At 43.5% G+C, this 288,358-nt stretch overlaps 4 protein-coding genes across 7 annotated transcripts in view; 2 read left to right on the plus strand and 2 right to left on the minus strand.

Annotated features, from left to right (window-relative positions):
• The first annotated feature begins 9,050 nt into the window (after positions 1-9,050).
• On the plus strand, positions 9,051-93,185 carry dpm1 (dolichyl-phosphate mannosyltransferase subunit 1, catalytic). Its single transcript, XM_086005312.1, has 9 exons — positions 9,051-9,617; positions 35,870-35,969; positions 56,024-56,057; positions 59,512-59,588; positions 59,669-59,694; positions 69,701-69,796; positions 75,111-75,179; positions 84,944-85,058; positions 92,893-93,185. Exons 1-9 carry the CDS (start codon positions 9,487-9,489, stop codon positions 92,995-92,997), a joined length of 753 nt encoding a protein of 250 aa, XP_085861438.1. The 5' UTR covers positions 9,051-9,486; the 3' UTR covers positions 92,998-93,185.
• Positions 93,186-93,738: 553 nt separating this feature from the next.
• adnpb (activity-dependent neuroprotector homeobox b) lies at positions 93,739-132,498 on the plus strand. 4 transcript variants are annotated; one of them, XM_086005311.1, is made up of 6 exons: positions 99,952-100,370; positions 116,827-116,872; positions 119,365-119,543; positions 120,512-120,624; positions 126,814-126,906; positions 127,856-132,498. In XM_086005311.1, exons 4-6 carry the CDS (start codon positions 120,517-120,519, stop codon positions 131,504-131,506), a joined length of 3,852 nt encoding a protein of 1,283 aa, XP_085861437.1. In that variant the 5' UTR covers positions 99,952-100,370; positions 116,827-116,872; positions 119,365-119,543; positions 120,512-120,516; the 3' UTR covers positions 131,507-132,498. The 4 variants fall into 4 exon arrangements, with proteins under 4 accessions (XP_085861436.1, XP_085861437.1, XP_085861435.1 ...); XM_086005309.1 differs by having other exon boundaries at positions 119,369-119,543; XM_086005310.1 differs by lacking the exons at positions 99,952-100,370; positions 119,365-119,543 and adding an exon at positions 93,739-94,323.
• A 34,116-nt stretch (positions 132,499-166,614) lies between these two features.
• Positions 166,615-198,728, minus strand: LOC147108621 (uncharacterized). Its single transcript, XM_086005313.1, has 5 exons — positions 197,741-198,728; positions 184,323-184,394; positions 182,572-182,673; positions 167,771-167,905; positions 166,615-167,390 (listed from the first exon to the last, which is right to left on the minus strand). Exons 1-5 carry the CDS (start codon positions 198,311-198,313, stop codon positions 167,271-167,273), a joined length of 1,002 nt encoding a protein of 333 aa, XP_085861439.1. The 5' UTR covers positions 198,314-198,728; the 3' UTR covers positions 166,615-167,270.
• Positions 198,729-220,331: 21,603 nt separating this feature from the next.
• Positions 220,332-288,358, minus strand: part of LOC147108622 (partitioning defective 6 homolog beta-like) — a 92,681-nt gene continuing 24,654 nt past the window's right edge. The window contains exon 3 of the mRNA XM_086005314.1: positions 220,332-227,930. Within this exon, the coding sequence (XP_085861440.1) occupies positions 227,083-227,930 (848 nt within the window). The 3' untranslated portion in view covers positions 220,332-227,082. The remainder of the gene's footprint in view (positions 227,931-288,358) is intronic.

Raw genomic sequence — 288,358 nt, forward strand, 5'->3', positions numbered from 1 at the left:
TTTAACTTTGGGGTACTCGAACCTGGACAATGCCCTTGCAGCACCCGGAGCCCACGTGACGACGGCAGGCTCCAGAGAGCACCAAGAGCAAACCCCGAACCGCACCGCTGTTTTGAGTCTAACAAACCCTTTTTGATTGGTGAGCATGAATTCTGACCCCTCATAGCTTAGCCTAGTTAGGTATAGGGGGTTGGATAAGGATAAGGGGATTGTTAAGATAATTGTTTTCCCTTGATGTGCCGTGTGTTCCCCATTTCCCTGTATAAGTATAAGTATAGTATTATTATGAATCTCTTGTAATTTTTGCCTGTAGAAGTGTACACTAGTTAATTTTCCATAAGATTGTATCAAGTTTTCCTCTTCAATAAAAATCTTGGTTTTGTTTGCATCCAACCACCTGTCTACTCGAGTCTTCTCTGTATCGCTGCCTGTATCTAAGTCCGGTGTCCAGAACCCAGGGGGCGAGCGATTCGAACCGCTCAAGGAAGGTAGTCAGAGGCAAAGCTGACTGACCTGAACATGCCTGTGTAAAACCCCCTACAGTATGTTTCTGGCCCAACGAGGAATGAGGCATTGCTGGATCTGGTTCTGGGGAATGAGATGGGTCAAGTGGAACAAGTGTCAGTAGGGGAACATTTAGGGAACAGTGATCATAGTAACATAAGGTTTAGATTAGCTATGGAAAAGGACAGGGAGCAATCTAGAGTAAAAGTACTTAATTGCAGGAAGGCTAATTTCAGTGGGTTGAGAATGGATTTGGTCCGGGTAAATTGGAATCAAAGATTGGCAGGCAAAACTGTAATTGAACAATGGGCTCCCTTTAAAGAGGAGGTAGTTCGGGTATAATCGAGGTACATTCCCACAAATTGGAAAGGTAGGGCAACCAAAGTCAGAGCTCCCTGGATGACTAAAGAGATAGAGAGTAAGATGAAGCAGAAAAAGGAGGCGTATGACAGATGTCAGGTTGAGAATACAAGCGAGAACCAGGCTGAATATAGAAAGTTCAGAGGGGAAGTGAAAATGGAAATAAAAGGGGCAAAGAGAGAGTATCAGAATAGATTGGCAGCTAACATAAAAGGGATTCCAAAAGTCTTCTATAGGCATATAAAATGTAAACAGGTAGTAAGAGGAGGGGTGGGGCTGATTAGGGACAAAAATGGAGACCTACACATGGAGGCAGAGGACATGGCTGAGGTACTAAATGAGTACTTTGCATCTGCCTTTACCAAGGAAGAAGATGTTGCCAAAGTCATAGTGAAAGAGGAGGTAATTGAGATACTGGATGGGATAAAAATTGATAAAAATGAGGTACTAGAAAGGCTGGCTGTACTTTAAGTAGATAAGTCATCAGGACTGGATGGGATGCATCCTAGGAAGCTAAGGGAAGTAAAGGTGGAAATTGCAGAGGCACTGGCCATAATCTTCCAATCCTCTTTAGATACAGGGGTGGTGCCAGAGGACTGGAGAATTGCAAATGTTACACCCTTGTTCAAAAAAGGGTGTAAGGATAAACCTAGCAACTACAGGCCAGTCAGTTTAACCTCGGTAGTGGAGAAGCTTTTAGAAACAATAATCCAGGACAAAATTAACAGTCACTTGGACAAGTGTGGATTAATTAAGGAAAGCCACCACGGATTTGTTAAAGGCAAATCGTGCTTAACTTATCTCTTCCTATCTCGACTCTATTTTTTCTCCCCTTGTCCAGTCTCTTCCCACCTACATCCGCGACTCTTCCGACGCCCTCCGCCACTTTAACAGTTTCTAGTTTCCTGGCCCCAACCGCCGCCTTTTCATTATGGACGTACAATCCCTCTATGCCTCCATCCCCCACCAGGATGGCCTGAGGGCGCTCCGTTTCTTCCTTGAACAGAGGCCCGACCAGTCCCCATCCACCACCACCCTCCTCCACCTGGCTGAACTTGTTCTCACATTGAACAACTTCTCCTTTGACTCCACTCACTTCCTCCAAATCAAAGGTGTTGCTATGGGAACCCGCATGGGTTCTAGCTATGCCTGCCTTTTCGTGGGATATGTGGAACACTCTTTGTTCCAGTCCTACTCAGGTCCCCTCCCTCCCCTCTTTTTCCGATACATTGATGACTGCATCGGTGCCGTTTCCTGCTCTCGCCCTGAAATAGATAAATTCATTCACTTTGCTTCCAATTTCCACCCTTCCCTCACCTTCACATGGTCCATCTCCGACTCTTCCCTTCCCTTTCTCGACTTCTCCGTCTCCATCTCTGGGGATAGGTTATTGACAAACATTCACTACAAGCCCACTGACTCCCACAGCTGCCTGGACAACACTTCCTCCCACCCTGCCTCCTGCAAGGACTCTATTCCATTCTCCCAGTTTCTCCATCTCCGCCGTGTCTGCTCTGACGATGCCACCTTCCATACCAGTGCTTCCGACATGTCTTCCTTTTTCCTCAACCGAGGATTCCCCTCAACTGTGGTTGACATGGCCCTTGACCATGTCCGTTCTATCTCCCGCACTTCTGCCCTCACCCCTGCCCCTCCCTCCCGGAACCACGATAGAGTTCCCCTTGTCCTCACCTTTCACCCCACCAGCCTCCACATTCAACGGATCATCCTCTGCCATTTCCGCCACCTCCAGCGAGATCCCACCACCAAACACATCTTCCCCTCACCTCCCCTTTCAACATTCCAAAGGGACCACTCCCTCCACGACACCCTGGTCCACTCCTCTATCACCCCCAACACCTCTTCCCCTTCGTCCGGCACCTTCCTGTGCAAGCGCAGGAGATGCAACACATGCCCTTATACCACCCCCCTTCCCACTGTCCAGGGCCCCAAACACCCCTTCCAGGTGAAACAGCGATTTACTTGTACTTCTTGCAATTTAGTATACTGTATTCGCTGCTCACGATGCGGTCTCCTCTACATTGGGGAGACCAAACTCAGATTGGGTGACCGCTTTGCGGAACACCTCCGTTCAGTCCGTAAGGTGGACCCCCGAGCTTCTGGTCGCCTGTCACAATTCTTCGCACCACTCCCACTCAGACCTCACCGTCCTCGGCCTCTTGCATTGTTCCACTGAAGCTCAGCTTTCGATTAGGCACTTTACAGCCTTCTGGACTCAACATAGAGTTCAACAATTTCAGATCATAATCTCGGCCCCTATCATATATATATTTTTCAACCACACTTTTTGTCTGTGTCTTTTTTTCTTCTCTCCCACATGGCAGCTGTCTTTCATTCTGCCAGCGCAATTCACACTTCATCTAGAGCCATCCTTTGTTTCTTAACCTGTCCCATTACCATCTCCTTCTGCCTTGAATGTCTCTTAACTTCTCCTGCCTTCTATCCTATCACAGACCTTCCCTTTTGTTCTTTCATCCCCTCCCCCCTTTCCCAGCCCCTGCACTTGCTTAAAAATCTATTTCATTTCCTGCTTTTTTCCAGTTCTGACAAAAGGTCATCGACCTGAAACGTTGGGCTGGGTTTTCATTCAGAAGTCGGGAAGGAGGCGGGACTACAACTTGCGGGTTTTAGTCCCGCCTCCATCGAGATGAAGCCAATCCACGCAATTTTTCCTTGATTGACCTTGTTGAGCACGCCCAGCGGGCTCAGCAGGCCAATTAAGGGTCACCCGGCAACAGGTGACGTCACAGACTGAAATTTCATCTGTCAAGACGGGTATGACAGATGAAATATTAGGGTTTCACAGCTGTTTGAAGCCGTCAAACACTGACATTCTTACTTCTAACCTGAGTCCTTCTCCACAGACTCAGTTAGAAATCTCGCTGGCACTGAAAGCTGCAGCCTGTCACTTTTGACAGCTCGCGGCCGTTCTGCTTTCAGTGCCGGCTGAATGATGGACTCCCGAAGCCGAGAGGAAGGAAGGCTGTAAAGGTAAGTACAGGTAATTTAAACTTCTTTTCACACTTTAGACACACCAAACACACTTACCTTTGTACTCATGCGCCCATCACTCACCTGAACACTGACATCTCGACCCCTCCAAGTCCTTCAACCCGACGGCCCGACGACTCTAACCTGGCGTGGTTTGGAGCCGTCGGGAATCCCACACGACACCCTTCAAAATAGGGATTAGGCTAAAAACTGCCTGTTAACTACCTGTTAACAGGCAGTTAATTGGCACTAATCCCTTCCCGCCTCGGGTCGGCAGGTCCCAGTGCGGGGCGGGTACCCGCCTCCTTTAAAACTTACGTGGAGGCGGGTTTTGGGTGGGATGGTGTCGGGACCCCCGAATTCGGGATTTTAGACCCCCGCACGCCTAAAAGCCCGCCTCACGGCACACTGAAAATCGACCCCGTTAACTCTGTTTCTCTCTTCACAGATGCTGCCTGACCTGCTGAGTATCTCCAGCATTTTCTGTTTTTATTTCATGCTTAACTAACTTGATTGAGTTTTTTGATGAGGTAACAGAGAGGGTTGATGAGGGCAATGCAGTTGATGTGGAGTACATGAACTTCAAAAAGGCATTTGATAAAGTGCTAAATAACAGGCTTGCCAGCAAAGTTGAAGCCCATGGAATAAAAGGAACAGTGGCAGCCTGGATACAAAATTAGCTAAGTGACAGGAAACAGAGAGTAGTGGTGAACGGTTGTTCATCGGACTGGAGGAAGGTATACAGTGGTGTTCCCCAGGCGTCAGTACTAGGACCACTGCTTTTCTTGATTATATATTAATGACTTGGACTTGGGTGTACTGGGCACAATTTCAAAATTTGCAGATGACACAAAACTTGGAAGTATGGTGAAAAGTGAGGAGGATAGTGATAGACTTCAAGAGGATATAGACAGGCTGGTGGAATAGCCGGACACATGGCAGATGAAATTTAATGCAGAAATGTGCGAAGTGATACATTTTGGTAGGAAGAATGAGGAGTGGCAATATAAATTAAAGGGTACAGTTCTAAAGTGGGTGCATGAACAGAGAGACCTGGGGGTATATGTGCACAAATCGTTGAAGGTGGCAGGGCAGATTGAGAAAGCGGTTAAAAAAGCATTGGGACCCTGGGCTTCATAAATAGAGGCATAAGAGTACAAAAGCAAGGAAGTTATGATGAACCTTTATAAAACACTCGTTTGGCCTCAACTGGATTATTGTGTCCAATTCTGGACAGCACACTTTAGAAAGGATGTGAAAGCCTTAGAGAGGGTGCAGAAAAGATTTACAAGAATGGTTCCAGGGATGAGGGACTTTAGTTATGTGGATAGACTGGAGAAGCTGGGGTTGTTCTCCTGAGAGCAGTGAAGGTTGAGAGGAGATTTGATAGAAGTGTTCAAAATCATGAGGGATCTAGACAGAGTAGATAGAGAGAAACTGTTCCCATTGGCGGAAGGACCGAGAACCAGAGGACACAGATTTAAGGTGATTGGCAGAAGAACCAAAGGCAACATGAGGGAAAACTTTTTTATGCAGCGAGTGGTTAGGGTCTGGAATGCACTGCCTGAAAGGGTGGTGGAGGCAGATTCAATTGTGGCTTTTAAAAGGGAATCGGATAAGTACATGAAGGAAAATAAATTGCAGGGCTACAGAGAAAGGGGGTGGGAGTGGGACTAGCTGAAGGGCTCTTGCAGAGAGCCGGCATGGGCTGAATGGCCTCCTTCTGTGCTGCAACCATTCTATGGTTCTATGCAAATCAGGTCCTTCTCCTCTCCTCTGAGAATCCCACATTAATGGAAGAGTTTTCAGAAGGCTGGGATCCTAATTGGACACCTCTGTCCTTTCCACTAAACCTTGCTCCTGCTTACTTACGCTCCGATTCACGCTGTGCAAATCCTTCTAACCCAGGGTGCCGGTTTCTGTGCTGGCTCTTGTGAAGGATAGGAGAAGCTATGAAGTACTTTGCTTGTGAAAGGTGTATATAAATAGACTGCACTTATACTGTGTACAGTTCTGGTCTCCATTTTAAAAAAGGATATAGAGGCACTGGAGAAGGTGCAAAAATGATTTACAAAGATGATGTCAGAACTGAGAGGATATAACTGTCAGGAAAGATTGAACCAACTGGGGCTCTTTTCTCTAGAAAAGAGAAGCCAGAGGGGTGACCTAATAGAAGCCTTTAAATTATGATAGGGTAGCCATGGTGTGGAGATGCCGGAGTTGGACTGGGGTGGACAAATGTAAGAAATCACACAACACCAGGTTATAGTCCAACAGCTTTATTTGAAATCACAAGCTTTCGGAGCGCTGCTCCTTCTTCAGGTGAAGTGGAGAAATGCATAAAGACACAGCTTATATAGTCAGAGAATCATGTCAGACGTTTACAGGTGACCTTTCCAACTGCCATTTATCGCACCTCGGCAGAGAGATAATCACAGCAGTCAAAGGTGTGAATGGTGTCCAAACAGGTCAGTCAGGGAAACATTACATCAAAGAACAATGAGGTGGGGTCACAAGGGGTCAAATATTGCAGATGCTGGGGTCTGTATGAAAAACAAAAAAACAGACAAAAAACATTTTTTTTGGCTGGAAATCACAGCAGGTTCAGCCGCATCTGTGTAGAGAGAACAAGCCAATGTCGACTCGAGTCTGGATGACCCTGCATCAGGTGGGGTTACATGTAGCGTGACATGAACCCAAGATCTCGGTTAAGGCCGTCCTCATGGGTGCGGAACTTGGCTATCAGTTTCTGCTCGACGATTTTGCGTTGTCGTGTGTCTCGAAGGCCACCTTGGAGAATGCTTACCCGAAGATCGGAGGCTGAATGTCCTTGACTGCTGAAGTGTTCCCCGACTGGGAGGGAACACTCCTGCCTGGTGATTGTTGCGCGGTGTCCGTTCATCCGTTGTCGCAGTGTCTGCATGGTCTCGCCGATGTACCATGCTCCGGGGCATCCTTTCCTGCAACGTATGAGGTAGACAACGTTGGCCGAGTCACATGAGTATGTACCATGTACCTGGTGGGTGGTGTCCTCACGTGTGATGATGGTATCTGTGTTGATGATCTGGCATGTCTTGCAGAGGTTGCTGTGGCAGGGTTGTGTGGTGTCGTGGTCGCTGTTCTCCTGGAAGCTGGGTAATTTGCTGCGAACGATGGTCTGTTTGAGGTTAGGCGGCTGTTTGAAAGCGAGTAGTGGAGGCGTGGGGATGGCCTTAGCGAGGTGTTCGTCGTCATCGATGACATGTTGAAGGCTGCGAAGAACATGGCGTAGTTTCTCCGCTCCGGGGAAGTACTGGACGACGAAGGGTACTCTGTTGGTTGTGTCCCGTGTTTGTCTTCTGAGGAGGTCTATGCGATTTTTCGCTGTGGCCCGTCGGAACTGTCGATCAACGAGTCGAGCGTCATATCCCGTTCTTACAAGGGCGTCTTTCAGTGTCTGTAGGTGTCCATCGCGTTCCTCCTCGTCTGAGCAGATCCTGTGTATTCGCAGGGCTTGTCCATAGGGGATGGCTTCTTTAACGTGGTTAGGGTGGAAGCTGGAGAAGTGAAGCATCGTGAGGTTGTCCGTGGGCTTGCGGTAGAGTGAAGTGCTGAGGTGTCCGTCTTTGATGGAGATTCGTGTGTCCAGGAATGAGACTGATTCTGAGGAGTAGTCCATGGTGAGTTTGATGGTGGGATGGAACTTGTTGATGTTATCGTGTAGTCTTTTCAGTGATTCTTCGCCGTGGGTCCATAGGAAGAAAATGTCGTCGATGTATCTGGTGTATAGCGTTGGTTGGAGATCCTGTGCAGCGAAGAAGTCTTGCTCGAACTTGTGCATGAAGATGTTTGCGTATTGGGGTGCGAATTTGGTCCCCATGGCTGTTCCGTGTGTTTGGGTAAAGAACTGGTTGTCGAAGGTGAAGACATTGTGGTCAAGGATGAAGCGGATGAGTTGTAGGATGGCATCTGGAGATTGGCTGTTGTTGGTGTTGAGTACAAACTGCCGGCTCAAAGTGGAGAGGATCTCCAAGAGGATCGTGCATATCGACACAGACATCAAGTTTCTACAGAGATGCAAGAAAGCAGACAAGATCCCGAAAGGACTACAGATCACTAACCCACTCAAGTCGACCTACAACACAGACTACGCTGAGAGACTCTGCCGTCGTACCTCTCGCACACTCCTCAACCATCTCGTACACCAGCTCTACAGCAGACGCCGCAACCTCGAAACCGAGATGGAGTCCATGTTCTCAGCCTGTGCTCAGGACGCAGCAGACCAGCTACGAGACACCGCCAAACAAACAAGGCAACGGAACTACGCTACCTACATGCACACCAAGAACAGGAAGCTTGAGAAACTTGGCATCACCAGCAGCAGCAACCAAGCCTCCCCCAGTACCACGGTTGAAACCACAGGGAAATCCATCGTCAACCTGTCCGACCACACCCTTCAACCAGACGAAATTGAAGTTCTCAGCCGAGGTCTCAATTTCTGCCCCACCACCAAAATGGACCCCATCGGTCTCGCGGCAGACACAGAGGAATTCATCAGGAGAATGAGGCTCCGGGAATTCTTCCACAAATCCCTGACTGACCTGTTTGGACACCATTCACACCTTTGACTGCTGTGATTATCTCTCTGCCGAGGTGCGATAAATGGCAGTTGGAAAGGTCACCTGTAAACGTCTGACATGATTCTCTGACTATATAAGCTCTGTCTTTATGCATTTCTCCACTTCACCTGAAGAAGGAGCAGCGCTCCGAAAGCTTGTGATTTCAAATAAAGCTGTTGGACTATAACCTGGTGTTGTGTGATTTCTTACATATGATAGGGTAGACATAGAGAAGATGTTTCCACTTGTGAGGGTGTCCAAAACTAAGGATCATAAATATAAGATAATCACCAATAAATCCAATAACGAATTCAGGAGAAGTTTGTTTACCCAGAGAGTGGTTAGAATGTGGAACTTGCTACCACATGGAGTAGTTCAGGCGAATAGCATAGATGCATTTAAGGGGAAGTTAGATAAGGAAATGAGGCAGAAAGGAATAGAAGGATATGCTGACAGGGTGAGATGAAGTAGGGTGGGAGGAGACTCATGCAGAGCATAAACACCAGTTAGGCCGAATTGTTTCTGTGCTGTAAGTTCTATGTAAATGTATATTCTTTGTTTCCTCCCTCTCCCCTCAGCACTGCTTCTACCCAGTGCTGTTGCAGGTAATGGAAGTGATTGTGGTAGCTGCATATTTGCAGTCAGGCCTGTGAGCATTCCTGACCACAGTAGCAGCGGCTGAAAACGCTCCCATTAGTGCAGGATTCTCGAGAGGAGAGCCTCCCCGAGTACAGTGGATTTTTTTGTCAGTCAAAAGCTGATGGTTGTCTGCAAAGCAGTTTTGTTTTTCTTTCTATTTGTGCTACTGGAAGTTTCTGAGACCTGTGCTACGATGCGATTTTAAATGCAAGTTTTTCCATTTCCTGCAACTTGACGTTCAGTCTGTTGTGAAGCTGAACACATTTGCACCCTGTCCAAGCTCGGGCTGCCAGGCGGGACACTTTAATCCCTCCCCCAGCTGCTGGAGGGTTTGTTTCAGGCGAGGCACCAGCTTCCTGCCGGAACCTCCAACATGGCAAGCGGGGAGGGCGCCGAGCAGCAACGGCGGCGGAGCGACAAGTACTCGGTGCTGCTGCCCACCTACAACGAGAGGGACAACCTGCCGCTCATCGTCTGGCTGCTGGTCCGCTACTTCGATGAAAGGTACCCGGCTGCGCAGTAAGCGGACGGCGAGCTTTAACCAATCCCGCGGCCCGGCAGGGCGACAGGCCCCGGGAAACAGGCTGCGGGTGACAGCGGGGGGGCATGCGAATGGGGAAGGGAGAGAGAGAGAGAGGGGGGAGCGACCCTGGCGTCTGACAGAGCCGCCGACCTTGGCCTACCTGTCAGGGCGGTGAGAGATCAGAGCTGGCGGGCTCTGAGGGTAAATGTAGATAGAGAGCGTCCAGTAGGAGAGGGAGAAGGACAGCTGCCCTCCTCAACATAAAATCAGAAGATGCTGCAAATGGACAACAGGCCGATTGGGAGATAAATGCCCTTTTAATGTTGGGGGAATCCTTCAACCAAGATCTTTCTGAGATGGGTTCAGAAAAATATTCAACTATTTTTCTCTTTTGGACGCTGACTGATATTAATGGTATTTATTTTTTATGGGATCTTGGAAATGTCATGTCAAGGAAGTCAAGTTGTCATGAGTGGAAGATATATGCTGTAAGGTTAGTCAAGTAATCTACCGCAAAGCATTGGTTGATTTACTTCTGGTGCGAGGCAGAGAGATGATTTGCAGAACCTTTCGGTAAATTTTCTGTGCCTTAAATGCTCATCCCAAAAGATCGCGATTGGAAAATGTCCCATACATGGGTTGGTAGGATCCATGACAGAGTGGATTGTACATGGTGTTTGGAAGAAACAGACTTAGTGGGTTAATTGGGTTTCTTTATTCCGTTTTCTTATGTGATCAGAAAGGTTGACCGATTGCAAGCCCATTTAAACGCATGAAGCAGTGTTTATTTCTCAGACTGGTATACATCAAAATAGGTTGCATTTTTAATTTGAGAGTCTGCTCTAAATCCATAAAATGTTTTCTGGACCGAGAAGATGCAAAGAACAAACTTCCCAGCAACAGTGCCACGTGATATATCTTTTCTCTCTAGTTGTGAAAGTAAGCATAGTGAGTCGGTTTTTGGATTGTTCCCCCAGAGTTGTTTAACAGGACTGTTGTGAAAGAAATGGAGGACTTAAAAAAATTGTTGAAACTGTATGACCTCAACATATGTGTACATGACTTGTATTTTGATTTTCTTCAGTAATATTTAAAAATATTTGTATATAAACAATCAGAAAGTCCTCCCTTCGTATTTTCAAAAGAATTTATGATGTCCAGTGGTTTCTCTGTATAGTGTTGTCACTAGGACTTTTAATAAAGTGCAATGGCTGCTGTATGACATTTCTATACTTGAACTGCAAAATACCATAGAAACAGGAGTAGGCCATAATGCCCCCGAGTCTGTCCCGCTAGATCGTGGATGATCTGTACCTCAGCTTAATTTTTCTGCCTTTCCTCCATACCCCTTGATGTCTAGATTTTTCCTTTTCAAATATGGTTTGTGTTTGAAGAGAGCATTTTGAGCTGAATAAAATTAAGGTGGGAGACTGCAGGTCTGTCCCTTGCAGTGAGAGCTGTATCACAGAATAAAGGTATTGGCACAACATTAAAGTCTACTGGCTTTTTAATTTTTTTTTGTACTCAATAAGATGAAAATCTTCAATTTTGTCAGTGATCCTGTCAAATAACCTTGGGATGTTTCCCTACAATAAAGGCACTGTATAAATGCAAGTTGTGGTAACATTGAGCACTCTCAGTGCCAGTAATGCCTTCCTGTGCTCTGGCTCAACAATGTGTTGCAGGCGAAACCTCTAGTGCTACAGTTTTTAATTTTCCACAGTCTGAGTTAGCACTATTTGGGAGGTTTGGCCTATGTGCACATTGACAGCCAATAGATGCTTTCACCTCCTTAGTCAGTGGCTGGCTTTGAACCCAGGTCCCAATGATGAAAAGCTAGTGACTAACCCACTGCACCACTACCCACTTCCTAAAATGCACTCTTTTATATTTGCAATTTCATGTGAAAAAAGCCTTTGCTTGTATGATATTGCCAATGAAAACCGCCCACAAATAAAATTTATAAATTTAATCTGTCAAGATTTGGCTTTAAAGTGGCTTCCTACTGGTTTTGTACTAGTGAAATCAGCGGGTGGCTATAAATTGTTTTTCTATAAACACATAACAAGTTATGGCTAAATGTATCCTTTGTCCAAAGGCTGTGCTCAAAATGTACAAAAATGTCAGCTTGGCTTGGTTGGTAAGAACCTAACCACTGAAGTAAAAAGTTATGGGTCCAAGTCCCACTCCAGGATTTGAGCACTTCATCTAATCTCGACAGAGACCTCGGTATAGGACTGAGGAAGAGCTACATTGTTGGAGATGCAGTCCTTCAGATGAGATGTTAAACAGAGGCCCCATCTACTTATTCTGTTGGTTCAATATGTATATTAAAGATCTCATGGCACTATTTCAAGAAGAGATGGGAGTTTATCCATTGTCCTGAGCAACACTTTGCCCTAAATGAACGCCACCCAAAACAGATTCACTGGGTAATTATCTCATTGCTATTTACGGGATTTTGCTGTACATCAGTGGTTTTCAAAGTTAGTATATGAGGGACCCCTGGAATTATTGACACACTTCTGGGTGCCTTTGCCCTAACTTGTGAAAGACATTGTTTGCTACTCAAAGGAAAACAATGCTATCATTATATGGTATTCTTAGTAAATAGCAACAGAAATAAGTCGATGAATACAGGAAAAATACAGAAGTTTCACTACAATGTGCACATGATATGCCCAGTCCCAGACAGAGAAATCATAACCTTACAGATTCCCTAAGGTCTATAGTCCCCAGTTGAAAATCTATGAAAATAGTTTCCACATTTGCCTACATAATATTCATTAGACTCAAAGTAATTCATTATGTCATGGCTTTGATAGCTTCAGAGACATCATAAAGGAATATAAATGCAAATTTTTTTTCTTAAAAATCTGAAAATTCAGTGTACACATGCAAAAAAAAATCATTAAATCCTAAATTTATGTGCTTATGAAGAACTGCAACAGTGATTGAAGTAGCACCATTCATGTTTTTTTTTGTGTAAATAGAATGGTTATTCAAACTATTATTCCAAATGTTAATCATTATCAATGTGGTTGTTTACATATGGGTTTTTCTCTTTTTCTCCCACTCCCTTGTTAACATTCTGTCACTTGATCATGTCAATAATTTTTAGTATTTTATCATTTGTACATGTCAGTCTTGGCTCAGTGGTAGCACTCTTGCCTCTGATTCAGAAGGTTGTGGGTTCAAGCCTCACTTCAGAGACTTGTAGTACATAACCTAGGCTGATATTTCAGTACAGTATTGAGGGAATACAGCAAGGTTGTATTTCAGATGAGATGTTAAACCATCTCGGGTGAATCCCACGGGGCTATTTTAAGAAGAGCAGTGGAGTTCTCCCAGTGTTTTGGCCAACATTAATCCCCCAATCCACACCACCAAAACATTACCTGGTCATTCACCTCATTGTTGTTGCCTACATGACAACAGTGACTACACTTCTTTAGCTTGGGATGTCCTGATGACATGAAAGGCATATATAAATGCAAGTTCTTTCTTACAAGAATGCTTCAGGTGAAGCGGGGTTAGATGGCAATATTGGGATGAGGGCATGCAGTCCACATTTAAAATACATGCATTCTCTCTTCATTTCTTTTCTTCCATTATAAATTCCTATGTCGACAATTATAATGAAAACTGCCTATGTAAAATGGTCACACCAATTACACCGTGCCAAAAGTTGACATAGGCAGTTTCCATCATAAAAGTGGACATAAGAATATAGAATGGAAAAAACTAACAGGAAATCCATGCAAACATAAGATTTTTAAAATTATATTTTATATTATTCAGTTTCCTGTGGCATTGCTCATGGTAAGTCAGAGAATATACTATTTTATAATGACAGGAATATTATAATACATAAGATATTATTTTGATGATGTGGAAATGATCTGCCCATTTAAGGCCACAAAATCCAATAGGATTAACTAGGCACAATCTAAGGTTAATTAGAAGCTAATTGCTGTTGGCTTACCTTTAGATTCACAGGAATTTGTAAATTGCTGATTCCTTGGAAAGAATGAGTTTATGAAGGTCAGAAAGGGCTTTGTTTTTTCAATATATCTCTGTTTAGTTAGGATTCAAATTCCAAATTTTCCCCCCTTAGGCTGCTGGCTGAATGATCTGGACCATAATTTCTCAAGAACTATTATTAACTCCATTCCACAATTACACGAGACTGATCCTGACAGTTTTTCTTTCCAATCCTCCTGCAGGAGATGACGTACTCTAGTGCAACTACAGTCTCTCAGCAAAATGATAAAACTGCCCAAATTTGGATAAAACTTGCCCACTAAGAACAGAATTAGTTCAAATGACAGTCAATAACTCTGGTTGGGAAACTTTAAGAGTTATGAGGCTACTTCAGGATGAGCTGAATTTTAATGTAAAATATCCAAAGAGTCCCATCATGCTAAGAAACTCTTCCTGACTGAACACAGCTGCTGCTAGGGACTGCACACATTCCCACAATGCAACATTACACTAAGCACAGCAAACAGGTGATATTGATCATAAGGCTGCAAATCCAATTTGCCATCCCAAAGGTTAAACAGACAATAGTAATTGTGTGCCTTGGAGGTGTTAGTGACAGGGAACTAATAGCAGTAGAGTTAAACTAATACAAATCATGGCAGGATTTGTTTCTTACCTGGGCTGAAAATACCATCTCCTCCTAACTAGCCTACAACCTCCCTCATCATCTTCAAAACAGCTTGTTCCGTGAGCATGAATACTTGTGATGCATCATATGTGTAGCTGTTTCTGTGTTGTAAATACTATGTATGTAAGATAAAACAAAATAGTACTAATAAGGGAAAGAACACATGGGTATGCTTTTCAGACCTGTTTAAATTAGTAAAAACAAAAAACATCTTGCACGTTATTTTGCCAGATCTGTAAACATCGGAAAGCACGCCATGTTGTTCTGATGCCACTTTCACTGATCTCTTCCACCCAGCTGAATTGACTATCTTTAAGAACAGCAAAGTGTTGCACCAATTCACAACAGAGCAGATAGACATCTCCTGCAAGGCATCGTTACCATTAGTATTCAATTGGAAAACTTTCAGTAGAGCTTTTGGGATGGGCTATTCTCCATTACTCCAGGATCCCAGCTGATTTGAGATGTCTGACATAGCATATTCTATATTGGACACCTGATACTTCCATGCTTATTGACCCCAATCTGATTCACTCCTTGTATTGTACAGTTACTGACAGCTGTACATTATCTGTTTGCGTCAAACATAAGTGAAACAAAATCAGGCCTGATTCTACTCCCGTACATCGGCAACAAGAAAGGCAAACAAATAAAATGCGATTCGGTGTACTGCTGATCCACTACTAAATAAAACACCAATCATGATTCCCATATTGCAACCTTTTCAGAAAATTGGCTTCATTCCAAACACTAACTGCTCACCTAAAATTTAAAATCAGGGAAGATGAAAGTTGTAACTTCTCCTAATTCCTCCTTATGTGGCTTGGTGTAATTTTTTTTGTCTTATAATACTCCTGTGAAGCACCTTGGGAAGTTTTACTACGTTAAAGGCGCTATATAAATATAAGTTGTTGTTGTTGTAAATTTCCCCTCTCTCACCATAATGCCTTTTTAAATGGAAACAAAGTGATGTAAATATCTATTAAATTAAATGACGCACAATTGTTCTGGGTGTTAAAATTTAAAGTCATATTTGGCTTTCTAGCAAAAATATGAATGCAGTAAACTCTTTCTTATCCGGCACCTATGGGACTAGGATGGCGCCGGTTGATGAACAATTCTGGATAACAGAGAGGTATACCTACCAAGGCAATTTTTAACACAAACAAAAATAAAAAATCAAGAAATGTACTGTATAATTGGGTACTCACCTACAGAATGTTCCGTTAAATGTATGGTAGAATCGACAAGATTACCGGTTATTGAGGTGTTTTTTATTGAGATATATCTATTTTACCGGTTATTAAAGTATTCCGGATGATAAAGTGCCATTTAAACAAGAGTTTACTGTACATAGGCGGGGAGGAGGGGGTGCATGACAGACTAAACCTGTACTTTTTGAAACCACGAAAATACGCACAGTGCCAAATATGTAAGCTATATATGACAAAAAACAGTTATGATTAAATGTGACAACAGAATGTCAAGTGGTGCAGACAGGAAGTGCACACAAATATAACAAGACCTTTAATATATAAGATAGAAAGATTATAGTCAAACTTCATAATTGACTTCCTCTTATCAGACAGTGGATGTCTTTCACAGATAGATATTGGGTTTTGCTTTGAAGGTAAATTCCTAGCAATTAGAAGGTTGATGAACACCTACAAACTAATGTGGTGGAAAACCCAGTTTAGACACCATTTTTCTGAGCTTATTGTTACAGATTGATTATAGCGATTGACAAAAAGACTTTTGATTGGTTTCCATACTGCTATCCTGTTGTTTTTTTTCTGAAACATAGGTCTGACTCTTATTACCAACACTTTTTTCCACATCAGTTCGCTGTCTTTAACTACTGATACCTTCGCTTTTCTTGCATTGATGCAGCACAATCATGCTAGTGGACAACAGCCAGCAGTACTTTTTAGTTGTGTAATAAAAACGGCAGGCATTGGTTGTTGTGTTGCTATGGTCCCAACATAGCAACCAATTAGAGCATACACATCTCCAGATGTGGTAAAGCTGAATAATAGCAAGCACTAAGTCTGTTTAAACAAAAAAATGACTAAATGGGTCCAGGCACAGGTATCATATATCTATGAACCAGTTTCTCCAGACATCATTTTCAGTTTTCTTGTTGTTTTAAAAAATCCTTTTGAATATTCTGTTTCAGACCTATGAACTGTATTCCTCTATGCATAGACGTTTATTTAAACATTTTAAATCCTATCTAATAATGCTTTGAAGTTATGCTTTTTAAAAGTTAATCACTTTAAAAATCAGTTTTTAAAATCTTATTTTTTGGGGTGACTTTATCAAAGTGACAGATGTAAAGTGCTGCAAAATGGAATGCTATTCCACTTTGGCCACCCATTATCCACATCAAGTGCTCCCTGCTCTGATACAGCACAGGTTAGATGCAGAGCAAAACTCCCCAAACTCTTCCACAACCTCAGAAGACCACCCCAACTGCACCAGTGTGTTATTTCCACTTCACACCCCTGACATCTTTGTGGTGTTTCTGAATGAGGCTGCCAGTTAGTCCAATTGTGGGCCCACGTGGATTACCCTAATTCAGTGGATAAATTCGGGGAGGGGGCGGGGCAGAGAGACAGACACATTATAGAAGGGGGAAAAAAACTTTAATACCAGGTCTTAGAGCACTGTGTCATTGAGTTGTGCTGTTTTCAACAAGCTTGAATCGACTTTTACACCGATTCCCTTCTTTGCCTGAAATCCCTGATGATCAAGTAGTAGATGGATGCTCAAATTATCCAATTAAATGCACATTCTGGAAATTGGAATAATACATGTCTGAAGTTTGTCACTACTGTGCTTCAATTTTTCTGAGATACAGTCAACTCTTAATTCAAAGTTTTTTTTCCTCACAAAAAAATTTGTATTAGCCATAGTACAAATGAACCAATTTTAATGAAACAGCACATCAAGTAACTAAGAAATACCATAAAACAACAAAGCAACTATATTTAAACTCACACAATTAGAACTTGAGTACTCTACAAGATGCACAGTAACAATTCAGTTGTTTCATAAAAGTTCTGTGTTTGTGGTTTATTTCCTGCCGACAGCACATTCATCCACAAAATTTTCCACTTAGTGCCCGGAAAAGCTCCATCTGGATATTTGGCTTAATTTCAGCCTCCAGCCCTAACCGTCAAGCATTCACTCCTCAATTGGAAGGCATTGTTGTGGTGAGGGCTGGTTTCTCTTCCTTTATCTGCTTACTGGATTCAGTTGTTTGGTCTTCTTCCTCACTCTCAATCCCGCTTCCACGAGCAACAATATGCTCCCGTACAGCATCAATAATTTCCCATGTTGATCAGCAATCCAGCCCTCAGAATTTCGTTATCAGTACCGAAATGGATTCAAAACTTGTGTCTGCCGGTAGTCGCAACAGCAAATTCATGCACTCAAAAGGTTCTCTGCTTCAGTCGGTCGTTGGTGCCTGTGTGGGATCCTCAGCTGTCGTGTGCAGCTGCCTGAACTGCTGCTGGGATGAACTTACAGTACTAAAAACAATTTGCAATGATTCTACTTTCAACTCCTCTCAAGCTAAATGGCTCATGTGTGCCTGCAGAATATCCAATGAAAATGGCAAACTAGCATCATGCATGGCAATCACTTTTTGCACCAAACAGTTTTTTCAGTTCTGTTTCATATTTTGAATCACAACAGCATCCGTTGGCTGGATCACGGATATCATGTTAGCATGAAAAGTATTAGCTCTGGTGCATTTGCACGCGAATCGCACATTTATCAGCTGTCGAAAAGATGCCTTTTTTGCCTTGTGATGCCATGCTTCGCAGCCACACCTGTCAAACAGCACCAGTCATCTTAGCCTTTTTATAGTTTAAGTAAGTTACAGGCAGAGCAACAGCACCACAAAAACATGGAGAGGGGATTGGTTACATCCCTGATCAACAGCCGTGTTCTTTATTTCTCAGTTATACTAACTCAAACCATAACTGTACTTTGCTGCTTACCTTTTTTTTCCCCCACCTGAGCAATTTTCATTAATGAAGCTTGCAAAAAGGGTGTGGTTCACCAGCAGCAAGTATGTCTTCAGGCTTCTGATGAAATACAATTTCAGGAATTTTATTACGCACCCAGTTGTTGATGCTTTCTATGGGAACGTCCTCCCCAAGAGTAGACCTGGTCTTGATCGTGCAATGGTTTTTGAAGCAGCTGATCCACAATGCAGGAACAGGGCCAGTTCTAAATTCTTTGCTCATTCAATTCGCCTTTGGCTTCAGGACAAGTTGAAGTGCGCATCCTCTTCCTTTGGTCGAAAAATTCTGCTGGTAATCAGCGGCAATTCTCTTGTTTTCCAGGTAAATGGAGAGTGCGATGGGAGGGATATTACATTTTTGTGCCACAACTTTCTTCATTTATCCAGTTGCTCCTCCACATATCTGATCTTGTATTTTTCCTCAGTGGTATGGGTGTTGTAGTTTAGCTAACCATCTTAAATTGCTCTCTTCACTTGATGATGCACTTCGTGGGGAGTGCTGCCAATCTTAGACACCTAATATTGATCATGGGGTTGAATTTGAATTAAGCAGTGCATTTGACTGATGAGGTCCTATTTGAATTGGGAAGTTTAATTTGAATTAACCAATAATTCAAATTAAAAGGCACAAATTAAATTATAAGCTTCAATAGAAGGAATATATGTGTGATTTTTATTCAAATTAAGAGTAGACTATTAGTCTTAGGGCATTAATTAAGATGACACCAGTTTTACTTGATCCTAATTTGCAGAACTATTATACTGATAGGAGGAGCTGAGGTTTGCTACTTATATAGAAATATGGTATTGGAACAATCCAGTCGATTAAAATGACTTCAGATTCAGTTGGTCGACAGATTTTTTAAATGTCCTTTTATGTAGCTGTCCAGCTGTGTGTTTTCTGTCTTGGACTGCAATGCCTAGTTTCATCATAAAAGTTGTTTGAACTTATTCCACTAGATTGACAATATTAAACCATTTTGTGACAAAGATCAGTTATGTACCTCTGATTTTCTTTGGCTGGGTACTGATAGATGGGCAGAATATTTCCCACATTTGCCATGCAAGTAGATAAGGGAAGTTTAATCCAGCTGGGTTCTCTTATGAAAAAATAAATGATAATTGCTTTTATTGTTGAGTTTTATTTTAGTTGCAAAATTCAGTGTTTTGATTCTGTCACCTTGGAGAGCGTGCAAAGGAGATTTATTAGAATGTTACCGGGGATGAGGGACTTCGGTTATGTGGAGAGACTAGAGAAGCTGGGATTGTTCTCCTTAGAGCAGAGAAAGTTAAGGGGAGGTTTAATAGAGGTGTTCAAATTATTAAGTGTTTTACTAGAGTAGATCGGGAGAAACTTTCCACTGGTAGGAGGGTCAATAACCAGAGGACACAGATTTAAGATAATTGGTAAAAGAACCATGGGGTAGATGAAGGCGTGGTTATGATCTGGAAAGCACTGCCTGAAAGGATGGTGGAAGCAGATTCAATAGTAACTTTCAAAAGGCAATTGGATAAATACTTGAAAAGGAAACATTTGCAGGGCTATGGAGAAAGAGCAGGGGAATGTGACTAATTGGATAGCTCTTTCAAATAGCCGGCACAGGCACGATGGGCTGAATGGCCTCCTATGCTGTAACATTCTATAATTCCAGTGGAGACCAGTGACATTCTTTAGAGGCTTTTATATCAAAAGTCCTTCAACAGGAAGGAAGTACTGCAGGTTTGCCGCTACTTTTGATGGCTGCTTGGAACTCAGGAAAAGTCAGGTCCTGGATGGGTAAAGTTTGCCTCCTTTATACTGTCAGATGCTGGGGGCAGCTATACTCTTCAATCCTGTTCCTTTCTCTCCCTCTTTTGATGTCCCCCCCCCCGTCCAATTTTCTTGTACAAATGCAAATGCTGGAAATAGGACTATAGATAAGATTAAAAAGTTAAGTCTGAATTGCAAATCAACACAAAGTTCCAGCCTGAGGCAATGTGATGTGTCAATAGATCAAAATTCTGATTGGCACCACAGCATAAATAAAATAAATTAGAAAATACAATTGTTGCTCATTATAGAATTTTCATAGTGTTCCTTCCTCCTATGTCCATTCTGTGTTCTACTGTACTAATTACTGTGCTTTCAGAACCCTAATTCATGTCATCAAATTACAGTGATACAAATCAAATCTTGATGTGGTAAAAAGGTGGTACCTTTGAGAGATCCGGAACACAACATCTGAAAAATTGTGTAATGACAAAGTTTAAACATGTACTATATTAATCTGCAGTATGTGAAATTTGATCTTGATTCTGAGTTTGAGCCCAGGGTAATGTATTAGCTTCAGGGTCAATGAAACATGCCTACTGAAAAATGCAATACAATTTTGCCCTAAAATTGTAGTCATTGGCAAATTTTAAGTACTGTAAGCAGGTAAAAGTGAGGGATCGACTTAGGGTTGTTAATTGCATAGCTCCTGACTCTTCCTTATATATTATGTAGACCTCCAGACAATTTACTTAACATCCTGCCACACACAATGTCAGCAAATCCATTGAAACTCCTCCCTTCAACTTGATTTTCTGTCACTAACGTATATACATGCAAAACCTCTGCTAGTACACAATGGTTTGAAATCGTGAACCCAAATAAAACACCTGGAACCTGCACATTTGTGGTGCAGTGTAGAATACCAATCTACTGAACTAAATATGTACAAGTCTCCACCAAAAGTCTCCATTTCTGAATTATTTTTGATGTCCAATTTGTTAAAACCTGAAAAGTTGCAACTTAAAGGAACTATATTCCTTAATTTAGCATTGCTGGCGGCAGACTGTTAATATTATAATAATGTACTGAATAAATATTTAACATTGCCTTGCAGTACTACACAGGATTCACTCAATTTTCCTTAACTGACTCCTGTTTCTTTTCAACCACCCTCTCTGTAAGATGCACTTTGTTTGAACATGCCATTTGACTGGTTCCGAAATAGCATGTTCTAGCAGGAGTCTACTGTATTTAGTTACACGAACAGTTAGATCACCTGATTGTTTGAGCCCAATTCCTTCTATTGCTAACACATGCTAAAAACCTACATTAGAAATAGTATACATCCCAAAAAAAGTCATTCTACCTGAAATTCAGAGTAGCTTTCAGCATTTTGAAAAGCAGCTTGTTTGTATTAAGGCAAATATATTAGCAGTTAACGGATAGCTTTGTAATCTGACAGCATTAACCCACAAACTATAGTTTTGCTGCCTTTGTTTTCTGGAAGCTGAAATATTGAAAGCCGTGGCATAAGTCTTTAAAACTGTATGCTTTTGCTTTCTAAAAAGTGACAGATGCACATCTCCTACCAAACTCTCAATTAATTATCTTTGTAGTGAAAGTGAGCTGCACAGAGAGGAATGATAGTATACGATGTGGGCAGTCAGAAAGATGGAGTCCGCAGACAAAATTGATTCACATCAGAGCCACACAGATAGGCGAACTGTAAATTTCATTGTATTTAACCGGTTTTTATATGGAGTATGTTAGTACAATACAGTGCAATGTCTCTGTCACTTTTTTTAAATGCAATGTTCCAGTTCAATAAAACTTGACTTGAAATTGCTGCACAACTGTAAACATGGAACTTTAAAAGTTTTAATGTTCGAATTGATACAAATTACACTGTTTCTTCTCTTTGATTATCATGTCTATTTAGCCTTTGAATATAGCATCTTTGAAATGCACAACTCCCCACAGGAGGAGCTTTGGCTGCAACTTAGCATTGGTAGAGGCAGTGACTGGAGCTGCCACACTTTGTTCAAAGTGAGCTAGAGAAAATTGAAGGGGAGTTAACCCAGCAACTCTGATGCGTATTCCAGCTTTTAGTTACAGGGCAAGATTGACCAAGCCCCGAGAGCAACTTGGCTGCCTGCCATCTCAGTCAGAAATTGTGAGACCTAAAATGGAGGAAGGAAAACCATAGGAGGAAAATTGTTTTTTTTTAAATAAACTGGATAGGGTGTGAATCTCAGTTGTGTTCAGGTCTAATTGTTTAGTTTCTTGTAGATTAGGTAAACATGTAGCACTATGAGAATATATAATGTGGCGGTAGAAAGAAAGATTAATTAAAAATAGAGACCTAAACGGTGATAAGATTCACTGTATGTTACATTTATGTAATTGTTTACATTTTTGCATTCATAAGTCTTCGTAGCTGTATTTCTTTTTAAAAATAAATTTATGACATCTTGAAGATGGTGATGGGGTACAGTTTCACAGGCACCAAAAGTCTTCTACTCACTCAAGTAGCCATTATTTGTTTGTAAGCCTAGACAGAAAGTACCAACAGACTATTGTACTGTGGAGAGTACTGCAGTCAAAATGCCATCAACTGATGTCGACACACATACTTTCCAGCAGGCAGTCTCTGGCAAGCAATTAGGACTAGCAACTGTATTTTATTTCTCCTTCCCTCCCTCCTCCCAAACGAGGAACACTGAAGTTTGTTGTAACCCCCCACCCCCCCCTTTCTACTGAGGTCAACTAACCCATGACTTTAATGGTCTACAAGGCTCGGTAACACCAGTGTTGCATTTACGCACTCAGTTATTACAGTGGTGAATTTTAGTAATTGAAACTGGTATAATTGTCAGGTTACTGAGCTTAATTCATGTGTCTCAAATTTGTAATCTATAATAAGTAGAAAGAACATAAGAAATAGGAGCAGGAGTAGGCTATTTGGCCCCTTGAGCCTGCTCCGCCATTCAATAAGATCATGGCTGATCTTCTACCTCAAATCCACTTTCCTACACTATCCCCATATCCCTTGATTCCCTTAATATTCAAAAATCTATCGATCTCTGTCTTGAATATACTCAATGACTGAGCCTCCATAGCCCTCTGGGGTAGAGAATTCCAAAGATTCACCACCCTCTGAGTGAAGAAATTTCTCCTCATCTCAGTCCTAAATGGCCGACCTCTTATTCTGAGACTGTGGCCCCTGGTTCTAGACTCCCCAGCCAGGGAAAACATCCTCCCTGAATCTACCCTGTCAAGCCCTGTAAGAATTTTGTATGTTTCAATGCGATCACCTAATTCTTCTAAACTCTAAAGAATATAGGCCTAGTCTACTCAATCTCTCCTCATAGGACAATCCCCCCATCCCAGGAATCAGTCTGGTGAACCATAGAAACATAGAAGATAGGAGCAGGAGTAGGCCATTCGGCCCCTCGAGCCTGCTCCGCCATTCAATGCGATCATGGCTGATCATCCAAATTCAGTACCCGGTCCCTGCTTTCTCCCCATACCCCTTGATCCCTTTAGCCTTGAGAAACATATCCAACTCCTTCTTGAATATATTTAATGAATTGGCCTCTACTGCCTTCTGTGGTAGAGAATTCCACACATTCACCACTCTCTGGGTGAAGATATTCCTCCTCATTTCTGTCCTAAATGGCTTACCCCTTATCCTTAGACTGTGTCCCCTGGTTCTTGACTCCCCGACCATCGGGAACATTCTTCCTGCATCTAGTCTGTCTAGTCCTGTTAGAATTTTATAAGTTTCAATGAGATTCCCTCTCATTCTTCTAAACTCCAGTGAGTACAAGCCCAATTGATCCAATCTCTCCTCATATGTCATTCCTGCCATCCCAGGTATCAGCCTGGTGAATCTTTGCTGAACTCCTTCCATGGCAAGAACATCCTTCCTCAGATAAGGCGACCAAAACTGCACACAATACTCAAGATGTGGTCTCACCAAGGCCCTGTACAACTGCAGCAAGACATCCTTGTTCCTGTACTCAAACCCTCTCGCTACGAAGGCCAACATACCATTTGCCTTCTTAACCGCCTGCTGCACCTGCATGCTTACCTTCAGCGACTGGTGCATAAGGACACCCAGGTCTCGTTGCACTTCCCCTTCTCCCAATCAATTGCCATTCAGATAATAATCTGCCTTCCTGTTTTTGCTACCAAAGTGGATAACCTTGCATTTATCCACATTATACTGCATCTGCCATGCTTCTGCCCAATCACCCAACCTCTCCAAATCATCCTGGAGTTTCTCGGCATCCTCCTCACAGCACACACGCCCACCCAGCTTTGTGTCGTCTGCAAATTTGGAGATATTACATCTAGTTCCCTTGTCTAGATCATTAATATATATTGTGAATAGCTGGGGTCCAAGGACCGATCCCTGCGGTACCCCACTAGTCACTGCCTGCCACTCGGAAAAAGACCCGTTTATTCCAACTCTTTGCTTTCTGTCTGCCAACCAGTTCTCTATCCAAGTCAGTACCTTGCCCCCAATCCCATGTGCCTTAACTTTACACGCTAATCTCTTATGCGGGACCTTATCGAAAGCCTTCTGAAAGTCCAAATACACCACATCCACTGGTTCTCCCATATCTATTTTACCAGTTACATCCTCAAAAAATTCCAGTAGATTAGTCAAGCACGATTTACCCTTTGTAAATCCATGTTGACTTTGTCCGATCCTGTCACTGTTTTCCAAGTGCTCTGCTATTACATCTTTTATAATGGACTCTAGCATTTTCCCCACTACCGATGTCAGGCTTACCGGTCTGTAATTCCCCGTTTTCTCTCTACCACCTTTTTTGAATAGTGGGGTAACATTAGCTACCCTCCAGTCCATGGGTACTGTTCCAGATTCCATCGAATGTTGCACTCCCTCTATGGCAAGTATATCCTTCCTTAGGTAAGGAGACCAAAACTGTACACAATACTCCAGGTGTGGTCTCACCAGGGCCCTGTATAACTGCAGTAAGATGCCTTTTGTACACAAATCCCCTTGTAATAAAGGCCAACATACAATTTGCTTTCCTAATTGCTTGCTGTACCCGCATGTTAACTTTCAGTGATTCGTGTACAAGGACACCCAGGTCCCTCTGAACACCAACATTTCCCAATTACTCACCATTTAAAAAATACTCTGCTTTTCTATTTTTCCTACCAAAGTGGATAACTTCACATTTCTCCACATTATATTCCATTTGCCATGTTCTTGCCCACTCACTTAGCTTGTCTATATCCCCTTGAAGCCTCTTTGCATCCTCTTCACAACTTAACATTCCCACCCAACAGTGTAAACTGACAGTTAGACTTTAAGACTGTATGCCCTTTGGCATAAAACTTCTCTATCTTAAAATATTTATTTCCCCAGTTAAAATAAAAGTAAAAGTTAACTAGAATGTAGAATTGGCAACCACTTGGTGACTGTGTAAAAGTTTCACTCTGCCTTGGGTGGGTGGACTGGCGTAAAGCAGGCCCTGTATAGACCAAGCAAAGGTAATACTGCCTTTTTAAAATGAAGGATTTACAATGGGGAGAGTTGGACTCAACAAAACCAAAAAAGAAGGAACTTGAATATTGTGTTCAGGATATCCCAAAGTACTTCATAGCCATTGGATTTTTTTGAAGTGCAGTCACTGTTGTTGGTTTGGAAAACACATAAGCCAATTTATGCACAGCCAAGTCTTGCAAACAGCAAATGAATGAATGACCAGATAATCCGTGTTTAGCAGAGTTGTTTGAGGACACCAGCAGAACTCCCTGCTTTTCGAAGAGTGATTATTTTACATACATCCGAGCTTGCAGACAGGGCCTTGATTTAGCATAAAATAAAAACAGAAAATGCTGGAAATACTCAGCAGGTCAGGCAGCATCTGTGGAGAGAGAAACAGAGTTAACGTTTCAGGTTGATGCCCCTTCGTCAGAACTGGGAAAGAGCTGGAGATGGAACAGGTTTTTAAGCAAATGGAGGGGCAGGGAAAGGGGGGAGGGGAGGAAAGAACAAAAGGGAAGGTCTGTGATGGGATGGAAGGCAGGAGAGATTAAGAGACAAAAGGGATGATGGTGCGAGGCAAAAGGAGATGGTAATGGGACAAATTAAGCAACAAAAGATGGCTCTAGATGAAGTGTAAATAGCAATGGCTGAAAGATCAACAGCTGCCATGTGAGAGAGAGAAAAAAATGGAAAGAAAAGATAGGGGCAGAGGTTATAGTCTGAAATTGTTGAACTCAATGTTGATTCCAGAAGGCTGTAAAGTGCCTAATCGAAAGAGGAGGTGCTGTTCCTCGAGCTTACGCTGAGCTTCAGTGGAACAGTGTAGGAGGCCGAGGACGGTGAGGTCAGAGTGGGAGTGGAGCGGAGAATTAAAGTAACAGGTGACCGGAAGCTCAGGGTCACCCTTACGGACTGAACAGAGGTGCTCCACAAACCGGTCACCTAATCTGCGTTTGGTCTCCCCAATGTAGAGGAGACCGCATCGTGAGCAACGAATACAGTATACTAGATTGCAAGAAGTACAAGTAAATTGCCGTTTCACCTGGAAGGGGTGTTTGGGGCCCTGGACAGTGGGTAGGGAGGAGGTAAAAGGGCATGTGTTGCATCTCCTGCGCTTGCATGGGAAGGTGCCGGGTGAAGGGGTGTTGGGGGTGATAGCGGAGTGGACCAGGGTGTCACGGAGGGAGCGGTCCCTTCGGAATGCTGGGAGGGGAGGGGATGATGTGTTTGGTGGTGGGATCACGCTGGAGGTGACGGAAATGGCGGAGGATAATCCGTTGAATGTGGAGGCTGGTGGGGTAAAAGGTGAGGACAAGGAAAACCCTATCTTGGTTCCGGGAGGGAGGGAAAGGGGTGAGAGCAGAAGTGTGGGAAATGGAATGGACACGGTTAAGGGCTGTGTCAACCACAGTAGAGGGGAATCCTCGGTTGAGGAAAAAGGAAGCCATGTTGGAAGCACTAGTACAGAAGGTGGCATCGTCAGAGTAGATGCGGCGGAGATGGAGAAACTGGGAGAATGGAATAGAGTCCTTACAGGAAGCTGGGTGGGAGGAAATGTAGTCGTGGTAGCTGTGGGAGTCAGTGGGCTTGTAGTGAATGTTTGTCAATAGCCTATCCCCAGAGATGGAGACAGAGAAGTCGAGGAAGGGAAGGGAAGAGTCGGAGATGGACCATGTAAAGGTGAGGGAAGGGTGGAAATTGGAAGCAAAGTGAATGAAATTTTCTAGTCCAGGGCGAGAACAGGAAACAGCACCGATACAGTCATCAATGTACCGGAAAAAGAGGTGAGGGAGGGGACCCGAGTAGGACTGGAACAAAGAGTGTTCCACATATCCCACGAAAAGGCAGGCATAGCTAGGACCCATGCAGGTTCCCATAGCAACACCTTTAATTTGGAGGAAGTGAGTGGAGTCAAAGGAGAAGTTATTCAATGCGAGAACAAGTTCAGCCAGGCGGAGGAGGGTGGTGGTGGATGGGGACTGGTTGGGCCTCTGTTCAAGGAACAGATTGATTTAGCATCTGTTCTGAAAGATGGCACTTCCAGCAATGCAGCATTCTCTACTGTCCTAGAGTGTCAGCCTAGATTATATGCTGAAGTCCAAAGTGGAACATGAATCCACAACCTTCTGATTCTGAGGCAAGAGAGGTACCAAATGAACAAAGCTAACACTTGGGTAAAATCAAGTACTGTGTTGCTTTTTATAAAGAAATTTAGCAAAAGGGAGCACTTTGAATTCAACTTGTAAGTCAGGAGTAATGAGTTGACAAATGTACTGGAGATAGTTGTGAATAGGTTCATTCGGATGCACTTGTTCAGCTTCCTGATACAGTACACAAAGTCCATTCATTATGATCAAACATTTTTTGTAAACTTTCACAATATCCTCCCAATTGTATCTCAATGATATGTGCCACAGTAAAACTATCATCATTTATTTAGCTCCTTTAACGTAGTAAATACCCCAAGGTGCTACACAGAAAAGAAGCGGATGTCTATTAGTGATAGAATGTGGGGAGATGACCGCAAGTTTGGTCAGAGAGTTTTTGAGGAGGCTTTTAAAGATGGGGAGAGAGATAGCAAACTGCAGGTGTTTGGACAGGGAGAGTTGGGCCATGATGGTTGAAAGCTCTCAGATTGATGGAGTGGAGGGATGCACCAGAAGACTGAAAGGCATTGGCTGGGCTGTAGGAGTTTAGGTTGCAGAGGTAGAATGGGGCAAGGCCGTGGGGTGAATTGTAAAGGAAGACGAGTATTTTGATTTCAATGCATTGGGGAATAGGGAGCGAGTGGAGGTTGACAAATGATGGACGAGTGGGATTTAGTGTGCAACAGAATGTGGACAGCAGACTTTTAAATGAGTTTTACTTTATGTAGGGTGGAGCTCGAGAGCCTAACAAAAAATGTCTGAGAAATTGAGCCTGAAGATAAGAAAAACATAGATAAGATTTCCAATGTCAGTGGGAATGAAGTAGAAGTGCATTGAATTAGAAACATTGCAGATGTAGAAGTAAGTAGCCTTGATAATGTCTAGGATATGGGGTTTGAAGTTCAGTTCGGGGTTGAACAGGACATCAAGGTTGCCCGCTATTGGGTTCAGCTTGATTGAACAGCCAGGATGGAGGATGAAGCAGTGGAAAAGATAGAGTTTTTGGCGAGAGCCAAACAGGAGTGGCTTGACTATTGCTGATGTTAAGTTGGTTCATCCATGACCTGATGTTGGACAGGCAGTCTGATAGCACAATGGTGGCTGTGGAGTTGAGGTTTGCCATAGAGTTAAAACTGGGTGTTGTCAACATGCGTGTGGAACCTGACCCCATGCCTATAGATGATGTTGCTGAGAGGCAAAGCAGTGACGCGTTGGCCACATCAGGACAGGTTGGAGGTCCACTGAGGTGGACCATGAAAGAGGCTGGAGTGGTCAACACGGTGAGGCTGAGGGGGCAAGAATAGTGCACCACAGTGCAGCAATGAAGGATATAATTGGTGACAATAACCAGAGTGGCCTCTGTGCTGTCAGTGCATAGAAATTGGACTGAAGGTATTGGAAGATGTGAGCACGGAACTGGGTGGCAACAATGTGTTCAAAGACCTTAAGGGGAGAGCGAAGCTAAGGTGCATAGTGTATTGTATGGGAGAGGATATTTTAAATGTTGTAAGTTATTTTCAACTGTGTTTAAATATGTAGTATTCAGCCTACTGAAATACTGTATTTTAGTGGTCTGACCAAAATGTTTGTAAACAAGTCCTAACTAGTTCTAATCACAGGGAACAAGGCAATTTATGTAAGGGAATCCATGTGAGGGATGCAAAGAAGTTCTTAAAATGCTTCTGTGTAAATGATAGAAGTATTAAAAACACATGCTTCAATGGAGAAGTTAGATAGAAGTATCTCTGAAATATGGTTGGATCCTAATGGTGGTTCTGAAGTTTAGTTGAAAGGGTTCAGGTGGTTCCGAAAGGAAAGGATAGGTCAAAGAGGAAGAGTGAAGCTGTATTTGTAAAGATCATGGGGGGAAAAATTCAGTTGGTAGCGCCACCCGTTAGCACCTTAAGAGGGCGCTAAGTGGGGCGCAAACCAAATAGCGCCCGGGCGCGGCGATGTTTGCGCCGCTCGCAAAATTAACTAGACATTTTGCGGCGGCGCTAAACACTACCGCCACGATCTCCTGCGCCGGCAGATCGTGACGTCAGTCGAGTGCGCAACGCCCCGGTAGCGCCCCGGACTGGATATTGAGTGGCGCCCCCCTGCCTTACCGCCTGCTGCTAGCAACGACAGGTTGAGGGGAGCGTTTTGCAGTCAGGAAGGGACTGAGGGAGCGCTATTTAAAGGTGACCGCTTCCTGCCTTTTTTTGTTGGTGACGTTTTTGCACCACGCATTCTGAGAGAGAGAGAGACTTCTGGAGAGATTCTACACTGTGTGAAGGAGTTTTGCATACTGAGCAGCACTTTGCAGGTTCATTTTGATTTGCCCTTGTATCTATTTAGAAGAGACTGTGGGGGCTGCACTCTGAGCTCTTTCCCTGGGTCTCTCCATTGTTCTTTCCAGCAGATTTGATGTACAGGTCTCTCCAGGCCAAGATTCAAGGCTGCAATGAACAGGATGTGGATGGAGACCAAGATCAACCCTCCCCTTTAAGATAAAAACAGAAAATGCTGGAGAAACTCAGCAGGTCAAGCAGCATCTGTGAAGAGAGAAACAGAGTTAACGTTTCAGGTCGATGACCATTCTATCAGAACTCCCCTTTAAGAATTGGCCGGCGCCAGTGTGTCTGTGTTCCATTGCTGACTGACATCACATGAGCTTCGCCAGCGCTGTGAGTTAGCGCCTCGCTCCTTGGCCTTTGCGCCTTAAGACAGATGTGAAGCGCCTGATTTAGCACTCCAGTCACCTCCAGGAGCGATAAAAGACAAGTTTGCTGTCGGAGGCGATAATTAGCGCCAGGCGCTAAACTTTGCGCACGGCCGATAATGGCGCCCCAAACGGAGCGATACTGAATTTTTCCCCCCATATAGTTGAAATAGAGAGGGAGGATATTCGTCAATAGGTTCTGGTGCAGCTGGTCCAAAGTTGATCCTTGGCATCTGTAGTAGATGTAGTAGCAATGGTAAAGCTTTTTTCAGTTCTGTCAGCAGCAGAAAATGATTAAGGGCCACTTGGGTCCTTTTGAGAATTTTAGCAGGGCAGGATATGGTTGAAATGATGACTGTTACTTTGCATCTGTTTTCACTATTAAAGGTGTGAGTGGTGTTGGAGAGGAGTGATGCCATAAGTGACTCCATAGAGATAGGTGTATCATAGAATCATAGAAATTTACGGCACAGAAGGGGGCCATTCGGCCCATCGTGTCTGCGCCGGTTGAAAAAGATCTATCCAGCCTAATCCCACTTTCCAGCTCTTGGTCCGTAGCCTTGCAGGTTATGGCACTTCAGGTGCATATCCAAGTACTTTTTAAATGTGATGAGGGTTTCTGTCTCTACCACCCTTTCAGGCAGTGTGTTCCAGACCCCCACTGCCCTCTGGGTGAAAAGAATTCTCAACTCCTTCTACCAATTACTTTAAATCTATGCCCCCTGGTTATTGACCTCTCTGCTAAGGGAAATAGATGCTTCCTATCCACTCTATCTGGTTAGTGAGGCAGGATCTCCATTTTTGATCTCTCTATTTTTGACCTCTTAGAAATGGCCTTAGCTACAGTTAAGACATTCAAGGCTAATTGGGTTGATGGACATGATGCCATTTAGCCCAGGGTGCTGAAGGAAAGGGAGAGATATCATGTGAGCCAATGGTTCATATATATAGCTCCTTGTGGTCTAGGCTAGTTCCAAAGAATCCGGGAATTATAGACCTGTTAGCTCGTCATTAATGCTGATTGTAGGGTAGATGCTGGAAGGCATTTTAAGGGTTGTTACTTATGATCACTAGGAAAGTTTGGTAGTTACTAAGGAACCTCAGCATGGTTTTCAAAACTGGAGATCCTGCCTCACCAACCCGATTGAATTTTTTGAGGAAGTGATCAAATTAATGGTTGATGCCAGTCCAGTCGATGAGGTATACCTTGATTTCTAGAACGTTTTACTTATTGTGGAGATATGGGCAATGTGGCCAAAGCAGCATTTATTGTCCACCCCTAGTTGCACTGAGAAGATGGTGGTGGGCTTTCTCCTTGAACCACGGCAGTCCTTGGGGTAACCGTGCTCCTGTGATGGTGTTAGGTAGGGAATTCCAGGATATTGACCAGTAATGATGAAGGAATGGCATTATATGTTCATGTCAGGATGGTGCATGACTTGGAGGAGATGGTGTTCCCACGATATAGCTGTTCTTGATAGCGGCTGTGAGTAAAAGAGGAGCTGTCAAAGTAACGGTAGTGAGTTGCTGCAGTGCTTCCTGTAAATAGTACTTACTGCAGCTTTAGTTCCCTGGCGATGGAGAGGGTCAGTATTAGTGGCAGGGATGCTGATCAAATGATCTGCTCTGTTCTGGATGGTGTTGATTTCTTGAGTGCTGTTGTGGCTGCACCCATCCAGGCAATCACACTCCTGACTTGATTTGGATTGGTGGTCAGATATTGGCCTCGATTTTCTGGCAGCCGTCGGGCAGCTTTTCATGCGGCGGGGGGCCGAAAATTGCTGAAAAAGCGGGTCGTGACCCCCCCCCCCCCCCGCCTGATTCCCCTCCCCGTCCGACTTTCGGACCGCCGTTTCTCTCCGACCCGCTTCAGTCCCACCCGCTGCTGGCGGGACTGGCCGTCGGAACAGTAATGATCAATTATCACCTTGTTTAAGCCGATTTTAGGGTGCCCTTGCGACTTTCAGGGGTTCCCCACGCTAAACACGCCTGCGGGGAACCCCGCTGATGAAACCTGGCGTGAAGCTTGCTGGCTTGCTAGCTGTCAGCTGCAGGTCAGGGAAAGCTGCGATTTAAAGGGACAGCATTTGTATGTTGAAGGACCTTGTTGCAGGTTTGGGGCTACTTCTTCAAGGCTTGGGCACAGCTGTGGAAGGTTGGAGCCTCACACACTTCTCCAATGCGATCTCCTGGGAAGCCCCTCTCGCCACCCTCACTCAGCGCTTCCTCAGCGGAGGCATCTACGAGAAGCATGGGACGCCTTTTTTTCCTTCCCTTCTTGCCATTAGAGGATCTCCAGCAGCAGAGGCGGCAGCAGCAGAACCAGGAACAGCAGGATGAGCACCAGGCTGCTGCTCACTCACCTGAAGCTGCACAGGCCAGAAGGGGCCAGCGCTTGGAAGTGGCTTGAGAGCACCTTGCTGCACTTTAGGGGGCCATGGGGACCCGTTTCTGCACTGGCAGTCCTACTCAGAAGGACTTCCATGAAGGTCTGGTTTCTCTGTTCAATAGATGGCCAACGCTCCTCAAGAGATGTCATTCTCTTATGAGCACTCGCCATGTTTTCCGTACCCTGGTGAGTTATCTCCTCCATGGAGGTTGCCAACCTTTCCATGGTGATGCGTTCATGCGCCAATGACTCTACAAAGGCTCTGCTCATGGTCGCTATGGACTCCTCCATTCGCTCCACACTTGCAGCGACCCTGGAGACAAAACCTGCCAGAGACTCCTGCATCTGTGCATGGAGATCCATCACCTCTTCTCTTGCGGATGGACCCAGAGGCAGAGGGTCGACATGCAGCGCAGCTGAGCTGAGCTGGCAGAGTCCTGCGCCCTACGACGAGGACTCTCCACTGCTGTCCCTGTCTCCAGAATCTGCTGAGGCTCACTTGTGAGCTGTGAAGCACCAGGTGACAACACTACTCTATGTCCCGAAGGTCCCCCCGAGGTTTGAGTGTCTGCGCTGGTGCTGGGTGCGCTTACTTCTGCTGACGCTGCGCCCTCAGAGGTTGGAGCTTCCTCTGAGGAGTCTGGCTGCACAGCCTCTTCCTGCTCCACAGTGGGGATGGGGGCTCTGGATGGTCCTGTGGGGGAGTAGAGGAAGGAGCTAGAGATGTGATGCCAAGGTTACATGCACATTCGAGTTGACATCTGCTGACACCTGCATCCATGCAGCCTTGGTCTCAGTAGGAGGCCTCTTCCTGCCTGACCTAGGGAAGAGGACCTCCCTGTGGGCCCTAACCCAATCCAATAATGCCTGCAGTGAAGCTTCGTCGAATTTGGAGGCAGCTCGGGGTCTGGCACTGGCCACAGCTGCTGCAGGCTCCTCTGCCATCCTGTATGGTTCGTTTGGAAGCCTTCAGAGGATGCAAGCACTTGGATGCATGAACCTTGAAAGCACCACGAATGATGACATCATACTGTGGGGCTTTCTGACATGAATTGGACAATTAGCAAGGCTGCCCACATGCTGGGAATTAATTGGCCACTTGAGGGAAAATTGCGTGGAGCTGGCTGACATTTTTTTGTGTGTCAGAAACCCCACATTCGGGGAAACCTGACCATTTACTACACAAGCTGAAAATCGGGGCCATTATGTGAGATAGGAAAATGGTTGCAAACTTGTAAGCAGAAAGTCATTATCAATGGGAGTAGAACTGCATGAACCAGGTCAAGAACAGAGTTCCATAAGGGTTTTCGTTGGGGGGCCATTGTTGTTTATAAACTTTTATTAATGATTTGGATAAGCAAATTAATGGAATCATCCACAAATAATAGGCACAGGAGTTGGGATATTAGACCAAATAAAAAGGCCAATTTAGTTAAGGTAAGGGAATAGGCCAATGTGTGACAGATGTTCTTCAGTGTGGCTAAGTACAATGTTATGCACCTGGGTCTGGGATACTCCAGGCATGTGCACACAATGCAGGGGTACTCGCTAAAAACTACAAAACGGGAGAGGCATATGGAGGTCATAGTTCATACACCATTGAAGGTCCATAAACAGTGTGACGAGGCCATTGGGAAAGAAAATGAGATTTTGGGTTGTATTGCTAGGACAATACAATATAAAATTAGCCTGTACAAGGCCTTGCTACAGCAACCATTGGAGTATTGTGTCCTGTTTTGGTCCCCACACATGGTGGGCAATATTGAGGCTGTGGAGAAAGTATCGAAGAGAGCAACCAAAATGATCCCGTTTTGAGGCTTGCTTATCAGGATAGGTTCAAAGAGCTAGGGCTATTTTCATAGAGGAACATAGTTATGGAGAAGATATGATTGAGGTTTTAATAACTAGAAAGGGATTAGATGCATTCTTTTGAGATGACGGGTGAAATAGGGACATATGTATTAAACACGTAGACAATGAGTTAGGTTAGACATTAGGAAGTATTTCTTTTCCAGAGTTAGTGCCCGCTGGAATAGATTACCAGAGCATATGGTGAGTATGATTCTCCACAGTCCTTCAAAAAGGAGCCAGACATGTTCCTGAAAGAGGAGGACATTTTCAAATAAAGAAAATAAGTTGCAGGTTGGTTGGGAATAGTAGGATTTCTGAATTATCTCAATTTCCTGGAGCTTTGCTTGATTGTCTTAGGGAGTTGGAGAGGAATTTTCGAGAGGTTTTCCTAAATTGGCCTCAGGTTTATTGCCTCTCCCAGGAGATTGCATGACGAGGGGGGTGGATAAATGAAGTGACGGCACCTTGTCTGGTTGGAGTGAGCTTGATGGGCCAGGTAGTCTTTTTTTTATTGTATAAATGTTGAGTGTATATAATGCTTTAATCTGAAAAATACATATAACTATAATTATTGCAATTCCACTTTTTAAAAATAGTTTATTTTGATTTTAATGAAACCTAAGTTTTAATTTCATGACCATTTGAAACAATACATAGGCCCCAGTGATAACTTGAGGCAGGTTTGTGGGTGGCGAGGTGAGTTGGAAACTCACCCGCTGCTCAATAAAATGAGGCAAGGACTATTTTAATTTTTTTAACGGGGATAGGGGGTTGGTTCTCGTTTTTGGGAAGGGGGAGTCCGGGGCAGGGGTGGCCTAAGCTATTTTTGTGGGTCACAGAGGAACATCCCTGCTTCATCTGGCCCCACAAAATAAAGGTGAAAAAGTACCTTTTTTTTGACTCGTCTGCAGCTGATCTGCTCCGTTTAACCTGGCGGGAAAGCCACAGTAGCTTCCCTGCTCGGCCTTAAGTTAAAATTGCAGTTGGGTCCCAATTATGTCATCAAGACCAGACATGCATATGTAAAGAGTGACGCCGCCAGCTTTTTACAATTGAAAAGGTCTCGTTTTGTATGGCTGATCAATAAAAGTGATTTTTTTACCGTGCAATACTATGTACTACAATAATAGTGATGTGTGTTTTGTTCTTGCTTGCAGTGGTTTAGACTATGAAATTATAGTGATTGATGACGGAAGTCCTGATGGGACACTTGAGGTTGCCAAACAATTGGAACATATTTATGGATCTGATAAAATTGTAAGTATTTGGGCAGTATCTGTAAAGTAGCCATATATGCTGAGTCTTTTTCTACGGGGAATTGGGTGATCTGTTGGGTGGTACAATCCTTTCACCTCTGGGACTTTTCTGAAATTAGTGCAAACTTAAACTGATGGGATAAAAATCACCTCTCTCTGACAGCTGCTAAAGGTTCTAAGGGAACGGAGTTTGTGACCAAAGTCGCTAGAACAGACCGCCCCATAATTTGGCAGTGACTAGCAGTTTCACTGAGACATGCCATAAGGTTGGCTCTTATGGGAAATATAAATGTTATCCTGTAGCAGTAAGAACATAAGAATCTAAGGAATGAAACAAGGCCACTCGGCCATTCAAGGCCATCAAGCTACTGTAGTTCCATCTGGTGTTTTTGTGGTGCTGTAGTTAGTCTCCATCTGCAATTCCCTCTGAATCCCTCAACCCTAAACCACAGCTCTATCTCCATTCTCTCCTAGATTTAATCTGTGCTTTCATAACTAAAATCTGTCTAGTTCTCTTTTGAAAGAATCTACTGCTTCATCATTTACTGGACAAAATTACAGCTTTTTCCACACGTTAATTCAATATAAGCAGTTCCTTCTGAACTTTCATTTAACTGGTAAATTCTGAACTGATTTTTCGAAGGCTTACCCTCTTACACAAACCTGAATTACTGGAAAGAATTGGCTACTTTTTGCTATTACAGTCTATTAATTCAAAGTTACTTAATTTGAATTATCTGACCATTCATTTTTAAACACTACGGCCGTGATTTTATCAGTGGAGGCGGGTTGGGCGCGGGTCAGGTGGTTTCCGGCTTCCCGTCCCGCCCCCAACTGCATCCGGCCCACAGACGTGATTTTACGTTGAATGACCTTGTTAAGCCCGCCCTGTGGGCTTGCCGGCCAATTAAGAGGAAGCCGGTCAGATGACGTCATTTGATGATGCGTCACCTGCCAGTTTCCTTAAAGGGACCATGCACAAATTTTTTTAACAGTTGATTTCTCAGTGTTTGACAGCATTGAGGTGCTGCAAACACTGACAATCACTGCACAAAGGTGACCTCTTGCACCCAGGCTCTCCAATGACTCCCTCCATAGGCTGGAATAGATGGCAGCTGCAGGTGAGGTGACAGAAGCGATACGTCACTGGTGAGAGAGGTTCTCCCAATGAGGTGGCACTGGACATGGATTTCAAAACTTGTAACCTAAAGAAATGTGTAAATGTATTAAAAATGCATTTCCCAACATTTTCTTACCTCTGAGACTCACCAGTGCAACATTGGATCCTTCACATCACTTCTGCAGCTGTCATCAATTCAGAATCATTACAGCAGACTCACAACACGCCACACTTACCTGGCATGGTGTCCGGACATCGGGAAACCCGAGGCAGAAGTGGTAAAATTCCAAAATAGCCTGTCAACTACTAGCAACTATCTGTTAATAAGCAGATAATTGCCTTTAATCCTCTCCCCGCCGCTAGGTGTCGGGTCCATGCGCAAATCGGGGACCTGACACTTGGGAAAATTGTTTGGAGGCGGGATCGCAACCCGCTGTCAATTAAAACGATTTTACCCTTTGACCCGCCTCCAAACCCACACTCTGAGCGCCGGCAAAATCGCGGCCTACATTCCTACTTTTCTATGTTATTTATGTTGCTTAATTCAAATGACCAGATACAGGAAACTCTTTTTTATCCGGCACCGACGGGACCGGCGTGGTACCGGTTGATCAAAAAGTCCGGATTACAGAGAGGTATACTTACCAAGGTACAAGAGCCCCGTACACGGCCACAGGTGCAGGAGTCCCTGTTGCACGGCCACAGGTGCAGGAACCCCGGTTACACGGCCACAGATCCAGGAACCCCGGTTATACGGCCACTAATATATAGTAAAACTTACCTGAACCTACTCCTGAATTTTGCCGGTTAAGAGAGATTTCCAGATATTTAGGTGCCGGTTAAAAGAGAGTTTCCTGTAATTAATTTTTTTAGAACAAAAAATGACTTGAGTTATCAGGGAATAGACTATATACTTCCTTCATTAGTTCAAATCTTGAATCTTGTCTTGGTTCATTGTTTGTATTCTATAAAGAATCATCTTAATTCATAAGAACATAAGAAATAGGAGCAGGAGTAGGCCATACGGCTCCTAGAGCCTGCTCCGCCATTCAATAAGATCATGGCTGATCTTCGACCTCCACTCCACTTTCCTGCTGATCCCATATCCCTTGTTTCCCTTAGAGTCCAAAAACCTAGCGATCTCAACCTTTAATATACTCAACGACTGAGTATCCACAGTCCTCTGAGGTAGGGAATTCCAAAGATGTGCAATCCTTTGAAGGAAGAAATTTCTCCTCATCTCAGTCCTAAATGGTTGACCCCTTATCCTGAGACTAATTCCCTAAACTTAGCCTCGTAATAGTGTTCCAAGTCAGGATATTATATCCTTCCTAGTACAGGAAACTTTGGTTTATCCGGAGGTTGTATGTCCGGAATACTCGATCTAACGGCAAAAATCAGGAGCCGTTTTCTGTAAGCTTTTTTAGATCTCGTTCTTTTTTTTTCCCCAGTCAGCCACTGCAAGGTCTGTAGCTATAGCAACAGCTTCAGCTAGAGACGCTTGCAGCTGCAGACGACTCTTTAGAAGCTGTTGCTAAGCAACAGTGTTGTCAGATACGGAGATGAAAACCTCCGTATGCTTCAACATTAACTTTGTATGTCCGGCAGTTTTGATAGATCGGCAACACGCCGGTCCCGTCGGTGCCGGATATCACAAAGTTTCCTGTACATAGATGTCTGATTCAAAGTATGAGGACCAAAATTAAATTCAATATTTTAAGTAAACTAAAGTTTAGTATAACGTTAATGCTTCTGACTGTGCCTGCGTTTTGCCGTATAATCATCTACTGCAGAAACATGTTTAAAAGTTACCCTGTATTTCTTGCAGGACTTCATCAATTCTTCATGCATGTAGTCAAAATTAATGATATCCACACTATCTTTCCCAGATTAAGGGGGAAATATTCGGTTGCTTTGCGCCTCCCGTTAGTGCCCTAAGAGGGCGCTAATGGGGCGCAAAGCAACTAGCGTCCGGGCGTGGCACCGCCAACGCCTCCCGTGAAATTCAGCGGGAGGTTAACGGCAGCGGTAACCGTTAGCGCCTCGCGGCGCTGCGCTGCCAGCGATGATGTCAGCGCCGTGCGCAACGCCCCGCTCACACCCTGGCCACGATCATTGGTAGCGCCCCCTGACTTACTGCTTGACGCTATGTCCGACGGGGTCAGGGGGGCCTACCTGCGACCGAGGCAGCGCTAATTATAGGCGAGGTGCCAGGCAGCCATTTTTGTTGCTGGCTGCCTGCCAGCACCTGCCCCCGTTGCCGTCCCTGGCCTCCTCTTCAGCCTCCCCGCGGAGTGCCGGCTGCGCTCCGTGAGCCTGGCATTTCTCTTGAGTGCTGGGCTCTTTTGCCGGTACTCCGATCCCTGGTGGCCCAGCTGGGCCCTGGGTCGCGCTGCGCAAGGCCCCTCCCCTTTAAGAAGGGGAGGAAGACCTGCAGTATTGCAGCATGTAGCACTGCGATATTCCTTCGCAGCACCCCAAGAGGGAGGCGGGGCACTTAAAGTAGCGCCCCGCTTCCCTCTTGGGCACTACCGATGAATTTCGGTCACGGGGGCTGCTAATTTTTTCGGGGCACTAAAAGTAGCGCCCCGGCAAAGTTAGCGCCCCAAAGGGGCCGCGACTCAATTTTTCCCCCTAAATCTCTGGTGTTGGAATTCTCCTGAGTGTTTTGAATAATATCAGCATTTTGCTGTCCACATTTTTGTGCCACAAGAAACTTAGAAACATTGCTTTTAGTCTCAACATCTAAGTAAGTTCCTTAGATTGTGACCAGGAGAGATTCAAAGGGGACAGACGCTGCAGTAGATTAGAATGTTGTCTTCTTATCTCTGGGACTTGGTTTTAAGTTCAACCCACTTAGAGAGGCTGAAAATCTCTCCCCTCTGCCAGCTGTAAGGGTTCTGACAAATCACTTACTGTTGGGTGAAAATTCATAATGATCTGTAATTTGGAACAAATTGGCATTAAATTCTAAGGCCGGTATTTTCCCGCTGCCGGGCGTGTGGATTTGGGGGGCGGGTCAGCAGTAGAAATTGTGAGCGCATCGGGAATCCACCGTCATCCCACCGCCTTGCGTATTTAACTCATGCACGTTTCCTAGCCAAACGGCAGAGGCGGGAGATCTAATAGAAGTCATTAGTGCTTGTTGTGAGACCCGTAACAGGGTTTTTAACCAGAGTTTTTGAATTTCACTGGATGACCACAGGAATCATGCAGCTCAGGAACCTCGTCTGTCAACGTGAGGCGGAAGCTCAGTGGCCATTGAACGAGGTCATTTAATGGAGAGCATGGAAATTCACATAAATGCTCCCACATTGCACCTCATTACTTGCCTAAGGGAAAGGCTCTTGCTGACTCCATTTTGTGCACAGATTTAGGTGTCTAGAGTTTGCAGGTCCTTTCTGCAACCTCAGAAGCCACTCTCACCACATTGCTAGTCACTATCACAACATTGACAGATTGGTCCTCTGATCGCTACTTGATCTGCCGTCTATTATATCAGCATGGGTGCCGCTTATACAGTCTCACCTTGGTCCTCGGAATCAGACCAAGATGGGCCCCACCACCAGCAGCAGCAGTAACAACACCACCAACCTTCTTCTCAATGACCTGATGCTCCACAGGAAAGTGGGCATCAGTGTAGGGCTGCACCGTGCTGGAGGCGATACCCCCAACACAGGGTATACAGGCAGAGGATGAGCTTCCTGGACATGGCTGAACAGCAGTACCAAAGAAGGCTCAGGCTATCACGCCAGGTCATTGCAGACATTTGCAGCTTACTGGAGCAACACCTGCAACCCAGAGGATCTGCTGGACACGTCTTACCAGTGGCTGTCAAAGTCACCACCGCCCTCAACTTCTTTGCCTCCGGCTCCTTCCGGGGATCTCTCAGCTGGCCGCCCACAGATGCGTCACACAGGTCACCGATGCCCTCTTTGACAAATCAGCCGATTATGTGAACATTGCCACTGATGAAGCCAGTGTTACTGAGCAGGCGCTTGACTTTACCGCTCTTGCTGGCTTCCCACGGGTGCAGGGTATAATCGACTGCACACATGTGGCCATCAGGGCACCCCCACATCACCCAGGAGTGTTAGTGAACCTCAAGGGCTTCCACTCCCTCAATGTGCAGCTGGTCTGCATCCATAGGAAGATCATCATGCATGTGTGCAGCAAATTCCCTGGCAGCTGTCATGACTCTTTCCTGCTGCGCCAGTCCACCCTCCCTCAGCTCTTTGCACCACCAAACATACTTACCGGCTGGCTGCTTGGAGACCAGGGCTATCCACTGAAGACGTGGCTCATGACACCCTTGAGGAGGCCAAGCAATGAGGCCAGGGAGCGTTATAATGAAAGCCACACGTCCACCAGATGTGTTATAGAGCAAACAATAGGCATGCTCAAGCTGTGCTTCAGATGCCTTGACCGATCTGGAGGAGCCCTTCAGTACGCACCAGCCAGGGTCTCCAGAATTGTCGTCGTATGCTGCTCGCTGCACAACATAGCGCAGCAGCGAGGATTAGAGCGCCATGAGGAGCAAGGCGCACATCCCAGAGCCTCTTCAGAGGAGGAGTAGGAGGAGGAGCACAAGAAACCTGAGGTCCAGTTGGCACCAGCAGCGAAGCACATTGTTGCCCGGGAGGCCAGGGATGACCTCATCACAGCCAGATTTACTTAACTTCCTGCAATGCACCCATATGGCTGCCACATGCTGTGCCAAGTTCTGCCCACCACCACCAATAACACCATTAAGCATCCCGACAATGACCAAGCCATTCCTTTCACTGAAACCCCCACTGCTGGAGCTTACGTAATGTCACACCATTCACTCCAACTCACAAAGCCACTTCCAAGGTAGCAGACAAAAATGGGCATGACTGGAAAGTGGTGAAAATAAATACATTTGTATGTGTCATAACAGTAACGGAACCTTGACAATAACACTTCTTTATACACCCATGTGCATACCCTTGTGCACTTAAGATTGTGGCTTTTTTCTTTTATGCGTGCTTCTACGAGGTGCAACCCCTGTGGCCTCAGCAGAGGTAGAGGCAGGCTGCTCACTTCCCTGCTGCGACTGCGTAGACACTTTTGGCGGACATCCTCTGGATTTTGGAGCCTGTGAGGGCCCGGCCAAAGATGACTCCTCCTGTGACAGCAGGGGCAGACTCGGCCATAGCGAATGGAGGAAGCATCTGGTGCTCTGACTGAGGGGGAGGCAAAGGAGGAGAAGTGGGAGCACTTTGAGACCAACCCCCACTTCCATGTCCCCTCTCGCCATCATCCCTCTCATGGGCCACCCGCAGTTCCCTGCTAGCAAGGAGCTGGAGAGCATGTTGCTGCACAGCAGTGGAGCCATGAAGGCCCAAGTCTAAGTTTAGATCCCTCCTAGAGAGGAGATCGATTAGCCTCTGCCATCTGTTCTCCATAGCTAGCGTGTGCTCATGTGAGTGGCGCATTATGCAGGTGGACATCCTTACCATGGAACAGCACATCGTTGCCATCACCTGCAAAATAGTGGTGTTCATGTCGGAGATGGACTCCTCCATTCTCTGCACATTTGCAGACATCGAAATTGCAAAACCTGCCAGAGCCTCCTGCATTTCTTGCTGCCCCTCCAGGCTCGCCCTCTTTCCTGATGGCCCCCGAGGCTCAGCATCTGCATACAGCTGATGCTGAGCTTGGAGCGTCCTGCTCCCTCCGGCGAGGAGTCTCCGCTACTGTCCCTGTCAACACCATCTGCTCTTACTCACTTGTGAAATGTAAGACACCAGGTGACAACACTACTCTATCTCGCATAGGACCCACTGAGGTGTGTGTATCTGCGATGGTGCTGGGTGCGCTTGGGTCTGCTGACGCTGCACCCTCAGAAGCTGGAGGCTCCTCTGAGGAGTCAACTTTCTCCTCCGGCTGGACAGTGGGGGTGGGGGGCCTCTTGATGGACCTGTGGGAGAGTAAAGAGATGAATTAGAAATGTTATGTTAAGAATGGGTAATGATACAATTATGCACATGATGAACATTCACTGGCTGCTGACATCAGTCACCATATGAGTGACTGCTGTATGCCATGTGATTGTATGAGATGTAATTCTGTCACCAGGTTGCGGAGAGATCCCCAGCTCTCCGTCTCTAACCGCCAGCAGCTCTGCAACTCTCGACACCTCCAGGGCCACCTCCTCTGCTGCAGACGGGAAGGCTACCTCTGTTTCTCTATCTCTCTCTTGTTGTGGGCTCTCTTCTGCAAGGAGGGAAAGAAGAGAAGTTTGAGTGAGAGCGATGGAATGAGTGTAAGGATTGTGTGGGTTACATCTGTAGAGGGTGACTATGAGGGAGTGGGGTGCCACTGCCAAATGGCCTCCTTCTGTGGTGTTACTTGCTATGATTGCATTAGGATGAGGGTGAGTGTGAGGGGTGGTTAGTCAGATGGGGATGTGAGTATGTACGTAGAGAGAGAGGGATGGGTGGAGGTGCAAGGTATGTTGGTGTGAGTAATGATGTGCAGGAGTAGGTTTGGGAAGGCAGAGTGATGGGGATGTGGTGACAGGCACAGCAGGATGAAGGTGAGTGTGACTTTGCTCTCGCCTTTCCTGATCTCATCAGCTCATTGAATCTCTTCCTGTACTGTACTCCTGATGACATCCCTGCTGCTGACCTCCTCAGCAATTTCGAGCCATGCCCATTCTCTTAGGAGGCCTCTTCCGTCCATCAGCAGGGAAGAGGACCTCCCTGCGTGCTCTGACTCCATCCACCAGATAATGTAGCAAAAAGCGGGGTGCAGCCCTCTGTCTTTGGGAACTCATTTTTTATAACTTGCAGCAATAACCCAATCCTCTACAATACTCCCTCCACACACCTACATTAACCATCAAATGCGATGTGGCCATGGCTGATTTAAATATCCCCGCTGGAAATGAGTCATCGATGACATCATCAGACCCACACCACTTAATAGGGCCTGCACCATTTAATAGGACCTGCACTATTTAATAGGACTGGCAAACGCACGTTTAATAGGGGCCATTAACTAAAAGTCACAGTGGAGAACGCGCTGTTCAAATTTTTGAGCTCCCGACCCGCTACATGGCCCGCACCCATGCAATCCATCTCGAAGGTAAATATTCCAGCCTAAGTTTCACTTAAAGGGAGATATTAATGGGGTAGGAAAGTCTGGGGATGCTTAAAGTACTAACTTAGCTAGATCTGAAAACAATTATATGTACACTCTTGTGTTATGTTATTAAAATACTCCAGTAATGTTTCTGATATGGATGGTTGTCTGTGTCTCACAGCTGCCCATCATTTCGATGGGATTAGCACTTCAAACCAGTCCAGGAGTTGATCTTGAGCCACCTGACCACACACTAACATCAGCAGGTTAGTTACTGCTGTCACTTCAGGGGGTTTCCAGGCACGGGTGGCTTTCTTTAGTGATTTCCCCCTGGACCCAACCACAAGTAGACTTCTGGGGCTTCCTCGTCATTGCACCCTGGGAGTGATTCCCATTGAAGTGACAACAGGTAGATGCAACCTCACCCAGCCAATGTGGGTTAAATCACTTTGGAATATAGTGTATTTTTCTTGTTTGCTGTAATATTTATTTTCGTAATTCTTCATTTGCCTTTTGAAGTTTCACTTCTATCTTTCCTCATTTCTTGCATTTTGATCACTGCACTTCTGCTATGGCATTGCTCAAGGACAAAAACTTAGAAAAGGCCTTTCTTATAACTGCCTCCCTTTCTCTCCCATTTTCTAACTGCGTCACTATCTATGTCTTTCTTTCTCACTCCCCCTTCCTCCATGGTTCTCGGATGCCACTCATTGTCATTTTGTATCTGTCTTCTGACTTTTTTTCACTCTTCTTGTAAATCTGTCCGTCCCTCAATCTTCTCTGTCTTCTGTATGTTTCTGAGTTACTAAATCTGTATCTTTCACCCTTTTTAAAGACTTGGAAATGCAGCAAGATGACAGCCAAAATGCACTTGTCTTAGGGAGGGGTGATGGGAGGTAATACAACATGCAGAGGCGCAACAGAAACTGAGGGGTGGGGGCAGCAGGAGACTAGAGCCGGGGCTGAGAGGGAGCATGGTACGCTATTGTCTAACTTGGAAGAGAGAGGCAGGCACCGGAGGTCTGGTCTGCAAGGGAATGGTGCATCTGGAGATGTGGCCTAGTCCTGGTGGATCTGGAACCATGACATTTAATGGTATCGGTGACCGGTGAGGCCAGGTACATTGCTTGCAACCCATGTAGGTGAAAGAGGGGGCTGGGGTCTGAAGCACTTGGGTTGTGAGATCTGAGGCTACAGCAGGGAGAAAGCAGAGCTTGGATTTGCGAAAGTGGGGAGTGGGGGAATCCTGCAGCTGAAGCCCGAGACCCAAAGCTAGAAGAGGGAGAGAGTGCAGTTTTGACTGAAGCTGGGTGGGGGACGGTGCACCAGGGCCCGACGGCCAAAAGTATAAGGAAGGTGGGAAGATGTTGTAATGCTGGTCTCTTTCTTTGAGACTGGGAAGCGTTGCTGTATTGACGGTACAATAAATACTGCTGCAGACCAGCAGCGGAAGTTTTCAGAAGGCATACTAACTACATCAGCATTGGGACCAGCAGATTGGCTGATTTTTACATGGGCTGATCCCTCTGCTGCTCCACTTTAACTTCTAAAATTAGCAGGAGCAATACTAGTCGGATCATCAGATCTGCTGGGCCTGAAGTAGATCTGGTTAAAGGTTGTGCTGCCTGTCTGCAGCAGAATTGTGCTGTGCTCGCCCTCTCTCTGATATAAGGAGTGAGGCTTAAAGCTGAAAGAGCAGGGGAGGGGGGTTTGGGGATGTGGAGCTGGGGAAGACGGTGGGGAACAGAGCAAATCTGAAAACTACTACAAGGAACATAGAAAACATAGACACAGAAGATAGGAGCAGGAGTAGGCCATCCGGCCCCTCGAGCCTGCTCTGCCATTCAATGAGATCATGGCTGATCATCCAAACTCAGTACCCTGTCCCTGCCTTCTCCCCATATCCCTTGATCCCTTTAGCCTTAAGAAATATATCTAACTCCTTCTTAAATATATTTAATGAATTGGCCTCAACTGCCTTCTGTGGTAGAGAATTCCACAGGTTCACCACTCTCTGGGTGAAGAAATTCCTCCTCATCTCTGTCCTAAATGGCTTACCACTTATCCTTAGACTGTGACCCCTGGTTCTGGACTCCCCTGCCATCGGAAGCATCCTTCCTGCATCTAGTCTGTCTAGTCCTGTTAGAATTTTATAAGTTTCAATGAGATCCCCTCTCATTCTTCTAAACTCCAGCGAGTATAAGCCCAATCGACCCAATCTCTCCTCATACATCATTCCTGCCATCCCAGGTATCAGTCTGGTGAATCTTCGCTGCACTCCCTCCATGGCAAGAACATCCTTCCTCAGATAAGGCGACCAAAACTGCACACAATACTCAAGGTGTGGTCTCACCAAGGCCCTGTACAACTGCAGCAAGACATCCTTGTTCCTGTACTCAAACTCTCTCGCTACGAAGGCCAACATACCATTTGCCTTCTTAACCGCCTGCTGCACCTGCATGCTTACCTTCAGTGACTGGTGCACAAGGACACCCAGGTCTCGTTGCACTTCCCCTTCTCCCAATCTATTGCCATTCAGATAATAATCTGCCTTCTTGTTTTTGACACCAAAGTGGATAACCTTGCATTTATCCACATTATACTGCATCTGCCATGCATCTACCCAATCGCCCCACCTGTCCAAATCATACTGGAGTTTCTCGGCATCCTCCTCATAGCACACACGCCCACCCAGCTTTGTGTCATCTGCAAACTTGGAGATATTACATCTAGTTCCCTCGTCTAGATCATTTTAATATATACAGGTACACTATCCCTTATCCGAAAGCCTTGGGACCAGCTGAGTTTCGGTTTTCGGAATTTTTCGGATTTCAGAAGGTATTATTATAAGACTGGGAAATTTGTATTTAATATAAATTTTAAAAGTTCAGGCTACCTCTTGCGACTGTTCCGTGTCTCATTCCCCTTCCTGCTTCTCTGGAAAGCCGGATATCGGCTGACTCCTACTAAGCTGGCCCGCAAATCAGGTCGGGTGGGGGGGGAGAAAAGAATATTGGATGGGCCGCGGTTCAGGTCGGGGTCGGGGGGGTGGGTCTGGGGTCGGTGGGGGTCTGGGGTTGTGGGGGGTCGGTGTCCGGGGGGGGGGTCAGGGGGGAGAAAAGAATATCGGACGGGCCGTGGTTCGGGTCGGGTCGGGAGAAAAGAATATCGGACGGGTCGTGGGTCGGGTCGGGGGGGGGTGGAGAAAAGAATATCGGACGGGCCGCGGGTCGGGTCGGGGGGAGAAAAGAATATCGGACGGGCTGCTGCAGCTATCGGACCGGCCGCTGTATTGTTGGGTTCACTCTCCCGGTACCTCCTTCACACTGCCCGGCTCGGCCTGCAATCTCCTACCCAGGAGGGAACTCTGTGACCCTCTGCCCTGCTCCGCGTAAGTCGTGTGCCACTCTGGTCATGTCGTGCGCACGACTTACGCTGAACGAAAAAACTTTCGGCTTTTAGAGGTTTTCAGTTTTCGGAAGTTCGGATAAAGGATCGTCTACCTGTATTGTGAATAGCTGGGGTCCTAGGACCGATCCCTGCGGTACCCCACTAGTCACTGCCTGCCACTCGGAAAAAGACCCGTTTATTCCAACTCTTTGCTCCCTGTCTGCCAACCAGTTCTTTATCCAAGTCAGTACCTTGCCCCCAATCCCACGCGCCTTAACTTTACACGCTAATCTCTTATGCGGGACCTTATCGAAAGCCTTCTGAAAGTCCAAATACACCACATCCAGTGGTTCTCCCTTACCTATTCTACCAGTTACATCCTCAAAAAATTCCAGTAGATTAGTCAAGCACGATTTACCTTTTGTAAATCCATGTTGACTTTGTCCGATCCTGTCACTGTTTTCCAAGTGCTCTGCTATTACATCTTTTATAATGGACTCTAGCATTTTCCCCACTACCGATTCCCTGTTTTCTCTCTACCACCTTTTTTGAATAGTGGGGTAACATTAGCTACCCTCCAATCCATGGGAACTGTTCCAGAATCTGTAGAATTTTGGAAGATGACCAGCAATGCTGACCACTTCCTTAAGTACCCTAGGATGTAGATTATCAGGCCCTGGAGATTTATCGGCCTTCAATCCCGTCAATTTCCCAAACACCATTTCCCTACAAATACTGATTTCATTCAGTTCCTCCCTCTCATTAGACCCTATATTCCCCGACATCTCTGGGAGGTTATTTGTGTCCTCCTTTGTGAAGACAGAACCAAAGTATGTATTTAATTGGTCTGCCATTTCTTTGTTCCCCATTATAAATTCCTCTGATTCTGACTGCGAGGGATCTACGCTTGACTTCACCAATCTTTTTCTCTTCACATATCTATAGAAGCTTTTACAGTCAGTTTTTATGTTCCCTGCAAGCTTACTCTCATACTCTATTTCCCCCCTCTTAATTAATCCCTTTGTCCTCCTTTGCTGAATCCGAAACTGCTCCCAATCCTCAGGTTTACTGCTTTTTCTGGCCAATTTATATGTCCTCTCCTTGGACCTTATGCTATCCCTAATTTTCCTTGTTAGCCCTTATTGCATATGTCTCTAATTTCCCGTTTAATGCCACCCCCAACCTCCGCATTATTGTTTGGGGGTCTGTATACAACTCCCACTAACGTTTTCTGCCCCTTGGTATTTCTCCCCTGTACCCATACAGATTCCACATCATCAGAGCTAATATCCTTCCTTACAATTGTGTTAATCTCCTCTTTAACCAGCAATGCTACCCCACCTCCTTTTCCTTTTTGCCTGTCTTTCCTGAATATTGAATACCCCTGGATGTTGAGTTCCCAGCCTTGGTCACCCTGGAGCCATGTTTTCGTAATCCCAATCATATCATATCCGTTTACATCTATTTGCGCAGCTAATTCATCCACCTTATTACGAATGCTCCTCACATTAAGACACAAAGCCTTCAGGCTTGTTTTTTTAACACTCTTAGGTGTTAAAAGGGGGGAATCTGGAACAGCCAGGAGATTCCGAGAGGGAAGGAGCAGAGGGCAGAGCTGCAGCCCTTCAGGCAGGCTTCCTCGGAGGATGGCAGTGGAAGCAGAGCTGGAACACTTAGAATTAGTCAGGGAGGAAGTGGGGCAGAGGCTGTGCAGATGGGCAAAATGCCGAGATGGAGGATTACTGGATGGGGGAACAGAAATTATAATCTGATTGATTTGTGGTATAACATAGTTAGCATAGAAAATGCCAGCGTGGACCAATCAGCAGCTTTACACACTCACTGTTGTATTACAGGCACACAGCCACAAAACATGAATATAAATAGACCATTCTTTGGATTGCATCCTTATTCAATTTAGCTCTGGTATTGTACTTATCCTTTTGCTTTGCAGCAGTATACACTTAGCTGATCATCACCTAACTTTCCTTTGAAAATATTCCATTTGTTTCTTTGTGATTGCCCTTTCCTTTGCAGTCTCAATCTTTCCTGATATGTCACTTGCCACATTAAATTTTCCACTAATCATTAGTATGTCTAATCTAATAATATTATGATTGCTTACGACTAAATGTCCTTCTGCCTCCAGATTCCCTGTTCACCATTAAATCTGATGCATCTGCCCTGGTCCAGTGATTCACAATGGTATATGCAACAGCAGCCCTAAACTGCCTGAATTAATTTAATTCCTCCCCAGTCCAACTACTTTATGGATGATTGAAATTGCCCATGATCCCTGCCCTCTGTCTGTTAGTAGCATCTTCTACTTGTCCAAGTTGTTCCATGCTAACTTGTTCACTTTGGCCTCACAGTTGTAGAATGATTAACTTCAAATTCAGTGTTTTAGTCACATCTGTAAACCAAGGATGTGACTTGAGCAGAGCAATGCATTTTATGTGAATTTTGGCAGCTAATGTAAAAATCACACCTTTTATCCTTACACGTCTGAGTGATGCACTTGATCTTATGGTATCTGTAACACTATTTCTACCATTGTTAGCCCTGAGTTACACCGAGCCTGATTGGTTTACTTTCCAGGGAGAGGCTATCTCTTTCATACACTATCAACTCAACCGACCAGAACAATAAGGATATCCTTTGCCATTCCATTAATCCTTTCTGAGCATTCTAAAACCTACGACATGCACCTAATTAGCGGGTTGACTTTTGAGTCTGTGATTAAGGTGCACCGCTGGAGGAGTGTACCAAGTTCTCTGAGTAACATCTAGCTTAAGCAGTGCCTGATATGGAAGTACTTAATCTTGACACTGATTTCAGAGAGGGAAAAAATGTTCTTTTTCCCAGCTTTGTCCTTTGACCTTGATAGGTCTACATACACGAGGTTGGAATCTGGACCGTAATCCCCAAAAAGCATTCCTGTTTTACATAAAATCAGTGGAGCTTTCAGGATTCATGTTTATCCTTCCTTTCCCCACAAAAAAATGCCACAGCATCTTGACTTTCATAATCAACTTTATTTTTTTACCTTGACAGAACTAGTGTTGGTGGAGCACAGTAATTTCAAAAGAAGACATCATGAGAGATCCTTATCTGCCAGCAGGGAGCCAAACACTCGGTGCACAGATGGGAGAATTAGAGCTACAGTGTTGTAACTCCATCTCTGACCCATGCATCTTCCAAGTGTTGCTCCCTGCTGGGAACATGGCATCATGGAGTTCCCCCAGCATTCAAAAAAATAAGGAAGTACACTAACCATTGTTAAACTGACTTCTGCAATCCTTAAAAATGAAATAAATTATCCCTTTAAAAATGAGGGCATCCTATTATACCCCAACACCATAAATAAAATAAGAGTGGCACATGAAATCCATTTTCTGTAGTTGCCTGTGCTTTTGCAGTATACTTCCTTTCAGCCATATCCACAGTCGTACCATTAAAATAAATCTCTTGTAACATATGTTTATTAAACCAGCCTTTCTGAAATCAATCCTTTTATTTGAAGAAGGCATATTTAGACAGTTAGGGCTGGATTTTGTCAGTGTGGGCGGGCTGGGGCGTGTCAGGTGGAAATCGTGTCAGGAGCCCAACTCCTAAGTGATGTGTTGAAAAAATGGGATTTTCCCCTAATTGGGCAATTGATTTCCTGTGTGTGGGAACCACTGGTCCAATGAGTCTTTTCATACAGAAAGTCGCCTCTGATGACGTCATCAATGCTGTTGGATTTAAGGCCTGCAAGCAGCCTTGATTCTTCTGGAGACTGCAAAGGCGCTGCAATTTATATGAAGGAGTTGAATTGTGGAAAATGTCAACAATCAAGCAAAAGTGTGCTCCTCGATTTGATGAGCCCTCCCTCCAGGCTCTGGTACACGGAGCCAGCTGTAATAAGGAGGTGCTGTTCCCTTCCTCAGGGAGAAAAAAGCCATCCCAGCAGACAAAAGCTGTGTGGCTACAAGTGGCCCAGGAGGTCAACTCCATTTCGCTGAGCCGCAGAACCTGGTTGCAATGCAGGAAGAGGTTTCATGACCTTCTCCGCACCGGAAAAGTGAGTATGACTTTCCCATCACCCTCAATCTCATCCCCATCGCCTCTCCTCACCAGCACTCTGCTTTGCCAACCTCTTCCTCCACATCCCACTTGACACTTACATCCCTGCACCCTTACCCATTCCCTCTCTCTCTATGGTCACATTCACTTAACTATTCGACCATGCAGCCCTCACACTCCCTATCACTGTGATGCCATGACAACAACAACTTTCAACACAGGGAGGGTCCTTTGTATCCTTTTAAGCATCTATGCTATGGATTCTCTACACTCCTTCATTCTCACTCAAACTCCACTTGTGTCCCTCATTGCAGGAAAAGAGAGCCCACAATAAGAGGGAAAGAGCCATGACAGGAGGAGGGGCACCCTCAGTAGCCCAGCTCACCCCCTGGGAGGAGGCGGTGCTGGAAATTGCTGGGATCGAGGAGGATACCCAAGTGGGGGATGAACAGATGGGTGCATCACAGCAAGCTGGTGACAGAATAGTTTGGAATCTCTCTCATTGACATAGCATGAGTCACTGATAATGATTCTGATGCTCTAACAGATTGACTTATGATCATCTGCAATATTCAATGTGCATGTAACCTTGGCCTCAAATCTCTAACTCTTTCCTTTACTCCCCCACAGGACTATCGAAAGCCCCCGTCCCCACTATCCAGGAGGAACAGCCTGAGCCTCCAGACTCCTCAGAGGAAGCTGCAACCTCTGAGGGCGCTGTGTCAGCAGAATTCAGCGCACCCAGCACCAACGCAGACATTCACACCTTGGTGGGACCTTCGCGAGATAGAGTAGTGTTGGCACCTGGTGTATCACAGCTCACAAGTGAGCATCAGCAGATGGTGGTGACAGGGACAGCAGTGGAGAGTCCTCGTCGGAGGGCGCAGGACTCTGCCAGCTCGGCTCCGCTGCATGTCGACCCTGTGCCTCCGGGTCCATCCAGAAGGAGAGCGGTGCTGGAACTCCAGGAACAGGTGCAGGAGTCTCTGGCAGCTTTTGTCTCCAGGGTCGCTGTGAGTATGGAGCGAATGGAGGAGTCCATTGCGAACATGAGCAGAGCCTTTGTGGAGGCATGAACGCGTCACCGTGGAAAGTATGGCAACCTACGTGGGAAGGATGGCTACCTCCCATGGTAAGGCTGGCTACCGTAGAGGAGAGGATGGCTACGGTTGAGGAGAGGATGGCTACGTCCATGGAGGAGCTTAGTCGCCAGGGTATTGAAAACATGGTGATTGTTCAGAATAGAACGACATCTCTTGAGGAGTGATGATCAGCTATTGAGCAAACAAACCAGACTGTCATGCAAGTCCTCTGGAGTAGGACTCCCAGTGCAGAAACGGGTCCTCACGGCCCCCCTGCAGTGCAGCAAGGTGCTGTCAAGCCACTTGCTAGCTCTGAAGTGGGGCTGACCCATGAGTGGGATGTTGGTGGCAGCACAACAAGACAACAAGGAAGTGGGGGCTCCTCTCCAAGCGCTCACACGACCATGCCACAGCAAAGCCCCACCAGAGTCCTCACCCAACTGAGATGGGCGTCTCAGCCCCTGCACAGCCGCAGGAGCAGCAGACTGTTGGCGAGCCCACACAGGTTCACCACCCCAGAGGACGCCCGCCAAAGGCGTCGAGACAGGAGCAGCAAGAGAGTGAGCAAGGGACCTCCACATCTGCTGAAGCCACAGGGGAAGCACCACGTAGGAGCACGCATAGAGGAAGATAAAACACAAGTAGTCACAAGAGTAGTCACTTGGGTGCTGTGTTTTGTTTTTGGACCAGCCATCATTGTGATTGTATTGTAAAGTGTTTAGATGGCAAACTGTTGAAGTTGTGGCCTGTGTCATTTCGCAAATGGGACTTTCACATTGAGGGCTTAGGGCGCCTTGCGATTGTCAGAATGGTGGTCAGAGTGATAGGATTCCGCAGGTTCTTGTCCATTGTCGATGATCTGGTAAGAAGGAACGAGACTAAAGTGTTTGATTGTGCAGGCTAAGCAGATCTGGCCAGGATAAGTGCGTCCCTTGCATCCCGGACAACAATGTTGTCGCGTGCTGGAGCCTTCTGGCCTGTGCATCTTCAGGTGGGTGAGTAGGAGCTTGGCGCTCCTGTTGATGCTCCTGCTGTTGATGCTGCTGTTGCTCATGGTTCTGCTGCCGCGGCTGGTCTGCGTCCGAATCTGATATCCAGGAGGAAAGGAATTAAATGGTCGCCATGCTTCTGGAATATGCCTCAGTTGAGGAAACGCTCAGTCAAGGTGGGGAGAGGGGTTTCCCAAGCGGTCACACTGGAGATGGGTGTCAGGCTCCAAACTTCCACAACAATGAGTATGCCTGCTAAAAGTTCCCCCAGACCTGAAACAGCAAAGTTCTGCCACTTGCAAACGATCATTGGTGAAAACTCCTTTGTAATGGTGGTGCTGCAGCTGTGAGTAAGCAATCCACTTGTGAGGCCGCCAGCATTACCTGGCGTGTTCCAGAGGAGGCGTGTAGAATGGGGGGAATGTCTAAAAATCAGAAAGGCCTCTCAAAATGGGATTAGAGAGGCTATTAAGTGGTTGTTAAGAGCCTTAAGGGCCTGTCCTGCCTCTTGGAGGCGGGATGGAAAGGGGGTCAGAAAACACGCATTTGGGAAAATTGCTCGGAGGCAGGATGGAGGTGGGATCGGGCCCGCCTGCCATTTTTGGCGATTTTAACAACTCTCACGCCTCCAATCCCGCCTCCTTGGGCCTGGCAAAATCGAGCCCATAGTGTCTGCATGCTTTCCAGCTGTGTCTTTATCTGTGGACCAGCTCTCTCATTAGAAGCGCATGGCAAACTTCAGTGAATTGATGGTTGTCTGTTCCTTCTTAGCCTCTTGAACATTAATATCATTATTGCAAATGACCAACCATGATTTTCTTTTTTAACAAAAATTGAAAGTTTTTTTTAACAAATACTGAAAAGTTTAGAGAGTAACAAATGAAGACAGGCAAGAGGAGGATGGAGTCATTGCACTCTGATACAATGCTGTGTTGGCCATTTTTTTATATCTTCTCCTGTCAGTTTGGATGTGGTTATCAAAGTAGACGTCAGTATCCTTGCTTTGATCTGTTCTCGTGTGTGCAACCTGTGGTCCATTGTGGATTGGTAGGACGAGAAAGAGAAAAACTGTTGGGGGAACATAGAGAGTAAGAAAAAAGGTGTTGGGGAGAGCAAGTGAAAGAAACTCTGTTGAAGGTGAGCGAGAGATTGAGACTGTTCAGAAAGAGGAGAGAGACATTAGGACTGATTTTAACCCTGCCCTGCCTGGTGGGCAGTTAAAATGGCCGACTTACCTGCACTGATCCCGCTGACTTCCTGGTGGTTGTGATCTTAGCGTCTGAGCAGGCGGGATGGATAGCCGCCAGAAGGCAGTGGGGTCCTTTTTAAAATATGCAGATCGGTTCTCATGACCATTCTGTCCCTGGTGTTTGCCACGCGACATTCTGCTACCACTTCTCGCCAGGTTAGAGTGGAAGACTGACAGAGCCTATGCAGATGAGGCCCGGGAGTTAAAATCTTCCAGGCCTCGCACTGCGAAGGGGAGGGCGATTTGACGTTTGCCTTAGCCCCCACCTACAGGACTCGCAGTCAGGAGTGAAATCGGGGTTTTTGTGTTTGGAGGAGGAGAGAGAAATTCTGTTGAGGGGAAGAAGATTGAAAGAGAAATTGTTAGGTTAGAGTGAAAGATTTGTGTGGAGGGAGAACAGCATAAAGAGAGATCCTGTTGCTTGGGGATGAAGGGTGACAGAGCAAATGTGTTGAGAGACCTTGTTTGGAGGAGCAAGAGAGACTTTGTTGAGAGAGGGGGTGTAGAGAGAGGAAAAGATGGAGATAGGAGGAAGACCCTGTTGGGGAGGGAGTGGGGGGGAGGTGAGGAGGAGTGTCACCTTTGTTAATGGGAGGGAAAGAGAATTGGTGAGATCATTTTGAGAGGAGTGTACAGAGAAGGAAAAAAAAAAGCCTGTTTACTTTATCTACTTGCACTGGGTAAGGAAAGCACTATTTATTTTAAATTGGTTCCTGGAAAATAAAAATTTTCTTCACTGTTTTGGAGCTGATCTATTACTAATTTCTTTCTAAACCCGTATAGTGGAGATGTGAATTGTCATTTCCACACCACAGAAATCCCCTTCCCTTCTGACAGTGTAACCACCAACTCATTTTGAGCAATGCCATAGTGGATCTGCCAGTAATGAAAATAATGAGTGTAATCTCTGTGCAATACACAAAGTTGCCTATAACTTTCTAGTTGATTAAGAACAATGGCCTCTCTATAAACTGTGCCTTACTGTAACATGTGGCTTTCAAGTAGAATTCTTAGAGATTTTGCTGTAATTACTGTTTAATGTTTTTGCAGCTGCTGAGACCGAGAGCAAAGAAGCTGGGATTAGGTAAGAGCTTTGTTGTCCTCCTGTATGAACATTCAAAAGCTATTTTAATCAGCAGTTTGTATATTCAATTACTTGATTTATATATAGTGGTCTGTAATGAAAATAACTTCTTGAAAATGGAACTTCTCATTTACTAATTTCGATATTCTAAATGTTCTGATCATTGCTAATACTCAAAATCGGACAACACTGCTGTATTGTAGAATCTTTTAAATCAGTTTAAGCAGGGCTTAGTGTTTTTTTTGTATCTCGGGTACTGTAGAGTAGAGGTTACGTTACTGGACTAGTAATCCAGAGGCCTAGACTAATAATCCAGAGAAACTATCAGATTATCTTTAAAAACCCAACTGGTTCGATAATGTCCTTTGGAGACTGTCTGGCCTATATGTGACTCTTAACTGCACAGCAAACCACTCCATTAGGGACGAGCAATAAATGCTGCCATTCAGAGGTGTGCACAATAAGGTTTTTTGCAATTGTTGCTCAGATTTTGCTAGATGTTCGAAAGATTGAACAAATAGGTTCGCAATTTTCCTTTTAGGGTTCAAATGTAAGTTTGGTCTGAACAAACACACAGGCAACAGATTTTGCGTACAAAGATTTACAGGAAACTTTTTTTTTATCCGGCACCGACGGGACCGACGTGGTGCCGGTTCATCAAAAATTCCGGATAACCGAAAGCTATAGTAAAAGATACGGAGATCTGACAGCTCCGTATAAAGCAACAAACCCTGTTGCTTAGCAACAAGTGCAAAACAATGGCCACAAGTTCCAAGCGTCTCTGCAGCTTAGCAACAGCTGCAGCCACACCCTTGCACAGCAACAGATGGAGGAAGGCAAGTAGAATATGAAGTAAAACTTACCTGAACCTACTCCTGAATTTTGCCGGTTAACCGAGATTTCCGGTTATTTAGGTGCCGGTAAATCGAAAGTTTCCTGTATCTTTAATAAATGCTTAACAAACACCGTTTGCAGTTTAGAGTACAATTCCAAAATATAAGACTCACAACTTATTGGTCTGAGGTCATCAATCTCTGCCCAAACCTCTACGTAGGGTTTTGTCCCCCGGTCCCTGCTGTCGAGTGTTGCTCCTAGGTTTCTTGCTGCCAGATTCTCGCTTTCAGGTTGTCACTCTCTATCTGGGGTTTTTGCTCCTGGTTTATACTATCCTATAATCTGTCCCAACTCTTCGGTTACACATTTGTTACTGTCCCTGCATCCTATTGATTCTGGAACAGTTCCCATGGATTGGAGGGTAGCTAATGTTACCCCACTATTCAAAAAAGGTGGTAGAGAGAAAACGGGGAATTATAGACCGGTAAGCCTGACATCAGTAGTGGGGAAAATGCTAGAGTCCATTATAAAAGATGTAATAGCAGAGCACTTGGAAAACAGTGACAGGATCAGACAAAGTCAACATGGATTTACAAAAGGTAAATCGTGCTTGACTAATCTACTGGAATTTTTTGAGGATGTAACTGATAGAATAGATAACCAGTGGATGTGGTGTATTTCGACTTTCAGAAGGCTTTTGATAAGGTCCCGCATAAGAGATTAGCGTGTAAAGTTAAGGCACATGGGATTGGGGGCACGGTACTGACTTGGATAGAGAACTGGTTGGCAGACAGAAAGCAAAGAGTTGGAATAAACGGGTCTTTTTCCGAGTGGCAGGCAGTGACTAGTGGGGTACCGCAGGGATCGGTCCTAGGACCCCAGCTATTCACAATATATATTAATGATCTAGACGAGGGAACTAGATGTAATATCGCCAAGTTTGCAGACGACACAAAGCTGGGTGGGCATGTGTGCTGTGAGGAGGATGCCGAGAAACTCCAGTATGATTTGGACAGGTTGGGTGATTGGGCAGATGCAGTATAATGTGGATAAATGCAAGGTTATCCACTTTGGTGGCAAAAACAGGAAGGCAGATTATTATCTGAATGGCAATAGATTGGGAAATGGGGAAGTGCAACGAGACCTGGGTGTCCTTGTGCACCAGTCGCTGAAGGTAAGCATGCAGGTGCAGCAGGCGGTTAAAATCTGTACTCCCGAAATTCCACCAGAATGTTTCCTGCCCCACAAGAGGGGAGAACACACTGGATCAAGTCTACACGAGCATTGTAGATGCTTATAAGGCCATTCCCTGCCCCCACCTTAAACCTTTATTTTCAACACTTTGCGTTCTTGGACAGATTTGTGTGCACCTTTGGAAGTGGCTTAGTGAATTGCAGTGAATGGTGAGACATAATGGTACCCCCCACAATGGTGATGAGTGTGAAAGGAATGGCTTGGGCATTGTAGGGATGCTTTATGTTGTTGGTGGGAGGTGGTGCCAACCTGGCGCATCATGTGGCAGCTAAGGTGTACAGCGTCAAGTGAAGTAAAGCTGGCCATGGTGAAGCCATCCCTGGCCTCCCGGGCAGCAATTTGCTCGGGTGCTGATGCCCTGTGTCCTGTGCAGCATCAGTTGTGGAGAAGGTTGGTGTTATTGTTGGTGGGGTGTGCCTGATGCTGCTGGTGTTGCGGCTGATCGTGGTCAGATTCTGAGGACCAAGGTGAGACAGTATAAACCGTACCCATTCTGATGTAATAGATGGCAGGTGAACTTGAGATGACAGAAGCGATCTGTCAATGGTGAGAGAGGTTGTTCCAATTAGATGACACTGGCTAGAGAGTTTGCTCCAAACACTTGCAACCTGCATAAAGCTCAATCTGTCTTCCAAATGCAGTAAGCAACAGCTTCTGAGCTTGGAAAGTGAACAGCTGTGAGATGGGAGCTTTTATAGCACATTTGCAGCTGTCAAGCAATGAGATGATTCCATGACCATTCAACTCCTGCCCTGCTTATCTGGCATGATCCCCGAGCAGCGTGGACTCTGCGGGCGCCCTGGTAAACTCTGAAGGTGAGCTGAAAATAGTTCTTAATGCTCTGTTAACAAGGTCATAATGACCTTAATTGCTTCCCCTGCCGCTGCTTGTCGGGTCTGCTCAGCACTGACTGACCCGACATTTTGGAAAGGCGTGTGGCGGCGGGTTGACCTCCTGACCCGCTGTCAAAAAAAATTAATTTTCCCACCCGACCCGCCACCAATTACGCCCGCTGACCACCATGAAAATTCCCCCCTTAATGTTCAATGGAGGAGCACAGGTATTTGGAGATCTGACTTCAAAATGGTGGTCCTGGGAATGTTGGCAAGCAATCAGTTTATTTTCCCTAATAAAGAACTACAATTATTAACATAAAATATTCAGACTGAAAAACATCAACAAAGTTTGTAAATATATCTCCTTTTTGGTGGGCTATTCTGTAAACCTGGTTGATAAAATCTGATTTGTATATTAAACTCTTTTTATAAAGAAACATTTGGTTGTAACCATTTTTAAATGTGTCCTGGGAAGTCAACAAATGAATAGTGCTCAACCTATTTATTCTGCGTGTTTGCTTTTACTTTAGGAACAGCATACATCCATGGAATACAACATGCCACTGGGAACTTTGTCTTCATAATGGATGCTGATCTTTCGCATCATGTAAGTTTATTTTCACTTTATTAGTGGATTTTTACATTTAATATATTTAAGTAACCAATTTCTCTTTCCTTTAATTTTAGCCAAAATTTATCCCTGAATTCATAAAGTGAGTATTTTTCTTCTTTTATAACCAACTTAGTATTACTTATATCGGTTATACAACAGGTGATAAGGTTATCTTCTCAAATATTTGGTGGTTCTTGGACATAGCATAATTGATGAATAAATCAGTTTGTGACGACATCAATATGTTTCCAGTTGCGTCAGTGTGATTTTGTGCCTGTGATTTTATATTACTTTTTTAAATAATTGCTGTGAGCCAACCACAAAAAAGAGATACATAGAAACATAGAAGAATAGGAGCAGGAGTAGGCCATTCGGCCCCTCGAGCCTGCTCCGCCATTCAATGCGATCATGGCTGATCATCCAAATTCAGTACCCTGTCCCTGCCTTCTCCCCATATCCCTTGATCCCTTTAGCCTTAAGAAATATATCCAACTCCTTCTTGAATATATTTAATGAATTGGCCTCTACTGCCTTCTGTGGTAGAGAATTCCACAGGTTCACCACTCTCTGGGTGAAGATATTCCTCCTCATTTCTGTCCTAAATGGCTTACCCCTTATCCTTAGACTGTGACCCCTGGTTCTGGACTCCCCAACCATCAGGAACATCCTTCCTGCATCTAATCTGTCCAGTCCTGTCAGAATTTTATAAGTTTCAATGAGATCCCCTCTCATTCTTCTAAACTCCAGCGAGTACAAGCCCAATCGACCCAATCTCTCCTCATACGTCATTCCTGCCGTCCCAGGTATCAGCCTGGTGAATCTTCGTTGAACTCCTTCCATGACAAGAACATCCTTCCACAGATAAGGCGACCAAAACTGCACACAATACTCAAGATGTGGTCTCACCAAGGCCCTGTACAACTGCAGCAAGACATCCTTGTTCCTGTACTCAAAGCCTCTCGCTACGAAGGCCAACATACCATTTGCCTTCTTAACCACCTGCTGCACCTGCATGCTTACCTTCAGCGACTGGTGCACAGGGACACTCAGATCTCGTTGCACTTCCCCTTCGCCCAATCTATTGCCATTCAGATAATAATCTGCCTTCCTGTTTTTGCCACCAAAGTGGATAACCTCACATTTATCCACGTTATATTGCATCTGCCATGCTTCTGCCCAATTACCCAACCTGTCGAAATCATCCTGGAGTTTCTCGGCATCCTCCTCACAGCACACACGCCCACCCAGCTTTGTGTCGTCTGCAAATTTGGAGATATTACATCTAGTTCCCTCGTCTAGATCATTAATATATATTGTGAATAGCTGGGGTCCAAGGACCGATCCCTGTGGTAACCCACTAGTCACTGCCTGCCACTCGGAAAAAGACCCATTTATTCCAACTCTTTGCTTTCTGTCTGCCAACCAGTTTTCTATCCAAGTCAATACCTTGCCCCCAATCCCATGTGCCTTAACTTTACACGCTAACCTCTTATACGGGACCTTATCGAAAGCCTTCTGAAAGTCCAAATATACCACATCCACTGGTTCTCCCTTATCTATTTTACCAGTTACATCCTCAAAAAATTCCAGTAGATTAGTCAAGCACGATTTACCTTTTGTAAATCCATGTTGACTTTGTCCGATCCTGTCATTGTTTTCCAAGTGCTCAGCTATTACATCTTTTATAATGGACTCTAGCATTTTCCCCACTACCGATGTCAGGCTTACCGGTCTGTAATTCCCCGTTTTCTCACTACCACCTTTTTTGAACAGTGGGGTAACATTAGCTACCCTCCAATCCATGGGTACTGTTCCAGATTCCATCGAATGTTGGAAGATGATCAGCAATGCATCTACTATTTCTAGGGCCACTTCCTTAAGTACCCTAGGATGTAGATTATCAGGCCCTGGGGATTTATCGGCCTTCAGTCCCATCAATTTCCTTAACACCATTTCCTTACAAATACTGATTTCTTTCAGTTCTTCCCCTTCATCAGACCTTATGTTCCCCAACATCTCTGGGAGGTTATTTGTGTCCTCCTTTGTGAAGACAGAACCAAAATATGTATTTAATTGGTCAGCCATTTCTTTGTTACTCATTATTAATTCCCCTGATTCTGACTGCAAGGGACCTACGTTTGACTTCACCAATCTTTTTCTCTTCACATATCTATAAAAGCTTTTACAGTCAGTTTTTATGTTCCCTGAAAGCTTACTCTCATATTCTATTTTCCCCTTCTTAATTAATCCCTTTGTCCTCCTTTGTTGAATCCTAAACTGCTCCCAATCCTCAGGTTTACTGCTTTTTCTGGCCAATTTATATGTCCTCTCCTTGGATCTTATGCTAGCCCTAATTTCCCTTGTTAGCCACGGTTGAGTCACCTTTTTTGTTTTATTTTTATGTCATACTGGGATGAACAATTTCTGTAGTTCATCCATGCAGTCTTTGAATGCTTGCCATTGCCTATCCACCGTCAACCCTTTGAGTCACATTCCCCAATCAATCCTACCCAACTCACGCCTCAGACCATCATAGTTTCCTTTATTTAAATTCAGGACCCTAGTCTCTGAGTCAACTACTTCATTCTCCATCTTAATGAAGAATTCTATCATATTATGATCGCTCCGACCCAAGGGGCCTCGTACAACAAGATTGCTAATTAATTCTTTCTCATTACATAATACCCAGTCTAAGATGGCCTGATCTCTGGTTGGTTCCTCGACATATTGGTCCAGGAAACCATCCTGTAAACACTCCAGGAATTCCTCCTCCACAGTATTGTTATTAATTTGGTTAGCCCAATCTATATGTAGGTTAAAGTCACCCATGATGACTGCTGTGCCCTTATTGCACGCTTCTCTAATTTCCCTTTTAATGCCATCCCCAACCTCCGCATTACTGTTTGGAGGTCTATACACCACTCCCACTAACGTTTTCTACCCCTTCGTATTTCTCAGTTCTACCCATACAGATTCCACATCATCAGAGCTAATAGCCTTCCTTACAACTGTGTTAATCCCTTCTTTAACCAGCAATGCTACCCCACCTCCCTTTTCTTTTTGCCTATCTTTCCTGAATATTGAATACCCCTGGATGTTGAGTTCCCAGCCTTGGCCGCCCTGGAGCCATGTTTCCGTAATCCCAATCAAATCATATTCGTTTACCTCTATTTGTGCATCTAATTCATCCACCTTATTCCGAATGCTCTTTGCATTAAGACACAAAGGCCTAGAAATTCGGTTGGTAGCGCCAGCGATTAGCGCCTAAAGAGCCAGAGAATTGGGGCATTACCCAATGTTCGGGCGGGCGCAATGAAGATAGCGACACCTCCCATATTGACTCTACATTTAACGCCTGCGCTAAGTGTTAGCGCGCGCCCGCGTGCACAGGCAGATCATGACGTCATTTCAGTGTGCAACGCCTTTTAGGCGCCCCTGACCGGATATTCAGTGACGCCCGGAACCTTTGCGCCTAGCGCTGTTAGTGACAGTTCGATGGAACGTTACCAGGCCCTTCTCGTAGTCGGGGGGCGCTATTTAAAGGGGACAGCTCTAGTATAAAAGCTGCAGCCACTTGGCCTGTTCATTGTGATCGTTGCTGGAGAGAGTTGGTGAGCTACTGTGGAGCAGATTTTTTGGAATTTAGCCTTAGAATACTTGGGACCTTCAAACCTGTCCGGAGCAGTTGGAGCGCTACACCTAACAGCGTTTTGACCGACTGGCATCGGAATGGGAGCTGCTTTGGAGGGCCACGTCCTCATGGCCGGACACTGTGAAGGGGCAGAGCGACGGCGGGAGAGAGGGCCGGGATTGGCCAGAAGGAGGGGCAATGGAGGTCGGCCAATCCAAGGGTACGCTGCGAGGGTATTCAGGCAGCAGGTGTCATACCTTGCAATGTCGAAGGAGCAGTGTGTGCGAAGGCTCCGATTCGGGAAGGAGGTTGTAACTGAGCTGTGCCACCTGCTTGCTCAGGATCTGCAGCCGCGTCTACGGTGCAGGACCTCTCTGTCGGTGTCCGTTAAAGTGACTGTTGCCCTCAATTTCTATGCCACCGGATCCTTTCAGTCAGCCACTGGGGACATTGCGAATATCTCTCAGTTTGCAGTCCATTGTTGCATCCGGCAAGTTACAGCTGCCCTTTATAAAAGAAGGCGTCAATTCATCATCTTCCCTCTGAGCCTGGAGAAGCAGGCGGAGCGCGCGCAGGGCTTCGCTGCTATTGCGGACTTCCCCATGGTGCAGGGGGCGATTGATTGCACACACGTGGCTTTGCGGGCGCCATTACTGAATCCTGAGGACTTCCGCAACCGCAAGGGGTTCCACTCCCTCAATGTGCAGCTGGTCTGTGACCACCGCCAAATGATCATGGCAGTCAACGCCCAATTCCCAGGGAGCAGCCACGATGCCTTCATCCTGCGGCAGACCTCAGTTTGTGACCTTTTTGAGGGGCCGGCTCGCCCACGAGGCTGGCCTCTTGGGGACAAGGGCTATCCTCTCTGCCCATGGCTCATGACACCACTCTGTGTGGCCGCCACCCCAGCAGAAGAGCTGTACAACAGCAGCCATCAGGCGACCAGGAACATTGTAGAGCACACTATTGGTGTGCTCAAACAGCGTTTCCGCTGTCTGGACCATTCGGGGGGAGCCCTGCAGTACTCGCCGGAGCAAGTGGGTCACATCGTCGTCGTCTGCTGCATGCTCCACAACTTGCCGATTCGACGCACCCAGCCAATGCCAGCTGTCCCTCAAGGTCCAGCAGAGCAGGCGGACGAGGAGGAGGAGGAGGAGGAGGAGGACGAGCAGGCGGAGGAGGAGGAGGAAGATGGGAGGGCTCCTGAAAGTGGAAGGGCCATCCGTCAGAGGCTCATCAGGACTCGGTTCGAGGCCCCTCTGGCGGAATGATGGGTGTCATTCGTCCTGCGCACTTCGGATCTTTGAAAGGCTCTGAAGGCCAGCATGACTGTAAATAGTAACGTGTACCATTGCAAATTAAAACTTTTCTTTATTGTCACAAAAGTCCTTCCTTCCAGCATAACAACGTCATGTCAACAGAAACCATAACTAACAAAATAACAGTTAACTCTTCGGCAAAGCCACAAAACTAAACAAACCATTTCCAACAATCACAACAGGTGAGGGAGTCCTTGAATTTGGCCAAAGAAACGTCTCAGCACCTCCCTCTACTGCTGGCCCCTTGATGGAGAACGACTTCTCTTTCGCGGTCGGCCCCTTCCCTCCCTGCTGCTCCTACGTAATTTAACCCCAGTGGCGGGGTCAAGGCTGGGGGACGCCTGCTGATTGTGTGGAAGCACAGAAGCCCCTGAGGGACGGCCTGGCCGACCTCTGGTCTTGGAGGGTGCGGATGCAGGTTGCTTGATCTGAGCATGGCTGGAAGCAGTGTGCCCTGCAGGTGGTGGCAGCTGCACTGCAGACGTACCAGCGGTGGCATGAGCACTGGTCACCTGCCGAGAGAGGACACCTGCACCATGGTCGGACGACACACTGGCTCTCTGAGGGGACCGGTTCGGCTCATCCACCACAATCGCCTACTCCACTGATTCCTGGCCTTGTATGGTACTGGAAGGGCCCGGGGTGATCCTAGCTGATGCAGATAGGGTGGTTGCAGTGAGAGTTCGCGTTGCCTCAATCTGGGTGTGGACGAGGCCAGCAAGTGACTGCGTGGCAGCAGTGAGGACCTGTGTGGCAGGTGCCAGTGCTTTGGAGAAGCCCTGGACAGTTCTTTCCATTGCTTCGGACAAGGCCGGAGCAGTCTGTTCCACTGCCTCGGACAAGCCCTGGACAGACCTTTCCAGGGATTGTCCGAAGCTCTGAACAGTCCTTTCCATAGCAGCCTCGAAGCCCTGGACAGTCCTCTCCATTGCTGCCCCGAAGCCCTGGATAGTCCTCTCCATTGCTGCTCCAAAGTCCAACACACTCTTTGCCAGTGTTTCTATCGACTGAGGCATCCTCCCCACTGCAGCCATCAGCTCAGTGTGCCTGAGCCGGGCCTGGGTGCTCATTTCAGCCAGGCTACGCACCTCCTCTGCACTCTGTGCAACAGTCATCACTCCCTGCCTTGCCCTCCGGGGAGCCAGTGGCCGAACTTGCCTACCCCCCTCGCGTTGCTGCAAGCCGCTTGTTCTGGCAACTGGCTCATCAGCAGAGACCCCCCCTCCCCTCCAGGGAACTACTATCCCCAGTCTGCAGATGTGTAGGCTCCCCTGAGGTTGGAACGGATGCTCCAGCTTCCTCCTGATCCTCGCCTCCGGAGGCACTGGCACTGGCAGCTTCAGGGCGCAGATCCCGAGTTGGTGATGCAGCATCTGAAAGCAGGGAGGTGGAAGAGTGGCTTTAGCAAAAGGACAGGTTGGCGGCAAGGCATGCCAGATTGCGGCAAGGCTCTGACATGGCTGCACACTGAGAAAGCATGCTGGCAGGGGGACCAAGTGGAAGGAGACAGCTGAAAAAGGTGAGAGCCTTACCCTCGCTGTCGACAATGGGGTCGGCAGCTGCAGTGGTAACAGGACCACTCAGTCGTCCTCCAAGAATCTGGTGCACTCTCTCCTCGAGATCCGTGAGAGTGACCACTTGTGGAGGTCCGCCACCGGTTCGACGCTGGTCCTTGCGGATCGTCGCCAGCTTGGACTGCAGGGGAAAGAAGGGGAAGTTCTGTTACATGATGCCCTGAGTGATCATCTCATGCCCCCCTTGGTGCAAGAGCCCTTACATGATGCCTTGAGAGATCATCTCATGCCCCCCATGGTGCAAGAGCCCTTACATGATGCCTTGAGTCAAATGTCCATGTGTGTGCCCAGAAAGGGCCATGGGTGCTTGCTGACAGATGGCCATTGGGGCATCATGGCAACAGGGTGCGCGAAGTCAGGTGCAGATGGACGGAATCAGAAGTTTGCATAAACAACACTCACCCTAACGACCCGAGTGAGGTCGTTGAATTTCTTCCTGCACTGAACAGGGCTCCTGGTCGCCATGCTGCTGGAGTTGACCCTCTGAGAAACATCCCTCCAAGCTCGGCAGTAATCCTTTTGATTCGGCCTCCTGCCATTGTCAGGATACAGAACATCTCGACGGCGCTCCACTGCGGACACCAACTCCTCCAGAGCCTCAGTGCTGAAGCGCTCTGCTCTCTGTCTCACCTTCTCCATCCTGACCAAGTTTTTTGTGCCAGAGAAGGGCGAGCGCCGATTCTGAGGCCTACAGGGCGATGAGTGTGGAAGCTGAGGCTGACTGACCCACCCCTTTAAGAGCCGGCCGGGGCCTGGAAGTCTCGTGGTTATCGGTAATTGAGATCACCTGCGCTGCGCCCGTCCGTGCCGATATTGGGTAGCGCCGGAAGTTTTGCGCCTGAGGAGGCCCGTGCAACGCCTGAATTCGCGCCACAATCCCCTTTGGGGGCGATGCAACCCAATATCGCGCCAGGCGGCGATAAGTTTCGTCTGGCTATAAACTTTGCGCAGCGCCAGTTCTAACGCCTCAAGCGGGGCTGTACCCAATTTCTAGGCCAAAGTCTTCAGGCTTGTTGATTTCTCTGACTGCCACTTTTGTTTTTCTCCTTCCTATCTTTTGCTTTTATCCTTGTTTCCCTTTCCTCTGTCCCCCTGTTCAGGTTCCCAACCCCCTGCCATTTTAGTTTAAACCCTCCCCCAGAGCACTAGCAAACACTCCCCCTAGGACATCGGTCCTGGCCCTGCCCAGGTGCAAACCGTCCAGTTTGAACTGGTCCCACCTCCCCCAGAACCGGTTCCAATGTCCCAGGAATTTGAATCCCTCCCCCCTGCACCATTCCTCTAGCCACGCATTCATCTGAAATATCCTTCTATTTCTACTCTGACTAGCACGTGGCACTGGTAGCAATCCTGAGATTACTACCTTTTGAGGTCCTATTTTTTAATTTACCTCCTAACTCCCTATATTCAGCTTTTAGGACCTCATCCCGTTTTTTACCTATATCGTTAGTGCCTATATGCACCACGACAACTGGCTGTTCACCCTCCCCTTCCAAAATGTTCTGCAGCCGCTCTGAGACATCCTTGACCCTTGCACCAGGGAGGCAACACACCATCCTGGAGTCTCGTTTGCGGCCGCAGAAACGCCTATCTATTCCCCTTACAATAGAATCCCCTATTACTATAGCTCTCCTGCTCTTTTTCCTCTTTTAAGACATGAAATAAACCAATCCTGGGTGCCACAAAACTATTTACACTGATTAATTCAAAACTGCCCTCACATCCATCTTCAGCACAAAAAAATCACCATCATGATAGTGTGTTGCATTTCAGCTATCTCTCAATAGTTTAATATGGTAAAACAGTATTCAAAATGATATTGACTGCACTAGAGTTCGGAAGGTTACAAGATATGAAACTACTTCTGCTTATTCAATCTGTGGAACAAAGTTAGTACCTTCTGAACTTTACTAATCTACTAAAATTGTGATACTGTAAATGTTGCATCTAACACGGTACTGTACCTTGTGTACTTTATATACTTACAACTTAATTTTTCTTAGTAAATTGTTCTTGTTAAATTTAAAGTCATGTGACTACACAGTTTGCATTCCTTAATTGGAAAGTACTTTTCCCCCAAATCTGCCTCCAAATTCCTTTTAAGTACAGAAATAGTGGCCTTGATATTACCCTCCCTACCCCACGACAGGCAGGAGAGAGTTGGAGTGGGGTGGGTAAATATTTTATAATGGGCAACGCATCCCTGCCAGCCGCGTATGCACCCGTTTCCAGTTTTACAGATAGTGTGTCATGCGCGGGACACTTCATTAATATATTTAAACCAGGCTCCCACAGTGCAATGGGGAGCTGGATTTAAATTTAACAGTCGCCACGTGGGTTTTCTAGGGCTCAGGAAGTCCGGCAGTAAAAGGGAGGCGGAAGCTACTAGCTCAAGAAGGTAAGTGCCTTTTACAGCACTCCTTGTGGTCGAGAAGGAGCAGGAGTGCCCCCACCCCCAGCCCCTCAAGGACACCTTCGGCCTGCCCTCGCCGATCGCGGCCTCTCTCCTCTCTCCCCCACCGCGACCGGCGACATCCTGCTCATGTGTCTGAGGGCCCGCTGTGAATCTAAACAATAGCAGAAAAAAGTTGGTATAATTTACCAAAGTAAATGAAATCTTTAAAAAGTGGGACTGAAAAAACTTCACCTGCTTGCCCAGACAGCCATTGGAAAAAAAACCTTTAGTGAGAACATAATTTTGACTGATCTGTTAAATAGGGAGCCTTAGGCACAGTGGGCCACCTGCCACTGATTGCACCAACTAACTTGTTGGCTTGCTTGCAAAAGTAGGTGAGTCTGTGGTATGATGTGTTATCATTGTGGAGTGATTGCTTGTTAACTTCTCAGATGCTACATGTTTCAATGAATTAATACTAAAATCAGAAGAGATTTGCTTTTAATAGCTTTCTGGATGAGTTACCTGTGCCGTCGTGGTATTTTGGCATGCAGTGTGGGTGGGTTAGAGTCATATGTGTAAGATGACAGCTTTATAATACATTGAAAGTTATATTTTTCAATCGATTTGGATTAATTGCCATACATTTCGATACATTGATTTATTTAGATGTTATCTTAGTTGAGTTTCCTAGATCATCAAATGCTTGTCTTTTTTTGTGCGGAGTGATTTAATGGATTGCTTTGGATTTATGACTTTGTTTTATCATGCTATAACTTGATAATATCTGGAAGTAGGTGTAGTCACATACTTTTCAAATTAAGTCGAGCGCTGTCGACAAATTAGAAAAATATGGTTGCCCTTCCACTTTAAGTTGAAAATCCACTTTAAGTTAAATTCTTCATCTTCTATTTAGTTATAAATTTACATGAGATACACTGAAAATACATTTTAAATGAATCTTTTCTGATCTAAAACACTGAAATACTTTAATTGTTTTTCAGTGCAATTTGAGACAGTACTTTTTTGGGGAAGTGAAGAGCATAGCAAATGAGAAGTTTGGAAATGAAAAGCTACAAGTGTATTTTTCAAAGAATGACTTTGTTACTAGCTTTCTGTTTCAGAAACCTCAGGTTATTCAGTAAATGTAGGTGTAATTATGGTTTTGTAATACATAAACATTACAGAAAACAAAAGGAAGGAAATTATGATGTAGTGTCTGGCACCCGCTATAGAGGGGACGGAGGAGTATTTGGCTGGGATCTGAGAAGAAAACTTATCAGGTATGAAGCAACACATCATAAATATTATGGACTCCTACCTAAAAGAGTGATTGCAGCAGTAGTAAAACAACATTGTAATTTAATTAGAAGATCATTCACTTAATTGGATTGGACTTTATTTTATTTTTTGATCCTAGCAGTTTCCACAGAAAATAGTTGTGGAGTCTTCTGTTTCAGTTCTGCTTTTGATCAACCTCAGCTACCCAAAACTGGAAGTGACATAGGTCAGGGGAAGTCTTCTGGCTAAACGGTATCGTATATGTCTATATCAATGTAGTAATCCTGAATATGTGTGTAACAATGCTGATATTTATCCTTCTGAGTTGTTACAATTACAATTTTCTGAAGTTCTGTTAGGATTATCAGTTACTGGAAGGTGCCCCCCTCCAACCCTCTTTAATCAAGATTACCACAGTGGTGGTTGTCTCAGATGGGTTTTACATAGAATTACATAGAATGTGCAGCACAGAAACAGGCCATTTGATCCAATTGGTCATGCCTGTGATTTGGCTCCACACGAGCCTCCTCCCACCTGTCTTCATCTAACCCTATCTGCATAATCTTCTATTCTTACTCCCTCCTATGCTTATCTAGCTTCTCCTTAAATGCATCTATGCTAGTCCCCTCAACTACTCATTGTGGTAGCGAGTTCTGCATTCTAACCGCTCTCTGGGTAAAGAGGTTTCTCCTGGAATTCCCTATTGAATTTATTAGTGATTATCTTATATTTATGATCCTTAATTTTGGTCTCCCCACAAGTGAAGACATCTTCTCTACGCTTATCCTATCAAACCCTTTCATAATTTTAAAGACCTCTATCAGGTCACCCATCAGCCTTCTCTTCTTTAGCGAAAAGAGCCCGAGCCTGTTCAGTCTTTCCTGATAGTTATAAGTTCTCAGTTCTGGTATCATCCTTTTTGCACCTTCTCCAGTGCCTCTATTTCCTTTTTATAATATGGAGACCAGAACTGTGCACAGTTAAACATTGGGAAGACCGAAGCCACTGTCTTCGGCACCCACCACAAACTTTGTTCATTTACCACCGATTCTGTACCACTCCTTGGCAACTGTCTAAGGCTGAACCAGACTGTTCGCAACCTCGGCATCCTATTTAACCCTGAGCTGAGCGTCCGACCCTGTATCCACTCCATCTTAAAGACCACCTATTTCCACCTCTAACATTACCCATCTCCGCCCCTGCCTCAACTCATCTGCTGCTGAAACTCTCATCCATGCTTTTGTTACCTCTATGCTTGATGATTCTAATACTCTTCTGTCCAGCCTCCCATTTTCCAGCCTCCATAAACTTGAACTAATTTAAAACTCTGCTGCCCGTATCTTAACTCGCACCAGGTCCCGCTCATCCATCACCCCTGTGTTTGTTGACCTACATTGGCTCCCGGCCCACAAACAGCTTGATTTTAAAATTCTCATCCTCGTATTCAAACCCCTCCATGGCCTCTCCCTATCACTAACCTCCTCCAGCCCTACAAGATCTTTGTGTTCTTCCAGCTCTGGCCTCTTGTGAATCCCCCACTCCCTTCACCACCCTCCCCCCCCCCCCCCCCATTGGTGGCTGTGCCTTCAGCCGTCTAGGCCCTAAACTGAATCTCTCCATCTCTCCGCCTCTCCCTGGTCCTTTAAGACCCTCCTTAAAACCTATCTCTTTGACCAAGCTTTTAGTCACCTGCCCTAAAAGCTCCTCCTTTGGCTCGGCGTAAATTTTTGTCTAATTACTCCGTGGAGTTGCTCTACTGTATTGTATGGAAGACTGAAATGAGAAAAACATTGATACATTAGTGTTTCTGTGCCCCCCAAAAAGTACCAGATGGAATGCATCCAAGAGAATATTATATATAATAACTTTATCATATCTATCAGATCACACTCCCAGCTTTCTGATTGTTTGTTTGTTTTAACCAGCCAGATACTAGGAAAAGGAAAGTTCCAGCTCCTGTTCAGCCATCATAATGGTTTATACTTCAGTGTTAAAAAGATGTAGGTCATAGTTACCTCCACAGCTGAACTACCTACACTCTCCCTCTCGAGCCCTGCACCTTCCCGAATATTTCATCGTCAGTATTGTCTTAGTTATAATGTTTTCACTTCTTCTCCAAGCCTCACTGTTTCTGTACCTTGGACTTGCTCTTCCACTTGTTCCTGGACCTCTGCTCCTCAACCTAGAAACAACACTTCAGAATATACTTTTTATAGTCCGTCAGAAATAAAGATAACTGCTGTGGGAAATTATAGCAACTCATTGGCACACGGTGGAAAATAACTATTTTTCCAGACCTTTAGAAAGGATCAGAAATACAATGCTAAAACTTGAAGGCCTTTTAGCTTGATATCTATAGTGGAAGAAACATTGGCCTAGAAATTCAGTTGTTTGCGCCAGCCGCTAGCGCCTTAGGAGGAGGAGATGTGGGGTGCTAGGCGGCTAGCGGCCGGGCGCAGCGCGATCTGTGCCTCTCCCCAACTTCAGTAAAGATTTAGCGGCGGCGCAAAGCCTTTGCGCGTGCTCAGCTGCGTGCGCAGATCCTGACGTCATTTCATCGTGCAACGCCCTTTGTGCGCCCCAAACCGGAAATTCAGTGGCGCCGGCCTATTGTGCGCCTGGCGCCCCTAGCAACTGGTAGAGGGGAACGGTTCCCAGTCGCTGTGGGGCGAGGGGGCGCAAATTAAAGGGCACTCCTCCTGCAGTAGAAATGGCAGCCATTTTGCAACACTCCTTCTTTGTGAGAGACGGATCTTTGCAGAGAGACAAAGGTAGAGAGCTTTCTGGTTTGGCTCAACACTCGCACAGGTACTTGTGGCTTCAGGCCACAGCTTTGCACTTGTCTTTAACTTCAGAGCCATAGCATTGATTGGAAACATATAATGGGGGCTGCAATGGGTGCAAACGTTGGCCTTCTCCATAGTCCTGGGCGTTGTACAGATCAAGCAGTAGTGGTCAGGCCTTGCTTCAGGGCTGCAGTGTGCAGGGCGTGGCAGGCAAACAAATCCACCCTCCCCCTTTAAGAGCCAGAGTGTCTGCTGTCAATCAGCAACTCGCCGAACCTGCGATGTGCCCGCCCTCGGGGGTATCGCCCCGGGCCGCCGGCTTAGCGCCTAATGATAGTCGTGCATCGCCTGTCTTAGCGCAGCAGCAACCTCTTGGGGCGATGCCACTGAATATTGGCGAAGGTGGCGTGAAGTTGCGCCGGGCGCAAACTTTAGCGGCCGCCCGGCTGTAGCGCCCCAAGCGTGGCTATACTGAATTTCTAGGCCATTGTGTTTTATTACAATCAAAAACTATTCAAAAACAACAAATGATAATACAGCTAGTAAATCCAAGCCAGAATGGATTTAAAAAATAGATTGTGTCCAACAAATGCATTGAAATTCTTCATTGATTTAATTGGGTCAGTGGATGATAATGCAGTTGTTACTATACATCTTCACTTTCAGAAAGTGTGCGATTAAATTGTGCCTATAGTGAAAGCTTGTAAAATCAAGAAGGTGGTTGTAAAGTGAAAATAAAAACCATGGGTAGTTGTCAATGGCAGCCGTTCAAGCTTGGCAGCTGCAACCATCAAGAGTCCACCAAGGATGCTGTGAATAATATTAACAACCTTAATGAGGATATTGTAAGTAGAATGAATGTAATGATACAAAGTTGTGTGAGAAAGCAGGATGCTGTGAGAAAATGCAGTTCAGAGATTTAGGCTTGGCAAATGCCTAAACTGATATTGGGAGCCATTTAATATTTAAAAAGTTTAAGGCAATGCATATTGTTGCTAAAAGTAGAATATATAAGTATATGTGAGGTAGGAAAAAGATTTGGGTTTGGTAGTTGACATTATTTTGAAGCAGTGAAATAGATTATTGTATTCAGTTTTGTATACTGTGCTTATGAAACTACACCTTGAGCAAGAGTGGTTTGAAGTCTAGAGATGAGTTATGAAGGGAAGCAATGGGAGCTTAATGTATTCTCAACTAGGATCATATTTGAGAGACGTCCTTGTTATAACTGGTTGACCACTTGTTTTTCAAGTCTGTAGGAATTCCCAATCATCAGTGAGAAGGAAGTATCACATTTTTTCCCCTTCTGCTCAGATTTTCACTAAATCAACTCCTAACCCCATTGTTCAAAGCTAACTTGCTTTGCCTCTTTTTTTACACCCTCCCCCTTAATTGTAATGCTCAGCATTGGGGCACAGAAGAGAGACTAATTTGTTTCTGAAGATGAAAGAGTCCTTTGTCTTCGTAGACTCAATGCTTAATGGGTCCAACCAAAGCAGAGCAGCAATCAACAAAGGCAGTAGAACGTTGAACTCTGTAGCCAAAACAGTAGAAGTTATGATCAGACAAAAGTGCGTTGCTCAGGACGCACTTTGAGTACTGTGTCTAATTCTGGTCACTGTGACGTTCTGGAGGCAGTGCAGAGAAGAGTCACAAGGCTGATCCCTAGTGTCAAAGACCTGAGTTATGAGGAAATACTTGGGCTTTTCAGCATTGCATATTCAAAGTAATTATAGAGGTTTATAAGCTAGCTAAGGGTATGGAAAAGGTAAATCTGGAAAATGCTTTAACTGAATTGTGGGAGCAAGACAAAAGAACACGTGTTCAAACCAACGAAAGGTCAATTTAGGACTGGTATTAATACATAGACTTCCAGAAAAGTAGGCTAGAGTAGTTGAGGCAAGAACACTACAATCATTTCAAAATAAATTGGATACTGCAATTGAGGGGGGAGGGGCGGGAGCACTTTAGGCCTTTTTCTTCTGTGCTGTATGATTCTATGAACTAAGATGGGCTGAATGGCTATCCTCGTCTGTAATGATCTTGTGAAGATGATGGACAAAAATCTCAATGGTAAAATAAACTGGATGGGCTGAATGAACTTTCTCATCCCCATTACCTGCAGTCAAGGTCATTTGGTAGAAATGATTGAATTTTATTTCAACAAAAAAATTAAAGTAAAAAAATCACAGACTTGTTATTAGTGCTGCAGTCACTCTTTAAAATATCAAATGCAAACTAGCGTAATAGCTAAGTAAATCCATGCTTAAAATAAGGTACAAATTTACCTGTGGTTTAATTTTATAGGTTTTATACTTTGTCTCCCTTTTTTTGTCACCTTCCAAGAAAATACTAATTCGGATGTATGCATACATATTTTACAATGGGTTAATCTATTTCACTGTTTTATGTTTAAATCCGATTAATTTACTCAGCAACTAAGTGTGGAATTTAAACAAGCATGGGGGCTCTAAATTCTCTCAAAGTTTGCTTTCAGTTTGTATTTATTCGCTGCTCTTTTTTAATGTAGCCGAGGAGCAAATTTTGTCACTCAGGTATTATTGAGACCAGGTGCTTCAGACTTGACCGGTAGCTTCAGGTAAGAGTGTGGTTTAATATCTTGCATCTATCTACATTTGTGTGGGTGTAACTACATAACTTCAGGGCATGTTCAGGATTACATATAGTGAGCAAACCATAGCCAAAAATACAGGCCTAGAAATTGGGTTTTGGCTTAGCCAGGGCTTTAGCGCCGTAAATTAGTGCCGGCGCTAAGTCCCCTGCGCGCGCCAAAAATTCAGTGGCGCCGCGCCCAAACGGCTGCCGGCGCTACTGAAGGGTCTTAGCGCCTGGAAAAGGGCGCTAACTGCCGTTTCGCGCCGCAATTCCGGCGCTGCGGCACCCGATGCGGTGCGGCAGGCTGGGGAAGTGCAGGCCTCCTCCTTCCGTTAAGGAGGAGCTGCCTGCACCCGGCCGCGGCCCGCGCAAATCTGCTTAAAAATGAGCCCGGCACCTCGGACAAGTGCCGGGCTTGCATCTGTTCGGGGGGGGGGAGAGAAGTCCGGGGAGGGAGCTGCGGGCAGGCGGCCGGCGGGAAAGCGGCCGGCCGCCGCGGGGCCTTTAATGCGCCGGCGCTAACTGCAGTAAGGCACCTCTGACAAAACGCTGGTTGCGGCTGCCACGGGCGAGGCGGCCGCAACTCAATTTCGGAGTTCGGGCGGGTTACCACGGCAACCGGGACGCTGCGCACACCGATGACGTCATCGGTGCCGGCGCAGCGCTACCGGAGCAACGCCGATTTAGGGCCCCAGGGAATTTCACTACTGGCCATAACTCCGGCGCAAGGCCCTCTAGCGCCTCAAATGAGGCGCTAAGGCTACTGAATTTTCAGCCGACAGTCTTTCTAAGTTCCATTTTTACATCAAGTACATTGTATTGGGAGAGTGGTAAAGAAGAAAACATAACTTTTTTAATAAGCATAATAAAAAGTATAAGAAGATTAGCCCAAAGTTAATTTTATGCCCCACTGATCTTGCAGAACAGTTCGCTGACATACATCTGACACTTCTTTGTGTATAGCCGTAGGTTTCTGGTGTGGGTAGAATGGAATGACAGAAGATCTTTGTATCAGCACTTTTATGTTTTATTGTGCTGCAGTTATGATCCACTAGTTAGCAACTCAAACCTGAACCATTTGATTCTACATCTCGATACATGAATATTATACTATTTGTAAAGATAAGCAAACAGTTTGGATTTTTTTCCTCCACTTCCCCCTCGTAAAACTATTTTCGTTGAAATTGTTTTATTTTACATAAGTTACATAGGATATTCAGCCCAACCAGTCCTTGCCGGTGTTTATGCTCCACTCGAGCCTCCTCCTGTGTCCTTCCTCATCTAACCCTATCAGTATAGCCCTCTATTCCCTTCTCCCTCATATACTTATCTCATCGCCCCTTAATCATCTATACTATTCGCTTCAACCACTCCCTGTGGTAGTGAGTTCCACATTCCCACCACTCTCTGGGTAAAGAAGTTTCTTCTGAATTCCCTATTGGATTTCTTGGTGACTATCTTATATTGATGGCCTCTAGTTTTGCTCTTCCCCACAAGTGGAAACACTCTCTCTGTATCTACTCTATCAAAACCTTTCATAATTTTAAAGACCTCTATTAGGTCACCTCTCAGCCTTCTCTTTTCAAGAGAAAAGAGACCCAGCCTGTTCATCCTTTCCTGATAGGTATACCCTCGCATTTCTGGTATCATCCTTGTAAATCTTCTCTGCACCCTCTCCAGTGCCCCCACATCCTTTTTATAATATGGCGACCAGAATTGCACGCAGTACTCCAAGTGTGGTCTAACCAGGGTGCGATACAAGTTTAGCATAACTTCACTACTTTTCAATTCTATCCCTCTAGAAATAAACCCTAGTGCTTGGTTTGCTTTTTTTATGGCCTTGTTAATCTGTGTCGATACTTTTAGTGATTTGTACTCCTAGATCCCTTTGTTCCTCTACTTCATTTAGATTCTTATTTTCCAATTAATGTGAGCTCCCTATTTTTCTTATCCGAATGTAATACCTCACATTTATCTGTGTTGAATTTCATTTGACAATTATATGCCCATTCTGCAATTTTCTTAATGTCGTCTTGTAATTTGTTGCCGCCCTCAGTATTGGCTTCCCCCCACCCCCCCCCCGCAATTTGGTGTTGTCTGCAAATTTAGAAATTGTGTTTTTGATTCCAAGATCTAAATCGTTAATATAAATTGTGAACAACAGTGGTCCTAGCACTGATCCTTGTGGAACACCACTTCCTACCTTCTGCCACTCTGAATAGCTACCCTTTACCCCTACTCTCTGCTTTCTGTCTTGATGCCAGCTAGCAATCCATTCTGCTACTTGTCCCCTGACTCCACATTCCCTGACCTTATTCATTAGTCTATTATGGGGTACCTTATCGAAGGCCTTTTGAAAATCTAAATAAATTACAACTACTCTCTCTGTTACCTCTTCAAAAAATTCAATTAGGTTGGTCAAGCAAGACTTTCCCTTTTGAAATCCATGCTGACTATTATATTTTTCATTTCTAGATGTTCTTCTATTTTCTCCTTTAGCAAGGATTCCATTATTTTTCCTACCACCGATGTTAAGCTGACTTTTTTTTTTAATATATTCGTTCATGGAATGTGGGTGTCGCTGGCAAGGCCAGCATTTATTGCCCATCCCTAGTTGCCCTTGAGAAGATGATAGTGAACCGCCTTCTTGAACCGCTGCAGTCCGTGTGGTGAAGGTACTCCCACAGCGCCGTTGGGGAGGGAGGTTCAGGATTTTGACCCAGCGACGATGAAGGAACGGCGATATACTTCCAAGTCAGGATGGTGTGTGACTTGGAAGGGAACTTGGAGGTGGTGGTGTTCCCATGCGCCTGTTGCCCTTGTTCTTCTAGGTGGTAGAGGTTGCGGGTTTGGGAGGTGCTGCTGAAGAAGCCTTGCTGAGTTGCTGCAGAGCAGCTTGTAGATGGTACACACTGCAGCCATGGTTCTATAGTTTTCTGGACATGTTCTATCTCCCTTCTTAAATATAGGTATTACGTTAGCTATCCCTCAGTCCTCTGGCACTACACCTTTTTCTAACAAATTACTAAATATGTGTAGTAATGCTTCTGCTATTTCTTCCATAGATTCTTTTAAAATGCACGGATGTAATCCGTACAGACCAGGGGTTTTATCCTCTGAGTTTCATTAGTTTATTTAGTATATCTCCTCGTTTTATTTTAAATGCAGTTAACTCATTGCTAATCTCATCATCCGATGTCATCTCCACCTGTTCTATCTCCCTGGTAAATACTGAAGCAAAGTAATTATTTAATATCTCTGCCATCTTTCTATTGCTGCCTGTGGTATTATTCTTTCCATCCCTTAGTGGCCCTATTCCCATCCCGACCTTCCTCTTTTTATTTATGTGCCTGTAAAATATTTTACTATTTTGTTTTATGTTCCTTGATAATTTAATTTCATAGTTCCTCTTTGCCTTCCTAATTTTTTTTGACTTCTCTCCTAATCCCTTCATATTCCCCCTAATCATGCACTCCCCTGCTGGCCATGTACTTAATGTATGTCTCTTTTCTTGCCCATAATTTTTCCCTTATGGCTTTATTCATCCACGGTGTTCCATTAGTATTTAGCTTGTTCTTGTTTATTAGCGGAATATATTTTTCCTGGACTCTGTTGAACGTCGTTTTAAATGTTTCCCATTGCTGTTCTACATCATTGTTTGCCAATACTGTTGTCCATTTTATTTTCCCAAGTTCTATTCTCAGCCCCTCAAAATCAGCTTTTCTCCAATCTAGTAACCTGGTCTTTGTCAAACCTATGTCCTTCTCAATTATTATCTTAAAGCGTGTTATACAGGAAACTTTGGTTTATCCGGAGGTTGTATGTCCGGAAACCTTGATCTACCGGCAGAAATCAGGAGCCGTTTTGTTAGGTTTTTTTTCTTCTCGTGGCTTTGTTTTCAACAGTCGGGCTCTGGAAAGTCTCTCTGAAGCTGTTGCTAAGCTACAGACTCGCTTCCAAGGTACGGGCCGACTGTTTACAAGCTGTTGCTAAGCAACAGTGTTTGTTGTCAGATACGGAGATGAAAACCTCCGTATGCTTCAACATTAACTTTGTATGTCCGGCAGTTTTGATAGATCGGCAACAGCTCGGTCCCGTCGGTGCCGGATATAACAAAGTTTCCTGTATTATGGTCACTATTGCCTAGATGTTCTCCTACTTTTACTTCTCTTATCTGCTCTGGTTCATTCCCCATTACTAGATCCAATAGCAAATCCTCCCTTGCTGGGCTTTTTGCATATTGGGTTAGAAAGGAGTCCTGTACACATTGTAGCAACTCCATTCCCTTATCCCTTTTACCTACCTCTTCTGTCCAATTAATATCTGGATAGTTGAAATCCCCCATGATTATTATTCTATGTTTTTACTCATTTCCCTAATTTGTCTGCATATTTCTTCCTCCACCTCCCTTCCACTATTAGGTGGGCTGAAGACTACCCCTATTAGTGTGATTAATCCTTTATTATCTTTTATCTCTATCCACATGGATTCTATTTCTGTCTTGCTGATAGCTGCATCACTTTTTTCTACTGCCATTATGTTATCCCTAATAAGTACAGCTACTCCTCCTGCCCTTTTCCCCACTCTATCTTTTCTAAATATGTTATACCCTGCAATGTTTAATTCCCAGTCCTGATTTTTCTATAGCCATGTCTCAGTAATCCCTACTATGTCTGGTTCCTCGCAACGCATGATTGTCTCCAGCTCCCCTGTTTTATTACGGACACTGTGTGCATTGATGAACAGACAGAGTAACTCATTTTTAATAGCAGTTCCTCTCACTTTATTTTAAACCATCTTTTTAAACTCCTGTTCTATAACTCTATTTATTCCCTGGCCATCAATGTCCTCCCTTACTTTACTCTTTCCTATGCTCTCCTTTCCTGTTTTGTTTATATTTAGTCTGGTTTAATTTCTTGTAGATCCATCCCCCCATCTTATGAGTTTAAAGTCTTTGCCACCTCCCTATTTACCCTTTCCACTAGGACACGAGTCCCATCCTGTTCAGGTGGAGTGCTTCCCATCGGTACAGCTCCTTCCTGTCCCAGTACTGGTGCCAATGTCCCATGAAAAGGAACCCCTCTTTCCCACACCAACCCTTTAGCCACGTGTTAATTTTCCTGATCTGACTGTTTCTATGCCAATTGCATGTGGCTCGGGCAGTAGTCCAGAGATTATTACCCTCGAGGTCTTGCTTTTTAATTTCGCTCCCAACTCCTGATACTCCTTCAGCAGGACCTCCTCCCTCTTTCTGCCCAAGTCATTTGTTCCGACATGGACCATGACAACTGGATTTACCCCCTCCCTTTCCAAATTCCTCTCCAGCCGCCTCGAGATATCCTTTACCCTGGCAGGGTAGGCAACACACCCTTCTGGATTCTCATTCTTGGCTGCAGAGGAGGCTATCTGTCCCCCTAATTATAGAATCCCCTATCACTACCACATTTCTATTCTGCTCTACCCCCCTCTTGGACAGCCTTCTGAGCCACGGTACCTTGGTCTGCATTGTGGCTGTCCTCCCCGCAGTCTTTCTCCTTGTCCTCACAGGTAGCGAGTACATCGTACCTGTTGGACAGGACCAGTGTCTGCGGGACTTCCTTCTCAACCTCTACTAAGTCCCCGCTACCCGGCTCCCTAACAGTCACACCCTCCTTTTCCTGAACCTGTGCTTTCCTCTGGGGTGTGACTGTATTCTGCATAAAACTATTCAGAAATTCCTCTCCCTCCCTTATGTTTCGGGGTGTCTCTAACTCTCACTCCAGCTCAGTGACTCTGAGCCAAAGTGACTGAAGGCAGAGACATTTCCTGCAGATGTGGGAATCTGGGACAATCTCGCTGTCCACAAAGTCCCACATACTACAGTCCCGACACATAGCCTGCCCTGCCATCTCTAGACTTTATTTGTTTGCTTATTTAGTTAGTTAAAGTTTTTAATCAAATGATTATTTATAGTTATATTAATTATTTAGTTGATCTAGTTAAGTTAATATTTAATAATGTATAATAGTTATAGTTCCCTGGCTCTTAGTTTAATGACAAAAACAGCTGTACTTCTCACCCACCAATCATCTACCTGCTGTCCTGTGATGTCACTCCTTGGGAGAAGAATTCAGTTGGTTTGCGCCTCCCGTTAGCGCCTTAAGAGGGCGCTAATGGGGCACAAAGCAACTAGCGCCCGTGCGCGGCAATGTTTGTGCCGCTCACGAAATTAACTAGACATTTTGCGGCGGCGCTAAACACTACCGCCATGATCTCCTGCGCCGGCAGATCGTGACGTCAGTCGAGTGTGCAACGCCCCGGACCAGATATTGAGTGGTGCCCCCTGCCTTACTGCCTGCCGCTAGCAACGACAGGTTGAGGGGAGCATTTTGCAGTCAGGAAGGGACTGGGGGAGCGCTATTTAAAGGCGACCGCTTCCTGCCTTTTTTTGTTGGTGACATTTTTGCACCATGCAGTCTGAGAAAGAGAGAGAGAGACTTCTGGATTCAACGCTGTGTGAAGGAATTTTGGGTACTGAGCAGCACTTTGCAGGTTCATTTTGATTTGCCCTTCCTTGTATCGATTTAGAAGAGACTGTGGGGGCTGCACTCTGAGCTCTTTCCCTGGGCGCCTCCATTGTTCTTTCCAGCAGATTTGATGTACAGGTCTCTCCAGGCTGAGATTCAAGGCTGCAATGAGCAGGGTGTGGATGGAGAGCAAGATCGACCCTCACCTTTAAGAACTGGCCGGCGCCATTGTGTCTCTGTTCCATTGCTGACTGACAACACATGAGCTTTGCCAGCGCTCTGAGGTAGCGCCTCGCTCCTCGGCCTTTGCGCCTTAAGAGAGGTGTGTAGCGCCTGATTTAGCGCTCCAATCACCTCCAGGGGCGATAAAAGCCAAGTTTGCAGTTGGAGGCGATAGTTAGCGCCAGGCGCTAAACTTTGCGCACGGCCGATAATCGCGCCCCAAACGGGGCGATACTGAATTTTTCCCCCCTTGAATTTCTTTTGCTCCCCTCCAGTCCCGCTTCTTTTATTCCCGGTGCTCTTGCTGTGCTCTCGGGCCTCGGGTCACCGCTCCTTTTATTCCCGCTGCTCTCGCTGTGCTCTCGGGTCGCTGCTCCTTTTATCCCCGCTGCTCTCGCTGTGCTCTCGGGCCTCGGGTCGCCGCTCCTTTTGTCCCCGCCGCTCTGGCTGTGCTCTCGGGTCGCCGCTCCTTTTATCCCCGCCGCTCTGGCTGTGCTCTCGGGTCGCCGTTCCTTTTATCCCCGCCGCTCTCGCTGTGCTCTCGGGCCTCGGGTCGCCGCTCCTTTTATCCCCGCCGCTCTGGCTGTGCTCTCGGGTCTCGGGTCGCTGCTCCTTTTATCCCCGCCGCTCTCGCTGTGCTCTCGGGCCTCGGGTCGCTGCTCCTTTTATCCCCGCCGCTCTCGCTGTGCTCTCGGGCCTTGGGTCGCCGCTCCTTTTATCCCCGCCGCTCTCGCTGTGCTCTCGGGCCTCGGGTCGCTGCTCCTTTTATCCCCGCAGCTCTCGCTGTGCTCTCGGGCCTTGGGTCGCCGCTCCTTTTATCCCCGCCGCTCTCGCTGTGTTCTCGGGCCTCGGATCGCCGCTCCTTTTATCCCCACCGCTCTCGGGTCGCCGCTCATTTTATCCCCGCCGCTCTCGCTGTGCTCTCGGGTCTCGGGTCACCGCTCCTTTTATCCCCGCCGCTCTCGCTGTGCTCTCGGGCCTCGGGTCGCTGCTCCTTTTATCCCCGCCGCTCTCGCTGTGCTCTCGGGCCTCGGGTCGCCGCTCCTTTTACCCCCGCCGCCCTCGCTGTGTTCTCGGGCCTCGGATCGCCGCTCCTTTTATCCCCGCCGCTCTCGCTGTTCTCTCGGGCCTCGGGTCGCTGCTCCTTTTATCCCCGCCGCTCTCGCTGTTCTCTCGGGCCTCGGGTCGCCGCTCCTTTTATCCCCGCCGCTCTCACTGTGCTCTCGGGTCGCCGCTCCTTTTATCCCCGCCGCTCTCGCTGTGCTCTCGGGTCGCTGCTCCTTTTATCCCCGCCGCTCTCGCTGTGCTCTCGGGCCTCGGGTCGCTGCTCCTTTTATCCCCGCCGCTCTCGCTGTGCTCTCGGGCCTCGGGTCGCCGCTCCTTTTATCCCCGCCGCTCTGGCTGTGTTCTCGGGCCTCGGGTCGCTGCTCCTTTTATCCCCGCCGCTCTCACTGTGCTCTCGGGCCTCGGGTCGCCGCTCCTTTTATCCCCGCCGCTCTGGCTGTGTTCTCGGGCCTCGGGTCACCGCTCCTTTTATCCCCGCCGCTCTCGCTGTGCTCTCGGGCCTCGGGTCGCCGCTCCTTTTATCCCCGCCGCTCTGGCTGTGCTCTCGGGTCGCTGCTCCTTTTATCCCCGCCACTCTCACTGTGCTCTCGGGTCACCGCTCCTTTTATCCCCGCCGCTCTCGCTGTGCTCTCGGGCCTTGGGTCGCTGCTCCTTTTATCCCCGCCGCTCTCGCTGTGCTCTCGGGCCTTGGGTCGCTGCTCCTTTTATCCCCGCCGCTCTCGCTGTGTTCTCGGGTCGCTGCTCCTTTTATCCCCGCCGCTCTCGCTGTGCTCTCGGGTCGCCGCTCCTTTTATCCCCGCCGCTCTCGCTGTGCTCTCGGGTCGCCGCTCCTTTTATCCCCGCCGCTCTCGCTGTGTTCTTGGGCCTCGGGTCACCGCTCCTTTTATCCCCACCGCTCTCGCTGTGCTCTCGGGTCGCTGCTCCTTTTATCCCCGCCGCTCTCGCTGTGCTCTCGGGTCGCTGCTCCTTTTATCCCCGCCGCTCTCGCTGTGCTCTCTCCTGCTCCCGCTCCTTTTATCCCCGCCGCTCTGGCTGTGCTCTCTCTCCTCTGCTCCCGCTCCTTTTATCCTCGCTGTGCTATTTGAAAACAGTGAAGCATCATAGCTGAACCTGATCCTTCCCTTCGCCAATATCACATAAGCACGAAGCACTTTCCAGCAGGAGGTCAGTGCAAAAGGATCAGAGGAGTTGAACCCTGACTGATTTCTCTCTCTCCATTTTCTAGCCGGTGCAAACTGCACTGTCCTAGGCTGAGACCAACTAACTCAGTATCAAATATGGATCAAAATGTTGAGCTTCCTGCTCTTTTTTTAACTTCATTCATGGGATGTGGGCGTCTCTGGCAAGGCCACCATTTGTTGCCCATCCCTAGTTGCCCTTGAGAAGGTGGTGGTGAGCTATCTTCTTGAACTGCTGCAGTCCGTGTGGTGAAGGTACTCCCACAGTGCTGTTAGGGAGGGAGTTCCAGGATTTTGACCCAGTGACAATGAAGGAACGGCGATATACTTCCAAGTGAGGATGGTGTGTGATTTGGAGGGGAACTTAGAGGTGGTAGTGTTCCCATGCGCCTGCTGCCCTTGTCCTTCCAGGTGGCGAGGTTGCGGGTTTGGGAGGTGCTACCGAAGAAGCCTTGGCAAGTTGCTGCAGTGCATCTTGTAGCTGGTACACACTGCAGCCACGGTACGCCGGTGGTGGAGGGAGTGAATGTTTAAGGTGGTGGATGGGGTGTGGCTTGGTGCAATACATTTGGCCATTAATCATTTTCTCAGTACCTTTGTTTCCAGAGATGAAAAGTATACACACTACAGAATAGCACTTCTCTAGTTGAAGTGATGGTGCTTCCAGTTTTCGGTTAGAAACTGGAGGAAGCAAGGTGTTTGTCCAGTTCTTTCCTCTCCAGTTTCTGTTCAGAGTGGTGCATTTAAATATAGTTTACAAGTGTTTGTATCCGCAGATTATACAGAAAAGAAGTACTGCAGAAACTGGTTGAAAAGTGTGTATCGAAAGGCTATGTCTTTCAAATGGAGATGATCGTTAGGGCTCGCCAGCTGGACTACAATATTGGGGAGGTATGAAATAAGCACCATAAAATAGGTCTAAATATGAACTTCTGAGAATCAGCTGTTCTCCATTATAAAATGTCTTGCATAAATGTATCAGTGCTATGGAACATAATGTATTGACTTAGGTAAACTGCCTTTTGGGTAAAGCTTGGTGAAATACATTTAATGTTTCAATGTATGGCTGCTGCACAGTCTTCAAAAGATAAAACAGTGGGGAAATTGCAATTCTTCCATTCTATTACAGATTTGATTTTAATACTGCCTCTCACAGTACATATTGTATAATAAAATCGGTTTGTTTTGCGGGAATAATTAAACTGTAAATTAAATACACATTGGCTGGAATTTTCTGGGGTGGTTGCAGACACGATCGGAGGTGGGTCGGGTGGGAAAGTTGATATTTTTAGGAGCGGGTCAGGAACCCGCCGTCATCCCACCCCCACGCGTCTTTCCCTCAGGCGTGTTTTCCAGTGCAGCAGCGACCCGACCGGCAGAGGCGGGCGACCAAATTGTAATCATTATAACCTTGTTTTCAGACAGTTAAGCGCCTTTTTCCCCCTACATTTTAAATTTACCTGGACGGCCACGGGAACCACGCTGCTCGGGAACCACGTCTGTCAACCTGAGGCGGGAGTTGAGTGGCCATTGCTCCAGCTGATTAGTGGACAGCATGAAATGTACTATAAAAGCTCATACTGGACAGCTGATCACTTTCCTCAGGCAGAAGCTGTTGCTCAATGCATTCCCAGCACAGATTCTGCAGGCTGCAAGTCTTTCCAGCAAAGTCTCCATCCAGTGTCACCTCATTGGAAGAACCTCTCTCCCCATTGTCAGATTGCTTCTCTCATCTCTATTTCACCTGTCATCTATTCCATCAACATGGGTGCCATTTATACTGCCTCACCTTGGTCCTCAGAATCTGACCACGATGAGGCCCAGCACCAGGTACACCAGCAGCACCAACAACACCACCACCACCAACCTTCTCTGCAATCATCTGATGCTGCACAGGACAGAGGGCATCAGTACCCGAGCACATTGCTGCCCGGGAGACCAGGGATGGCCTCATCCTGGCCAGATTTACTTCACTTGACGCTGTACACCCATATGGCTTCCACATGAAGCACCAGGTTGGCACCACCCCACACCAGTACCATAAACCATTCCTGCAATAACCAAGCCATTCCTTTCACACTCGCCACCATTGCTCGAGGTACCGTTATGTCTCGCCATTCACTGCAACTCATGAAGCCACTTCCAAAGTTGCACACAAATGTGGCCAAGACGGGAAAATGGTGAAAATAAAGATTTTAATGTTTGACAGCACATTAACGGAAACTTTACATAAACATTGGAAACTTTACATAAACATTGGATAAAACACCCAAGTGGCTACCCTTGTGAATCTACCTGTGTGTCATCTTTCTCTTCCATGTGCTTCTACGAGGTGCTGCCCCTGTGGCTTTAGCAGAGGTCGAGGCAGCCCACTCACTTCGCTGCTGCCAAGGAGCTGGATAGCACCTTGCTGCACATTAGTGGGGCCATGAGGACCCATGTCTACGCTAGACATCCCTCCTAGAGAGAAGGTGTATGAGCCTCTGCCATCTATTCTGCATACATAGCCACCTATCCTCCATAGATAGCCATCTATTCTCCATAAAGACCATGTGCTCCTATGAGTGGCGCATTAGCTGCTCCATGTAGGTGGCCGTCCTATCCATGGAGGAGCCTAAAGTCGCCATAGTCTGCGACACAGTAGTGTTCATGTTGGAGATGGACTTCTCCATTCTCTGAACATTTGCAGACATCGCGCTCGCAAAACCTGTCAGAGCACCCTGCACTTCTTCCTACATCTCCAGGATGGCCCCCGAGGCTCAGCGTTTGCATGCAGCTGAGCAAAGCTAGGTGCATCCTGCACCCGCCGGAGAGGGCTCACCACTGCTGTCCCTGTCTCCACCATCTGCTCCTGCTCACTTGTGAGTTGTGAGGCACCAGGTGACAACACTACTCTATCTCGTGTGGGACCCACCCATGTATGCATATCTGTGCTGGTGCTGGGTGCGCTTATGTCTGGTGATGGTGCACCCTCAGGTTGGAGACTCCCCTGAGGAGTCCTCTTCCTCCTGGACAGTGGGGGGGTGGGGGCCTCTTGAGGGAGAGTAAAGAGATGAGTTAGATATGTCATATGAAGAATGGCTACAGATACACAGTGGCTGATGACATCAGTCCCCATATGAGTGACTGATGTATGCCATGTAGCTGTATGATATGTAATTTTGTCACCAGGTTGCTGAGATGTCCCCCTCTCTCCGTCTCCCACCTCCAGCTGCTCGGCAACTCCAGATATTTCTAAAGCAGCCTCCTCTGCTGTTGTTTACAAATGATGGAGGGCCACTGCCGGTTCTCCCCTTCTCCCTCTTATTTTGGGCTCTCTTTTCCTGCAAGGTGGGAAAGAAGAGAAGGTTGAGTGAGAGTGATGGAATGAGTGTAGGGAATGGATGGGTTAGATCTTTAGAGAGTGACTATGATGCAGTGGGGTGCCAAAGCAAAATGGCTTCCTTGTGTGTTGTTAGTTGGTATGATTGCACTAGGATGAGGGTGAAGGGTGGCTAGTGAGATGGGGATGTGATAATGTAAATAGAGAGAGGGATGGGTGGAGGTGCAAGGTATGTTGGTGTGAGTAAGGATGTTCAGGAGTAGGGTTGGGAAGGCAGAGTGATGGGGATGTGATGAGAGGTACAGCAGGATGAAGCTGAGTGTGGCTTTGTACTTGCGTTTCATGATCTAATGAGATCATTGAAATGTTTGCGGCACTGAGTCCAGGTCCTCCTGACAACATCACTGCTGGTGACCTCTGCAATCTCCAACCCAGCTGTTTTGGTCTTCTGGGGAGGTCTCTTCCGCCCATTGGAAGGGAAAAGGACCTCCCTGCGTGCTCTGACTGGAGGGAGTCATCGGAGAACCTGGGTGCAGCCCTCTGCCTCTGTGCAGGCATTGTCAGTGTTTGCAGCACTCCAATGCTCTGACAGCACTATGTTACATTAACCGTCAAATCTAATGTGGCTATGGCCCCTTTAAAGATCTCGGCTGAAAACGCGTCATGGATGACATCACCAGTCCCGCACCATTTAATTGGCCAGGAAATGCGCAGGGAGGGTTTAATAGGCCTTATTAACGTAAAGTCGTTCGATGGAGCGGGATGGAGCCAGCAACGGGGTCGCGACCTGCCATGGCCAGTACCCGCATCGGACCTGCCCAGGTAGGGAAATTCTGGCCATAGAGTGCACATGATCACACCAGCATGTGTTATTATTGCCTAATATGTGAGCATATTGGAGTAGGCAAAACAAGAGGGAAAAGCAAACGGTGGCTGGGGTATCCTGCAAAAAATATAAAGCTATTTCTCTTGTTTTTTAGTTATCACTGTTTAGTAACTAAGTGGAAGATTCCACTATTCACTATAGTGAAACTGTAAATGTGTTTTATACATGTGTTTATAGAAACTGAACCTGTATTTCTGGATCCCATTTCTCTCTCTCTTCTGCCTATGAAGAAAACAAAATCTTTCACAGTGTATAATTTTATTCTTTTATGACCTTTTCCCCTTTATGTACATGCCTCAATTTATATGGTTTTCTGCCTTGCTGTCCAAGATCTGTAGGCCAAAAAAGCTCCCATTTCTGTGATGTCACAGATGTAGCTGCTCCTAATCCCGGTGTTGCTGCAGTTTTTTACTTCACTAGTTGATGTTCCATGACATTGCTTACAAGCAACAATAGAAAAGTGTATTCTCTGATTGGCAGGATGTAATTAAGTGGTGTTACCCAGGGATCTGTACTGGGGCCTCAGCTTTTCACCATATATATTAATGGCTTGGATTAAGGGATAGAAAAATGTATATACAAGTTTGAAGATGACACTGATGGAGGCACAGTAAATTGTGTAGATGGGAGCAGGAAGTTACAAAGGGAGATAGACAGCCTAAGTGAGTGGGCAAAACTATGGCAGATGGCGTTCAATGTGGGGAAGTGCGAGGTCATCCACTTTGGATCTGAGAAAGACAAATCAGAATATTTTCTTAATGGTAAGAGATTAAGGGGGAAAGATTGGGTTGTTTTGCGCCTCCCGTTTGCGGCACAAAGCCCCTAGCGCCTGGGTGTGGTGCCGCTAACGACTCCTGTGAAATTCAGCGGGAGCTTAGCGGCGATGACGTCATCACCGTGCGCAGTGCCCCGGCCGCAAACTTCAGTTGCACGCCCTGACCTACCGCCGGACGCTATGTCCGACAGGATCAGGGTGATGTTTTTGCGGCCGCGCAAATTAAAGGGCAGGTGCCGGGCGGCCATTTTTCTGGGGGCCGCCTGCCAGCACCTACCCCCTTTTGCCCCCTCCTGCGAGGTGCCGGCTGCGATCGGTCAGCCCAGCACTCCTCTTGAGTGCCAGGCTGTTTTCCCGGCACCCCGCTCCCCGGTGGTCCAGCTGGGCCCCGGTAAGCGCTGCGCTAGGCCCCTCCCCTTTAATCAGGGGAGGGTGGCCTGTAATACCACGGCGCTATGTGCCGACGCACGTGGCGCTGTTGCACGTAGCGCTGCGATATTGAATGGTAGCAGGAGGCGGGGTGCTACTGGAAGCGCTCCCCCTCCTTCTTGGGGCGCTACCACTCAATTTATGACGCGGGGTGCTAACTTTTTCGGGGTGCTACTTCTAGCGCCCTGGCGAAGTTAGCGCCCCAAATGGGGTGCGACCGAATTTTTCCCCCTAAGAACTTTAAAGGAGCAAAGAGATTTAGGTATCCATGTACCTAAAAGCTAGCACACCGGTACAAAAGGTAATCAACAAGGCTAATGGCATGTTGGCCTTTATCTCAAGGGGATTGGAATTCAAAAGCGAGTAAATTGTGCTTCAGTTGCACAGAGCCTTGGCCAGATCACATCTGGAGTATTTCTTTCTGGTCTGGGCACCAGACCTCTGGAAGGATATATTAGCCTTGGAGGGGGTATTGCGCAGTTTCATCAGAATGATACCGGAGCTTAGAGGGCAGGTTGCATAAATTTGGCTTGTGTTACCTTGAGTATAGAAGGTTCAGGGGTGATCTAATTGTGGTGTTTAAAATGATAAAGGGATTCAATAGTGTAGATACAGAGAAACTATTTCCTCTGGTGGAGAATCCAGAACATGAGGGCATCATCTTAAAATTAGGGCTAGGTCATTTAGGAGTAAAATCAGAAAGCACTTTTTCACACAAATGGTAGTGGAAATCTGGAACACTCTGAAAAAGCTGTGGATGCTAAATTTTTGTTGGGTATGGGTATCAAGGGATATAGAGCATAGGTGAATAAATGGATTTGAGGTAGAAATCAGCCATGATCTAACTGAATGGTGGAACAGGCTCAAGGGACTGAATGGCCTACTCCTGTTCCTACTTACTATTATTTTTGGACTTTGTATATTTATATCTTCTATTTTGATTGCCTGGCTGTACTATATATCTCTATTAAGTTTCTAATAATATGGAAGAAAATGTTGAAATCTCTCCTCAAAATTTATTTTCACATTTTGATGGGAATTTTTATTTATATTTTTGCAGTCCAAAAAAAATCAGTTGTGTCACCTTGTCATTATGATATTGTCATCCTGTTGGAAAAATTATGAACACCATTAACTCAAAAGGGACATACATTTTTATGACTTATAAAATAGGTGTATTATATACAGTATATATTAAGATAGTCCTAAAATTGATAGTAAACTGCTAGTGTTCTCCACAATTCATACTTTGAGCCATTAACTCTAAATCACAATGACAGAAGCAGATATATGAAGTTTACAATCTGTAATAAAGAATGGATGCAAAACTCCCTTGGACAATGAGCTTTTTTATCTCAAAATATACAAACACCTGTGGCTTGTGTTTCTTTCAATCATAAAATATACTAATTGATAATTTATCAAAAGCATTTGCTTCTTGCTGGGTATGATTCCACACCAGCCAGTTTTCTCGTATCTCACTCAAGAAGCCATTATTTATATGTAGGGGTAAAAATTGGGTGGCGCAGCCTTCGATTAGCGCCCTGAAAAAGTTAGCGCCCTCGCGGCCGATTTTCCCAGGTAGTACCCCGAGAGGGAGGAGGGGCGCTACTGGAAGCGCCCCGCATACCTCTTGGGGCGCTGCGAGCCAACATCACGGTGCTATGTGCCGCAGCTTCATTCCGCGGTACTGCAGGCCTTCCTCCCCTTATTAAAGGGGAGGGGCCTGGCGCAGCACGTCCCAGCGCCCAGCTGGGCTACCAGGGATCGGGAGTGCCGGCAAACGAACCTGGCACTCGAGGAGTGCCCGGCTCACGGAGAGCAGCTGGCACCCCGCGGGGGGGGGGGGGGCTTCACGGGGGCTGGGGACAGCAATGGGGGCAGGTGCTGGCAGGTGGCCAGCAACAAAAATGGCTGGCCGCCCCGGCCACAGGTAGGCCCCCCCTGACCCCAGCGGACATAGCGTCCGGCGGTAAGTCGGGGGGGGGGCCACCCAATATTACAGCCGAGGCGCGAGCGGGGCACTGCACACAGCGATGACATCATCGCTGGCGGAGCAGCACTAACGGTTAGTGCCGCCGCTAACCTCCCACTGAATTTTGCGGGAGGTGTTAGTGGCACCGCGCCCAGGCGCTGGTTGATTTGCGCCCCGTTAGCGCCCTCTTAGGGAGGTGCAAATCAACCGAATTTAGCCCCTGTAGACTTTGATGGTGAGTGTTTACAAATTATTTGAATGTGGGGTGGGGGTCACCACAGCTGCAGTTGATTCTATCATGACTTTACACCAATACATTAAGGGCGTCTTATGTCCATTGTTTATTACTATTTGTAAGCTTAATATATCTGCTTCAGTCAATGTAATTTCAGCAAGATTCACTCGATAGCATCAAAGAGTAGGAACCTTGGCTATTTTGTTTCTCCTCTCATACAGGGACACTAAGGCCAAATGGAGCACCTCTATTGCCGCCCCAGCTAAAGTCTGCTGATCCTGCAAAAACCAGAGTTTGAGCCTGGGATCTTCCTGGTCTGTATGGTCCAGCTACTCATTGTGTAAATCTGCTGGGCCATTAGGGAGCCCATTGAGATATTTGCCGTTTCTTCAACCTTTATATGCTATTGCTATAAGAACCAAGATGTAGTATTCAGTTGTTTTCAGTTCTATGATTGAGTTTTGCTCAGTTTTTAATTAAAATATAGTTAGAGTTCACTGATACTTCTACATTTGCTATAGGTGTTTTCTTTTAAACATAAAATTGACTTGGAAAGAACAAGTTGTGAAAGTGTAGTATAGGGTATTGCCAATTTATTTCAGCATGCACACTGTCTGTGGTATCATGTTCCAAATATTCATTCTCATTCAATAACATTGAAGAAGGAAGATGGAATTACCCTAAAATTAATACCCTACATCATGAGAGCATGTTTACAGTGATTCTAGTTTGAGCAAGATGTGCTTTTCCTAAAATTAAAATAAATTGTGCAGTGTGAACAAAAATATATATATACAGCCATCCTGATCGCAAATGACAAATTGACATCACAAATAAGTTTTAACTGATTTTTATTGGCCCAAAGAAATTCCTTCAAAATTATATTACCAGTGTCCTAAATACATTATAAATTTATTCTCAGTGATAAAACTGAGCTGTGTAGTACTGGCAGATAATACAATAGTAGCCCAATTCTTACTGCTATAGGGCATTCATATGTTAGAATATATTGACTTTGTTAATTCTTGATAGTTCCCTTTGTTCTGTGATGCTCATGTTTACATTGAATTAACACATCTCTCTCCCCCTCCCAATTGTTACAGGTTCCTATAACATTTGTGGACCGTGTGTATGGTGAATCTAAACTGGGAGGAAATGAAATTGTTTCATTTTTGAAAGGACTGCTGCATCTCTTTGCCACTACATGATCAAAGCAAATATTTAGCACTGAAATGTTACATGTCTAGAATGTTTTAAGACTAGATTTGTGTATTATTTCCCTATTTCACAATCGCATTGTAAACTCTAATTTTATGTGTACAAATCTGTAGCACACCTCTGTGAGTGAACAATTGTAAAATATAATTTGAAATAAATCATTCCAGTCTTTGAGTAAGTCTGCTGTTAAGTATTAATTTTGCTTGACTCATTTAATGCTAATATTTCTACTCCTTCCATAGATCATGTTGCTGTAATATTTCAACCATTTTCTAACTAGTTAAAAACACAGGCGCAGCCTTACTATGATTTATCACTAACACAACTTGCCATTACCAATATTTAGCTTTTTAGTTCCCAGTAAAACCAGAAAAATATGTGCTATGGTAACAGCTATTTAACACGTTCATCATATCAGATGGGATTTTAATCAAACTTCCTAAGTAATTTCCTTTTAACAGATACACATCATTACCGTGGTATTTTGGTGTGTGCACATTTACATATGTAAATTGGGATATAATTGGCAATTCATTCTTCTGTTCTGAGAAACAATGTATAGAGGCAGGACATACTGAGTTACAAGGGTTTCTACGAACTTAATTTCCATATACAAAATTTCAAATTAACATAATATGTTGTATAACAATTTTGCTCAAGTTTTCTGAAGGTTTCTCTCTTTTTCACTTCATTTATTCCATTTACATATGAGAGTTTGATTTACTTGGGACAATTTGTATATTATCATTCCTAGAATAACTGATCCTTCATTTTTCACAAAATTTAAATGTGCATATGTCCATGTAAACATCCATGCAAATGCAATTTCTTCTTCTATACTGTTACACCCAACAGGATCTAGGTTCATCTGTTTAATTTTAGTGTCCTTGAACACATTTATTGCCTCAATAATTCCAACCACCATATTTTTTCCCCTCTCAATCTCCTAGTGTCATTCAGGGAACCTACTCTCAGGGCTGTCCCAGTGCCACCATAGAACTAACAGTAGGAGATGCTGTGTGTGTTTTTATTTGGTTTGTTACCTTATCCTCTAACTGGTGAAGTTCCTGGACTCCATTTGGCACCTCCACCAATCTGGCCATGACCAGAATCTTGGCAGGAATAATAGATGGCATCACGAGTTAACAAATTTGTCAAAAATTGGTACGGGTTTTACTTTCAAGTGAGCACGCTTGGAACTCATGTATGCAGTCACTTTTTCATATTTTTCTAGTTAATTCTGTCTTCAAATAGGGTCCATAAATTTTAATCTTTCAATTTTGCATTGTTTCAGGTTATCATTGAAAACTGCACAGGTATGTTTACTGCATCGTCTCTTTGGAAAAGCAGATTGCATGTTCACTTAACTGATCTGTGCTGTGGTTTTAAGTGGTGTTTGTGTATGCTGTAACTTAAATTCCTGACTTGTTTCGACCTCTGTTAGGTTGACCTGAAACTTCCTTCATATTGAGTTCTGAGCTCCTTTTGATACAGGCTAAACCAAATGATTTTTTTATTCTTACCACATTTGGCCAGATACTGGTTGCCTATTGAAAATAAGCATTCTGGGACCTGTTAATATGCATTGACTGTGGGTGAGTAAACAAATTATTAACTCAACAGCTCACACATACAAAACTCTTTTGGATTTTTACCAAACTTAATTCCTGACTATCATGATATTGCAGGTGCTTATGCAGAATGGCTACTCTAGGTACTGTCTTTGCACTGACCATGTGTCTGAAATGTGAAATGACATTGTTGTTCCAGTGGGGTAAGTGAGCAATTATCGTATCAGCCAAGATAACCTCCACTTTCAGCCACAATGCTTGGCAGACTGCAGGCCACTTTAAATCTTTCCAATAACCTCATTTTTGAAGACTATAAAAAGAGCACTGTTTATTTACAAGCTTCTATGTGAAGACTTCAAGAAATAGTGCTTTGTAATTTTACCCTAAATAAGGTTTTACTAATAGAGTGTAAATTTAATGAGAAGGCTGTGTGTTAGAACATGGGTTTGTGCCTGATATTCTCAATCTAGTGAGTTCACATCTCAAACACAAGCTTTAGAAAGAAAGAACTTGCATTTATATATCAGCTTTCACATCCTTGGGACATCATAAATCCGCATTACAAGCAATGGATTACTTTTGAACTGCAGTCATTGTTGTTATGTAGACCAAAGTAGCAGGCAATTTATGCACAAATGACAAAATAAATGACTAGATAATCTCTTTTTGGTTGTGGTGTTTGATGGTAGAATGTTGACCAGGACGGAGAACTCCCTGCTCTTTTTTGAATAGTGCCATAGGATATTTTACATGCATCTGAGGTGTCAGACGGGGCTTTGGTTTAACGTCTCAGCAGAAGGATAGCACCTCTGACAATGCAACACTCGTTAGCTGTGCACTGAAGTGTCTGTATAGATTATATGCTTAAGTCCATACTGGGGCTTGAACCCATAACCTTCTGACTCAGAGAGACACGTGCTGAGTCTGAGTTAGAAGTTTCCCACAGGGAGACAAGTGCATATGTCGTTGTGGTTAACTTGGCTGACAAAGGTCTGGGACCAAGGCACCTGCTCACTCTTGACTGGAGAATTGCAGTGAGAGGCCAGGAAGCCCAATAAAAGGAACAAATGACTTGTATATAAAAAAGAATCTCTATTTAATTCATGTTTCATTTTTTAAACATGTCACCCAAATATACTTTGAGTTCAGCTCCAATCCCCAGAATTGCCTCAGTGCTCTTCTCCCGTTTATTATTGTTAGTACTGCACTCAGCATGTTCTTTGTGGTCTGGACAACATTACAGTAAACTAACAGAAGGTACATGTTAAAGTGGCAACGGTGACTTGCCTTCCAATTTTTCCTTCCTCCCTATAAAGTAGTACCCACTTAATGCTTAGAACCTCTTCAAATGAGATCGAGGAACTACATGTCCAAACCATCTTAACATTTAATCGAGTGCACTGTGTTCTTAAAACAAAAAAATTACAGGAGGCCACGCTAGGGATATGATCACAAATATATCTGTATCAGAACACCTAGAGTTTCTGATCCACTGAAAATGAGACACCTGGTCATATTCTAAACAAAACTACAACACTACAGAGACTTTAAAATAGGAAATGGACAGGCTGGGTGGTGGTAAAGAATGTTGGAGTCCGAATGCAATGGCCATGAATGGTAGGCTGTGGATATATGTTTACGATCCTCCAAGCTGAGTTCCTAACCTTCCACTGTACTGTTGTGGGGAGGCATTCAACAAACTCAAAAACTTTCCAACAAAGAGCAATACAATGGTAATAGCCGTCTAAAGTCATACCTATGCACTGTTGGTGGAGCCAGAGTAGCCTGTAAGTTGCTTGTTCTCTCCAGAAGTATATGTGATGCCAACTAATAAAAGGTGATAGAGAATTTTTTGAGGCCTCACTTTTCTTCCCATTCTCTCCCCCCCCCTCTAAAAAAGCTAGGTTTGTCAAATAGTAAAACTCGTTTGCTCTGATTGTTGGTTAGCTCACTGAAATTATTACAGTTATAACAGTTACTTTATAATCACTACTTGTGTCAACACTAGTGTAGTACAGTACTTTGTATTTTTTGTGTTCAAGTACAAATAGTATTTTGTTTACTGAAGCACTACAATGGCATGTACAACCTTTGAGTATCTGAATTCTTATAGGCCAGTTATACCAGCACTTTTGCCTTGATGCAAAGCAGTTTGAGATGAGCATTGACACAAAATCCTTAATTTAGCTTGGGTGTCAGTCAGGTTGTAGATCTGACTGCAGACAAGGGTCCAGGAGGTGGTTTCACACCGGCTGCAGTCTATTTCCAGTCTATACTGGTCAAAATGTATCATTTCATTGAGTCAAAAAATATCAAAAATCAAAAATGGTTTTGGCCTCATCATACTAGGGTTCAAAATGAAAACAGAAATACTTAAATGACAATTGATGTATGCATAAAAACTAAGCAGTATTCTTGTGAGTTTTTCAAGTGACTTTTCACCACTTAAAAGTGAATGCTATAACTTATTTACATCAACTCTATACCAGGAGAAGAACTTGCAGACCGTGATGGTATGTATCGGGAGAAAGTTACCAGAATTAAAACCAACAGTTGTCAAATTTTGGAGATTTAAATAATCTTTAACCTGCTTTTGTTTTCTTAGACATGAATAAAACTAATCATCTGAGCCAACTCAACATGCTCTCCTCAGTTGGGTCATCTAAATGTAATTTGGAGGTAAATTGGTATTTGATTGAGGAGGGACTGTTGAGCATTTGAAAAAAAAATTTCCTCTAGGTTAGTTTACAGTCAAAACTTCAGTGAAAACTAGAAGTGCCAATGTCTTTATTTTGATTCTTCCTTTAAGGGAAAGTTTTAATCAGATTTGGCATGTTACATATTGGGGCATAAGCAGGCATACCCACTGGGTACAAGTCTGCACGTTTTTAAAAATAATATGCAGTGGCAGTTTGGCTATCCAAGGAATCTAGCCACAAGGCGACTGCAATCCCTGATTTTCTCACTGCTGATGCGAACTACAGTTTTGCTCCAAGGAGCGGAACTTGTGCTGTGGACTGCAAGTGGGAATTTCTGATCTTGTGATAGACCATTCTCACCTCCAGCATAGTGTCTGTTCCTGGAACGAAGCAGTAACGTCAGGTAGAAGTTGCAGCTCCAGTGAGAAGACCACTAAGGGAGAGAGAAGGAGGGTGGGGAGAGGAGCCGAGGCATGAGGGGCTTCTGTGAAGGGAAGAGAAACTGTTCAAGTAGTTTTTGAGGAAGTGATGGTCTGGTTGGCAGTTGCATATGAATAAACCTAAATGTCACTTTTTACCCTTAATGTTTAAGATTAAGAGTCTATCAATTGTGGTTAATTGTCTAAAAATTAGCCAGAGTCCACCATTTTAATGTACAAATACAAACATTTCTGGTGGAACATGTCCCTGGACTCCCTCGATGGAGTGGATGCAAGGGACACCATTTAGAAGGAGGGTGTACAATTCTAAGTTTGTTGCCTATGTTTTTCTTTCACATCACTTTGTTCTTAATCTTTGTATGAAAATTCCAACATTTTGAAATTATAGAGAATAAAATAAATTTCAGACTCTCAAAGCCACATAATATTGAAATTTTCACATAGGATTTTAGAAGAGATCCTTATCATTTGAATTGAGGCATAACCTGACAACATTTATGAAACTCCCTTTTTAATGTAAATCACTTATTTTTCTTGGGATAATTTACAATTACTCAAGTATAGGTACTTCCTCAATGCACATGGTGAGTTCAGGCTGGAAGATAGACATCAAATACCAGTCAGTTTCTGCTAGTTTAGGACAAGTTCACATTATTGATGTATCCCATTTGTGTTCTCTTTAAAATATCATAAGCTAACATTAAAGACATTGCATGTTGACTTACAAATGCCATCATATTTTTAAACAATTATTTCATACAACAGGTGGCACTGGTAGATTGTTATTGGTAAAGTTGTAATTTGTAGAAATCCTTTTACATTTTCAAAATTATCTCTTAACCACTGGTAGATGCATTCTACCAGTAAAAAGCTACGTGTCTCCCATAACCATTTTAAAGCAGATACAAAACATTTTCACCTACAGCTGTCATTGGAACCATTACAAAATCCACAATCCATTTAATTTCAGATAAGGTATTCTGAAATAGCTGGTACGGAAGAATCAGTGTTCTTTGTAAATAAAAAGTCTTGCGCAGGTTTTGTTACAATTGCTTATGCTCAGCTTCCAGCTGCAAGAATATCTTCGTACTTTTGAAGGAATTGCATATTGATGTAATAAATGTCACATCACTTTCACCATGTATCATATAATAGTGAATATGAGTCCATATTTCAGAGTGAAAAGGTTAAGTTAGTTAACACGGCTTTTTCATTGAAAACTATGCTATGTTAAAACTTGTGGTGTGGTGGTGAACCTCCATTACCTTGTCATTTGTATACATGATAACTTGAGACATTGACCATCAAAGGATAGCTTTAATAGCATATTACATGATTACATTTGCAAGATAAAGGAGTGAAGGTTTATGGGGAGCGGGCAGGGAACTGGCTTTGAGCCAAAGATCAGCCATGATCTTATTGAATGGCGGAGCAGGCTCGATGGGCCAAGTGGCCTATTCCTGCTCTTTCTTATGTTCTTATCCCTCACCATGTAACTGTTGGACAGTCTAATTTCTTACCATTCATAAGTGGCTACCATGCATTTCAAACTACTCAAACATTGGGCGTTCATGATGAGTTGAATGGTACAATGCTTCATCTTTCCATAGCTAACTGAAGATACTTAAGTTTGCAACTGTTTTTAGATCTATGTGACCCAATGACTTGCTTAAATAAGGCATATCACATGTCTAAAGTAGCTGCACCCCAAAGTTTGAACATTTGCATAATGGTCCTTGTTTGTCAAGTGCAACTTTCTGGTGTGACAAAATGGCTAACTTCCCACCAACATCTCAGAAAGTAGTGCTGGACCAGTCGTGAGGCGCAGTGATAGCCCAAATGCTGAATCAGGTGGTGTGCACATATGTGTGCTTCGGTCTGTGAGTGCACGCCGAGCAGATGGAGGCGCCAGATGCCCTAGTTCGCATCTGCGCAGTTGTGTGCCTCGCCAGCAACTAAAGGGCGGGTGATAGGTAGCGCCCCCTGTTGGAAGCTTAGGAGCCTCGTTTTCACACGCCTTGCTCCAATTCTCGCGAGAATACAGCAAGGGTGCTTATGCAACATGAACTATTCCTATTATTACACCAACTTTGCCCCTTTTAACCACTTTTAGCAGAAATGGGACTAACAATAGGGGGCAATAACCTCGAAGTTTGGGGGAATTGCCCTCAAAGTAATGCTCAACTCTGCTCTCTATTGGACAATAGTCCCCTATGCAAATAAAGTGCACACGTCACTTCCGTTCTTTCTCGGACGCCATTTTGGCCAGGGAAGGCTCAGTGAATTATTGTCCGAAAGCAATTGAATTTTTCCCCCCTTTCTTCCCTTCGAGGTTTGCGCCTCCAAAAGTTTTCGATCAGAAAAAAAGTTTGCTCAGTCGGTTTAAGTTTTTTTTTAATCCAGAAGCCGTTCGTTCGGTGGCGTTCAGTTGTCTTTTCTTCCCCCCTCCTCTCTCTCAAAAAAGAGCTCCCTCTTTCAGTGAGCGCTGGAAGCACCGCCGCGGCCGCCGCTCGGGGTTGATGTGAGGAGATTGAAGCGGCAGCAGGAGGAGGAGGCCCTTTGTTTGCGGCTCGCGCTCTTCTCTCACTGCTGCCGGTTCGGCCGACCGGCTCGCGCTTAACTGAACAATTAAAACAAAATAAGAAAACAAAAGGTGAGAACATTTTTTTAAATATATATATAAAGTCTATTACCGAGATCTGATCTTACGATTGCAAATAATTATTTAAAAAAAAAACAAACCGATTGCATTTTGCAAAAAAAAATTTGGGTGGAAAAAAAACTGGAGCAATGTGTGTGATGCATGCAGGTAGTTCTCCTTTATCTTTGTCCAGATATAAAGTACCGATTGCTAAAGATGCATCGACCTAAGGTACAGAGATCCATCTGCAACGATTGCTTTATCCTATTTGTATGTATGTTGCCTATTTGCATGATTAAAAAATACACACACACCAGGATTTTTGCTTAATTTGACAAATGCACAATTTGTTAGCAGAAATTAGTTGTACTAACCCAACATTTGTAATTGCAGTCGATCATTTGTGTTTATTGTATTTCAAAGCTAGGTGCGGGTTCAGATATTAGTATAATTTACTATGTATCGATTTGATGCATATGTGATGGGTCAAGTCACCCAATCGATGCTAGTGTTACCTTTCCTAATCGCGGAATACAATATTACCTAAAAGTATGTCTCGAACTAGATGGATCGAGGCATTTTAGGGCTTTTTTCTAGAGGTTTTTAGGGTTGTTTGAGCCACCGGTAAATTAGTTCTGTTAATTTCGAGCTCCTTCGAAATCTTCGCTGTTTCGGATGCCTAAAATGTAAAATAGTAATTGTCACCGGCTATTCTGTGTGTGCCATCGGTGGTGAATCTGATCGAACATTTGTTTACACATTTGCTCAATACCTTTTCTAGTGCTCTATGGTCTTTAGACAGCATGCTCAACCAATCCAGACAGCAAGAAACGCCCTAGACAGAAGACGGGGTGGATGGAAACTGTGATTTAATTTATTTGTAATTTACATATAGGGATTCACGTGAGTTCACTCGGTGACAATTCTGGATATTTTATGATGCTGATAATATTAGGGATGGTATAAGTTGATGGCGATAATGTTAAAATGTGCACCTCTGGACCGGTTGCCGGCTGTGACGTTGCTGTAAAATGGCGCGAGTACTGCTCCACTGCAGACATGAATAGATTTAGGGATTCCCAGTTTTGTAATTGCTTAAGTAGAAATATTTGGCACGTGTTCTTTGAAGAAATCTTATCGGGACCCAACTGTTATCAGGTCCTTTATGTTGCAAACCACGGCACCGAAATGCAGGAAAATGCATTTAGAAATGTTTTGCATCAAATGAAATAGTTTAATTTTTTCTAGACCTTGGGTTAGAAATTATTTTTTTAAATAAATTTAAGTTGGAATGGTGCTTATTTTCTATACAGTAAGCTAATGGCAAAACATTTTTCCACTTCTTGCGTGCACAGCCGCCCCCACCCATGTTGTAGTGCAGCCATGCAGAGAATGAAAATCAATATTCGGTGCAGCAGGAGGCGCTCTTCAGAGGCTGGTTTTGAGGCTTCAGATGCAGGATAAGGAGCTGTTAGTGAAAGAAGTGCTCCATTAGAAAATGCTGGCGCTCCCAGTACAGCGCCACCTGTAGCTTAGGCGCCGAATTCGGTGACTGAAAACTTAGGGTTACATACAAAACACAGGCTGACATAATGTATGCAATTACTTTAATAAACCAAAATTTCACCAGATGTATGTTTCCATTGGTACTGTTTCAGGAATATGCAATGCAATGATTACTTCTGACTAAGCTGCATGTACAAATTATCCATATTACTGAAACCCCAAGTCTTTGTGTAACTAGATGCTTAGTGATAACCAGTGCAAGGCAAAATGTGCATCAGTGAAAAATGATGGTAAATGAAATTAAGTGTATTTGGGCATTACTTAAAGAATGACTGAATCAAGTTGTGTTTGTAGTGACCAGCCAACTCAGCCAAGGAATTGGTTCTGGTTGATTAGAACCAATCATCCAAGTAAAGCATATGTGACTTGTAGCATGATGGTTTGAGTTGGATGTTGCAAAAGGTGAGCATCAAAATTACTTGGCTTAGTGAGATATAGAAATTCCTGTTTAGTTATAATTGGCATAGTAATCAAACCTGTTGCTGTTTGCCATAAGGTTATTTTCTTAATGTGCAATCCTTAATTAGGGGGTACTGGGAAGTTGTTCTGATGGCACCCCTGTGCCACTCCATCAGCTTGAATAGAATAGGACAAATATCTCATGTCCTTTTAGCTGGGAATCATCTTTAGATTCAGGTATTTAGTCACATTTTAGTTCTATTTGCTTAGGCAAATTTAAACTAGTTGGTCACTTTTTTCAAAAAAAACAATTTAGGTTGCTACATAGTCCACAATAGTTTACTGTACTTTTATAAAGAACTACAGGATAAGGCACACTAGATCTGATTTAACAAGATATATAACCTTTTGCACAGCAAGATGTGATTCAAATCAAAAGCCTTGAATCCAGTGTTGTAGCAATTTGTAATATTTCACATTGCTGTGGATGTAGGTTGCATTAATAGGAGAGAATGATATGCCAATCCTTTTGTAAATGTAAAGACTTACAATTTTAAGTTAAAGCTGTAGGTGGTATGGTTCCACTTGTTTTTTATTTTTATAATTCTTCATTGACATGGATCCCGTATTATGTTTGGGAAGCTTCACAAAGACAAAAAAGTGTAGATTTTGTTTCAGGTCAAATACGTTAGGATTTTGAAGTGAATCACAAGTACATACTAGTCACCATTTGCCTCCAGCACAAGTTCTGTTTTCAGTAGTGATGCGCACAATTTCTTTGTACTTTGTTATTTTCTTCCTTTCCTTCCTGTATGAATGCACAAGGTTTCATAATGCATTGTGAGCTCTGTTTCAATTCTTGCAGTAGAGTTTATTGTAGAGGAAATTGTACTCTGAAAATGTACGAAGGAAGTGTACTATGGTTATATGGAGGGGGACTTTATTTTACATGGCTTTTTAAATTATTGTACACATGCATCTGTTTTTATAAAACCTTTTCTCTATTTTTTGCCTTTTTTTGAAGATGCTGACTTGTGCTGAGGTATGATACTAGGTGGGTTGGCTGCCCTTTAGTATCTAGACCAAATGGTTATTTTTCACAATGAACTTTACAGGTTATTTGACTGGGGCTTCATAGCTAAGGCTGATCTTAGTGACACCTGATATGTGTACTTTCCAACAGGGATTACTGGGAAGTAGTCCGGAGTGGGAAGCTGGTGACTCTCTTTCCCCCCACACACACACAAGCTCGGAGTGAAATAATTGTAATAGTTCTACTAATGCCTGGCTGAGAATAGCTAACTTGGCACATATTTGTGGTCAAACCTGAGACACATCTAGCCTGTATAGCTCAGTCACGCTGCTTTACCAACTGAACCATTGCCGAAGAGCTAATTCTTAAATTCCATGTATGCATTATTTTTAACCATTGGGCTACTGGCAGCTCCAGGGAATTGCAAGGTTCCTGGTTACTTTGTTTGCCGATCGCACTTTGGTGGCAAAACAAATGCTAATGTATAGCAATATAAAGCAGCTGTTCTGGTGTCGGGATATATTTTACTGCTGTAATATTATCTTTATGCTGCTATAATCAGTTTTAAATATTTCTCAAATTCTTTACTTAGCCCATTTCCCCATAAATTCTTTTCAGCTTTATTTCTAATAAGTAGCATTTTATTTTTTCTAATTTAAGAATTGTTTTCCTGAGCTATTTTGGAGGGGTATATTTAAAATTGGGTTTTGGCTGCAAACCTACTAGAGATGGGCTAGAAAAACACAGTTGAGCACAGCAATTTAGGACTAACTTGCTGCTGCCATTGATGTGATACAGTTGACTTTTGATGAGTTCTTCAAGCATCAAATGAGTTCATGGCCTCAGCAGTGGAATTTCACCATGACGAGAGAACTCATTGTTAGTGCTCCAAGGGTTACACAGATGGGACTTATTGAAAACATATAGTTAACCTTATCTTTTTTAAGTCTTAAAATTAAAATTAAGCTCACAATCTAGCATCATGTTCCTTCATCTTGTAACTAGTTAATTTCTGCTTCTCAAGTAAGTTCTAATTTTCACCTTGGGCTCAGATAATTAAAAGAGTAGATTAAGTGCAGAGATAGTGTTTCATTAATAGTGGAAGGTCTGAATATTAACTTTGTTGCCATTCTAAGTAAAACATCCATTTCATTAAAAAGCTCTGATTATTGGAAGTTCTGTACTATGCTTGTGCTTCCAACATTCGAATACTGTATTGCGCAATCATCAAAAAATGATGCACCTTAAAAAGATGAGGTATTGCTGTGGTCGTTTCACTTGTGGCAGGGCGGGATTACTGTAATAGTACTTCCAGCATCATAGAAGGGGGAGTTCATGGGATGGATGTAAGATCTGATACCTTTGGCTTATGGAGATGTGTCTCTATATATGATTAGAGACTGCTGGTGGCAAGGGAATTACAGTTGATGCATTACTTACCTAGTAGCAGTATATGTCAAACTCCTTTTTAAGTGATTGTCTATAGTGATCTGTAAACTTCAGACTGATCTCTTTTGTAGTAGAATATAACTATTCTAGGACAACTTGGATTCATTGCACTGGCTGTACTGTTACAGATGAAAAAATAATTTCATAAATATAATCTAGCACCAAGTCCAGCAGTTTAAATGCATTTTAAGAACAAAGTGTTGGGTCTTGGAGCTTGAGAATTAATTAAATTAAGCTGAAAAATTGACAGGTTCTGGTCCCGAAAGTTAGAATGTGAATACTTTTTAATGTACAGTGGGAGTCTGCAATGTGTATGGGCTACAAATGACTGCTTTTCCATGTTCTCTATTGGGGAAAGTGGAAAATTTGCAGTGTTGGGGGAGGGGTGAGGTGGTTGTTCAGTTATAAACCTAACCAGGAGTGGTGGTAGTTAGAAAATGAAAGTTTTAAAAGTTGCTAGTAAAAACGAATTATTTTTGAAGTAGTTATGCAGGTGAAATGCATTAGTTGGTGTACATTGTTTGTTGCTATCTGACCACTCTGTAGTTTGCAGTCTGTGGTATAACTGAGCTTGGAAGCATTTAAAACCCTCTAAACAGTAAGGAGGAAGTAGAGATTTTATATAATATCTTCACATTTATGATTTGGTACAACTAGCAAACAGGAAATTTGCTTCATTGCTTTGTAAGTAGGTGTGTCTAAATGTGTTTAGCATTATGTCCTTATGCACCTTTTAAAATTATGTGCATTTGTGTGGTAGCATGCCATACTGGTTTTGCTCAGACTTGGAATGTGAAAGTTAGTTGCTTCAGGGGATGGGATGTGGTTAATGTACATTTACGTTCCCTCAGAGATTGAAAACCTACTAAGCTTAAACATAATGATTTGCAGTGACCAAATCAAGTGGGATGTAATGATAGGACAACTCTGCGCCAATGTGAATTTCTTCTATTGGAACGAAAATCCCAGGTTTAATCCTTGCTTTGTAAAGTTAATCTCATCCGGTACAGCAACGGGTGTCTTACAGTTGCCCTAACTGCTCTAGATAAGGGTAGGAAAATATTGGGCAGAGTTCCTGTCCCCGATCATTTTCCAGTAACTCCTTATTGGTTTGTGTGTGTGTATGCATGCACGCCTGGTGAGGATGAGATTGTACTTGGCTAATGTTCCTGCTCTTGATCACTATCCAGTGAACCCTAAAGGGAAGTGCCCGTATGTACAGGAAACTTCGCGATATCCGGCACCGACGTGATGCCGATCTATGGAAACTTCCGGACCGACCAGTGCTAATGTTGAAGGATACGGAGGTTTTCATCTTCGTATCTGACAACAAACACTGTTGCTTAGCAACAGCTTGTAGACAGTCGGCCCGTACCTTGGAAGTGTCTCTGTAGCTTAACAACAGCTTCAGAGAGGCTTTCCAGAGACTGACTGACTTTAAAAAAAATGCTAGGAGAAGGAAAAAAAACCTAACAAAACGGCTGCTGATTTCTGCCGTTGGATCGAGGTTTCCAGACATACAACCTCCGGATAAACCAAAGTTTCCTGTAGAAGTTGGTGAGGTAAGATTAGCCTTGGCTGTAATGCTCCCATGGTGGATTCCTTGACCCATTGACTAGCCATGGTGCCCAAGAGTAAGTCTTGCAAGGCTCCTTAATTTTTCTATCATTATGCTTTGGGGCAGTTAGAATATAAATTAGAGGAAACTGAGTGCATCTAATCTGTGTGGTATTGGGGAGAGAAAGAGGAAGAATGGCAGAAAGAAACTTGCAGTGACATCAAATGAATTGGAAATATACTGAGGGGGAGTATTGGAAAAAGTGGCAATAGCAATAAATGACATCCACTATGCATTGCAAATGGACATCTTTTACAAAATTACATAAACCTAATATCAAGATTACAAAAATAATAGAAGAAATTGATGAGGGTGGTGTAATAGCAATTGCAAACGGACTGACAGTTCAAATACCCTGTACCTGCAACCTCTGGTTCATGATAAAATATATTGTTTAGAAGTTCAGTCATTATGCTCGCTCTTGAACTGAATTTAGTATAGTGCTGTGGCCCCAAATCGGGGCATACGTTGGACGGTGTCTGACACGTACTTGTCTATGGAGCAGGAATTTAAATGAAGCGTTTATTCATTTCTTGTTCAAATTGCTGCTGGAATTGCCTACAGTGGGAATGAGACAGTTTGCAACTTGGAAGCAGCATAAGCCTATATGATTAAAAGCTCAGGTTTGGAAATATTATTGGTTTAGATATAGGGAATGGTGCCAGCACGTCCTGTTGACTTGGACTGTGGCAAATGTAAGTGTATACAGAGGCTTTTAATGGAACTACAGATTTAATTATAAAAAGCCCTTTCCTTGGTAATTCAATAATGTACAAATAGTCATCGAGGTTGTCCCACGTATCTATTATTAACATGTTTGTATTCTCATTTAGTAAACCCCTCAAACAGTTTTTTTTTAATGTAACAGCTAAATGATTTTTCCACCGTCAAACAGTGTTATGCTGACTTTCAAAAAAGTTAGTCATACAAAGTAATTTTTATTTTATTATTAAAGTTCTATTAAACTGCATATATTTTAACAAATTTATGATTGTACTGACACTAAATTGAAAACCCAGTTTTGTTTCATTGATAGGAGCAATTATTGTGTGTCCTGGATTTTTTTTTGAAGTACCAGTACTTGGGGGAATTTTCATTTACCCCTGCAAATAGCAAAATAACTACAGTATTGGTGTTTGTTATTCTGCCTGCCCGTATATATTGACGTTAATTCTCGTGTCAAAATAAAGAAGATAAAATGACCCAATTGCCATATAACGAAAATATGTCTAAATTACAGGTAGACTATCCTTTATCCAAAAACCTCGGGACCAGCCGTGTTTCGGTTTTCGGAGAATTTCGGAAGGTGGGTCCGCGGGGGGGTCGTGCGCACGACTTACCCTTTATCCGAACTTCCGAACCCGGAACCCTCTAAAAACCAAAGGTTTTTTCGTTCAGCGTAAGTCGTGCGCACGACTTACGCTGAACGAAAAAACCAAAGGTTTTTAGGGGGTTTCGGTTTTCGGAAGTTCGGATAAAGGGTAGTCTACCTGTATTTGTTGGCTTGTTGTGCGGTTGAGATTGTCCCTAGTCTGATCACTTTTGCAGACTTACAAGGTGGGACAGCGAGATCATGGATAGCAGACATAATCTAAGTTGATGTAAAAAATCAGCCAACTGAATGGCAAAACAAGTCTGAATGAAAAGATAGGTTTAAGTTGAATTGTAATTTCAAAGCCACTGGGGAAAGCGTGAAAGGTGTCGAGTATCAGACAGCGGGTACTGTGAAAGGAGTTAACTTTTCTGCATTTTGGACTTGGGTCACAGTTTAACCCTTTATATATTTGGAAAAAATGGCACTGTAATTAGCTAGTTCGATGTGCAATTCTAGACTAAAATCCAATGATCAGAAATCTGACTTGGCAATCTGATCACAAACTTGATGACCATCAATGTTTTCATAGGAATGTTGATCTGAGCAATAATATGATAGAAACTGGGACAAAAATCTCTTGACAATTCCCCTTTCAATTTCAGAGTAGGTATCTAAACATTTTTCTGCAGGGGAGGGGGTGGAGCTTTTTTGTAATTTAGTGGACTGATTTGATTGCAGATCACACATTAAAGCTGATATTTATGTACTTGTTAAATTTTTTGTTTCCAATTTATGCAAATAATCAACTTTTCATATTTTAAACAGGTTCTTTTTAGGGTGATTAATAATTGACATTTTCCCAATGTGTTACTGTTGCTTGCAGAGCCGATCCTTGAATTGCTCAACTTAAAAGATATATTTTACATCCAGTACATATAATACAAAATGATTTCAGTGAGAAATTGGATAGTGTGTCGGTATCTATAATTTTTCCTGAAATCTGCCATTGTCAGCAGAAAAGAAACTCTGTGTGTGTATATATGGGCAAAATAATAAAGCAAAAGGACAACAGTTTGATCAATTAATGTCTAATTTGAGGGAAAACAATCTGCTTCCTTTCATGAGAAAATAATTTTTTTCTATTCTAAAAATGCCTCAACATGGTTATTATATGAGGCAGTATACAAGTTTCTAAAACTACCAAAAAAGTCTTTTCCAAAACCTCAAACTGCTTTGTTACCTGAGATAGGAATGTGTTGTAATTGCTCTGTTCTTGACTTTCACCCTCCTAAATATGAGGCTAATTTGAGATGGTTGTTATGGCCCCTTCAATCCTTTTAAAGCAAATGGAAAAGAAAGCTTTATGCATTGCTGGCTTGAGAACCCAAGGAATCATCCACAAAAATGCCTTGTGTGCAGACTGGAAAGTTGTGGGTGCAGCATAGCATCATGTGCATTGCATTGTTTGGGCCCCTTGGCTAAGGGTTTCAACTCCCTGAGAAGGCATTGGTGTGTGTATATAGCATAAAAAGGAAGTATTAAGTGTTCCTAAATAAATCCTTAGTTATGTGGTTGTATTGTACACTCTCAAGTAAATAAACCAATAGGAAATTAAAGTTATAATTTCTGTATTTCTCAATTGCAGACAGTGGTGCCAACATTAAACTTTTGGGAGACTTTAGTATTGTTTTGTGATCTAAATGTATATATTTTTTTATATGCATATATAATGACACAAAAAATTAAGGAGTCTTAGCTAGAACAGTTTGGCTAGTGTCTGCCACCATCATTTATTGGGCTGAATTCTGAAATTTGAGAAATGCTTTGCTTGAACAAAGTTTTCTAATAGACTTGTGCATTAGAATTTTAACAAAATTGTTTTGGGCTTAGGAATAGATTTATTCAAGTTTGACTATGCTAGCAAAATTACTTCAAATTATTTTCATTCATTCATTCATGTTATGTACGAATGGCTAAAAGATGAAAAATTGTAAAAAGGTCGTAAAACCACTTCTCATATATAATTCTAAAATAGATGGGATCAGTACATTGAGCAAATATGTTGAGCATAAACCAGCAACTGTATGAAGAAGATTAATGCACACTGTATGTGAGGATTGTCACTGCTGTGACAGCAGCTATATTGTGAAATGAAGGTTCTTGCAGTCCATCACACACTTTATTATGTGTCTATGATTATGCACACGATTGGGTCAGAACAATGCATTTTGGCAATTGGTTACAGTGATGTGGAATTTTGAGATTGGTGAAGGGATAACTTATGTTTCCAAACAAATATTGGTAATTTCAGCAGCTGCTTTTTGAGGGAAGCAAAAGGCACTTATTCAAGTCTTCACGTGATAGTTCTTTGTTCTGGTCTTTACACAACACTGTTGAGCTTGCAATTTTGCAAATCTTTTGTGAACTATTGCAGTTCAAGATTCTCTGTATTTGCAACATGCCTACACTTCTGAAGATCGGTTTGAACTTCATGCTGGATGACATTGTGATTTGGTTTGCTTAGGAAAGGTATTGTGTACTTATACTCTTAAACGTTTGACTTGTGACCTCAGTTAGTTTAATCATTCTTGTAAATTACTTAATATTACCAGATACAGGAAACTTTGTGATATCCGGCACCGACGGGACCGAGCTGTTGCCGTCCCATCAAAACTGCCGGACAAACCAGCGCTAATGTTAAAGCATACGGAAGCTTTTGAGCTCCGTATCTAGCAACAAACCCTGTTGCTCAACAGCTTCTAAACAGTCGGCCGTAGCTTGCAAGCGTCTCTGTAGCTAAGCAACAGCTTTAGCTAGACCTTGCAGAGCCTGACTGGTGGGGGAAAAAAAGCAACAAAAAGAAAAAAAACTTACTGAACCGACTCCTGAATTTTGCCGGTGGCTCGAGCATTCCGGACAGTTAACCTCCGGATAAACCAAAGTTTCCTGTATTAGGTTTGTTGTAATACATTGGCATGCTGGGAACAATGGCAACAACTTGCATACATTATGTAAATGCCATGTAGAAAAACATCTCAAGTTACTGCACAGAGGCATAAGGAAAACGGGTACCAAGCCAAAGAGATTAGGAAGGGTGACCAAAAGTTTGGTTGAAGAGGGGAGTTTGAAGAAGGATTCTTAAAGGTGGAGAGACAGAAAATTAGAGAGTGGGACTTAAGCAGCTAAAGACCCAAACTCAAATTTGGGGGTGGGGGGAGGTGTCGGTGGCTGGGGGTGGGGGTATGTTACACAAGATGTTGGTGTCGGAGGAATGGAGAGTATGGGCTGGGTAATTGTTGAGCAGAGGATGTTGGAGATAGTGAGGAGCAAGTCCATGGAGACATTTTAACAACAGGAAGAGATTTTTAAATTTAAGGAGTTGGGAGGATGGGAGCTAATGTATGCAAGATATGATAGGCGAGCGTGAATTGACGTGGGATATGATATGGGTAACAGTTTTCGATCAGCTGAAGTTTGTGGAGATGGAGGTTGGCTAAGAGAGCATTGGAGTAATTGAACCTGTAGGTGGCAAAGGCATGAATGAGGATTGGTTGGGGGCAGAGGTGAGCACTGTCACTGAGGTGGAAGTAAATGAGGATATCAGATCGGAAGCTCAGTTCTCAGTGTGAAAGCAAGGTGGCAAACAGTCTGGTTTGGTCTGAGATAGTGACTGGGGATAAGGGATAGAGTCAGTGACTATGGTAAGGAATTTGTGGCAGTGGCCAAAGACTGGCTTTGGTATTCTCACTGTTTAGCTGGAAGAATTTATGGTTCCTCCAAGGCTGGATGTTGGCAGTGGAGGAATTGAAAGGTGTTGGAGAGGTAGAGGTGAACACTTGCAAGCTGACACCACGCCTTTATTATGTCGCTAAGCACTAGCATGAAGAGGTGGAGGGGGTCAAGGCTGGATTCTTGAGGAAGTCTGACTTTTAAGATAACCCATTCAATTTCCACCATTTCAAAAATTGTCTGAACTGTACTAATTGGAATGCACGTTTATAAAAAAAAAGACATCTAAAGTAACACAAGCAGATTGTGCGCACAAAATTGCTGAAGCAGTTTGACTGGACTTGTGAAAACTGAGCTCTTTAGTGACACTACAGACCTGCTTGAACATGGGAAATCTTTTGTTGCAGCAGTTTTGAATGGGTTTTTGAGTAGTATTTGTGACTCCTTTAGATTGAGTTTTAACAAAAATGTGATGTGTCTGACATATGCACATAATATGAATTTTGATTTTTTTTTTAATGTTACTGTGCAGAATTGTCCCATCAATTCTACTGGTGGTTTTCCTCAGAATGAACCACTTCCTTGTACCCTTTCAAGCAACTATCTCATTTTTTAAATAGTTACCTCAACAAGGCAATGCTACTTTTAAACTTTTCTACATATCAGTTCTTAGTATTGAGGAAAGGCAGTGCAAATTGTTGCCATTTGCTCCAGATTACACTGCAAGCCACTGTCCTACAAAGCAAGCAGTCCCAGCTGTAGTGGCAGTGGAAAGCTTTTCTCGTTTTGAGATAGACGAGGTATTCTGGAATTAAACTGCGGGGAGGGGGAACTTCAATTCTTTGTTTTGGTGCACTCTGGTTCCATTACACTCTTCAATTTAAAAAAAAAAATGAGTTCACTAACTTTAATAATTTTGCCATTGAATATCATTAAAGAGTGCTTGTTTGTGCTTTTGACTAGACATTTTTAATCTTTGCTTGCAGTTCCCTTGCTGACCAGTGATGTCATTATTGAGCATGGTGAATTGCAAGCTAAAGTGCTAAGTTTGTGTTTTCTCCCTTCCACTAATTTTTCTTGCCCACACGTCACACAATGGACAAGTGACTGCTCTGAGGCCTTATGTCATTTTGGGAGGTGAACAAGATCAGCTAGATATGACTTTTCTTGGACTCCTTCATTGGGGTGGCTAATATCTGGAACTCAAGTAGGTGGAAGCCCACACTATTATGCTTCAGCATGTTCTACCTCGATATGCTATTTGCATTTACACAGCTTCTCTTGGGCATGCAGTTCTTTTACTAAGTTCCCCCACCTCTATCTTGTGGCATCAACTTTGTAATTGTGATGGTTTCTCTGCTTTAACTGTGAAGGAAGGATGTAAAATCCTACTTGCCAATCATCCATGGGCAAGTTACTTTATTGCTTTGGCAAGCTGAAAAACAAAGCAACTTCTTCATTTGCTAGTAACATTGGTGTATTTTTCACCTATAATTTTCACACCCCAGGCCCTTGATACTGTAGTATTAATTCCAGTCATGATCCAAGCCTCTGGTATTTCACCCAAAAAGGTATTTGTTATCTGAGGGGAAGAGTTCCATCCCTCATAGCATCAATGCGAATGGAAATGTGGGAATAAGAGAAAAGAAAATGAAGTTGTCCCACGTTGCAGCAGGGAAAAGGAAATAGCAAAAAGATAAAAGTCTCGGAATAGGGCTGCCTAGAAGACGACTTGTGGGATTGGCCAAACTGTAATGAGTAACGGGATCAACGCAGTGTAGGTATTTAGCTTTTTTAGGATTTAAATTTGACTTTCAATTAAACCTGGTATGTAATTGTGCAATGATGCAGAGTTTTTAACCACAAAGGGTATTGCAACCAAGTCCTGTTCTCATCCAGTGTCCACACATGAGTACATTGTTAAGGAGGGTGCTACTCAGAAAAGTGATTCTGTGCTTGGAGCACCATGTTATACAGCTAAGATTCTGAGACCATTTTTAAGAAAAATGACAGCTGTCATCTTTAAAATATGAGATCAGGCAGAAGGTGGTACTGTTTTTTTGAAAATACCGCTTGTTCTGCAATCCTGATTAATTTCAAAGATATAAGTTACTGGGTAAATGAGAGAATGGCTCATATAATGTTGACAACTTGAGGAATAAGCGATTTAATTGGTCAATGAATGCATAGGTTTTGTTGCATATTAAAAGTTTAAACTTGACTTGGTAGTGATAGTGCTGATTTGGTGTTGAGACACATTGAAGGTAACTGATGATAGGTGCTGACTGGGGTACCAGTATATCGTTTGGAACCTTTTTTTTTAATCAGTTGGCCATTCCAAAATTTCTTTAAAGTTGTGCTTGTATGTGACTAATTTCATAGCTTGGAAAATTACACATTAGTTAATCAATGACCATATGTATCATTTTCTTTAAGGAAAATGTGGTTTTTGGGCCTTGTACACAAGAATGTCATCAAGATGTGTATAGCATATTGGTACTAAGACCTGATGCAATAATCTGGGCATAGTATTTGAATACACTGGTTCTGATTTTGTACAGCAATTCTATTTATACCACTGAGCAGCTCCACTAGTACATCTAAATCTGCATGCTTATGTATGCATCTTCTAATGTGCACAAGTAGCTGTTTACAGATCTAAATCTGGCTCACCATTTTATACTGTTAAGTATTAGCATACATCCAAATTGGCCTAGTTTTGTGACCTGCCTTTGAGACAGATATTGTTTATGGCAGTGCAATTTTGCGAACCTGTTGCTATTTGTGGTGGCAAATGGATTAGGTTGTATGATGAATTGGGCTTCAATTTGCCTCTAAATAGGACTTCCATATTATTTGCATTCTTGTTATGTGAAGTAATTCTTGTACATTCCAAATGTTTAGCTTTATCTGCAAAGAGAGAGTAACTTGGCCAAGGTGCTTTTAACTCCTTCCATGAATCCCAAAATAAATCTGCCTCTTTAAATGCTTCTTTTGGTGTAGTGTATGGCGGATTGCAAATGAAGGTTGCTAACTGTCCATTTCATCCAGTGTTTTTAAATTTCAATTTAATTTAAATTATGCTCATCATCCCAACATTTCACCCTTCTCTGCATTATATTGTGAAATTGGTTCCCGAGTCTGAATTTACTAAGTTGGGCTTTATTGTGCAGCTTACATACCATTGTAAAAAAAAAAAAAAAAAAAAATTGCTCTTGTTACTAATCCAATTGTTCACTTTTTTTGGGCTAGGAATAATTATAAATTTCTGTCCATACTCTCATTTACTTGGCCTCCTTGGTTGGAAAAAGCTGATAAATGACATGGTACTGTTGCGGGTGAAGGAAAAGAGAAATTGTGCACTGCAGTAACAAATCTCTTGAAGGTGTACTCTGTGTATGAAATTGTCTTTGGTTATCCACATACAATGAATAAATTAATTGGGTAATCTACTTATTCATCTAGTTTCCCATGAGTAGATGTGTAGTATGGAACCTTTGTTATGCTATAAACTGAGGTGCAGCAATGTGCTCTTCTCATGTTCTACTCTCTATTGCTAATAAATCATAATTGGTCTTGTGTTAGGGTATTGGGGCATTCCTTAGGCTATCTGAGATAGCTTACAACAGATTGATGCAATTTGCTTTTGCTACATTATACATTGATTACATTTTTAAAATGCTGAAGCATATAATAATTATAGCATGCTTGGCTAAGTTACAATTTTATTTAAAAAATTTGGTCAGCCAAGTGTCTGACACGCATGGAAAGCTCTCGCCATGCTTAGAAATTCTCCAAACAAAGCTACTTGGAAATCCACAGAATTAGAATTTTCATTTGTCTGAGAGTACATATTCTCTTCACATAAGAACACATTGCACTTCAGTTAGGTTTGTAACACCCAAATGTTAGTAATTGGAGTTTAACTAAGACTATGTAACTTACCGGCACAGAAACTAGTAAGCTTCCTGCTGCTTGTTTAGGTCGGATCACTCTGCTCATTAAAATGTTGGCTTTCAGAATTATCTGGAGCTAAGTGGGAAGAATCCCAGCCCCCAATGGGAGCTCCAGTTGTATCCAGAAGCTGGCTAATCAATCATGAAAGGTGCCCTGAGCTACTAAACTAGGTCCAGCAGAGACCACACTTCGTGCCCTACACCTTTAATAGGTTAGTCACTCTTTGATCATTACACAACTGATGACCATGCTTTTGAGTCCTAGCTGGGATAGCAATTACCAGGAGCTCCTCCTGAGTGATATGAGCATCATAACTCATCACAAAATGTGAGTGCATTGTTACCCTAATGCATGTAATTTCCCATCGAGCGGTGATCAGATGGAGGGAGACTTCAGGAACAACTCCTTGTTTATCTAACCCAATGAAATTAGGCACTGAAACCTGAAATATGAGCAAACCCTGCCTCCAGTAACAATTTGCTGCATTTGTTGTCCCAAGCTTCAATTTCCATACCAGTTTTATGATATTCATCTGCCTTCAGAGTGCTAAAAGGATCTATGCAAGATAGATTGTTAGTCACCTTCATGTTTTTGGTGTCCAAATGCAGTGCTGTGTACTAGTCATCACAGGTCCAGGTCCTGTAGTAAGGGATTTGGTAAAGACATGCCTGTTGAGACAGACTGCACCTCTGAGGCCCTGTGATAGATTGGTGTAGGCTGGAGCGCTCTCTACCTGCAACTAGAAACCTATTTTGCCACAACTTTACCTCAAGTGGGGTCCTGGAATCATTCATTTGGGACAAATGAAGCCATTGGTTACATCCCTCAGAGCTCTCATGAAGGCAGATGCTCTGTGGAAGCACAATCCCAAAGAGCAGTGTTTAATTTAAGCTATAATTGACATCCACTAGAACTCCCATATACTCATGAATCAACAATTGGACTAGATACTTATATCTTCTAGTTAATACCTTTTTGAAATCTCTTCTTCAGCCATATAGAATCATAGTACCACTGTGGATACCCATCATATCCCACTTAAAATGGCAAGTGTAGCATACTAGATCCCAGGTGAATGCACCAAAAATGCATCTTTGAAAAGAGTGGAACAATTCTTTGACCTGTGAAGACATCCTTTATGAATGTCCAACACATCATTGAGGACGATAGACAAATTTGCCTCCAATTAGTTTCACATGCCTGCAGTTTAGTGACTTTGTCGATCAGTGTTTCCTCTCTGACTGTAACTTTGATTTGTTATGGACTCATTTTAATTTCCCTAGTGGCTAAGGCATTGTAACTCTGATACTTTTTTTTTAAAAGCTTAGTGTGTTTCTCATCTGTATTTTCATCTTTTTTAGTTTAATAGTATTAGTCAAAAGTTGTACTTTATTTCCTACAGAAATCCCCTCATCAGCAAACTGTTAAATCTGGGGACAAAAGTTCAGGTGAGATGTTTTATTTAATGTATATAAATATATTGCAGCATTAAATTTGGACTACATCTGTTGTTCCAAATATTACATTTTCTGGTGTGTGCGGCCTCCAGGGCATGCACACTGATTTCTAATAAGTACATTGTATATGTGGAAGAAGCTTCTATAACTTCCTAGCAGACAAATGTCTCTCCTAGCTGCAATTTGGAACTTTTTTTGATTATGTGGACACTTCCCGTTAATCAGTAATTCAAATACGTTTCCTTCTCAGCTGAAAGCAATTGGCATTCAGGTTCCCCTTAAATTTGAGCCTCATTCCAGGAAACTTGTCCTGAATGTAAGACTCGAGTCTGCCGTATGCTTTTCACAAGATTTTAAAATTTGTGTAAAAACAAACTTCTGCTGCTGTCTATAACTGTCATAGAAGTATTGTTAAATATTTTCCAGTTTGTGCTCTGAACATGGTGTGGTATAGTTCCAGAAGCACTAGCAACCTCCAGTACCTTGCCTAATGGTTGTTCTTCATGTGAGTGCCTGGGCAGTGAATGTCAGAAGACTATTTGAGTGTGGCGAGCATTTCATTGGAGCCTGAACCTGTCCTCACGTTGTCCACATGTGTGCTTTCCAGCAACGGAAACTAATTGGAAACCCTGGCTGGCTTTTTTCCCCATCTTTCTTGCCTGGGACATTGAAGCTAATTATAGTACCCACACTGCCCCAGCTGAAATCAGATAGCTCATCACAGACCAATGATCAAACCTGGGACCATTCTGGTCTGTATGTCAGCACATATCATTGCAGTGATTTTACCCATTACAGATTCTCTTTTAAAAGTCTGATTATGAACTATGTACACCAGTGATTTTAATTAAAGGAAAATTTGACACTTTGAAATTTACAAAATTTAATCATATGCTCGTAAGCCTACTTTATCTTGTGTTCAGAGAATATGTGCCATACATTTCCCCAGGAGGGAGGGGAACGTTGATCATATCACTTGCTCTGAGGCTTCTACATTTACTACTGTCTAACCTAGGGGTATTAATAACTATGGACGATCTTGGGCACAAACTCATTGTCTCTTACTATATCAATTTGATCCACCCCTGGAATGTTTTGTAATATTTCTTTAAATAGACATGCTGTAATCCATTGTTCACACGCCCCCCTCCTGCCCCCAATAGTTTTTAATTATTCCCAACTTTTCTCTGTCCTCCCCTCTCCTGAAAGTGCTGACTCTTGGTTAGGTTTGGTTTCGTGGGTACTGTACTGCCTCACAAAAGTGACCATTCTTCATGTATGAATCTAGACAATGAATTTTGTCAGGTTGTTGGAGGCCACCACATACAGTACTAGGTCAATTTTATTCTGGCTAAACATCCATATATACACACACTTCGCAGCAGGGACATTGTTGTCTCCGCTACCTCACCACAAACCAGAATCAAACCCATTCAGGTCTGAACAGCGTAATTCAATTTCCAACAGACATCTTGCGAAAATGAATACATTTCAGTATTAACATCACACAACTGTTTAATGCAGGAGATTTAGAAGTACAGAACTGTAGAATATGTTGTACAGAAAAGCTGTACTTTGTAAAACACAATCCTCTCGAATTTGTAAATGTTTTCCTATTCAGTATATTGCTTTTTTAGTGCTGTCCTTAGTCGGTCAGATGTTCCCTTCCTCCCTAATCCATGTGTGTTCAGGTGTCATTCTGTGTGTTAACACAGATATCCAAGTTTTTGTGGGCTCCACAAGTATGTACCACAAAGCCTCCGAGGCTGTATAAAATGTAATGCCATGTTCCCTTTAATTTGCATATATTTCATGGTGCTTGTACTAGCCAGTCTTTTGAGGATTTATTCACCCATAAGGCAACAAGTGCTAAGAACTGCCATTTCTAAACCTCAAAGTCCACAAAATTCAAAAGGGACAAACTAGGAAATAGAGAATTTAAACACAAATAGAACAGAGTTTCCTAGTTTTTGAGGGCTGGATTTCGAAGATTTGAGTGCCATATGGAGCCCTAAGGTTGCAAGTTGAACAGTTGTGTGCTAAGGGAAACTAAACCAGGCACTCTGAATTACTTGGTAGTCAAGAGCTAATAAGGGAAAGGAAGGAAGAGGAAATAAAGCAATAATCAAAATTAGATTCAGAATATTTTGAATGCACCTAATTTAGTGTCTGGCTTATGTTAGTGTTTGTATTAAGTTTTATTTGCTATAACATTTTGTGACTTCACCTATTTACCCTTGGTTTGGTTATTTTAAAACACGGGTACATGGCTAGAATTGTATTTTACTTTACAAGCCAGTACGGCAATTTTGTTAAAACTGACAGCAAGATTTAAATCTGACTCGTCTTTAATTTCCCTGATGCCTGCAATATTTTGCTTACTTATAACTCTATTCAAGAAGCTGGACATTGAGGTTAATTAAATGCTGCATTGTGATTCTACCTGGTCACATCACTTGAAGTGTGTTCTCTGTTTTGCAAAGATAGCATTATTGATGAAAGGGTACATGAGAACATAAAGCATGGAACAAGAAAAGGCTATTTGGTCCATCAAGCTCGCTTGCTCCACAGACCATACACAATCTACCTTATCATGGATTCTACCCCACACATTTAATCTCCTGAAGGAAAGCTCCGCATAAACATTCCCTCATTCCAAAAGGTAATCAAACAAAACTCCAGAATATTCATCCATCCATATATCTCCACCACTGAAATCAACAGCAGCTGAGCCACAGCAGCATTAGGAACCATTGTTTCCTGTGGAGTTGTTATTATTTCAGATTGTAGCTATTCCTATGGTCTCCAACCTCGATGTCTATCAGTTATTTACCCCATTCTTTTTGAATTGAGTTATTTGAAAACAAACTTGTTGCTGAGAATCTGTTCCACAAATCTAATACTCTGTGTGCCACAACACAAGTGTGTTGGACAGTGTCGGAACCTACTCCAAGTCCTCTGCTAGTGCTGCTGTGAGCCACCTGCTTAAGGTGTAGGAGAGCAGAGCAGTGATGACTTTCCTGGATTTTCCTCATGAGAAAGATGTTGGCCTCTGCTTAGCATTTCATTACAGCAATGCAGCTGAAATGGGAAAATTCGCCATGTAGTTGAATTGCAGGCATGGAACTCTGTCTCATCATTTTGTGTCACTAAGTATTGGTGGTCACTATCCTTCAGATGTACCAAAAAGTGAAAAATGCATTCCATGACATGCCATTGTGTTATCATAGCTTGCTTCATCCTCAGTGAAATCCACAATGCCAGTGCATATCTGTTCTGTGCAGCTTTCTACTCCCAACCTGCCCACTTGCAACTGAATTTGATTGGTCAGTTTGCAACTGAACTGACCTGACACCAGTGTGCAGTTCAGCATTGTACTTGAATCAGTTAAATCTTAAAAAATTGAAAACAACTGATGTTGGAGTGGGGCAGTGGTCAGGAAATTGAAGAAAGCAGAAACAAATATAAAAAAAAAAAAAAAAGTTGCAAGTTACCTGAATATTACCTTTACCCATACAGTATTTTCACTTGCTTTTCATAATTAAGCATGCTCACTTAAGTCATATCACACTAATTGTATATTGAAAATACTTCCATGGAGGCTTACCTGTGCCCTTTTGTCCCAAACAGAAACTATGTACCAGCTTCCTGTCAACAACCTTGCAAATCTAAGAAAGGCTCGTAAAACAGTGAAAAAGATCCTTACAGATATTGGCTTGGATTATTGTAAAGATCATATAGAGGTAAGTAGAAATTTTTGTTTTTGGAGGAGGTGAAACTGGATTCAAATCCCATCCCCTCACATACTGATATAAAACTCCCTTTTGTTAGCTTTAAGAGTTTAAAAGGCAATGAGTTTGTGTAATTATTGGAGCCCTAAGTCCATAACACAATAATCTAGAACCTACCATTTCCACGTTGTAGACTTGCGCAGAGGAGCTACACAGGCAGCTGATGTGGGGAAAATGTTACATTGTTGCAATAAAAGGTGCTCTTCTGAGTTCGATGTATCAGATTATTAGAGAGAGCTTTACTCTGCTTATGCTTGATGCTCCTTGTGTACATGGTTACAGAGGAAATTGCTTCTTGGGGTGCTGGTCAGAACGTCATGAGATTGTTTTCTTAGAGTTGTTTCTTAATGACTGTTGTCTGTATAATTCTAAGTAGATCAAGATTCTTGCTGTCTTGTCAGCAAACTACCGTGTACTCACATCTGAACATAAGAATATAAGAAATAGGAGCAGGAGTAGGCCAATCGGCCCCTCGAGCCTGCTCCGCCATTCAATAAGATCATGGCTGATCTGATCCTAACCGCCAATCTACTATCACAGAACCATCTCCTGAATCTAACAGAATAAAACACACGAAATAGGAGCAGGATCAGGCTACACGGCCCCTGGGCCCGCTGTGCTACCCACAGGGCCATGTCCGATCCAAACCTAGACTCATGTCCAAATTCCTGCCCGCTCCCCGTAACCCTTAATTCCCTTTATTTCTAGGAAACTGTCTATTTCTGTTTTAAATTTATGTAATGATGTAGCTTCTACATCTTTTTGGGGCAGCATATTCCATGGACCTACCACCCTCTTGAGTGAAGTAGTTCCTCCTCATCTCAGTTTTGAAAGAGCAGCCCCTTATTCTAAGACTATGCCCCCTAGTTCTAGTTTCACCCATCATCGGGAACATCCTCCCCGCATCCACCCGATCCAACCCCTTCACAATCTTATATGTTTCAATAAGATCGCCTCTCATTCTTCTGAACTCCAATGAATAGAGTCCCAATCTACTCAACCTCTCCTCATCCCCGGGATTAACCGAGTGAACCTTCTTTGTACTGACTCGAGAGCAAGTATGTCTTTTCTTAAGTATGGACACCAAAACTGTATGCAGTATTCCAGGTGCGGTCTCACCAATACCTTGTACAACTGAAGCAATACCTCCCTATTTTTATATTCTATCCCCCTAGCAATGAAAGCCAACATTCCATTGGCCTTCTTAATCACTTGCTGCACCTGCATACTAACCTTTTGAGTTTCGTGCACCAGGACCCCCAGATCCCTTTATACTTCAGTACTTTCCAGTTTCTTGCCATTAAGATAATAACTTGCTCTACGATTTTTCCTGCCAAAGTGCATAACCTCACACTTTCCAGTATTGTATTCCATCTGCCAAATCTCTGCCCACTTACTTAGCCTATGTCCCCTTGCAGGTTTTTTATGTCCTCCTCACTCACTACTTTCCCTCCCATCTTAGTATCATCTGCAAACTTTGATATGTTACACTCTGTCCCCTCCTCCAAATCGTTAATATAGATTGTAAAGAGTTGGGGACCCAGCACTGACCCCTGCGGAACACCACTAGTTACTGATTGCCAGTCTGAGAATGAACCATATATCCCAACTCTCTGCCTTCTGTTAGATAGCCAATCCTCTATCCATGCCAGAATATTACCCCTAATCCTGTGATTTTTTATCTTAAGCAATAATCTTTTGTGTGGCACCTTGTCAAATGCCTTTTGGAAGTCTAAATACACTACATCCACTGGTTCCCCTTTATCCACCCTATATGTTACTTCCTCAAAGAACTCCAGCAAATTTGTCAGACTTCCCCTTCATAAAACCATGCTGACTTTGTCCTATTAAATTATGATTATCCAAATGTCCTGTTACTGTCTCCTTAATAATGGACTCCAAAATTTTACCTACCGCAGATGTTAGGCTAACCGGTCTATAGTTTCCAGCCTTCTGTCTACTGCCCTTTTTAAATAAGGGTGTTACATTAGCAGTTTTCCAGTCTGCCGGGACCTTTGCTGAGTCCAGGGAGTTTTGGAAAATTATTACTAAAGCATCCACAATCCCTACCGCCACTTCCCTCAAGACCCTAGGATGTAAGCCATCAGGTCCAGGTGATTTAACCGCCTTGAGTCCCATTATTTTACCAAGTACCACTTCCTTAGTGATTTTGATCGTGTTTAGCTCCTCCCCCCCCCCATAGCCCCCTGTTTGTCCAGTGTTGGGATATTCTTAGTGTCCTCTACTGTAAAGACTGATACAAAATATTCATTCAGTGTTTTTGCCATCTCCATATTTCCCACCATTTCCCGGTCTCATCCTCTAAGGGACCAACATTTACTTTAGCCACCCTTTTTCTTTTTATATAACTATAAAAACTCTTACTATCTGCTTTTGTATTTTTTGCTAATTTACTTTCATAATCTATCTTCCCTTTCTTAATCAATCTTTTTGTTATTTTTTGCTGTCTTTTAAAGTTTTCCCAATCCTCTATCCTCCCACTAGATTTGGCTACCTTATATGCCCTTGTTTTTAGTCGAATACTATCCTTAATTTCTTTACTTAGCCACGGATGGCTGTCTTTTCTTTTACACCCTTTTCTTCTCAGTGGAATATATATTTTTTGGAAGTTGTAAAATAACTCCTTAAATGTACACCACTGATCATGTATCGTCTTACCCTTTAATCTATTTTCCCAATCCACTCTACTCAATTCCGCTCTCATACCTTCATAGTCTCCTTTATTCAAGCTTAGCATGCTTGTTTGAGATCCAACCTTCTCACCCTCTAATTGAATATGGAATTCAACCATGTTATGGTCACTCATTCCAAGGGGATCCTTTACTAGGACATTTTTAATTAATCCTGTCTCATTACACAGGACCAGATCTAAGGTTGCTTGCCCCCTGGTCGGTTCAGTTACATACTGCTCAAGAAACCAATCCCTAATACACTCAATGAACGCATCCTCAAGGCAGCCCTGCCCAATTTGATTTGTCCAATTAATATGATAGTTAAAATCCCCCATAATTATAGATGTTCCCTTATTACAAGCCTCAACTATTTCCTGATTGATACTCCGTCCGACAGTGTTGCAACTGTTCAGAGGCCTATAGACTACGCCCACTAGTGTTTTTTTTCCCCTTATTATTCCATATCTCCACCCAAACTGTTTCATTGTCCTGATCTTTTGACCCAATATCATTTCTCTCTATTACAGTGATTCCTTCCTTTATTAACATAGCCTCCCCTTCCTTCCTGCCTGTCCTTCCTGATCGTTAAATAACCTGGTATGTTTAATTCCCAGGCATTGTCACCCTGCAGCCATGTTTCTGTAATGGCCACAAGATCATACCCATATGTAGTTATTTGTGCCATTAACTCGTCTATTTTGTTACAAATGCTACGTGTTTTCAGATAGAGAACTTTCAAATATGTTTTGTGACACTTAGTTCCTGCTTTTGCCCTTTTTATTACTTTACCTTTTACTCCATACCTTCTGCCCCTTCCTGACACGCTCTGGTTTTTAATTTCCCCTCTGCTACCTAAGTCTATGACCTTCTCTGTTGTCATTTTTATTATTTGCTCTCTAGGAACCTCCCCCCCCACTAGTTAGTTTAAAGCCCTCTCTACAGCCCTAGTTATATGATCCGCCAGGACTCTAGTCCCAGCACTGGCCAAGTGAAGCATGTCCCAACGGAACAGCTCCCTCCTGCCCCAGTACTGGTGCCAGTGTCCGAGGAAGCAAAACCCATTTCTCTCACACCGGTCTTTGAGCCACGCATTTAACTCTCTAATTTTATTTGTCCTAGCCAAATTCGTTCGTGGCTCAGGTAATAATCCAGAGATTATTACCCTTGAGGTTCTGTTTTTTAATTTGACCCCTAGCTGCTCATACTCCTTTAACAGAACCGGCTTCCTAGTCCTATCTACGTCGTTTGTACCAACATGGACCACGACAACTGGATCCACCCCCTCCCACCAAGTTTCTTTCCAGCCCAGAGGAGATGTCCTTAACCCTGGTACCGGGTAGGCAACACAGCCTTCGGGACTCTCGCTCTCGGCTGCAGAGAACTCTTATCTATCCCCCTAATAATACTATCCCCTACCACTACAACATTTCTATTTACTCCCCCCTCTTGAATGGCCCCCCCGTTCCACGGTGCTGTGGACAGGTTGCTCATCCTCCCTGCAGTCCCTGCTCCTGTCCCCACAGGGAGTAAGAACCTCGAACCTGTTGGACAAGAGCAAGGGCTGCGGCTCCTCCAGCTCTACCTCCTGGATCCCCATACCTGCCTCACTCGTAGTCACACCGTCCTGTCCCTGACCATGGGCTACATCTGAATTAATTAACTTCATAGGTGTGACCACCTCCTGATACACAGAGTCCAGGTACTTCTCCCCCTCCCTGATGTGTAGCAGTGTCTGAAGCTCAGACTCCAACTCATCAACACGGAGCTGGAGTTCCTGTAGCAGCAGACACTTGTCACAGACGTAATCACCGTGAGCCTCAATGGGGTCCACCGGCTCCCACATCTCGCAACAGTAACACATCACCTGCTCCATTCTATGTAATTAATTAAATTTTTTATTGTTAGTTATGGACACCCTCTGTCCGATTTTAGATGCTGGTATCCCCTTTAATTAATTGGATTTAAATTAAATCAATCCCTCTAATTACACCAGTTAAATGGTTTACCAACAGTCACTCTGCACCAGAAAGGCCTTATTAACTACAACCCACAGAGTTAAAGTTTGAAAAGAGCACCTAACACCCCACTTACCCAAACTCACAGCACTCTCTGCTGACTCGCACTAGGACTGGTCTTTTTATACTGTTTGTTTGTTTACAGCCAAATGAGTCACCCCTGCTGATTGGTTAGAAAACTGGTTTCCACTGCCTGCTGTGCCAATTTACTCCTACTGCAGTGTAACCTTGTTTTACTCTTCTTAAACCAACAGAATCCCAAATATTTAACTTTTCCCCTTTACTTAAACTGCTTAAGTAATCTTATCAAGAATGATTTAAAGAGAAATAACAATTAAAGAACTCTCGCACTTACCCAAACTCTCAGCACTCTCTGCTGCATTGTAGTGTGCAATGGCTTATTTGCTTTTGCATCTGTTAATTCTAGCTTATCTAAAAACAGGCCCAGTTACATTTGAAAATTTATTTTATTTTTGTATTGAAATTTAAGATTTTCAAGAAACCATACCCTCTCACGGATGTGTTGAATTCATAACTTTGTTTTTCTCAGAATAAGCTAAAGTGCTTTTCCCCAATAAATTTAGACACATATATAAATGTTTTTTTTAAATAATTTCCAGTACTGTTTTTATTGGTAAATTTTCACATTGCGATCTGTTTAGGGGTGTGTAGTTTGTGTGCTTGTTGCTGGTCTTTTTTTTTTAATCTCAAAAAATTGTGTTATTGCTAATTGCGCCTTGGCCAAGGATAACAATTTGGGAAAGTGGCGTGAGCACATAACCACACAACTGAATTTGGTATCTGGTGAAAATATTCGTACCTCAACAGTTGATGGGGACTGCATTTGGCTCTTTTAGTTAAGAGTTTCGATCAGGATTTGAGAGTGAGGATAAATTTAACATAATGTATGTTTTTTCTCTGACCTCTATTTGACTGGGAGCCAAATTAAGCTCTGAGAATTCGTGCTAATTCTTATTTGAAATCAATTCCTTTTATGCTCCCATTAATTTCAAACATAGGATGTTTTTTACTAACTTTGTGTGGAAGTTTTTTTTAAGGATAACCACACAATCAAGGATTTAAACTTTTAATTTTTGTCCTCTGAGCCAGAATAAGAAACTAGTTTTGAACTCAATCACTGCTGATTTGTACACACACTTGAAGGAATTTACTGACTATTGGAGAAGTTGCTACTCTGTAAAGCAATACTGCACGATATGAAGTTTATGTTGACATGTTGCTGCTTGGTCTGTTTGAAGTGATTGTAATTTATACTTTTTGCATTCCCTTTGGGAGAGAAGAAAATTAAAATCTGTTGCTCTGATGCAAAGTTTCAGTGGAAGGTTTTTACTTAATGACAAAGAATAAAAAAAATAATGTATTAAAAATCTTTTTTATATATTATTTATATACAACTAAAACTGTTCTTCCAGGATTTCAAACAGTTCGAACCAAATGACTTCTACCTGAAGAACACTACGTGGGACGATGTCTCGCTTTGGGACCCTTCTTCTACAAAGCTACAGGTTAGTTTAATTTCTATACTGGAAGTGTTGATTCTTACATTATTGTATATTTCTTTAACGCTTCATTCAGAGTTATATCTAATTAGCAGGGTGGGCTTTATTGGTTAAAATATTTTTTTACTAATCCATTGTGCATGTCTGTTTTTAACTATTATAATTAGTGATTTGATGAGTTGAAACTTGAGTCCATAGTTTAGTAAATCTACAGTGCTGGCAGATAAAAACATTGAGATTGTTTCTATGGTGGATTCCAGATTTTATATAAACTTAAGGCAGGGAGTCAGCTGCTCTTCATAAGTTGTTAAAAGTACATTTAGTGATGGCATGAATTTTTTTTTCCCAACTATGGAATCTGATTTTGAAGCAACATGTATTGTTCACAGGCTAAAGGCAACACCAGTTCAGAGGTGTACTGTCAACTTTCAATGTAATTAATTCACATTTAGGATAGGTACAAAACTTTGATATACCAAAAAAACAATTTTTTTATTGGCCATAAATATTTTGCATTTAAAAAAATCTTTGTACATCTGTACAGAAAGTGATCTCGTTTAAACTAGAGTATTGTTACAGAATGTGACATACTTGGCATTCTAATGCCGATTCCTTTAATGTATAAATGAAACACGGTAAAATGTACCTGCAATAATTTTTCAGGTGTTTCCAGCCTTTTACACTAAGTGGAATATAAGCACAATTTGTCATTGTGAAAATAGTATCAGTCATATCTCAGTGTAGTGACTGTGTAATCTACTTTAGAGCAATCTTTTTAGTATATTTAAAATTCAGAAATATTCTTATCCATAGCATTTTTGGGTGAAGGAATATATGGCTGGCAGGCAATCTATGTGTACCTTTGTTTTAATCACAATGAAAACAAAATTGGACTAATTTAAATTGTACCTATGTAGACTGAACAATAATAACTGCTGCTGTTTTATATTTTCAGGATTATCGTACAAAACCATTTTGCTGCAGTGCTTGTCCTTTTGCATCCAAATTTTTTTCTGCCTACAAGAGCCACTTCAGAAATGTTCATAGTGAAGATTTTGAAAACAAAATCCTGATAAATTGCCCTTATTGTCCATACAATGCTGACAGAAAGACCCTGGAGACCCATATCAAGATTTTTCATGTTCCTCTCTGGAAAGTACCCAGTGGAGGCAAGAATGCACACAATGAAAAGTCAAAGCAGGATGGCAATCTTAAACTGAAACATGCTGACAGCGTGGAGCAAGCAGTCTATTACTGTAAGAAGTGTACCTACCGAGATCCTCTGTATGATGTTGTCAGGAAACATATTTACAGGGAACATTTTCAACATGTGGCAGCGCCTTATGTGGCGAGAACAGGAGACAAGTCGGTGAATGGCACATTTTCTGCCCCTAATGGACGAGATGATGGGACTGTACATTGCAAACGTTGTCTCTTCATACCCAAGACTTACGAGGCCTTGGTGCAGCATGTTATTGAAGACCATGAACGAATAGGATACCAAGTAACAGCAATGATAGGGCATACTAATGTGGTAGTACCAAGATCAAAGCCCTTGATGTTGATAGCACCAAAGCCACACGATAAGCCTTCTCTAGCTGCCGCAAATTATCAGAGTATTAAAACTTCAATGCAGCAGAATATGAATCGTGTATCCATGTCCAAAAGCGCACAGAATTCTGCAGTCAATCTTATGTCGAGTACTGGTCGTCTGCCACCAAAATATGCCATTTCATCAATGGCGCATAACTATTCTTTGGGGCAACAAATTAGACTCCCACTGCCAGGTGGTTTGCCAGTTTCCCTTCAGCAGCGATCACAAACAGTAAAACAGTTAATCTCCAGTGGCAATGGTAGGCAATATGGAGTTAGTGCTGGAGAACAGAGGCGGCCATCTCAGATGCAATATAATGTTCAGTCAGGAAGCTTGACCGGTAACAGTGCGTCCAGTCAATTGTCAATGAAACAGTCGCAGTTCAGTATTTCTCAAGCACAAAGGATGCAAGGATTGTCCAGTTCAGCGGTAAAGTCATTAACTTCTCCAGCAGGCCTCACTAATTCTGCTACACAGAGCTCTGCATTGGCTGGTTCTGCTGCTCAGAAATGGAAGATCTGCACAATGTGTAATGAGCTTTTCCCAGAAAGTGTGTATAGCATACACTTTGAAAAGGAGCATAAAGCTGAAAAGATCCAGGCCGTAGCTAATTATATTCAGAAGATCAACAGTTTCACGAGCAAGTGTCTCTACTGCAACCGTTATTTACCCAGTGAAACACTGCTTAACCATATGCTTATACATGGACTGTCGTGTCCCTACTGCCGTTCCACTTTCAATGATGTTGAAAAGATGGCTGAACATGTAAGAATCCTTCACATTGATGAAGAAGTGGGACCCAAGACTGAGTCAACATTAACTTTTGATTTGTCTACACAGAAGGGTAGTCGCAGTAATATACAACTCCTTGTAACTACATACAGTATTTCTGAGAGTCCCTCAATGGAGAATGCAAACTACCGACCCCAGAATCAGAACTTAACATTCAGAAAGCCAGAAGGGCAGTTGCAGCAGCCAAAACCACAGGTCAAATCTAAAATAAAGCCAGATTTGAATTCTATACCTCAAACCCAAATTCCCTATAAAAATGATGTTGGAAAAACCCTTTGCCCGTTGTGTTTCTCTATTTTGAAGGGCCCGATATCGGATGCTTTGGCTCACCATCTGAGGGAACGGCATCAGGTGATACAAACCATTCATCCAGTGGAGAAAAAACTCACCTATAAATGCATTCACTGTTTGGGAGTCTACACGAGTAACATGACCGCCTCTACTATAACATTGCATCTGGTACACTGTAGAGGTGTTGGAAAAGCACAAAATGGTCAAGATCGAAGTCTTGCTCATGCCAAGGTAACACACTCACCAAGTGTAATGCCCATGAAACGTGAATATGAGTATGAATATGGGGACTTTGCTTTAATGAAAAAAAGGAAATTGGATGGTGAGGAGACTGTCCAGAGTTTTACCTTGGGAGAGGAAAAACTGGAGGAGCCAATAGTTTTGGCTATTGATCCAAAGGGCTATGAGGACGAGTCCTACGAGGCCAGAAAAATGTTTCTCACAAACTACTTTAACAAGCAACCCTACCCAAATCGAAGGGAAATTGAAAAGTTGGCAGCTGGCTTATGGTTATGGAAATCGGACATTGCCTCACACTTCAGCAATAAGAGGAAGAAATGTGTTCGGGATTGTGAGAAGTACAGGCCCAAGGTATTGCTGGGATTTAACATGATGGAGTTGCGAAAGGTAAAGCACAATATGGACTTTGGGCCTACTTGGAATATGTTAAATAACAAAGAAGTAGGTGGCAAAGAATCCGCCAGTTCAAAACCAAACTCGGAGAAAGTGAATCGGAAGACCGAGAAAGAGAAAAGAGATTTGAATCTGGGATCAGAAAAGGTGGAGGCAAGTGTTTTGGATTTGAGCTCCCAAATGGAGGAAAATTCAAATCCAAACTCAGAAAAGGTAGAGGGAGGTGCTTCGAGCCAGAGCTCAGAAAAAATGGAGGGAAGTGCTTTAGATTTGAGCACTCAGATGGAAGAAAGTCCTTCAAACGTGAGCTCTGAGATGGTGGAGGGAACACCATTAGATTTGAGTGCTCAGATGGTAGAGGAAACCCCTTCAATCAAGAGCGCTGAGATGGTGGAGGAAAGTCCTTCAAATGTGAGTTCTGACATGGCGGAGGGAACTGCTTTAGATTTGAGTTCTCAGATGGTGGAGGGAAGCCCTTCAATCAAGAGCGCTGAGATGGTGGAGGGAAGCCCTTCAAATATGAGCTCTGAGATGGTGGAGGGAAGCCCTTCAAATATGAGCTCTGAGATGGTAGAGGAAAATGCTTCAAATATGAGCTCTGAGATGGTGGAGGAAAATGCTTCAAATACTTGTGCAGGTGAAGATTTGCCATCAACTGAAATGGGTAGAGAAGAAACTTCTGAAATGTTGAGTAATGAATTGCAAAAACCTGCATTGGCGCTGAAGGATGATGAATCAAATATGGAAGAGGAGCAATATCCTGAGCCAGCTTCAGAATCAAAAGATAAAGAATCAGAAAGTGAGGATTCTGAAGAATTCTCGGAATGTAAAGATGGTGTTTCTCCGACTGAGGATGGACTAGCATCTCCACAAGCATCTGATCAGGAGGATGTTTCATCTGAACTCAAACAAGAGTTTTGGATCAAACGACCGTGGACAGATGATGCATCCCAAAGTGAAGAGGAGCAGGAGCCCACACGGTCCTCTGAAACAAAAGCTGCATTAGAAAGTGATGAACAGAACTGGACAGAAGGTCCAGCTGAGTGGAGTGGAGAGCCTTTCCAAAATGAAGAAGAAAAGTGGGCCAAAGAACAGCCTGAATGGAAGAATGTTTCGCCAGAGAATGAGGAAAGTTTGTCTAATCCACTGTTGGAGTGGCAAGGTAACACAGCAGATAGTGAAGCTGAGGAGCTTGATCAGCTCCTCGATCAGTCAAATGATGGTCTTTCAGATAATGTGGCAGAACCGGTTTGTGGCTCATCATCTGGTGTTGGGCTAAGTAGTCAGCCTGCATAGAAGTTTGACTTGTTTTGGAGTCTCTCTTGCTGTGAAATGTGTGCAGAATCTTAAAATGAAAGGAGCCAGTGTATAAAATTTGAAGGACTATTCAGAGGTACAGAATTACAGGCAGAGGAGGCGTTAAAATGCAGCAGGTTTAGTTGCATTCTGCCTTCGGGTTGCTTTACAGTTGTACAAAAGTGGCATATTGTAATTTACTTTCTAAATGTTTTCTCATTTACCTATGGTAGTGAAAGGCCAACATGTACTTATTGGTTAACAGTGTACTGTACTATAGATTTCAATAAGACCTTTAAGTTTGTTTTATTCATTTACTCGGTCTGCGTAGCTGGAATGTATATTTCTACAGTCTTTTAGAGCCATTATAAGTGAAGCTTATCGTATAGGTCTTGTGTACTTGTTCTAGATTTACTGTATGATTCACCTTTTTTTAGTGATACCCCTGCTGTTAAATAAATGCAGCATTTAGTTCACTTGATAACTGCTTGAAGGAGGTTGTGCTGTAGTGTCTGTCAACATTATTATAAACTAGTTTTTATTGCACATATCCTTATACAACTTTGGTAGCATTTGGCCAGTAGCTTACTGAACATAAAAACTGGCCTTACTGTAATATGGCAAATTGCTGTTTAATGTATCCTTTGCTCCAATATTGATGGTTACTGGCATTTCAAATGTTAATGCATTTTTAAAGTCTCCCTTCAACCTAAATTACTTACAGAACTAGAAATGAAATTCATAATATGCTGATTTCACTAACTTATGTTTTGGATCAGCACACGTGGTGAATTGGGTAAAACATGGCAAATATTTAGAAATGCTGGGTTTTGCCTATTTCGAGGTTACATGTTAGGGATAAACACCACTGTGGTGTTTGTATACATTGTATCATCTATGTAATAGTGTCTGTAGTAAATTTCATTTTTGTGATCTTTATTTTCCTTTGTACTTTTCATTTACACTTCTGGAAAATAAAATGCTTTATCGTACTTAATTGTGTATGATATTTACATGCATTTTACGTTATGGACTTGAGATGGTGGGAAGTTTTAAAAATAAAAATGCAGTTCCCCTTAACAGATGTTTTCACAAAGATCCGTTAAATTTAATTAAACAGCATTTTTTCAACTTCACATCTTCAAAATAAAAGCTGTTTTCTCATCTCAAGTGTTAGACACTTTTTTTGGATATGCTTTATAATAAATTTACAAATTTAGCCATTTTAACGCAACAACAAATGGGCAGGAATGACATTCTATTTGCTTATTTTTGATATTTTTTTTGCATCTTTAGTTCTGCATTCCTAGTCTGTATGAATTATAGAATTGTATACGTTCAAAGCACATGTGAGGGGTTTGGGTTATAATGTCTGTTCGTAGATAATTAGTTGTATGATTGAATGCTCCAGCGGATTTATTTTCTGTGAAGTTGGGTGCCGTGCATTCTAGCATGTATAAATGCTGACACTTTCTTCATTTAATACTGAAAATAGGCACTAATTCCACTCTGATGGAAAAAAAGAGACTTGCATTTATATAGCGCCTTTCACGACCACCAGAAGTCCCAAAGTGCTTTACCGCCAATGACGTACTTTTGAAGTGGAGTCACTGTTGTAATGTGAGAAACGTGGCAGCCAATTTGTGCACAGCAAGCTCCCACAAACAGCAATGTGATAATGACCAGATAATCTGTTTTTGTTATGTTGGTTGAGGGATAAATACTGGCCAGGACACCGAGGATAACTCCCCTGCTCTTCTTCAAAATAGTGCCATGGGATCTTTTACATCCACCTGAGAGAGCAGACGGGGCCTCGGTTTAACGTCTAATCCGAAAGACGGCACCTTAGGCAGTGCAGTACAGCACTGCACTGGAGTGTCAACCTAGCTTTTATCTGCTCAAGTCCCTGAATCTTCCCTTGTAATTTTTAGGTTCAGATCTTCTGGAACTAGGGAATGCTGACCTGCAGCTTTGTTTCACACCATTGAGATCATGATTTATTTTCAGTTAACCCTTTCACTGGTACAAACTGATACTTTGGTTTGTATAAACTTTACCATGCTTGATTCTTTTTGAACTGCAAGTTTTTGTTTGTGACGGATACATTTTATTAAGGATCTTGACAAAATTCACAGTTTAATGTCACGCCACTCGTGCATTATAATCAATGGGTTGAAACAACCTTAATTTTGGCCTAATTGGCATTTCTGGAATGCTGCATTCTATTGGGGGGGGGGGGTATATTTTTGAATAAAATATTCATAAAAATGCAGATTACACTACATGAATGAATATGGTAGTTGCTGAGACCTGATTTCCAAAATTATGATTCTGGTAATATCAGAGCAATTTCAAAAACTACTAACCAAAGAGGAGGTACTTTTTTATTTTAAAAACAAATTGTTAAGTAATAACTAGTAATGTGTGGTTTTAGTGCTTTTAATGATGGTGTATAATAGCTTACTGTAATTTGATGGGGACAGTATTTTTAAAAATTGATCACATTAACAATAGTGCTTACTGTACATAACTCTTTAAAAATTGCCTGTTCAACATCAGATCTGCAAGTTCGGTCCTAAGAGTTTGTTTTCTCCCAAACTTTCTTGGTGACATTCATTTTAAGTGGCTTATACTTTGAGGCATAAAGTAACATGTTGGAGTACAAATGGAGTGCCTTGGTTATAAAACATTAAAACTGGAATATTTTGTGTTATTCTTGGCTTTTATATTAACTGCTCATTTTGACCAATACATCTGTAATGTTTGGTTTCTAACAAAGTCAGCAATGCTACTTGGAGAGCTGAAGCTTTGATGATGGCTGCCTACAGCTACCTTAGGAGATACGAATATGTATGACTCCTAAGAAGTAGTGTCAAAAGTGTCAGTTAGGCTCAGTTGCTAACATTTTCCCTCTGATTCAGAAGGTTCTAGTTTCAAGTTTTACTTTAGGACTTCAATATACAGTCCAGGTTGACACTCCAGTACAGTATGTATAACTAATATAGAGGTGATGACAGGCTTAAGACACTGAACAGACTTGAAAAATACAGACACCCTTAACCTCAGAGCAGGCTACCATTTGATAACTATTCTATGGGCTGGCCTGAAACTTTAAAACACAGAGCTTTTAGTCAATGGGTTGCAGGATTGAACTTAACTGTACACCTACACATGATGTGCACTATAATTCTGTATTTGGAGACTGGTCACCGAGCTCTTTGTCAGACAACCAGAGCTGATCAATGTCCCCTTTTCAAAAGTCTGGCACAGCTATCAGTCAAGCCCACTACTCCAGGCCAGGTTTGGTTTGTCAAAGTGGCTTGGGGCTACGCAAACGCACACAACACGACTTCCAGTGGAACATCTTGCAGCCTAATTAACTGAATAGAATGCCACTTTATGCAGCAAAATGTCATGAATTGGATATATACCTGAAAAGGAGAAATATGCAGTGCTATGTAGAAAGAGCAGGGAGTGGGACTAATTGAATAGCTCTTCCAAAGAGCCGACACAGACATGATGGGCCGAATGGCCTCCTGTGCTGTATGATTCTATGAAAGCGTTTGCGGAGCAGTGCATCTGAAATAATTCCTTGGTGCGTTAAACAGTATGTAACTTGACTGCATGCAAGTTTGTTATCTTGCAGAAAATAACTAGCCATACTTTGCTCTTGTGTGACCTATTTTAATTCCTTATGTGCTGATTCTAGCCATAAATTCAAATCAAAAATTGGAATTTGGACAGAAAGTAAATCTCACATTGCATAGGTAGAGTGGTTCTGAAATGGATTTAAATATTGGCTGAAGCAGAGGAAGCTATACATGGTTGTATGTGGAGCTGGATCAGCATGGAACAAGGAAACTAGCAGGGTGCCTTGAGAATCAGTGCTGGGGCCATTGATGTTTATAATCTACATAAATGACTTGGAAGTGGAAACAAACAAAACTCCCCAAGTTTTCAGGTGTTGCCAACTGGGAACAGGCTAAACAAGTACAGGGCTGGAGTGATGAGTGACGGATGCTGTTTAATGTGGACATGTGCAAAGTCATGATATTGGGAAAGCTGGTAATGCAATGTAAGAGGAATGGTATCCGACAACACAACAGACAATTGGAGGGTCTGGTGTATAGATTGGTGAAGCCATCAGCACAGTGTGGCAGCAGTAAAGAGGGCAAAGAGGAAATAAAAACACAAAATGCTGCAAACACTCAGCAGGTCAGACATCATCTATGGAGAGAGAACAGTTAACGTTTCAGGTCAATGACTTCAGAGCAAATAGGATCTTGGGCTGCATAACCAGATGAATAGAGTACAAATATCAAGAGTTTGTAAAGAGCATGGGTCTGGACTCTGGAGTACTCTTCAATTCTGGTTACAATTATGAAAAAGACAGCAAGACATTGGAAAGGATTCAATGAAGAGCAGCTAAACTGATAGCTGGGGTATAGCTGTTGTGTTATGAGGAGGAAGTTTAAAGACAAGACAAACTGGCCAAGAGTTTCCACATTGAGTGTGATCTGGGCGCAAATTCTGCTAGTTTTAAGTTTTTTTTGCTTAAGTTTCCACTCAAACCAATTTACATATCGGCAAACATAAAATCTTCCATGAACCAGCACAATCGGCCAGCGTTAGAGGATAATTTTTATTCCTTGATATATTTGAGTGGTAACCTGCTGCAGTTTTATTTATACAGCTGAAAATGGATTTATCACAAAAAATAAGCATTTTTATAAGTGTCTAGTCACCACCTGTGAGTAACCTGATTTTAAATAACTGAAAAAGGCTTAAAAACTATACAGAACGATTTACTAGTTACATTGGTGTCCAGTTGTCAATTTTTTAGTAAATTAAAAAAATATTTAAAGCTTTTAAAACATGCCTATTAGTGTTCTTGCACCTAAACAACAAGCTTAATTTTAAGAGCCTACTCCAAGACCCGCAAATGGGCGCAATTAACAGAAAATCGTAATGGTGATTAATTCGATCTGGGTCGTGGCCAGTTTTGTGGGCGGGGCCGGCTTCTCGCGCAATGTTTTTTAAAACAGCGCAAAAGATCACAGAACCTCAATTTGCGCTGAATGTAATTTGCACTTGAAATTGCTCAATCTTTTGTGCTGGTTTGGCTAATTTCTGGCAAATTGCACTGAAAAACCAGTGGAAAATCCTGCCCACTATGTTTAATGTAGTCACATTCTACAAGAAGCGCACATAAACTTTGAGGATGAAAAGACATTTCAATTTTATCTACAGAGATGGTAGTAAATGTATGGAATAGACTGCCAAGAGAGGGAGTGGGGGGCTCATTGTAAGAGAGTTGCCCAAGTACCTAGAGAAAAAAATGATGGGTGAATATGAGATTTACTGGGACTGGCTAAGTGGATCATAATCTTTTCCAGTCCTGTATATTCATTTGTACAGTACTGAGGGGTGCAGAATTGTCTGAAGTCCCATTCTTCAGATATGGTATTAAAACTGAAGCCTTGTCTGCCTGTTCAGGTGCATGTTCCCATGGCACTATGCGAAAAGGAGGGTGTTCTTACGTCCTCGCCAATATTCCTCCTCAACCAATAACAACATGCCTCCCTCAATCAACACAACCGAAAATAGATTAACTAGTCATTCATCTCATTGCTGTGTACAAAATAGCAGTTGTGGTTGGCCACAAACCCACTGCACCTCAAAAGGTAATGGGAATGATTAGCAACACTATGCAGCCACTAAATGGTTTCAGCCCCTCCATGATGTCACTTCTGGGGCCAGGCCTCTGGTGATGTCACTTGCTCCCATGCAGTTCAAACCTGCAAGTGCCTTTCTGTCTTTGTTTCTGCTTTTAAAGACCTGTGGTATCTATGCTTTTCTTTATTGCTACCACTAAAAATAGCTACTTTTGGTGAGTTTGCTTGTAATTTGTAGTGCTGCAATTAACTGATTAACTACTCCAGTTGTATAATTTTACTGCTTTATAGGAGTAAGGCTATTCAGCCCCTCATGCCTGTTCCGCCACTCAGTGATGGTGAATTGGCAGCTCTTGTTACACTCCAGTCCCGCTTTTTTCTTTTCCATTGATTTCAATGGAACTGGAGCAGCAAGCTCTGATGCACCGGAATGTTCTTGCGGTCCATGAATGTTCCTTTGCCCAGTGCACTGAGCCGTTTCCCAATGTCATGTGGCATTAACTGAATAGGCTACACTGATACCTGTGAGGGCGGACACCTCAATTAGAGGCCAAGCAGGATTGGGCACGCAGCAGCTCTGGCTGAAGACGCTTGCATACATAATGCAGGGATCCATCCTGTTTCAGGGATTGGAGGATCATGGTGCCGCCTCCTCGTCACTTCAGTGTTCACCTTTCTCGATGTGGCAGGGCCACAGAGCTTTGTTCTGATCCATTGGTTGTGAACCAGCTTAGTTCTGCTTCAAGCCTGTTGCATTTTGGTGTTTAGCATGCAGGCAGTCCTTTATGGTAATAACAGAAAATGCTGGAAAAACTCAGCAGGTCAGGCAACATCCGTGGAGAGAAATTTGAGTTGACGTTTCGGGTTGGACCCTTTATGTAACTTTAAGTCCTTTATGGTAACTTCACTAGTTTGTAGCCAATTCAAAGGTACACTTGCTGCTGCTCCAAGATGCTCTTCCACCATGCACATTGCATCAGGCTTAGTCTCCTGGCATGGTGATCCAAGAGTGGTCAGTGAGTGAGGACGAGGAGGGATAGCACACCACAGCCACAATGAGTTCCTCACAACTTGGAGATGAGGGGGTACAGTTTAAGGAAATGGTAGTGAAATAAAGTGGAGGGTTATCATTGATCTCCAGGATGTTTCTGGAGTAACAGGCACAAGAGCATGTGGCCTGATAGTGCTTGATGTGGTACAGCCTGATGTGATGGCTGGTTACGCCTGTTGTGTGCCCTTGAACTTGAAGCAGTGAAGATGGGAGCCATTACCAGGATAAATGAGCAGAATGTTTGTGGGAATGAGGGCATTAAAAGTGGAGGAGAGTGATTTACAGCTAATGGCTTGCTCGGCCAGTTAAGAGGGTGCAAGTCAACCACATTGAGTAGGCTTGACTGAGTGTGGGTGGCCCACATGAGATTTTCCAACCAGCTCCTAACCTTTCAGCTCTTAACTTTGGGTGTCAGTTTAGGGAGCTGGGTCAGTAGTTCTTGGACAAGGGCCAGCAAAGGCAGTTGGCCAGAAATTAGGAACATGTACAGCCTTTGATGCATTGATAATTTGGGTACTGTGCCTGCTGGAGGTATCAGTTTGTCAGCTTTGTCTGTCAGGGCAAAATGTCAACTCTGATCAGAATTGGGGATTTCCTTGATTGGAAAATCCTGCTGCTATTAGACAGTAACATCTCGATGCACAAGTCAGTTGGTTGTCCTTTGCATCCCTCACAGGTGCTTAATGTTTAGAGAAAGAAACATCTGAGCAGCCAGGATGCTTCCTGCACCTGATCCACCCATTCTGTCATAGCACCTTGTTTACTCAAGCAACAGCCTAGATACACCCCCTCAGGGAGGTTGTGTTACTGACTACTACTGGGTGGACCACAGAGCAGGAGCAGCTGAGGTGCAACTTTCAAGAGACAGCTGTCATTCCCCGGAAGCGACATAAGCAACAGGCCAAGATTTCAGGGGTCCAGGCTGTTGTGATTTAGGAGCATCAGTCTCTCCTCATAGCGCTGAAGATAGAACCATTGTAGTCCAGAAACCACATTTGCCGTGCGGGAGGTATATGACATGATATGAGGAAGACCCTGGCGACTCTTGTCAGCCCAGGAGATCAATGCAGTCCCTAGATATCAGGAGAAGGGTACAAGAGCTGTTGTACCTTTTGCAGTGACGAGAGTTACTGCTTCCATAATAGAAGTCTCACAAAGTAGCCGTGACTGCTCAGAAACTGCAACATGACTCTGTCAAAACCATGGTGTAGGATCACAATTGTGTGTGCTTGCATTTAATTAGCCCCTATTTGATTTCAGTGGGTTGCAATGCCAGCTGAATGATCAAGGCATAGGAGGGAAATCATGGCAGAAATAAAGTTAGCCAATTTTGGAACGGAGCTTTGGCTGAGGTCCTTGTCCTAAGTAAAGCCTTTTCTCTCTTCCCATCCTGGTTGTTTCCCATGCTATGGCCCCATCTTTGCTTCCTCAACTGAGTGGTGCAGAATTGAGCTTATCCAGCAAACAACTGGTTTAGCCATTCATTGCCAGATCTGGCTGGACCACATCAAGCACCATCAGGACTGACTCTCCCCTGCCAAAACCACTCCTGGATCTTCCTGGCAAACAAATAACTCCCATCTCCTTTCGTACACTACTAAACATCTCTTTGTACCCGTACCCATTCCACCCTCGCCAACAAATGCAAGGAGCTCACTGGCATCTTTTGTCATGTAGATTAAGCCTCTGCTGCTGCCACTTGCCCATCAAGACAAACCTTCCCCTAAACAGCCTCCTGTCCTAGCTCTAAATGCATATCTTTCTCTAGTTTCTGTATCCCCTTCATGCTCTCGCCAACTCATCATGTCCATGAGACAAAGGATTTATCCTTGTCATCTCTTTCTCATCTACGTACTGCCCGTTGTTAACACATAGCTGCTGAAACCCTCATCCAAACCTTTGTGACCTCCAGACTTCACCCTTCCAATGTTAACCTGGCTGGCCTCCCCCTCTAAACTTCAACTCATTCTAAACTCTGCTGCCTGTATCTTATCCGGCACCAAGTCACCCCTGTCCTTGCTGACTTACATTGACTCCAGCTCCCTCAATCCTGCCAATTATTAAAATTCTCCTCTGTGTTTAAATTGTTTCCTGGCAATGTCTCTCCCTATCTCTGCAAACTCCTCCTGCCCTGCCCCTAAACTCTGTTGCTATGACTCTGGCCTCTTGTGCATCCCCTTCCACTTTGCCCCTTATAAATCATCATTCCCCACCAGTTCCTCCCCAACCCATTCACAGCCATTTTTTTCACCCTCTTCCCACACTCTATATCATTAGGTCACTCCTGTCTTTGCATTCCTACCATAAAGCATTTAAACATAATATATCAGCTTCTTAAAATGAATGGATAGAAAATCACAGGCTTGGGTGTGCCAGAAGTGTGTATACAGTCTTTAATAAACATAAATCACCATAAATAAAAATTACCTCAAGTGCACAAAAGTTCATTATTGATGCAATTTCAATGTTTTATACAGAAGGAAGAATTTTTAACTGAATTTTCAACAGCAATCCATTCTGTTAAACAATCCATTTTGTTGAACGTTTAGAGAAAAAAAACAGAAACCATGATTACAGATGCTGCTGTTTGCAAATACTACTGTTGGAGTGTTTTTTTAAATCATATTTATAAATTTAAATAAATGCCAGTCTTGCCTGAAATCACACTTTGACAATTCAATGTCTAGTTTCTTTCAAAGTCTTAGAACAAGCACTCAAATCCTCACACACTTGAACTCATGTTGATACAGATTGCATTCTGCAAACAGCTCACTCAAAATGCGCAGATATAGTTGAAAGTATTGAACAAGTGCAATTAAGTAAAAAATATCCAGCATTTTGAGTGATTTGATTGGCTCATCACCAGTGATGGCAACTATTTATATGGGGAAATTCAATTAGAACTGATTAAAAAGGAATATGAAAGGGTGTGGTATCAGCAGATGCTATATGGAAGTGCATTTTTGTTTTGAGACCTTGAATCTGGTGCTTGGAAATGATAATCGTGTAGGAGCAAAGGAAGGTACCCCTTTTTCTCTCCCTCCCCCCCGACCAAACCTAAAAAAGGCTTTTAGTAATCATTTAAAATATCTAATTTGTAATAATATATTCTTAATTGTGCCTGTCCAGATATATCTTGTGGCAATTCACTAAGCTTTTTGTTAGTATTGTGCCAGCTGATCAGGATCAGTGTATCTCTGTTCGCTGTAATGGCAGCTGACCAGAGAAGGACTCAAAATGGAGGTTTGTGAAAAGACACCTATTGAATTGGAACATACAAGAAAAAGCTTTCCCTGGGTAGGAAATATTAATGTTCCTGTTAAAAACAGTTTTAATTATTTATTGGTTAAAAAACACAGGGAACATTTTCTTAATCATGAAAGATGCTATTTGGAACAATGACATGGAGACCAAACCAAAGAGGTAATTTTCCTACTTTTGAGATTATGGTGGGAGCCTCATCTGCAAAGAACACATCTAAAATTCAGGCATTGCCACGCATGATTTTCTCACCATTATGGTTGGAAATTCTTGCGAAACTCCCAACTGGATTTCCAATGTGAGCTTCCATTGGACAAAGTTAGAACATTATCCCTCAGGTCACTGTTGGAGCAAGCTACAGTCCAAGATTGAGAGAATTTTTCTGATTTACACCATATTATTCAAAGGTAAATGTTCATAGTAAATCTGATACCTATCTGTTTCAAAATAATAGTTCCTTAAATGCAATGTTAATGATAGTAGCTGATTCTTGATCCAGTGCATTAAATTTCACTTTGCTAGTGTTCTGGCTTCATGCATGTCTTGTTCAACTCATTCTGTATTCTGACTTACCTCCTTCAATTCCACTGCTTCTCCTAGTTTGGGAACATTTGCAAATTTGTATATTTGAATTCAGTTTCTAAATCAAATTATGTAAATTAAAAACAGTAGTCTTTGCAACACTGAGCACCCCCGTTCAGAACAGCCCACCCCACCATAACCTCTTACAAGTACCTGTTGTTTTCTACCCTTTAACCAGTTTCTTATCCATTCCCAAACTTACCCTGAATCTATATAGCTTTGTGCTTTACTAGTAGCTTTCCTTTTAGAACTTTGTCAAGTGCCTTTTGCATATCTAGGTACAGCACATCAGAGTTGTCACTTCTTCATAGCGACCGTAATATGATTGAGTTCAATGTTGTGTGAAATGCAAAACAGCTACTAAGATACTAGATTTAGGTAAGGCCGACTTCAACGGGATGAAACTGGGCAAATCTGTTAATAGATAAAATGACAGAAGATCAGTGGGAGATGTTTAAAAAAGAATTTAATGTGATACAGAACCAGTTTATACCCCTGAGGGGCAAGAGCTCGACTGACCAAAAAGTCAAAAGAAATAGGAGCAGGAGTAGGCCAATCGGCCCCTCGAGCCTGCTCCGCCATTCAATAAGATCATGGCTGAGCTGATCCTAACCGCCAATCTACTATCGCAGAACCATCTCCTAAATCTAACAGAATTAGACACACGAAATAGGAGCAAGATCAGGCTACACGGCCCCTGGGCCCGCTCCGCTACCCACAGGGCCATGACCGATCCGAACCTAGACTCATGTCCAAATTCCTGCCCGCTCCCCGTAACCCTTAATTCCCTTTACTTCTAGGAAACTCTCTATTTCTGTTTTAAATTTATGTAATGATGTAGCTTCTACAGCTTTTTGGGGCAGCATATTCCATGGGCCTACCACCCTCTGAGTGAAGTAGTTCCTCCTCATCTCAGTTTTGAAAGAGCAGCCCCTTATTCTAAGACTATGCCCCCTAGTTCTAGTTTCACCCATCATCGGGAACATCTTCCCTGCATCCACCCGATCCAACCCCTTCACAATCTTATATATTTCAATAAGATCGCCTCTCATTCTTCTGAACTCCAATGAGTAGAGTCCCAATCTACTCAACCTCTCCTCATATGTCCATCCCCGGGATTAACCGAGTGAACCTTCTTTGTACTGACTCGAGAGCAAGTATGTCCTTTCTTAAGTATGGACACCAAAACTGTTCCCAGTATTCCAGGTGCGGTCTCACCAATACCTTGTACAACTGAAGCAATACCTCCCTATTTTTATATTCTATCCCCCTAGCAATGAAAGCCAACATTCCATTGGCCTTCTTAATCACTTGCTGCACCTGCATACTAACCTTTTGAGTTTCGTGCACCAGGACCCCCAGATCCCTTTCTACTTCAGTACTTTCCAGTTTCTTGCCATTAAGATAATAACTTGCTCTACAATTTTTCCTGCCAAAGTGCATAACCTCACACTTTCCAGTATTGTATTCCATCTGCCAAATCTCTGCCCACTTACTTAGCCTGTCTATGTCCCCTTGAAGGTTTTTTATGTCCTCCTCACTCACTACTTTCCCCCCCATCTTAGTATCATCTGCAAACTTTGATATGTTACACTCGGTCCCCTCCTCCAAATCGTTAATATAAATTGTAAAGAGTTGGGGACCCAGCACTGACCCCTGCGGAACACCACTAGTTACTGATTGCCAGTCTGAGAATGAACCATTTATCCCAACTCTCTGCCTTCTGTTAGATAGCCAATCCTCTATCCATGCCAAATATTACCCCCAATCCCGTGATTTTTTTATCTTAAGCAATAATCTTTTGTGTGGCACCTTGTCAAATGCCTTTTGGAAGTCTAAATACACTATGTCCACTAGTTCCCCTTTATCCACCCTATATGTTACTTCCTCAAAGAACGCCAGCAAATTTGTCAAACATGACTTCCCCTTCATAAAACCATGCTGACTTTGTCCTATTAAATTATGATTATCCAAATGTCCTGTTACTGTTTCCTTAATAATGGACTCCAAAATTTTACCTACCGCAGATGTTAGGCCTTCTGTCTACTGCCCTTTTTAAATAAGGGTGTTACATTAGCAGTTTTCCAGTCTGCCGGGACCTTTGCTGAGTCCAGGGAGTTTTGGAAAATTACCAATGCATCCACAATCCCTACCGCCACTTCCCTCAAGACCCTAGGATGTAAGCCATCAGGTCCAGGTGATTTATCCGCCTTGAGTCCCATTATTTTACCGAGTACCACTTCCTTAGTGATTTTGATCCTGTTTAGCTCCTCCCCAGAGTCAGAGATGGACCATGTGAAGGTGAGGGAAGGGTGAATGAAATTGTCTAGTTCAGGGCGAGAGCAGGAAACGGCACCGATACAGTCATCAATAATCTGGTTAGCCTAACATCTGTTGTTGGGAAATTATTAGTGTCTATAATAAGGATGGAGTGACTGAACACTTTAAATTTTCAGCTGATGAGAGAGAGAGCCAGCATGGATTTGTAGAAGGTGGGTCATGCCTGACAGACCTGATTGAGTTTTTTTTGAAGAGGTGACTATAGTAGTGGACAGGGGACTGTCTATGAATGTTATTTATATGGATTTCCATAAGGCATTCGATAAAGTTCCTTATAAGACAGTTGGCTAAAGTTGAAGCTCATGGAATTAAGGGCAAATTATTGACCTGGTTAGGAGATTAGCTGAGCGGCAGGAGACAGAGAGTAGGGATAATGGGCAAGTAGTCTAATTGGCAGGCTGTGACTAGTGGTGTCCCACAGGGATCTGTGTTAGGGCCTCAACTATTCACTGTATTTATTAATAACTTAGATGATGGGATAGAAAGTCATATATCCAAGTTTGCTGATGATAGACAGCATTGTAAGCAGTGTAGATGGAAGCAAAACTTACAAAGATATTAATAGATTGGGCAAAACTGTGGCAAATGGAATTCAATATACATAAATGTGAGGTCATCCACTTTGGACCTAAAAAGGATAGATCAGAGTACTTTCTAAATGGTAAATAGCTAGAAACAGTGGAGTTCCAAAGAGACTTAGGGGTCCACATACATAGAGAATTAAAATGCCATGGACAGGTACAAAAAAAAAATCTAAAGGCTTGTGGAATGCTGGTCTTTATATCTAGAGGACTAGAATACAAGGGGTTAGAAGTTGTGCTGCAGCTATACAAAGCCCTGGTTAGACCACACCTGGAGTACTGTATTCAGTTCTGGGCACCACACCTTGGGAAGGATATACTGGCCTTGGAGGGAGTGCAGCGTAGACTTACTAGAATGATACCTGGACTCCAAGGGTTAAATTACGAGGAGCAATTACATAGTGTTCTATTCCCTGGAATTTAGAAGATTAAGGGGTGATTTGATTGAAGTTTAAGCTATTAAGGGGAACTGATGGGGAAGATAGTGAGAAATTATTTTTGCTGGTTGGGGAATCTAGGACTAGTGGACAGAGCCTAAAAATTAAAGCCAGGCCTTTCAGGAGTGAAGTTAGGAAATCACTCCTACACGCAGAGCAGGGTAGAAGTTTGGAACTCTCTTCAGCAAACGGCAGTTGGTGCTGGGTCAATTTTTGATTTTAAATCTAAGATTGATAGATTTCTGTTAACCAAAGGTATTAAGGAATATGAAGTTAGGTAACAGATCAGCCATGGTCTCATTGAATGGTGGAACAGGCTCGAGGGACTAAATGGCCTACTCCTGTTATGTTCAAATAGAAGTATAGGTTAGTCAGGCAGAATCTGTCCCTTCTGAAGCTACATTGACTGCTAGTTACTAAATTATTGTATAGATAATCTTCAATTATTTTACATGAAATTGAGTTAGAGTCATCTCAGTTCAGGATTTTTGACCATTTTTCTATGGAAAGGATTCATATGATTTATGTTGAAGTGTTGCTTTTAAAGTACATTCAAAAAAATTAAAAACCCACCTTACAATAGCATGATAGAATTACTGGGACAATAAGGGGAGTTTCATGTTACTAAACATCTATTGAAACTGTTATTCATGATTATTGGGGACAATTGGGAAATTGTTATCTCATCTCTGACTTTCCCACCTTAAGCAGTTGGAATATCCCTCCTGTTGAGCTTTAAATCTAATTTCAAAGGGGGAAATGGCATCAGCAGCATGAACACAGGTTGACTGACAGGTATCAAGATCCCAACAACCTGTGGAACAGAACTACAGAACAAAGATCCACGTCAGACGGTGAAGTCTACTAAGAGAAAGGCAAGTAAGGTCCAAGCAGGTTACATTAATAAAACCAACCATGAAGTATTGTTGAACATCCTCCTTCCATTTATTTGTTTGTTATTCCCTCATTTCTTTGAATGTAGTCATTTTAAAGTTATACCTGGTCTCTGGTATATCTAAATCCCAGATCATGTTAAACTTTAGTAGTCTGTGATGTCCCCCCTAGGGCTACACCATTTCCTTTCCGGTCCACTCCCATCTTTTCTGAACACTCTATACTCCTACATGTTCTTCATTTCCATCCTCTGGGCTTAACCATGTTGCTACTATGAAAATGAAGAACATGTAGGAGTATAGAGTGTTCAGAAAAGATGAAGTGGACCGGAAAGGAAATGGTGTAGCCCTAGGGGGGACATCACAGACTAAAGTTTTTTGTACATTTGCCTCCTTTCATAGCCCCAGTGTTTGCCTTTTCCTGGCCTCTTGCATTCCATACAACTTGCAGAAACAAGTAGTGACTGACCTTAAACATGTGTTGTGGTCAACAAGAATCCAATCATTAATCTAACAGGAAAAAATGCTTCATTTTTGTCACAATGATGACTTAAGCAAGATATTGGAGAGCATTTGTAGAAGTGTACCCCTAGCAAGAAGTCAACACTTTCCAAAGCGGTGAGGAACGGGGGTGGAAATAGCAAACCTGGGACTTCAAAATATCTATCAACATTAAAGATTCACAGAAATCAAAGATTTTCTCTAATCCTAGTTATGCCACTTGCTGTTTTACTTTATAAAGGCACTTACAAATGAGAGGAAGGGGAAATATTTGTTGACCACCCACAATCAATGTTCTGTAAATTTTGAGTGGTATTGCTGGAAATGAAGCAGATACTGCAGAATGCATAGAAATGGCCCAAAACAGCCTTATTCTAGAAATATACTATGGAGAGAATCTTGGAGATAGCTCTGCCTCAATATCATTCCATCCGACACTAGCCTAGCACTACCTTAAATATTTCAAATTATTAGTTGGCCTTTTTGCTACATGAAATGTCCAACATGCCACCCACTAAAAAGTGGCTACCACTGGAATGTCATAACATAAGAAATAGGAGCAGGAGTAGGCCAATTGGCCCCTCGAGCCTGCTCCGCCATTCAATAAGATCATGGCTGATCTGATCCTAGCCGCCAATCCACTATGACAGGACTATCTCCTGAATCTAACAGAATTAGACACACGAAACAGGAGCAGGATCAGGCTACACGGCCCCTGGGCCCGCTCCGCTACCCACAGGGCCATGACCGATCCGCACCTAAACTCATGTCCAAATTCCTGCCCGCTCCCCGTAACCCTTAATTCCCTTTTCTTCTAGGAAACTGTCTATTTCTGTTTTAAATTTATGCAATGATGTAGCTTCGACAGCTTTTTGGGGCAGCATATTCCATGGACCTACCACCCTCTGAGTGAAGTAGTTCCTCCTCATCTCAGTTTTGAAAGAGCAGCCCCTTATTCTAAGACTATGCCCCCTAGTTCTAGTTTCACCCATCATCTGGAACATCCTCCCCGCATCCACCCGATCCAACCCCTTCACAATCTTATATGTTTCAATAAGATCGTCTCTCATTCTTCTGAACTCCAATGAGTAGAGTCCCAATCTACTCAACCTCTCCTCATATGTCCATCCCCTCGATTAACTGAGTGAATCTTCTTTGTACTGACTCGAGAGCAAGTATGTCTTCTTAAGTATGGACACCAAAACTGTATGCAGTATTCCAGGTGCGGTCTCACCAATACCTTGTACAACTGAAGCAATACCTCCCTATTTTTATATTCTATCCCCCTAGCAATGAAAGCCAACATTCCATTGGCCTTCTTAATCACTTGCTGCACCTGCATACTAACCTTTTGAGTTTCGTGCACCAGGACCCCCAGATCCCTTTCTACTTCAGTACTTTCCAGTTTCTTGCCATTAAGATAATAACTTGCTCTACGATTTTTCCTGCCGAAGTGCATAACCTCACACTTTCCAGTATTGTATTCCATCTGCCAAGTCTCTGCCCACTTACTTAGCCTGTCTATGTCCCCTTGCAGGTTTTTTATGTCCTCCTCACTCACTACTTTCCCTCCCATCTTAGTATCATCTGCAAACTTTGATATGTTACACTCGGTCCCCTCCTCCAAATCGTTAATATAGATTGTAAAGAGTTGGGGACCCAGCACTGACCCCTGCGGAACACCACTGGTTACTGATTGCCAGTCTGAGAATGAACCATTTATCCCAACTCTCTGCCTTCTGTTAGATAGCCAATCCTCTATTCATGCCAGAATATTACCCCCAATCCCGTGATTTTTTATCTTAAGCAATAATCTTTTGTGTGGCACCTTGTCAAATGCCTTTTGGAAGTCTAAATACACTACGTCCACTGGTTCACCTTTATCCACCCTGTATGTTACTTCCTCAAAGAACGCCAGCAAATTTGTCAAACATGACTTCCCCTTCATAAAACCATGCTGACTTTGTCTTATTAAACTATGATTATCCAAATGTCCCGTTACTGTCTCCTTAATAATGGACTCCAAAATTTTACCTACCACAGATGTTAGGCTAACCGGTCCATAGTTTCCAGCCTTCTGTCTACTGCCCTTTTTAAATAAAGGTGTTACATTAGCAGTTTTCCAGTCTGCTGGGACCTTTGCTGAGTCCAGGGAGTTTTGGAAGATTATTACCAATGCATCCACAATCCCTACCGCCACTTCCCTCAAGACCCTTGGATGTAAGCCATCAGGTCCAGGCGATTTATCCGCCTTGAGTCCCATTATTTTACCGAGTACCACTTCCTTAGTGATTTTGATCGTGTTTATCTCCTTCCCCCCCCCCCCCCCCCCCCATAGCCCCCTGCTTGTCCAGCGTTGGGATATTCTTGGTGTCCTCTACTGTAAAGACTGATACAAAATATTCATTGTGTTTTTGCCATCTCCATATTTCCCACCATTAATTTCCCAGTCTCATCCTCTAAGGGACCAACATTTACTTTAGCCACCCTTTTTCTTTTTATATAACTATAAAAACTCTTTATCTGTTTTTATATTTTTTGCTAATTTACTTTCCTAATCAATCTTTTTGTTATTTTTTGCTGTCTTTTAAAGTTTTCCCAATCCTTTATCCTCCCACTAGATTTGGCTACCTTATATGCCCTTGTTTTTAGTCGAATACTATCCTTAATTTCTTTACTTAGCCACGGATGGCTGTCTTTTCTTTTACACCCTTTTCTTCTCAGTGGAATATACTTTTTTTGGAAGTTGTAAAATAACTCCTTAAATGTACACCACTGATCATGTATCGTCTTACCCTTTAATCTATTTTCCCAATCCACTTTGCTCAATTCTGCTCTCATACCTTCATAGTCTCCTTTATTCAAGCTTAGCACGCTTGTTTGAGATACAACCTCCTCACCCTCTAATTGAACATGGAATTCAACCATGTTATGGTCACTCATTCCAAGGGGATCCTTTACTAGGACATTTTTAATTAATCCTGTCTCGTTACACAGGACCAGATCTAAGGTTGCTTGCCCCCTGGTCGGTTCAGTTACATACTGCTCAAGAAACCCATCCCTAATACACTCAATGAACTCATCCTCAAGGCAGCCCTGCCCAATTTGATTTGTCCAGTTAATATGATAGTTAAAATCCCCCATAATTATAGATGTTCCCTTATTACAAGCCTCAACTATTTCCTGATTGATACTCCGTCCAACCGAGTTGCAACTGTTCGGAGGCCTATAGACTACGCCCACTAGTGTTTTTTTCCCCTTATTATTCCTTATCTCCACCCAAACTGTTTCATTATCCTGACCTTTTGAGTCAATATCATTTCTCTGTATTAGTGATTCCTTCCTTTATTAACATAGCCACCCCACCTCCCCTTCCTTCCTGCCTGTCCTTCCTGATCGTTAAATAACCTGGTATGTTTAATTCCCAGGCATTGTCACCCTGCAGCCATGTTTCTGTAATGGCCACAAGATCATACCCATATGTAGCTATTTGTGCCATTAACTCATCTATTTTGTTACGAATGCTGCGTGCATTCAGATAGAGAACTTTCAAATGTGTTTTTTGACACTTAGTTCCTGCTTTTGCCCTTTTTATTACTTTACCTTTTACTCCATACCTTCTGCCCCTTCCTGACACGCTCTGGTTTTTCATTTCCCCACTGCTACCTAAGTCTCTGACCTTCTCTGTTGTCATTTTTATTATTTGTTCTCTAGGAACCTCCCCCCACTAGTTAGTTTAAAGCCCTCTCTACAGCCCTAGTTATATGATCCGCCAGGACCCTAGTCCCAGCACTGGCCAAGTGAAGCCCGTCCCAACGGAACAGCTCCCTCCTGCCCCAGTACTGGTGCCAGTGTCCCAGGAAGCAAAACCCATTTCTCCCACACCAGTCTTTGAGCCACGCATTTAACTCTCTGATTTTATTTGTCCTAGCCAAATTCGCTCGTGGCTCAGGATTATTACCCTTGAGGTTCTGTTTTTTAATTTGACCCCTAGCTGCTCATACTCCTTTAACAGAACCGGCTTCTTAGTCCTATCTATGTCGTTTGTACCAACATGGACCACGACGACTGGATCCACCCCCTCTCACTGCAAGTTTCTTTCCAGCCCAGAGGAGATGTCCTTAACCCTGGCACCGGGTAGGCAACACAGCCTACGGGACTCTCGCTCTTGGCTGCAGAGAACTCTATCTATCCCCCTAATACTACTATCCCCTACCACTACAACATTTCTATTTACTCCCCCCTCTTGAATGGCCCCCCGTTCCACGGTGCTGTGGCCAGGTTGCTCATCCTCCCTGCAGCCCCTGCTCCCGTCCCCACAGGGAGTAAGAACCTCGAACCTGTTGGTCAAGTGCAAGGGCTGCGGCTCCTCCAACACTACCTCCTGGTTCCCCGTACCTGCCTCACTCGTAGTCACACCGTCCTGACCCTGGCCATGGGCTACATCTACATTTCATAACCCTCCCATATGTGTACAAAGGAAACCTGGAGGTTTGTACACATATGGGAGGGTTATGAAATGTGAAAGCCAATTGGTGCCATAATGATTGAAACAGATCCAATACATGAAGCCCAATAAAAAGAAATCACTCAACAATTTGCATTTATATAGCTTTTTTAATATAGAAAACCATCCCAAGGTGCTTCAGACAAGTGTAAGCAGACAAAAATGGACACCAAACCAAAGGAGGAGATATTAGAAGCTGTGCTGCATTAACTGATTTCAGCTAGGGTGGTGGTAAGAGATCTAAAATTGGCCTTTACCCCCTCCTCCTCCTCTCCTAGTCCACAGGCAGAGAGCAATCAGTCAGGAATCCCACTCCTGATTACCATCCAGTGGTCCTTGCTGCAAAGTGTATCTGTTGGGGGAGAGGTATTCAGGCTCTGTTGTGATGCCCCACACAGTAAAATAGCTTGCTTACATTCACATCTAGGCTGATGCATAAAAATAACTACATCTGTGGAGTGGGCTGGCAGCCACAGAACCCCAGACCAGCAAGTGTTAGCAATAAAGAAAAAACTTTAAATAAATAAAATCATTATTTTTCTCTTCAAGCTACAATGCCATACAAAACAGGTAGAGATCTGTGACAGCAGTGATCCAGAGAGGGGAAACATCATCTTTCCAAATAGGGAGAAATAGATCCACTGGACATTGGGTGGGTGGGTGGGGTGGTAACAGGAGATGTCAATTTTCTTTTTAAAAGAGCCTGAAGGGCACATTACTATACATTCTGCTTATAGCCTGCACTTTCAACTACTCTGGAAATCTATGCTTAATGGGCCTCACAATCTCTGCAAACCCATGCCTACATCTGCTGGGCCAGCATCCTGTTAAGGTGAGTCCCCACATGCAGTGCACCACAACTCTCAAGAAAATACATTTCTCTGCTCTGCAGACCCTCCCAAAACAAGCATGTGGGTGAAACAACTGTGGGATATATGCCAGTGAGCAATGCATGGACTCTGCCTGGAACTGGAAAGATGTATTGAGCTCTTTTCTGGCAGTCCATGACTCAGGCACCCATCCTCTACACCCAAGATCAGCATGGAACCACAAACTCCCAGCTCCCAAAGGACAATAACCCTACGCTGCAAGTAGACAGGACCTTTAATTATCCCTGACTCAGCCAAACCGTAGGAACTCAAATTATGCCAATGCCAAACAATGTGTTGTTCCAATGTGCATACATCCGTAACAAGACAAAATATGCCAGTGTACTCTACCAAAATATAATTTTACAAAAAATGTATCCTCAAAGAAAATTTTAAAAGGAGCCTGAAAAATATGCTTAGCCCAGAATTGCATACACCAGGCCAAAGGCAAAATGTCATGAATTATGGTACCTGTAGTATCATTCTCACGTAAAAGGAGTGGCCATTGCAAGGCCACATCTCTTGGGCAGAATCCAATGTAGATGTAGCTTGTGAGAAGACTGATGTCAGAAATAAATAAAGAATGACAGAGGGTACTTATACCTATCCCTTCTCCAGGTACAGATGTTTCTCTCAAATGTCCTTGTTTGAGAACACTATTTTAATTGTCAATTGTGCTGTTAACAAGTGCCTCCTTAAGGAAGATTTAGAGCTTGAACTCTATCTCCTTGAAAGAACTATTGTCTGCTTAATTAATTTTGTCCTTGTCTACCTTGCTAAATCTTTGTTGTAAACAGATTAATGGAATCACCCAAAAGTGCCTTTTTCTTGCATGCAAATTTTAAGTTATTTGTCTATAGAGATGTTTGAATTGCTGTGGTGGAATTAAACTCAATGACCTTCAACAGAAGCTGTACCTTGGCATGCACTGTGTAAACTTTGTGCCATGCTGGAGCAAAAGCCTCCACTTCAAGTTTATTCCTGGCACCAGCCAACTTATAGGAACATACAGAGGAACTTTGCTCGGAGTACTGGGCAACTGACTAACAGATGTCAAAAGAACTCAATAAACTGGTCTCAGACTCAGGTCAAAGTCCTCATGTCTGAACCTACTTGAATAGGAGTACTTTTCGGTGAGAATAGTCACAAGATAGTTACAGATGAGGGAGGCCATTACACCCATCTTAGTTTATCCACCCAGAAAGTCCCAACTACAGCATCCAATTTGTTCTTAAATGGTTGTCCGGTCATCATCCTATACATCTCTTGTTGCTGAAAAGCCCTGGTTTCTTCAATATTTCATCATAACTCAAACCAATACCACTAGGGATCAGTCACGTGGCTTTTCAAGACTGCTTCTTGAATGTCTCCCTTGTATCTTGGCCAGAACCGGATACAATACTCAAGATATACTCAAAGTTCCAGGGTACTTGACGTTTCGAAAAGACAGGCAGAATGGAAAAGGAGGGAGTAGCCCTGATAATAAAGGATGACATAAGGACATTAAGGATCTCGGCTCGAAAGATCAGGAAGTAGAATCAGTATGGGTGGAGATAAGGAATAACTAGGGGCAGAAAACACTGGTAGGAGTAGTAAATAGGCCCCCCAACAGTAGCTATACCGTTGGACAGAATATTAATCAAGAAATAGTAGGAGCTTGCAACAAAGGTAATGCAATAATATTGGTGGACTTTAATCTTCATATAGGCTGGACAAAGCAAATTGGCAAAGGTAGTCTGGAGGACGAGTTCATGGAAAGCATTCAGGACAATTTCCTAGAACAATATGTCATGGAACCAACCAGGGAACAGGCTATTTTAGATCTTGTATTGTGTAATGAGACAGGGTTAATTAGCAATCTCATAGTAAAGGATCCTCTGGGGCAGAGTGATCATAATATGATAGAATTTCACATTAATTTTGAGAGTGACTTGCCTAAGTCCTAAACTAGAGTCTTAAACTTAATAAAGTCAATTACATAGGTATGAGGGGTGAGTTGGCTAAGGCAGATTGGAAAAATAGATTAAAAGCTATGGCGGTAGATAAGCAGTGGCTAGCATTTAAAGAAATATTTCATAATTCTCAACAAAAATACATTCCATTGAGAAACAAAAACTCCACGGGAAAAGTGATCCAACCGTGGCTAACTAAAGAAGTTAAGGATAGCATTAGATTGAAAGAAGCAGCTTATAATGTTGCAAAGAATAATAATATACCTGAGGATTGGAAGAGTTTCAGAAACCAGCAAAGGTTGACCAAAAAAATTGATAAAAAAGGAAGAGAAAACTAGTGAGATATATAAAAGCAGATTGTAAGAGTTTCTACAAGTATGTAAAAAGGAAAAGAGTAGCAAAAGTAAATGTTGGTCCGTTAGAGGCTGAGACAGGAGAAATTATTACAGGGAATAAGGAAATGGCACAAATGTTAAGCAAATATTTTGTTTCTGTCTTCACAGTAGAAGTCACAAAAAGCATACCAAAAATGGTATGGAACCAAGGGTCTAATGAGGGTGAGGAACTTAACGTAATTAATATAAGTAGAGAAAAAGTACTAGAGAAACTAATGGGACTAAAAGCCGGCAAATCCCCTGGACCTGACGACCTACATCTTAGGGTTCTAAAAAAGAGGTGGCTGAAAAGATAGTGGATGCATTGGTTTTGATCTTCCAAAATTCCCTAGATTCTGGAATGGTCCCAGCGGATTGGAAGGTCACAAATGTAACACCGCTATTCAAGAAAGGAGGGAGAGGAAAAAACGGAACTACAGGCCAGTTAGCCTGACATGAGTCGTTGGGAAAATGCTGGAATCCATTGTTAAGCAAGTGGTATCAAGTCACTTAGAAAATCATAACATGATTAGGCAGAGTCAACGTGGTTTTATGAAAGGGAAATCGTGTTTGACAAATTTATTAGTTTTTTGAGGATGTAACTAGCAGGGTAGATAAAGGGGAACCAGTGGATGTACTATATTTGGATTTCCAAAAGACATTCGATAAGGTGCCACATAAAAGGTTATTACACAAGATTAGGGCTCATGGGGTTGGGATAATATAGTAGCATGGATAGGACTCAATATCGAGTTCAACAATTTCAGATCATAACCCCATTACATTTTTACTTATATTTTTTATCCACCCCTTTGTTTTGGTATTTCCCCCCCCCCTTTCCTTTTTTTCTCTCTCTCTCCCACATGGCAGCTGTCTCTCTGCCAGAACATTTCACACCTAATCTGAGCCGTCTTTTGTCTCCACTAGTCCTATCACCATCTCATCTCGTTTTGAATACCTCTTAACGTCTCTTCACTTCTTTTGTTCTCTCGCAGCCCTGCCTTTCGATCTATTTCATTTCCTTTCCAGTTTTGAAAAAAAGGGTTAGACCCGAAACGTCGACTCCAATTTCTCTCCACGGATGTTGCCTGGCCTGCTGAGTTTTTCCAGCATTTTCTGTTGTTATTTTGGATTTCCAGCATCTGCAGTATTTTGCTATCGTAGCATGGATAGAGGATTGGTTAACGAACAGAAAACAGTAGGGATAAACAGATTTTTTCAGGTTGGCAGGCTGCAACTAGTGGGGTGCCGCAAGGATCAGTGTTGGGGTCTCAGCTATTTACAATCTATATTAATGACCTAGATGAAAGGACTGAGTAATGTATCCAAGTTTGCTGATGATACAAAGCTAGGTGGGACAGTAAGCTGTGAGGAGAACACAAAGAGTCTGCGAAGGGATGTAGATAGACTAAGTGAATGGGCAGTAAGGTGGCAGATGGAGAACAATGTAGGGAAATGTGTAGTTATTCACCTTGGTAGGAAGAATAGAAAACCAATATTTTTTTAAATGGTGAGTAACTTTCAAATGTTGGTGTTCAAAGAGATTCGGATGTCCTCGTGCAGGAAACACAGAAAGCTAACATGCAGGTACAGCAAGCAATAAGGCAGGCAAGTGGCATGTTGGCCTTTATTACAAAGGGGTTGGAGTGTAAGAATAAGGAAGTCTTGCTACAATTGTACAGGGCCTTGGTGAGACCACACCTGGAGTACTGTGCACCATTTTGGTCTCCTTATCTAAGAAAGGATATACTTGCCTTGGAGGCAGTGCAATGAAGGTTCACTAGATTGATTCCTGGGATGAGAGGGCTGTGCTATGATGAGAGATTGTGTAGAATGGGCCTATACTCTGGAGTTTAGAAGAATGAGAGGTGATCTCATTGAAACAAGGGGATTGACGGGGTAGATGCTGAGAGGTTGTTTCCCCTGGCTGGAGTGTCTAGAACTAGGGGGCATAGTCTCAGGATAAGGGGTAGGCCATTTAAGACTGCGATGAGGAGGAATTTCTTCACTCAAAGGGTTGTGAATCTTTGGAATTCTCTGCCCCAGAGGGCTGTGGATGCTGAGTCTTTGAGTATATTCAAGGCTCAGATAGATTTTTGGACTCTGGGTAATCAAGGGATATGGAGATCAGGCAGGAAAGTGGAGTTGAGGTCAATGATGAGCCATGATTTTATTGAATGGCGGAGCAGGCTCGAGGGGCCGTATGGCCTACTCCTGCTCTTATTTCTTATGTTCTTATCTATGGTATGACCAGAGCACTACAGTTTGATTCTGACTTACTCTACTTTTAGCTATATAGTTTCAACATTCTATTTACATTTTTCTGCTCTGCATTGGTTGGACAGGTTAAGTCCTAGGTCCGTTGCAAATTTCAGGTTTACACTCGATATTCTCTTGGGTTCAGTGCTACTGGACACTCCTGTAAGTGGACCCACATCCCCTATGATCAGAAGCTTACCTTTACTGCCAAATATCTAGTCATATGATGGTGTGACCCAGGGACCATAACAATAAGACCCCTCATTGTGTATAGTGGATTCCTTCATCTCACAAGTGCCCCCCTATGCATTTCTCTCTTCTGCAAGATCAACTGATAAGCACTCTAGTAAAATTAGGCCAATTGTAAACCAAAAAACTGGTTTCTATTACACACAATACATGACTGAACAGACTAGTTTTCAGTGAAACTCTATTTCCTATTGCTCCACTTAACAAAAATTACACAAGCTCAGCCCTTGATATGGGCTTTGATTCACTTTACAAGGCAATGTTCTTTAAACTAGTCACCAACAAATTTTCTGCCTCGCTGACTGTTTTAAACTGCAACTCACAGCAGACTGGCTTTTTTACACTGCGAGAGAAAAAAAGCTTGCTCTCAACTGTCAAGTGACAAATCAAAACCATCACCAGCTCGTTGTTGGTGTGAGATCATTGTCCAGCCATCTAGGACTCTGGAAATCCATTTCATGTATTGATCGATCTACTAGCACCTCCCTGGCATCTAGGGACGCCCTCATAATAATTGTCACTACCTAGTTTCTCTTGGCATGCTGGTATAAATATTATCTATCTTTGGAGATTTATTACATTTTGAGCCTTCTTAACCTGTCTAGGACTCCCATCTCATATATATCAAAGTCATTAATTAGTCATCTCTGTTTGAGGATGGATGTTGCCGATAACCTCACTTGTGGATAGTTGTGGTGCTTCCTATACTTACAGCCTGCACGGAAGTACAGTTGGCCACCCTGTCTTTGAGGGACTTTGAAGTCTTCAGACAATTTTACAAAATCTTATACATCGTCAATTTTTGAAGTTGTATCCTGAAAGAAGGCAACAATCATGGCCAGACACCAGGAGGGTCCAACACCATGTACTACAGGACTTAATGGATATATCTGTGCTGGCACCAATTTAGAAAATTAATACATCACACACTTAGCAACTAGCCGATGAGTGTCTTTTTCTTAATTAATTCACTGGATGTGGGCAACTCTGGGAAGGCCAGCATTTATTGCCCATCCCTAATTGCCTTCGAGAGGGTGGTGGTGAGCCGCCTTCTTGAACTGCTGCAGTTCGTGTGGTGAAGGTACACCCACAGTGCTGTTATGTGGGGAGATCCTAGATTTTGTCCCAGCGACGATGAAGGAACGGCAATATATTTCCAAGTGAGGATGGTGTGTGACTTGGAGGGGAACTTGCAGGTGCTGGTGTTCCCATGCACCAGCTGCCATGGTCCTAGGTGGTAGAGGCGCTGTTTCTTTCCCATTTATGTGGTTACCAAAGCTAACATAAGGAATACCAGATATTACAAAAGAACAAGCAACTACTACACAAAAATGCTAGAATTGGGTTACATTTACTTGCAGTAGTATTCAAATTGTAACAATTATTATGTATAGAATTGTACTATTGTGTTCCTTTACCTTAAATGACAGAAACTAACAGTCCATGAATCAGTTGAGAAAATATCATCTCTGGGTGGAAGATCTAAAGATTAGTGCTCCAGCATCATAATTTAGCCTGTTTCTAGTCAAAATGTATATACATCCAAAATGCAATTATGGTACATTTTTATCCACTCTTAATCAAATCTTTGTCAGGTGAAATTAGGAGCACAAGAAAATTAACTGAAATTAACTGATTTAAATAATTGCCATTTACGTAATATGCAATATCTAACTTCAGCACAAAATTCAGTAACATTCCCATACTGAACATTTGGAAGTTGTTCAAACTACCCTGAAGCTACAGATCAAGAATTATAAAATGACAAAATTAAAACAGTACCAATACATGTGGGTGTTAATATATAGCTAAATAAATAATAAGTGCATGTTCACAAGTAATTAGATTGTTTTAAAAATAACTATCTCGATTCAATGTAATATCGGTACCTAAACTCATTTAAAATGAATAATTGTGCATCTGAATTTAATTAAAATAATGCAAAAAATGGGATTTTTACCAAGAAATTAGTGAACAATAAGTATGTTGGATTGATAATTTAAACAAGCAGAATAAAGGGGCAATCCGAGATGAATTACACAACAGTTGTCACATGACTAAGTACAAGCGACGACGCTTGCGTCTGCGCTCACTCGGAGGTCGAACTCCAAACCATCGTCAACACCTTCACCAAAGCGTACGAGTATGGGCCTTACATTAAACATCCGTAAGACAAAGGTCCTCTACCAACCTACCCCCGCCACACAGTACTACTCCCCGATTATCAAAATCCACGACAAGGCCTTGGACAACGTGGACCACTTTCCATACCTCAGGAGCCTACTGTCAACAAGGGCAGACGTCGACGACGAAGTCCAACACCGCCTTCAGTGTGCCAGTGCAGCCTTCGGTCACCTGAGGAAGAGAGTGTTTGAAAAGCAGGACCTCAAACCCGGCACTAAACTCATGGTCTACAGAGCAGCAGTGATACCCGCCCTGCTGTATGCCTCAGACATGGACCATGTACAGCAGGCACCTCAAAGCACTGGAGAGGTACCACCAACGCTGCCTCCGCAAGATCCTGCAGGATAGGCGCACCAACGTCAGTGTTCTTGCTCAGGTTAACATCCCCAGCATCGAAGCTTTGACCATGCTCATTGTAGTGTATGTAACCTGTACCACCCTAAGAGGATACCTTAAGGTGATGGACTACTTTTTGATGGCTCTTGTACATTGTAGTACCGGTGGTGACCACACCGGTATATAAACCCTGCAGGGCAAAGTGTATCCCAGTTCAGCCCTGACCCTCAATCACTAAAGACCTGTTTACTTACTTCTGTAGTCTGTGTCCTGTTATTCAGTATAACTGCAATTGAAACCACAGACTCAACAGTGGCGACGAGTCTGATCTTACCTTGCGGCAGTTTTGCATCAAAGGAAGCTTCGTCCTCAGGAACGGGCGCGAAAAAGGGCATCCGCCCTCAACATCCTGCATCGCACGGGAGGCCATCGGAAACCCGGGTTGGTTTGCTGACCACGAAGTCAAGCATCAGTGAGCATCCCTTCTACGACAGCGGTGGGTAAGCCCGATCGAGCGGCACGGGGGGGGAAAGTCGGCCGAGTTGTCAGGGGAGAAGGGGAGGGAAAATGACAAAAAGGGCGGAGAACATGACCGCAGCCGGTGTCAGGGGCCGGACTGCAATCGGGCAGAGACGCGCAGCAGCCAGAAAGGCGTTTATGGCCACAGGGAGCGGCGGGGGAACAAGAGCAGCAACGCAGGGGAAAATAAAGGACCGCTGGGAGGCGTGGACGGCAACAGCGTGGGAATCGCCATTTTGAGTCGGCGGGGGAAGACAAGCGCGGGAAAAGCCGCCATTTTGAAAAAAATAATAATAATATCCAAAAGGGGAAGGAGAAACTCAACAAGGATGCCAAAAACGGGTAACATCACTGCTTTTGATAACGATGTGGAAGATTGGGCCACTTATGTGGAACTCATCAAAGTTTACTGTACAACGAATGAGGTACCGGAGGATAAGAAAGCACTAACCCTATTAAACGCAATGGGTGCGACGACGTACGGGTTATTAAGGAACCTTGTAACACCAGACAAACCGGTAGGGAAGAGTTTCGCGGATATTGTTACTATCCTGCAGGAGCATTTAAACCCCACGCCGCTGCTGATAGCAGAACAATTTAAATTCTACAAAAGAATTCAACTTAAAGAAGAAAGCAACGCTGAATTCCTAACAGAACTGCGCAAGTTATCAAAGTACTGCCAGTTCGGAACAGGACTAGCAGACGCACTGAGAGATAAGTTTGTGTGTGGGCTCCTAAGGGAAGGAACCCAGAAGCGACTGCTGGAGGAAAAGGATCTTACGCTGGACAAAGCTTTCAGCATTGCAGCATCCCACGAGGCAGCAGCACGAGGCGCTGCAGAGATACAGCAAAGGCCATTGGAATTCAGCACCAATGAAATGGCATTGGTCACAGTAAAGTGCTATCGTTGTGGAAGGACAACGCATGACCAGAACCAGTGCTGGTTCAAAGATAAAGAATGCAGGCAATGTGGCAAACTTGGTCACATAGTGAGAGTATGCCGGTCAGGAAAGAAGACCAGCAGCAAAAAGTCACCGCAGGAGAAGTACAAAAAAGTACACAAGGTGACAGAGAACAGTTCGGATGAACAGAAGACGGATTCAGACTCCAGCAGTAAGCAACTGGGTTGTCTGAAAATACATAATGTGGGTAACACAGCAGACCACCAAACTATCTGGGTCACGCTTCGGATAGCAGGAGTCCAAGTGAAGATGGAATTGGACACTGGGTCGGCATTAACGGTCATGAATAAGCAAGATTACAAAAGGTTATTCTCGCACATTCCCGTGAGGGATACGGAGATTGTATTGAAAACATACACGGGGCAAATAGTATACCCCAAAGGAAAGATAAAAGTAAACGTGGTCTACAATGGTAAAGAATTTCAGAAAATGGACTTGTATGTGTTACCTGATGGAGGTCCGCCACTACTGGGACGGGAATGGATCCGGAGAATAAATGTGGACTGGCATTCCATACAAGCACTGACTGTGGATGCCTGTAAGGAGGACGACGGCAAACCTAAACGACTGTCCAAAATCTTAGACGATGCTAAGGAGGTGTTCCAACAGGGACTTGGAACACTGAAAGGAATTACGGCAACCATCAAGGTTGAAGAACATGCAAACCCAAAATTTTTCAAAGCCAGACCGGTACCTTATGAGATACGACCTGCTGTGGAAGCAGAGCTGGAAGGGCTAGAACGTTCAGGGGTACTGTCCAAGGTGGACTGGAGCGAATGGGCCACACCCATTGTTCCTGTCATGAAGCGTTCGTTGAGCAACAAGCTGGGGGAACCTGGGAAGGTTCGCATCTGTGGCGATTTCAAGATCACTGTTAATCCGGTTCTTCACACGGTGCAATATCCGCTTCCGCGGATTGAAGATATCTTCGCTTCGCTGTCTGGCGGGAAACACTTCACTAAGATAGACCTGGCGCAGGCGTACCTACAGATGGAAGTTGATGAAGCGTCACGTCAGTATCTCACGATCAACACGCATAAGGGCTTATATCGGTATAATAGACTGGTTTTTGGAGTGGCATCGGCTCCAGCGATTTGGCAAAGGGCCATGAAGCAGGTATTGCAGGGAATTCCAGGCACACAATGCTACCTGGATGACATCCTGATTACAGGAGATAACGATAACGATCACCTCGCGAATTTGGAGCAGGTGCTCATCAGATTGAAAGAATATGGGCTCAGAGTTAATCGCCAGAAATGTGAGTTCTTTCAAAAGTGAATCTCGTACTGCGGCCACATCATTGACCGGGAGGGGCTCCATAAGTCACCTGACAAGATCGAAGCTGTTGTAAAAGCTCCTGCACCGGAGAATGTATCCCAGTTGAGGTCGTTCCTCGGGTTGGTTAACTATTACCATAAGTTTCTTCCAAATTTATCCACGGTGCTCCACCCGCTAAACACTCTTTTGCAAATGGGAATACCATGGAAGTGGAGCGATGATTGTAAGCGGGCTTTTCAAAAGAGCAAAGCAATGATCATCTCTAAGGAAGTGTTGGCTCACTTTAACCCAACGCCTACTATTCGCTTAGCTTGTGATGCTTCTCCATATGGTATCAGGGCAGTGCTCTCACAAGTTTCCAGATGGCTCGGAAAGGCCAGTCGCTTTCGCATCCAGATCATTGACCTCCGCTGAGCGCAACTATGCTCAGATAGATAGGGAGGCTCTCAGCCTCGTGTGGGGAGTTAAGAAATTTAACCATTACCTGCAAGGCCAAAAGTTTACGCTGCTGACAGATCACCAGCCGTTGGTTTCCATTTTCAACCCTAAGGGTGTTCCGGTAATGACAGCACAGAGGCTTCAGAGATGGTCCCTTTTCCTAGGGGCACATCAATATGATATTGAATTCAAAAGGTACAAAACAACATGGTAATGCTGATGGGCTGTCACGCCTGCCACTACCTACAGCGGAAGAGGCACCGGCAGTTGACCCTGTAGAGATATTTCACTCGACCATCATCGAATGCTTACCAGTCACCAATGCGGGTATTGAGAGAGAGACCCGAAATGACCTGACACTGTCTCGGGTCTACGACTTGACAGTGAAGGGATGGCCAGCACATGGCAAACCACTGTTACCAGCATTCTCAGCCAGACAAGAACAGCTGTCCGTATGTCAAGGAACATTGATGTATGGAACAAGGGTGATTATTCCTCCAAAATTAAGAGAGAGTTCTGAAAGAATTGCACGAAGGTCATCTGGGGGGGGGGGGGGGGGGTCAAGATGAAAAGCCTTGCTAGGGCTTATGTGTGGTGGCCAGGTATCGACAAACAAATAGAGGATCTGACTAAAAGCTGCTCAGGGTGCCAAAAAGTTCAAAATGCACCTCCAATTGCACCGCTGCATCCGTGGGAATGGCCTTCAGCCCCATGGCAACGTGTGCATATCGACTTTACAGGTCCATTCATGGATTCCATGTTTTTGATAGCAGTAGATGCACATTCTAAATGGCCAGAAGTGATTAAGATGTCGACCACTACCTCTGAGCAGACGATCGCAGTTCTAAGAACCATATTTGCAAGGAATGGGTTGCCGGAACAAATATGTTCAGACAACGGACCACAGTTCGTGTCAGAAGAATTCCAGAAATTCATGAAAAAGAATGGGGTGAAACACTATACATCTGCCCCATATCATCTGGCTACAAATGGGTTGGCCGAGAGATTTGTTCAAACGTTCAAAAAGGCGATAAAGGCCATGAGTGAAGACCATATTCCACTACAACACAAGGTGGACAATTTCCTGATGGCGTATCGAAACGCCACGCATTCAGTGACAAATCAAAGCCCTGCCATAATGTTCTATAACAGAAGGTTGCGGTCCGGTTGGATTTGTTAAAACCCAATGTGCGAAGGGAAGTCGAAAACAAGCAATTCCAGCATGTAAATAACAAGGCCACTCGTAGTTTCGAAATAGGACAACCAGTGTTGGCCAGGGGGGACTATAGGGATGATAAATGGCAACCTGGAACAATTCGTGCACGACAAGGACCCTTGATGTACACGGTAGACGTTGGAGAGAACGTAATACGACGTCATGCTGACCAACTTGTGGAATCGAGAACAAGGGTCGACCCCATGTCTACGGCAGAGACACCAGTTGAAGAACTTATTGAGCCTGTAGCATCTACCTCAGACTCGAACGTACCTGATGATGTTCAATCCATAGGAGATCAAGTGGATGAGTCACCCCAGCAACGAGAACCAGAGACCCCTGAAAGGCGTTATCCGGGCCGGATCAGGAGGCCTCCTCAGAGACTGAATCTTTGAACAGTTGTGTGTAAATTGTATATATGTTATCCATGTAATGTTTAATTTGGGGTGTACACTGTTAAGCTAAAAGGGGAGGAATTGTAGTGTATGTAACCTGTACCACCTTAAGAGGATACCTTAAAGTGATGGACTACTTTTTGATGGCTCCTGTACATTGTTGTACCGGTGGTGACCACACCGGTATATAAACCCTGCAGAGCAAAGTGTATCCCAGTTCAGCCCTGACCCTCAATCACTAAAGACCTGTTTACTTACTTCTGTAGTCTGTGTCCTGTTATTCAGTATAACTGCAATTGAAACCACAGACTCAACACTCAGCTCCGATGGATGGGTCACATTGTCTGCATGCCCGATACGAGACTCCCAAAACAACCGCTCTACTCGGAGCTCTGGCGCGGCAAGAGAGCCCCAGGTGGGTAGAGGAAACGCTTTAAGGACACCCTCAAAGCCTCCTTGAAAAAGTGTAACATCCCCACCGACACCTGGGAATCCCTGGCCCAAGACTGCACAAAGTGGAGGAGAAGCATCTGGGAAGGCGCCGAACACCTCGGGTCTCTTCGCCGGGAGCAAGCAGAAGCCAAGCACAGGCAGCGTAAGGAACGCACGTCAACCCAAGCACCCGCCTGTTCAACCACCGTCTGCCCCACCTGTGACAGAGACTGTAGGTCCTGCTTTGGACTCATCAGTCACCTGCAAACTCATTTTTAATGTGGAAGGAAGTCATCCTCGGTTCCGAGGGACTGCCTAAAAAGGAGAAGCACAAGCAATACTCAATATATGCCTGTAATTCCACTTTGACCACATCATTTTGTATGCTATACAAACACATGCAATCATTCTGCCACTAATTTCTGTGCATAAAAAAATTGGCATTACGCCAAGAGTCAGCTTGCATAGACGAGAAGGCCACTGATACTAAATAACAATGGGTGGGAGATAGAGAGATGCATCAGCACAAAATATGTCTGCTCTGCAAAATTACAGGAAATAATAATCTACACTTTCCAATAAGGATATCAGTTCCAACATTCTGCATATACTATGTAGAAAATAAATGATTGGAAATGCATGAACCTCAAGTGCAAAGGGTAGGATGAACCTCAAGTGCAAAGTTTGAGCAATTTGCTGTTTTTTAAATTGCGCACATTTAGCGACATACTGGTGTAGTCGGAGACAAATTTGATCATGCTGGCAAAAGCAGACAGAAATTTTACACAGGTTAGATGCCCTAATACATGCTCCAGCAACCTGAGTGCAGTCAACAAGTGAAGTTTAACTCTCTAGTTGAATTTATGCAAACAAGGGACACGAGCTCCATTTTTATACACTAATGCAAACCTATCCATCATTTATCTGCTATATCATAAATACTTAACTATCCTTTCAAAACTTTTCACTAGAGTTTGTATCTTTTATCAATAGCATTTTAACCGCTGCCAAGTTTCTGCCCATGGCTGCATCATTTAATAGGAAGAGGTGCTTTTTGCACCTCTGTATCGCTGGACAAGAATTATAATGTGGTTAGTTGACAGGAAGTGTGTTTTAACAGATAATTCTTGTCCAGCATTGTAATGATGTAAAACAGCTCCTCTTCCTATCACAACACAGAGCCATGTGGAAAATCTGGGGCAATTGTATTGCTATTAGTGAAAATTACAAACTCCAGTGGAAAAAAGAGATAAAACTTATCTTACTTCTTCAGATAGGTAGGATTGTACTAAAAAAAAGTTGTATGCCACTGGTTTGGATATCATAAACAAGAGCAAAGTCTGCACAATCTGTATAGCCATCTGAACCTTGACTGCATGACAGCCGTCAACGCATTTGTTTTTTGAAGTTAATTTTCTATATTTTCTTTGACCTTTTGTTTCCTTCCACTATATTCCCATTTTGACTTTACCACCATCATTAGGGCGGTTTAGCTTCACATCCTATGACAGGAAGCATTGTTTTCAGAAAAAGACAAATGAAGTTAGACTCGAGTACTTTACTGGAAAATAAAATGTCTAATCTTCTTCCCATGACTCTTGTATTTAGAATATTCATGTATATTGATTAATGATTATTTCATGCTTGAATCAAGATTGTAAGTTTAAATGTTATGGTACATAAGGAATTCTAAACAGAGGTACTAAATTAGAGGTAATTCAGAATATTAAAATTTTGTGCTTGGACTGGGTATGCATACCTGTGCCAAACTGTACTCTATTTTCAAGGTAGCTTTGTTTCACATAATTAAGAAGAACCACTGTCAAACATGCTAGACTTTATTTCTGAATTTACTTCAAATATGTACTTTGATATTCATAATATGGTAACTTAATTTGTGTCCTTTGCATTATCAAGGGAAAAAAAAAAAAAGCACCATATCGGGACTTGCTGGCCAGCAGCTTTGAGGTTGTGTAAAACATGCTACATTGGTAAGTCGGGAACAATTTTCCCTCTAATTTTTTTTTCGTGCGTGGTCCCTTTAACTGGCTGCGCGGCCCATTCAAATTTTCGCACATGCGTGGTTTCTCCCACATAAAAGCCGATGAGCGGCTTGCGGGGGACCTCCAGACCGCTGCACAGCCGCGCAGCTTAATGGGAACGTTGGTTGGGACTACTGCTCCGTACAGGTTTTTATATTCTTCCAATGCTATCCTACAGTATTCCAAAAAAACTGATGCCCCAGTTTCTTCATGTAAGTCCATTCTTCCTAGTAGAAGTAGTGTTATATTTCACAGAAAACATCTCCATAATTTCAATAACTACATACCACTTTTCATCCAGATGGAACTAGGTGACAAAACAAACTGTACAAGACTTGCAACAACATGTTCAGTTATGTTCTTCGTGTCAATGCAAGTGGTATATTCCTGATGAAAAGTGTCCTCCTAGCTTGTGGAAAACATTGTTACAATCAGGTGTTTGGTTTGTTGAAGCACTCCTTATCAGGACTCTCGGGAAAATAGGCTTCAGTTCTGTATAGATTGGGCAGCTCATAGGTCGAGTTCTGTTGGTTGGGGCAGCTGCGTTTCTTCTGCAACAGAAAAAAAAATCCACGAAATGTGCTAAAGTTCAGAAAAGTGATTGAAGAGAAGCAATAACTGGAATACAGCTGCCTTTATATGAACACATTGGTGTCTTGTTCAGTGTATTGGTTTGCTACAAAAGACGACTACCTCGGTGACAAAGATCAGTCCCAACAAAACAAAATCGAAACCAAAAAATAGTCAATGGTGCTACTAAGGGTGGACCAGGTACAATTTCATACTTTACACATTCTGAAACTTAGTCAAAGAACCAGATATTTATCCCCTAATGCTGACAGCTGTGACACTGAACAGGCGATCCAGGAACAGAATTTTTAAACTATATTTTCTGTTTTATGTATCAGCTTTGTGCTTTTACTTTACTTACAGTTAGAAATGAAGGTGCACTGATTGAATGTAGAAGTTTGCGAACAGCGTGAGGCAAGTTTCCACAGTCCTTTTCTGCCTGAACCACTTGTTCCTCCAGTGTAGCTGCATTCTGTCCAACCATCTTCACAAAAGTCTGTGATAAAGAATTAGAATACCCACAAAATATTTATCTTTATGTCAAAACTAAGAATCTGCCATTTTTCACCCAAAAGCTGTGCCTGACTTCATGTTGCATAAAAACTAAGATCCTTCTTGCAACACTAGAATGATTCTGGAAAATCTGTAAATGGTGAAAGCACAAAAGCCCGACTACAGCAATAGAACAGATATTTTTAAAAAACACACATCAGCCAGGAAATTTAAAGCTAAACTAATACAATCTTGCATTGCACTCATCTGCCTAGATTTTCTGGGGGTTCTGTCCAATTTAGAGTCAGTGACTGGGTGGACAGGGTGCAGATCCATTACACCCACTCCATTTTTTGCTGTCATTTCTGGCAAACAGCAGAACTACTTTCCCAAAAGTAGGTGGGCACATGTAAACAAGGCTAATGATGTTGTGACTTGTATGCCTCAATATCCATCATTTCCAGCTCGTTTACACTGATTCATATTCATGCCAGTCTGAATCTTGCATTTAGGGTTGCTGGGCATTAACCTGAAGGCAGAAGTTAGAGGGACAAGTTAACACATTTGAATGCGTTGTAAAAACCTAATTTCCATATAATTTTTGTTTGTTTCTTTCTTTTGTTGTTGCCACCTACTGTGTCATTTGTTGAAGGGCTGCCATTTAGCACCCATCATCTTTACAGACAAAACAAAATGGGTTTCCCATTGGGAATTCTCTTCCTTAACTTTGTTCTTGGAAGAGCAGGAGGGACGAGAGGGGCCGGGCTTTGAGGCTGCACCATAGGCGCAGGGCACCAACTTGCTGATATCACTAAATCAGAAAATACAAGAAGAACTGTTGGATTATAAATAAATCAATGATGCAAGCCACACAAACCAGGAAGGTCCCAGGTTCAATCTCCAGTCTGTGCTAAGTTAATTGAGGTCACCCAGGCAGCAGTCAGCATACAATACAGCATATTTAAAAAAGGTGGTAGAGAGAAAACGGGGAATTACAGACCGGTAAGCCTGACATCGGTAGTGGGGAAAATGCTAGAGTCCATTATAAAAGATGTAATAGCAGAGCACTTGGAAAACAGTGACAGGATCGGACAAAGTCAACATGGATTTACAAAAGGTAAATCGTGCTTGACTAATCTACTGGAATTTTTTGAGGATGTAACTGGTAGAATAGATAAGGGAGAACCAGTGGATGTGGTGTATTTGGACTTTCAGAAGGCTTTCGATAAGGGCCCGCATAAGAGATTAGTGTGTAAAGTTAAAGCATATGGGATTGGGGGCAAAGTACTGACTTGGATAGAGAGAACTGGTTGGAAGACAGGAAGCAAAGAGTTGGAATAAACGAGTCTTTTTCCAAGTGGCAGGCAGTGACTAGTGGGGTACCACAGGGATCGGTCCTAGGACCCCAGCTAGTCACAATATATATTAAGGATCTGGACGAGGGAACTAGATGTAATATCTCCAAGTTTGCAGACGACACAAAGCTGGGTGGGTGTGTGTGCTGTGAGGAGGATGCCGCCGAGAACTTCCAGTATGATTTGGACAGGTTGAGTGATTGGGCAGGTGCATGGCAGATGCAGTATAATGTGGATAAATGCGAGGTTATCCACTTTGGTGGCAAAAACAGGAAGGCAGATTATCATCTGAATGGCAATAGATTGGGAGAAGGGGAGGTGCATCGAGACCTGGGTGTCCTTGTGCACCAGTCGCTGAAGGTAAGCATGCAGGTGCAGCAGGCGGTTAAGAAGGCAAATGGTATGTTGGCCTTCGTAGCGAGAGGGTTCGAGTACAGGAACAAGGGTGTCTTGCTGTAGTTGTACAGGGCCTTGGTGAGACCACACCTCGAGTATTGTGTGCAGTTTTGGTCGCCTTTCTGAGGAAGGATATTCTTGCCATGGAGGAAGTGCAGCAAGGATTCACCAGATTGATACATGGGATGGCAGGAATGATGTATGAGGAGAGATTGGATCGATTGGGCTTATATTCGCTGGAGTTTAGAAGAATGAGGGGATCTCATTGAAACTTATAAAATTCTAACGGGACTAGACAGACTAGATGCAGGAAGGATGTTCCCGATGGCGGGGGAGTCCAGAACTAGGGGTCACAGTCTAAGGATAAGGGGTAAGCCATTTAGGACAGAGATGAGGAGGAATTTCTTCACCCAGAGAGTGGTGAACCTGTGGAATTCTTTACCACAGAAGGCAGTTGAGGCCAATTCATTAAATATATTCACAAAGGAGTTAGATATATTTCTTAAGGCTAAAGGGATCAAGGGATATGGGGAGAAAGCAGGGACAGGGTACTGAATTTGGATGATCAGCCATGATCTCATTAAATGGCGGAGCAGGCTCGAGGGGCCGAATGGCCTTCTCCTGCTCCTATCTTCTATGTTTCTACAACAACTGGCTTCAGCACCCAAGCTAGAGGGGAACTCTGGACAGGATCTCAATCCCGATCACAATATTTAGTGATCCTGGTTGGAAAAGCAAAAGTGAGAAAGATCATGTGTGGGGGAAGGCGGGATCAAACTCAGCTATAATGCCCTTTATGTTTCAGTAGTCTGCAGGCACATACTGTCAAGTCACACATATGAATAACAGCCACTGATGTGGGTAATGAGAGGGGGAATAGCAATAGTGAATTGTACCTTAACAAGGAGCCAACAACATCAGGAACCAAAGAGAGCGGGGAAATTCAGTGAGAAAAAGATAGATTCGCAATGAATTTAATTTTAAATAATCACTTTTTCATTAGTTAACTTCTTGAAACTATTTTTCCTATGTGTATTAACTGTATGATATTAATTTGCTGTTTCTCCAATCCACTTTACTAAGGTAGATTCTGGACATAGATTTGTTTCGAGAGTGTGTGTGTGTGTGTGTGTGTGTGTGTGTGTGTGTGTGTGTGTATTATATGGCATCTCTGTAGAGAGAAAGAGATGGATGAATGAGCAAAGACTGAAAATAAAGGATCATCAAAATATCACATCTTAAAAGATTGAAGGAGTTATTCTTGCAACAAAAAGGTAGTTTCTGTTTAGCCTTGCAAACTTTAAAATTAGAAGCTTTTCTGAATGCTAACAAGAACATTAACAGACAATAGGAGGAAACTAGGGGAGTTACTACAGTTCTTAAATAAATGTGTACTTGTGTCTTTGCCTTATAAAGCAACAGAGAATAAGATGTAAAATAAATTCTGAAAACTTTTTGCCATTAGATACTGGGGTGGGGGGGGGGGGGCGAGAGAGGAAGGCGAAATTCCTCCCAACAAAACATAGGAGAATACCTATTCTTGTCTATTATTAAATGGCCCTCTAACAATGCTTAGCTTTAAAAAGTGTGGTTTACATTACAGTAAGGCAATGGCTGTCCTCCATTTTAGGCCAACTGCAGTCAGCTCCCAGGATTTTTTTTTATATGAAGAGAGCTTAGCAAGCACCATAAAATTAATTACATGACTCCAAGTTGATTACTCCCCCATTTCAGTGCCTACTCCCAATAACATTTTATTTCATTAGTGTACTTCAATCATATGGGCAGTATGATTGTATCTCTATCTGCATTGTGGGGTTTCTGTGATTCTGTGATACCCTTGGCCTTCTCATCCTTTCAAAATCTTAAATGACTTTCCCAGTGGGAGAGAAGTAAATTGCTAAAATAAAATTTTACAGGGAATTACCACTGAATTCTAGGAGGGCCAAACTCCGATTCAGGCACTCCTTTGTTATTACACATCACAAGTGCAGGAACTGGGGAATATCTGCAGTCATCTGACATGTGAGGCAACATTTGAATTATTAAAAATAATTTTTTATTTATGATATTTGCATTCACTACATGGAGGGATGTTAGCACTAGGCAAAGAGACATTTCCAATGTGGGCACCTTGTATTAGCACCAAGAACTTCCAGGTTAGACATAACAGCCAGATGCAAGATAGCAGTTAGATGCAGTAACCAGAGTGAAACTCCCTCTAATCTACTGCAACCTCAGGATATTTGTCCCCCTTCACTGTGGAATTTTCCATTTCCCACATAAACCAGAGAGGAGTGGCCAGAGCAAGATTGCAAATTCGTGCCAAATCAGAGCAGTTTTCTTTCATTTCACATAATTATTTAATTTCAACAGACAAAGATGATGACCATTAGTCTGAGCTGGATTCAAATCCATGTACACAGGTGAAAGGCTAGTGTGCTATCTAACCTAGTTCCCACCACCCTCATAAAAGTAACTTAATGAAATTGAATTCATATATTTGCAACCATTGCATAAGGAAGGGATGGCTCACAAATAATTATTTTGTGTGAGCCTTCTTGGGAATATGCAATCCAGAGCAGCTTTATAAGTTAGCGCATGCAGACATGGAACTAGTGAAGCAATCCAAAGCCATATGTGTAACCTTACTCTGCTGGCGATGATAATATAGCACACATTCAACTACTTATTTTGACAATCTTTATTTTACAATGGCAGTACCAGTTTCTGTGTTCTGTAGAAGAAAAGCATTTGACCATTATTATAGATTCAAAAGCTTGGATATTAAGTGAGGCGGGTTACGTAGGTGGGGGGGCAGTGGAGTTCGTACGGGAAACCCTAAAGTCCGAGTTTCCCCGCACAGCATGTGTCTTCTGTCATTGACAGGATCCCCACCTGGAAGTCAGCCTGATTGACAGGCTTGGCTTCCAGTCAGGCAAAGAGGACTCTGGAGCAGGCTGCAGGACCAGGTACGTCTGATCCCGACCTGAGAGGGGGGGCATTTCAAACCCGAGGGGGGTTCGATCCCCAACCCCAGGGGGTGGGGTGGGCATCAGGGGAAAGCACTCCAGCTCCAAGCAGTGCTGTGAAGGCACTTACTTTCTCCCCGAAACTGTACGCACTTCACTTTAGCTGCCGGGTTTCCCAGAGGCCTGGGAAAACTGACCACCCACTGTAAAAACTGCAAAGCAGGTTAAATCAGAGGCTGCCAGCCTCATTAAAATATTAAAATTGCCAACCCGCCTCCTGGAAGCAGGTTAGCTGCCCGCCCCTTACCCACCTCCGTAAAATCCAGAAGTGGGCAGGTTGGGGTTAGGGTTCACATTTTTACAATTTTAACATCCGACTCAAACCCAGCCCACCCGTATTTGTATGCTAAAATTCAGCCCAAGATCTCTCAAGCATCCACATAATGGATATCGAGGATGGAATGACATCCTCCTGCTGATAACCAAAGTCCAAGGTTGCCTTAGCCAAGAACGTTGGATGAAGGCCGAGATAATGTGATATCAAACCTGGCTGCTTGATTTAGTGGAATCATCTATAAAAGAAATGCCATCAACAATGCATAGGTTCAAAGGAACGTTCATAAGTTATACTAAGTATCAGCTTCAAACTAAAAAGAGAGGTTTCAGGAAAATGAGTTAGGTAAGATTTCCAAGTTCCTTCCACAAATTGATAAGGGAATGTTTTCCAAGACAACCTTCCAGAGAAGAATGGTGGAAAATAGTGTTAGCAGCTTAGTTTCAGATCATGCACTGCAGATGCTGGAGTCATTCCAAAACTCAACCAATCTCACATTATAGTAGATTCAATCTTTTGGATGAATACCAGAAAACACATTTGCTCAATTTTGCATTATATGTTTTATCAGAAGAACATTTCCTAGAAGCAACTAAAGCATCCACTTCTAACAAGGTTACCACTTTCTTAACAGCCATTCCTTTTCAATAGGTAGGCAATTCAAGAGAATTGAGTCCAAAGAAAAATATGACCTAATGAATGGGATTGCAGATCCTTCCTACAGATCAGTGCAATTGGATTGACAGAGCTTTATATTAAAATGGCTGACAACCATAGTTTCACAGAACATGACTGTTTTTGTAGAATTACAGGTGCGATCAACAACTTCATTTATGCAATGCTGTGTGAATTGGGGGTTGGGAGCACAGAAATGCAGAGATAAATATCTGCTTTCAGGAGAACACATCTTCAAGGATGGTATTATAAGCAGGATGTTCCATCTGTGGAAGACACATTATGTGGCAAAAGGAGATGTTCTAAGAAAAGGGATACAGGTTAATGAGGTTTAAAGTTAGCAACTTGGGAGGTGAATATTAAATTGCAAATATTAACAAATTCAGTTATACAAAGTGACTGCTAAAACTATAATGAAAGGCATGTTATTTAAGTGAAGGAGGTAGGGGAATAAAAAAGTGACTGACCATTGAAAGGGTAGATGGAAAGGAAAAATATTACCAACGTATGGGCAGATTACACAGTTTGGCCGGAATTTTCTTTACCTGGGCGGGCCGCGACCCCTTTGTTGCTTCCATCACGCTGCAGAAATCGACACTGCGCTAATGAGACCTATTAAGCCTGTCCTGCGTGTTACCCGGCCATATTAAATGGTGTGGGTCTGATGACATCATCGATGGCGTGTTTTCAGCTGGGATACTTAAAGGGGCCATGGCCACATTGCATTTGAAGGTTCATCTAGGAGTGTGCACTCACTGCACTGGAGGCTTTGATTGCTCCAAACACTTGGAGACATGACTGCACAGAGGCAGAGGGCTGCACCCAGATTCTCCGATGACTCCCTCCATATGCTTGTGGAGCGAGTCAGAGCACACAGGGAGGACCTCTTTCCTTCCAATGGGCGGAAGAGACCTCCCCAAGTGAGAGAGAGAGCCTGGCTCCAAATTGCAGAGGTGGTCAACAGCAGGGATGCATTCAGGAGGACCTGGGTGCAGTGCTGGAAATGTTTCAGTGATCTCATTAGATCAGGAAAGGTGTGTACAAAGGCATACTCAACTTCATCCTGCTGTGCCTCTCATCACATCCCCATCACTCTCTTCCCACCCCTACTCCTGCACATCCTTACTCATACCAGCATACCTTGCATGTCCACCCATCCCCCTCTCTCTATCTACATTATCACATCCCCATCTTACTAGCCACCACTCATACTCGCCTTCATACCAACTAACACCACACAAGGAGGCCACTTGGCATTGCCACCCCAATCCATCAGTCTCCCTCTAAATATGTAACCCATCCATTCCTTACACTCATTCCATTACTCTCACTCAAACTTCTATTCTTTCCCTTCTTGCAGGAAAAGAGAGTGCACAATAAGGAGAGGGAGAGAATTAGAAGTGTCCCTCCGTCATTTGCCACCCTCACAACAGCAGAGGAGGCTGCATTGGAAGTATTGGGAGTGACTGAGCAGCTGGAGGTAGGAGACGGAGAGAGGGCTACATCTCAGCAACCTGGTGGCAGAATTACATATCATACAGCTACATGGCATACATGAGTCACTCATATGGGGACTGATGTCATCAGCCACTGGTCATCATGTGCATAGTGGTATCTGTACCCATTCATCATATGGCATATCTAACTCATCTCTTTACTCTCCCACAGGTCCATCAAGAGCCCCCCACTGTCCAAGAGGAAGAGGAAGACGACTCCTCAGAGGAGCCTCCAGCCTCTGAGGGCGCACCGTCACCAGACATAAGCGCACCCAGCACCAGCGCAGATGCACACCTCGGTGTGTCCCACGCGAGATAGATTAGTGTTGTCAACGGGTCTGTCACAAGTCACAAGTGAGCAAGAGCAGATGGTGGAGACAGGGACAACAGTGGAGACTCCTCACTGGAAGGCGCAAGACATTCCTAGCTCTACTCAGCTGCATGCAGACGCTGAGCCTCGGAGGGCCATCTAGAAAGAGGGCAATCCTGAAGGTGCAGCAAGAAGTGCAGGGGGCTCCGACAGGTTTTGCGACTGAGATATTTGCAAATGTTCAGAGAACGGAGAAGTCCATCTCCAACATGAGCACCACGTCGCAGGCTATGGCGACTGTACGCTCTTCCATAGATAGGACGGCCACCTGCATGGAGCAGTTGATGCGCCACTCACAGTCTCTATGCAGAATAGATGGCTATCAATGGAGCATAGATGGCAGAGGCTCATAGGCCTCCTGTCTAGGAGGGATGTTAGCGTAGACATGGATCCTCATAGCCCCACTGATGTGCAGCAAGGTGCTATCCAGCTCCTTGCTAGCAGGTGGCCCATGAGAGGGATGACGGTAAGAGAGGACATGGATGGGTGGGCTCCTCACAAAGCACTCACACGTCTCCCCCATTGCGCTCCCCTCAGTCAGAATCCCAGATGCCTCCTTGGACAGCGATGGCCGAGTCTGCCCCTGCTCAGTTGCTGGAAGAGCAGGCTTTGGCGGGGCGATCACAGGCTCCGAAACCTAGAGGACGTCCGCCAAGTGTTTAAGCAGTCACAGCAGGGAAGTGAGCAGGCTGCCTCTACCTCTGCTGAAGCCACAGGAGTAGTACCTCGTAGAAGCTCGCGTAAGAGAAAGATGACACACAAGTAGATTCACAAGGGTTGCCACTTGGGTGTTTTATTCAATGTTAATGTCAAGTTTCCATTAATGAAATGTCAACCATAAAAATCTTTATTTTCACCATTGAACAAATTTGTGTGTACCTTTGGAAGTGGCTTAGTGAGTTGGAATGAATGGAGAGACATAACATTACCTCCAGCAATGGTGGTTAGTGTGAAAGGAATGGCTTAGTCATTGTAGGGATCCTTTATGGTTTTGCTGTGGGGTGGTGCCAACCTGCTGCAGCATGTGGCAGCCATATGGGTGTTCTGCATAAAGTTAAGTAAATCTGGCCATGATGAGGCCATCCCTGGCCTCCCGGGCAACAATATGCTCAGGTGCTGGTGGGATCTGGCCCACAGGTTCCTCCAGCTCCTCATTTTCCAGCTGATGCTCCTGCTCCTCCTCCTCTGAAGAGGCTGTGCGCTCTGTGCCTTGCTCCTCACAAAGCGCTATGTTGTGCAGGGCACAGAAGACCACAACGATTCTGCAGACCCTGGAGATTAATTAGCAATCTTGTTGTGCGAGGCCCCTTGGGGAGGAGCGATCATAATATGATCGAATTCTTCATTAAAATGGAGAGTGAAGTAGTTGATTCAGAGACTTGGGTACTGAATTTAAATAAAGGAAACTACGATGGTATGAGGCGCAAGTTGGCTAGGATGGATTGAGGAATGTTACTTAAAGGGTTGACGGTGAATAGGCAATGGCAAACATTTAAAGATCGCATGGATGAACTACAGAATTTGTTCATCCCTGTTTGGCATAAAAATGAAACAAAAAAGGTGACTCAACATTGGCCAACAAGGGAATATAGGGATAGCATAAGATCCAAGGAGAGGACATATAAATTGGCCAGAAAAAGCAGCAAACTTGAGGATTGGGAGCAGTTTAGGATTCAGCAAAGGAGGACAAAGGGATTAATTAAGAGGGGGAAAATAGAGTGAGAGTAAGCTTGCAGGGAACATAAAAACTGACTGTAAAAGCTTCTATAGATATGTGAAGAGAAAAAGATTGGTAAAGTCAAGCGTAGATCCCTTGCAGTCAGAATCAGAGGAATTTATAATGGGGAACAAAGACATGGCAGACCAATTAAATACATATTTTGATTCTGTCTTCACAAAGGAGGACACAAATAAACTCCCAGAGATGTCAGGGAATATAGGGTCTAATGAGAGGGAGGAACTGAATGAAATCAGTATTTGTAGGGAAATGGTGTTAGGGAAATTGATGGGATTGAAGGCCGATAAATCCCCAGGGCCTGATAATCTACATCCTAGGGTACTTAAGGAAGTGGCCCTAGAAATAGTAGATGCATTGCTGGTCATCTTCCAAAATTCTATAGACTCTGGAACAGTTCCCATGGATTGGAGGGTAGCTAATGTAACCCCACTATTTAAAAAAGGTGGTAGAGAAAAAACGGGGAATTATAGACCGGTAATCCTGACATCGGTAGTGGGGAAAATGCTAGAGTCCATTATAAAAGATGTAATAGCAGAGCACTTGGAAAACAGTGACAGGATTGGACAAAATCAACATGGATTTACAAAAGGTAAATCGTGCTTGACTAATCTACTGGAATTTTTTGAGGATGTAACTGGTAGAATAGATAAGGGAGAACCAGTGGATGTGGTGTATTTGGACATTCAGAAGGCTTTCGATAAGGTCCTGCATAAGAGACTAGCGTGCAAAGTTAAAGCTCATGGGATTGGGGGTAAGGTACTGACTTGGATAGAAAACTGGTTGGCAGACAGGAAGCAAAGAGTTGGAATAAACGGGTCGTTTTCCGAGTGGAAGGCAGTGACTAGTGGGGTACCGCAGGGATCGGTGCTAGGACTCCAGTTATTCACAATATATACCTTAATGATCTAGACGAGGGAACTAGATGCAATATCTCCAAGTTTGCAGACGACACAAAGCTGGGTGGGCGTGTGTGCTGTGAGGAGGATGCAGAGAAACTCCAGTACAATTTGGACAGGTTGGGCAATTGGGCAGATGCAGTATAATGTGGATAAATGCGAGGTTATCCACTTTGGTGGCAAAAACAGGAAAGCAGATTATCTGAACGGCAATAGATTGGGAAAAGGGGAAGTGCAACGAGACCTGGGTGTCCTTGTGCACCAGTCGCTGAAGGTAAGCATGCAGGTGCAGCAGGCGGTTAAGAAGGCAAATGGTATGCTGGCCTTCATAGTGAGAGGATTCAAGTACAGGAACAAGGATGTCTTGCTGCAGTTGTACAGGGCCTTGGTGAGACCACACCTCGAGTATTGTGTGCAGTTTTGGTCGCCTTATCTGAGGAAGGATGTTCTTGCCATGGAGAGAGTGCAGCAAAGATTCACCAGACTGATACCTGGGATGGCAGGAATGACGTATGAAGAGAGATTGGGTTGATATTCGCTAGAGTTTAGAAGAATGAGAGGGGATCTCATTGAAACTTATAAAATTCTAACAGGACTAGACAGACTAGATGCAGGAAGGCTGTTCCCGATGGCGGGGGAGTCCAGAACCAGGGGTCACAGTCTAAGGATAAGGGGTAAGCCATTTAGGACTGAGATGAGGAGGAATTTCTTCACCCAGAGAGTGGTGAACCTGTGGAATTCTCTACCACAGAAGGCAGTTGAGGCCAATTCATTAAATATATTCAAGGAGGAGTTAGATATATTTCTTAAGGCTAAGGGGATCAAGGGATATGGGGAGAAAGCAGGGACGGGGTACTGAATTTGGTGATCAGCCATGATCGCATTGATTGGCGGAGCAGGCTCGAGGGGCCGAATGACCTACTCCTGCTCCTATCCTCTATGTTTCTATGGCTGGTGCATACTGAAGGGCTCCTCCAGATCTGTCAAGACATCTGAAGCGCAATTTCAGCATGCCTATTGTCTGCTCTATGGCACATCTGGTGGAAATGTGACTTTCATTATATCTTTCCTGGGCCTCAGTACTTGGCCTCCTCAAGGGTGTCATGAGCCACGTCTTCAGTGGATAGCCCTCATCTTCAAGCAGCCAGCCGGAAAGTCTGTTTGGCTGAGCGAAGAGCTGAGGGATGGTGGAGTGTCGAAGGACAAAAGAGTCATAGCAGCTGCCAGGGAATTTGGCACACACATGCATGATTTTCCTATGGTTGCATACCAGCTGCACATTGTCAACTGCAAGGGCTTCCACTCCCGGTTCCTGGGTTTTGATGGGATGCCCTGATAGCCACATATGTGCAGTCGATGACGCCCTGCACCCGTGGGAAGCCAGCTGGCGCGGTGCAGCCCTGTGCTGATGCCCTGTCCTGTGCAGCATCAGGTGGTTGAGGAGAAGGTTGGTGGTGTTGTTGTTGGTGGTGCTGCTGGTGTTGGGGCTCATCGTGGTCCGATTCTGAGGACCAAGGTGAGACAGTATAAACGGCACCCATGCTGATGGAATAGATGGCAAGTCAAGTAGAGATGAGAGAAGCAATCTGTCAATGGAGTGATAGGTTGTACCAATGAGGTGAGACTGGATGGCGACTTTGCTGCAAACACTTGCAGCCTGTAGAAAGCTAAATGTGTGCTAGGAATGCAGTCAGCAACAGCTTCTGCCCGAGGAAAGTGATCAGCTGTGAGGTGGGAGCTTTTATAGTACATTTCATGCTGTCATCTAATCAGCTGGAGCAATGGCCACTGAACTCCCGCTTCAGGCTGACAGACGTGGTTCCCAAGCTGCGTGAATCCCATGGGCAGCCAGGGAAATTTGAATGGTAAGCTGAAAAAGGTGCTTAAGGGTCCGACAACAAGGTGCCAATGATTTGAATTCGGTCGCCCGCCTCTGCCGGTCGGGTTGCTGCCGCACCGGCAAACGGCCAGAAGGAAAGGCGTGCGGGGGCGGGATGACCGCAGGTTCCTGAGCCGCTGCAACTTATTTCAAATTTCCCACCCGACTCGCCTCTAATCACGCCCGCATGGACCCCCAAAAATTCCAGCCTATAATTTTAAGGAAAGCATATATAGCAGTAAGCCAATACTTAGAATGGTAGATGTAGATTGTACTGTAGCCAAAATTTAGCAGTGCACACTGGACATACAAGAGCGTGATTCCATTTACTTTCAAGATTTTAACTAACAAAATATAATTATAAACCGCAAAAGTCATTTAATAGTACAAAGATCAGGGATCCTAGGACTGGTCACAAGTGCCCAATCAAACCTATTACCACTCAGGACTATCCTCAATTTCTTATTATCTACCTAATTTATTATCCAGACTATAATGGTGTCCTATTTTGGTCCTTACATTGGGGCCTTGAAGCATTTGAAAGGAGTCAAAATAGTGCAACTAGATCAAATCATAGAAAGCAATTTAAAAAGTTACTTCTTCCCGATACTTTTTATCATTAAGATGAAAAGTCATCAATAAAAAGTTAGCCTATGATGCCTGTGAACTGAAACCTGACCTTACGTGTAAAGTAACTGGAATAGTGTGCCACGGGGCGAACAATAACCATTTGATGTATGCACTGGAAATGGTACAGGTTGCACCATATCCTTTTGATCTTATCGAATTACCAGTAAACACCATGCTGACAGACCATATAACTCATGCTAAAAACTGTGAATGAGATTTATTAAGAAATACTAAACAGGACCAAGTGCAGATCAGCAGATTAGATAAAGTTCCACGTTTAAAGTCTTAACAGCTCTTTTCAGTGACTTTTGACCAAAGGTCCGTGATGAAACGCTTTTGAGAACTGAACTTCAGAGCTTCTCTAAGCCCCCCAACCCATATAATGGCACAGCAGAATAGGAAACAGAAAAACATGGGCATCAGACTGGCAATATGCCAGTTTTTATTTCTGATGTCAAAACTGACATGAGGAAGATGAAAATGTATCCATCACATTTAACCAAAACCATAGTCAAAATAATTTCAAAGGCACAAGCAACAGATTGTAAGAACGGGGAACTGAAAGCCCAGTGACCAATGTTAATTAGTTCTATCACCTGGGTGGGATTTGCATATCCTAACGCTTGTTCGCCAATATAAGCATTTTGGCCCTAAACGATCATATCCATCTGATAAGAAACTACCCATTCATAACATGATCAGCAATCAAAGGTTTTCGGTCAGGAGTCAATGCTTAAGGTGAGTTAACATTGCGATCCTTGTAGATGTGCAGTCATCTGTATACAGAGAGGCAGATTAAATTTGTCAGAAAACAGTAACAGAAACCATTATAAATCAAAAGATAAAAATATGAAAATTCTTAGAACTTGAAACTAGACAGATCCTACATCAGCCAGGGTGTTTTCATTGGGGAGAAAAGGGGAAACTACTGAGGAGGGTGAAAAGAGAACACAGTATTAAAATAATGAATTAATTAACGGTGGCATAGTGGTTAGCACTGTTGCCTCACAGCGCCAGGGACCCGGGTTCGAATCCGGCCTCGGGCGACTGTCTGTGTGGAGTTTGCACATTCTCCCCGTGTTTGCGTGGGTTTCCTCCGGGTGCTCCGGTTTCCTCCCACAGTCCAAAGATGTGCAGGTTAGGTTGATTGGCTATGATAAATTGACCCTTAGTGTTAGGGGGATTAAATACGTGGGGTTACAGGGATAGGGTGGGATATGTGTTGGTGTAGGGGTTACGGGGATCGGGTGGGATATGTGTCGGTGCAGGCTCGATGGGCCGAAATGGCCTCTATCTGCACTGTGGGGTTTCTGTGATTCTGTGATCTGTGATAATTCAGTAAGGTGGAAGTAAAAGAGTTTATGGTACAGGATTAGAAGACAGGAATACAAGCTAAAGAAGTTACAAAGCAGAGCAGTTGAGCTTTCCTTTTTTTTAAAAACTTTTTAGTTCTTACTATGATTATCCAAATTATGCAATTATACAAAGGTTTCACTAAAAAGGACTTAAACTGTAGAACAGGCTTCATAAAAATGACAAGTCATTGTCAGAATTCTAAGGTAAGCTTTTTAACATTTGAATTTTCTTCTTCATCCCAACCTTCCACATTTCTCTTCAACAAATGTGTCACTGTGCATGCTCCTTGAATCAAGTGACTGAGGCAGTGTAAACTGCAGAATTTTCCACAATACTATTTTGTAACTGAGTCACACCATCTGCTATCCAAGTGAGGTAACCAAATAGTATGGAGCACCTCACTGAAGTGTAATGATCCATCTAGAACCACTACGCAAGAACTTGAAAAGCTTGATGCCACAGCTCAACCATGTTACAGCACCACCACCTGAGGTCTACTTTATATTTAGACACTTGAAATTCAGAACTTTAATTTCATAAGTTGTAGCAAATGCAATTAAAAATGTTACAAACCTCCATTTTATCAATCTTTGCATACACCTTCTTCATTTCCAGTGCCTTGACCTTTATTTTTGGAACATTTTCATCCAGAATCTGTGAAGAGTCATTTCGAATCTGTAAGAAATGGAAAACTTTAGTTACCGTATACAATTAATTTAGCCAATCAGAATATTTGTAAGGAATTATAAAATTATATTCCTCTGAAGTTTTTGCTTCCGCAGTCATCTCCTTCACTCAAATTAATGCCCAAAGGCCGATCAAGCACTGAGCAGCCCTTGCTAGACAGATAAATATACACCCCTCCATGCCCAGCGAACCCCATTTCCAATATAATGGAAAACATTATGGCACCCTCTCCAAGCAGACAACGCAATCCAGATTTTGCTGCTTAATTGATCAGTCAGTTGTTCCTGAAAACTAGTAAGACCAGCTGTCATTTTATTCTCTGCAAAGCACAAGAGGGTTATTGACAGAATTAAGACAGAACCACAGACAAGGTTAATGAGATTTAAGGAAATGCTTACCTTTACACACATGGCTACTTGCATCAGCCTGAAAGATACAACGGCCCAGATTTCACGTTAAGCAGAACTGTGAGGCTAACAGCGCTCACCGTTACCGAGAAGTAAATCGGACAGCAACTTCCGGCGTCCGCACATGTGCAGTTAAACGTGGGAATCAGGCAGTTGCTGTCCGAGTTGCCCTGCTCCTCCATAAGCTTCGCTACATCGGTACCTTGCCGAAAGATTCAGTATTCACACACTCAACAACCTCTCCGGCACTAAAAATTTACTTTTAAAAGTGTGGAGTCTCATTCCTTCGGATTTTAGTTATTGTTGGAGATTTTTAAAAAGTTTTTTTTACTTTTTCCATTCAGTCTCTTTATAGAATCATAGAATGGTTACAGCACAGAAGGAGGCCATTTGACCCATCAAATCTCTAATCTCTCTCTCTTAATCCCATTTTTCTTTCCCTCTTTATTTTGCTTTCTGTATATGATTTTACATTGAATTAATTTTTCTAACTTACCGTTCCTGGTTTAGACTCTGTGTCTTAGTAAGGATTATTCAATCTGATTGGTTAAGGAGACACGCTGTTGCTTTCCCTGTTCACATAGGTCCCAGGTCCTGCAGAGGGCGCAGCACTGTTGTGACTGTTTGATAACCACAAATCGCAGCGTAAAAACCCACAGAAATTCCGCGGGCAAGTGTAATGAACGGCGAGCAGCGTTTGTTCCCACTGACCGCAAAATCCGGGCTAACATATATAAACCCTAAACAGGCAGGGCAATCATTTTTTTCTATGCCAAGATGTTTCGCAGGACAGCTATCTAGGTATGTGCACACTCTGGTTTATTATGCAGATAGCAATGTTCCAAAAATTTATCAGATCAACCAACCAAATTTATTTTTCATATCAAACAAGATGTCACACAAGTTGGAATATGCTGTAATTTTCTAGATGCAAGCAGTTGGTTGAATAGTCCATTTTCTACATTCTAATGAGAATAGTATTATGCATCACCCAAAGCTCAGCAATATAGGTGGATACGCGAAGCCCTGTCCATTTAGAATGTCAGCAAAAACTGCTGAAAATTCGATACAATGCTAGGTTCTGTGAGCTGCCAGACAGCAGAACAAAATACATACCCTGTCATGCATCAGAATTAATTTTCACCCTTTTTTAAAATGTGTGCTGTACGAATTGGCTATGTACTGCATCACCACTATGTTTGGTTTAAAAAGAAATACAGTAATATTTACCATGTCAAGCATTCCACAAAATTCATCCAGTCTGATTAACATTTCTTCAATGCTCTTATCAAGTTCCTTAGCCTACACAAGGAAAAACACAAGACACTGTATGAGCCAACATTGATAAATGGATACCTAAGCCAGCCATAGATTTTCAATATCCTAATCATTTCCCATTCTAGTCCAGGGTCATTTTCTCAATATATTAATGGTTTCATATTCTGGATATTAAAAGAGAACTCTACCTGCATAGTACATAGATCTTAAACAAAGACCATCTCCCTAACAAAGATATTTTCCATTTCTTAGTCAGAAGAACCATCCTGTTAGATTTGGAACAAAGGGCAGACATGTTTCTTAAACAGACAAATGAATAATGGGGATCCTTGTAGATTCAATTCCCAATGCAGGGTTTGAGAACATAATCTAGGTTGACACTTCAGTGCAGTACTGAGGGTGTGCTGTATTGTCAGGAGATGGGTGTCCTTCAAATGAGACACTAACACAAAACCTGGTCTGTATATTTGAGTGTACATAAAAGATCCCATGGCACAACTGAAGAAGAGCATGAAGTTGTTTGTGTTTTAGTCAACATCACCAAACCAGATTAACTGATCAATTACCTAATTTGCTGTTCGCTCAACCTTGCTGTGCGCAAATTGGCTACTATGCTTGCATAAGTAAACATAGAAACTAGGAGCAGGAGTAGGCCATTCAGCCCCTCGAGCCTGCTCCGCTATTCAATGAGATCATGGCTGATCATCCAAATTCAGTACCCGGTCCCTGCCTTCTCCCCATATCCCTTGATCCCTTTAGCCTTAAGAAATATATCTAACTCCTTCTTGAATATATTTAATGATTTGGCCTCAACTGCCTTCTGTGGTAGAGAATTCCACAGGTTCACCACTCTTTGGGTGAAGAAATTCCTCCTCATCTCTGTCCTAAATGGCTTACCCCTTATCCTTAGACTGTAACCCCTGGTTCTGGACTCCCCAGCCATCGGGAACATCCTTCCTGCATTTAGTCTGTCTAGTCCTGTTAGAATTTTATAGGTTTCAATGAGATCCCCTCTCATTCTTCTAAACTCCAACGAGTATAAGCCTAATCGACCCAATCACTCCTCATACGTCATTCCTGCCATCCCAGGTATCAGTCTGGTGAATCTTCGCTGCACTCCCTCCATGGCAAGAACATCCTTCCTCAGATACGGCAACCAAAACTGCACACAATACTCAAGGTGTGGTCTCACCAAGGCCCTGTACAACTGCAGCAAGACATCCTTGTTCCTGTACTCAAACCCTCTCGCTACGAAGGCCAACATACCATTTGCCTTCTTAACCGCCTGCTGCACCTGCATGCTTACCTTCAGCGACTGGTGCACAAGGACACCCAGGTCTCATTGCATTTCCCCTTTTCCCAATCTATTGCCGTTCAGATAATAATCTGCCTTCCTGTTTTTGCCACCAAAGTGGATAACCTTGCATTTATCCACATTATACTGCATCTGCCATGCATCTGCCCAATCACCCAACCTGTACAAATCATACTGGAGTTTCTCGGCATCCTCCTCACAGCACACACGCTTTGTGTCGTCTGCAAACTTGGAGATATTACATCTAGTTCCCTCGTCTAGATCATGAATATATATAGTGAATAGCTGGGTTCCTAGGACCGATCCCTGCAGTACCCCACTAGTCACTGCCCGCCACTCGGAAAAAGACCCGTTTATTCCAACTCTTTGCTTCCTGTCTGCCAACCAGTTCTCTATCCAAGTCAGTACCTTGCCCCCAATCCCATGTGCCTTAACTTTACATGCTAATCTCTTATGCAGGACCTTATCAAAAGCCTTCTGAAAGTCCAAATACACCACATCCACTGGTTCTCCCTGATCTATTTTACCAGCTACATCCTCAAAAAATTCCAGTAGTCAAGCACAATTTACCTTTTTGTAAATCCATGTTGACTTTGTCCGATCCTGTCACTGTTTTCCAAGTGCTCTGCTATTACATCTTTTATAATGGACTCTAGCATTTTCCCCACTACCGATGTCAGGCTTACCGGTCTATAATTCCCCGTTTTCTCTCTACCACCTTTTTTGAATAGTGGGGTAACATTAGCTACCCTCCAATCCATGGGAACTGTTCCAGAGTCTATAGAATTTTGGAAGATGACCAGCAATGCATCTACTATTTCTAGGGCCACTTCCTTAAGTAACCTAGGATGTAGATTATCAGGCCCTGGGGATTTATCGGCCTTCAATCCCATCAATTTCCCTAACATCATTTTTCGACAAATACTGATTTCTTTCAGTTCCTCCCTCTCATTAGACCCTATGTTCCCCGACATCTCTGGGAGGTCATTTGTGCCCTCCTTTGTGAAGACGGAAGCAAAGTATGTATTTAATTGGTCTTCCATAACTTTGTTCCCCATTATAAATTCCCCTGTTTCTGACTGCAAGGGACCTATGCTTGACTTCGCCAATCTTTTTCTCTTCACATATCTATAAAAGCTTTTACAGTCAGTTTTTATGTTGCCTGCAAGCTTACTCTCATACTCTGTTTTCCCCCTCTTAATTAATCCCTTTGTCCTCCTTTGCTGACTCCTAAACTGCTCCCAATCCTCAGGTTTGCTGCTCTTTCTGGCCAATTTATATGTCCTCTCCTTGGATCTTATGCTATCCCTAATTTCCCTTGTTAGCCACGGTTGATTCACCTTTTTTGTTTTATTTTTATGCCAAACAGGGATGAACAAATTCTGTAGTTCATCCATGCGATCTTTAAATGTTTGCCATTGCCTATCCACCGTCAACCCTTTGAGTAACATTCCCCAATCAATCCTACCCAACTCGCGCCTCATACCATCGTAATTTCCTTTATTTAAATTCAAGACCCTAGTTTCCGAGTCAAATACTTCACTCTCCATCTTAATGAAGAATTCTATCATATTATGATCGTCCGCCCCAAGGGGCCTCGCACAACAAGATTGCTAATTATTCCTTTCTCATTACATAATACCCAGTCTAAGATGGCCTGATCTCTAGTTGGTTCCTCGACATATTGGGCCAGGAAACCATCCCGTATACACTCCAGGAATTCCTCCTCCACAGTATTGTTACTAATTTGGTTAGCCCAATCTATATGTAGATTAAAGTCACCCATGATAAGTGCTGTGCCCTTATTGCACGCGTCCCTAATTTCCCATTTAATGCTACCCCCAACCTCGGCATTACTGTTTGGGGGTCTGTATACAACTCCCACTAACGTTTTCTGTCCTTTGGTATTTCTCAGCTCTACCCATACAGATTCTACATCATCAGAGCCAATATCCTTCCTTACAATTGTGTTAATCTCCTCTTTAACCAGCAATGCTACCCCACCTCTTCCTTTTTGCCTGTCTTTCCTGAATATTGAATACCACTGGATGTTGAGCTCCCAGCCCTGGTCACCCTGGAGCCATGTTTCCGTAATCCCAATCATATCATATCCGTTTACATCTATTTGCGCAGCTAATTCATCCACCTTATTACGAATGCTCCTCGCATTAACAAAAAAACAAGCCTGAAGGCTTTGTGTCTTAACACTCTTAGACCTTTTAGAATTATTATTTACTGTGGCCATGTTTGATTTAAACCCTTGATTACTCTGACTGCCACTTTTGCTTTTCTCCTTTCTGTCTTTTGCTTCTATCCTTGTTTTCCTTTCCTCTGTCTCAGTGATTACACTTCAAAAGTAATTACTAACTGTAAAGAGCTTTGGGACATCCTAAGGATGTGATAAGATGCTAAATAAATGCAAGTCCTTTTTTCCGTTAATTTTAATTTAAACTCCAATTTTGGTCATTTTACCCATACAATAAATTGGTACAAGTGTCCAGTGCAAAAACAGATTTACAATACGTAGTCAAAAGTAATCCATCAGTATTCCAGGTATATATTAAAAATATAACGGCCACACAATCTAAACCAGAAATGCCAAGGCTTTTTGTCTTTGTGGGCCACATATCATGGATCCCCGTGTGTAAACTTTAAACAAATGCATACATCTCAATCTGCGGAAACTAACAAATCTTGGTGTCCTGATTTAGGTTTTATCCACTAATGATGCCACAGCCCATGCCAAACAATCAGGCTCCCAAAATTCAAAGCGGCAGGCAAGAAATACAAATGCAAACAGAACGGAGAACGGAAGTCGGATTATTAGCAGCCCGACTGGCCAACCACGGTACAGGGTCAGGCTGCTGGTTTCCTGGAAGCCAAGAATTCATGAGGCAGACACACAGGCTGGGGGAGTCTGTCTGTTAGACCTCCTAAGGGAAAATAACCCGAGAGGGACAAAGGTTTTTTCTAGAAGAATGGGCCCAACCAGTTACAAAGAAAAAGTCCTGGTTCAAAGCATATGTACTAGTTTGCTGACAGGGATCGTGTGTGGTGCTTTGTTGTTTTATATGTTACAGGAACTTTAAGGAGCAAGTTAAAATTGAGGGTTTACTACTCTGTTCAGTCACGTGTAATCTGTAATATAAAATAGTTTCTTGATTTGTCATGGTACTTTATTATTATATTGTATTAGGGCACCTGTCAAATACAATATTACAGCAATAATCCATTTTCTGCACAAGTGTTGAGCAGATAGAAGTAGTTATACAGGAAATCAATTGTATTTCTCTTTCAAGGTCTTGGAGGCCTTAGTTGTCACGTAAATAAGGCTTTTCATACAAATAAAAGGTATGGTTGGATTAATTACCTTTTGCATTCTCCAACAGCAGGATCCATCCAATCAACAACTTAAAAAAAATAAAATGCTTAGTAGAATACTAGTTCACCAAATGTGTCATTGGACAGGCCAGCTGTTTGGAGCGTCAATTTCAAAATGACACTTTGCAATAATGAAGAGATCAGCTTAATTATGCAAGTTCTTTTTAAAGAACTGCTGCAAGAAAAACACACACACAACATGGATTTATGTTAAAAAATATGAAACAGCTAGTCTTGTCATTTTAATTACCCCTAAACCCAAGATCCTAACTCGGGAAAAAAATTGTCAGTTTATGACCACAAAAATAACTGGTGTACGTTATCCATTTGATTACATCGCTTGTTTTCTGATATACTAGCACCACATATCTAGTGCGCTGGCAGTGGGGGAGCAGGCAAGGTAAAGAAAAGGAAGAGGGTTCTTGTCGCCATCTGTGTATAACTAGCATAGCATCACTGCAGTTTACTGTTACTAATTAAAGGTCTACATTAACATCTTAAGCGTGCTATTTGCAAGCAACTGGTTTGGCAGCTGCTACAAACAATGAGGTTTTCTTGAATCATTTTATCTCTGCTCAAAACCACTACTGAGTAAGACTCCACAGAAGCTATGTAAATGGCCAGTATTGCACTTTTGGATCTAAGAGAGATTTGACTTGCCGCTAATTTGTGTAACAGCTAGTGTATGTGATGGAAATGTTCCAATTCCTAAAACCTGCAAAGAAGCTGGTACGGTAATTGGATGGTGAGGGGGGGGGGGGGGGGGAGAAAGAGACACTGTCTCGCACCTCTGAGATTAGAGTTCAAATCTAGCCCAGAGTAATGGGATGAAAGTCTCTGGCAGTAAGATTGTGAAATGTGTTTCAGCAGTCAATCTAATTCCTTGTGGGCATGGACGTAATGGGCAATCTCACTTTAGCAGACCCAAGGATGGCTTAAGTGGAAAATGGAAAAAGTTCAACACTGCTTGCATATTGTTGGGGCAGAGTAGAGGGAGCTTCACTCTATCTAGCTGTCCTATACCTGAGCTGGAGTGTTTGATGGGGCCTGAAATGTAAACAGAAAAATCCCTCATCTTGATGACCACAAAAAGGAAAAACAATTGGGAAAAAATACACGTTTAATAAACATGCAATTAGTTCAGAATTTACTCTACTGCAAATGACCTTTTAAAATGTAACTACACAGGTATTCAGTAAGGATGCTAGTGAAATGTCATTAAATCATCACACTGGCAATGAATAAAATGCAAAGGCAGAATGGCTTTACATGAAGTCATATGTTTACACTATTCTGGTATTAGCATGAATGCAATGATTATAGGTATGAAATTTAAGAAAGCAATATAAATACATATGCTGCCCGACATTACAAGTGACTACACTTCAAAAGTACTTAATTGGCTGTGAAACACTTTGAGACATCCTGAGGTTGTGAACGGTGCTATATAAATGCAATGTTTTTTTTCCTGTAAATATATTGGAGAAGTTATGTTGGCATGAATCTGGTATTAATCCTACTTTGTAAATAACTTTATTTGCAAACTAGTTATTTATCTATACTACAATCTAGGCTGCAATGATATGGATTCAACTTCGACTATTTGAGTTAATTAGCTGCAGCATTACTTACAGAAAAACTCAGAGCTGGGCATGTACTAGAAATAATTTTTAAAAGGAAATAAAAAGAATATAAAACATAAAAATAGAAAATAAAGAAGTCTGCCTTGTGTGTGCTTATGGACGGGTTTGATTTGTCTGGTGTTACATGATTAGCACAGTTCAATCAATAATGATACAGGCTCACTGACATACAATGTTAGACAAGATTATTAATATAAATACATAATACCTGAATAGTTCTCTCATTTTCATCTTGTAAATTAATACTATTTGTTTAAAGGGGAAAGATAATTCAAGTTACTCCCCCTCTTTAGAGAGGAGAAATTATTAGAATAAGGAGAATATTCATCAACTTTCCTTAAAAGCCCCTTTAAAACATTTTTTTACTGGCTTGGGAGACCCCGAATTCCAGTTTCCTTCCCAGTTAGACCACTCTGGGTACTTCACTAATACTGTAGAAACATCTCACACGCCTAGAGCAGCTTCACAAGGAACAGCAGAGGCCACAACTTCAGACCAACCCAAGAGCCACCCGACATTAGAAAAACATGCAATAGGGTGGGAAAGCAAATCATTAAATCTGCAATATTGTTTCCTAGGGGTCCTGTGGCTCCAGAGCAACTCTGTACCTACTTTAAGGTCACTCCCCCTCTGCTTCTTATAGAAGAGCTCTACGGAGATGCCACCAGAACAGCATAGCAGGGAGGGTGACCCAATTGTTGGTAGAGAGATTAAAATCTATCCAAATTCTCCGGAGTGTAATATTCTCTTCTACCAAAAGGGGCAAAATACTTTGAACAAAATGTTCTTGCTGTAGACTTCCCCATCCCTCCTTTAAAGGGAAATATTACTATACAAAGAATGTAATTTTTTAAGCAGTCAATGCCAATTATGTCCCCATAAACCTGCAGTAACAATAATTAATCCTCTGATGAGGACTCTGCAAACTAACAACATGAAAAGGTACCGACAGCTGGAATTCTCACCGACAGCTGCTGCTACTGCCCCAAAAATTAGCTGCAACCAAATACAGATTCCACATAAAATGAAAGCAGTGCTTGATTACAGAAGACGGGGGAGGAGGGGAAGTGATAACATTAGAGAAGTGCATGAATTATAAACAATAGAGCTGGCATCTGAGTTCCTGAAATAGATTCGTACCTTGTGACTACTTTCAAGTACCCATTATTCTCTAATTTAACATGGCTTTGTTTGTGATTCCAACTAAGGTAAAGTACTATCTGGTTAACAAAATTTTGAAAAAACTTTGGTATAATACATTGAATATTTAAGATATCAACACATTTTGCACAGTCACATAGTTCTGGGTACTTTTGTGGCATCAAAGACTGTTAGCATGCAATGCTGTATACATGTAACTAGCAAACTAAAGCTTTAACTGTACAGTGATAGCCTCAGTAAAAAAGGTCAAAAATGTATTAACAAGCCCTCTTAAATCTAATTCCCCTTTCTATAATTAGATCTCCTTGTGGCACGCATCAGCTGATGGCGAGATGTCCACCCAGTCTAGGACTTCATCAATATTGCTCGGAAACTAACTAATGGGAGATGCAACCACAGCCTGGGAAAAAAACCATCATTCACTCTGGGAAAATCCTAACCTCTTCCCCACAGAAACACAGCAAAGATCAGAAACTCAGCCACATGGGGAGAAATCATAGACTCCGAAGCACAGCCCACAACTTCACGGTGCTGCACACAGGTGCTCCAGAGCACTACACTACTTCACACAAAAGGTTTTAGGTATGCATCATGCTGGTTTCTGAAGTGTTTTCTTCAACAACAATATTTTTTTCTCAAAAGTGCCAAAATTACCATTTTAATGAATCAGTAAGTGCAATAAAAATGGCATTTAAACTCAGAAGTACTCTTACTAATTTGTCAAATGTTTGAAAATGTTTTTTTTTTTGGGGGGGGGGGGGGGGAAGGAAAGAGAGAGAAAGAGGTAGACTAATGTGGCCAAAACTTCATGTCTGATTAATAAGCAATTTGCTATCCGTTGTGCAGAATGGGTCGTAGACACAGACTTAACAAAATCTGATTTTTCTGAACTAAAGTGACATTTTGACAGGCAGCCTTTCTTCATTTATATACTTGACAACTTCTATCTATAAATGCACATTTAAAATCACCACATTCTGTAGAAAAATGGTGTTTCACTGTACAAAGAACTCTTCCGGAACATGCGCAGTTATCTACACCTTTTAAGTACTTTTGCACACATGGAGAATATGAAATCAATACTAAGCTTCAAATTGAAAAGAAAAAGTAATTGGTGTGAAAATTATTGGATGCTTTCACATACCTGTATCCATTATTCAGTAGTTCCTAATGGAATAAGAATTTTGACTGTACAGTTTCTGGCATAAATTTAGATTTTTTGAAACATAGACTTTTACATACATACTTGCTATAATCAGTGATTATAGAAATGGCTGGAATGCAAAATGTTACACAAATATTGTAAAATGAATAGAAAAGTATATTTTTTTAAACCTGGGAGCAAATCAGATTAAAATTAAGATAACAATGTCTTCCCAGCTTTTGGCTCCAGATAAGCTGCTAAACTGGTCGGAAGTGGTGCCCCCTTTTTCATACCTGAAACCGGACAATCTTCAAGCATTGCTTACAGCAGTTGATAAGCCTTTTAAAGTTGCAGTCAGGAAGGCATAGAAAACCTGAAGGCACCAGGGAGCAGAACAAGGAATGCCACCATACCTTAAGTATGTAGATAGGTGGCTAATGATTAGGAATGTGTGCCCTCAGGGGCTGTGTTAAGAGACATACAAAGGCTAGAATCAGATACCAGTTGTTGCAGCCAAATCAGATACACAATCTCGTCAAATTGACTCTGGAGGAATCAGACGCTATGGTAGAGAGCATCGTAGAGGGATGTTCTGCTGATAGCTTGATGGATCTTGGGCTTTGGTCCCTGTTAAATGATAATGGCATAATATACAGTATCTTGGACTAATGTTAAGGCACTTCATATTTCATTTTTGTATTTTACTGTAGATAATAAAGTTAACAAATTATAATGGTTAGGGTAACCTGTAGGTGATGTTGTCAAACACTATTACTGAAATAATGTTTTGTGCTCTAGACAAGGGGGCTGTATGTTCCAGTACAGTATTTAAATCTACATATCTATTTCACAAAGAACATGTCATGGTTCTTTCAAAGGCAAGCAACATAATCTTAACAAAATTTAAAATCTTACTTCAGGGTTTTGAATTCTGCATCTGACCCATGTTTACTATTCAACCATTACATTTTTCAAAAGTTTCATAATGCGAGACAATAAAATGAATCAGCAGCGCTATTATTATACAATTAACTGGATACTAAATGAAATAAACTACATTTCAATTTCTCACTAAAAATCAAGCCTTTTAGGTCCATGTTGTATTTAAACAGGATCAGAGTTCAGGCTGGTACAGGTAGTCAGTCCCATCTGCAGGATTCTGATACCACAGCTCACATTAGCAAAGCTGAAGCCATCAGTTCAGCTCTTGCCAGAACCAAAGCGCCACTGGCTCCGACTTCCAACTTTCCTGGCTGTTTGCTGAGGCTGAGCCCAGATGCTGTGCAACCTCAAAGTTCTGTTTGATCTTGAGCTTAGTACATTACTAGGATTGGCTTCCTCTACCTCGGGAACATGTGCCACTTGCTGTACTTCGCCCCCTCGGCCCACATTCATGCCTTCATCACCTCTACAACAGATTTCTCAAATGGTCTCTTCGGTGACCACGCCACCTCCATAAACTTCAGCTAATCCACAACTCAGTCACCCAACTCCTCACACACCTCAACGTGTTCAAGTAACCAAAGTCATAGATTTGCATCTTTATTTTCAAATTAATCCATGGCCTCAGCCTATCTGATTTGGGAATCCTCCAGTCATATATCGGGGTCAACAACCTCTATACCTGATTTCTGCTTGTTCTATTGCTTCCACTGCTCCATCCCCACCAGCTGATTTTTCAGTCATTATGTCCCAGTGCTTTGTTACCCCTCTCCCTGCTTGAAAACCCTTCTAAAAACATATCAATAACTATGCTTGGGTCTTCCCCCATTCCCTCCCTTAAATTCCTTACCCCACCCCACCACCCCTGCTCAGTATCCACCTTTCTCCACTACAGTGGTGGAGAGTATATTTTTGTAGAATCATAAAATCATAGGAATTTACAGCACAGGAGGTCATTCGTCCCATCGTGTCTGCGCCGGCCGAAAAAGAGCTAGTCAGCCTAATCCCACTTTCCAGCTCTTGGCCTGTAGCCTTGCAGGTTACGGCACTTCAAGTGCAGATCCAAGTACTTTCTAAATGCGATGAGGGTTTCTGCCTCGAGCACCCTTTCAGGCAGTACGTTCCAGACCCCCACCACCCTCTGGGGGGAAAACGTTCTCATCTCCCCTCTAATCCTTCTACCAATTACTTTAAATCTATGCCCCCTGGTTATTGACCTCTCTGCTAAGGGAAATAGGTCCTTCCTATCCACTATATCTAGGCCCCTCATAATTTTATACACCTCAATTAAATCTCCCCTCAGCCTCCTCCGTTCCAAAGAAAACAACCCCAGCCTGTCCAATCTTTCTTCATAGCTAAAATTCTCCAGTCCTGGCAACATCCTCGTAAATCTCCTCTGTACCCTCTCTAGTGGGATCACATCTTTCCTGTAATATGGTGACCAGAACTGTACGCAGTGCTCTAGCTGTGGCCTAACTAGTGTTTTATACAGTTTGAGCATAATCTCTCTGCTCTTATATTCTATGCCTCGGCTAATAAAGAAAAGTATGCCTTCTTAACCACCTTACCTACCTGTCCTGCTACCTTCAGAGATCTGTGGACATGCCACTCCAAGATCCCTCTGTTCCTCTACACTTCTCAGTATCCTACCATTTATTGTTTATTCCCTTGCCTTGTTAGCCCTCCCCAACTGCATTACCTCACATTTCTCTGGATTGAATTCCATTTGCCACTTTTCTGCCTACCTAACCAGTCCATTCATATCTTCCTGCAGTCTACAGCTATCTTTCTCACTATCAACCACACGGGCAATTTTTGTATCATCTGCAAACTTCTTAATCATGCCCCCTACATTGAAGTCTAAATCATTGATATATTCCACAAAAAGCAAGGGATCTAGTGCGGAGCCCTGCGGACCCCCACTGGAAACAGTCTTCCAGTCACAAAAACACCCATCGACCATTAACCTTTGCTTCCTGCCACTGAGCCAATTTTCGATCCAACTTGCCACTTTCGTTTGGATCCCATGGGCTTTTATTTTTCTGACCAATCTGCCATGTGGGACTTTGTCAAAGGTCTTGCTAAAATCCATGTAGACTACATCAAATGCGCTACCCTCATCGACAATCAAGTTAGTCAGATATGACCCTTCCCTTAACAAATCCATGCTGAATGTCCTTGATTAATCCGTGTCTTTCTAAATGACTATTAATACTGTCCCTCAGAAATTTTTCCAATAACTTGCCCACCACCGAGGCTAGGCTGACTGGCCTGTAATTACTATCTATCTATTTCTCCCTTTTTAAACAATGTTAGCAGTCCTCTAGCATCACACCTGTAGCCAGAGAGGATTGGAAAATGATGGTCAGAGCCTCTGCTATTTCCTCCCTTGCTTCTCTTAACAGAGAATTATACCGTAGCTACAAATTTGAGATCAATACAGTTTACTAGACTCCTGGCAAGTTTATAAAGAATCCAAGGAGTTTAAGGGATTTCTGCCTAAGTACTTCTTAACCCAGATTTGGCATTACATTTATTGTCAAACTCAAGCACTATGGAAAGTAAAAATACCTCCGACACTAGAGATCCAAAACAAAAACAGAAAATGCTGGAAACACGCAGCAGGTCAAGCAGCATCAATGCAGAAGACAAGCCGACGTTTCGGGTGTATGAACCCTTTATTCCGACTAAAAGATATTACCGATGAACTGATATTATCTGCAACATCGTCCAGTCTTGATAAAGGGTCTGCACACCCAAAACGCAGACTTGTCTGTTCTTTCCACAGATGCTGCCTGGCCTGCTATGTTTCTAGCAATTTTGGTTTTCCAGCAGTATGAAACTGCATTCTCCAGGGGTCCGACATTGCTCCCCTCTGGAGTTCGGTTGGAAAGGAAAGGACTTGCATTGATATAGCGCCTTTCTCGACCTCAGGTCATCCCAAAGCGTTTTAGAAGCATTATACACTTTTGAAGTGTAGTCACTGTTTTAATGTAGGGAAACGCAGCAGCCAATTCATACACAAGGTCCCACAAACAGCAATGAGATAATTAAATAAATAAATCGGTCATAAAAAGCTAGCATCAGTAATGGTGACCATGAAACTACCGGATTGTCGTAAAAAAACATTTAGTTCACTAATGTCCTTTAGAGAAGGAAATCTGCCTATATGTGACTCCAGACCCACAGCAATGTGGTTGCTCTTAACTGCCCTTTGAAATGGCCTGAAATGACCCAGCAAGCCATTCAGTTGTATAAGGTGGCTCACCGCCACCTTCTCAAGGGCAATTAGGGATGGGCAATAAATACTGGCCTTGCCAGCGAAAGCCACATCCCGTGAATGAATTTTTTTAAATGACCAGTGATGACCTGTTATTAGTGATGCTGGTTGTTTAGAACCTCCCTCTAAAGATATAGTCACTTTTGCAAATCCACACCAATGCTACAGCTGCAGTGTAAATGCACCCAGAGACCTTTTCCACCAGAAGGGTTATATAAATGCCAGTTCAGGTCTGTAATTACTGGTGCATGGACAGAACTCATCAAATTTACAAGAACTAAACTATAAAGCTGTCATGTTGGGATGTGAACATTTTATATACACCTTACTCTAACTATAAACTTAATGCAATTAAACAACACAAATTACACCAAACCACAAATATTGTCTTTATGTCATTATACTGAGGATTGAAGTGAAGGATTTTGCTAAGTTAATTGTTAATATTTAAAACTGGATGTTAATTCCAGCAGGCCAACCTGAGCCGGCTCTGACCGAGCCTACCTCTCGGCACGGATCCGCTCTCAAACACGCCGCCAGCTCCTGCGCGCCCTGCCGCATCACCCAGCTCTGCATCGCCCCAGCCACACACTCGCCGGGCGGCGTGTCCGCCGGCTCCGAGCCCGGGCTCCCGCTCTCCCGGGCCGCCGGCTCCGAGCCCGGGCTCCCGCTCTCCCGGGCCGCCGGCTCCGGGCTCGGGCTCCCGCTCTCCCGGGCCGCTGGCTCCGAGCTCGGGCTCCCGCTCTCCCGGGCCGCCGGCTCCGAGCCCGGGCTCCCGCTCTCCCGGGCCGCCGGCTCCGAGCCCGGGCTCCCGCTCTCCCGGGCCGCCGGCTCCGAGCCCGGGCTCCCGCTCTCCCGGGCCGCCGGCTCCGAGCCCGGGCTCCCGCTCTCCCGGGCCGCCGGCTCCGAGCCCGGGCTCCCGCTCTCCCGGGCCGCCGGCTCCGAGCCCGGGCTCCCGCTCTCCCGGGCCGCCGGTTCCGAGCCCGGGCTCCCGCTCTCCCGGACCACCGGCTCCGGGCTCAGGCTCCCGCTCTCTCGGGCCGCTCGCTGCAGGCTCGTCTCCATCTCCTCAGCCATGAAGCGGTTTGTCACCGCGCAGACTCCCCGCTTCTCGGTCGGTTACCTCGGCGACGGCACGAACGCGTCAACGGCGCAACTCCGAGGCTGCGCCCTCCCAGCCTGCAGGCGGCGCTGTGGCCGGGAGCGGGCCGACACCTGCTGGCCGGAGAGCAGAACTGCACCGTACTCCTCCAGGGAGATCAATGATGTACAAAGCGCCTGTGGAAGCTGCAGCATTTCTGCACCGCGAACCTCGCACCTTCCCCGGCTTGAATACAATGACCACAAAATTACTGTGGCAGGCCAACAAATGACGCCTACTGGTAGACTGGCTCTTGCCCGTTTAATGTAAACGATGCAAGTTGCTAGAAGTGCGGGATAGAAAGGGCACCGCGCCCTCTCCAGGGCATCTGGGATTCTGTGTAACTCCTTAACCAATCCGATCGAAGGAACATGAAATGAACAGCACACCATCTAAACAAGTAAATTAGAGAGAATGAATTCAATGTCAAATCAAGTACACCAAGAGAAATAAAGAGGGAAAGATGGATTGGATTAGGAGAGAGGGGGGGAAATAAATCGCAAGTAAAAAAAAATGTTTTTTAAATCGTCAACAACAATTAAAACGTGAACGGATGACACACCACACTTGTAGTAGTTAATTTCCAGAAAGGTTGACTGCACTAATGAACACTTATCACACCATTAAGAGGGTACTTAGACTGAAATGGACAAGCCCCACCTTTCTGTGGCAAGTTTACAACAATAATAGTAACTTGTATTTTTATAGTGGCTTTAACATAATAAAACGTCCCAAGCTGCTTCACAAACATTATCATATAAAACTTGACACCAAGCCACATAGAGATATTAGGGCAGATAACCAAAAGCTTAGTCAAAGAAGTAGGTTTTAAGGAGTGTCTTAAGGAGGAAAGAGAGGTTTAGGGAGGGTATTCCAGAGCTTAGGGCCTTGATAGCTGAAGGCACAGCCTCCAATGGTAGAGCAATTAAAATCAGAGATGAGCAAGAGGCCAGAATTGGAGGAGCGCAGATATCTCAGAGGGCTGGAGGAGGTTACAGAGATAGGGAGGGGCGAGACCATAAAGGGATTTGGAAACAAGGATGAGAATTTTGTTGCTTAACCAGGAGCCAATGTAGGTCAATGACACAGGGCGACGGGGGCTTGGTGCGACTTAGGACACAAGCAGCAGAGTTTTGGATGACCTCAAGTTAACGGAGGCTGTAAGGTGGGACGATAGCAAAATACTGCAGATGCTGGAAATCCGAAACAACAGAAAATGTTGGAAAAACTCAGCAGGCCAGGCAACATCCGTGGAGAGAAAATAGAGTCAACATTTCAGGTCTAACCCTTTTTCAAAACTGGAAAGGAAATGAAATAGATCGAAAGGCAGGGCTGGGAGAGAACAAAAGAAGTGAAGAGACATTAAGAGGTATTGAAAACGAGATGAGATGGTGGTAGGACTAGTGGAGACAAAAGACAGCTGTAGATTAGGTGTGAAGTGTTCTGGCAGAATGAGAGACAGCTGTCATGTGGGAAAGAGAAAAAAAAAGGGGGGAAAGGGCCAAAACAGAGATGTGGATAAAATATAAGCAAAAATGTAAAGGGGGCCGAGGTTATGATCTGAAATTGTTGAACTCGATGTTGAGTCCGGAAGCCTGTAAAGTGCCTAATTGGAAGAGGAGGTGCTGTTCCTCGAGTTTACGTTGAGCTTCCGTGGAACAATGCAAGAGCCCGAGTACAGTGAGGTCTGAGTGGGAATGGAGCGGTGAATTAAAGTGACAGGTGACCGGAAGCTCGGGGTCCCCCTTATGGACTGAACGGAGGTGTTCTGCAAAGCGGTCACCCAATCTGCGTTTGGTCTCCCCAATGTAGAGGAGACCACAACATGAGCAGCGAATACAGTATACTAGATTGCAAGAAGTACAAGTAATTTGCTGTTTCACCTGGAAGGGATGTTTGGGGTCCTGGACAGTGGGAAGGGCAAGGGGAGGTATAAGGGCAGGTGTTGCATCTCCTGCACTTGCACGGGAAGGTGCCGGGCGAAGGGGAAGGGGTGCTGGGCGTGATAGAGGAGTGGACTAGGGTGTCTCGGAGGGAGCGGTCCCTACGGAATGCTGAAAGGGGAGGGAAGGGGAAGATGCGTTTGGTGGTGGGATCACTTTGGAGGTGGCGGAAATGGCAAAGGATGATCCGTTGAATGTGGAGGCTGGTGGGGTGAAAGGTGAGGACAAGGGGAACCCTATCGTGGTTCCGGGAGGGAGGGGCAGGGGTGAGGGCAGACGTGCGGGAGATAGAACGGACACGGTCGAGGGCTGTGTCAACCACAGTAGAGGGGAATCCTCGGTTGCGGAAAAAGGAAGACATGTCGGAAGCACTGGTGTGGAAGGTGGCATTGTCGGAGCAGATGCGGCGGAGACGGAGAAACTGGGAGAATGGAATAGAGTCCTTACAGGAGGCGGGGTGGGAGGAAGTGTAGTCCAGGTATCTGTGGGAGTCAGTGGGCTTGTAGTGAATGTTGGTCAATAACCTATCCCCAGAGATGGAGACGGAGAAGTCGAGGAAGGGAAGGGAAGAGTTGGAGATGAACCATGTGAAGGTGAGGGAAGGGTGGAAATTGGAGGCAAAGTGAATGAAATTGTCTAGTTCAGGGCGAGAGCAGGAAACGGCACCGATACAGTCATCAATGTACCGGAAGAAGAGGTGAGGGAGGGGACCCGAGTAGGACTGGAACAAAGAGTGTTCAACATATCCCACAAAAAGGCAGGCATAGCTAGGACCCATGCGGGTACCCATTGCAACACCTTTGATTTGGAGGAAATGAGTGGAGTCAAAGGAGAAGTTGTTCAATGTGAGAACAAGTTCAGCCAGGCGGAGGAGGGTAGTGGTGGATGGGGACTGGTCGGGCCTCTGTTCAAGGAAGAAGCGGAGCACCTTCAGGCCATCCTGGTGGGGGATGGAGGTGTAGAGGGATTGTACGTCCATGGTGAAAAGGAGGCGGTTGGGGCCAGGAAACTGGAAACTGTTAAAGTGGCGGAGGGCGTCCGAAGAGTCGCGGATGTAGGTGGGAAGAGGCTGGACAAGGGGAGAAAAGATAGAGTTGACATAGGAAGAGATAAGTTTGGTGGGGCAAGAACAGGCTGAAACGATGCGTCTACCAGGGCAGTCCTGTTTGTGGATCTTGGGAAGGAGGTAGAAGTGGGCTGTGCGGGGTTGGGAAACTATGAGGTGGGAGGCTGGCCAGGAGTGTGTTGGAAGTCAAGTCTAGGGATAACAAGGGCGCGGATGAGGGTTTCAGCAGATGAGCAGAGGCAGGATCTTCGTGTCTACCTTGTAAGTACAGGAACTTTGTGCCACTCAATGTATTTGAATGGGGAGCCAGACAGCAAGATGCCGTTTTCGCGAAGCCAACGGCGGAGTGGCGCATCTCGGACAGCAACTTTTGTATTTCCGCATTTAATCATGCATCTGCCCCCGCCTGAAGTTGCTGTGGTATTTGCAGATAAATAACAATGAGTGCAATTAGCCTTGCAGTTATTTTAACAATTTTTGGGCCTATGCAACAGCCCAGTACAGTACAGACCATGTAGCCCATTGCCCCTTCTCTGAAAAGGACTCTTAAAATTGTTTATCCACTTCCCTTTTAAAAGCTATTATGAATTTTTGCTTCCATGATTGTTGAGGACTTTCAGTGCTGGATATCTGCCACTCTCAGTTGTACTGGGTTAGCTTGTCTATGTAAGTGGTTAGCTCTAGCATAGGTCTTCAGCACTACAGTTGGTCTCTCGTCAGGCCCAAGTATACACTCCAGAAGCAGGGTAGACAACCAAGCAATGACCAGGAAGAGGCAGCTTCATAGGCATCCCCATCCTCAACCGTGGCGGAAACCAGCATGCAAGTTAAGCCAAAAGTGTCAAGTGGTACTCTACTTCCTCCGACAGTCACTAACAGCACATATACCAATTGCCAACCCATTTGGGTCGCTGCACATAACATTAAGCAGCAGCTGTGTGCAGTGGACACATCAAAAGCTATGGAGGCAAAAATTCAGTTAGCGCTCGAGCGCGGCAATTTTAGCGCCGCTCGTGAAATTGACCAGTCGTTTTGCGGCGGTGCTAAACACTACCGCCACGATCTCCTGCGCCCGCAGATCGTAACATCAGTTGAGCGTGCAATGCCCTGGTCCGGATATTGAGTCACGCCTTAACGCCTGCCGTTAGGAATGACAGGTAGCGGGAAATGTTTTCAAGTTCAAATCAAATCAACTTTTGTCATTGTTAGTGCACAAGTGCAGTACAACGAAATGTAGGCTTGCGGCTCCCGAGTGTACATTTAGATTAAGACATTTAACCATTCAACATACATTTGGCTTGTAATACATTAACATAAACATAACCATAATAAAGTGCATTGGCAGATGTGCAGGCTTGAGAGTTTATTTGTGGAGTTCAGTAGGATGACAGCCCTGGGAAAGAAGCTGTTCCTAAATCTGGTCGTACGGGTGCGAATGCATCTGTAGCGTCTCCCAGATGGCAGGAGGGCGAACAGACTGTGGCTGGGGTGGGTAGGGTCTTTGATGATGGTCCGTGACCTCCGTAAACAGCGTTTCTGGTATATGTGCTCTATGGTCGGTAGCCGGGTGCCGGTAATGCGTTGGGCAGTTTTGACTACCCGCTGCAGGGCTTTCCGGTCATAGTAGCTACAGCTGCCATACCATACTGTGATACAGTTTGTCAGGATGCTCTCTATTGTGCAGCGGTAAAAGTTAGAGAGGATCAGGGGTGACAGGTTACATCCCTTCAGCCTCCTTAGGAAATATAGGCGCTGCTGGGCCTTCTTCACCAGAGAGGAGGTATTGAGGGGCCAGGAGAGGTCTTCTGTGATGTGGACTCCGAGGAACTTAAAGCTGTCCACCCTTTCCACCACAGCCCCATTGATGTGGATGGGGGTGTGACTTCCGCCTTTAGACTTCCTGAAGTCCACAATGATTTCTTTGGTTTTCTTGATGTTAAGGGCCAGGTTGTTATCGGCGCACCACTTCACGAGATGCTGGACCTCCTCCCTGTAGGCTGACTCATCGTTGTTGGTGATCTGGCCTACTACCGTGGTATCATCCGCAAACTTGATGATGGTGTTGGAACCATGAACAGCCACACAGTCGTGGGTGAAGAGGGAGTAGAGGAGGCGGCTCAGCATGTGATGAAATATGTCATTCATCAGACTCTGTATTTAACTACATATATTGTATTGCCTGCTCCGGTGTTTTACCTTGTATTGTATATAGTGCACCGCCCCCTTTCTCCCCATTGGATGTGTTGGCTCCGCCCATACCTGGCCCTACTTAAGACAAGCCCAGGCTTGTCTTGCAGCAGAATGCTAGGTGAAGACACAGGCACCTTTCTTTGCTAATAAAAGCCTTGTTTTATTCAGTTAACTTTGGTCTTGAAGTTATTGAGGCGCATCACAGCACACATCCTTGTGGGGCCCCCGTGTTCAGGGTCGGGGGGGGGGGGGGGTGGGAGGTGTGGTTACCTAATTTGACAGACTGGGGTCTGTTTGTTAGGAAGTCCAGGGTCCAGTTGCAGAGGGAAGTGTTCAGGCCAAGAGTTTGGAGTTTGGTGGCCAGCTTGTTCGGGGCGATAGACTACAGCTCAGCATTCAACACTATGAACAGCATTCTGATGTAGGTCTCCTTACCATCTAAGTGATTCAGTGCCGAGCGTAGAGCAGTTGTGATTGCATCCTCCGTTGATCTGTTTGCACAATAGGCAAACTGGTGTTGGTCAAGAGAGGCAGGAACACTGGCTTTGATGTGAGCCAGGACCAGTCTCTCGAAACACTTCATTATGATGGGTGTGAGTGCGACAGGTCGATAGTCGTTCAGGCACGTCACAGCTGTTTGTTTTGGCACAGGAATAATGGTAGCGGTCTTGAAGCATGTAGGGACTACTGCCTGGGCCAATGACAGATTGAAGATGGTGGTGAAGACATCAGCCAGCTGATCAGCACATTCCTTGAGTACCCGTCCAGGGATGCTATCCGGTCCAGCAGCCTTTCGTGTGTTCACTCCGCGTAGAACACCCCTTACGTCGGAGGTCGACAGAGTGAGCACCTGGTCTTCCGGGGATGGCAAGGCTTTGGTAGCCGGCTCCCTGTTGTCCCTGTCGAAGCGAGCGTAGAAGTTGTTAAGCTTAAGCGCTATTTAAAGGCGGGCACTTCCTGCCTTTTATCAGCAAAATTTTTGGTACATGCAGGTTGAGGGGGAGAAACACGTCTGGAGAGATTTAATGCTGTCCTGAGGAGTTTTGGCCCTCAGCAGCACTTTTGAGGTTCCTAAGAGCCAAGCGCTTTCCCTGGGCCTATCCATTAGTGGTTCCAACACAATTGCTTTTGAGGTCTCTCCAGGCCGAGATTCAAGGCTGCAATGAGCAGGGTGTGGCTGGCCAGCAAGATGGGCCCGCCCCTTTAAGAACTGGACGGCGCCAATCTGTCTGGCTTCCATGGTTACTGACATCACTTGAGCTTCAGTCGTGTTCTGAGGTAGCACCTCGTTCCCTGAGGTTTGCGCCTTGAGGTGTGTAGCACCTGATTTAGTGTTCAAATCACCTCCAGGGGCGATAGAGGCAAATTTTGCAGTCTGTGGCGATAATTAGCGTCAGGTGCTAAACTTTGCGCCTGGCTGAGATTAGTGCTCCAAAATGGGTGATACCCAATTTTTCCCCCATGGGGACTGACAAGAGACCAACTGTAGTGCTGAAGACCTATGCTAGAGCTAACCACTTCCAGTACAACTGAGAGTGGCAGATATCCACCCACATGGAAGAATGTCAAGACACTGGATAAATCTAACACGACCAATTACCAACCTATTAGCCTCCTCCCACACATCAGTAAACAAATGGAAGGAGTCATATGTACTACCATTAAGAAACACCTGCCCGTCATTAACCTACTTAATGACACGCAGTTCAGGTTTCACCAGAAGCACTCAGCTCCTATCCTCAGTACAGCTTTGATCCAGATATGGACACAAGAGCTGAATGACTCAACAAAATATTCGATCAAGTATGGCACCAAGCAGCTCTGCAAAATTGAAGTAAATGGCGGCGGGAGTCAAAAAGAGAAAACCCGCCAGTGGCTGGAGTTATACCTGCGCAAAGGAAAATTGTGGTTGTTGGAGGCCTCTCGACACAGCCTCCTGCAGGAGTTCCTCAGGGACGTATCCTCGACCAACCATCTGTAACTGCTTCGATGATCTTCCCTCCATCATAAGGTCAGGAATGAGGCTGTATGCTGACAATTCCAGTGTTAACTCCATTCACAACTCCCCAGCTAGTGAAACAGCCTATGCCATCAGCATCTTGGGGGTCACTTTTGACCAGTAACTGAACTGAACCGAACCAACACCATGGCTACAAGAGCATGGCAGAGGCTGGGTACTCTGCAACAAGTGGTTCACCTCCTGACTTCTCAAAATCTTGATGCTCAACACCAGAGGACAGAGCAGTTTGCTCGATTCGTGCCCTGCCACTGGATTCACTATCCAACCCACCCCACCCCCCACTGCCAACGCATTATGGCTGCAGTATGAATAATATACATGATGCACTGCAGCAACTCACCAAGGTTACCTAATAGCATCTGTCTGCTTTGCAACCTCTAACACCAAGAAAGACAAAAGCAGCAATATCATGGGAACACCAAGTCACACACCACCCTGACTTGAACAGATATTGCTGTTCCTTCATCATTGCTGGGTCAAAATCCCGGAATTCCCTACCGAATGGCACTACCAAGGACTGCAGCACTTCTAAGAGAAGGCCCACCACCACCTTCTTAGAGCAACTAGGGATGAGCAATACATGTGGCATTGCCAGTGTTGCCCACATCCCAAAAACAAATGATAATGGCAGAGGAGCAGGGAAAATAAAAGAGGCCTACTGTCAGATCTCGGTCTCAAGTTGGCACTGAAAATGTTCTCCTTCTCCCTCACCCACAAAGGGATCTCAGCCACAGAACACATTTAAATGCTGGGAGGGGTGGAGGTGGATAAGAGAGGGTATGGTGGGGGAAAGAAAAAGGGGACAGCAGTTAAGGAAAGCAACTGATTTTCCTGCCTTTTCACTGCAGTATCAAACCTAGGTAAGATCAGAAATAACAACAGAAAATGCTGGAAAAACTCAGCAAGTCAGGCAACATCCGTGGAGAGAAATTTGAGTTGACGTTTCGGGTTTGACCCTTCTTCAAAACTGGAGAGAAAAGGAACTAGATCGAAGGCAGGGCTGCGATCGGACAAAAGAATAAAAGAACCAAAAGAAGTAAAAGAGATTAGAAGCTAGACGAGATGGTAATAGGCTGTGATTAGGTGTAAAGTGTACTGGCAGGGCAAAAGATAGCTGCCAGGTGTGAGAGAGAAACAAAAGGAAAGGGGGGGGGAAAGGAAAGGAGTGGAAAAATATAAGTGAAAATGAAATAGGGGCCGAGGTTATGATCTGAAATTGTTGAACTCGATATTGAGACCGGAAGGCTGCAGACTGCCTAATCGGAAGATGAGGTGCTGTTCCTCGAGTTTACGTTGAGCTTCCGTGGAACAGTACAAGAGGCCAAGGACGGTGAGGTCCGAGTGGGAATGGAGCGGTGAATTGAAATGACAGGCGACCGGAAGCTCGGGGTCACCCTTACGGACTGAACGGAGGTGTTCCGCAAAGCGGTCACCCAATCTGCGTTTGGTCTCCCCAATGTAGAGGAGACCGCATCGTGAGCAGCGAATACAGTATACTAGATTGCGAGAAGTACAAGTAAATCGCTGTTTCACCTGGAAGGGGTGTTTGGGGCCCTGGACAGTGGGGAGGGGGGAGGTATAGGGGCAGGTGTTACATCTCCTCCGCTTGCACGGGAAGGTGCCAGGCGAAGGGGAAGGGCTGTTTGGGGTGATAGAGGAGTGGACTAGGGTGTCTCGGAGAGAGCGGTCCCTGCAGAATGCTGAAAGGGGAGGGGAGGGGAGGGGAAGATACGTTTGTGGCAGCACTTGCTGGACTAGTGGTGGGAAGGAGAGAGAGCGAGCGAGCAGAGGGGTGAAAGTGACCACCTCTCCCACTCTTCTGCTCCCATAACTGCATCAACAGACCATAGCTTACTCAGACCCATAAATAAAAATAACTGTAAAACTCTTTAGGGATCTCCTTACTCGTGGTTGTTTCACCTTCAGCCACTGCCTTGCAACAGCATCACAGCATTTTCCTCCCTGCAGTGGCAGACTTTTTCTATGTGACTAATTTCTGAGCCAATAAAGTGGCACCAGACATGATCCCAATGTCACCAGGACAAACTGCTAACAAGTGCCCCTCTCAAGGAGGGCACCACTAATTTAAGTTGCCCAGCCAAACTAAAAATACTTGCGTAGAGTTAAATTAGGATTTGGTTTTCATTATTGATAATACAAGTGTCCATTGGTGCCCACCGGTCACAAAAAGCTTCCAGTGAACACTCCATTCCAAGGTGACCTCCCGGGCAAGTACAAGGCATTGGAAGAATGACACACAGAGCATCCCACCCCTCCCCGCCCCGATCCTAGGCATCTGGACCTGTGCATGGGATTCCCTCCATGTGACAGATTCCACTGGGAGTCTGCCCTTCATTTATAATTAGATTCAACACTTGGAATGTGAGCTAGGTACACAGCAGGATTAGGACATCAGGCAGAGGTCCAATCCCAACTCACTTCCAGCAGAAAAACTACCTGGAAGGAAAATGCAGCCTAGATTGTAAAAAAAGCTAACCTCCCCTTTGTTCTTTTGGTGATTACCTCACATTAATGCTCTACTAATCCACCAACCAGTGGAAATAGTTTTTCCTTGTTTACCTTAATTTTGAGCACTATGCTCAGATCTTTTCTTAACTTTCTCTGTTCTAATGAAAAAAGCGTTGGTTTCTCTAGTTTATCCTCATAACTAAAGTTTTTCATCCCTGGTATCATTTTAGTAAATCCCTTCTGTAACCTCTGCATTGCCTTGACATCATTTCTAAAAGAGGTGCCTAAAACCAGACAACAATCTAACTATGCACTGACCAATGATTTTGTGTACTTTTGGCATTACCTCTTTGCTTTTGTACGCCATACCACTACTTATAAAATCCAGGATTTTATTTATTTAATTTTTTTTTTTTAAACTGCTTCATCAGCTTGTCCCTCCCTTTTAAAGATTGTATCAGAACTGCCAAGTCTCTGTGCTCTTCGACTCCTTTCCTGTTTGCTGGTGCTTTATTTAGATGCAGTGTTGTTGACTCCAAGGACTGACCACACTCCTTGGTGGTGCTACAGAACTGCATTGACGCCCCAGTGGTTTTGCAGCTGTGGGAACAGTTCAAATTGGTCTGGTATTGCTACCTTAATGTAAATCCTGCAATAAGTGGAAAAATATTGCCAAAAAGCCAATTTATGGTCTAGTTCACAGTTTTAAAAAAAACAGGTTCTCAAGAAAAGACGGGTAGTAAGGCACAATGGTGGCTGGTATGGAGACCAAAAAAATTGCACTGGTGAAATAGGGCTCAGGTTCTAAGACTGGGAATATTACACATTGTTGGTGTTCAGTGGAAAAAGATTTCCCAGAGTTCGACATTGGGTGAATCGTAAAATAGATTTTCAAGTGCGTTATTATACCAGAGGCTTATGCCATGTAAAAATTAAATGGTTGCCAAAAGATCGACCGTGCCTTTCCAATATTTGCTGTTTTTATTGCAGATTTCCAGCAGTTTATTTTTTCATCTCGCATACATGCCACCTAAATAAGCACATAATTACTCTTCTAAAATAAACATTCCTTGAAATGGGCCACACCAAACAGCACAAGTACACAATCATGAGTGCAGCATTGGATCATTCCATAAATATAATTCAACGGGTGGATTCTATTTATATCCATGAACAAAACCTTAGTATTGAAAATATTTTAATTCTTAACTAAAAGCATCATCATTGCTGCACCAATTCTCAATGTATCTCCTCAAAGATTGCATGAAGAACTGAATAAACAATAAACAGGAATCAAGAGGTTATTGTCAAAGTAAACAAAGAATATTGTATTAGGAGTCCTCATTTCATAGAAGCAATTTATTGTGCGGAGGCAAAACTACCTCAATAATACCCATTTTACACCTACTGATAGGACTGTGGTAAGTATTACCTCACAGAAGAAGCCACATTTAATAGTCATTATGGTATGAGAGATGAAGTGCAGCTGGAGCAAAAAATAGTTTACAGGAAGCATAGGGAATTAGCCAATGGTAAAATTTCTCCAAGTGTTTCCAGATACCACATGACTAGAATCAAATTAATGACAAAAATAGTCTTCAGCAGCATTTAACATGTTATAGACACACATCTAGCATACGTTTGCAAATGTTGTAATAAATGGTGTCAGCTGTGTCTCAGTTGGTAGCACACTTGCCTCTGAGTCAGAAGGTTGAGAGTTCCAAGTCCCACTCCAGAGACTTGAACACAAAAATCTAGGCTGACACTCAGTGCAGTGCCGAGGAAGTGCTGCACTGTCGGTGGTGCCGTCTTGCAGATGAGATGTTAAACAGAGGCCCTGTCTGTGCTCTCAGGTGGACGTAAAAGATCCCATGGCATTATTTCGAAGAGGAGCAGGAAAGTTATCCCAGGTGTCCTGGCCAATATTTATTCCTCAATCAACATCACTAAAACAGGTTATCTGGTCATTATCACATTGCTGTTTGTGGGACCTTGCTGAGCGCAAATTGACTCACGTTTCCTACATTACAACAGTGACTATACTTCAAAAAGTACTTCATTGGCTGTAAAGTGCTTTGGGACGTCCAGCAGTTGTGAAAGGCACTATATAAATGCAAGTTTTTCTTTAAAGAAATCGACCATCAGAAAGTATTTTTAAATAGGACTATTTATGCTGAAATTAGCTTGCTTCAAATGAAAATGAAGCAATTTAGAGTAAAAATACTTAATTGAAGCAAGGCCAATTTCAGTGGGTCGAGAATGGATCTGGCCTGGGTAAATTGGAATCAAAGATTGGCAAGCAAAATTGTAATCAAACAATGGGCTGCCTTTAAAGAGATGGTTCGGGTACAGTCTAGGTACGTTCCCACGAGGGGGAAAGGTACGGCAACCAAAGTCAGAGCTCCCTGGATGATGAAAGAGATAGAGAGTAAGATGAAGCAGAAAAAGGGGGCGTATGACAGATGTCAGGTTGAGAATACAAGTGAGAACCAGGTTGAATATGGAAAGTTCAGAGGGGAAATGAAAAAGGAAATAAGAGGGGCAAAGAGAGAGTATCAGAATAGATTGGCAGCTAACATAAAAGGGAATCCAAAAGTCTTCTATAGGCATATAAATAGTAAACAGGTAGTAAGAGGAGAGGTGGGGCCTATTGAGGACTCAAAAGGAGCCCTAAGCATGGAGGTAGAGGGCATGGCTGAGGTACTAAATTAGTACTTTGCATCTGTCTTTACCAAGGAAGATGCTGCTGCCAAAGTTAGTGAAAGAGGAGGTAGTTGAGATACTGGACGGGATAAAAATTGTTAGAGCAAGTACTATAAAGGCTGATACAATAGCAAAATATTGCAGATGCTGGAAATCTGAAAAAACAGAAAATGCTGGAAATACCAGCAGGTCAGGCAGCATCCGTGGAGAGAGAAACAGAGTTAACGGCCCAGTAATTCGGGTCCAAATGCGTGAGTACGGTCTGGGTACTCACGCATCTGGCCGGATGAAATGCCGGCGTTCAGGAAACACCGTGCATGCGGAGAACGCCGGCATTTCCGGTCCTCTGAACGAAGGGGTTCAGAGGCACAGCGCGTGCGACTGCACAGGCAGCGCGTGCGCAGTGAACTTCGTCGATTTCATTCATGTATTCAGTGAGGGTAAGTCCTTACAAGTTACACTTGAAAAAAGCATGTGTAAAGTTGGTCCAAGGCTGCGGAGGAAGGTATATTTTATCGTGGAGCTTCTGAAAGGCAATATTTTTGTTTGGGAAAGGGAGCAAAGTTATTTTAAGAAATGCTGAGGTTAGTTTTAAAGTTTAAATTTTTTTTTTAAAAACGGGTTTTCAGTACGGTAGGTAGAAGGAGCAATTGTGGCTGTGTGAATTGAATGTGAGAATGAGTGTTCTAAAATGAGTAATGTAACATTTCCAACACTTTTAAGAAAGAAACTTATCAGTAATAAGTAATTATGTATGTATGTATGTATGTATGTCCGCATATATTCCTTTACGTATATGTATGTATGTTTATATTCCTTTACTTATGTGTATGAATGTATGTTTTTAATTATGATTTTCCAATAAGTTACTTTCTCTGAAAGTCATAATTAAATACATACATTCATACACATAAGTAAAGGAATATATTCATACACGCAAAGGAATATATACAGACATACATACATAATTACTTAAAAGAATATATTACTGATGAAAAGTTTCTCTCTCAAAAATGTTGGAGTCATTTTCACATTTAATAAACACAGCAAATTCAATTCACATAGCCACAATTGATCCTTCTGCCTACAGTACTGAAAATCCGTTTTAAAAAACAAAAATAAACTTTAAAAAACTTACCTCAGCATTTCTTAAAATAACTTTAATCCCTTTCCCAAACAACCGCAGCCTCTGGAGCAACTGTACACATGCTTTTTTCATGTGTAAGTTGTATTGACTTGACCTCACTGAAAGCATGAATGAAAGCGGCAAATTTTACTGCGCACGCGCTGCCTGTACAGTCGCACGCGTTCTGCCTCTGAACCCCTTCGTTCAGAGGACAGGAAATGCCGGTTTTCCCCGCATGCACTGTGCATGCTGAAAACCGGCATTTCCTCCGGACAGACGCGCAAGTACCCCGACCGTACTCGCGCGTTTGGAAGGGAATTACTGGGCCAACATTTTACATGTCAATAAAATGAAAAATTTAACAATTGCACGATTTGCCCCCTCGCATCTGCGACTGAGGGTCCAAGGAGGTGCATTGCGCAACAGGTCATCGTCGTACGTATCCTCACACTGTTCCCTTTCGGGAACTGTATGAAGTGGTGGAAGGATTTCTGGCCACGTTAACACTCCTTCCGTGACCATAACCATCTTCATACCAGCCATTAGGGTGGTTAGTCCTATGGCGTGAGGGTTTTACGGGCTCCCACAACCCATCTGAGGGGGGGGGGGGGCCACCCACACCCGCGGATGCAAGTATCCCGCTGGATGTCCACCCAGAATTTATAGTTGGAGCTCCGACTCCACTTGCCGGGACTGTCTGGAGCGGGGTTTGAAACCCTACTCCTTCTGGCCCAGCGGCGGGGATGCTTACCGCTACGCAAAAGGCCCACTCCGCGCAAAAGGTGACACCCATAAGTTTCCTGCGCCTTTTCCCTCCCCGTGACTGGAGCCCTATGCTGCCACTTGAAAGACCAAGCTATCATCTGTCCTTTTTGCGGCGCCTTTGACTTCTCATTACCAATGATGAGCAGGCGCTGCGCCTCCACCTCGTTGAGGAGATTGCCGAGGTCATCATCAGTTCAATTGTGAGTTCTTTTAATGCCGTGAATTGTGCTCATTCCAGCCATTTCACGTTGCTAATTGGATTGGGCCTTTGGCGTAGCGGTAGGATCCCCGCCGCTGGGCCAGACGGGGTAGGGTTTCGAACCCCGCTCCAGACAGTCCCGGCAAGTGGAGTCGGAGCTCCGGCTCTAAATTCTGGGTTGACATCCAGTGGGATATTTGCGTCCGTGGGTGTGGGTGGCCCCCCCCTCCTTGTATAGCTTGTGGGAGCCCGTAAAACCCTCCCGCCATAGGACTAACCACCCTAATGGCTGGTTCAAAGATGGTTACGGTCACAGAATGAGTGTTAATCACGGCCATAAATCCTTCCACCACTTCATACAGTTCCCCAAAGGGAACAGTGTGAAGACACGTATGACGACGACATTGGTAAATAAATAAATGGAATAAAAAAAATTAAATTTTTTTTTTAGGGCTTTTAAAAGTCTTTAAATAGCTTTAATTCTGTTTAAAACTACTTCAGATTCTTCAAAATAATGTAAATGTTTTTAAAAGTTTATAAAAGTTACCAAAAGCTTCATAAAAATACCAAAAACCTATTTAAAATGCTGCTTTGCATGTAAAAATGCTTAGCAGCTTGTGAGAAACATTGGGGACGTGTCCTATTAAACTGAGACCTCAAGGGGCATGTCTCACTTGCACAGCGCGCTCCAGGCTTCGCGCTGGCTGCACTCCTGGGCGGCGTGACGTCAGACGCTGCCCGGGATTCTTCTTTTTCAAACAAGAATTCCAGGCGTCCCTGGAGGTGAAATGTCAGCGCGTCGGGTAAGTGCATATCAGGGGCTTGCACGCGCGGCAAGCCACCGACCCGAATTACTGGGCCATTGTTTCAGGTCAATGACCCTTCATCAGAACTCTCAAAGTGCCACATAATAGATTTGCCAGCAAAGTTGAAGCCCATGGAATAAAAGGGACAGTGGCAGCATGGATATGAAATTGGCTAAGTGACAGGAAACAGAGTGGTGCTGAACAGTTGTTTTTTGGACTGGAGGAAGGGTACAGTGGTGTTCCCCAGGGGTTGGTTCTAGGACCACTGCTTTTCTTGATATAAATCATTGACTTTGAATTGAGTGTACAGGGCACAATTTAAAAATTTGCAGACACAAAACTTGGAAGTATAGTGAACAGTGAGGAGGATAGTGATAAACTTCAAGAGATGGAATGGGCAGACAAGTGGCAGATGAAATTTAACGTAGAAAAGTGCGGTGATACATTTTGGTAGGAAGAACGAGGAGAGGCAATATAAACTAAAGGGTACAATTCTAAATCATAATCATAATAATCAACTTTGTCATTGTTAGTGCACAAGTGCAGTATAACGAAATGTAGAAAAAGAGTGTACATTTAGATTAAGACATTTAAACATTCAACATACATTTGGCTTGTAATACATTAACATAAACATAACCATAATAAAGTGCATTGGCAGATGTGCAGGCTTGAGTGTTTATTTGTGGAGTTCAGTAGGATGACAGCCCTGGGAAAGAAGCTGTTCCTAAATCTGGTCGTACGGGTGCGAATGCATCTGTAGCGTCTCCCAGATGGCAGGAGGGCGAACAGACTGTGGCTGGGGTGGGTAGGGTCTTTGATGATGGTCCGTGACCTCCGTAAACAGCGTTTCTGGTATATGTGCTCTATGGTCGGTAGCCGGGTGCCGGTAATGCATTGGGCAGTTTTGACTACTCGCTGCAGGGCTTTCCGGTCATAGTAGCTACAGCTGCCATACCATACTGTGATACAGTTCGTCAGGATGCTCTCTATTGTGCAGCGGTAAAAGTTAGAGAGGATCAGGGGTGACAGGTTACATCCCTTCAGCCTCCTTAGGAAATATAGGCGCTGCTGGGCCTTCTTCACCAGAGAGGAGGTATTGAGGGACCAGGAGAGGTCTTCCGTGATGTGGACTCCGAGGAACTTAAAGCTGTCCACCCTTTCCACCACAGCCCCATTGATGTGGATGGGGGTGTGACTTCCGCCTTTAGACTTCCTGAAGTCCACAATGATTTCTTTGGTTTTCTTGATGTTAAGGGCCAGGTTGTTATCTGTTGTCAGGGGGTGCATCTGTATAAAATGTTGAAGGTGGCAGGGCAGGTTGAGAAAGTGGTTAAAAGAAAGCATATGGGATCCTGGGCTTCATAAATAGAGGCAGAGAGTACAAATGCAAGGAAGTTATGAACCACCTTTATAAAACACTTGTCCAGCCTCAACTGGAGTATTGTGTCCCATTCTGAGCACCACACTTTAGGAAGGATGTGAAGGCCTTGGAGAGGGTGCAGAAAAGATTTACAAGAATGGTTCCAGCGATGAGGGACTTTAGTTACGTGGATGGATTGGAGAAGCTGGGGTTGTTCTCCTTCGAGTAGAGAAGGTTGAGAGGAGATTTGATAGCGGTGTTCAAAATCATGAGGGGTCTGGACAGAGTAGATGGAGAGAAACTATTCCCATTGGCGGAAGGGTCAAAAACCAAAGGACACAGATTTAAGGTGATTGGCAGAAGAACCAAAGGCGACACGAGGAAAAACTTTTTTTACGTAGCAAGTGGTTAGGATCTGAAATGCACTGCTCGAGGGGGTGGTGGAGGCAGATTCACTTGTGGCTTTCAAAAGGGAATTGGATAAGTATCTGAAGGAAAAAAAATTGCAGGGCTACAGGGAAAGGGTGGGGGAGTGGGACTAGCTTAAGTGCTCTTGCAGAGAGCTGGCACGGGCTTGACGGGCCAAATGGCCTCCATCTGTGCTGTAACCATTCTATGATTCTAAAAGATATCCCCAACTAGTGGTTTTATTCTGTTTCTTTGACCTGACTGAGGCATAAGACCCATTATATCAATGCAAAAAAAAATCACCCGATTTTGAACATAAGCCCTACAAAGTGCATAGAATTATACAAGAGTGTGATTTTGGGGGGGGGGGGGGGGGGGGTGGGAAATGAGGGGAAAAAACACTATTAACAGTTGGTAACAACCTTTACAAGACCCAGCAACATTAAGTTTGTTAACATTTATGCTCTCAAACTCTAGAGTAGGGGGAAAAGGAGATGTTCTTTTCTCTTCCTTTGCAGGCTAATCCTTCTGGCAGTTGCGATTACAGGAGGATGCTGCAATCATGCACAAAGCATTCTTTCATAATTGAAAGCACAGCAGTAATGTACCTTCAGTAATATGAGGCTCCATTAGTTTGCTTTTAAATGCCGTCTAAAACAAATCCATGGTGTGAACCTTCTCCTCTTCTTCTTAGGCAGTCCCTCGGAACCGAGGATGGCTTGCTTCCACATTAAAAATGAGTTCGCAGGTGACTGATGAGTCCAATGCGGGACCTACAGTCTGTCACAGGTGGGGCAGATGGTGGTTGAACAGGCGGGTGGGTAGGGTGCGAGGGTTGACGTGCACGCCTTGCGCTGCCTGCGCTTGCTCCCGGCAAAGAGACTCGAGGTGTTCGGCGCCTTTCCGGATGCTGCTCCTCCACTTTGTGCGGACTTGGGCCAGGGATTCCCAGGTGTCGGTGGGGATGTTACACTTTTTCAAAAGGAGGCTTTGAGGGTGTCCTTGAAGCGTTTCCTCTGCCCACTTGGGGCTCTCTTGCCGTGCTGGAGCTCCGAGTAGAGCGCTTGTTTTGGGAGTCTCATATCGGGCATGCGGACAATGTGATCCATCCATCGGAGCTGATCGAGCGTGGTCGAAGCTTCGATGCTGGCCTGAGCAAGAACACAAACGTTGGTACGCCTATCCCGCCAATGGATTTGCAGGATCTTGTGGAGGCAGCGTTGGTGGTACCTCTCCAGTGCTTTGAGGTGCCTGCTGTACATGGTCCATGTCTGAGGCATACAGCAGGGCGGGTATCACTGCTGCTCTGTAGACCACGAGCTTAGTGCCGGGTTTGAGGTCCTAGTCTTCAAACACACTCTTCCTCAGGCGACCGAACGCTGCACTGGCACACTGAAGGCAGTGTTGGACTTAATCAATGTTGACAGTAGGCTCCAGAGGTATGGAAAGTAGTCCACGTTGTCCAAGGCCTTGTCGTGGATTTTGATAAATCAGGGGGGCAGGTTGGTAGAGGATCTTTGTCTTACAGATGTGTAGTGTAAGGCCTATGCTCTCGTACGCTTCGGTGAAGGTGTTGACGATAGTTTGGAGTTCGACCTCCAGGTGAGCGCAGACGCAAGCGTCGTCTGCATACTGTAATTAAACGACAGAGGATGGGACGACCTTGGATCTGGACTGGAGGCGATGGAGGTTGAACAGTTTTCCCATTAGTTGAAGTGTAATGGTAATTAGGTTTTCTGGTGCATAATTATTACTATCCCTATAAGCTAGCATACCACGTGACTATACTCGTTATTCACTGGTAAGAAAGGATGCTACATTTCACAATACTGGAGTTAGTTATTCCTGAAAGAGATTTTCTAATTTACTACATTTATTTTGTGGGTGTGCAACAGTGAATTCCAACTTGATTTCTACCTCCAGTAATGATTTTGGTCTGAGCGTAAATTAGCAATGTTACTGTTAACACAATTAATGTCTGAAGGTGTTTGAAATGCCAAATAGTGCACTGCTCTTGGCTGGAGAAATGATATACCAAGACATAGCCATAGAGCAGACACATTCCATGTGCTCATGGCATTGTTACAGACCATCTCCTCACAATGCTCAGAATTACAGGCCATTTATACCTGTTCCACAAATGCCAGAGCTATTTTTGTCCCACCCCATCACCCCCTTGAAAGTCCAATAACTCTGGTGCAATCACAATTACCTCATCAGCTCATGGCACATACACTCACATGGAGAACAAGTCAGGATACACCATGTAGTTGATGGCTGATGAAATTAGTAATCACCATATAATTACTGCAAGTTTAAATTGAGTGATATTACAGAGAAGAATATGCAGAGCAGGAATTGGTGCCTGCTCCATGTTCACAATCCCATGACATTATGCACAAGTGACAGTACAGTAGCCCAATACAGCAACTCAATGAGGTTCCAAAATAACAGAAAATGCTGGAATAACTCAGCAGGCCAGGCAACATCCGTGGAGAAAATAGAGTCAACGTTTCAAGTCAAACTCTTTGTCAAGACTGGAAAGGCACAGGAAATGAAATAGATTGAGGCGCTAGGCTGGGAGAGAACAAAAGAGAGGTGAAGAGATATTAAGAGGTATTCAAAACAAGACGAGATGGTGATAGGACTAGTGGAGGCAAAAGATGGCTCTAGATTAGGTGTGAAATGTGCTGGCAGAATGAGACACAGCCATGTGGGAGAGAGGGAAAAAAACAGGGTGGGGGGGGGGGGGGGGGGGGGGAAAGGGCCAAAACAAAGATGGGGATAAAAAAAAAAGTAAAACTGTAATGGAGGCAGAGGTTATGATCTGAAATTGTTGAACTCGATATTGAGTCCGGAAGGCTGTAAAGTGTCTAATCGGAAGATGAGGTGCTGTTCTGAGTTTACGCTGGGCTTCCATGGAACAATGCAAGAGCCCAAGTACAGTGAGGTCTGAGTGGGAATAGGGCGGTGAATTAAAATGACAGGCGACAATGAGGTTCCAGCTATGTTATGCTGAAATAGGGAAAAATTGACAAAGTATTCAAACAGCCAAGGGCTTTAATTTAGTTAAGCTGTGTCCCATTACTCTAATAGATCACTGAATGTTCATCATGTTTTATAAGTGTTTAGACAATGTTTACTTACAAGAACAGATTATTTGGTCTATTAGATTAGTTTACAACCTTCAAATCACTGCCTAGTTTGAAGATGGTTCCTAGCTTTACTGTGTTTGTTGGGAACCATCAAAATAAACTTTATATTTTTAAATTAGAGGATATATCCAAATTGATTATACAACAGAAATGTTGCAGCAGGATGTCTTGTGACATGAGCTTAGCCCCACAGTGCTCTCTGAATAACTGGTTCCCCACCCCTATGGGAATAGATACACTAATTGGCATTTGTTACTTCAGAAAAAATCATCTAAACTTGGTGCACCGATTCACGAGGTTGATCTCAGCAAAAACTCACAGTATTGGATCAAAGGAAATGTAAGATACCAAACCAACATTGCATCAGTTGACAGTTATTGCTACTTTAATAGGATTGTGCAACCAAATTCTGTGGTGACTGTTGCATATAGGCCCCATCAGGATTCTCAATGAGCTGTGGCTATCTTAGACAAGTTTAAAAAGGAATTCCGTGCACTCACACACAAAATACTTTTATCAATATTCAATTTCTAATACAAATTCTTAAAATTTGATGGTGGGGTGGGAATTCAAATGAGCATTTCCACTGACTGACAACAGCCTAAATTATGGTGAAGGCCTAATGGCCTTTTACCTTCAGATCATGTTTTAGTTTGGAGCAAACACAGCAACATGGAAATCTAGTTGCAAAATTTTCTTTGAGTACAGCACAGTCCTAATACACAAGAAACTAAACATCTGTTTAAATTAATAGTTGAAAACTGGTTTCGAAGTGACATTAATGGGTTTGCCATATATTTTAGGCACCAGTTATCTGGTGGCAGGAGCTTTACCAGGATCTCACAAACTCTAAACTCTTGTTCCAGGACTATTTCATTTTTATAACTTAAAGTTAACATGCTCCATTTATTGACAAGATAGATATTGGAGTAGCATTATCTACATGAAGTTTGAAGTCTAGATTTCTCCAGCAACCCAAGTCTAGAATATTTTGGTGCATTAAGAAAGTTACTATACATACAGACACTAATATAAATAGCCTTTTAATTCCTCTAGAATTCCACTTTCAAAATTGCAAAGTAATTCTATAATGCATGGAAGTATATTCTAATAATTGGTGATGGTGGGAGATTTCTTCTGTGTGCTATGTAGCCAGTTCTTTATAGATAAATTTGCAATTTCATATATATAGCTAACAGAATAAATCTATTTCCCCGTCTCTAATTTCACCCCAATCACATCAGGGCTCAAAATGCCTCAACAAAAAAAAAGGAAAATGCTTGGCTTATGCTGTAATTACCAATTGTGGGAAAGTGCAACTTTGAAATGTACAAATTTTGGGAACGCAATTTCTTTGAGGTCATTAATTCAGGAAAAAGGCATTCTTCCAATTTTCTATAAATGAGGAATTTCATCAGATAAGTTTTTAATTAACCAAACTTTAAATGAGTCATCAGTTTTCATTTTGAAATGCAGTGTGCATTAATTATAGATCATACAGAAGTACAGGGCTGCAATTTAATCTCTGGGTTTATTGTGTAAACTATTTGACATTAATCTCAGTTTGTCATCTAAGAACCTAGAGTACATTACACATTGCCACACAATTGCATACGTTATAGGTATTCTGGATCTCAGTATTCCCAATTTAATTGACAAAGGTATACTGTAATTTGGAAGGATTAGATTATTTCTCTCCTGCAAGTAAAGCAACTGCTTTCATCACAAAATAAGACAATAATGTGTTTATTCACCAGCTTTTATTGTTATATTCAACAGTATGCATGCCAAGTTTTCTGTTCCCATTTCTACAGAATGCATTTGGTACCAAGTCCATGCTATGTGAAAAGTATAGCAAAGGGATTTAAAGTGCAATATCTCATTTGTTTTATTTGGACCGAGGAAGAGTTTGCTGGACAAATTCAAGCAACTTAAAAGCTCAAAAACCTGGCCACAAAAATGTTGTTAAAGATGGCTCAAACTCTGCAAGTACCAGGTTGGTACAGGTAAAGGCCATCATCTCACCAGCTTTTACACATCATCTTTATACAATTTGCTTTGAACTTCCAAATTGCTCAGACATGTCTCATTCAAAAAGTTGGATGGTTCCAGCAACTCATGGGCAATATTTATTAAAAGAAATTCATGATTTGTATGAAGCACATTTATGACCACTGTCTTAGTCCCACAATGGGAAGGAAAATAAATGTACCACAATGCTTTATGTAGCGTAGGGAAACCCGACCTCAAAAATGACTACAAAAGTTGAAGCCTCTACTCATTTTCTCCAGTTCATACAAATATATCATTTAATATTATGCATGAGGCTACACTCTGATTCTAAAACATAAAGCTTCTCTTTAGTGTGATCATATAAACATACATTGTATAGTGGTAAGAAAATACTGATATTTGTGCCTATTCTTTACAAATCCATAAAAAAAATCACGTGGTAAAAAAATCATGAAGCCATAGCATATTATTCACAAACAAGAAAACAGTTAAAACTCAGCACAGGCATTTTCATTAATGCTTTTCATCTACAGTTGCTTGAAAGTGAAGCAATTTGTGGCTATATATTCACAGTATGGAATATAAACTATTTGGAATGATAGTAACTGGTCAAGATTTTTTTTTAAGTCAGAGTGCAGTGTTTAATATATATAGTTCTAAGAGGTAGTAAATGAAACACAGAAAAAAGACAGACTTAAAATGTATTGTCACTGCAATTTGTTTTCCCATTTTAGTAACTACTTATACAATATAATCCAATCCAAGATGACAAAAATAACTTGATCATTTTGGAATCACCATTTCAAAACATGCAATTATACATTTTCCTCCAGTTGTAGTGGTTATTTTAGAGATGGAAGAGCTAACAAATGGTTCACAAAGAATTTAGCAGCATTGTCATATTAAGATATGTAGTACTGCTAGTAGCCAGCAGAAGGCATATTCACAAGCAAAATGCATATCTTCAGAGGTACTATAAACTATTTGATCCATTACCCAGTTCTTCAATGAATTGGCAAGCATTACTGTGTTCTGAATAATACAAACCAAGTCTGCACTCGTGCAAAAGATGCATTTAGTTTGTAAAAAGGAACAGTATGCTTCATTGCAACAACTTGCATTAGAGCAACCAAAAATAATGGTTTTTAAGTTAAGGTTCAGGAAATCTGAAACTTGTCCAGTGTCATTATGAATAGATCAAAGCAAGTGCATTTTATGTATTTCAAGTCCAGTTATCATTTAAGTGATGTTTATGTACTGCTTAGTCACATGCACCATTGTGGTAAACCACTGTCATACCTGTCTGTGTCTGTATGTGTATTCCACTAGGTACAGGTCTGGACATGCCTCGGCTGACTCCTCCCACTATTCCAGGTATATAAGTGACTACCTCCCAGTCCCTTAGTATTCTGGACGGGTCGACCACTCGAGACAAGACCTTCATTCTTTAGTTAATAAAAGCCTGATTGTTACTCGCTCAACTTCAGTCTTTTGAGTAATTGATGGCGCATCAACCATCATGTTTTGGATGCAAAAGGAACAGTCCCCTTCATTTTAAACAGCGAAGCAAGGTTTTTGCTTTTTAATACAACTGATCATGCAGGTATCAATTAATTAGCTGGGAGAAAAAGTGTGCACATTATTTTCCATGTAGATTCAGCAGGCTTATTTACCTGAAACATGAACTACTTCAGTTCAGCAAAATTGCAGTTTGTTTGTTTGTCCATGTAGTTCTATTTCAGACAGTTACTAAGCATTTAACCGCCCGCCAAATACAAAAAAAAGTCTTTCTGCATTAAGGCAATTAAATATTTCAGTAGCATTGTGAGGACAATACAGATTGACCCTTCGTGGTGTTAAGTTTTACACAGCAAAGGATGACTTTTAAAATCAAAATTTAAAATAAAAAGCATGGAATAGTGAAAGTGAATAACTTGGAGGATTTTCAATGTGTGCACTAACGTTACAATTTGGGAAAATTGCCTCATCGTTACAAATGTGAATGCTAGAAAGACTACAGGGATTAAATACCTGCATTGTATAGAGAGTATGCTAGTTTTACAAATACCAATCAATTTGCAGTTATTGATTTAAAGAAAATAATTCCTATTTCTCCCTCCTTCAAAGTTGCCCACATTGTAATCTTCCTCAATTGATGGTCCAGCCTGGAGACACCACAGGAGCTCTTAGCTTATCAAGAGACACACACTTAGAGGGGATCCTTACCGATCTAGAAAGTCAGAACGTCAAATCAGTCCAGATTCAAACTCAAGCCTCTTGGTTACATTCAGTAGTTTGTGTTATATCTATTAGGCCACTGAGAAAACTAATCTAATTCTTAAGCAGGTCAATTTACAGAGTTTAGTAATGCTTTAAAACCACCATCATAAAGATTCTAATGATGTAAATAATTTGTTTCTTTATGATGGTGGTTTTAAAGCATTATTAAAACATTGCATGCATGCAAGGAAGCCCGCCAATTGAGGCAAGCACGTATCAATTTAATATGCACGTTTAAAAAAATGATACTTAATATGCTGTGTTTAATTGACTGGTTTTTGCTAGTGTCAAGTATTTTAATACAAATGAGTTTTCAGCTCATGAATTCTAATGTTGCCTGGTTGGCCATCATAAACGTATGCACAAGTTAGAATTCCAAATGCCCAATTTCAAGTTAAAGACATATCAGTCCAGCGAGACATTTGTACTTGTCCCAGTAGCAAAGGAAAATGAATAGGTTTGCTATGGATTCATGCAATTTTGAATTTATTAAGCATAGTCAGCTGGCTTATCTATAAAACATTAAAAAAAAAAAAAATTCCATTCAATCAGAAGCCTCTCTAAAGAAGATTTGAAATTTGGGGCAAGGCTACATATTGAAATTTGCGATCGGTATACAAAGCTGCATTAAGGCTGCTAGAAATGCTTATGCTTAGCTTTACATTGTAAAGTATCTGTCAATTTATCTGTCACAATAATTCAAAAAGGTTTTAGTTTAGGATAATTAATGTGGAGGTAAATAAAGGTAGAACAAGAGATTAAAAAAATATTCCACATAAAGCCTTATTCCTTCAAATGCAATTTGGTAAAAGATCAACTCCAATTATTTTTTTGAGCGCAGAATTTATGAGCCAGTTTTACATCCTCATTTCGTGAGGCATAATGACAGGCGAGTTATATTGCAGGTTGTCAGTAGAAAGAATTTTCAGTTTCACCAACATAAACTGTCATATAACTTGGGAGTAAAGTTGGCTGGACTGAATTCCCGTAAACCAGGTGCGATCACCTCAAGGAAGTGGTACTTTTGCTTCAGTACGAGTACAACTGGTGTAAAGCAAACTTAAATTCTCAGACAGCTGGTTGGATCACAAAGGAACGTTCTTAAGCAGTTTACGAACATTAATAGTCTAATTTGTCAGCAACTGATGTAGACTGTAGAATATAACTCAACTGCCAGCTCTGGGTTGCTCTAACCGGATAGCAATTTTGAACCAGTACCTGGAGTACAACAGCATTAGTCTCCCTAAATCATGTGCCATCCCCAAGCAAAAAGACACTCGGGCATCCTGCTTCCAGATCTCTGCCAGTGGTGCTCTAAACCCAGCAGCTGGACGTGAGTGGCAGACACAGTCTACGACAAAATGTCCTTTTCATCCCTTTGTGGGAGACCTGGTGTTAGCTCAGCACCTCTCTATAATGGATGGAATGGCTGAGATAGGCAAGGAGAACACTAGTGTGAATACACATCCATCACTCTGTGGCAGAGTGCAACGTAAATCAATAAGCTTTTAAATTCCAGCTAATTGAAACTGATATCAATAGGACTCCACTGTAGTTCCAGAAGTTTAATATTAACAGGGAAGTTTCTGGATCTTCAGTTAGAATCCAACATGGATTGATTGGCCAAAATGGCCGCTCTTCACTAACAATTTATGGGCCACAAAAAGTAGTGAGTTCAGACATTTATAAAACCGGTCCTAGAAAAATATTTTTCTTGTGCATTCAATTAAAAGGAGCAGTATGCCATAAATGTATGGTTTAATATTGTGATTAAAATGCTCGCTAAGAGTATTTATATAAAAAAGTTAATGCCACATTTATATTGTAGAAAAAAAATCAGGTATGCTCAAATGTTAACTAGGGCTGCTTAAAAAAAAAATCAAATCTGCAATCTTAGAGGAAAGGTGGCTCTGTGCAAGATAGTTGTATTGTTGCCATGCTGCTTGAATCCTTGGTTGTACTTCCAAACCCAACTAACACTTATATTATGGGCTTCCTGGAGCAGATTCAGGCAAATCAGCCTCCATGCCAGTTTGCAGCAGCTTCTGTTGCCACAAGCCTGTTCAGTTTGCTCACATCCTGACCCCATTACGGAGCGCAAGTGTGGGCCACAAAGCACAATGGCAGACTTTTTAAAAAAAACGTTTCCTGTGTAACTAAAAATACAATTAAGAAAAATTATATATTGCAATTTTAAGGAGATTGGTTCTTTGTGATGACAGGAAAGGCTGGGTGAAGTAACTGGGAATCATGCAAGCTAAGAGCATGTTGCAGCAGGCTTCTGCAGAAAGCACGATACACAAACCAGTGTACCACAACCAGCAAGCACAAAATTACAACCAATTTACCCCCAAGCCTGTAATAGATCAGCAAACAACCCCCTGCCCCACACCACCCCCACACCAGATCTCTCTAACAGTCCTGAAGTGTCTACTGCTCCATTGTGAACTGGCTTATGTTAGAAATGGGGACCTCCTGTGTATGCAAAATACAGTATAAAATGGCACTGCAGATTTGATGTAAATGTTAATCTATTTGAAAGTTCTGAGAAACTGTAAAGCCAGGAGGGTGAAAACATAACTTCAATAACCACAAAAATGAATCTTAATTGTACACCTATAATGGCTTCATAAAATGTAAATGTACTTTGAGAACCCAATAAGAACAAATATTTTAAATGCTGTATCCCTCAGGCATGAATCAACAAAATAAGCAAAGTAGACGAGAAAATAAAACCCTCAGAGAAATAGGGTAATAAATAAGAATGTTACTTTTTCCTGTGATGGGGCCATGCTATGCTACAGTATGTACCCAGAAGAAAAAACTGGCAACTTCAACACAATGTTTATAATAGATACAATAGATTTGTTGAGTGCCTGGTCAGTTTGTGTTTTAAGCAAAACTTAATTCCCGTCAGAGTTTCAACTGCCCAACTCTAAGTTTCTTAACCATAGACGTTTACAGCACAGAAGAAAGCCATTTAGCCATCATTCTATGCTAGATCTTTGCTAGAGCTAGTAGGAGTACTGACAATTTAGTCTCTTTGATTTAGTTTTTATAAAGTCTGCACAACACAGGTGAATTTTATGGCATGTTTATGGGCACCGGCACTGTTAAACTTTCATTTCCTGGCTCAATTCCCATGTTCACATTTGAATCAGCAGCTCTGTGGGCATTGTGTTTTATTAAACAGCCATCTAGGAATACTCTCTGGTAATTAATATCAAAATAGTTCTTTGCAAATGTATATAATTCCAGTACAAGCAGTCAATTTTAATGAGCTAAAGTCACATATAGGTATCGTTTGTACTTTAGTTGGTTTGCTTTGAGCCATAATTATAAAACTTATTGCTCCTTTAAGTTGAGCCATACACTTAATCTAGACTAGTTTAAAAAACCCCACAAAATAAAGCCAGAAAGAGCTGGATTTTGCATATCAACCTCTGCAACATGCATTTTATAAGGAATTAAATAGTAATTATACAATTACAAGAGTATGGTGAAATTTACACTTATACTTAATCCCATCTTGTTGTGCAGTCACTGTGGGTTAAACGTGCAAGTTTTAAAAAGGTGCCTAATGATACCTTACCAAATACATGCACACATGCAACAAAATCTTCTAAAAGGGGGAAAAAAAACAAGCATGCAGGAGGAGTTAAGAACTGTGGCTATGTTAAAGCATTTTTTTGGTTTTCAAGTATACTAATCAGATTACTCACAATTTATGATTTGTAAAGAAAATTAAAATAGATCACTTCTACTAACTGTACTGTGAACAGTCAGATCTTAGTCTGCTTCTACAATGAGAAAATGATCACCATTCACCACCATTTAAATAGGGGCAATGCAAGGTCATTTTTTTTCCTTAGTTATATCTGTTTGGGAGGGAGGTGTTTTATGTTTCTCCTTTCTAAAAGTTGTGGTTCTCTGAAAAATACTCCTATTTAAAAATATATGTACACAAAAAGGAAAGGAATGGGCCCAAGCAGTGAAAATCTCACTACAGGTACTCCATCTATTTTAAGTCTTGCATTTCTTCTGGAGATATGTACTAGTTAAAATATTCTGCTGCTCATTTCACACATGCAGCAGTTTGCAAATTATGACAAAAAGCTACTGTATAGCATATAAAAACCACCATAGGCAACCCTAAAAAACAGGCATCACTGGCACCCTTTAAGTGCTGGTTAAGAAACCTATAGTGTAATAACAGTGCCATCCTCCTCCATGCTTCGTCTATTCACATCCTCCTTTTCCACAGGATCCACTTTCGTGACAGCTGCTAATATGTGCAAGTTTCCTTCGCTGCTGGCAACAGAACCATTCGGAGTTAAACCATGATTATGGTCATTTTTTGTTAAGGATGCTATGCTAGCACTGGTAGACGATGCCTCTGGAATGTGCTGTGGCTCACCGCTGCCCTCGATGACTATGTCTGTTTCTTCATCACTGTCCACTTCTTCAGAATGGAAATTCTGCAGAACATGTGGGGATGCCATATAAGTGGGATGGCTGGTACCACTGTCAGTGGACTGGCCAGAACTACCAGAAGTCCGACTGATCCTCACAACATTATTTCTTTGATTCGCTGGCTTCACAGTAATGATGAGATTATGGCTATTTGCAATCATCATATCCGTCACCTGATCGAGGCTTTTCCCCGACACCTCAATACCATTCACCTCAAGAACTTCATCATTCACGGCCAACAGACCGGTGCTTTCAGCCAATCCCCCTTGCACCAATCTAGAGATGAAAATTCCAGGGACCTTTTCAAGTCCATGGGGAGTTACCCGGACACTGGAGCCATCACGGATATAGAATCCTAGTGGTTTATCAGACCCGTGTTTGTATAGCCGCACTCGTCGATGGGTTTCTGGAAGAATGTCCACATCAATGATCGAAGACACTGGGCGGAAATCACGTGGCAAGCTGATGGCAATTGGAGGTTTCTTTCGGTTAATGTCAGGACGCAGTACATTTGACAAGACGTTCTTTTTCCGTGTTAAAGTGTCTGTACCAAAGGCACTGTAGTCGGCATCCTCTGCAAAATACAAAATAAGTCATGAATATTTGTCATGCTTACAACACATTAAATGGACAAGTTATAAATGTCTAAATCATCTGTGGCAACTTCAAGTAATACTGTGTCCAAGGAAAATTCTTCTACATTAAAATTGAAGGTTAAACATAAAAAAGGTAGCTCAGCGACTCATTTACCGATTTTCACTCCCTCCCTTTACATGAGGGAACAACTGCACCCTTCCAACCCGCAAGTGTGGCACTGCAATCCTTTTGGCTGATTTTTTTACCCAAAATATTTGCTGGTATAATGAGTGCTATTTATGCTGGCAACAGAATCTTCCTGCAAACACAAACTCCTCTTTAGTACTTCAGTTGAGAACATTTAGAGCAGTTCCAAGAATGTCGATAGCGCCTTTGTTTTCTGATCAAGTCCTTGCTACAGAAAATGCAAATTGATAGTGTATGACTGCACTGCTTCAAGACATTAGCTGCTCAAATAAGTCACTGCTATACTTGGAAGCTGTTAGAGAGGAGACACAAACGCATTTAAAAGTTGTTATGGATTAAATTTGTATATTGCATTAGTAATAAAGATTACAGAATGTTCTACTGGAGTGAAGATCCCAGTTGCACCACACTGAAGTGGAGGCCAATAGTTTCACATTATAACATGTGGCACTTATCCAATTACACTTTCTTCAAAAAGTTGAGAAGTCAAATCCTGCTTCCCAACTGGAGGCCAGAACGCATAATCCAGGGCATCCACTAATGACAGTGCAACCAGCCATTAGGTTTGCAAGAGCATGTTGAGCCGATTCCTTTTCTTACTGCGCCAAATTGCTTAAATTCTGCAGAACATTTCAACTTGATGGCCCAACTGAGATCAAGAACCCAATATGCTGCAGTGCCAAGCTGCCACTCATCTCCATTTCCTTATACTCAACAGGAACTGCCTGTGGACTCGAGAGATCCTACAGGAAAGACTGAACGAGCTGCGGCTCTTCTCTAGAAAAAAGGCTGAGGGGTGCCCCAAATATTATGAAAGGGTTTGATAGCATAGAGAGCGCGTTGTTTCCACTTGTGGGAGTCCAAAACTAGAGGTCATAAATATAAGTAGTCACTAATAAATCCAATAAGGAATTCAGGAGAAACCTCTTTACCCAGAGTGGTTAGAATGTGGAACTTGTTACCACATGGAGTAGTTGAGATGAATAGTATAGATGCATTTAAGGGGAACCAAAAAATAACACACAAGAAAGAAATAGAAGGGTGTGCTGATAGGGTCAGATGAAGTAGGGTGAGAAGAGGCTCGTGTGGAGCATAAACCAGTTGGGCGAATGGTCTGTCTGTGCTGTAATTTCTATACAATACTATTCCAGTTATTTGTATGCAATAATTCTTAGCTTTGAATGCAAAAATCATCTGGTGCAGGCTCATACTTTACGCTGAAGAAAATAATGCAACCACGCTGATGACTGTCCAATAACATAACCATTATCCAAATCCCACCACGGCAGCTGGGGAATTTAAATTCAGTTAATTAAATAACTCTTGGGGGGGAAAAAAAGCTAGCATCAGTAATGGTGACCATGAAACTATTGAAATGTCGTAAAAACCCATCTGGTTCACCAATGTCCTTTAGGGAAGGGAATCTACTGTCCTTACCTGGTCTGGCCTATATGTGACTCCAAACCCACAGCAATGTGATTGACTCTTAACTGCACTCTGAAATAGCCTAGCAAGCCACTCAATTGCTACGAAAAACAATAATAATAATAAAACCGGACAGACCACCCGGCACTGGTTTCGGACACGACAATGACACCAGCCCAGTCGCCCCTGCAAAGTCCTCCTCACTAAACATTTGGGGACTTGTGGCAAAATTGGGAGAGCTGTCCCACAGACTAGTCAAGCAACAGCCTGACAGTCATACTCACAGAATCATACCTTTCAGCCAATGTCCCGAACTCCTCCATCACCATCCCTGGGTATGTTCTGTCCCACCGGCAGGACAGACCCACTAGAGGTGGTGGCACAGTGGTATACTGTCAGGAGGGAGTGGCCCTGGGCGTTCTCAACACCGACTCCGGACCCCATGAAGTCTCACGGCTTCAGGTCAAGCATGGGCAAGGAAACCCCCTGCTGATTACCACCTATCGCCCTCCCTCAGCTGATGAATCAGTACTCCTCCATGTTGAACACACTTGGAAAAAGCATGGAGGGTAGCAAGGGCACAGAATGTACTTTGGGTGGGGGACTTCAATGTCCATCCCCAAGAATGGCTCGGTAGCACCACTACTGACCGAGTTCTGAAGGACAGCTGCCAGAAAAGGACTGCGGCAGGTGGAGAGAGAACCAACACGAGGGGAAAAACCTACTTGACCTTGTCCTCACCAATCTACCGGTCACAGCTGCATCTATCCATGACAGTATTGGTGGCAATGACCACTGCACAGTCCTTGTGGAGACCAAATCCTGTCTTCACACTAAGGACATTCTCCATCGTGTTGTGTGGCACTAGCACAGTGCTAAATGGGATAGATTCAGAACAGATCTAGCAGCTCAAAACTGGGCATCCATGAGGCGCTGTGGGCCATCAGCAGCAGCAGAATTGTCTTCCACCACAATCTGGAACCTCATGGCCCGGCATATCCCTCACTCTACCATTACCATCAAGCCAGGGGACCAACCCAGGATCAATGAGGAGTGCAGAAGAGCATGCCAGGAACAGCACCAGGCGTACCTAAAAACAAGGTGCCAACCTGGGGAAGCTGCAACACAGGACTACATCATGCTAAACAGCAGAAGCAGCATGCTATAGACAGAGCTAAGCGATCCCACAATCAATGGATCATATCAAAGCTCTGCAGTCCTGCCACATCCAGTCATGAATGGTGGTGGACAATTAAACTAATGGGAGTAGGAGGCTCCATGAATATCCCCATCCTCAATGATGGTGGAGCCCAGCACGTGAGTGCAAAAGACAAGGCTGAAGCGTTTGCAACCATCTTCAGCCAGGAGTGCCGAGTGGATGATCCATATCGGCCTCCTCCGGAGGTCTCCACCATCACAGAAGTCAGTCTTCAGCCAATTCGATTCACTCCACGTGATATCAAGAAATGGCTAAGTGCACTGGATACAGCAAAGACTATGGGCCCCGACAACATCTGACGCGCTGAAGACTTGTGCCCCAGAACTAGCCGCGCCTCTAGCCAAGCTGTTCCAGTACAGCTACAACACTGGCATCTATCCGACAATGTGGAAAACTGCCCAGGTATGTCCTGTCCACAAAAAGCAGGACAAATCCAATCCGGCCAATTACCGCCCCATCAGTCATCAGCAAAGTGATGGAAGGCGTCATCGACAGTGCTATCAAGCAGCACTTACTCACCGATGCTCAGTTTAGATTCCACCAGGACCACTTGGCTCCAGACCTCATTACAGCCTTGGTCCAAACATGGATAAAAGAGCTGAATTCCAGAGGTGAGGTGAGAGTGATTGCCCTCGACATCAAGGCAACATATGACCAAGTGTGGCATTAAGGAGCCCTAATAAAATTGAAGTCAATGGGAATCAGGGGAAAACTCTCCACTGGCTGGAGTAATACCAGCACAAAGGAAGAAGGTTGTAGTTGTTGGAGGTCAAATCATCACAGGCCCAGGACATCGCTGCACGAGTTCCTTGGGCCCAACCATCTTGAGCTGCTTCATCAATGAACTTCACTCCATCATAAAAGGTCAGAAGTGGGGATGTTCACTGATGACAGCACAGTGTTCAGTTCCATTCACAACTCCTCAGATAATGAAGCAGTCTATGCCCGAATACAGCAAGATCTGGATGACACTCAGGCTTAGGCTGATAAGTGGCAAGTAACATTTGCACCACACAAGTGCCAGGCAATGACTATTTCCAACAAGCAAGAGTCTAACCGCCGCCACTTGACATTCAATGGCATTACCATTGCCAAATCCCCCACCATCAACATCCTGGGGGCTGCCAATGACCAGAAACTTAACTGGACCAGCCACATAAATACTGTGGCAACAAGAGCAGGTCAGAGGCTGGGTATTCTGCAGCGAGTGTCTCACCTCCTGACTCCCCAAAGCCTTTCCACCATCTACAAGCCACAAGTAAGGAGTGTGTTGGAATACTCTCCACTTGCCTGAATGAGTACAGCTCCAACAACACTCAAGAAGCTCGACAATCCAGGACAAAGCAGCCCGCTTGATCGGCATCCCATCCACCACCTTAAACATTCACTCCCTCCACCACCAGCGTACCGTGGCTGCAGTGTGTACCATCTACAAGATGCACTGCAGCAACTCGTCAAGGCTTCTTCGGCAGCACCTCCCAAACCCGCGACCTCTTCCACTAGAAGGACAAGGGCCGCAGGCGCATGGGAACACCACCACCTCCAAGTCACACACCATCCGGACTTGGAAATATATCGCCGTTCCTTCATTGTCACTGGGTCAAAATCCTGGAACTCCCTCCCTAACAGCACTGTGGGAGTACCTTCACCACAAGGACTGTAGCGGTTTAAGGCGGCAGCTCACCACCACCTTCTCAAGGGCACTTAGGGATGGGCAATAAATGCTGGCCTTGCCAGCGACACCTACATATCAAGAACGAATAAAAAAAAACTAAAGGGACTGCATTCAAGTGTGGCTGTTCATGGTCTAATACAAAGTACAAATGTAACCACATTCTTTGGGCCTTACCAACATCACTTTTTTTATGGCCATCATATTAAATTAAACTATCCTAGTCACATTACGTTTTAGTATCTACACTACTGTAGTTAAGGGAAAATACAAATCATTTAATCAATCAGTCAACAGAAGCCACCGATGGAACCACCGCCCCATCAGCATAGATGGAACACCAGTGGAAGTCGTCAGTTGCTTCAGATTCCTGGGACTGCAGATCTCCGATGACCTGGCCTGGAACCACAATACTGAGGCTATGCTGAAGAAGGCACACCAGCGCCTCTACCCTCTACGGTGCCTGAGGAAATGCGGCATAAGCACACAGTGGCTTGTGAACTTTTACCGCGGCACCATAGAGTGTCCTGACGGGTGGTGTCAATGTGTGGTATGGTAACACCACTGCACAGGACAGGAAAGCCATCCAGAGGGTTGTGAGGACGGCAGAAAAGATCATCGGGTGTGCACTTCCGTCCATCGAGGAGATCTTCCAGACCAGGTGTCGGAACAAGGCCTGCTCCATCATCCAGGACCCCAATCACCCTGGGCACGAACTGTTCTCCCTCCTGCGGTCCGGCCGTCGGTACCGCAGCATCCAAACCAGGGCCAGCAGGTTCAAGAACAGTTTCTACCCACAGGCAGTGCCTGCTGAACTGCTAACCGCACTGCCCCACATATCAGACACATTCTCCCCCCCCACCCTGGAATTGTATATCATATGAACCGTGAGCGCACAAGAACATTCTTGATCACTGGACTGTGTGCACATAGGACTCTTGTACCTCAACCTTAACTTATAACTCATTTGTACATGGCACACTGCATTTTAAATTATATTTATACTACCATATAATTATAATATTACATTACTATTACTTCCAATGGTAATAGAGGCTTTTTGCACTATTCATCATATCCTGCAACTTGGACTGTCATTGCTATACTTATTTGCTTATTGTTTCTATATTTATACTTGTTTTCACTTTTGCTTTTTATATTTATACTTATATTGTGGGAGTGAGTGTGGAGTAAGCATTCCATTGTACCAGTTACATATGGCAATAAAATAATCTTGAATCTTGAGAAGCAGTGAACTTGTGTATTTAAACCTAGACAGGTAATCCAATTTAAACAGAGGCTGGGGGAGAGAAAGCAAGCCTCAAGAGAAGAGGTCTGAATAAGACAGGAGAACAAAGAAAATTAAACCAGAAGGAAAGAAATGATAATTCTGACAAGTGAACTGAAATGGTAAGATTCCAACTTAATAAAAACACTGCAGATTTTGCTTCCACTGTGCGGGTTAGAAAAGCGTGTACACTTTTTGTAAACGTCACTTTTTGTTGTAGGGAGTGACCGCTGCTGGATAACGAGTTAATGCCTTCAGGGGAGGAGAGATTGAACATAGAAAGAGAAAATAAAAAATGGATAAATTATGTCCAAAACCACTGCTTGCAGGATATCAAAGTTTGTCTCATCACAGCTTTCAGATCATTCACAGCAGTACTCGTGTTTCATTAAGTTTTTATCTAAAATACTGTGTACTGTACAGACACAACTTACTTTTTGACTATCCAAGCTATAATCCAAAATGGCCCAAATTTACAATTTGACTAGAAACCAAAGTCGCTCTGGATTCATGAAACGGCTGTGCTGCTCATTTAAACTGGGGCAGATTCTCTCCATCCACACAAAAAAGATCTGCCAGAGCAGACTTCTGAAGGACGCAAAAGTGGTCAAGAAACAGCGCACAAAGTTACTCAATGCTCTGATGTGAAGGAGTTTCATAGCCAGACAGCTAGGTGGAGTCATTTTCATTCTCAGCACTTGCTGTGCCCAAGGTCACACAAAGGGAAACACACCTAGATCATTAACCTTTTATTCACTACCATTCCCATTTGTCATTCAATCTCTTATCAGCCAAGTCTCATTTCAAAGCATTCTTCCCGTCGTTTATCTGAAAATTATAACCACTTGCGCAAGTTGAAAAGGAACATTGGCAAAACCAAATTTATTTTATACTCATTGCCTACTACTGTACACATCTTAAAATTTAAACAGTACTCTTTCAGCTCAAGGGACCACAAGGCTCTAGCTATACAGGTGGACATGATGTGATACACGTGATGCAGTACTTTTACCTCCCCTCTCAACTTGCTGCAGTTCAATCAGGTAGTTACTGCCTGCATGGCAGTCGGCTATTCTTCAGCAAGTGCCTCTCTCCTAAATCACACTGGGCAGCTCAATTCAACCCACACATATACTGTAGATCAGCAATTCATCTCCCCACCCCGGCTAGAAAATAAAGTCACGAATCATAATTTTTAAACCAGCTGGTTTTGTGGCATTCCATCGATGTGGAATATACCTCCCAATGTAAAGATCACCGAACACAGACTCTCGGGCCCAGATATTAGCTCAGAGGCAGGGAGGGGGGGTATGTTGATGTCCTGCCAAATTTAACGGCAGGACCCGATTAACATTTTTTTGTCTCCATTTCCCGGCCGCAGCCAGCCAGATTAAGAGGCTTATATTATTATATTTCTACATACTGTATATTTTTATCCACACCTTTGGTTTGTGCCTTTTCCTTTTTTCCTCTCCCACATGGCAGCTGTCTCATTCTGCCAGCGCATTTCACACTTCATCTTGAGCCATCTTGTGTCTCTTTACCTGTCCTGTTACCATCTCATCTCGAATACCTCTTAATGTCTCTTCACTTCCCTTTTGTTCTTTTTCATTCCCGCCCCCATACTGGCCTTTTAATCCGTTTCATTTCCTGCTTTTTTTCCCCCTCAGTTCTGAAGGGTTCTGACCCGAAACGTTGACTATTTCTCTCTCCACTGATGTTGCCTGGCCTGCTGAGTTTTTCCAGCATCTTCTGTTATTTCAAATTAAGAGGCTGGTTGGCTGTCAGTCAGGTAAGCATTCAGCACGAGGCCACATCCGGGTAGCAGAGAGAGGAGGGAAAGAGGGATCGGAAGGGGGGGGGGGGGGGGTGGTGGAGAACAGATCGGAGGCCTCATTTTTTTTTTGGGGGGGGGGGGGGGGGGTGGGGGGAAAGAGGAGCGATCGGCAGGGCGAGGGCGGGGAGATTGGAAGGGTCAAAGGGAGATCAGAGGCCGCAGCCAGGGAGCGCAGTAAGTGAAAAGACACTTACCAGCCAGGGTTAAATTTAAGATGGAGATTAAATCGGAGGCATGCAGCCTCATTATAATATTCAAATGACCAACCCGCCTCCTGGGAGCGGGCTGGTCGCTCGCCCCTGGTCTCGCCTCCATTAAAACCAGTGGGCGGGTTTGAGATTTTTAACATACCAGCCGACCCAAATGCACCCATTTTGGGGGATTAAAATTCCCCTCTTGGATTCTAATGCAAATGCAGAATTAAACTGAGTTTTTTGAAAAGTGAAAACAAAAATGAATTATCACTGAAAAAAGTTAATCTAGCTAATTTCCATAGAAACAGCTTGTTGACATTAAATAAAGCATAAAAGAACAAATAGGTTTCTGGATTTAAACATAGTTGCATTGAATAGAAAAATGAGGAACTGGTGACACAATGGGAGTGGTGTGTGTAGATTTGGGCCCCCGAGGTGCAACACAGATTAACTAGCATGATATCAGAAATGGATAGAAACATAGAAGATAGGAGCAGGAGTAGGCCATTCGGCCCCTCGAGCCTGTTCCACCATTCAATGCGATCATGGCTGATCATCCAAACTCGGTACCCTGTCCCTGCCTTCGCCCCATATCCCTTGATCCCTTTAGCCTTAAGAAATATATCTAACTCCTTCTTGAATATATTTAATGAATTGACCTCAACTGCCTTCTGTGGTAGAGAATTCCACAGGTTCACCACTCTCTGGGTGAAGAAATTCCTCCTCATCTCTGTCCTAAATGGCTTACCCCTTATCCTTAGACTGTGACCCCTGGTTCTGGACTCCCCGACCATCGGGAACATCCTTCCTGCATCTAGTCTGTCTAGTCCAGTTAGAATTTTAAAAGTTTCAATGAGATGATACAGTTATGAAAGATTATGAAAACTAGAAAGCATCACTGCAGTAGAAAAAGTTTGGTGGAAGGAAGACCAATTGGAATGATTTGAAAATCTAAGCAGTGAAAGATTATTTCTATTTGTGTGAATCAGTAACAAGAGGGTACAAACATCACGAGTACAAGAATTGGGGTGGGGAAGGGGGGGGTGGGGGGGGAAGAAAGAGAAAAAAATCTAAATAATTTTCATACAAAGTTATTAGAATATGGAATACCTTGCGTGTCTATTGAAATTCAGTCAAATTTAAGAGGCAATTAGATAAAACAATTTTAAAAATATACACGAGGGGAGTCAGGAAATGTGCCTGGAGTAGATAACTCAGTACGAACACTGGCACAATGGATTGTGGTTTCCTCCTGAACTGAATTTCTCCTGAATGGAATTTCTATGATTATATAAACCTCAGTCAAAAAAGTTGGAACAGACTGCCCTGATGCTTCAGTTGCTCCACCTGGCGTGGCACTGAGCCGATAGGAGTAGGAAAGCTCCTTCTATGTCCCTGGTCTGTGCCAAATTAGATGATCTGTCAGGGTAGCAGCAGCAGCAGCAGAATTAACGTCAAAATGAAAAAAGTGCACGTGTGTATATTTTATGAAAATAAGATTGGGCCTCCTACAGTCCAATAGCCTGCCAACATTTACTGTCCAGGCTCATACGAGTAGCCACTTACATGAAGTAGCAGAGGACCTGTGAAACCATTCCTTTACATGATTTACTCTTGAGAACAGGGTAAAACAGGCATACATGATAAAATAATGCACAGAGACTCGGTTTTATCAATGCTGGCTTTTACACTGTATGGCCTGCTGCTTTAGCCAATAGTATTGCTCCTTTTGGTTGGTTTGGTGCTTGTGCATTTCAGGAAACATGTCTGACCGAGCTTAATAGCAACTTTTTTTTGACCAGCTCTTTCTTTTTAAATTTGTTCTTGGAACGTGCAAGACGTTCAGAAAACTGCATTTATTGCCTATCTTAGTTATCCTAAGGTGATGGGAGGTCTTGTGTTGATGGTGCTTACACAATGGTATTAGGTAGGGAATTCCAGGACTTTGACCCAGGCATGATGAAGGAATGGCAATACATGTCCAAGTCGTGATGGTGTACATTTGGAGGTCATGGCATTCCAATGACATTGCTGTTTGTCCTGTGGCGGTCACAGGGCTGAGAGATGCCATCAAAGCAAGCTTGGCGAGTTGCTGCAGTCCATCCTGTAGACAGTATGCAATGCAGCCAAAGCGCATCAGTGGTCGAGGGGCTGGGTCTTGAATGCAGGTACTTTGTCAAATTTACATTAGGGAAAGATAATAATGTGGAAGCTTCACAAGTTAAAAGTAACCTATACTAGAACGATGGGGAAAGCAATATGTAACCTTATTGTTGTTTGTAGGCTATTGAGGGCAGACTGCAGGCAAAGCTTTAATGCAGTATAGGATTGGGGAATATCACATGATTCAAGGGCAAAGTCCTGAATCATACAAACCAGGAAGATCTCCGTTCAATCCATGGACGGTGCAGTTAGCTGATTTCAGTCATGGTCACAGTGGGTGAACTAGAGCGAGCCTCGGTGCTGAGTTAGTGAAGAGTAAATTGCTTAGGGTTTTTCCGCCTAGAAAGCCTTACTGCAAATGCAAGTTTGGGGGGGGGGGGGGGGGGCACTGGCTGAGGATATTATTGGGCTGGGCTCTGATGCCTCTATGGTCAAATAGCTTGGTAACACTTAGTCAATCAAGCCTCATACATGAAGGATGGCCGCTTGGGTGAGGTACTAGAAGACGTATGCACTCGTACATATATGAACCATATAACAGCAAGAGCCAAGAGAGGAGAGGAGAGGGAACAGCGACTGGAGACAATTGATGAAAATAAGTATTTGGCAGAGTGATCATCTCAGTTCAACAGTGAACATATCCTGAAGGCATGTGCAGGATAAATGAAGAGAGGCATTCTCACTTACCCAAGCTTTAGAATAAGATAATGGGTGTGGCACTTACCAAGTGCAACAGCAACTGCTGAATAATGAGCAGTAACAGAATGGTTGCTCAGTTTAAATGGTTACACTTACTCAACATATTAACTGAACAAGCCACCTAGCTTGTTACAGCTTGGTTGCGCAAGTGGGTGTGGAAAGGAATGTTATACTGGTTGTGTGTGTCGGTCAGGTACACGCTTATCCACATTCCACTGAATGAGTCACTGTGCTGGAATGCTTATAAAGATAAGCTTTGATTCATTTCCTTCTTACAGCTATGAAGAAAGGGCCCATTTGAATATTTTAACAATCTTGTTTTCATTAATATTACCTTGGATTCATGCATAATGTCCTTTTACACATTGCAGATAAATTAAAACATTTGGGCAGAAATATCCATTTAATGCCCTATCACAAGGCAAATCAAGCTCCCCAAACTGTGGGGAAATGCAGTTTTATCTCAAGCTGATAAGGAAAGTTCCACCCCTAAGCTGTCCTGCATTAGCTGATCTGAACCAGGAGGCTATTCAATTAGCCCAAAAGCCCCTGCACTAGGGAAGAATCCTGACTGTGCACTAGTGACCCTTGCTGGTAAATGTACGTATGTGAACATCGACTTAGGACAGATCAGGTGGCAATGGCTCTCGGGCAGTAGCTTGTAAACACTCACTATCGAGGTTAACATGAAGGATGGCTACTAGGCCAAGGCAATGAAAGAAACATAGAAGATAGGAGCAGGAGTAGGCCATTCAGCCCCTCGAGCCTGTTCCGCCATTTAATGAGATCATGGCTGATCATCCAAATTCAGTACCCTGTTCCTGCTTTCTCCCCATATCCCTTTAGCCTTAAGAAATATATCTAATTCCTTCTTGAATATATTTAATGAATTGGCCTCAACTGCCTTCTGTGGTAGAGAATTCCACAGGTTCACCACTCTCTGGGTGAAGAAATTCCTCCTCATCTCTGTCCTAAATGGCTTACCCCTTATCCTTAGACTGTGACCCCTGGTTCTGGACTCCCCCGCCATCGGGAACATCCTTCCTGCATCTAGTCTGTCTAGTCCCGTTAGAATTTTATAAGTTTCAATGAGATCCCCTCATTTTCCTAAACTCTAGCGAATATAAGCCTAATCTCTCTTCATACGTCATTCCTGCCATCCCAGGTATCAGAAAGACTTCTCAATATTTGTGGAGGGGAGGATTCCAGTCCGCACTTGCTGATGAAACTCAGGCCCTTAATTGCTCATCAGAACAGGAGTTTCCATCCAGTGTGCAAAGGCCAAAATCCCTTTTGTTTTAAAGCAATAGCATTCAGGTAGGAGTGGAACTGAGGGGAGAAATGAAGGAAGAGAGAGGGGGGGGAGGGGGAGGGGGAGAGAGATGATGAATACCATCTTGAATTGGTTTAGAGAAAGAGAAGAAAGGATAAAAATAGCGTCAGCCTAAACACATGGTGGAAGCAGAGCATCAGCTTGAACTGGGTCGAGGTGAAATGAACGGGTCGTAATTTGCGCCCCCTACGGGTGCATACGCGCCCGTAAGGGCCGCGCAAGTTCCGGGTTTTCGTGCACAAAGTGCATGTGAGAAAACCCAGAACCAGGCGTAAGGCCTGCTTTTACCAGCGCAAGAGTTTAAAAAATATAAAATAAATCATTTATACATTAAAACCTGTACAATAATGCAAGTTTATTTTTAGTCTCTTTAAAACATTTAAATTTATTTTTCAAAAAAATAAGTGTTTTAAATCATACCGCATGGAAGGAGGCCATTTCGGCCCATCGTGCCCACGCCGGAAGAAGTTTAGCTCTGCATTGGCTGGGAATTGAACCCGGGTTTCTTGCGTGGCAGGTGAGAATTCTACCCGAGCCACCAATGCTTAATATTTAATTAAATGGCATTTTAAATATGTAACTTTATTTATTTGATGTGTAGATGTATTTTGGGGGTATTCCCATTCATATGGAATCCCCATAAGCATGAATGGGGAGCCCCCCTTCTTTTATTGGTTGGGTCGGTCCACGTGATCCCAGGGGCCCTGTGCCCCGGGATACGTGGGCCTCTACCCGTGGGTATCCAGAGGAGGCCCAAGACTGCGAATCTCCGTACCTCCCAGACCCCCAGGTAGCCTCCCGACCGCAAGTTCAGGGCCAATGAGGGGACGAGAGATGAATTGGTGGGGTTGGAGGAACCATCTCTACAAAAGGGGGCAGTTGGATGGAGTGGAGTACAGTGTCTCTGATTAGAGTTTGGGGGGGGGGGGGGGGTGGTGAGTTGGATATGGGAGAGTGATTGCTGAGGTAATCTTTGGGGAAGTGGTGGTCTGGTTGTTCTGCTGAAAATCCAAATATAATGGTTTTTCCTTTTTAAAAAAGGTAAACAATCTCTGAATTGTGAAATTAAAGTGCTTGAAATGAACCAAAAAACAAAAAATTCTATTATTTTTGCAGGGAATATAGCCCAACCCCCCCAGTAAGAACTTATTTACATATCACAGACCTCAGTACGGTTCTCAAGTGGTCAGCTTTTAAAGGCGTGCATTAGCTTTTTTGAAACTTCTGCCCACTTTTTGATCAGACAAGGCCATCTCTGCCCTACATCCTTATATTCCTTCACCACCCATTCTAAAACCACTGCCTACTGAGGACACAAGATGTTTTTTCTAAAAAGTACAATTTTCTGCATTATTGTGTAATTTCACAATTGAACTGATAAACAGCACCAGTTGTAATAGACAACGAAAAACTGTTTACATTGCATAAAGCAAAGTCATAGTTAACAGGCATTACTCATCCAGCAGGTTTAGTCTGGTTAAAAAGGCTCTACTGTAGTGTACATAAGATTTCCAATAACGCTCACAGGGCATCATTGTCCTTATAGTTACAGTTTTGCAACAAAAAAAAGATACAATACTTGCATCTACCTTTTTATTAAAATTAGCGAAAAGAAAATATAGCCCATGACTAAGACCACTTTGGTCTTTGTTCTTTTAAACAGGGATAGATGTGGATGAATGTCCCCAAAACACCTGCAAAGATCCCAGAATGAATGATCTTTCTATAGTGCTTATGATGTAGAGATGTTAGAGTATTTTACAGGGCTGTGGACACTGGCCAGTATGGCGAAAGGGAAAAGGAGTTAGCAGTTTGCAAAGCACAGTTTTGAAGCAGGGAAGGAGGGGTGACCAAGCGGAGGTGCTGAGGGAGGGCGTTACATAGGCAGCAGGGGTGTAGTGATTGAAGAAACAGCAGGCAACGGTAATGCAGAGGCCAAGAAACAGACTGGTGCCAGAACGACGGAGGTTGCGCAAAGAAACTTACGGCTGAAGGAGTTCAAAGAATGTGGATTCTGGAAAATGGGATTTGATTTATTCAGTCATTGTAAAACAGTGTCTCTGATTATAGGGGTTTGACACTTTCTAAAGGAAGAGGACTCCTCTGGAACATAGCATGTTTAGTAATGTCAGTATTAATACAGAAAATATGTCTCAAGCACAAACGGAGATAAAGAACAACATTTTACTAAGCTATCAGCTAGCTATCACTCCTTTAAAAAAAAAAAAAAAAAAAAATTCCTGGACATTTGGGGGATTTCTTTTAATATTCAATGTTACAAATACTCAGCAAAAACTACTGTTCACTCATCTGCTTCATCTACACTACTGGCTACAGTGCAATTTTATTTACACCAGTCTCCAGGGAATACAACCGCTACACCAGCGAAGACATGCTGATCCAGGCCGACTTGACCAACCGGTCTCAAACCTAGAAGCGCATTTTGGACCGTCGCCGAAGCCCTTCAGCGATCTCCCCTCAGCCTCGATGAGCGATGGTGAAATGCTTGTAAGAACTGCGACATACCAAATAGATTCCGGATAGAGGACCCCACAGTACAACCTGAAGGATCAAACCTTCCTCACAAACCGTGGACAACCATCAACCACCTCAGAACCAGTCATGGTAGATGCTGCCACCTTCTTCATAAATGGAAGATTAAAGCATCCCCTTCAAGTGACTGTAGAGCTCCTAATCAGACACTGGAGTACATCACTGAGCACTGCCTTCAGGAAATTCGCAGGCAGCCTAGAAGATATCCATGCTGTTACACCAGAAGTTTTGGCCTGGCTATCTGACTTAGATATTGATATTTAATTTGTTTTTTGCTCCCCCTGTACTACCATACAAAAGATTTGCACCAAATTAGGTAGGGTTAGCTAACCAATCCACACAATGCTCACATGTCCGTTAGTAGTCAGTCACTTGAACAAGAACTTGTATTTATATAGCGCCTTTAACGTAGTAAAACATCCAAAGGCGCTTCACAGGAGTATAAGACAACAAAATATTTGACACTGAGCCGCAGGAGGAGAAATTAGGGCAGGTAACCAAAAGCTTGGTCAGAGGTAGGTTTTAAAGGAGCATCTTAAAAGGAGGAAAGAGATAGCGCGAGGCAGAGAGGGTTAAGCAGGGAACTCTAGAGCTTAGGGTCTAGGTAACAGAAGGCACAGCCACCAATAGCTAGCGATTATAATCAGGGATGCTCAAGAGGGCAGAATTAGAGGAGCACAGATGTCTCGGGGGGGGGGGGGGGGTGGGGGAGAAAGAGTTGTGGGGCTGAAGGAGTTTACAGAGGTAGGGAGGGGCGAGGTCATGGAGGGATTTGAAAACAAGGATGAGAATTTTGAAATTGAGGCGTTGCTTAACCAGGAGCCAATGTAGGTCAGCGAGCACAGGGGTGATGTGTGAACGGGACTTGGTGCGAGTTAGGCCTCAAGTTTACGAAGGGTAGAATGTGGGAGGCCAGTCAGGAGTGTGTTGAAATAGTCAAGTCTAGAGGTAACAAAGGCATAGATGAGGGTTTCGGCAGCGGATGAGCTGAGGCAAGGGCAGAGATGGGCGATGATATGGAGGTGGAAATAGGCGGTCTTTGTTACACCGTGGATGTGTGGTTGGAAGATCATTTCAGGATCAAATATGACACCAAGGTTGCGGACAGTGTGGTTCAGCCTCACAGATGTTAGGGAGAGGGATGGAGTCAGTGGCTAGGGAACGGAGTTTGTGGCGGGGTCTGAAAACAATGGCTTCGGTCTTCCCAATATTTAATTGGAGCAAGTTTCTGCTCATCCAGAACTGGATGTCGGACAGGCAGTCTGACAATTTAGAGACCGTGGAGGGGTTGAGAGAGGTGGTGGTGAGGTAGAGCTGGGTGTCATCAGCGTACATGTGGAAACTGACTGTTTTTGGATGATGTTGCCGAGGGGCAGCATGTAGATGAGAAATAAGAGGGGGGCCAAGAATAGATCCTTGGGGGACACCAGAGGTAACGATGCAGGAGCGGGAAGAGAAGCTGTTGCAGGTGATTCTCTGGCTACGATTAGATAGATAAGAATGGAACCAGGCGAGGTCAGTCTCACCCAGCTGGATGCCAGTGGAGAGGCATTGGAGAAGGATGGAGTGGTCAACCGTGTCAAAGGCTGTAGACAAGTCAAGGACGAGGAGGGATAATTTACCTTTGTCACAGTCACAAAGGACGTCATTTGTGACTTTGATGAGAGCTGTTTCATTACTGTGGCAGGGACGGAAACCCGATTGGAGGGATTCAAACATGGAGTTGCAGGAAAGATGGGCATGGGTTTGGGAGGTGACAACACGTTCAAGGACTTGAGGGGAAAGGGAGGTTGGAGATGGGGCGGTAGTTTGCAAGGACGGAGGGGCTGTTTTTTTTTGTTGTTTTTTTTTGTTTTTTTGAGAGGGGTGATGATGGCAGATTTGAGGGAGAGGGGGACAGTACCGGAGGAAAGAACGAACCATTAACAATGTCAGCGAACATGGGATCCAGAAAAGGAAGAATGTAAGAACATAAAAAATAGGAGCTGGAGTAGGCCATTTGGCCCCTTGAGCCTGCTCCACCATGCAACAAGATCATGGCTGATCTTCTACCTCATCTCCACTTTCCTGCACTATCCCCATATCCCTCGATTCCCTTAATATTCAAAAATCTATTGACATCGGTCTTGAATATACTCAATGGCTGAGCAGCCACAGCTCTCGGGTAGAGAATTCCAAAGATTCACCACCTTCTGAGTGAAGAAATTTCTCCTCATCTCAGTCCTAAATGGCCGACCCCTTATTCGGAGACTGTGACCCCTGGTTCTAGACTCCCCAGCCAGGGAAAACATCCTCCCTGTATCTACCTGGTCAAGCCCTGTAAGAATTTTTTATGTTTCAATGAGATTACACCTCATTCTTCTAAACTCCAGAGAATATAGGCCTAGTCTACTCAATCTCTCCTCATTAGGACAATCCCCCCATCCCAGGAATCAGTCTGGTGAACCTTTGTTTCACTCCCTCTATGGCAAGTATATCCTCTCTTAGGTAAGGAGACCAAAGCTGTACACAATGCTCCAGGTGTGGTCTCACCAGGGCCCTATATAATTGCAGCAAGACATCTTCACTCTTATACTCAAATCCTCTTGTAATAAAGGCCAACATATCATTTGCTTTCCTAATTTCTTGCTGTACCTGCAAGTTAACTTTCAGTGATTCGTGTACAAGGACACCCAGATCCCTCTGACCACCACCATTTAAAAAATACTCTGCTTTTCTATTTTTCCTACCAAAGTGGATAACTTCACATTTCTCCACATTATATTCCATTTGCCATGTTCTTACCCACTCACTTAGCCTGTCTCTATCCCCTTGAAGCCTCCTCATAACTTACATCCCCACCCAGCTTTGTATCATCAGCAAACTTGGATATATTACATTTGGTCCCCTCATCTAAATCATTGATGCAGATTATGAACAGCTGAGGCCCAAGCCCTGATCCTTGCAGTACCCCATTAGTCACAGCCTGCCACCTGAAAATGACATTTATTCCTACTCTGTTTTCTGTCAGTTAACCAACCCTCAATCCATGCTAGTATATTACCCCCAATCCCACGAGCCCTAATTTTGTTTAATAACCTCTTGTGTGGCACATTATCGAATGCCTTCTGAAAATCCAAATACACATCCACTGGTTCCCCCTTATCTATTCTGCTAGTTACAACCTCAAAAAACTCCCAACAGATTTGTCAAACACGATTTCCCTTTCATAAATCCATGTTGACTCTGCCCAATCCTATTATTTTCTAAGTGCCCTGTTGCCACGTCCTTAATAATAGAAGCTAGCATTTTCCCTACTACTGAAGTCGAGTGGTCAGCAGTTTGGTGGGAATAGGGTCGAGGGAGCAGGAAATGAGTCTCAATTAAAACCAGCACAGGGCTAGTTTATAATTTGTGGGGGTGAAGGGCAGGGAGAAGAGAGTAATGGAAAGGAAGTAAGATAAACCAAGAGAGAAGGGAGTAGAAAGAAGATGATTAAGTTTGTATTTCAGTTTTTCAGTTACAGGAAACAGAGATCAAACACCTCTTCTATAACATGCCTTTATCATCACACATTTTGCATAGGTCCTGGGCACTGCCATGGATTAGGCAAATAAACTTCTGAAAAGATATAAAACAAATATTTGGATTCAATAGACAACATTTGATAATACTATGTGGACCAAGCCTTAGGTCATTTGAATAATCCAGTTTTTTCCCCCAACCGTGTTAAATTGCCTAACTATGGTAATGAAATAATGACTGAACTTTGGTACTTGTTCTGTTACTGCAATGAAGTTAGCAGCTTGCCATAAAACAGGTGATTTCTGAAAACACCGACATACTGTGTGCGTACTGGCCAACTTAACTCCAAGTTAACAAAGTTTTTTCAAATGTTAGAAGTTTATCAAAAAGTCTCAGTAGGTACTTTTCTTAAAAATAAATGTAAAGCCTTGAGGAGGCTTTTTTCAGCAGAAGAACATTATACATCATGAACTTCCATTTCAAATCACCAGTTACAGTATTTCAACATTGCCAGACAGCTGCAGCTAATCCTAGAGGATTTGCAAGATTCTTGCATCTTAGCAACCGCTGTGGAATTCTATTTGGCACAAACCTGTTGTACAGTACCAACCACTTCAACAGCATAAGCTATGCAGATTAATGGAATTAAATATTCTAAAGACTGACAAGGTGGAGAAAAATAAAATTCACTTGGAAGGTTTGCTGTATATACAACATATATGAACTCAGTATATAGTGCTGAGCCTGTAGCAGAGACCCACACTGACTCTTGCAGAAAAGTTAAACAGTTTGAAGCCACACAACTGTTCTTTGGAGAAAGAGCAGGCAAGCAACCTCCTCCCAGGCCTTTGATTCTAACACTTTTTAACTGGAGTACTATTGTGCGAGTAGTCCAGGGTACTCATCTGCCAGCTTTCATTCTCAGTTGGAAAAGGCCTAGACTCCCTGAGTATGTCTCCCTTATTGACCGAGCAAAAACTGAAAAGATTGGGAATAACTAACATCCTTCCATTCTGCATTGCAATGTCAGTGATAGGCATACCAGGCGATGATGTCATTGCTTCATCTTTGTTGATGGGTGTGGCACATCGCTGTCCAGTGATCAGTAGGCTTACATACTGGTTCTCAAGTGGAACCAGATGAGCAACTTTATTTACAAATTGCTAATTTAATCGGTTACATAAATTTGCATCCCAAACCTAACAATTAATTTACAAAGGAAAAGATACATGTTGCATCCAAACCAAAGGCGACATGAGGAAGAACTTTTTTACGCAGTGAGTGGTTATGATCTGGAATGCAATGCCCGCAAGGGTGATGGAGGCAGACTCGATCGTGGCTTTCAAAAGGAAATTGGATAAGTACCTAAAGGAAAAAAATTGCAGGGCTACGGAGATAGGGCAGGGGAGTGGGACGAGCTGAGGTGCTCTTGCAGAGAGCCGGCACGGGCTTGATGGGCCGAATGGCCTCCTTCTGGGCTGTAACCATTCTATAATCCAAAAAGATTATAAATACAGTATAATGCATTCATAATTGCTTTACGTCCACCTGATGCATGAATAGTATTTTCTGTGACAGTTCTGATCAAGAACCCGGTTAAATTTATCAGGAAAAAGTAGATGTATTGACAATCATTTCAAGTACGTAGATAATAGACAAAAAAAGAGACATTTATTCAGAGGGGCACCCCGCAGGGATGAAGCATTAGAGATACAAGGTGCACAGAGGACTGGGAGAGACGGAGGGATGGACACTTAATATTCCTGGTACAATATATTCAGGAAAGGTCGGGACAGGAAAAAAAAGGGCGGGTGGCGGTCTTGATCAAAGATACTGTTACAGCACTAGAAAGAGATGATGTTGAAGGTTCAAAGACAGAATCTATTTGGTTAGAATTAACAATAGAGGAGCTATTACACTGCTGGGTGTACATTATAGGCCACCAAATAGTGGGAAGGAGATAGAGGAACAAATTTGCAAGCAAATTGCAGAAAGATGCAAGAACTTTAGAGTAGCGATAATGGGGGGACTTCAATTATCCTGAAATAGGCTGGAAAATAACAGTGTAAAGGAGCAGAGAGGAAGCCCAACAGGAAGGAAGCAGTGCTGGATCTAGTTCTAGGGAATGAAGTGGGGCAAGTGGAGCATTTTCAGTGGGATAGCATTTGGGAAACAGTGATCACAATATTAGGTTTAGAGTAGTCATGGAAAAAGACATGGAAATATCAAATGTGAAAATACTCAACTGGAGGAGGAGAGCTAATTTCAGTGAATTGAAAAGGGATCTGGCCCAGATGGACTGGAATCAAAGATTGGCAGGTAAAACAGTAAATGAGCAATGGGGGGGCCTTCAAAGAGGAGATAGTTTGGGTACAGACTAGACACATTCCCATGAGGGGGAAAGAAAGGCCAGCCAAAGGTAGAGCTCCCTGGATGGCTAAAGATATAGAGGCTAAAATGAGACAGAAAAAAAGGTTTATGATAAATGTCAGGTTCTTAATAGAGAACCAAGCTGAATACAAAAAGTACAGGAGAATCAGAAAAGGGAATAAGAGCGAAGAGAGTGTATGAGAATAGATTAACAGGTAACAAAAGGGAACCCAAAAGTCTTTTATAAACATGTAAATAGTAAAACAGTAGTCAAAGGAAGGATGTGGCTGATTAGGGACCAAAAAGGAGATCTTCTTGTGAAGGCAGAGGACATGGCTGAGGTACTAAATGAGTACTGTGCATCCGTCTTCACTAAAGAGGAGGATGCTACCCATGTCACAGTAAAGGAGGAGGTAGGAAATGGGATAGGATAAAAATAGATAAAGAAGTACTTAAAATGTTGGCAGTGCTCAAAGTAAAGTCACCCAGTCCAGATGGGATGCATTGTAGATAGCCAAGAGAAGTAAGGGTGGAATTTGCAGAGGCTCTGGCCACAATCTTATAGAATCACAGAAATAGGCCATTCGGCCCATCATATCTGTGCTGGCCGAAAGAGCTATCCAGCCTAATCCCACTTTTCAGCTCTTGGTCCGTAGCCTTGTAGGTTACAACAGGCCAGTCAGCCAAACGTCAGTGGTGGGGAAACTTTGAGACAATAATCCGGGACAAAATTAATTGGCACTTGGAAAAATATGAGTTTACAAATGAAAGCCATATGACGTTAAAGTCAAATCGTATTTGACTAATTCTTTGATGATGTAATGGAGAGGGTTAATGAGGGTAGTGCAGTTGATGTGTATATGGACTTTCAAAAGGCGTTTGATAAAGTACCACATAATAGACTTTAGAAAAATTGAAGCCCATGGGATTAAAAGGTCAGTAGCTGAGTGGTTATGAAATTGGCTAGGGTACAGAAAGCAGTGTAGCGGTGTGCGGTTGTTTTTCAGACTGGAGGGAGGTGTGCAGTTGTGTCCCCTAGGGGTCAGTATTAGGACCACTGCTCTTTGATACATATTAATGACGACCTGGAATTGGGTATACAGGGCATAATTTCAAAGTTTGCAGATGACACGAAACTCAGAAATGTAGTAAACGGTGAGAATATTAAGACTTCAAGAGGATATAGACAGATTGGTGAAATAGGCAGACACATGGCAGATGAAATTTGACACAAAAGTGTGAAGTGATTCAAGAGGCGGCGCAATATAAACGAAATAGTACAATTTTATAGGGAACAGAGCACCCTGAGAGAGATGTACACAAATCTGTGACGGTGGCAGGACAAGTTGAGAAAGCTGTTAAAAAGCATACGGGGTCCTTGGCTTTACAAATAGAGTACAAAAGCAAGGAAGTTGTGTTAAACTTTTATAAAACACTGGTTAGACCCTAGCTGGAGTATTGTAGCCAATGCTGCACATCACACTTTAGGAAGGATGTCAAGGCCTTGGAGAGGGTGCAGAGATTCACTAGAATAGTACCAAGGGTGAAAGACTTACATAAGAACATAAGAAGTAGGAGCAGGAGTAGGCCATATGGCCCCTCGGGCCTGCTCCGTCATTTAATAGGATCATGGCTGATCCGAACCTAGACTCACGTCCACTTCCCTGCCCGTTCCCCGTAACCCCTAATTCCCTTATCAGCTAGGAAACTGTCTATCTCAGTTTTAAATTTATTTAATGTCGCAGCTTCCACAGCTCTCTGAGGTAGCAAATTCCATAGATTCACCACCCTCTGAGTGAAGAAGTTTCTCCTCATCTCAGTTTTGAAAGTTCAGTTACGTGGAGAGACTAGAGAAACTGGGGCTGTTCTCCTTAGAGCAGAGAAGTTTAAGGGGAGATTTGACAGGTGTTCAAAATCATGAAGGGTTTTGATAGAGTAAATGAGAAACTGTTTCCAGTGTCAGAAAGGTTGGTAACCACAGGAAACAGATTTAAAGTAATTGGTAAAAGAATCAGAGGTGACACGAGGAAAAAAAAAATGTACGCAGCGAGTTGTGATCTGGAATGCACTGCCTGAAAAAGGGTGGTGGAAGCAGATTCAAAAATGACTTTCAAAAGGGAACTGGATAAATACTTGAAGGGGGAAAATTTGCAGGGCTATTGAGAAAGGGCAGGGAAGTGGGACTAATTGGACAGCTCTTTCAAAGAGTTGGCACAAACACGATGGGCTGAATGGCCTCCTTCTGTGCTGTATCATTCTATGATTCTAGGTGTTCAAGGCCCCAATAATGTAGCCTATAGTATAAAATAAGTTATAATAGGAATATTTCTGTAGTTTGATTTATTCAGATCAAATAATCCTTTGAAAAGCTCTGGTCATTTAACAAAAATAATTGATTTTTATTGTGGGTGGCAGGAAAAGAAAGTAAGTAGGAGGAACAACCATTTTGTCCTAAATTAATGCACCGAAGCACAATCCTCATGTTAAAACCTGCAGCCAAATATAGTCAGTGCCCAAAGTATCATTCTGAACATTAATACACGAGGTCTGTCCTTAATTTACAAACAATGTTACAAACCGATTATGGTGCCATCCCACTGGTGTCTAGTTTAACATTCAACAATAATTCCATTCATTTGAATAAGTAGGTTGGTTGCTATCTCAAATCCAAAGCTGATTTCAAGCGTTTCTTTGTGAAATGCAAGCACTCCATCTCAGATGAAACAACCAAATTGCAATATTGTAGGAATTAACAAATTCCTACGAATAACGGAGATTGACACAAGAGAACTAAACAGGTCTTTACTCAACGGAGATACCACGAAGACTGCCTGGGCAGCCCCGTGGTTTGCGACGTGACGTCATCGCGTTTGCCCGCGTTTTCCCGCGCTCTTAAAGGGGCCACACCCCGTACATGCAAACTCTATATACAAAACACAGTAATGCCTAACACAATGGTACAGGTTTAGGCTGGTGTTACAACATCGTTGAAGAGAATTATATACAGTTAGCCAGAGTCAGTGGTTCTGCCACATGCACCCCCCCCCAGAATTCGCTTTAACGGACAAAGTCAAACGGTGAGGGGGTCTGACAAGCCTGTCAGAACGACTCCTGTACTCTCGAGGCGGGTGGTCGCACTCGGTCTGCCGTAACGACGATGGGTGGCCGACCCCGTCTCGGCGGTTGTGCTGTCTCGACAGGGCGGTCGAGGTCTAAATGTGCTGGCTTTAAGCGGTCGACCGAAATGTGGTCCGGTTTACCACCGACATCTACCGTGAAGGTTTTGTCCCCTGCTTCCAACACGCGGAAGGGACCGGTATATGGGGCCTTGAGTGGATCCCTATGTGCGTCATGGCGAATAAAAACGTATTCAGCCTTGTGAAGCTCCGTGGGAACGTGCGACCTCTGCAGCCCGTGGTGCGAAGTGGGCACCGGTGTGAAACATCTGGCCGCCGCGGACCATGGCTCCGTCGATGTTGGTAGGAAGTCCCCGGGACTCGCAGCGGCTGACCATACACAAGCTCCGCTGATGAAGAGTGAAGGTCTTCTTTGGGGGCCGTGTGAAGGCCCAACAGGACCCACGGTAGCTTGTCTGCCCATCCAGCGTCCTGGAGGCTGGCCCTCAGGACGGCTTTCACTGATCGGTGGAAGCGTTCGCAGAGGCCATTCGCCTGTGGGTGGTAGGCTGTGGTGCGGTGTAATTTGACAGAGTCCTTGGGCCACTGCATTCCAGAGTTCAGAGGAAAACTGCGGTCCCCTGTCTGACGAAATATCTGCAGGCACTCCGAAACGGGCGATCCAGGAGGAAATGAACGCCCTGGCCACGTCTGCCGAAGTAGTGGATGACAGGGGGACCGCCTCCGGCGATCTGGTGGTGCGGTTAACCATGGTCAGGATGTGAGAAAAACCATGGGAGGGTGGGAGTGGTCCTACCAGGTCCACGTTGACATGGTCAAAACGTCGCTCCGGAACTGTGAAGGCGGCCAACGGAGCTTTGATGTGGCGCTGTACCTTGGCCTTTTGGCAGACCACGCAGGTGTTGGCCCAGTCGCGGTCATCTTTATGCATGCCATGCCATACAAATTTCACTGACATCAGTTTCTGAGAGGCCTTCATTCCTGGGTGTGACAACCCGTGTATGGCATCGAACACTTTGCGGCGCCAGACGACCGGCACGACAGGGTGAGGATCCTGTACGGAGACGTCACACAACAGCGTGGTACCTGCCGAATGGAACTGGACGTCGGCCAACTGGAGGCCAGTGATGGCCGTTCTGTAAGCTTGGACTTCCAGGTCTGAGGCTTGGTCCGCTGCCATGAGGGCGTAGTCGATGCCCAAATTAACCGTATTGACGATTGCGCGGGAGAGGCAGTCTGCCACCAGGTTGTCCTTACCCGCCACGTGCTGTATATCCGTGGTGAATTCGGATATGTAGGTCAGTTGACGCTGCTGTCGGGCTGACCACAGTTCGGTGGTCTTGGCCATTGCAAAGGTTAGCAGCTTATGGTCCACAAAAAGGCAGTGAAAGGACGTCCTTCCAGTAGGAACCGAAAATGGCGGCTGGCCAGAAAAAGGGCAAGCAACTCCTGGTCGAACGTGCTGTATGCTCTCTCGTTCTGCTGTAGTTGACGGCTGAAGAATGCCAACGGCTACCACGTCCCGTTCACCCACTGCTGTTGCACGGCACCGACTGCGTAGTCAGACGCGTTGGTGGTGAGGGTGATGGTGGCTCCTGGCAGCGGGTGCGCCAGCATAGTCGCGTTGGCTAAGGCGCTTTTTGTGTCGGTGAACGCTCGGGCCATATCATCCGCCCAGTCTACCGGGTTCTTGCCAGTCTTGCCCTTGAGGGCCTCCTACAGGGGCTGCATGAGTAGTGCTGCCTTAGGCACAAAACGGTGGTAAAAGTTTACCATGTCTAGGAATTCCTGCAGGGCCTTTACGTTCTGCGGGCGTGGAAAGGATGTCACCGCCTCTACTTTCGAAGGTAAAGGAACCGCTCCCTCTGAGGTGATGCGATGCCCCAGGAAGTCAATTTGGTGCAGGCCAAACTGACACTTGGCCGGGTTGATAATCATGCCGTGTTGGCGGAGGCGTCGAAAAAGGGTGCGTAGGTGACAGGTATGTTCTTCCTTAGTAGGACTGGCAATTAGAATATCATCCAGGTAGATGAAGAAGAACTTGAGGTCCCGCAGCATGGAGTCCATCAGGCGTTGGAAAGCCTGGGCGGTGTTCTTTAGCCCAAGCGGCATTCGTAAAAACTCGAAGAGGCCGAATGGGGCGATGACTGCGGTCTTCTGGACGTCTTGTGGATGAACTGGGACCTGGTGGTAGCCCCGGACGAAGTCGACTTTTGAGAACACGGTGTTCCCTGCCAAATGGGCAGAGAAATCCTGAATGTGGGGGATCGGGTACCGATCAGGAGTGGTGGCGTCGTTGAGTCGTCGATACCTCCACTCACCGTCTGCCGAAGGTCCAAATTGTTCCGCCATTGGCCGCTTCAAGGGTGGGGCCGTGATTCCCCATCTGCACATAGAGGGCGGACGCGGGTAAAATGCTGCACTGCGCCCCGGTGTCGCACAGAAAACGACAACCGGAGAGAGTATCAGTGATGAACAGCAATTTTCCCGCATTGCCGATCACCATCGCGGCCGCGGGGTGCCCGTTAGAGCTGTTCCTCGGTGGTTGTTTTTTTGGGGGAAAAACTGCAGGGAGGGCGGCAACGCTTCGCCTTCGCGCCGAACTGCGCGTGGTAGAAACACAGCCCAGCAGGCTGATGAGCTGGGGCGGCATCTGCGGGGGATGGGTGCCTCGTGGCTGCGCATTACTGCCGCGTTACAGCAAAAATTGTGTCAGCCTCCGCAGCGAGTGTTGCAGTCTTCAATTTCAGATGTGGCCAGGGCAGCTTGTACCTGTTCACGCAGTTGGCTGAGGAAAATCTCGCGGAATAGGAAACCTTCCCATTCGGAGCCCAGGAATGAGAGCATTTGGCTCATCAACTCTGAAGGCTTGGAGTCCCCGAGCCCAGGCATAGCGAGTAATCGACAGGCGCGCTCCGATTTTGTGAGCCCGAAAACCTGCAGTAACCTCGCTTTGAGGGTTTCATACTTGCGCTCCATTGGGGGGTTTTCGAGGAGGCCGACGATCCGAGAGGCGGTAGAGCTGTCGAGTGCGGGGACCACATAAAAGGTACTTGGTCTGATCCGCATCAGTGTTCCTCAGGGCAAACTGGGCCTCGACCTGAATAAACCACGAGGGCGCTTGCTGCTCCCAGAACTGCGGTAGCTTTAGCGAAACAGCATTTGCTTCCATGCTGTGCTCTTCTGATGTGAAAACGTTCACAAAAACGGGGTCACCAATGTAGGAATTAACGAATTCCTACGAATAACTGAGATCGACACAAGAGAACAACTAAACAGGTCTTTACTCAACGGAGATGCCATGAAGACTGCCTGGGCAGCCCCGTGGTTTGCGACGTGACGTCATAGCATTTGCCTGCATTTTCCCGCGCTCTTAAAGGGGCCACGCCCCGTACATGCAAACTCTATATACAAAACACAGTAATGCCTAACACAATGGTACAGGTTTAAGCTGGTGTTAGAACATTGTTAGAGAATTATATACAGTTAGCCAGAGTCATTCAGTGGTTCTGCCACAATATATTAATTTACAGTAAATTAAGTTTTTTTCTCTATAATGGATGTTAGATGAATGAACTTTGTTGTTATTTCAGATTTTGTAACATGTTGGGAGGGGAGGAAAGAGTAAAACATTATGGGGGAGAAATTCAGTGGCGCCCCTTTTGAGGCACTAACTTCGTCGAGGTGCTACTTTTACCGCCCCGAAAAAGTTAGCGTCCCGGCGCCGTAAATTCAGTGGTGGTGCCCCAAGCAGGAGGCAGGGCACTACTGGAAGCGATCCACCTCCTTCCTGGGGCGCTACAACTCAATATCGCAGCGCTATGTGCAACAGCGCCACGAGTGTCGGCACGTAGCGCCGCAGTATTGCAGGCCTCTCTCCCCTGCTGGACCACCGGGGAGCAGCGTGCCGGGAAAGCAGCCCGACACTCAAGAGGCGTGCCAGGCTGAGCAATCGCAGCCGGCACCCCGAATAAACAAAGGGGAAGGGGGCAGGTGCTGGCAGTCGGCCTAAAAAGAAATGGCCACCCGACACCTGCCCTTTAACTTGCGCCGCCGCAGCTGCAAAAACGCCACCCTGACCCTGTCGGACATATCGTCCGGCGATAGGTATGGGGGTGCTACCAAAGTTTGCAGCCGGGGTGCTGCGCACGTCGATGACATCATCGCCGGTGGCGCAGCACCGCAAACCACTACCCTCCTGCTGAATTTCACGGGAGGAGAGTGGCGCCGTGCCCGGGCACTAGGTGCTTTGCGCCCTGTTAGCGCCCCCGGAAGCGCAAAGCAATCCAATTTTTGCCCCTATAACTCTCCGGGACACATGGTAGATTCAACAAATGGTTAATTCAAAGTTAATTTTGTGCAGGCACCTCACACTTGTGATCAAGCTATTCAAGGTCACTTTCATCCCTTTTGCAGCTTTCAATAGCCCACATTTGCTGATGTGACAGCTGCAAATATAATTGTGTCAAATTTTAATCTCGATATTAAAAAAGGTAGAACATGAACAATGTACAATAAGGAGTTTTAAAAGTTGTCAGGACTCTCTGCCAAGCCCCCTCCCTACTCATGGCATGAACACTAGTGATGCAGGTGCTGACTCGGACAAGTTAGGAAGGTCGCGAGTTCAATCAATATTACCTCAACAAGTGATGGAAAAGCTACAGTTAGGTTCAATGTCCTAGGGTCAGGAAGGGATTTGAAAAAAAAACCATTAGGAACAGAAAGGGTGCTGTTACCCAAAGAGACATCCTCCTCCTTTCTTCACTATTCTCACCCTCTTGGATCAGCATTGGGCAGTACAGAATTCAGACTCAGCAATGAGTTAAGCACTCAAATGGGCCAATACATTCGCTAGGCAAAATACTGGAAACATGTAAGAACACGTTCTGATGAAGGGTTATATCCAAAATATTAATACGCGTTTCGTCTTTACAGGTGCCGATAGATCTTGTGTATTTCCAGCATTTACTGGTTTAATTGGAGATTTCTCATTATTCCTTTCCTTTTATTAGCGTAAAACAGAACCATAAAATTAAATGGGGAGAGAAAAATTGGAGAGGAGAGGGGAAAAAATCTTATTTTTACAGCATTCTGACCTTGAACCATTTCCAAAGTTTTGCATTAAAAAATTAGAATCTGTTTACATCAAACCATGGACTTTATTCATGTGAAGCTTCCATTCATACGGTCACTCAATTCTTTATCCTTCTCTCACCAGCTACCCCAAATTGGCAGTGACTGTTTTAAGCTGAAGTAATGCCTTGAACATTTGCACAACGTTTATTTTAGATTAAAAACTAAAGTAGAAGGTTTTGCCATTTCACTGCACCAAGCATACTAGAACTCAGCCCAGTATGCCAATATCTTGTTCGTCAAGGTACTATAGACTGAAAATTTCCACCACCTCCATCGATTATCTCCATTCATACAGAACAGCAGCTATTTGACCCTACTGGGTTTGGGGGGGAAGAAAGAAAGAAAGAAAGAAAGAAAGAAAGAAAGAAAGAAAGAAAAAGAGAGAGAGGAAGAGAACCCTCCATAACATGAACATAGAGCTTACAGACACTGGAGAATTTGTACGCACAAATTTAGAGGGTTTCAGGTAGGCAGTTAATTTCTTTGGGAACACTTGCTATTTGTGGCCAGACTGAGTTTCACAGAAATCCTCAGGCAAACAAGCCTTTTTATCCAAATGATGTCCAGGAAACAATTTATATAAATGGAGTTGTTTGGTTTCCAACAATATCATGATGTAAAGTGTAGGCAGAATCCCAAATTTGGAATTAGACATTCTAATTTGTATACAATGTTCATCAGTTCTTGTTCCCTATTACAGGTACCTCATTCCAGTTTGTATAGCTATTCACTCCGAACAATCCTTCAGAACTTGTTCTCCGGTGTCTTAAATGAGTCCATTACAAAATGCTGTAGCTTACAATATAATGTAAATTTACGGCAAACGGGTACCTATAAAATGTCAGCTGAAAAATAAATATGTTGCTGAGATTTTTTAGTATCATTTAGTATCCATGCTCTTTGCACAAGTTCAACAGCATAAACTTTCTAAAAACTGTACAACCAGTTTCCAGATAGATTTTTTTTAAATTGATTAAGCAAACCATGTGCAATGTAAATGCTACAACCTGTTGGCATATAACTAGCCTCACTAAAACATTAATAATCCAGGAGGGTACTTGAGCAGATTACATGAAAATGAAGAGGCATGTTAGCAAATCAAATACACATCCATATAAGTTACTTATTCGGAGTTCAATAACATTTTGTCTACACTCTAATTGACAATAAAACTGTATAGGCTTAAACAACCACATTTAAGAATATACTGGCCCATAAATTCCGTTCCCTACGGGTGTGTACTCACCCGTAGGGCCAACGGAAGTGCCGGTTTCATGCATGCGCTGGAAACCGGAACTTCTGTTCTCTGAAGGGGTTCACAGGTCAAACGCCTGCGCCGGAGAGGCAGCGCGTATACCGCCTGGAACTTCCGTTTTTTTTTTAGGTTGCTGCAGTCCGTGTAAGTTGGTAGCAGCTGCGCCTGGAAAGGCAGGCGCAAGGCCTGCTTTTAACAAGGTAAGAGGTGACATCAGTAAAAGAATTTTTTTTTTTTTTTTTTTTTTAAAAACACTGATTTATCATTTTAAAATACTTGAAAGGCAAGTTTATTTTTAGCCCCATTAAAAACTTTTCAAAAATTAACTATTAAACAAAAATTTTAATTTATGTAATTTATAGTCATTAAAAAAAAAAAAAATTTTTAAATTTATTTTAAGTTTTATTTATGTTTTGAGGGGGATCTCTATTCATAGATTTGACAGGTCTTCCTGTCAAATCTATGAATGGAGATTCCCTGCTCCGATTGGCTCCCCATGGGCCCACGTGATCCCAGGGATGCTACGAACTACCTGCGCCCCTGGGATACGACACCGGCTGTTTGAGGAGGCACATCAACGGAATTCTATGCCGGCCCAGAGCATTATGGTCAGCACGGTTCATTTGTGCAGGTCGGGGGCTTACGCCTGCAGAAAGCCTCCGACCGGGGTTTCTGGGCCATTATACTTTCTTCAACCAAATTGAACAATCAAGTTGTAAGTTGCATGGTGTAGAATAAATTTTTTGCAATTTAGTTTAAAGAAAAACACCGATACAATCTTAATATCACTCTTCAGGAGTTCAAACAACGTGGGAAATTACAGGATTTCAAATCAAAAAGGTTAAAAGAATTTTTCTAGGGATTCACTATATATTTAACAATTCCCATTTTTTTTTTTTTTTTTAAAAAGAAAGAGATGAGAATAGATAGCAAGCTGGCCACAAAACAGAAAACAGTAGGGGATACAAGGTAGCTACTCAGACTGGCAAAAGGTGGGAAGGGGTGTGCCACAAGGATCGATGCTGAGACTACTGTTGCTCATCATTTACATAAATGATTTGGATTTGGACTCTGGAATTGAAAGTACAATTTCAAAATTTGCAGGTGACGCCAATAAAATACAAGACATTAATAAGCTTGGAGTGGGCATGTAATTGGCAAATGAACTTCAATATAGGCAAGTGTGAGGTGGTGCATTTTGGTAGGAAGAATAAGGAGGTCACATACTCCTTAGAAAACAAGTGTCTAAATGAGGTAGAGGAGCATAAGGACCTGGGGATACAGATACACTCATCACTAAAAGTAGCGACACAGGTTAATAAAGCCATTAAAAAAAAGCACTGGGGTTCATTTGTAGAGGGATAGAATTGAAAGCAGATAAGTTATGCTAAACTTGTATGGAACCTTTGTTAGATCACACTTGGAGTACTGTGAACAGTTCTGGTCTCCACATTATAAAAAAGAGATATAGAAGCACTGGAGAAGGTGCAAAAAAGGATTTACTAGGATGATACCAGAACTGAGAGATGATACCCATCAGGAAAGATTGAACAGGCTGGGGCTCTTTCCTCTAGAAAAGAGAATGCCGAGGAGTGACCCGATAGAGGTCTTTAAGATTATGAAAGGGTTTGATGGGGTAGACGTAGAGAAAATGTTCCCACTTGCGGAGACCACCAGAACTTATATGATAATCACCAATACAGGAAACTTTGGTTTATCCGGAGGTTAACTGTCCAGAATGCTCGAGCCACCAGCAAAATTCAGGAGTCGGTTCAGTAAGTTTTTTTTCTTTTCGTTGCTTTTATTCCACTAGTCAGGCTCTGCAAGGTCTAGCTAAAGCTGTTGCTTAGCTACAGAGACGCTTGCAAGCTACGGCCGACTGTTTAGAAGCACAAGGTTTGTTGCTAGATATGGAGCTCAAAAGCTTCCGTATGTTTTAACATTAGCGCTGGTTTGTCCGGCAGTTTTGATGGGACGGCTGTGGTGTATGTAACCTGTTCCACCTTAAGAGAACTTAAGCCTGTTCCACCTTGAGATGTACTACTTTCTCTGGCTGCTGTATACGTAATACCGGTGGTGACCACCGGTATATAAGCACTGTGTAGTAATATTGTATTTAGTATAGTCCTGACCGCCAACCAGTAAAGACCTGTTGAACTTTAATCTTGTAGTCTGTGTTAGTAATTACAACTAGAACACACAGACTTAACAGTGGCGACGAGTCCGATTCTTACCCTGCGGCAGTTTATATCCACGGCGGCTTCATCCACAGAACGGACGTCGAAGAGAGGCTTCCACCCTCATCACCCTGCTGGAAGACACGTCGCGCGGCAGACATCGAGAAACCAGAGTGCAGAAGACATCCTGAACTCGAAGCCTCCATCAGCGGCTGTCAGCTATCTTCTTTCTACCTCGGTGGTGGGTAAGCCGGGCAGCGACGCGACCAGAAAGTCGGCCGCGTTGGCTGTACAGACGGGGAGGGAAGACTGAGGAATAAGGGCGGCGAGATCGATCGTGACCGGAGATAAGGGCCGGGCCGCATTCGGGCCGAAAGGCGCAGCGCGGGGACATCGATCGCGGCTGGTGATAAGGGCCGGGCCACATTCGGGCTAAAAAGGCGCAGCGTCTGGGGCAACTGAAGGCGCGAGAGTCGCGGTGAAAGCGTCGGGGGACGGGTGAAGACCGCCAAGCGCGGGAAAACCGCCATTTTGTAGGCGGAGGACGAAGACAAGAGCGGGAAGCCGCCATCTTGGATAAAAATTAAAATAAATTAAATTGCAACGATGCCTAAACATGGGAACATTAATACCTTTGATAGCGACATCGAAGATTGGGCCATGTATGTAGAACGCATACAAAATTATTGTAAAGCAAATAAAATCCCAGATGAAGAGAAAGCACTAACATTATTAAACTTAATGGGTGCGAAGACATACGGGCAATTGAAACACCTTTTATCACCAGATGAACCGGCGGATAAGACGTTCGAGGAGATTGTTACTGTCCTGAAAAATCATCTAAACCCCATGCCGCTGATGCTAGCGGAACGATTTAAATTTTACAGCAGAAGGCAGCTGAAGGATGAAAGCAATGCTGAATATTTAATGGAATTGCGTAAGCTAGCAAAGTACTGTCAGTTTGGAACGAGACTGACAGAGGCGCTGAGAGATAAATTTGTGTGTGGTTTATTAAAAGAAGATACACAAAAGCGACTGCTCGAGGAGAATGAGCTGACGCTTGAGAAAGTGGTCACTATGGCAGCAGCACACGAAGCCGCAGCGAGAGGCACGGCAGTAATGCAGCTACAGTCACCGGAACTCAGTACAAATAAATTGGGTTTGAGTACTGTAAAATGTTATCATTGTGGAAAGACAACGCACGATCAGAACCAGTGTTGGTTTAAAAACCAAGAATGCAGAACGTGTGGCAGGCTTGGCCACATAGCTAAAGTATGCCGGTCAGGAAAGAAGACCAGCAACAAAAAGTCACCGCAAGGAAAATACATAAAGGTACACAAGGTGACAAAGAACAGTTCGACCGAACAGAAGTCAGATTCAGATGCTAGCAGTAATGAACTGGGTAGCTTAAGAGTACACAACGTTGGTAAGGATGCCGATCTCCAGACAATTTGGGTCACCCTTCAGATAGCAGGAGTCCAAGTAAAGATGGAATTGGACACTGGATCGGCATTGACGGTCATGAATAAGAAAGATTACAAAAGGTTATTCCAACATATTCCCCTACGGGATACGGAGATTATATTGAAAACATACACAGGGCAAAGAGTGTACCCCATCGGAAAGATAGAGGTAAAAGTGGTCCACAAGGGCGAAGAAAGCCAAGTAATGGACATATGTGCTACCTGAAGGAGGTCCACCACTACTGGGACGGGAGTGGATTAGGAAAATGAATATGGACTGGCACTCCTTGAAGGCACTAACGGTGGATTCCGGGGAAACAGATGTCAAACCTAAACGATTGTCCAAAATATTGGATGATGCTAAAGAGGTGTTCCAGCAGGGACTGGGAACAGAGAGGAATTACGGCAAACATCAAGATTGATGAACATGCACACCCAAAATTTTTTAAAGCCAGACCGGTACCCTATGCAATACGACCTACTGCAGAAGCGGAACTGGAAGTGCTAGAACGTTCAGGTGTACTGTCCAAGGTAGATTGGAGTGAGTGGGCTACGCCCATTGTTCCCGTTATGAAACGTCCTTCGAGCAACAAGCCAGGAGAACCAGGGAAGGTTCGCATCTGTGGAGATTTCAAAATCACCGTTAATCCGGTGCTTCACACGGTGCAGTATCCGCTTCCGCGGATTGAGGATATTTTTGCTTCGTTGTCTGGCGGGAAACACTGCACCAAGATAGACCTGGCGCAGGCATACTTGCAGATGGAGGTTGAAGAAAAGTCACGCCAATACCTCACGATCAACACGCATCGAGGTTTGTACCGGTACAATAGGCTGGTTTTTGGAGTGGCATCGGCTCCAGCAATTTGGCAGAGGGCCATGGAGCAGGTATTACAGGGAATTCCAGGCACACAATGTTACCTGGACGATATTCTGATTACAGGTGATGGTGATGAAGAACACCTCGCAAACTTGGAACTGGTGCTCAACAGACTGAGAGAGAGTATGGACTTCGAGTTAATCGGCAGAAATGTGAGTTCTTCCAGAAGCGGATCTCGTACTGTGGTCATGTCATTGACCGGGAGGGGCTTCATAAGTCTCCTGACAAGATAGAGGCAGTTGTAAAGGCTCCCGCTCCGGATAATGTCTCTCAGTTGAGGTCGTTTCTAGGATTAACTATTACCATAAATTTCTACCAAATCTATACACGGTACTGCACCCGCTAAACGCTCTTTTACAGAAGGGGGTACCATGGGAATGGAGCGAAAACTGTAAGAAGGCATTTCGCAAAAGCAAAGAATTGATCACCTCAGAGGAAGTGTTGGCTCACTTCAACCCAACACTGCCTATTCGGTTGGCTTGTGATGCTTCTCCATATGGTATGGGGCAGTACTCTCACACAAGTTGCCAAATGGCACGGAAAGGCCAGTCGCGTTTGCATCCAGATCATTGACCTCCGCTGAGCGCAACTATGCGCAGATCGATAGGGAGGCTCTCAGCCTTGTATGGGGAGTGAAGAAGTTTAATCATTACCTGCAGGGCCAAAAATTCACACTTCTGACAGACCATCAGCCATTGGTATCCATTTTTAACCCTAAGAAGGGTGTTTCAGTGATGACAGCACAGCGTCTCCAGAGATGGTCCCTTTTCCTAGGGGCACATCAATATCAAATAGAATTCAAAGGTACGAAGCAGCATGGCAATGCTGATGGGCTGTCGCGCCTGCCACTACCTGAAGAAGAAGGAACGACGAAAGTTGACCCTGTTGAGTTATTTCATTCGACCATCATCGAGTGTTTACCAGTCACCAATGCAAGTATTGAAAGAGAAACCAGGAACGACCCGACACTGTCCAGTCTACGAGGTGACAGTGAAAGGATGGCCAACACGTGGTGATCCTCTGTTACCGGCATTCTCGGCAAGGCGAGACCAGCTGTCCGTCTGCCATGGTACTTTGATGTACGGGACAAGAGTGATTATTCCTCCCAAGTTAAGGGAAAGAGTTCTCAAAGAACTGCATGAAGGTCATCTGGGGGGAGTTAAGATGAAAAGTCTTGCTAGGGCTTACGTATGGTGGCCGGGTATTGACCAACAGAGAGAGGAGTTGACGAAAAGCTGCGCTGGGTGCCAAAAAGTGCAAAATGCACCTCCGATCGCACCACTACACCCATGGGAATGGCCTTCAGCCCCATGGCAACGCGTACATATTGACTTTGCTGGTCCATTCATGGACTCCATGTTCCTAATTGCGGTGGACGCACATTCCAAATGGCCAGAAGTGATCAAGATGAATACCACTACTTCAGAAAAGACAATTGCGGTGTTAAGAACAATATTCGCAAGGAACGGATTGCCAGAACAGATCTGTTTGGACAACGGACCACAGTTCGTGTCGGAAGAATTCCAAAAATTCTGAAAGAAGAATGGGGTGAAACATTATACCTCTGCCCCATATCATCCGGCGACAAACGGGTTGGCCGAGAGATTTGTCCAAACATTCAAAAAGGCAATAAAGGCCATGAACGATGATCAGATTCCGCTACAGCACAAGGTGGACAATTTCCTAATGGCATATCGAAACGCCGCTCATGCAGTGACTAACCAAAGTCCTGCCATGATGTTTTATAACAGGAGGTTGCGGTCCAGGTTGGACTTGTTAAAACCAAATGTGCGGAGGGAAGTGGAAAACAAACAGTTCCGGCATATTAATAACAAGACCACTCGAAGTTTCGACGTAGGACAACCAGTGTTGGCAAGGGGCTATGGAAACGAAAAATGGCAGTCCGGAACAATTCGGGCCAGACAAGGACCTCTGATGTACACAGTAGATATTGGTAACAATGTGATAAGGCGTCATGCGGGTCAACTGGTAGAATCGAGAGCAAGGGTCGAACCCATGGTTGCGACAGAGACAACTGTGGAAGACGTTAATGAACTTGAAGCATCCACCTCGGCAGGGAATGTACCTGATGATGATAACACCCAATGCATGGGAGACCAACTAGAGGAGTCACCTCAGCAACAGGAATCAGAGACCACTGAAAGGCGTTATCCAAACCGAATCAGAAGGCCTCCTGAGAGACTGAACCTTTGAACTGTTTATACCTGAAGTTATATATGTTATTATGTTATGTTAAATGGGGATATGACTGTTAAGCTAAAAAGGGAGGATTGTGGTGTATGTAACCTGTTCCACCTTGAGAACTTAAGCCTGTTCCACCTTAAGAGATGTACTACTTTCTCTGGCTGCTGTATACGTAATACCGGTGGTGACCACCAGTATATAAGCACTGTGTAGTAATATTGTATTTAGTATAGTCCTGACCTCCAACCAGTAAAGACCTGTTGAACTTTAATCTTGTAGTCTGTGTTAGTAATTACAACTAGAACACACAGACTTAACAACGGCAACAGCTTGGTCCCGTCGGTGCCGGATATCAAAGTTTCCTGTACATCTAATTTGGAATTCAATACATCTAATTTGGAATTCAAGAGAAACTTCTTTACCCAGAATGTGGAACTTGCCAACACAAGGAGTAGTTGAGGCGACTAGCATAGATGCATTTAAGGGCAAGCTAGTTAAATGCATGTGGGGTTGGGGGGGGGGGGGGGGGAGGCGCGCAGGAATAGAAGGTTATGTTGATGGGGTTGGAGGAGGCTCTTGTGGAGCATAAACACCAGCATGGACCTGTTGGACCGAATGGTCTGTTTATGTGCTGTAAATACTATGTAGCAACATTTAAGTTACTGTTAACATCCAGATGTAATCCCCATCATTTAACACTAACTTTTATTAGGTAACACTAATGCCTGTTACTTAGCCCTCCCACTGCATGCTGTGGTGCAAGCTGCCCAGGTCTGCCTGCCATTTTGGCTCATTACAACAAACATAGCTAAAGGATGTACAATATCCTCCAACTAACCATGAGCAAGGCCACAAAAGGTTCATTAAGTTTTTTTAAAGTTCCCCAATAGAAGCGCAAAGTGCATTTTTGTTTTGAGATTTTGCAAAAACATAAAATATTGGATTAAAAAAAAATCTAAGTCTGATTCACTGAAGCAAGTAACCAAGGGAACAGATACTACTTTCATCTACATCCACTATAATCAATTTAGTACAGTGGAAAAGCATCCGTAAATCTATTAATACTAGTCTTCCCAGACACAATTTTTCACAACCCCAAACTTATTCTACTTTTATAAGATGTTGTATAACCATATACTGTAATATGGTGCTATGTATGAGCCACTCCACTGTTTCGTTTATATTTAGTAAAAATCCTACAAAATTGCAGTGTAAGTGTTACTTTCTTATCTTACAAGACATAAAAAGTGCCATTTTGAAAAGAAATTGTACAAAGACAGTTCTCTGATATCTGACATTTTGTGGCAAGCCAGATCATTCACCAAGAATGGACTCTGGCCCCAACTAGTTTAAATATCACTCTGGATTGGTTAAAAATCCACCTAGCTCTGACGCATCAGCCAATAAAACTTATAATAAAATCAACTAATATTGGAGGCACTTCAGTCGAAATTAAACGTGTGTGTGTGTATATATATATCAGCCAAGTTCAGCAACAAGTATAGTGCTGGCCTTTAAGCTTCCATAACCAATGCATTTGACATTATCCATACACACAAAATGCTGGGCTGTGCCAAGTACGGGCAACTCCTTCAATCTGCAATGCACAAGTTGTCCCATTGCCAACATTTATTCATCAGTCATTAACAATGGGAATTCCAAGAGCCTACTCTGGTGTTAGTGAATTTCTTGCATTCGTCATACAAATTAGTTTCACTATAAACCAAATGAACCACGTGATCCGTCAGATTATCTACTCTTACATCTTACAAAATTCTTGGAAGATGTATTCTTTTCAAAAGATACAGACTGGATGCATCCATTAAACATGACAATTCCCAAAAGGCAGAGAGATTAAATTCCAGAAACGAGACCAAATCAGCAAGTTTCTATGATAGCATTGGATTTGCTGCTTTTAGACAGACAGTCACAAGTAGACAGAAAGTCAAGATTCTATGCAGGTCTACATTCTGCCCCATCCCCTTTATTATACATTTGTAGACAGATTTTTAAAAACATCTATTTTCAGACAATTATAGTATCATAATGAATACAACAATAGCTTGCATTAATATAGGGCCTTTAATGTAGAAAAATATCCAACATTTGAGGCACTGGGCCAATGTACGTCAGCGGGTTAGGACACAGTGGAGTTTTGGATGAGGTGAGGTTTACAGTACTGAGAATGGAAGATGGGAGGTTGGCAGAGCATTGGTATAGTCAAGTCTGGAGGTGAAAAAGGCATAGATAAGGGATTAATCAGAAGGGGCGGAGGGCGTGATGTTTCGGAGGTAGAAGTAGGCAGTCTTTGAGAAGGAGAGCATATGGGGTTGGAAGCTTAACTCATGGTTGAATAGGTTGTCAAGATTATGAACAGTTTGGTTCAGCTGGAGACAATGCCCAGGGAGAGGGATAGAATTGGTGGCAAGGGTATGGAGTTAATGGCAGGGGCCAAAGACAATGGCTTTGGGCTTCACAATGTTTAGCTGCCTCAATACGAAGTGTCAGCCTAGATTGTGCACTCAGGTCTCTAGTGGGATTTGAACCAATAGTCTTTTGACTCAGGTTAATGTGCCCACTAAGCCACAGCTGACATTTAGCATCAGTTGCATGGATCTCAGTTCTGTGATCAAGCAAGGAAGGGTTGTTAATTGAATGTTAAACAGAATGCATTAAAAAATCATAAATCTACTTCATTATATTAGAAAAATTCTGAATTTTTAGCTACTGCATCAGTTTCACTTTAGACAGATAGAATAGCCCAAAATTCTCTGGTTAACACTTAATCCACTGGCAACTTTCAGTCTTCCGCCAGATGATGCAATATGCAAGGCAGAACTCCACTTATACTGAATGGTGCATTTTTGGAAAATGCCACTATTCTGAAATTGAACAATTTTAAAATAAAATGTTCCATCCTTACCGAAAGATTTCTTTTAAAAATACACAGACTATTTCCTTCAATCAATTAATAGAAAGTTTTACAAATATTTATTGTGCTTGTAAGCTGGTTATCCATTTAGAATTTTTCAGGGTTTGAGGGGACAAGAATAAAGTCACAACCAAGCTATTCATTCGTCTAAACCAACCCAACTCAAGTCACTTATTTCAAGGAGTAGCATGATTGAACCCGTATCAATACAGGATTGTTCTACAAAATTATAGGAAAATCACACAGTACTTCTACATTAGCTAGGTGTCTGCTGCAATGAATAGTGTACAGACTGTTGAGAATAGGCCAAACTAGCTTGTCGTGAATGGCATTATGTTCAAGAATACCACCACCAGTAGTTAACAATTCCAAAGACTTTATGCAAACTGAAGTGATGAAGGATAAATATCCACCCAGTACTGTATAGTTGATGGTCATTTCAGTAAGTTTTCCATTTGTAGGTTTTAACACTATTACAAGCTACTGGAGTAATTAGTTAAAAATTACAATGGAAATGTGTCACAATACAGGATCTCACCACCTGTATAAACCGGAGTTTCTGGTTGCTCATTTCCTGTTACTTACGAAACAGCAAGAACTCAGGGGTCCCATTATTAATCAGATGGAACATTCCTGAAAATTTTTGCTTTTGTGATCATTAATACAATGGGCCGTATTTTCCGATCAGAGGCTTCCCGCGTGCGGAGGCCTCCGATCTGGAAAAAAATCTACGCACTTACCCGAGGGCTCCCGCGGTCCGGACACTTCTATTCCTGGGTCTCTCCAACTCCAAGTGCGCAGGGCCCACGTATTCCAGAGGTGCATGCGGTTCGCAAGCATCCCTGGGATCACGTGGGCCATGGGGAGCCAATCAAAGAAAGGAATCTCCCTTCATACACTTAACAGATAGACCTGTCAAATATATGAATGGAGATCACCCCAAAAACACAAACATTAAATAAATTAAAAAATAATGTTTAAAATTAGTTGAAATTACAATAAATTAAATATTTTAAACAAAAATTTAATCTTTTCTTTTTCAAAGTTTTTTTTTAAAAACAGGGCTAAAAAGAAACTTACCTTTTATTTTCTTTTCTTTTCTTTTATTTATTTATTTATTTTTAAAGTATTTTTAAACGATAAAAGGAGTGAAAAAAATATTTTTTTTTTACTCTTCAAATCTTATGCTGGTAAAACCAGGCCTTACACCTGCTTTTACCAGGCGTAAGATTTCTAAGGGTTTTCTGCGGGCGGAGGGTCTCCATAAAGCAGAACTACCCGACCGCAGAGGCCCTTCTCCAAGGCAGGTGTCCGATCTGTCAAGAGCATTCTTGACAGATCGGAAATGCCGGTTTTCAAGCGCATGGGCTGTGCATGCCTGAAACCAGCATTTCCGATGTCCCTATGGGTGTGTACACAGCACGTACACATCTGTAGGCATCGGAATATACGGCCCAATACCTCCAAATGCTAGCGGCAGTTTCGCATACATCCAAAATGCCACTAAAAGTCACCAACCATATTCTAAATCAGATTAAACAGTGAAACATAAAATACTTAGCATTGATCATTTCCTTGCCAGTTACATTTATATTAAACTGTTGAAGCTCCATCAAAGCAGCTTACTGTCTGATAAGTGACCCTCTTCTCTTGCACACTCAGACATTTACACTCTAGTAGCGGCGGGGGCGCAGGGGGGGCGGAGAAGAACACACATGGTAACAAGCTTATGCTTCAGACAACCTTCATATTAGTTCAACTTATTTTTGAAGCGTTGAACTTTGATGCCACCCATGTATTGTTGAAGGGTAAACAGGCACTACTAATTATTTACATGCGAGACAGATTGTAATTGCTAACAAGAGGGAGTCTTTCTTCATTGTAATCTTTCTAAAAAAAGTCGAATTTTCAAATCAAAACCTCCAAGGGTAACAGGAGGGAGGTGAAAAGGAGAGAAGGTAGGGGGACAGGGCGAGGGAAGAACCATCGAGGGTAAGGGGACCTCTGGCCACCCACTGAGAGAAAGAGAGAGAAACAGCAACAGGAAGAGAACAGATAGGCAAGGGAGACCGTATTCTCTGACTTACCATCTGCAATGCCACGAGAGCTCAACTGGTATGACTTAAGTCTCAACTGTAGAAAATAATACTGACTTATAAAAATTAATGTTAGGTGGACTTTGCCATTTGTAGAATGTGAAGCAAGAGCTGAATCAACATTTCTGCATAAACAAGGCAACATAATTTATTCAATACAGTTCATCAAGTAGCCTTATTCTGAAGGCTTTTCTATTCTTCCTTGATCATTGAGATTCAAAAAATCTTTGATTTATAGCAGTTAAAAAGAACAGGTTCATTTCCAAAATGCAAAGCATTCAAAGGGGAAATTAAGTTTAGGTTTGCAATGCAAGTCAGTTGTTTCCTGCCAGCATATTTAAAACTTGCAGAATAGAAAGGCAACATGAAGTTATAGTTATGCTGCAATTAGAGATATTTTTGAGCTATGCTGGCTGACTCGGTGCAGGTTAAAATGGATTAGTGAGAATGATATGTATAATTACTGACATCACTTTCTACAAGACCATGCAGTGAAAGTGACTGCAAGAAATTCAGAAAAACGCAAAATAATTTGTTTTTACTGAAATGCAAACTAGTTACTACGTTTGAGGGACTGATAAAGGTAACTGAAACCAAAATTCAAGCCAAATTTATTGATCATCCTTTCCCATAGTTTATTTTGTTTCAGAGTACTACCCCAAATGAATGTCATCCAATTTTTATAATTTTTTTTAAAAAACATTTAATTGGAAGGTAATCAAAGACTCAACACTCTGACGACAGTTTCCAATCAGGAAGCAGAGATAGTTTTGCAAATCTGAATTCGTAGAACTCAAAGTTCACTGCAGAGTTATTACAATTACTGTAGAGATGCAAAGTCTTTCTGCCACGGAGCTGCAATCACGTTAAACCTTTCACAAACAATTAAGTTAATTCTATCTAGATGTGAAGTTAGTGTTTAGAATTATATTAAAAGCGCCAACTACACTGGAACACCATGCTGCGAGAACTGTCCTAGCATTTTCTGGTGAGAAATGAATCGAGTCATGTTCTCGGGTGCACGAGATTAGATGCATTTTAATACTGTGTGTACATATATACTTTGGTTTACAATTAGATTTTCTAGAAGTCAACTTTAATGCAAACTTTGCTTCAGCTTTAAGGATTTTAGTCACCAAGAACCCAAATCAAGTGCCAATGGGTAAACAGACCATGACTGATTCCAATAAGGTGTTTTTCTTGAACATTCCAATTTAACTTACAGTATGCAGTCACTGACCAGCCATCAGTCTAACATTTCATTTCATTCCCGTGATTGATACAAATGTATCAGATAAAATGTGAAGCAATGAGGCACACACAAGTTAACCACTAGACTTCCTACACTCCCAACATTATCTTCCAGCATGCCAAGATGTACAGTGTAAAACAATCATTTCATCAGGTCATTTACCAGCACATTTTTCAAGTGTGCTACACTTTAGGAATGTTAACTAACAATTTAAATGCCGAATGATCTAATCATTTCAAATTTATATACAGCTGGAAGAGGGCAGCTACAAACATGCATTATGAATAAACCCAGTTATTACATAATAATATGTACAAGTCTGCAATGCACAAATACTACTAAATTTACTGTTTGTACCTTAAAAATCAGCAATTACTATTTTTCTCCGCGATGAGTGTCCGTTTCCTGATCAATCACTTTTCAAGCTAAAGGATGGTATAGTAAGCTACTTCTTTTCTCTCTCCTTCTGCCCCAGTTACTGTAGAGAATGAATGGCTATTATATTTCACCCAATCCAGTTGTTATTCAACCCTGGGGCTTAACAATTCAGGACATTCTGGTTTATCCTTAATCAAAATCTATTATTCTACCCAATTTTCTCACCTCCTTTCCTGAAGGCACTGGCTTGTGCACTGGCAAAAGCAACCTTCTGAACCTCATCCAATGGGCCAATTTTCATGTGAACCTGGACAGCCAGTGTCAGTGTGCCCACACTAAAGCTGAGCATGTACCTGTCCTCTCATATGAAGCATATAAGCACACTTTTCAAGCAAGGGGTAACCTTGCATATTTAGTTAAACTTAGTATCGGTGCCTTGCCCCATTATAAAGACCAAAATGTATTTAGTAAGCTTTTTCAGTAACCAGTGCAGCAATGAACTGTATTTTTAACGATTGATCCTCCATCAAACATGCCTTGTGCTGTACATTTCTCCTGTATAGTAACATGTCCATTTGCTCTTGCATTCTGAACACCTGGTTCTGAAGAGTTTTCTTCAAATATCTTCTGCCACTAAGATTCCCTGATCTGTTCTTTCTGAACTTAGCTGCAGGCAGTCACTTGCTTTGCTGAGCTACACAGCATCAATAGAACTCAAAGTATGTTCCTTGCTTGCTGACTCATTTCTCGGTCACATTTCTACAGCTACCAGTGAATCTGTAGTATATCCTTTGCCCTAACCTCCAGAAAGGCTCAGCGTTATTTGTTCCTTCAATGCCTACAAAAGTAGGAAAGTGAAAATGTAGTCAGGTTATTCTAATGGAAAACAGAGTCTAAAATACATTTAACAGTTTTTAAAACTTGTCAAACAATTGATAATTGTAATCCAACAAGAAATTCTTAATCAATTCAATAAATCTAAAATATATCTAAAACCCCCATAATACTGAAAATAAGCAGACTAGCTGGTCTAAAAGAGCATGAAACCTCTCACTAAAGAGAGGCAGAGTTTGGGTTACAACCGTGTACAAATTCATAAGCAAAATACTGCGGATGCTAGAAGGGTGGTCATTTAATCACTCCTGCCTTCCAGCCTATCACAGACCTTTCCTTTAGTTTTTTCCTTCCCTTTCCCCTGCAGATGCTTAAAAACTGTTACATCTATAACTTCTTCCAGTTCTGACAAAAAAAAGGTAATTGACCTGAAACAGTAACTGTTTCTTTCCACAGATGCTGCCTGACCTGCTGAGTATTTCCAGCATTTTCTGTTTTTAATTGTACAAATTCATACTCTGAATTGGGGTGGTTGGGGTTGAAATCACTCGATCCCAACATGGCTGACGGTGAAGTTGCTCCATTCTACCCAAATGTGTTGTAGTTTCAACCTGCAAAAAGCACACATTTACTCAACTATTTAGAAAGTCCTAATAATTTGTTCCCACAAGGGTTAACCCTTTAAATGTAGAGAAATGTCAACTGATCAATCCTTTGCAAGAGTTTGGGATATAAATTTAATCTTTCAAATTTTTTATAACTATTCTCCATCATTTATGCAAAATTACAGTACTAGTTCAAATATCTTTAAGTATTCTCATACTAGAATAGCATCATGAATTTTACATTTACCTTCAACATTGTAGCCAATTAGGACAGGGATCATCTCATTATTACAATAATAATTATTTCAGTCTAGTTAGCAAATGAAATGTAAATTTAACACTCGACAAAATGTCCTGAAATCCTACTGTCTGCTTGCACTATAATCTGGAATTAGGAAATGGATGGATGGTCAGCTACAACATTAAGTATTTGCATATTATTTGGCAGGTGGCCACATTCTCTTGACATCCTAACTGCAGGCACTTTAATTTCTTACAAATTGAAACCCCACTGTATTTTATGGATATAAATTAAAAAATGCACAATTTCATCAGGTTTGTTAAAATCCAAGATGCTACTTCTAAGGTGATACCTCTGATGGACACATCACCTAATTGATCTAGCACTTTTAAAAGTAAAAAATGTCCCAAGGCACTTGAAAGGAGAAAGGAAAAACTAAATAAATAAAAAGGACGTTAAGCCATTGGGGGAAAGATTGATGGCTTTGAAGGAAGTTTTGGCTAATCCATTATTTGACATCAGACGAGCAGTCGGACAGTGAGGAGGTGATCAAGTGAAGAGGTGGTGCGTTAGAGCTCCATAAGAATGCAGTGCCTACAAATGAGTCACTGAGGAGCAGATGTGGTTGACTCTTAATACTCTGAAGTGGCAAAGTTGTAAACAATCACTACAGAGCTGTCAGCGTACCCACAATCAACAGATCAGAACAAAGCTCTGTAGCCCAACACCTGTAGCCAAGGTGTTAGTTTTGGCTCAGTGGTACCACTCTCGCCTCAGACAAATGGTCACGGGTTCAAGCCTCATTTCAGAGACTTAAGCACATAAGCTAGGCTGAGGCTTCAGTGCAGTACCGAAGGAGTGCTACACTGTCAGAGGTGCCATCTTTCAGAAGAGTCGTTAAACCAAGGTCCCATCTGCTCTCCCAAGTGTACGTAAAAAATGCCAAAGGAGGTGACAATAGCTGCCCTCAACATCAAGACAACACTTGTAAGAAGTCACACAACACCAGGTTATAGTCCAACAGCTTTATTTGAAATCACAAGCTTTCGGAGCGCTGCTCCTTCTTCAGGTGAAGTGGAGAAATGCATAAAGACACAGCTTATATAGTCAGAGAATCATGTCAGATGTTTACAGGTAACCTTTCCAACTGCCATTTATCACACCTCGGCAGAGAGATAATCACAGCAGTCAAAGGTGTGAATGGTGTCCAAACAGGTCAGTCAGGGAAACATTACATCAAAGAACAATGAGGTGGGGTCACAAGGGGTCAAATATTGCAGATGCTGGGGTCTGTATGAAAAACAAAAAAAAGACAAAAAACATTTTTTTTGGCTGGAAATCACAGCAGGTCCGGCCGCATCTGTGTAGAGAGAACAAGCCAATGTCGACTCGAGTCTGGATGACCCTGCGTCAGGTGGGGTTACATGTAGCGTGACATGAACCCAAGATCTCTGTTGAGGCCGTCCTCATGGGTGCGGAACTTGGCTATCAGTTTCTGCTCGACGATTTTGCGTTGTCGTGTGTCTCGAAGGCCGCCTTGGAGAATGCTTACCCGAAGATCGGAGGCTGAATGTCCTTGACTGCTGAAGTGTTCCCCGACTGGGAGGGAACACTCCTGCCTGGTGATTGTTGCGCGGTGTCCGTTCATCCGTTGTCGCAGTGTCTGCATGGTCTCGCCGATGTACCATGCTCCGGGGCATCCTTTCCTGCAACGTATGAGGTAGACAACGTTGGCCGAGTCACATGAGTATGTACCATGTACCTGGTGGGTGGTGTCCTCACGTGTGATGGTATCTGTGTTGATGATCTGGCATGTCTTGCAGAGGTTGCTGTGGCAGGGTTGTGTGGTGTCGTGGTCGCTGTTCTCCTGAAAGCTGGGTAATTTGCTGCGAACGATGGTCTGTTTGAGGTTAGGCGGCTGTTTGAAAGCGAGTAGTGGAGGCGTGGGGATGGCCTTAGCGAGGTGTTCGTCGTCATTGATGACATGTTGAAGGCTGCGAAGAACATGGCGTAGTTTCTCCGCTCCGGGGAAGTACTGGACGACGAAGGGTACTCTGTTGGTTGTGTCCCGTGTTTGTCTTCTGAGGAGGTCTATGCGATTTTTCGCTGTGGCCCGTCGGAACTGTCGATCGACGAGTCGAGCGTCATATCCCGTTCTTACAAGGGCGTCTTTCAGTGTCTGTAGGTGTCCATCGCGTTCCTCCTCGTCTGAGCAGATCCTGTGTATTCGCAGGGCTTGTCCATAGGGGATGGCTTCTTTAACGTGGTTAGGGTGGAAGCTGGAGAAGTGAAGCATCGTGAGGTTGTCCGTGGGCTTGCGGTAGAGTGAAGTGCTGAGGTGTCCGTCTTTGATGGAGATTCGTGTGTCCAGGAATGAGACCGATTCTGAGGAGTAGTCCATGGTGAGTTTGATGGTGGGATGAAACTTGTTGATGTTATTGTGTAGTCTTTTCAGTGATTCTATCAACAAGTTTCATCCCACCATCAAACTCACCATGGACTACTCCTCAGAATCGGTCTCATTCCTGGACACACGAATCTCCATCAAAGACGGACACCTCAGCACTTCACTCTACCGCAAGCCCACGGACAACCTCACGATGCTTCACTTCTCCAGCTTCCACCCTAACCACGTTAAAGAAGCCATCCCCTATGGACAAGCCCTGCGAATACACAGGATCTGCTCAGACGAGGAGGAACGCGATGGACACCTACAGACACTGAAAGACGCCCTTGTAAGAACGGGATATGACGCTCGACTCGTCGATCGACAGTTCCGACGGGCCACAGCGAAAAATCGCATAGACCTCCTCAGAAGACAAACACGGGACACAACCAACAGAGTACCCTTCGTCGTCCAGTACTTCCCCGGAGCGGAGAAACTACGCCATGTTCTTCGCAGCCTTCAACATGTCATCAATGACGACGAACACCTCGCTAAGGCCATCCCCACGCCTCCACTACTCGCTTTCAAACAGCCGCCTAACCTCAAACAGACCATCGTTCGCAGCAAATTACCCAGCTTTCAGGAGAACAGCGACCACGACACCACACAACCCTGCCACAGCAACCTCTGCAAGACATGCCAGATCATCAACACAGATACCATCACACGTGAGGACACCACCCACCAGGTACATGGTACATACTCATGTGACTCGGCCAACGTTGTCTACCTCATACGTTGCAGGAAAGGATGCCCCGGAGCATGGTACATCGGCGAGACCATGCAGACACTGCGACAACGGATGAACGGACACCGCGCAACAATCACCAGGCAGGAGTGTTCCCTCCCAGTCGGGGAACACTTCAGCAGTCAAGGACATTCAGCCTCCGATCTTCGGGTAAGCATTCTCCAAGGCGGCCTTCGAGACACACGACAACGCAAAATCGTCGAGCAGAAACTGATAGCCAAGTTCCGCACCCATGAGGACGGCCTCAACAGAGATCTTGGGTTCATGTCACGCTACATGTAACCCCACCTGACGCAGGGTCATCCAGACTCGAGTCGACATTGGCTTGTTCTCTCTACACAGATGCGGCCGGACCTGCTGTGATTTCCAGCCAAAAAAAATGTTTTTTGTCTTTTTTTTGTTTTTCATACAGACCCCAGCATCTGCAATATTTGACCCCTTGTGACCCCACCTCATTGTTCTTTGATGTAATGTTTCCCTGACTGACCTGTTTGGACACCATTCACACCTTTGACTGCTGTGATTATCTCTCTGCCGAGGTGTGATAAATGGCAGTTGGAAAGGTTACCTGTAAACATCTGACATGATTCTCTGACTATATAAGCTGTGTCTTTATGCATTTCTCCACTTCACCTGAAGAAGGAGCAGCGCTCCGAAAGCTTGTGATTTCAAATAAAGCTGTTGGACTATAACCTGGTGTTGTGTGACTTCTTACATTTGTCCACCCCAGTCCAACTCCGGCATCTCCACACCAAGACAACACTTGACAGAGTATGGCACCAAGGAGCAAAGGTGAAATCATTGGAGGCCAAACGGGAAAATTCTCCAATAGCTGGAGTCATACCTAACCCAAAGAAAGACGTTGCGATCAGTCATCACACAGCCCTAGGACATTACCACAGGAGCTCCTCAGGGAATTATCCTTGGTTGAACCATTTTCAGCTGCTTCATTAATAAGCTTCCCTCTATCAAGAAGTTAAGAGTAGGGCTGTTTACTGAAGATTCCAGTGTTCAGCTCCATTCACAACTCCTGATAATGAAGCTGCCCATCCAGACAACTGGCAGGTAACATTTGTGTCACACAAAAGCCTAGTAATGGCCATTTTGAACAAGAGAAAGCCCAGCCACCTCCCCATGACCTTCAAATGGCAACCTCATCAGAGTTCCCGACCATCAACATCTTGGGGTCTGCACCAACCAGAAGCTGAACTGGACCAGCCATATCAACTTCATGACTATAACAGCAGGACAGAGGCTGGGTGCTCTGCAACAAGTGGTTCACCTCCTGACACCACAAAGCCTCATCATCTACAAGTCTCAAGTCAGAAGCGTGGTTGGAATACTCACCACTTGCCTGGATAGGTGCAGCCACAGTAACAGTCAGGAAGCTCACCATCCAGGTTAGAGCAGTTTGTCTGACTGAATCCAGTGCCGGGGCACCAATCTCCATCACCGGTGCTCTGTAGCTACAGTATGGATGACCTACAGGATGCACTGCAGCAACTCGCTAAAGTTACTTCAACAGGACCTTTGTCTCCTGCAACATCTACCACCAAGAACAAAAGCAGCAATGTTGTAGGACCATCACCTCAAAGTTCCCCTCCGTCAAACACCATCCTGACTGGGACATATTGCTGTTCGTCGCTGGGTCAGAATCTTGGAATTCCCTACCTAAAGCCAATGTGGAAGTACCACAGGGACTGCAGCAGTTCAAGGGATAGGCCCACCACCACCTTCTTAAGGCAACTAAGGATGGGCAATAAATGACTTTTCCCACGTCATCCATATTTCAAGAACAAATAAGAAAACTGAGAAAGAGGAGGGGGCCAAGAATGCATTCTTGGCAGACTCCAGGAAATTATGTTGCAGGGTGGCAGGAGAAGCCATTGTCGGAAATGTGTTATATGCATTCAGATAGGTAGTGTGAAATCATGCAAGGACAGTCCCATGGAGCCAGACAAAGGAGAAGCGATGGAGGAGGATGATGTGGACAACCATATCAAACGCCTTTAAGTAATATGGGTGTATTAAATTAGCCACCATCACTACCCATTGTAGTTAGACTCAATAAACTTGATAACTCAGACTTTAGGAAAAAGCTAGTGTACATATAATAAGTTAATAAATTGGTGTCATTGGTGTCTATGAAATTCAAGTTCACCTCATGCAGATCAAATAAAACCACAAGTGAAAAATTTTAAACTTTCAACTGGAAAAAAAGTTCCTAGTCCCATGAAGTTATGCAGCAGAAAATGTAAGAAAAGCACCTCTTAATCTGCAAAAATCAACAGGCATTGCTCTGGCATGTGTCCAACTGAGGACAGTACGTTACATATTAACACTGAGGCAGCAGACTTTATATTTTGACCTTGCTGCATGCAATGATAAATTTATGAAAAGATAGCAGGCCCACCTACTAAAGTTATTCTGGCTACATTTCAAGAAATAGAACACCAAAAGTCAAGGCTGGCATTTTACGCTCATGATCTCTTTGAGAAGAGTTACAAACTAGAAAGCTGATTGACCTGTTTACCATTCTAAATACCCCAAAGCAAATAAAACTGCATTAAAAAAATTCTCTCTATGTAGATTTTAAAAGGAGAAGATTGTGTTCCCACTTTCATCAAGTCTGACTGAATTTGAGGTGCTCAAAAGAAAACCACCAACCTGGGTAGAAACAGCTTCCAGAGATGTGGCTCCACTATATATAGCTTCAGCAAAAGGAGGTCCGGTCCGGTCTTTCTAATTTTATTGTACTTTTATGACGACGTCACCAAGATAGTGGATGAGGGCAACCCGGTAGACATTCACAGAATCACAGAAACCCCAGTGCAGATAGAGGCCATTTCGGCCCATCGAGCCACATATCCCACCCTATCCCTGTAACCCCACGTATTTAATCCCCCTAACACTAAGGGTCAATTTATCATAGCCAATCAACCTAACCCGCACATCTTTGGACTGTGGGAGGAAACCGGAGCACCCGGAGAAAACCCACGCAAACACGGGGAGAATGTGCAAACTCCACACAGACAGTCGCCCGAGGCCGGATTCGAACCCGGGTCTCTGGCGCTGTGAGGCAACAGTGCTAACCACTATGCCACCGTGCTGCCATTGTCCACCAAGACTTCAAAAATCTTTTGGTAAAGGTACCACACAAGAGGCTTTTCTACAAGATTAAAGTCTCCGGTATTAGTGGCAGTTTACTACGCTGGATTGAGAACTGGCTGAAAGCCTGCGGGGAGAAAGTGGTTGTAGATGGATTTGGATCGGATTGGAGACTGGTCACCAGTGGTGTCCCGCAGGGATCGGCGATAGGACCGTTGCTATTTATTATTTTCATTAATTATCTAGACGTAGTTGTTGGATGAATGTTCTGCAAATTTGCAGATGATACTAAGACAGGTGCGAGAGTCAGGATTACTGACAATGCTCGACTACTATAAGATCTTGATGCGCTGGCCGATTGGGCCCGTGACTGGCAGATGATGTTTAACTTAGGAAAGTGCAGCGTTATGCATTTAGGTAGGGCATATGCATTTAGGTAGGGCAAATGCTGAATATACATACATCTTTCAGGAAGAGAACTACACCTATGGAGAAAGAGAGATCTGGGCTTCCAATGTATAGATCTCTAAAGATTCATAACCAATGCCATGAAACAATAACTAGAGCAAATAGGATACTAGGGTGTATTTACAGGACAATTCAATATAAAACAAAGTATACTATTTTGTCCTTGTACAAGACCTTGGTTAGGCCTCAGTAAGAATATGGTGTCAAGTTTTGCTTGTTTCACATGGTGGGTGATACTGAAGCGGAGGGCTACAAGATTAATTTCCAGTTTAGAGCATCTCAGTTACCAAGCTAGGCTCAAAGAGGTGGGTTTCTACATTTAAGCATAGGCTTAGGGGAAATTTGATTGAGATTTATAAAATGAAGGGATTAGATTGCGATTATCACAATCTCAAGTTATGTAAAAGGTAGAACTAGGTTAGATGTTAGGTGGCGATTTTACCAGAGAATGGTGGACCTGTGGAACAGACTGCTGGCTTGTGTGAACACCTTTGCTGAATTCCTTCAAGCAAGATCTGGATCTGCTTCTAACTGGGGTGGAGATAACCCCATACAAGAGATAGGTGATGTATCACATTAATCAGGGCCAGATTGGTCCCCTGGACTAGTTTCGATCATCAATGGAGGTCAGAGAGGAATTTTACAGATTTCCCCAATTGGCCTGGGTCTTTAAATCTGTTTTTTTTTTTCCTCTCCCAGGAGATTACATGGCCTCTGGGTGAGGTGGGGAGTGTACGTATTGTGACGCACAAGACAAAACATCACAATTGTGTGGGACAGGCTGAATGGACCAGTCAGTCTTTTCCTGTCCATCATCTTTCTCGTGTTCATACCTGATTATAGTAGTAAGATTCAGAGTTTGTTGTGGAACAGAATTGCTTGAATGCAGTTTTCTGCCCCATTCCAGTGCTATAACCATAAGGAAAAGGCAAAATAAAACACGGTGACGATTCATAATTCAAGGAACTACATGCGACTCCCACAGCTACCTGGACTACACTTCCTCCCACCCCGCCTCCTGTAAGGACTCTATTCCATTCTCCCAGTTTCTCCGTCTCCGCCGCATCTACTCTGATGATGTCACCTTCCATACCAGTGCTTCCGACATATCTTCCTTTTTCCTCAAATCGAGGATTCCCTTCTATTGTGGTTGACACGGCCCTCGACCGTGTCCATTCTATCTCCCGCACTTCTACCCTCACCCCTGCCCCTCCCTCCCGGAACCACGATAGAGTTCCCCTTGTCCTCACCTTTCACCCCACCAGCCTCCACATTCAACGGATCATCCTCCACCATTTCCGGCGTGATCCCACCACCAAATACATCTTCCCCTCACCTCCCCTTTCAGCATTCCGAAGGGACCGCTCCCTCCGCGACACCCTGGTCCACTCCTCTATCACCCCCAACACCCCTTCACCCGGCACCTTCCCGTGCAAGCGCAGGAGATGCAACACATGCCCTTATACCTCCCCCCTTCTCACTGTCCAGGGCCCCAAACACCCCATCCAGGTGAAACAGTGATTTACTCGTAGTACAGGAAACTCTTTGGTAACTGGCACCGACGGGACCAGCGTGTTGCTGGTTGATCAAAAATTCCAGATGACGGAGAGGGTTATCTACCGAGGCTATTTTTAAACAAAGAAATTTTTTTTTTTTTTTTTTTTTTTTAAAATCAAGAAATGTGCAGTATACAGTAATTGGGTACTCACCTACAAAATATTGTGTTAAATGGATGGTGGAAGATGCTTGATTAAGTACAGTACTGCCAGTTGAGGGTAATGCAATGCAGTGACTACCAGCAGCGTGGGAGACACACAGTACCCCTGTAAAATGGCGGATCAGAAGAGACTACTGGCAGCACGGGAGAGAGTCAGACTCCTGTTACAGGGGTATTGAGGTGTTCCGACTTCCGACAGCGCCAAGAAGCCGAGTAGTGGTAGTTTGGAGAACTACCCCCACTGGCTAACTCTGCCACCGCGGAAGACTCGGACTCGGCAACGTTGCCGGTTATTGAGGTGTTGTTTTCGGAGTGAGAATTTTGTCGGTTAAGAGAATTCCGGATATTTTAGGTGCCGTTTAAACGAGAGTTTCCTGTACTTGCAATTTAGTAGATCGTATTCGCTGCTCACAATGCGGTCTCCTCTACATTGGGGAGACCAAACGCAGATTGGGTGACCGCTTTGCGGAACACCTCCGTTCAGTCCGTAAGGGGGACCCCGAGCTTCCGGTCGCCTGTCACTTTAATTCTCCACTCCACTCCCACTCAGACCTTACCGTCCTCGGCCTCTTGCATTGTTCCACTGAAGCTCAGCGTAAGCTCGAGGAACAGCACCTCATTTTTCAATTAGGCACTTTACAGCCTTCTGGAGTTCAACAATTTCAGATCATAACCTCGGCCCCTATCACTCACATATATTTTTTATCCACACTTTTTGTTTGTGTCTTTTCTTCTCTCCCACATGGCAGCTATCCTTCATTCTGCCAGCGCAGTTTGCACTTCATTTAGAGCCATCCTGTTTCTTAACCTGTCCCATTACCATCTCCTTTTGCCTTGAATATCTCAATGTCTCTTAACCTCTCCTGCCTTCTATCCTATCACAGACCTTCCCTTTTGTTCCTTCATCCCCTCCCCACTTTTCCAGCCCCTACACTTGCTTAAAAATCTGTTCCATTTCCTGCTTTTCTCCAGTTCTGACAAACGGTCATCGACCTGAAACGTTAACTCTGTTTCTCTCTTCACAGATGCTGCCTGACCTGAGTATCTCCAGCATTTTGTTTTTATTTCAGATTTCCAGCATCTGCAGTATTTTCTTTTTGTACATGTGAGAATGTTGTTCAAAGAATCCTATGGGTTTCAGAATCTCCAATCGCCTACATTTACATGCAATACTTATTTACAATGAAGTGCATTTTGCTCTGGTGAAATATGGCACTTGGGCAACTTATGAAATACTACATTCTTGGGCCACAAGGCAACTGGAGACACTAATCTCTCACTATATTTAAAATCAATGCAAAAATGTCTACAGTAGTGCATTATTGGTCTAATGCTCAAGGTAAACCCAATAATGAATGCAATATCCTAAATAGAAGATCAGTTTCCAATAATGGGATATTTGCCCTCCTATTTGAAAGAAAATATATGGTGAGGGTGATTTAAGCACTGGGGGGATCGGGACCTTCTCAACCTGAAAACCGCTGAGGGCACGGATCAGGAAATGTCAGCAAGGGACTGCTTTAATTCTGTGTTGGCTTGTTTTCATAGGCTCTTTTGTGTTTTCATTTATCTCTAATGCTTTACCTCCCTGCAAAGACATTGCAATAAATAAGGCTGCCTCTTTAATGGAGTTTGAAGCAAACTTTATTATATAATATTTTTTAAAAACTATCAAGAATATTTAAACCATTTGATTTGATGGTGTTGATCTAAGCTACAATACAACCTAATATACCAAATAATCTCATCCCTTAAACCACTGCCAAGATTTGCTGACACCATAATAATGTCAAGGGCCTGCAAGCAACTATGTTACTCAGGCAACACTCAGACTTAAGGAGGCCCAGTGATCCACAGGTCAAATTTCTGACAAACTGGCTCCCAAAAGTCTGGTAGAAATTAACTTGCCGTAAACTCAGGCTTCAAAAAGTGGCCTTCCACTACTTCAAAGGATTCAGATATACTTTAATGCCTCATAGCCTCTTAGTTTTCCCCTGAATTCTTCAAAAATAAATTAGGCCAGTCACAACCGAAAACAGATATTCTGAGAGATCTATTCCCACAGTAAAATCACCTTTCCCCCTTTTCTGGAAATCTTATTTTATTCCCAAATCTGGCAAACTGTGAAGGACAAGTCCTTTCCAATTGGCCAACTCTGACAGAATCAGCATCCCAGCTGACAGCCCATTTGTAACAATGAGGTCATACGCCATGTAATCAATCAATCTCACAAACCCCAAGGGATACAATAGAAAGACTATTTAAACAAACAGCAAGAACAGCAACATTTACCAATTCACAAAATGATTTTTATTTTGAGAAGCATGCATGTATTCACATGCGTTTTCACACCCTGCTAAGAAAGAATTCTGGTTCATTCAGCCTGTCCCACACAATTGATATCTTGAGTATTACAATATATACACTCCCCCACCCCAGAAGAAATTCAGGCCTATTACACACACCCCTGTGTGAAGTAGCTCAAGCTGCACTTGTTGAGAAACAACTCAGCCCTATTCCAGCTGGCCCCCAGAAGAAACTTCCCTAGGGTCAAACCTCCCTCCCCACACAAAAGGTGGTATTGAGCCTGTGTTCCCACTCAAAATGATCCCAAAACCTATCCTCTACAAACACCCCCCTCCCCAACAAGACAAAGGCCCGGAATTTGCAGTCAGCGGGGAAGCTATGGCGCACGCCGCTGACCTCGAAGAAAGCTGCCCACAAAGATCACGCGATCTCTGTGGCGAGAAGTTTGCCTTTCTCAACGTACAATTGATTGTAGCGCAGTGTAATGGGAATCCCCAGCAAAGAGCTGCAGTGACATCAGCAAGCTATCTAAGCAGCCAATCACATTGAAGAATTCTCAGACAGCAAACCAGGAAATGAAAAGCAGCTTTTATCTGCAAAAGTTAGAGAGTGAAATAAAGATTGGGACATTCACATGGCGATAAGTTAAAAGCTGAAATATCATGAACTTTAAAATTAATTTATCATAATGGACAACTTTGACACTCCACAAATATAAAAATTAGTTTTTCAGAGCCAGAGCAATCAATACACTGTTAAAGCCCCACCTACACCTATTCCAACAAGGCTCAACATTTAATGGGGTATTTAACAGCAATATTGGCGTGGAAAAGCCCAAGTTTTTGTCAGTTTCACTGATTGCAGGCTTTTTTTTGGGGGGGGGGGGGGCGCAGTGAATGACTGCAATTCAGGATTTCCGCACTTATATGCGCTACATCCTGAAGTTGCGGTCAGTTTCAGAGGGGTAATGACGGCGAAGTTTGACAATTCGCCATCATTACCCACTGCAAAATCCAGGCCAATCACTCCTCTCCCCAAGATGCAATTCAGCTCTGGCGCAGTGAAACTCAAGCTTCCCCCATCTGCCATTGTCCCTTCCCCTCCACTTCCTCTGCAAAGAAAATTAACCGTGGCTCATTTCACCAAAATGATAATCAGCCCTGAGTATCACCTATCGTTCCCCTTTCCCATCCCCCATTTGCCTCCTTCCCTGTAGAGATCAACTAGTTAATATACTCGATTCAGAAGCATTGTAAAATTCAGTCCAATGGCATCACAGATTATATGATTTACTAGCTTTTATTCTGCTTCAACTCTCTGTAATTGTTCAGGTACAGTACAAAATAAAGCATCCTCTCTGTTAAAGTAGTTCATGAAGTAAAACTTTGATTATTGAGGAAGGATATACTTGTCTTAGAGGGGGTGGAACAAAAGTTCACTAGATCGATTCTTGGGATGAGAGGGTTGTCTGCACAGAGTGGAATTAAACAGAGTGCACTTAAACAGAGGGTTTCATTTGGGAATTTGGAGAAGAGGAGGAAGGAGTTACTGCTTTTTGCCTACACTACTTGTAGTGCTGTGTGTTACAGGTAGATATTTAATTTCATTACCCATAACTTAATCTAGATCAATTAAGTAGTCAAGAAACTAAACTGTAAACTAAGTTACTTAAATACAAGTTTAATTAAATTTAATTAAATAGAACAAGGTCATACAGGGATGGCAATGCAGGTGGTGTGCCTCAACTGCAGCATGTGGGAGTTTGTGGAGTGTATGGATATCCCAGACAACCACATTTGCAGTAAGTGCCTGCATCTTGAGGAACTTCAACTCAGTTGTTGAGCTGGAGTCTGAGGTGCAAACATTGCAGGGCATCAGGGAGGGGGAGAGTTACCTGGACACTTTGATCCAGGAGGCAGTCACACCCCTTAGGTTAGGTAGTGGTACAGGTCTGGTTAGTGGTCAGGGACAGGAGGGTCTTAAGCAGGTAAGGGGACCCCAGGTGAAGTGCTGGAGGAGCCTCAGCATTTGTCCTTATCCAACAGGTATGAGGTTCTTGCTGCCTGTGTGGATGAGGGAAAAGCCTGCAGGATGGATGAGCAACCTGACCATGGCACCGTGGTGCAGGAGGCCATTCAAGTGGGAGGAGTGAAAGGGAATGTAGTTGTGGTAGGAGACAGATACTGTTCTCTGCAGCCGCGACCGGGAGTTCCGAAGGTTGTGTTGCCTGCCCGGTGGCAGGGTTAAAGACATTTCCTGGAGAAGAACTTGGAATGGGAAGGGGAGGCTCCAATTGTCGTGGTCCACGTAGGAACCTACGACATGGCAGAACCTCATTCCAAGTTCTACCTGAGAGGGTTTGAGGAGTTGGGGTCCAAATTAAAAAAGCAGAACCTCAACAGTAAAAAATCTCTGGATTGGTACCTGAGCCACGTGCCAATTGGCATAGGGATAAGCAGATTAGAAGATTAAGTGCGTGGCTCAAAGAGTGGCGTGGGAGGCAGGGGTTTTGCTTCATGGGGCACTGGCACCAGTACTGGGGAAAGAGGGAGCTGTTACTTTGGGATGGGCGCCACTTAAAACAGGCTGGAACCAGTGTCCTGGCGAATCGAATAATTAGGGCAGTAGACAGGGCTTTAAACTAATGATGAAGAGGGGATGGGAGGATTCAGGAAAGAGTAAATTTAAAAGCAGCTAAAGAAATGTCAAGGCTCTACAGCAGAGTAGAGTTTTGGGTAAAAATAAGCAGAGTGCATCAGGAAGGGACATGAGTAACAAAGGTAATAGGGCAGAGAATAAGATGGCATCAGGGAAAAATAGAAAAAAGTCAAAGCTAAAGGCACTATATCGGAATGCACGAAGCAGTCGCAACAAAATAGTGGAATTAATAGCGGAGATAGAAATTAATAGGTTTCATCTAATAGCCATTATGGAGATGTGATTGCAAAGTGACCAAGGTTGGGAACAAAATATTCCAGGATATTTAACTTTTAGAAGAGATAGGCAAAATGGAAAAGGGGTAGCGATAATAAAGGATGGGATAAAGACAGTAGAGAGAAAGGATCTTGGCTCTGAAAATCAAGTAGAATCAGTTTGGGTGGAACTAAGAAATAGCAAAGGGCAGAAAACATTGGTGGGAGTTGTTTATAGGCCCCCAAACAGTAGTTGTAATGTAGGGCAGAGTATAAATCAGAAAATTAGGGTAAAACAGTAATCATGGGGGTCTTTAATCTACATATAGACTGGGCAAACCAAATTTGCAGTAATAGCATGGAGGACAAATTCATGGAATGTAGACAAGATAGTTTTCTAGATCAGTATGTTGAAGAACCAATTAGGGAACAGGCTATTTTAGATCTAGTATTGTGCAATGAGAAAGGGTTAATTAATAACCTTGTAGTAAAGGGGCCTTTAGGGAAGAGTGACCATAATATGATTGGACTTTATATAAAAGTCCAAAAGTGATTTAGTTAAATTTGAAACTAGGGTCTTAAATCTAAACAAAGCAAACTACGTAGGTATGGGGGCGAGTTGGCCAAGGTAGATTGGGAAACTACATTAAAAGGTATAATGGTAGACAAGCAATGACTAGCATTTAAAGAATGAATACATAATTTACATTCCTTTAAGGCACAAAACCCCCACAGGAAAAGTGGTCCAACCGTGGCTAACGAGAAGTTAAAGATAGTATTGGATCAAAGGAAGAGGCTTATAATGTTGCCAAAAAGAGCAGTAAGCCTGAGGATTGGAAGGATTTTAGAATTCAGCAAAGGAGGACCAAGAAATTGATAAAGAAAGGAAAAATAGAATGAGAGCAAACTAGCGAGAGACACAAAAACAGACTGGAGAAGCTTCTATAGGTATGTAAAAAGGAAAAGATTAGGGAAAGTAAATGTGGGTCCCTTACAGGCTGAGACAGGTGAAATTATAAATGGGGAATAAGGAAATGGCAGAGAAATTAAACAAATACTTAGTGTCCTTCTTCACAGAAGATGACGCAAAAACCTCCCAAAAATAGTAGAGAACTAACCTAGCAAGAATGAGGAACTGAAAGAAATAAGTATTAGTAAAAAAATAGTACTGGAGAAATTAATAGGACTGAAAGCCGATAAATCCTCTAGACCTGATGGCCTACATCCTAGGGTTTTGAAAGAGGTGCCGATAGAGATAGTGGATGCATTGGTTGTCATCTTCCAAATTTCCATAGATTCTAGAACAGTTCCTGCGGATTGGAAGGTAGCAAATGTAACCCCACTATTTAAGGGAGAAAGAAAACGGGGAACTGCAGTCCAGTTAGCCTGACATCAGTAGTAGGGAAAATGCTAGAATTTATTAAGGACATGGTAACAGGGCACTTTAAAAAAATAAAAAAAAAAATAAATAAATAAATTGGGCAGAGTCAACATGGATTTATGAAAGGGAAATCATGTTCAACAAATCTGTTGAGTTTTTTGAGGTTGTAACTAGCAGAATAGATAAGGGGGAACCAGTGGATGTGGTGTATTTGGATTGTCTGAAGGCATTTGATAAGGTGCCACACAAGGTTATTAAACAAAATTAGGGCTCATGGGATTGGGGGC

Source organism: Somniosus microcephalus, chromosome 13 (genome assembly GCF_052327205.1).
Source record: "Somniosus microcephalus isolate GS21.2 chromosome 13, FLI_Smic_1.0, whole genome shotgun sequence".
NCBI classification, from domain to species: Eukaryota; Metazoa; Chordata; class Chondrichthyes; order Squaliformes; family Somniosidae; genus Somniosus; species Somniosus microcephalus.

Coding starts and splice junctions, on each gene's coding strand:
- adnpb (XM_086005310.1), top strand. CDS start 120,517: ATGTACCAGCTTCCTGTCAACAACCTTGCAAATCTAAGAAAGGCTCGT. Junction 120,625..126,813: donor ATTGTAAAGATCATATAGAG/GTAAGTAGAAAT, acceptor CTGTTCTTCCAG/GATTTCAAACAGTTCGAACC. Junction 126,907..127,855: donor CTTCTTCTACAAAGCTACAG/GTTAGTTTAATT, acceptor TTATATTTTCAG/GATTATCGTACAAAACCATT.
- LOC147108621 (XM_086005313.1), bottom strand. CDS start 198,313: ATGGCTGAGGAGATGGAGACGAGCCTGCAGCGAGCGGCCCGAGAGAGC. Junction 184,395..197,740: donor GAGCGGATCCGTGCCGAGAG/GTAGGCTCGGTC, acceptor TTCCTTGTGTAG/GCTAAGGAACTTGATAAGAG. Junction 167,391..167,770: donor GTGCACCTTCATTTCTAACT/GTAAGTAAAGTA, acceptor TTTCTGTTGCAG/AAGAAACGCAGCTGCCCCAA.
- dpm1 (XM_086005312.1), top strand. CDS start 9,487: ATGGCAAGCGGGGAGGGCGCCGAGCAGCAACGGCGGCGGAGCGACAAG. Junction 35,970..56,023: donor TTTATGGATCTGATAAAATT/GTAAGTATTTGG, acceptor ATGTTTTTGCAG/CTGCTGAGACCGAGAGCAAA. Junction 59,589..59,668: donor ATGCTGATCTTTCGCATCAT/GTAAGTTTATTT, acceptor CTTTAATTTTAG/CCAAAATTTATCCCTGAATT.